This window comes from Mirounga leonina, unplaced genomic scaffold, assembly GCF_011800145.1.
Source record: "Mirounga leonina isolate KUSES-001 unplaced genomic scaffold, KU_Mleo_1.0 Mir_101609, whole genome shotgun sequence".
In the NCBI taxonomy this organism is placed as follows: Eukaryota; Metazoa; Chordata; class Mammalia; order Carnivora; family Phocidae; genus Mirounga; species Mirounga leonina.
The window spans coordinates 13,470,597-13,732,517 of NW_023270164.1; the positions used below are offsets into that span (position 1 = coordinate 13,470,597).

A 261,921-nucleotide genomic window follows, 5' to 3' on the forward strand; every position below is an offset into this window, starting at 1 on the left:
TGTGGTTGCTGACGTGTCATAGGCCTCTTCTCTCTCTATCCATGGCCTGTGCATATTGAAAGAGCTGTTGTCATTGGGAAGTTTGCCAAAAGATCTTGTGCTCATCTTTTCTCTCTTTTAGTAATTCAGTCCCTGTTTGAGGTAGTCTGTGCTTAAGATTGTGGGGGCAACTTTTTAGGGGATACTCAGCAGCTGGCTGATAGCTTGCCAGTCTGCTTATCTCATTAGAAGCTTTTGGGAGAGGTTTGTTCCTTATTACTGGAGAGAAATTACTATCTCTCTAGGCCAAAAACCTGTTTTCCAGATGTTACAGGGAACTGTTCACAGGTTCTGCAAGTAGATATGAGTATTTTCATTTGGGTTAGAAAAAGGATTTGCCCCTAGGAAAACTTTTATTAGAAGAAGACTTAGAGAGTGGAGTGAGTCCTTTCTATAGCCTCTCCTCATCCCGGGGGGAATTACTTTCAGGAAAGAAAAGAATAAATAGCTAGATAGCTATAGTAGGCTTAAGCATGGGTTCCAAAGGGTAAGAGAAGAAGGTTGGGGAATTCTAGAAAATTAACATGTTAGGTCCACAGGACACTTTTCTAATTACCTAGCCAAAAGAAATCAAACGAGATTAGCATTTATCCCTACTTAGTTTCTTGCTGAGATGAAATTCCTGGGATTTCTGTGTGTATTTTGACTTTAATTCCCTGCATTATTTTCTCCTGACTTTCTTTTATAATTCTGACTTTAGCAGGGAAATCCTCACAAAATACCATGAACATTCTTGCCTTCATTCAGGGTTCAGTGGAATGGACCTTAATAATAGCACTAGAACAGTGGCTGACATTTATTGAGAGCTCACTGTAATCACACATTATTCTAAGTGGGCTTTTTTGCTAACAGCTTTATTGAGATATAATTTATATACCATACAGTTCACCCATTTAATGTGTGTAGTTCACACATTATATACTGAAAGCTTTTAGCATATTTGAAGTTATGCAGCCATCATCACAATGAATTTTAGAACATTTTGGTGAATCCAAAAAACACAAAAAACGAACAAACAAAAAAACCAAAACAAACCAGCCTGTATCTTTAGCTATCACCTCTCAATTCCCCCATCCTCCCCAGCTCTAGGCAATCACTAATCTACTTTCTGTTTCTATAGATTTGCCTGTTGTGGGCATTTCATATAAATGGAATTATGCAATGTGTGATTTTATGTGTCTAGCTTCTTTCACTTCGTATAGCGTTTTCGAGGTTCATCCATATTGTTTCGGGTATCAGTACTTCATTCCTTTTTGTTGACCAATAATATTCCATTGTATGAATATTCCATACTTTCTTTATCCATTCTTCAGTTGATGGACATTTGGATTGTTTCGACCTTTTGGTTATTGTGAATGGTGTGGCTATGCACATTTGTGTACAAGTTTTTGTTTGAACACCTATTCTCAATTATTTTGTCTGTGTACCTAGGAATATAATTGTTGGGTCATATGGTAATTCTATGTTGAACTCAATGAGGAGCTGCCAAACTATATTCCATAGTGGTGGCACTATTTTACATTCCTACCAACACTGTATGAGGGTTTCCAATTTTCTACATCCTTGCCAACCCTTACTATTTTTTTTTTTTTGTTATGGCCATTCTAATGGGTGTGAAGTGGTATCTCACTGTGCTTTAGATTTGCATTTATCTTTTTTTTTTTTTTTGAAGATTTTATTTATTTATTTGACAGAACGCAAGCAGGGGGAGCAAGAGGGAAAGGGAGAAGCAGGCTCCCAGTTGAGCAGGGAGCCTGATGTGGAGCTTGATCCCAGGATCCTGGGATCATGACCTGAGCTGAAGGCAGACACTTAACAGACTGAGCTACCCAGGTACCCCTAGATTTGCATTTTTCTGATGACTAATGATGTTGAGCATCTTTCATGTGCTTATTGCCCACTTGCATACTTTTTTGGAGAAATGTCTACTCAGATCCTTTGCCCATTTAAAAAATTTAGTTGTTGAGCTTTTCATTAAGTTGTAAGAGTTCTTTATATTTTCTAGATTTAAGTCTCTGATCAGATATGTAATTTGCAAATATTTCATTTTTTCTGTGAGCTGTCTTTTCATTTTCTTGTTGGTATCCTTTGAGGCACAAAAGTTTTTAATTTTGATGAAGTCCAATTTATTTTTTCCTTTGTTGCTCATGCTTTTGGTGTGCTAAGAGACCATTGCCAAATCTGAGGTTACAAAGATTTAAGATTTTCTTTGCAGAGCTTTAAAGTTTTAGCTCTTAGGTTATTGATTCTTTTTTTTTTTTTTTGATTCTTTTTGAGTTAATTTTTATTGTTAGTATGTGTTAGGGGTCTAACTTCATTATTTGCATGTAGATATCCAGTTGTCCCAGCACTATTTGTTAAAAAGACTAATCTTACTCCACCTAATTATCTTGGCATCCTTGTCAAAAATCAAATGACTATAAATGCAAGTGTTTATTTCTGAAGTCTCAATTTTATTCCATCAATCTACATGTCTGCCATTATGCCAGTACCACATTATCTTGATTGTTGTTGCTCTGTAGTGCATTTTGAAATTAGGAAGTGTGACTCCTCCTCCCAACTTTGTTCCTCTTTTTCAAGATTGTTTTGGCTATTCTGGGTTCTTTGCAATTCCTTATAAATTTTAGAATCAGCTTGTCCGTTACCACTGGAATTCTTACAGAAGTTGTCTTGAACCTGTAAATCAATTTCGGGAGTATTACCATCTTAGTACTAAGTCCTCCAACCCACAAACATGGGATGTCTTTTATTTAGACCTTTAATTTCTTTCAACGTTTTTGTAGTTTTCAGAATATAAATTTTGTACTTCTTTTGTTAAATTTATTTCTAAGCATTTTATTCTTCTTGATGCTGTTGTAAATGGATTTGTTTTCCTAATTTCATTTTCATACTGTTCATTGCAAGGATATAGAAATATATATATGATTTTGGTATATTGATCTTGTGTCACGGAACCTTGCTAAACTTGTGTATTAGTTCTAATAGTTTTGGTGTGGATTCCTAGGATTTTCTATATGTAAATCATGTCATCTGCTAATACACAGTTTTACTTCTTCTTTTTCAATCTGGAGACCTTTTAATTTTTTTTTTTTTTGAAAAAATTTTTTTATTATGTTAATCACCATACATTACATCATTAGTTTTTGATGTAGTGTTCCATGATTCATTGTTTGCGTATAACACCCAGTGCTCCATGCAGAACATGCCCTCTTTAATACCCATCACCAGGCTAACCCATCCTCCCAGCCCCCTCCCCTCTAGAACCCTGTTTGTTTTTCAGAGTCCATCGTCTCTCATGGTTCATCTCCCCCTCCAATTTCCCCTCCTTCATTCTTCCCCTCCTGCTATCTTCTTCTTCTTCTTTTTTTTCTTAACATATAATGTATTATTTGTTTCAGAGGTACAGATCTGTGATTTAACAGTCTTACACATTCACAGCACTCACCATAGCACATCCCCTCCCCAGTGTCTATCACCCAGCCACCCCATCCCTCCCACCCCCCACCACTCCAGCAACCCTCAGTTTGTTTCCTGAGATTAAGAATTCCTCATATAGGGCACCTGGGTGGCTCAGTTGGTTGAGTGACTGCCTTCGGCTCAGGTCATGATCCTGGAGTCCTGGGATCGAGTCCCGCATGGGGCTCCCTGCTCGGCGGGGAGTCTGCTTCTCCCTCTGACCCTCCTCCCTCTCATGCTCTCTGTCTCTCATTCTCTCTCTCTCAAGTGAATAAATGAAATCTTTAAAAAAAAAAAAAAGAATTCCTCATATCAGTGAGGTCATATGATACATGTCTTTCTCTGATTGACTTATTTTGCTCAACATGATACCCTCCAGTTCCATCCACGTCGTTGCAAATGGCAAGATTTCATTCCTTTTGATGCCTGCATAATATTCCATTGTATATATATACCACATCTTCTTTATCCATTCGTCTGTCGATGGACATCTTAGCTCTTTCCATAGTTTGGCTATTGTGGACATTGCTGCTATAAACATCGGGGTGCACGTACCCCTTCGGATCCCTACATTTGTATCTTTGGGGTAAATACCCAGTAGTGCAATTGCTGGGTTGTATGGTAGCTCTATTTTCAACTTTTTGAGGAACCTCCATACTGTTTTCCAGAGTGGCTGCACCAGCTTGCATTCCCATCAACAGTGTAGGAGGATTCCCCTTTCTCCACATCCCCAGCAACATCTGTTGTTCCCTGACTTGTTAATTTTAGCCATTCTGACTGGTGTGAGGTGTTACCTCATTGAGGTTTTGATTTGGATTTCCCTGATGCCAAGCAATGTTGAGCACTTTTTCATGTGTCTGCTGGCCATTTGGATGTCTTCTTTGGAAAAATGTCTGTTCATGTCTTCTGCCCATTTCTTGATTGGATCATTTGTTCTTTGGGTGTTGAGTTTAATAAGTTCTTTATAGATTTTGGATACTAGCCCTTTATCTGATATGTCATTTGCAAATATCTTTTCCCATTCTGTCAGTTGTCTTTTGGTTTTGTTGACTGTTTCTTTTGCAAAAGCTTTATATCTTGATGAAGTCCCAATAGTTCATTTTTGCCCTTGCTTCCCTTGCCTTTGGCAATGTTTCTAGGAAAAAGTTGCTGTGGCTGAGGTCGAAGAGGTTGCTGCCTGTGTTCTCTTTTAGGATTTTGATGGACTCCTGTCTCACATTTAGGTCTTTCAACCATTTTGAGTCTATTTTTGTGTGTGGTGTAAGGAAATGGTCCAGTTTCATTCTCCTGCATGTGGCTGTCCAATTTTCCCAACACCGTTTGTTGAAGAGACTTTTTTCCATTGGACATTCTTTCCTGTTTTGTCAAAGATGAGTTGACCATAGAATTGAGGGTCCATTTCTGAGCTCTCTATTCTGTTCCATTGATCTATGTGTCTGTTTTTGTGCCAGTACCATACCGTCTTGATGATGACAGCTTTGTAATAGAGCTTGAAATCCGGAATTGTGATGCCACCGGCTTTGCTTTTTCAACATTCCTCTGGCTATTTGGGGTCTTTTCTGGTTCCATACAAATTTTAGGATTATTTGTTCCATTTCTTTGAAAAAAGTTGATGGTATTTTGAGAGTGCTAAGAGACTCTTTAGAGGGGTTGCATTGAATGTGTAGATTGCTCTAGGTAGCATTGACATCTTCACAATATTTGTTCTTCCAATCCATGAGCATGGAACGTTTTTCCATTTCTTTGTGTCTTCCTCAATTTCTTTCATGAGTATTTTATAGTTTTGTGAGTACAAATCCTTTGCCTCTTTGGTTAGGTTTATTCCTAGGTATCTTATGGTTTTGGGTGCAATTGTAAATGGGATCGACTCCTTAATTTCTCTTTCTTCTGTCTTGTTGTTGGTGTATAGGAATGCCACTGATTTCTGTGCATTGATTTTATATCCTGCCACTTTACTGAATTCCTGTATGAGTTCTAGCAGTTTTGGGGTGGAGTCTTTTGGGTTTTCCACATAAAGTATCTTATCATCTGCAAAAAGTGAGAGTTTGACTTCTTCTTTGCCGATTTGGATGCCTTTTATTTCTTTTTGTTGTCTGATTGCTGTGGCTAGGACTTCTAATACTATGTTGAATAGTAGTGGTGATAGTGGACATCCCTGCCGTGTTCCTGACCTTAGGGGGAAAGCTCTCAGTTTTTCACCATTGAGAATGATATTTGGGTTTTTCATAGATGGCTTTTATGATATTGAGGTCTGTACCCTCTATCCCTATCCTCTGAAGAGTTCTGATCAAGAAAGGATGCTGTACTTTGTCAAAAGCTTTTTCTGCATCTATTGAGAGGATCATATGGTTCTTGTTCTTTCTTTTATTAATGTATCGTATCACATTGATTGATTTGCGGATGCTGAACCAACCTTGCAGCCCAGGAATAAATCCCACTTGGTCGTGGTGAATAATCCTTTTAATGTACTGTTGGATCCTATTGGCTAGTATTTTGGTGAGAATTTTTGCATCCATGTTCATCAAGGATATTGGTCTGTAATTCTCCTTTTTGATGGGGTCTTTGTCTGGTTTTGGGATCAAGGTAATGGTGGCCTCCTAAAACGAGTTTGGAAGTTTTCCTTCCATTTCTATTTTTTGGAACAGTTTCAGAAGAATAGGTATTAATTCTCCTTTAAATGTTTGGTAGAATTCCCCTGGGAAGCCGTCTGGCCCTGGGCTTTTGTTTGTCGGGAGATTTTTGATTACTGCTTCAATTTCCTTAGTGGTTATAGGTCTGTTCAGGTTTTCTATTTCTTCCGGGTTCAGTTTTGGTAGTTGATACATCTCTAGGAATGCATCCATTTCTTCCAGATTATCTGATTTGCTGGCATGGTAGTTGCTCATAATGTTTTCTTATAATTGTTTGTATTTCTTTGGCGTTAGTTGTGATCTCTCCTCTTCCATTCATGATTTTATTTATTTGGGTCATTTCTCTTTTCTTTTTGATAAGTCTGGCCAGGGGTTTACCAATCTTGTTAATTCTTTCAAAGAACCAGCTCCTAGTTTTGTTGATCTGTTCTACTGTTCTTTTGGTTTCTATTTCATTGATTTCTGCTCTGATCTTTATTATTTCTCTTCTCCTCCTGGGTTTAGGCTTCATTTGCTGTTCTTTCTCCAGCTCCTTTAGGTGTAGGGTTAGGTTGTGTATTTGAGACCTTTCTTGTTTCTTGAGAAAGGCTTGTATTGCTATATACTTTCCTCTTAGGACTGCCTTTGCTGCATCCCAAGGATTTTGAACAGTTGTGTTTTCATTTTCATTTGTTTCTGTGAATTATTTTTTAATTCTTTAATTTCCTGGTTGACCCATTCATTCTTCAGTAGGATGCTCTTTAGCCTCCATGTATTTGAGTTCTTTCTGACTTTCCTCTTGTGATTGAATTCTAGCTTCAAAGCACTGTGGTCTGAAAATATGCAGGGAATGATCCCAGTCTTTTGGTACTGGTTGAGACCTGATTTGTGACCTAGGATGTGATCTATTCTAGAGAATGTTCCATGGGCCCTAGAGAAGAATGTGTGTTCTGTTGCTTTGGGATGGAATGTTCTGAATAGATCTGTGAAGTCCATTTGGTCCAGTGTGTCATTTAAAGTCTTTATTTCCTTGTTGATCTTTTGCTTAGATGATCTGTCCATTTCAGTGAGGGGGGTGTTAAAGTCCCCCACTATTATTGTATTGTTGTCAATGTGTTTCTTTGCTTTTGTTATTAATTGCCTTATATAATTGGCTGCTCCCATGTTAGGGGCATAGATATTTACAATTGTTAGATCTTCTTGTTGGATAGACCCTTTAAATAGGATATAGTGTCCTTCCTCATCTCTTATTATAGTCTTGGGCTTAAAATCTAATTTGTCTGATATAAGGATTGCCACCCCAGCTTTCTTTTGGTGTCCATTAGCATGGTAAATGGTTTTCCACCCCCTCACTTTCAATCTGGGGGTGTCTTTGGGTCTAAAATGAGTCTCTTGCAGACAGCATATCGATGGGTCTTGTTTTTTTATCCAGTCTGATACCCTGTGTCTTTTGATTGGGGCATTTAACCCATTTACATTCAGGGTAACTATTGAAAGATATAAATTTAGTGCCATTGTATTGCCTGTAAGGTGACTGTTACTGTATATTGTCTCTCTTCTTTTCTGGTCTATGTTACTTTTAGGCTCTCTCTTTGCTTAGAGGACCCCTTTCAATATTTCTTGTAGGGCTGGTTTTGTGTTTGCAAATTCCTTTAGTTTTTTTTGTCCTGGAAACTTTTTATCTCTGCTTCTATTTTCAGTGACAGCCTAGCTGGATATAGTATTCTTGGCTGCATATTTTTCTCATCTAGTGCTCTGAATATATCATACCAGTCCTTTCTGGCCTGCCAGGTCTCTGTGGATAGGTCTGTTGCCAATCTAATGTTTCTGTCATTGTAGGTTACAGATCTCTTGTCCCGAGCTGCTTTCAGGATTTTCTCTTTGTCTCTGAGACTTGTAAGTTTTATTATTAGATGTTGGGGTGTTGACCTATTTTTATTGATTTTGAGGGGGGGTTCTCTGTGCCTCCTGGATTTTGATGCCTGTTTCCTTCCCCAAATTAGGGAAGTTTTCTGTTATAATTTGCTCCAATATACCTTCTGCCTCTCTCTCTCTCTCTCTTTCTTCTTCTTCTGGGATCCCAGTTATTCTAATATTGTTTGATCTTATGGTATCACTTATCTCTCGAATTCTGCCCTCGTGTTCCAGTAGTTGTTTATCTCTCTTTTTCTCAGCTTCTTTATTCTTCATCATTTGTTCTTCTATATCACTAATTCTCTCTTCTGCCTCATTTATCCTAGTAGTTAGAGCCTCCATTTTTTATTGCACCTCGTTAATAGCCTTTTTGATTTTGATTTGGTTAGATTTTAGTTCTTTTATTTCTCCAGAAAGAGTTTCTCTAATATCTTCCATGCTTTTTCAAGCCCAGTTAGTATCTTTAAAATAGTCATTCTGAACTCTAGTTCTGACATCTTACTAATGTCCGTATTGATTAGGTCCCTGGCGGTAGGTACTGCCTCTTATTCTTTTTTTTTTGAGGTGATTTTTTCCATCTTGTCATTTTGTCCAGAGGAGAATAGATGAATGAGAGAACAAAATGCTAACAAGGTAACAGCAACCCTGGAAAAATATACACTAAACAACTCAGAAGAGACCTTCCAGAAAGTGGTTGCTTTTCTGTTCAGAGAGTTGCTGCTCTTCTTTTCTTCTATCTCCTGTTGAGTTCCTAGGTGTTCAGAGTGGTTTGATCCCTATCTAGCTGAATTCCTGGGACCAGACGAAATTTAGGTCTCCTACTCCTCTGCCATCTTGCTCCTCCTTATTTAATTTTCTTGCCTAGTTTGCCCTGGCTAGAACCTCTAGTACTGTGTTGAATAGAAGTGTCAAGAGTTGGACATCCTTGTCTTCTAAAAATTGGGTGACCAACTTACTCTGGTTTTCCTAAGATTTGCCCAGTTTTAATACTGAGAGTCTTGCATCCCAGGAACCCTCTCAGTCACAGACAAAGACAACTGGTCACTCTATCAAGGAAGCCTACTATGATCACCCCAGACCTATGGTATCATAGATACTCAATACCTATACTAATGTTTCTTTCTTTTTGTTAAAGATTTTATTTATTTATTTGACAGAGAGCACATGCAGAGGGAGTGATAGAGGGAGAGGGAGAAGCAGGGTCCCCGCTGAATAGGGAGCCCAATGTGGGGCTCTATTCCAGGATCTGGGGATCATGACCTGAGCCGAAGGCAGACGCTTAACCAACTGAGCCACCCAGGCGCCCAATTTCCTATACTAATGTTTCTTAAGAGATGGATTTGGAGAGGCAGACAGGAGCCAGATCACCAGGGCCTTGCATATCATGGCAGAGTTTGGAATTTATTCAGAGAATAGAGGGGTTTTGTCCTAAAGCATCAGCAATGCTATATGAGTTATATACTGCTACACTACAAATTTCCCACCCTCTAAAGAAGAATTAGATATCCTTGTCTTTTCCCTGATCTTGGGGGGTAAGCATCAGTCTCTCACCATTAAGTATGATGTTAGCTTTGGGTTTTTCATAGATGCCCTTTATCAAGTTGAGGAATCTCCTTTCTATTCTTAGTCTATTGAGTCCTTTATCATGAAACGGTGTTGTATTTTGTCAAATGATTTTTCTGGATCTGTTGAGATGATCATGTGGCTTTGTTTTTTATTCCATTAATATGGCTTGATACATGAATTGATTTTTGGATGTTAAACTAATCTTGTATTCCTGGGACAAATCCCACTTGGTCATGGTGTATAATACTTTTATGTGTTGCCAGATTTGGTTTGCTAGTATTTGTGGGGGATTTTTGCACCTATATTTTTAAGAGATACCAGACTATAATTTTCTTGTGATATCTTTGTTTTTGGTATCGAGTAATACTGGCTTCATAGAATGAGTTGGTAACTGTTCTCATATCTTCTATTTCTTGGGGTTGTTTATGGGGAACTGGTATTAATTCTTCTTTAGATGTTTGGTAGAATTCTACAGCAAAACCATCTGGGCCTGGACTTTTCTTTGTGGGTAGTTTTTATATTAATTCAATGTTTTTGGTTTTTATAGGTCTACTCAGATTTTCTGTTTTTTTTTTTTTAAGTCAGTTTTGGTAGTTTGTGGCTTCTTAGGAATTTGTCCATTTCATCTAAGTTACCTGATTTATTGGCATACAGTTAGTTTTGAACTATTCTTTGTTTTACATGTTTTTATTGCATATTAAGTGATCAAATTTTCACAACAACCCTATAAAGAGGTAATATGATCCCCGTTGTATAGGTGAAAAAAGTGAAGCACAGTTAACTTGCCCAAGGTCACCCAGCCAGTAGGTGGAGGAGCCAGGATTTGCATCCAGGCAGGTTAGCTCTAGAAGGCATACTCTTTATCATAACTAGATTATCTGGAGACTACCTTTAAAAGTTCTCATCAGGAGGGACCTGAAATCTATCTGGCCACGTGGAACCTCTCCAGGTACTTTCTTGGTTTTTTTTTAAAAACAATACAGTGGTTTTTAAATTATATTCATAGAGTTGTACAGCCATCACCACTATCTAATTTTAGAACTTTTCAACACCCCCCAAAAAACTTGAACCGATTAGCAGTCCCTTTCTTTTCCCAACCCCCCCCATTTTACCCCCCCTTCCCTGCCCCTTTCCAGCCACAGGCAACTACCAATCTACTTTCTTTTGTGGATACACCTCTATGGGTATGTCTGTTCTGGACATTTCATATAAATGGAATCATATAATATCTAGTTTTGGGGGCATTTACTCTTGTTCAGACTGATGATTGTATATGCCTTCAATTCTCTCTTCTGATTTCTAGTCCTCCAGTGATTTGGTCACACTAGGTTAGTTACTAATTGGACGTGAAATCCTGTTCAAAACAAAGCTTTGAATCTGACCCATGTGAACAAATGTTTATTGTGGTCTTTTTATTCTCTCCATTGGGAAAATATCTCATGAATAGCTTAGGTTGAAGGGGATGTGGTTAGATACCACCACCATTAAGTACCAGCCCACCTTTCTCTAAGCCTTCATAAGCTTCTCATAATTTTCTCATAAGCCTTCAAACTATTAATTTCAGCCTGCATTTTACCAGATGCCTGGTGCTGATAGACAAAGATAAATAAATGCAGCTAGTGAGGGAGACTGATATAATAGCAGATAACTCATACAATGTGGTATTAGAATAAAGACTTTATATAAATAAAGGAAATAATTCATATTTAGTAAAGTATAACCTGGATTTTAGGGGAAATTTTTCAGAAAAGTGTGAGAACCTAGGCCATAGAAACTATATAGTGTGCTACTTTGTTGATTCACTATGGTAATTGATTTTTACCCTTTAATCTGTCTCTTGAGGTTGAAGTCCTTTCCCCTTTTATAAATATAGCAACAAAATGAGATGTTTGGTGAGGATTCTAGGAACTACATTCTTCTTAATCAGACATTGTTTCCTTTACAGTTATAAGCTGGAACCCTCACCAGTAGTAGTCTCTACTACCTTGGTACCAAATATTATGGAGAAACCACTCATTCTGGAGATACCTACCATCTCTAAAACAACCACTACTGAGGAGGTATCATTTTTCAAAAAGCCATTAATTTTAAAAGAGGAACTCACTACTGAGGACACAGGCCTTTTCGAGAGGTCATTATCTTTAAAGAAGTCCACAAATCAGGGGGAGGTATCCCTCATGGAGAAGCCACCATCCTTACAGGAGGAAGCTGACAATGCTGATGAGTTTGTTGTAGAGCCAATAACTTTTGGGAAGAAGCATAAAACTGAGAAGGCAGCCATCACCAAAGGAACATTATCTTTAAAGAAGATGTGTACATATCAGGGGGACTTGGCTTTGCAGGACGTCACTGTTGAAGGGGATTCCTTCTTTATGGAGCCAACAAACTTTAGAAAGAAGCCTAAAACAGAGGAGGCAACCCCCACCAAGAAGTTATCTTTAAGGAAGAAGAAGAAGTATACCACTCAGGGGAAGGTGTCCCATATGAAGAAACCACTAGTATTGCAGAAGACCACCTCTGAAGAGGAGTCCCTCATTAAGGAGCCACTGGCTTTCAAGAAGAAACCTACCAGCAAGGAGGCAACCTTCACCTTGAGGCCATTATCTTTAAAGAAGTGTACTATTCAAGGGAAGTTGGCTCACTTGAAAAAGCCATTAGAATTGCAGAAGACCACCTCTGGAGAGAAGGCACTCATTAAGGAGCCATTGGAATCTCTCTTCCAGGAGCCATCTGCATTGCAAGAGAAGCACACCACTGGTGGGGAGGTGGTCCTCTTGAAGAAGCCACAGGCATTGCAGGAGGAGAAGGACAGTAAGGATAAATATCTTATGGAGCCAATGTCCCTTAGGAAGAAACGTACTACCAAGGAGACAAACCCCACCAAGAAACCGTTACCTGTAAAGAAGAAGTGTACCATTCAGGGGATGATGTACCACTTGAAGAAGCCACTAGCATTGCAAAAGATCACCTCTGGAGAGAAGTCATTCATTAAGGAGCCACGGTCCCCTAAGAAGAAGGACACCACTGAGGAGTCCCTTTTCCATGAGCCACCCATGTTGCAAGAGGAGCACAACACTCAGGAGGACGTGTCCATCTTGAGGGCCTTGACCTTGAAAAAGACTCTAACTGAGGAGGAGTCACTTTTAAAGGAGGCTTTGGCCTTTAAGAAGAAACGTACCATTGAGGAGGCAACCCCCACCAAGATGCTATTATCTTTAAAGAAGAAAAAGTGTACTAGTCAGGGCAAGGTGTCCTGCTTGAAGAAGCCACTAGTATTACAGGCAACCTCTGGAGACAAGTTGTCCTTTAAAAAGAAGTCTACCACCGAGGAGGAGTCTCTCTTCAAGGAATCACCTATGTTGCACGAGAAGCATACCACGCATGGGGAGGTGGCTCTTTTGAAGAAGCCAGGGGCATTGCAGGAGAATGTTGATGGTGAAGATGAATTTCTTATGGACCCAGTTCCGAAGAAACATACCACAGATGAGGCAGTCTCTACCAAGGAGCCTTTATCTTTAAAGAAGAAAAAGTGTGCCTCTCAAATAATGATGTCCATCTGCCAAGAAATGTTAGACTTGCAGAATATGATTAGCAAGGATAAGGAGTCCTTTATGGAGCCAGTGTCACTTAGGAAGAAGTCTTCAACTGAGGAGGCAATCCTTACCAAGACACCGTTATCTTTAAAGAAAAAACAATTCATGCAGGGGAAGATGTTCCTCTTAAAGAAGCCACTGGTCTCAGAGAAGACCACCTCTGAAGAAGAGTCACTCTTTAAGAAGCTATTGCCCTTTAATAAAAAGTCTATAACTGAAGAGGAGTTCCTCTTCCAGGATCCACCTGTATTGAAAGAGAAGCACACCACTCTGCAGGAAGTGTCCTTCTCAACTAAGCCATTGGCCTTGCCAGAAAAGACCACCACTGAAGAAGAATTGTATATTAAGGAACCATTGACCTTAGAGGAGAAGGCTACTACTGAGGAGGAATTCCTTTCTCAGGAGCCATTTTCATTGCATGTTAAACCTACCAACAAAGATGAGTCCCTCTTCTGGAAGGCTTTGGGCTTGCAGAAGAAGACTGATACCAAAGAGGATTCCTTGAAGAAGCTGTTGGCTTTGCAGGAGAAGTGCACTACTGAAGAGGAATCCCTTTTAAATAAACCATTGGTTCTGAAGGAGGAGCTCTCCATTGAGGTGGCAACAAGCCTTGAGAAGCAATTATCTTTAACGAAAAAACCCATTGCTCAGGGGGAGGTGTTCCTCTTGAAGAAGCATTTGGCCTTGCAAGAGAATATCACCAATGAAGAGTCCTTTATTAAGCAACCACTGGCTTTCCAGAAGCCCAGCTTTGAGGGGCCCATCCCAAGGGAGTCCTTGGCCTTGCAAGAGAATCCCACAGTTGAAGAAGAAGCTACCCTGAGGGGGCCCTTGGCCTTGAAGGAGAAGCCCAGCAGGGAGAAGGAGACCCTCTTCAAGGAGCCATTGTCCTTTCAGGAGAAACCTATCCTCAACAAGACATTCCATGTCAAGGAGACATTTGCCTTGAATGAGAAACCCACCACTGGGAAGGAGTTATCCCTGAAGGAGCCATTGGCCTTGCAAGAGAATCCCACCCAAAAGGAAGATAACTCTTTCAAAGATTTCTTGATCCTCCAAGTTGAAACCAGCTCATATGTGTCCAGCACTGCCCCCGAACCCAGAACAGGCCTGTCCAGTGTGGGCAAGTTCAATATCACAAGCAAGTCCAGTGCTTGTGAATCCAGTTCCAATAAACCTTCCTCATCTTGGGGCAAGAGGTCACAGAAGGAGGTATCCTGTTCTCTTTCTTCTTAAATTAGATGATGTGTTGTCCTGTAGGTGGCTGCTAGCAAAGAGATTTTTTTTTGCCTTCCTAAGCAATTGATATGTATATAGTAAGCTATAGTAAATCAAGTTGGCCTTGTGGGATCTCTTGACTTTCCGATTGGCATAGAAATACACCCAAACAATTAGAAATTATTTATTCCAGGAATACCCACAAGGATCTGGAATATTGTGTGTGTGTGTGTGTGTGTGTGTAAATTGCCTTTCTTAGTAATTGCAATCTGCATTACAGTGGACTCCAGTCAAAGATGAGTAAAGTCTACAGAGGCATCTCCCAAGGAAGATGGTATTTAAGTTGAAAATTGGAAGGATGAAGGAATGAGATTTGGCAAGCAGGAGGAGAAATACCCCTCTTGTAGGCAAAACAAACTGGGTAGAGGTGTAGAAGGGAGGAAAAGGCTACCAAGAAGATGAATTGGGTTAGATCAAAGCATTGGGACAAAACAAGTGACCCAAGAAGATACGTGACATAAGTTGAAATAGTAAAATAAGAGTGTTTTTCCTGGAGAGTCTTGAACTTACCTGTAAAAATGGTGCCTAGTTCCTAGGGCAGAGCAGGCGTGTACAAGAAGGACTAAACATTTCTTGGTCACTTGGCAGTATGAGGATTGAAGAACCAAGGGGCGCTCTGTTGTGACCCAGGATATATGAGGCTTGAGGAACCTTAGCAGAAGATGACAGTGGGAAGAAAGAAGTGTATCCTTTATGTGTATGTGCTAAGCCTTCCTTGGAATCTTTCTCCTCCTAATATCTTTTTGGTGATTTCCAAGCAGGTAACCCCATTGGAGGATATTGACAAGAACCACAGTGATCCATTTTTCAACCCAACATATGCCAAGGATATCTTCAGTTACATGAAAGAGAGAGAGGTATGTAGGTGGCTGTTGGAGGGGAAGGATTTCTAGGTCTCATTTCCTCATCATTCCATCCTTCAAATGCAAGTTGAAAGGGGAAGTAATAATGATGATTAAAATAATAACAGCAACAACTGACATCAACTGGTAGCTTACCATAAGTTAGGGACATTGAGGCTAAGGGGTTTATAGACATTATTTTGTTTAATTCTCCCAATAACTTCATGATGGTATGTATTATTATCTCCTTTTTATAGATTGGAGAAACTGCTCAGAATCACACAACTAGTATATGGGAGAGCTGGGATATGGGCTAAAAGTCTGATTACCTTGAAGACCATAAGCCTGTGCCTCTAATTGTTGAGGAGACAGTCTCAGACACAAAAATAGTAGTCGTCTTCTGAGTGGCTGTTCTTTGAGATCTTTTCCCTTCCCTATGCAAGTTTCTGGCATCATATGTAGAATCACTCTCCAACCTGGTGACATTTTCTTCCTCCTTTAAAATCAGCCAGACCACTAAAATTGGTTGATTCCAAATTTTCTTCTCTCTCTAAATGGAACAGATGGAACCAAGATTATCTACCAACTAAAATTTTAGCAGGCCATGCATAAGAGGGAGGATGAATATCTTGTCTTTAGAGACATAACATTTGATTTACTGACTCCAGACCCTTCACTTTTTCTAGTGTAGCTTGGAGGAAGTAAGAGATAATTTTGTTATACTACAAGTATGGGCCTTAGCTCAGCAGTGTCAGTTTCACTTGGGATCTTGTTAGAAATGCAGAAACCTAGCCCCACCCAGACCTTCTAAATTAGAATGTGAATTTTAAAGATCCCCAGGTGGTATATGTGTTAAAGTTTGCGAACCACTGCTCTACACAGCATGGCATTGTGCTTTAGATTGAATTGCAAAGAAGGGGCAGATCCTCTTTGGTATTCATCTGTAGTCATAGGTGTGTTCCTGCCCATATTCCATATTCCGCCTGGACTCCTCCATATCCACCCTGATGCTTGAATATGATGTGCATCCATTTCCCAAGGATAACTAGAACTTGTCTGGAAAAGGAGACTTTGATTGGCCCCTGATACCAGCTGAAAATAATGAGTTAGAACTGAAGAAGTTAATTATGTTGTTACAGTTTCTTTTTCTGAGATGTTAGTTGCAAGTATTTTTTTCCTAAGTTACAATTTTTGAACGATAAGAAGAGTTTATGGATTAATATTTCTTTTTTATTGCTGCCAGGAAAAGTTCATACTTAAAAAATACATGAGCAGGCAGACTGACATCAGCAGTTGCATGAGGGCCATTCTTGTGGACTGGTTGGTAGAGGTGCAGGTAAGCCTGACAACTGCTGCTTTAAGGGGCTGCTCTTCTCTTTATTGATTTTCATTCAGTATCGCCAGATGCCAGGCATGGTGAAAATTTTCTGGGTCTACAGAGCTGAGCCACGGTTCCTGCCTTCAGGGAGCTTATGATCTAGGGGGCAAGATAAGACACGCAGACAGATATGAGTACAATAAAAAGTAGAATATACTAGGTACTGTAAGAATGTTATACATAAGATACTGTGAGAACCCAGCGGAAGGAGAGACTATTTCTAAAAGAGGCAACGATGGTATGGTAGTTTAATCATTCTCAAAATTTTGTAAAAGTCTATTTAATGATTTGGATAGGGGTCAGTGACAAAGTCTTTTCAAGCTTTGGGTGAGATCGGTGATAGGAGGGACAGTGTGGCAGACATGGCAGGACCAGACATGGCAGGTAGTTATTTGTCCAGGGTTGGATGTTGAGGGAATAGTGCTATGAATACTTAATTATCATTTTACACAAAGGAAGGAGAGTCCAGAATAATACCTGGCACATAGTGGAGTGTCGATAAATATTTGTTGAATGAATGGAATTGAATGGTTTGCAAGAAAATATAAGGCATAGGCTATGCCCAGAAGAGTCTTAACTATATAATTAGGAAGAAAAGGTAATATAGTTTAATATCCTTTATTGAGTACCAGAGGAGTGGTTCAGGGTCACTTTGAAGTAACAGACCAGGAAAATATGGTAGACACGATTTATTTGGATATCAGTAAAGCATGAAAATGCCTCTCATCTTATAAAAATAATAATAGATAAGAGTATAATTTGGGGGTGTCTTGGTGGCTCAATCAGTTGAGTGTCCAACTCTTGGTTTTGGATCAGGTCATGATCTCAGGATGGTGAGATCAAGCCCTACCTTGGGCTCCGCGTTCAGCTGGGAGTCTGCTTGAGATTCTCTCTCTCCTTTTCCCTCTGCCCCTCTCTCCCCCACCCTCTCAAATAAATAAATAAATAAATAAATAAATAAATAAATAAATAAAATCTTTTTTTAAAAAAGAGTAGAATTTGGGTAGATCTTATGTAAGTAAAGCTGATCCCAAAGATTGCTGATCATTATTAAGCTAGAAGGAGACTTCTAGAAGATTGCCAGTGGACTTTGTTCTAATCAACATTTTTATTAGTAATGTAAATGAGAACAGAAAAGATAAACTCATCAAATATTGCATGGCGTGAGACTAGGAATAGGGTTAGGAAATAAATGGATATCAGAGATAAAATATCTCTACTAGCTGGAATGATGAACTGAATCTTATTTTAAAAAGCTTTTGTTATTGGGCGCCTGGGTGGCTCAGTTGGTTAAGCGACTGCCTTCGGGTCAGGTCATGATCCTGGAGTCCCTGGATCAAGTCCCGCATTGGGCTCCCTGCTCGGCAGGGAGTCTGCTTCTCCCTCTGACCCTCCCCCCTCTCATGTGCTCTCTCTCATTCTCTCTCTCTCAAATAAATAAATAAAATCTTAAAAAAAAAAAAAAGCTTTTGTTATTTTTATTGCACAGAAACTCACATTTGTTATAGCAAAGTAATAAACTATAATTACCTGTGATCCCACAACTCACAACCACAGTTAATATTTGTGTGTGTATATATTCCTCCACCTTAAGTGGTGGTCATCTACTTTAGAGGTGTACCTCTAGTGCATGGATCATAGAATCACAGATGCCCAGGTCCCATCCCATACTATCAGATCAGAATTGTGGGGGTGTGGCCCAGGCACATATATATATTTTCTGTTTTTTTAAAAAGAATTTTTTATTACTTTATTTTATTCATCATGATAAGTGTACTCTCTAATCCCCATCACCTATTTCACCCATCCCCCCCACCCACCTCCCCTCTTGTAACCATCAGTTTGTTCTCTATAGTTAGAGTCTGTTTCTTGGTTTGTCTTTCTCTTTTTCCTTTATTCTTTTGTTTTGTTTCTTAAATTCCACACATGAGTAAGATCATATGGTATTTGTCTTTCTCTGATGGACTTACTTCACTTAACATCATACTCTCTAGCTCCATCCATGTTGTTGCAAACGGCAAGATTTCATTCTTTTTTATGGCTGAACAATATTCCATATCTTCTTTATCCATTCATCTATCGATGGACATTTGAGCTGCTTCCACAGTTTGGCTATTGTAAGTAATGCTGCAGTAAACATAGGGGTGCATGTATCCCTTTGAATTAGTGTTTTTGTATTTTTTGGGTAAAGAGGCACATATATTTTTATAAAGCTCCACAAGTGATTTTTTTTAAAGATTTTACTTGTCAGAGAGAGAGAGAGAGAGAGAGAGCACAAGCAGGGGGAGTGGCAGGCAGAGGGAGAAACAGGATCCCTGCTGAGCAGGGAGCCCAATGTGGGGCTTGATCCCAGGACCTCGAGATCATGACCCAAGCCGAAGGCAGACGCCCAAACACCTGAGCCACCCAGGCGCCCCTCCACAAGTGATGTTAATGTACACCTTTTGATAGAGAATCACAGTTCTAGAAAACATATATAGTGTTTTTATAACTTTAATTTTCATATTTTTAAATGGTAAATTGGACTTTTGGGTATATAGTTCTATGAAATTTTAACATTTGTTTTGAAATAAGATTCATAAGAAATTGCAAAAAACAGTATAGGGAAGTCCTGTGTAACTTTCACCTACTTTCTCCCGATGGTAACATTTCACATAACTATACTATAGTCATAATTAAGGTCTACAGGCCTTATTTAAATTTCATAAGTTTTACATGCATTTATTTGTTGTGTGTGTTTTGTCTGTATAGTTTATCAAACATAAAAATTTTGTAAGCACTACCACCACAGTTGTTCCATTACTACAAGGATCCCTCATGTTACCCTTTTATAGCAACAGCCGTCTTCCTCCCCTCACCTTCCTGTTCTGGGGAACTCCTAATTTGTTTTCACATCTATATCTTTGTAATTTCATAAATGGTATATAAATGAAATCATACAGTACATAACCTTTTGAGATTGACTTTTATCATTCACCATAATTCCCATGAGATCCACCTGTAGTACGTAAGAGTTCTGGTTGCTCTGTATCCTTGTCAGCACTTGGTATTAGTATTTTTTTAATTTTAACCATCTAATAGGTGGGTAGAGGAGTCTCACCATAGTTTTTTTTTTTTAAGATTTTATTTATTTGACAGAGAGAGACACAGCAAGAGAGGGAATACAAGTGAGGGAGAGGGAGAAGCAGGCTTCCCGCTGAGCAGGGAGCCCGATGTGGGGCTCGATCCCAGGACCCTGAGATCATGAGCTGAGCCGAAGGCAGACGCTTAACGACTGAGCCACCCAGGCGCCCCTCTCACCATAGTTTTAATTTGCATTTCCTCAAGGGCTAATAATGTTGAACATCATACTTACTTGTCATCCATATATCCTCTTTGGTCAAGTGTCTTAAGTCTTGCCCATTTCTTAAATGGGTAGTTTTTTTTTTTATTATGTTTAATTAGCCAATATATAGTATATTTTCTTTGTGTCAAGTTATTGAGAGTTCTTTACATATTCTGGATACAAATTCTGTGTTGGATATGTGATTTACAAATATATCCTACCAGTCTGTAGCCTTTTTATTCTCTTATTTGGGTCTTAGAGCAAAATTTTTTTTTTTTTTTATTTTGATAGTCTAGTTTTTCAGTGTTTTCTGTTATGGATTGTGCTTTTTAAGAATTCTCTGCCTGAACCTAGGTCATGAATATTTTCTCATATTTTATCTGAAAGTTTCATAGTTTTAACATTAAATCTGTAATCCATTTTTTTAAAAAGATTTTTAAAGAAATTTTATTTATTTGACATAGAGACAGAGAGGGAACACAAGCAGGGGGAATAGGAGAGGGAGAAGCAGGCTTCCTGCTGAGCAGGGAGCCCGATGCGGGGCTCGATCCCAGGACGCTGGGATCATGACCTGAGCTGAAGGCAGACGCTTAACGGTCTGAGCCACCCAGGTGCCCCTGTAATCCATTTTGAGTTAATTTTTGTATAGTATGAGGTTTTTGAGGTCTAAGTTCATTTTTTTTTTGCATATATATCTCCATTTGTTCTAACACCATTTGTGGGAAAATATACTTTTTTCCTACTAAATTGCTTTTGCATCTTTGCCAAAAATCTGTTGACCTTATTTGTGTGGATCTATTTCTATACTTATTTCTATACTTTATTCTGTTTTATTGATCTCTGTGTCTGTCACTTTGCCAATATCACACTGTCTTTATTCCTGTAGTTTTATAGTAGGTCTTAAAACTTGGTGATGTGATCCGTCCAGCTCCATTCTTTTTTTTTTCCATAATTGTTTTAGTTATTCTAGTTCATTTGCTTTTCTATATAAATTTTAGAATCAGTTTGTTTATATCTACAAAAAAATCCTGCTGAGAGTTTGATTGGAATTGAGTTACATCTTGTGCAGAAAAGAGTTAACAGGCCAAATACTGCTATCCTTAGAAAGTCCTGTTTGCAAAGTTGGCCCATGTCTGGGCATCTGAGAAGTTGACTGGTAAACAGTTCCCTACACTGCTATAAAACCCTCCCTTAATGATAACTGTGCCTAAACTCTTTGTATTAACAATGTGGTTTAGTGATGAACACTGGGGAGGGTATGTGCTGTGGTGAGCGCTGTGAATTGTGTAAGACTGATGAATCACAGACCTGTACTCCTGAAACAAATAATACATTATATATTAGTAAAAAAAAAAAAAAGCAATGTGGTTTATTCTGAACACCTGCTTTCCTTTTGTGAGTCTGAAATTTTGGCACATGCTAGGCAGAGAGTGTTTACATGACTAGCTCCCAATAAAATCTTAGGCACTGAGTTTCCCTGGTAGACAGCACTTTACATGTATTGTCACATCTAATTCCTGGAGGAACTAAGTGCATCCTGAGCGATTGACTTTATTGGAATAAGACTCTTGAAAGCTTGTTTCTTGTTTTTGGCAAGTTTTGCCCATGTTCTCATTTACTTGATTTTGCTTTCTGTCTTTTGTTATAATAAATCGTAGCCATGAGTATGACTATATGCTGAGTCCTCTGACTAGGAATCATTGTACCTTGGGGTGGTCTTGCGGACCATCAACACACATCTATAGGTCAGTTTGAAAAGAATTAAGATCTTTTCTGTGTTGAATCTTCTATACCCACGAATGTGGTATGTCTTTCGTTTATTTCGGTTTTCTTTGATTTCTGTCTTTTTACCATATAGATCCTGTACGTGTTTTGTTAGATTTATACCAAAATATTTTCTTTTCTTGGAGCTACTGTAAATGATATTTTTCTTAATTTAAATTCAACTAGCCTACATATAGTACATCATTAGTTTCAGGTGTAGTATTGTAAATGATATTTTTAAAAATGTAGTTTTCCATTTGTATACTACTAGTATGAAATATTGATATTTGTGTATTGACCTTGTATTCTATGACCTTGCTAAAACTTACTTATTAATTCTTAGGAGTTCTTTTGTTTTTATAGATTTCTTGAGATTAGCTACATAGACAATTATGCCATTTGCAAATGGGGACAGTGTTATTTCTTCCTTTCCAATGTGCATGCTTTTACTTTCATTTTTGTGTTTTATTCCACTGCATAGGACTTCTATTATGTTGAATAGCAACAGTGAGAGTGGACAACCTTGCCTTGTTCCTGATCTTAGGAAGAAAGCAGTTAGTCTTTCACCATTAGTATGATCTTAACTGTAGAGTTTTTGTAGACACCCTTGATCAGGTTGAGATATTTACTTTCCATTCCTAGTTTGCTGATGTATGTTTATCATGAATGGATGTTGAATTTTGTAAAATGCTTTTTCCATCTGCATCTGTTTATACAATTTTATTTGTTTTAGACTATTAATATGGTAGATTATGTTGATTGATTTTCAAATATTGAAGCAGCCTCATTCCTGGGATAAATCCCACTTGGTCCTGGTGTATTATTCTTTTTAAATATTGCTGGATTTTATTTGCTGATATTTTGTTGAGGATTTTTGTATCTGTTTATGATGGGCGTTTCTCTGTAGTATTCTTTTTGTATTTTTGTACTGTCTTTGGTTTTGGTATGAGGATGATACTGACTTTATAAAATAATTTGAGAGTATCTCCCTCTTCTCTTTTCTAGAAGAGATGTGTAGAATTAATGTTACTTATTCTTTAAATGTTCTGTAGAATTCACAAGTGAAGTTATTTGTGCCTGAAGTTTTTTTTTCTTTTTCCTGAAGGATTTTAACTAAGAATATAATTTCTTTAATGGTTCTAAGATTACTCAAGTTACCTGTTTTGTTTCAGGTGACTTGATTTGTGGTTTGTGGTTTTCAAGGAATTGGTCCATTTCATCTAAGTCTAATTTATATGCATAGAGTTGTTCCTGTATTCCCTTATTATTCACTCTTTCATTCCTGATATTTGGTAATTTGTGTCTTCTTTTTGTTTATCAATCTTGCTAGAAGCTTATCAATTTTATTGATCTTCTCAAAGAACCAGGTTTTCATTTCATTCATTTTCTTATCAGTTTTATTGGTATCTGCTCCAATTTTTATAGTTTCCTTTTGCTTTGAGTTTAATTTGCTCTTCTTTTTCTAGTTTCTTAAGGTGGAAGCTCAGGTTATTGATTTAAGACCTTTCTTCTTTTTTAATAGAAGCATTTAATGCTATACATTTCTCCCTAAGCACTGCTTTAGCTGCATGCCACAAATTTTGGAAGACATCCTCTGTGATCCTTGGACTATTTAGAAGTTTGTCATTTGATATCCAAGTGTTTGGAGTTTTTGCTGTTATTTTTCTGTTATCAGTTTCTAGTTTAATTCTATTGTGGTCAAAGAAAGCACTATGTATTATTTTAATTCTTTAAAAATTTAAAGGGTTAATACCCAGATGTGGTCTGTCTTGTTGAATGTTCCAAGTGCACTCGAGAAAATGTGTATTCTGTTGCTGTTGGATGGAGTGTTCGATAAATGTCCGTTGGATCCAGTTGGTTAATGTTGTTAATTTCTTCATTATCCTTGCTGTTTTTCTGTGTACTAATTCTGTTGTTGAGAAGAGTACTGAAATTTTCAATTATAATTGTGAATTTATATATTTTTTCAGTCTTGTCATTGTTTGCTTTGTGTATTTTGAAAATCTGCTAGGAACACACACATTGGAGATTAGTTATATCCTCTTTATAGTGTTTTGTGACTTGCTTTTTTTCTTTTGTAACCATGTTCATGTAATTGTGACATCTTTCCAGATAAATTGATATATTTCTATATCATTTATGTTGACTACATAGTATTCTGTTCTTCAACTGTCATTATGGATCCAACCCCCTATTAATGGACATTTAGGTTATTTCTAAATTTTGCTCTTAGAAATAACCCTATAGGGAACATGCATATGCTTCCATGGTTCATGACTGTACTATTGTTTTTCTGTATTAAATTACTAGGAATAGAAGTATTAGATCAAAGCAATGCACATTTAGAATTTTTGTACATATAGGCACTATTCTGAAATATCATGCCCATTGTATTTATACTGAAGAAAAGTGATTTTCTCATAATCTTAGCAAAATAGAGTGTTCTATTTTTTGCCATCTGATAAATGAAAAATTTTAATATGTTTTTTTAAGTTGATGTACAGTAGCATTGGCATTTTAAGTAGTTAGGTCCATCAGTTTTTTTCTTTATGGTTTTAAGATTTGTTTCTTGGTTAGAAAAGTCTTACCCAGTCATAATTTAAATATTTCTCTGAATTTTTTCTAGAACATTTATAGTCTCATGTTCACATTTTTAAATCTTTGTCTGGAATTTATTTTGATTTTGGTGTCAGCACCTATACACCTTACCCCAATGATTATCCAGTTATTCTAATACCATTTATTGGTTTTCATTATCCACTGGTTTGAATTGACATATTTTTTTATAATTGAAGTATAGATAGCATACAGTGTTATATTAGTTTCAGATGTGCAACATAGTGATTCAACAATTCTGTACATTACTCCATGCTCACCACAATGTGTAGTTACCATCTGTTGCCATACAGCATTATTACAGTATTATTGACTGTATTCCCTATGCTCTACTTCTCACCTGTGTGACTTACTTGTTTTATAACTGGAAGTTTGTCCCTCTTAATCTTTAATCACATATACTTGGGTTTGTTTATGGTCTTTCCAATTCTATTCCTTAGTACATTTGTCTATTCTAATATCAGTAGTATGCTGTTTTTATTATTATGGTTTGTAACACATTTATTGCCTCTTTACTTATTTTACAAAATATTCATGGTTCTCACACAGTAATTCTTCCAGGTGAGCGGTAGAATAGTTTTGTCAGCTTTTCAAAAATAACCTGTTGGGATTAATTCAGGGAGAATTTACAGATCTTCTTTTGTAATTTTAAGTTTTAAAAGATTCTCTTCATATTGGGCTTGCTGACTTGAAAGGTTTTTCTTGGGTATTGAGGAATTTTTTTAATGTTATGAATATTATCCTTTTTTCTTTAATTCTTAAATTTATTCATATATTGAGAAAGCAATTAATATTTTTCTGTACTTATTTTTTTTATTTTATTATGCTATGTTAGTCACCATACTCTGTACTTACTTTGTATTCATCTACGTTGCTGAACTTAGTCATGGTTTATTTAATTTACTGTTGGATTTGATTGCTTATACTTTATTTAGAATTTTTGCTTCTATATTCACAAATAAGATTCCTTTGTAAGTTTTTGGTGCTGTCTTTATTAAGTTGTGGTACTAGGACTGTTCTAGCCTAACATAACTAGAAAAATTTTCCTATAGTATTAAGTTTAACACAGGAATTATTTTCCTTGGTGAACTGGCCCATGAACTTATTGATGCATGGTGCCATTTATGTGTGTCATTCTTTGGTAACTCTAATAACATTGATGATTATTGGCCTACTAAGGATTTATTATTCTTCTTGAGTCATTTTTGTGGTTTATATCGTATTTAAAATTCATTCATTTTGTTGGTTTTTCACAGCTACTGTCATAGACTATACATGGTATTCTTTTATAATTCTTTGTAATTATTTATTTTTTCATTTAAAATGTGTGTGATGTGTTAGCTTGCTTTCATGTGTTTGCATACATGTGCATGCTGTCTTCAGTGTTCCTTGCAGGAGTTTCATTCAGTTTTCTGGTCAAAGAACCAGTTCATGGATATATTTATATAGCTTTTCTTTTTTAAAAAAATTATTGACATCTGCTTTAATATTTGTTAATTTACTCTTAGTTTATTAAGGTTTATTCTGTTGTCTTCCTTAGCTTCTTAAAATGCGTGCTTAGTCTATTTTAATTATTTCTGACTTCAGAATAAAAGCTTTAAAGGTATACATTTTCTTCTAAGTAACAGTTCTGATTACATTCCATTAATTTTGAAAGATAGTGTTGTAGCTGTCTTGTTTTTTTCTCAGTAATCTGTGATTGCAATTTTTATTTCCTTATTGACCTAGGTTTTGTTTTTTCTTTAAGAATAGTGCTTACCATTTTTTTCAAATGCTTTTCTTTTCTTTAGTTTGTTTGGTTTATCCTTTTATTGCCAATTTCTAGATTTATTGTACTGTGTGTTGAGAATGTGACCTGAATGATAATTTCTGTTTTTCTTAAGTTAATGAGATTTTCTTCATGGCTTCAGATATAATGGGTTTTTATAAATGATTCACTGATGTTTGTAGAAAACAGGTATTCTCTAGAATACAAAAGATCATTATATCAATTAATTTTGATTTAATAATTATATAATTTATATGCTAATTTATTTTTCTGCTTTACTTAGCAAAGTCTAAGAGCAGTGTGGTAACCATCCACAATCATTGTTTAGTTTATTTCTCCTGGCATTTCTTCACCCCCTCCATCTCACCTTAAATCCTCTGCCCCATACAATTTTTTAAACTATCAATTAATATATATTCATAAGGTGTGTATGTATTCATATATATTTGTGTATATGTATATGAATAAAATCAACCATTTTCTTCTTATTCCTCAGAGATAACAGCTATAAATAATTTAGTGTGTATCCTTCCAGATCCTTTTATGTGTATGTTATCACTTTTATTAAGTTTTGACTATCTTTTCTTTAAAAATCCGAGAAACATACCGGGGAGGGGGGTGAGGGATGGGTTAGCCCGGTGATGGGTATTAAGGAGGGCACATACCACATGGAGCAGTGGGTGTTATACGAAAACAATGAATCATGGATCACCACATCAAAAACTAATGATGTATTGTATGGTGACTAACATAACAAAATAAAATAAAATTTTAAAAAATCTTAAATTTTATGAGTAATGCATGAATGTACACACATATAGGCATAAAAATGCAGCTTTTTAATGAGTGTGGGTTTTATGATATTTTTGTTATGAATAGGTCATGCTGTACACATTGCTCTGCATCTTGCTCTTTTAAGAATGTCTTAGTAATCTTTCCATATAATTATAGATCTACCTTATTCTTTTAAAGTGTTGCATAATATTCTGTTATATGGATATAGCCCATTATTTAATCAGCCTCTCTAGTGAACCTTATCTATTAATTGCCTCTGGAGTATGATGAGATAATTTGCACACTTTTTAGTTTATTTCTGCTTCTATTTTTAGTCAAGATAACTGAGACTTTTAGATCCATATTATTATTGTTTAATACATTACCTTCCCTACAAATAATTATTTTTGACATTTCTAGATGTAGATATGTTTTCCTTAATTTTGTCCAGTATATTGTGAGTTCTTTTAGTCTGAAGATTCAATCTTTCTTTGGCTCAGAGAAAATTTTTTTTGAAAGATAATTTTTATTACTTTTATGTTCAGAAAATTCAACAGCATACCCTTAGCCCAGTTTGGTCCCAGTTCTTTAGCCTTTGCCTTTTCCAACTTGGCAATGCGAACCACCAACTTTAGACCCAGGACTTTGCCTCTCCAGCGACGGTGGATCTCATCATACCCGTCATTGTAATTGGTCCTAATAGCTTCCACCAGCTTAGCCAGAGCTTCTTTGTCTTCTGAGTTAGCCTGTAGGAAGGTGACAGTGGTGCAGGTCTTCCTGTGGACCAGACATCTCAGCCTGGCCTTCCCCTTGATAATGCAGTAGGGAACCCCCATCTTATGACACAGGGTAGGCATGAAGACAACCAGCTCAGTGAGATCCACATCATGTGTAATCACTACCAGCTGAGGCTTCCTGTTTTCCACCAAGGTGGTGACAGTATTAACCCCAGCTGGAAGGATAGGCAACTTCTTAGTGGGGACATCCTCTTTGCTAGCAGCTTTCTTCTCAGTCTGGGCCAACAATCTCTGCTTCTTCTCTTGCTTGGTCTCTGGTCTGTATTAGTGGGCCAGCTTAAGCAGTTGAGTAGCTCTTTGGTGGTCCAAGGCCTGGGTGAACTGGTTAATCATAGGAGGGACTTTTAGATATTTATAGTGAATAGCCCTTTGCCGCTGCAGCCTGATGTAGCAGGGCCATTTGACAAAGTGGGTGAGGTCCCTTTTGGGCTGGATGTCCTGTCCAATGCCAGAATTCTTGGACCTTTTCTAAAACGGGGGATTGACCACCACCTTGGCTTCCTGCCAAGGGGCCACCTTCTTCCCCTTAGCCTTCTTTCCTTTCAGCATCTTGGATGGCTGGAGGAGAGACTGGCTCAGAGAAATTTTTATCATTATCTCTCTTTGGCCTCTTATCTCATTCTGTGTGTGTGTGTGTGTGTGTGTATCTCCAGAATTTGTTCTTGTGTCTCAGGTTTTCATTCATTATCTTCAACTCTCTCTTACCTCTCAGTTCTGGGAGAATTTCTTAAAGCAGCCTTTGAAATATTGATTTGATTTTTGTCATAACTGAATGTACTATTCACTTCCCCTATTACATTTTTTAATTAAGTAATTGCTTTTTCATCAGAAACCAGTCTTTCTGGATCTCAGAGTGTTCTCTTTTCATAGATTCAGTGTTCTCTCAGATCTTGTGGGGAGTATACTTTTTTTTTTAAGATTTTATTTATTTATTTGACAGAGAATGAGAGAGAGCAAGCACATGAGAGGGGGGAGGGGCAGAGGGAGAAGCAGACTCCCTGCCGAGCAGGGAGCCCGATGCGGGACTTGATCCAGGGACTCCAGGATCATGACCTGAGCCGAAGGCAGTCGCCTAACCAACTGAGCCACCCAGGTGCCCCGGGAGTATACTTTTTAAGTTTATTTCAGTTCTTTGAAGTGAAAAGCTTTCATAAGTAGACACTTGCTCTGGTTTCTCAGAACATTTCTCCTTGAAAAATTGCTTGTTATTTTTCATGTAAATGGGTTATTTTCTCCATTTATTCATCTTTGCAGAAGATGGTCTTTGAGTTTTGGAATTTGAGATAAATTTTGTCAAATTTGTTTCCTCCTTTGAGACTAAGAGTACTCTTTATAATTTCTATAGTTATTTATTTATTTATTACTTCCCTTTTGTTCCTTCTTACCCATCCCCGGTTAAGGAGCATGATCATTTATGAAGAATTAGAAGGGTGTTGTAGCTGCTTGAATTATCTAGAGCCCTGCCACTCTTCTCTAACTGGCACAAAGTCAGGCTCCTTATGTGGAGCCTGATGCTGAGGGGACAGAAAACTGTATCATGTGAAGAATAGTTACAGGAAGTCAAGTTATTTGGTCTAGAATGGAAATTTATAGGAGACATGGTAAATGTCTTCAGTAGCTGAAGGGCTGTCACAAGAATAATTAGACTTGCTCTGTGTAGTCCCGAGTGGTAGAATTATGCTAGAAGAGTACTGTCTTACATTCAAAGAAGCAAGATTGCTATCACTGACCCTGCTGCTAATTCAAATATTTATTGACTCCGAATTTCAGCCATTCATTCAGATATTACCCACATGTTAGATGTTAACCATTTCTTAACAACATGTTACATGGGTGGCCAAGTGCCTATGAGATGTACTGGAAAGAAGCTATGCAAGCATTGGTTTTGTCATTTACTCATAGAGGTATCATCCTCAGAGAACTGCTACTTTCCATTCTTACTGTCTTTTTTTGGTAATTATTTGACCTCGATTTCTTGATACTTATGGTGGTAGTCATTCATCTGCATGAACTCTCTCCATCTCTTTCTTACGACATTCCTCTGGAAAATGTGGTAGGCAGAATAAAATGTTCACATCCTAATTCCCAGAATCTATGAATAAGTTACTTTACATGGCAAAGGGAAATTAAAATAGAATATGGAATTAAGATTGCAGTCAGCCAAATTTAAGATACAGTGACTATCCTGGATTATCCAAGTGGACCCAGTGTAATCACAAGAGTTCTTAAATGTGGAAGAGGGAGGCAGAGAGTAATGCAGTATGAGAAAGACTCTGCTGGCCATTGCTGGCCTTGAGGATGGAAGGGACCACAAACCAAGGAGTGTGGGCAGCTTGTAGAAGTTAGAAGAAGGGTTTTCTGCTAGAACCTCTAGAAAGAAACGCAGCCCTGTTAACACCTTGATTTTTTTTAGCCCAGTGAGTCCCATTTTGCACTTTTGACTTCGAGATCTGTGATAATGAATTTGTGTTGTTTTAAGCCACTAAGTGTGTGGTAATTTATTACATTGCAGTAGGAAACCGGTAAGGATGGATTGCTGAGAAAATCCAAGGCCATATCCCAGGAACAGTAAGAACAACTTCTTGGTATTTCTGTTATTTAAAAATTTAATGCATCTATTGCTGACTGATGTATTCAACCATTTTCTTTTTTTTTTTTAAGATTTTATTTATTTATTTGAGAGAGAGAGCATGGGATGGGGGAGGGTCAGAGGGAGAAGCAGACTCCCTGCTGAGCAGGGAGCCCGTTGCGGGACTCGATCCAGGGACTCCAGGATCATGACCTGAGCCGAAGGCAGTCGCTTAACCAACTGAGCCACCCAGGCACCCTCAACCATTTTCTGATAATCATCCATTTCTCCAGTGCTTCTTATTGGCCTACTTTTTGGACATCTAGGCTTCTGTGAATAAGAGGAGCCTACATAAAAGGAGGCCCAATGAAGTAAGCGAATTTTACCAGGAAGGTGATTTCTACTCAGTATAAGGAAAAATTTTCTATTAAAACCCTTCAAAGAGAGATCAGGCTGTATTTGGAGTTCTATAGCAGGAACTGAACAATTATTTGGTGGAGACATTAAAGAGAAGATTCCTGCATTGGTTGAAGTGTTGGATTAGTGTAGATTTTATTGTTCTTGAATCTAAGAACTTAAGGGGTAGAGAGGAAGAAGCATCACTGAGGTTTGGGTAGGACGCCTGTGTGTAGTGCAGATTGTGCCTACGTAAGTTTCCTAGGCAAGACAAAAGTGGGCGATGGAATCCAGCTCATACCGTTTGTCAAGCTGTACTTTCTGGCTGTGGAGCTGCTCTGCCTTGAGGCAGGGGTACCTTTTGCTAATTCATATAAAGGTATTGTTTACTTGATAAGATGTGTGCCTGCAGGGCTGCATTCACCCGAAGACATCACTCTTTTTTTTTTTTCCTAATTTGCACAAAGATGCCATATGGGCCAGAACTAACACTGGGTCTAGAGTTATAGGAGGTGGTTTCTTGGAGTTGGTGAAGGCAAGGCAAAGATAGATAAGAGAAAAAAAAGGGAAAGAGGATTATACTACTAATGCTTTAATCTCATTCTGTCTTTCTAGTCCCTCAGCTCACTTCCAAATGGTGCTATTGGTACTTTCTCCTAATCCATATATTCTAATGGCATATCTAATTGGGAAGAGACACTAATGAATGAATGTACTAATAAATGGGTCTCTGTATTTTAGAGGTAAAGGAACATGATCTCTTTGGGGGAGTTCACTGTATAATGTAGTAGCAAATGGGGAAAGCAAGAATCTAAGTACTGGAGATCAAGGGGAGAGGGTGTGTTCACTCAAGGTGCTCATAGAGAAGGCAGAGCATCTCTCTGACTTTTTTTTTTTTAAGATTTTATTTATTTGAGAGAGAGAGAGCGAGCACACGAGGAGAGAGGGAGAAGCAGACTCCCCGCTGAGCAAGGAGCCCAACATGGGGCTCGATCCCAGGATGCTGGGATCATGACCTGAGCTGAAAGCAGACGCCCAACCGACTGAGCCACCCAGGTGCCTCATCTCTCTCTGATTTATAAGACCGGTCATCTACCTAAATATGGAGGGATGGATAATGCCAGGGTCCTCAAAGGCACAGGAGATCTAGATCTAGGCACCTAGCTGAAGCAGTTCCCACATTCATAGCTGGCTGAGTCTCGGTGGGCCAGGTCTGGTAGTTCCACTGTCTTCAGTGCCACAGACCATGTAGTTAGATCTACTGGATGTGGCCTTGGGGTGGGAAAATATGACACATTCGTGTTTGTGTATTCCTCCAGATGACCTTTGAGATGAGTCACGAGACCCTGTACTTGGCAGTGAAACTGGTGGATCACTACCTTATGGAGGTAGTATGCAAGAGGGACAAGCTACAACTCCTTGGTTCCACTGCATTTCTGATTGCAGCAAAATTTGAGGTGAGCCTGAGTTCAGAGAGCCTGGAGAAAATTAATCAAGTTTCTACCCAAGTCTGATATATATGTATTTGTATGTCTATATGTGCATATATGTATGTATATGTGTGTATGTATCATCTACACGTATATACCCATGCACATATACATGCACTTACATTTGCATGTATGTGCACCTGTGTGTGTGCATGTATAATTACATACATACACACACAAATAATATTTCCTCCCTTTTTTTGGTCGGTCTTTTCTAGCAGGGACACTGGTGTTGGGTGGCAGTGGTGGTATATTTGTTTCCTGGCATCCATAGGGTTCTTTCATTTCTTCTTTGAAGATATGTGTATGTGGGCATATGCCTAGTTAAATACAATGTTCTTTGTGAGTCTTCCTTCTGATCCATAATTCTCCACCCACCCCCGCACTCTTTTCTTCTTCCACCAACTTCCTCTCCACCTAGTGGAGTCTTGAACTGCATAGATAAGAAAGCAATTCCAAACCTGGGTGCTGGAGACATTTAAGAAAACATGGCCTGGTACAGATGGTAGTGAGTCCAGGTGAAATAGACCCTGAGATCATGACCTGAGCTGAAATCAAGAGCTGGATGCTTAACTGACTGAGCCACCCAGGCGCCCTGCTGGCCTTTCTTTCCTAACCGGAAGCCATCTCATTTCTCTGATTCTTTCCTCTTCCTCATAGATGCTAAATGATCTTGTTCAACTGTGATTTTTCCATGATAGGCTACTTGTGTGAAACCTTAGCGTTTAGAAGCAGAGAGGTAGCAACTTTTACTGAATTCAAAGAGCTTTAGAACTGTGGGTTTGTTTCTGTGCTCCCTCACTTGCTCCTTCCGCAGCTTTATCCTTAACTTGCTTCTTGCCTCCCTCCCTCCTGACTCCCTCCCTCCCTCCCTAGATCCTTATCTCCCTTCCTCATTCCAGTCCTCCCTCTTTTGCTTCTTACTTGCCTCACTTTCTTGCAGCTCTTGCTTCACTTCCCTCCTTGCTTCACTTCCACCCTTGTTCCCTAACTCCCTTCCTTTTACCAGCCTTCCCTCAATCCCTCCCTCATCCCTCCCTTCATTCTTCCATCCTTGCCTGGTGTGCTCATACACTACAAACTGGGTTTCCTCCCTGTATCTCTCTTTCCCTCCCTCCCTGGTTCCCTTTCTCCCCTTCTCCCACCCTTATTCTATCCATCCCTCCTTCTGTGTCTCCTTTCCTGCCACCTTCTCCCTCCCATCGCGCTCCCTCACTCTGTCCCATTCCATCCTCTTCCCTCCCAGCTTCCCTCCCTCCCTTACTCCTTTCTTCCCTCTCTTTTCCCTTCCTTTGCTCTCTTCCCTCTGTCCCATCTCTTCTCACTCCCCACCTCATTCCTTTCATGCTGCACTCCCTCCCTCTTCCATCCCCTCTCTCCTCCCTTTTCTGTTCATTCCTTCTCTCCCTTCTTCATGTGCTCCTTCCCTCTCTACCACCCACTCTTGCTCCCTGGCACCCTGGCACTATGACTCCCTCTAATTCTAGCCACTTCCCACCTTCCTTCTCTCATCTCCTTTTTCTCTTGCTGCTTCTCTCTTTTCCCCCTCCCACCCTGGCTCCTTTCCTCACTATTTCCCTCTCAGGTTCACTTCCTTCCCTACTCACTTGCTCCCTGGTTCGCTTGCTCCCCCTCACAGTCTGCTCCCTCCAAGCTCCCCCTCTTGATTACTGCCTTTCCTCTCCAGTGTTCATTTTCTCCCACCCACTATCACTTGCTCATTGCTATCCTCTTTCCCTCTCTCTCTCCCTGGCTCTCTCCCTCCTGCATACCTTCCCTGACTCACTTCCTCCCTCCTCCCTCTGTCCCTTCCTTCCTCTTTGGCCTCCTCCTTCCCTTTCTCCCTTTCTCTTCTCTCACTCTCTCCCTTGCTCCCTCCTTTGCTGCTTCCCTCTCTGGCTCATTTCCTTCCCTGATCAGGCACTCCCTGGTTCATTCTTTGCTCTCCTTCCCTCTGCGCCTCCCTCCTCTCCCTCCTCTCCCTCCTCTTTCCTCCTCCTACCTAGGGCTATCCTTGTGGCTTAGCACAAGGTACTAAGTACTAAGGTACTAAGTCCTCCATGCCTCCGCCTCAAGAGGGTTAAAAAGAAGTTGGGGGTCCCTGGCCAACAGCAGAAAGAAGAGCAGAGTACAAAGAGGCACTTCTTAGCAAATCTGGGAACCAGGAGTACCAGAACCCTGTTCTGGTTATCAGGATGAAGGGCCCCCACTATGTTTTTTGGAGAAGGGGTGTCTTTCCCTCACAGGATTGAGAAGTACAGAAAGACTTTTGCAAAGGGAGGTGTGGAGATGGTCTGAGGAGAGAAGAAAGGAAGGAACCACTGGTGAGCAGGGCAAAGGAAGGGAGAGTTTCTTGGCCTAGTACTGCTGCTAGGTTGCTGTGTGAACTTGAGTAATTTGCTTCCTCTTTATGTGCCTCAATTTCCTTGTCTGCAAAATAGAGGGTTAGTCTAGTCTGAGATCTCTAAATAGAAAGACAGAGAAAGGTGTGAGAAGAACGCTGCGGTGGGCAGTTAGATGCAGCTGGATAAAAGATTCGGGGTCTTCCTGCTTCCCAGTCCTCTCCCCAAAACCAAGGTTCACCCTGCAGATGACAGGACATGTTAAGGTGCTTGCCGGTTAGGGGTCCTTCTCACCCTTGGCTGGGTCTGGATCTCCCCTGTCTAGCCCCTGAGCATATCCTCCCACTCTCTGCAGTCCTCAGTCTCTGCTTAGGCTCTCTCTGTGCTGGTCTGCCTGTCTCTCACTGCCTGCTACTCCAGTAGAGCCCCTTCCCAAACATCCTTGTTCATTTCTTAGACTGGGAAACAATGTGCCGGCTTATTTTCCATCTCTAGCTCCACTTTCTGTGGTCTTCTTTTCTCCCTTCCCCCAGAGCAGGCCTTAGATTTCTCATTCCAGGCTTTCACTCATTAAAAGAGAGATCATTGGGCGCCTGGGTGGCTCAGTCGGTTAAGCATCTGCCTTCGGCTCAGGTCATGATCCTAAGGTTTTGGGATCGAGTCCTGCGTCGGGCTCCCTGCTCAGCAGGGAGTCTGCTTCTCCCTCTCCCTCTACTACTCCCCCTGCTTGTGCTCTCTCTTCTCTCAAATAAATAAATTAAATATTTAAAAAAATAGAAGAGAGATCATTGCTACTGGTTCCTGTGCCATATTATGCCACTCCGAATAGTGTAAGAATCTACCCCACAAGGCCCGATTCTCTCTCCAGTGGTGCAGTTTTGGGGCAGATGTCTCCTATGTCTCTGATTTTGTTTTTCACATGGGCCACTCAAATCAACCAGAAGGTTGCTCTCAGAGCGACCTTGAAGGTTTATGCTGGGAAACGTTATTGCCTCCTATCTTTCACTTCTCTCCCCCACTGCCTTTTATCTCAAAGCAGAGAGGAGTGGGCTTTCTTTGCCTGTTTGTGACTATCTCTCCTCTCCACCCATAGGAGTCCTGCCCACCTTGTGTAGATGACTTCCTATATATCTGTGATGATATTTATCAGCGAGATGAGATGCTCACCATGGAAATCAGCATCCTGCAAACTCTCAAATTTGATATCAACATTCCCATCGCCTATCATTTCCTGCGCAGATATGCTAGGGTAAGAGGGAGGAGGCACATCCTCATTCTCCCACTACTGGGTTAGTCCCCTCCATACCCAGAGTAGCTGCTTGAATGGTAGGAAAAGGGAAAGGGGCAACGGGACAGGGGAATTTCTTCTTCAGCCCACCCTCCTAGACTGACCACCTTTATGAAGTGGGGGGGGGAACAGAATTGAAGATTTTCATGGTGTACCTTTATGCTTTGAGGGGAAGGCAGTGTAAGGGAGGGGAAGAAGAGTCTTCGATCAGGAAGGGGCACGTGGGAAGTTGGGGGGAAATGCTGGTAAAGTCCTCTTCCATCATCTGACTGTTGGTTACAGGGGAGGTCACTTTATAATTATTTATTGTATTCTACAAGTACATTTGTGTACTTTCCTCTATGTGTGTGTTATAGGTTATAATTTTTAAAAAAGATTCAAACAAGAAAAGAGAAATTCTTTTGGAGCATGGAATATTTCTAGGGTGGAGCCAGGGGCAAAGTTATAGTTAGAGAGTTTCAGCTCTTCAAAGGATAACTTGCAAAGAAAGGGGATGTGGGGGAGGGTACCACAAGGGTACTTGATAATTTGATTAAAAACTCTAGAGGTAGCAAATCCCGCTGGCCGATTTCAGAATCCCTGCCTGAAAGAGTCTGTGCTTTTGGGGGTAGGGTCCTTAGTGTGAGTCATGGTAGCAAGAGAGGTAAATTGTTCAGAGAGCCATTTAGGCCTGAAGTGGGGTAACTGGAGAGAGTGGGTACAGTGGGTCTTCTGCTAGGTGCTGCTTTTCTGAATTGATTGCTGAGCCAGTCTTCTTGCTACCCTCAGTGTCTCCGTGCCAACATGAAGACACTGACTTTGTCCCGCTTCATCTGTGAGATGACTCTGCAGGAATACGACTATGTCCAGGAGAGGGCTTCCAAACTAGCTGCTGGCTCCTTCCTCCTGGCCCTCTATATGAAGAAGCTCGGACACTGGGTAAACACTTGCCGGGGGCACGGGGTAGAGATTTAGAAGCACAGAATCAGCAACCTAAGTGTCCACTGATGGATGAATAAATAAAGAAGATGTGGTGTATACACATACACACACACATGAATATTACTTAGCCATAAAAAAGAATAAAATCTTACATTTGTGACAACATGGATGGACCTATACGATCTTATACTAAGTGAAATAAGTCAGAGAAAGACAAATACTGTATTATTTCACTTATCTGTGGGATCTAAAAAAAACAAAACAGGGGGCACCTGGGTGGCTCAGTTGGTTAAGCGTCTGCCTTTGGCTCAGGTCATGATCCCAGGGTCCTGGGATCAAGCCCCGCATTGGGCTCCCTGCTCAGTGGGGAGCCTGCTTCTCCATCTGCAGCTTCCCCAGCTTGTGCTCTCTTTCTCTCTCTCTCTCTCTCTCTCTCACTCTCTCAGAATAATAAATGAAATCTTAAAAAAATAAAAAAAAACAAAATAGAAACAGATTCATAAATATGGAGAACAAACTAGTGAGGGGAGGGGGTGGAGGGAAGGGCAAAATAGGTGAAGGGGATTAAAAGGCACAAATTTCCAGTTACAAAATAAATAAGTCACAGGGACGTAAAGTACAGCATAGGGAGTATAGTCAATAGCATTCTAATGACGTTGTATGGTGACGGATGGTGACTACACTTACCATGGTGAGCATTTCGTAATGTATGTGAATGTTGAGTCACTAGTTTCAGGTCATACACCTGAAACTAATGTAGTATTGTATGTCACCTATACTTCAATTAAAAGCAAGAAAACACAGGGTAAATTTGGGAGGAAGGTGTAAAGTAGGGTCATGGGAAACTCAGTGATAAAACTGCCATGTACCCATAGTTACAAATTCTTTGACATCTCAACGTGTTAGGAGCCTGGCTGCTTAAAAGGTTTTTACAGCAATGGTTTTGAATTGTTTTATTTTATTTTTCTTAGTCACAGTGCTCTTTATTCCAAAGAAAGCTTACTTGAAAACCCAATATTGTAAAACAGACTAATATGAAATAATTCTGGTTGCAGCAGGTGGTAGGATGGGCCCCCTTCTTACCTGACCCCATTCTGCCCCTGCCCCTTGCAGTCCCCCCAGCGAGGTTGCCCCCCACTCCCCTAAGAGAGCTCATTGGAACGTAATTTGAGAAGCACAGACCCAGAGTTGTGCAAGCAACTGTCTGTGTGTATAATGGGGGATTCAGAGGTATAGTATAGTGGTCTTCTCTGAAGAGGAAGTCCCCTAAAGCCTCCTTCCCCAGTATAAATAAAACTCATTCCTAAGCTCCTCCAACCTAGAAGTCCTGCAGCCACTACTGTTGGGAAAACCTCTACCAGTACCAAGAAAGACTGCTCTAAACAGTTGTGTGAACTTGGACAAGTCATACTGAAATTTCTTGGGACAGAGAAAGCATTCAGTAAATGGCAGTGATGATGATGAAAAGGAAAAAAATGGCTAGCATTTATTTAGTGCTTAGACAGTGATCTAAGCACTTTGTGTATTAACTCATTTAATTTTCACAAGATCAGTACTAACGTCCCTACTTTACAGATAAGAAATAACTTCCCATGTTTTGCTAATGAGAGGCAGAGCTGGTCTTTGGGGATTAGGAGTAGTGTTCAAATTGTTATACATACTGTATCGTCAGAACTGATGCGGCCGTAGCTTTGGAACTGTGGCCCTGGAGAGGCTCCATGTTGTGCCAGGCTTTGATCTTCAGATCGTGGGGAAATGTTGTAGGTTCTGAGGGGGACAACTGAGGGACTCAGGGCAGCAAACTGCCTGCCGACCAGTATAGAAATAGTTCTGTGTTTTAACAGTTGGCATGGTTACACCAATGAGTATCAGCGAAGTGTCAGCCCTGATCTGAACTCAGGTAGTATGGCCCCACAGTCCTCTATGCTATGTATACCACCTCTATAGATAAGAAAGGCTTCACAGAGGAGGTGACTTTTGAGTTGGGTCTTGAAAGATGAGTAGGAACCTGTGAGAGAAGACATTCTAGGTAGAGGGAATGATAACTGACCAGATGTGAAGGCAATGAGAAGAGTGTGAGGTATTTGGGGCAGAATAAGGCACTTCCTATAGATAGAGCAGAGGATATATTAATAGGGGGTGGTGAGAGATGAGACCGTAATGGTAGGGTGTAGTCAGATTGTGAGAGAGCTTGGATGCCAAATGGAGAGACCCACTTTATATGAAGGCATTGGGAGGTTTTGAGGCAGGGGAGTGACCTACTCCTCTTTGTGTGTTCTGGAAACAGCACTGGTATAGCAGTAGAGAAGGTGAATTAAATGAGAGATTTCATAATAGTCAAGATGAAGCATTGGGGCCCGAACCTGTGCAGTGACAGTGGAGCCATTAATCTTATTTGACACACCCAATATAATGTGTTACTCCCCTGCTCAGCATGCCAGTGATTGCCCTTTACCTGTGGCAGTGGTTTCTAAACAATATTCAGTAGAGCCCTGTGATTCCTGTAGAAGTGTCTCCTGGGCCCTGTAAAAGGTAAAGGGATGCAAATTGGTGGGCTTGTTAGCTCTCCCTCCCAATCCCAGGTAGATATTTAGGCTTCCAGGTAAGATATTTGAAAAAAAGAAAAAAAAGGAGTTCAGAGAAAGTAATTTAAGACACTTTTAGAAAACCACTGCCTTATAGGATAAACCTTCTCTTCTTTACCTGTGGAGCGCCCACTTGACTTTCAACACCCACTGCAGTCGTGCCCTCCTTTACAAAGCTTTCTGTGACTCTCTTGGCCAAAGTTCATGGGTCCTGCTGCTCTGTTTCTCCAGGGTCCCATTCTCACTTCCATCATAGACCTTCCCACACATTCTGTAATTCTCTGTGTGCACGGCTGTCTCCCCCACTACACATTCTTTAGGGGCAGGGGCCTTAGTCATCTTTGTATTCACAGCAGCCTACACAAGGGTTGGTAATATTAATCCTAGCTAGCCTTGTTTGGGCACTCACTTTGTGCTAGGCTCTGTTCCACTGTGCATTGTGTGTATTAACTCATCGCTCCTATGATGCAATTACTGTAATTATCCCCATTTGGCATAGTGGGAATCTGGGGCACCAAGGAATTAATAACTGTGGCTCAAGTCCATGCTGTTGGTGGAGCTAGAATTTGAACCCAAGCCGTTTGCCTCTGGAACCTTTGCCCTTAAATGCTGTGCTGTATCACTTCTGCCACATAATAGGCATCCTTAAAATTGAATGAGAACATAAACGCGTGGAATGAGAGCTGTTAGAGCCAGAGAAGAGGAACTGCCTTAAATTCCTGTTGTCTGTTGACGTGGGATCTTAAGTTTGTTTTGAGGTTTGCCTGCCCATTGGCTCTTGACCTGAGTGTGAGTAAATTACAGAATCAGTCATGTTCCTTAGATTCTTTAGTGGATTTCAGCTTACATGAATACCTACAACCGGGGCTAATATCCAACTGGTACCTGTGGATGGATGGTACATATGTTCATCTGGATAGCCATACCATTAGTTTGCAGCTGGAACGTAGTCTTCTAGGATGTACTCTATACTTACTGGTCAGTGTCTGTGCTGTATGAGTGTTTGAAATGTCTGACTATCTCTATATCCAAAGTCTGGACTTGGGATGGTAGAGATAGAGGAAGGGTCTGCTTCCTGTGGTAAAAGTCACTGTTCATGTTGCGTCTTCCAGGCTCCTGCCCTGGAGTATTACAGTGGCTACAAGACCTCTGATCTTCACCCCTTGGTCAAGCAGCTAAACACCCTGCTAACATTGCGTCCTTGCAACAAGCTCAAGACTGTGCATTCCAAGTATTCTCACCGGTAAGTCCTGAGCTCCAGTTGAGGCTGGGTTTGTGCTCAGCCATGGGGAGGCACAGACTAGCCGCACTCAAGGAAAAAGGAACATTCAGGACTGTTCGCCTTACTTTCTGCTCTAGGGTTAAACCAATATAGGGAACCAAGGGTCCTATGTCCCATTTATTCCAAGGAGCCTGTTTGCTTTGGCTTATTTTTACGCTGAGCAGACCCCTCTTCCTTTTGCAGGGTCTTCTTCGAAGTCACCCAAATCCCCCCCTTGGACATGTTGAAGCTAGAGGAGATTTTCAACTACTGCAAAGTCTGAGGCTGAGGAGCCGGCACACTGGCAGCGGCCACCAGGGCCAGGCAGGCATTAAAATAAGCTGTTACTTATTCTGTCTCTGAATGTGTCTTTTGGTCGCTTGTGTTTCGTTTTTACTCTTTTGTTTGTCTTTTCCCAAATTGACAGTGTTGTAAATTTTTAACTTTTTATGAAAGAAAAGAAATTATTACAGTACTTGATTAGAAATTTAATAAAAAAATTGTTTGTGGTTAAAAGGGCTCACGTCCCCTCTTATTGTTCAGGAGCCCCACGCGTAGCCCAGGGATGTTTCTCCCTGTGCCTCAAGGATCTAAGTTATCCAGTTTCCTTCTCTAGTTGGAGACTTTCTCTTCATGGGAAGAAGAATTGAACTAGGGTGTAAATTGAAGGCTGAGTCTGTACGAGGAGGATCCTTGGGGTGTTGGTGCCCAGTTCAAAGAGAGAGAGAGAGCCCTACTGGACAGACAGGCCTCAGTGTTCAGATCTGGGGCAGCTGGGAGTGTGGGCCAATACCCTTTGGTCCCCATCTCAGGTTGCTTGCTTTCCTTGTTTCTTCCTGGATGACAAAAAGATGGGGAATTAGGATTTTAACCCTAGTATAGCCCTACTTTCATAGTTAAGCAGCTTTCTAGAGTCTAAATTTGAAAAGCTGCTTGGAGTGGAATGCCAGAATCTCCTTTGGACCTTATCTTGTGTCAAGAGGAGAACTTTCCACCTGTGAAATCAGTGAGACGTCCCATGAATGCAGGCATCAATCATTTGCCCAGTGTTCATTCATAAAGCCTTACGGAGGTTCTGCTCTCTCTCCCTGTCCTACCTTTGGGGTGATGTGTACTGGTACAGCTATCTTGGTTGTTAACAGAGGAGCTGAATCTACTCTGTGCCAGTTGATGAAGAGCCACTGCCTTAATCCTGCCTCTAAGACCTCTGCGACCTCCCCGCAATCTAGCAAGTGCAGTAAGGGATGTCTGTCACAGCAGGAGACCTCTAGGACTCTATTCTAGTACTGTGACTGGCAACTGTTGTGATTGGTCCGTGCTCATGTGTAACTACTTGTCAAATGTTTTGAATATCAATCCCGAGGGTGGGAATCTGGTGGAGGGGACAGTCGATGGAGAACTCTTGGGGAAAATACCTCCCCAGTTCTGACCCCAGATTCCCCATGCTAGTCTGGTCACATCCCCTTTTGTGGTTGGGGACAGGAGGGAGAGCACTCTGAGCCCTGAGATGTCTTAGTGCTTTCTTTCTCTCTGTGTCAGTTTCCCATTTCCCCTCCAAACTTGCTTTGCCTTGGCGACCAGACATCACTGGGTTCCCTTGTGCCCCGTTCCATTATTTTGCAGGGTGACTAAAGGGTACAGCCAGAGGTCTAAGTTGCTCGGCAGTGATTCAGCTTGCATAGCCAACTTTGCATAAACATGCTAAAAGCACTAGGCTGGAATCCCTCTTGCAAATTCCAGCCTCACTGAAAGGAAGTATCTTATTACCTGCTTTTTAATTCTGGAACTTCATCAAAGGAAAAAATGAACTGATTTGATTATTCCGCCCCGCTCCCACATTTTTTCGAGTCTGTTCTTCTTTAGAAGTGATTGTGGAACCATCAATCATTTTTGTGGTCGTTCCTGTCTCCAAATTTATTTTACACTTATCACTACTTCAAAATTAAGACAACTATTAGACCTGGGTCTTGTTATTTAGTTCTTTATTAAAGAAGCACATCTAATTCTTTATCAAGAATTTTTTATATTTTGATGACTCTAGATCAGTGCAATTGGTTTTCATTGTAACCTTATTGTAACAGTTTTATTGAGATATAATTCACATATCATACAATTCACCCATTTAAAGTGTACAATTCAGTAGTTTTCAGTATATTCACAAGAGTTGTACATCTATAGCCATAATCTAATTTTGGAACATTTTCATCACCCCAAAAAGAAACCCTGTACCCATTAGCAGTTAACCCCAGTCCTACACACTCCCCTACCCCCCAGCCCTAGGCAACCACTAATTTTTTTGTCTCTATAGATTTGCCTATTCTGTACTTTTCATATAAACTAAATCATACAATGTGTAGCCTTTTGGGTCTGGCTTCTTTCTCTTAGCATAATGTTTTCCAGGTTTATCCATGTTGTGGTAGGTGTCAGTACTTCATTTCCTTTTATTGCTGAATGATATTCCATTTTATGAATACACTACATTTTGTTAAGGCATCAGTTGATGGAAATCTGTTTTTTCTCCCTACTTTTTGGCTATTATGAGTAATTCTGCTATGAGCATTCATGAACAAGGTTTCGTGTGGACATATATTTTCATTTCTCTTGTGAATATACTTAGGAGTGGAATTGCTGGATTATGTACTATTTTACATCTCTATGAGCAGTATATGAGGGTTCCAATTTCTCTACATTCTTTCTAACACTTGTTATTATCTGTCTTTTTAATTATAGCCATCCTGGGGTGCTTGGGTGGCTCAGTCTTTTAAGTGTCTGCCTTCAGCTCAGGTCATGATCCCAGGGTCCTGGGATTGAGCCCCTCATCAGGTTCCCTGCTCCGCGGGAAACCTGCTTCTCCCTCTCCCACTCCCCCTGCTTGTGTTCCCTCTCTCACTGTGTCTCTCTCTGTCAAATAAATAAAATAAAATCTTAATTATAGCCATCCTAGTGGGAGTGAAGTATCTTCTTATGGTTTTATTTTGCATTTCATTGATGGCCAATGATGTTGAGCATTTTTTTATGTGCTTATTTGCCATTTGTTTATCCTCTTTGGAGAGATATCTATTCAAGTTCTTTGCCCATCTTTAATTGGGTTATTTGTGTCTTTATTACTGAGTGGTAAGAATTCTTCATATATTCTGGATCATATATATGATTTGCAAATATTTTCTCTGATTCTATGGATTGTCTTTTCACAAGATAATCTTGAAAGTGCTGTTTGAAACATAAAAGTTTTTAATTTTGATGAAGTCCTATTTATCCATTTTTTCGGATATTTTTGCTTTTGTGTCACAGCTAAGAAACCATTCCCTAGGGACACCTGGGTGGCTCAGTCAGTTAAGCATCTGTATTCGGCTCAGGTCATGATCCCAGGGTCCTGGGATCGAGTCCCGCATCAGGCTCCTTGCTCAGTGAGGAGCCTGCTTCTCCCTCTCACTCTGCCTACTTGTGCTCTCTCTCTGTCAAATAAATAAATAAAATCTTAAAAAAAAAGAAACCATTGCCTAGTCCATTTAAGTCTTACATTTAAGTCTTAAATCTATTTTGAATTAATTTTTATATATTGTGAGATGTAGGTTTCCAACTTCATTTTCCTACATGTGGATATCCAGTTGCTCTAGCACCGTTTTTGGAAAAGACTAATGCTTTCTCCGCTTAATTATCTTGGCACCTTGTTTACTGACTGTAAATGTGAGAGCTTATTTCTGGGCTCTCAGTTCTATTCTGCTTACCTATATGTTTATCCTTATGCCACTACCACACCATCTTGATTATTGTAGCTTTCTAGTAAGTTTTGAAATTGGGAAATTGTGAGTTCTACCACTTTGCTTCTCTTTTTCAAGATTGTTTTGCTAGACATTTCTAAATGAATTTTCGCATCAGCTTGTCAATTTCTGAAAAGAAAGCTGGCATTTTCATAGAGATTGCATTGAATTTGTAGGCCAGTTTAAGGAGTATTGCCATCTTAACCATATTACATCTTCTAATCTATGAACATGTATTTTGTGCTAGTCTCAGCCTGTTGATAACCAGTGTTGTGGCTGGACCTGCTCTGATCCTTGTGGTTCTTACTACGATTGCAAGAGGCCCTTAGCAGTAAACATCAGGAAATTCTGAAAGAGACAAGATTTATTACTTACAAGTTCTGGAAATTACACAGCACATGTAGAGGCACATAGCAAGGTCTAATTGTGGTGGGGGAAGAGGGAGAGGGAAAGGGAGAGTCCTTGCACACACAGGCCTAGGGTTCTGCTTCTATTGAGGTTGAGGGTGGGGACCTAGGGTTTTGTGGGCTCATTTTTTATTGGTGAATTTAAAACCTAAGAGCAAGAATGTAAAGTATGGGAAGAGAAAAAACAGTATGGGAAGAGAAAAAACAATTGGCCCAAATGATCAGTTATCAAAATCAATCAAAGAGACATGAGGGGACTGGCATTGTGTTTAAGTCAGGCACTTGCATTATGAAAAACAAAACAATAACAACCCAACTATTAGGGATTGCATTACAACATGGTATGTCTTTTATTTGTGTCTTTGATTCTTTTCAACAATGTTTTTATAGTTATCAAAGTATAAGCTTATATTTCTTTTTTTTTTAAAGATTTTATTTATTTATTTGAGAGAGAGACTGAGAGAGAGAGAGCATGAGAGGGGGGAGGGTCGGGAGGGTCAGAGGGAGAAGCAGACTCCCTGCCGAGCAGGGAGCCCGATACGGGACTCGATCCAGGGACTCCAGGATCATGACCTGAGCCGAAGGCAGTCGCTTAACCAACTGAGCCACCCAGGCGCCCATAAGCTTATATTTCTATTGTTACATTTATTCCTAAGTATTTTTTTTAATGGAGCCATCAGTCTTGATCTCTTTCAATTTCTTGCATACATGTTTTGATTATGGCCTTACAAAAGGGTGACCTCATTAAGTCTTGCCAACTTTACCTCCTAACTATTTCTTGAATTGGCATTTTCATCATAGTGTCTGTCTACCACTGCCCAGGTTTGAGATCTTATCTTTTGTGTGGATTATTTATGGGACTTTCCTAACTGGTCTCCTTATCTTCAATTTTGTTCCCTTCAAATTCACCCTCCACACAATGACCAGAATGATTTATTTAGAATTCAATTCTTGATTACAGTTCTGAGTAAGATGGTTAAGCACCTGCTACTCTTTGTCTCTCACTGAACACAATCATAAAATCTGGACAGAGTGCATGGCACAGCTATTTGAGAATTCTGAAAAGTAAGCAGCTTAAGGCAGATTGGAGAACACCAAAATTTGAGGAACCAGCAAACCAGTGGAGAGTTTCCCACTCTTTTCCCGCTCTCAGATTCTCCAACCGGAACTTCATGCAGCTGAAAACCTGGAAGTGAGCACTGTAGTACAGACAGAGAACTCCAGGGGAGTTCTCTAGTACTGGATTGAAAAGTGGGGGGGGGGGGGGCAGAAATCTCCCATTTTTTTTCTTTATTTCTCTCTTCTCTCACGTCCCAATCCCCAGGCGATTATGCAGTGGCAGCAACTGTAGTGGCAATGAGAACCTTTAGGAACCAGTAGTCTTAGAGAGATGAACCTTAATTGTTATTTGAAGGAGCTGTGGCCACAGAGAGTAGAGCCATACACTGTTGCTTTTTTATATCTCTGTTCTTCCACTGTTTGTCTTCAGAGGTAGCACAACTGCAGAAGTGAACAATTTCTGACCACAGGACTGAAAGGAAGTCCCAGCAATTGGATAGTGCTGTGGCAAGAGGTCGCAGCGCAGGAAAGTGACCTCAAAGTTTTTTTTAGAGACTTTTTAAAACAACTCTCCTTTATTTTTTAAAAAAGATTTTATTTATTTATTTTAGAGAGCATGAGTGGGGGAAAGGGAAGAAGGAGAGGGGGAGAGAGAGAGAGAGAATCCCAAGCAGACTCTGCACTGAGCATGGAGCCCAACGCAGGGCTTGATCCCAGGACCCTGAGATCATGACCTTGGCCCAAATCAAGAGTTGGACGCTTAAACAACTGAGCCACCCAGGTGCCCCTCAAAGATTTTTTATGAGCTTCTGGGTATGTGCCACTAACCTGTGTATGAGTTGATCAGATCCTAATTAGCATACCAAAGAATTTGAGAACTGAGTTAACAGATATACATCTAGGTTCCAGACTGATCACTTAGTGACAAACATACCTTAGGCAGATCTGAAGAACACTTCAAAGGCTTTGAACTGAGCTGACATTGGACCATGAGCCCACAGAAGGCTGGTGGGAATGTGTGGCCTAACCTAATTGGATTGCTAAAGCAAAAATATGTTTTCCATACAATTTAAGCAAGTCCTAGAGTTTTATTAATTAATTAATTAATTAATTAATTATTTTAAAGATTTTATTTATTTGACAGAGAGAGACAGAGAGAGGGAACACAAGCAGGGGGAGCGGGAGAGGGAGAAGCAGGCTTCCCGCTGAGCAGGGAGCCTGATGCAGGGCTCGATCCCAGGACCCTGAGATCATGACCTGAGCTGAAGGCAGACGCTTAATGACTGAGCCACCCAGGTACCCCTTGGTGTCTCCTTTCCACTCAGAGGCCCCTTTAATATTTCTTGCAGGGCTGGTTTAGTGGTCACAGACTCCCTTAGTTTTTGTTTGGCAAACTCTTTCTCTCTTCTTCTGTTCTGAATGATAGCCTTGAGCCTTGTTGGATAGTGTATTCTTGGTTGCAGATTTATCCCACTCAGCACTTTGAATATATCCTGCCACTCCCTTCTATCTTGCAAATTTCTGTTGGAAAAGTCTCCTGCTAGCCTATGGGTTTTCCCTTGTAAGTTACTGACCTCTTTTTTTTCTTCAAGATTTTTTTATCACTTTATTTTGCAAACTTAATATAGTAAGTTTTGGTGTGGGTCTGCTTTTGTTGATTTTGATGGGAATTCTCTGTGCCTCCTACATCTGGAAAAGAAGCCTTACACAATTAAAAATAATTGAGGGACACATGGGTTTCTCAGTTGGTTAAGTGTCCAACTCTTGATTTCAGCTCAGGTCATGGTCTCCAGGGTCCTGAGATCAGGCCCCACATCAGCCTCCATGCTTAGTGCAGACTCTATTGAGATTCTCTCTCTCCCTCTTCCATTGCCTGTCCCCCTGCTTGCACACATGCTCTCTCTATAATAATAAATAAAATCTTTAAAGAAAATAATTGAAATCATACAAAGTGTGTTATCTGACCACAGTGGAATTAAACTAGAAATCAGTAACAGAAAAATAATGGTAAACTCTTCAAACACTTGGAAATTAAATAATATAGTTCTAAATAATCCATGGGTCAAAGAGATGTCCAGTAGTAATTAGGAATATTTTGTATACAATGAAAATTAAAATACAGTATCAAAATTGGTTGAAAAACAGTGACTTGAGGGAAATTTATAGCATTAAATGGTGATATTAGAAAACAAGGAAGATCTGACATCAATAACTTAAGCTTTCATCTTAAACTAGAAAAAGAACACAATAAATCAAGCAGAAGGAAAGAAATAATAAACAACAATCAATGAAATTGAAAACAAAAAAATGGAGAAAACCAATGAAACCCAAAACTGGGTCTTTGAAAAGATCAGTAAAATTAATAAATTTCTAGTTCAGCTAAACAAAGGGAAATGAGAGAAGATTCAAATTACCAATATCAAGAATGATCACTACAGACCTTTCATTCATTAAAAGGCTATTGAATACTAAAAACAATTCTATGAATGTAAATGTGACATCTTAGATGAAATGGACCAATTTCCTGAAAACCACAAACTACCAATGTCATGCAAGATAAAATAGATAATCCAAATAGAAATTGAATTCATAGTTAAAAACCTTCCCCAAAAGAAATCTCCATTACCAGGTGTTTTCACTGGCAAATTCTACCAAACATTTAAAGATATATAAACATGTAAATTCTACACAATCTCTTATAGAAATTAGAAAAAGCAGGGCACCTGGGTGGCTCAGTTAAAAGGCTGTCTTTGGCTCGAGTCATGATCCCAGAGTCCTGGGATAGAGCCCCCGCCTGGCCTCCCTGCTCAGGGGGAGTCTGCTTCTCCCTCTGCCCCTTCCCCCTGCTCATGTACTCACTCTCTCTCTCTCAAATAAATAAAATCTTTAAAAAAAGAAAACAGAAAAGGGAACACTTTTCAACTCATTTTATGAGGCTAGCTTTACCCTGATACAAAAACCAAAGGCAGTATGTAAAAAAAGAAAATTACAGATCAATATCCCTCATAAGCATAGACTCAAAGATCTTTAACAAATCCAACCCCGAAGTAATATACCACAAAGTAAGGTTCATCCTGGGAATACAAGGCTGTTTCAATCTTTGAAAATCAGTGTAATCAACCATATCAAGAGTTTAAAGAAGAAAAATCACGTATCAATTGATATGGAAGAGATATTTGACAAAATTTAACATCCATGATAAAAATAATCAAACTAAGAATAGATGGAAACTTTCTCAACCTGATACAGGTTGTCTCCAAAAATCTACATGTAACGTATTTAATGGTAAAAGACTGAATACATTACTTCTAAAATTAGGAACAAGGCAAGGATAGTCACTTTTACCAGTCCTATTCAACATTATACTGGAAATTTTAAGCAGTGCAGTGAGACAAGGAAAAGAAGTAAGAATACAGATTGGAAAGGAAGAAATAAAATTGATTTTTTTTTTTTTGCAGATGGCATGATTATGTGTGTAGAAAATCTCAAAGAATCTACAAAAAACTAGAACTAATATTTTGTTTAGCAAAATCATAGAACACAAGATCAACACACAAAAATCAATCACATTTCTATATTCTGGCAATGTACAAGGAAATTGAAGCTTTAAAATGCCATTTATAAAAATTTATAAATTATAAATAAATTTGTAAATTTATTAAAAATTTATTAAAAATTTTATTAAAAATTTCATTAAAAATGCTTAAGTATAAATCTAGTAAAACATTTACAAAATCTATGTGGTGGAAGATGCAGAATGCTGATGAAAGAAATCATATAAATTGATAGGCTTCATGTTCATGGAATGGAAGTGTCATCTTAGTAAAGATGTCACTTCTCAAATTGGTCTATAGATTTAACTCAATACCAGTCAAAGTTCTAGCAGGATTTCTTTTTGCAGATATAGATAAACTGATTGTAAAATTTACATGGGCAAATGAACTAGAATAGCTAAGATAATTTTGAAAAAGAATAAAGAAGGAATCATACCACCTGATTTAAAGACTTACTATAAAACTATAGTGATGAATATGGTATGTTACTGGGGAAGAAGAGAAAGAACAATATAATGAATAGAGAGTCCAGAAATAGACCCACACAATTATGGCTGTAGGTGTAAAAGCAATTCAATGATAAGAGCAGTTTTTTCAATACATGGTGTTGGAACAATTGGACATCCATGTGCTAAAGAATGAACCTTCATCTAAACCTCATACATTATACAAAGATTAACTCAAAGTGGGTTATGTATCTAAAATTAACATATAAAACTATAAAACCTTTAGAATTCAACATAAAATCTTTATGACCTGGGGTTAAATTTGGTTTTCTGAGCAGCAGCACTATTGACATTTTAGGCTGGATAAATAATTCTTGGTTGTGGGAATTTTCCTGTGCATTGTAGGATATTTAGGAGTTTCTCTGGCCTTTACACATTAAATACCAGTAGCACCCCACTCCCATGCTGTGGCAACCAAAAATATGCCTAGACAATTGCCCAATTTCCCTGGGGGCCATGTTACCCCTGGTTGAGAACTACTGAGTTAGAGGAAGAGTTCTCAGATATGACACTAAAGGCACAATCCATAGAAGAAAAAAATGAATTGTACTTTCTATAAAAATGTAAAATTTTCCCCCTGAAAGATACTGTTGAGAGAATGAGAAGACAAACTAACGATTGGTGAAAGATATTTGTAAATCGTATATCTGAGAAAGAATTTGGATGCAGAATATATAAAGAATTCTGAAAACTCAACGAGTAAATGAAAAACACAATCACAAATATAAGGAAAAGAATTTGAACAGACACTTAACCAAAGAGGACTTAAGTATGACAAATAAGCACATAAAAAGATTTTCAACATCCTCTATGATGCTATGATGAGGTGCCACTAAACATCTCTTAGAATGGCTAAAATAAAAATTACTAAATTCCAAGAGCTGGTGAGGATGTGGAGCAAGTAAAACTCTCAAACATTGCTAGTTTGGATGCAAAATGGTACAGACACTCTGAAAAATAGTTTGGAAATTTCTTATTAAATGAAACGTGCATTATGATATAACCCAGCAATCCCACTCGTGGGTATTTATCTTAGAGAAGTGAATACAATAACCTGTATATTAATGTTTATAACAGCTCTATGCATAATTGCACCAAACTGGAAACAACCTAAAGGTTCTTTGGTAAATGGATAAACAAACCGGTAGATCCATACAGTGGAATGCTATTCAACAATGAGAAGGAACAAACTATTGATTCACATGACAACTTGAAAGAATCTGAAAGGCTTTATGCTGAGTTTAATAAGCTTATCTCAAAATGTTACATATTCTATGAACATTCTTGAAAGGACTAAACTGCAGGGATGGAAAATAGTTCAGAGGTTAGAGTTAGGGTTAAGGAATAAGTCTTTAAATCACGAATGATACAAGAAATTTACTGGGGCAGTAGAAACTGTTCTGTTCCCTGAGAGTAGTAGTGGTTACACAAATGTCTATATGTGTTAAAATTCACTGAATTATACACCCAAAGAAAAAAAAAGCAACTTTAGTGTATAATAATTAATGAAAAACCGAAGACAAATTGAATTCTGATGGTAATTCACTAGCCTACAGGATTGGTCTAAGCATCTGGATCCTGCAGAGAATTGAATTCTAAAACAGTTACGATGGTAGTTATTTCCCCCACAGAATTGTCTCAAGTTGCGCTAGGTTTTAGCACTTTTTGTGGTAGCTCTTTCAGTGTTATGATCGTCTTGATGGAGATTCTTGGCTTGTGCTGCTGCTGTCCTCCTCACCTTCTATTCCCGTGTGCATGTGACTTGTTTAGAGTTTGGATGACTACCCAGGTATTCCCCCCCGCCCTTTCCATTACTGTCCAGCTCCCCCCATGCTGAGGTAAATGATGAGACACTGGTGTTGGTTACATTTATCCATTTATTAAAATATTTTAAGAAGCAAAACTTTATTAACTTTGAGGACTGGTGTTCCATTTGGCGGGGGGGAGGAGGAATAGGCACGCTTTAAGGACCTTTTCTTTCTGCTTTTTTTCTATTACCCCTAACTACCCTAGTTTCCTCCCCCAGCCAGACCCTGGCCCTGCTGTTTATTTGCAGGGACCTCTGAGGAAACAAAAAACACAGAAGAGGAAACAACATGGATTACAGATTAGCAGACAAATAGACAAACGCAATTCCATAAACCATATAGCCAGTCAAGGTTCATTACAGGATGGAATGGTGCTCATGGGGTTGGTTGCTTTGGTATCAGTTTCTACCTTTTATGAAGCTAAAATTCTTCTACTTGTGTCCTGAGAGAAGATGATGTTGACCCCAGCTGTTTCTTCTGATCAATCTGTAACCTAAGTTATTAAGTTGAAAATGTCTTCCTTATTCTTCCCCCGTCCTTTTGGACACAGCACAGGCCCTTCTGGGAGTGGGAACTGAAAGCTGCTGACCTCCTGTAGTATTGATACCAGAAACCGTTGATGGCAGTCCAAATCCATTGGTATTCTCATTCCCCACTCTTCTTCTGGCCAGGAATTGCCCACTCAATCAATCCCTCAGAAAGTACTACCAAAGATGCAACCAAACCCCAGAACTTTGGCTCTTAATGGCATCTCTGAACATAATTAAGATGGATATTTGGTGTCTGGTCCCACCACCCGAGCAACTGTATTACTGCAAGTAGTAAACAATGAGGTTCTAAAAGCAGCTTATGCTTCTAGAGGCTTAGCCGACTCCCTTGAGAAAGAGCTCACCACTTCTCGCTTTGTTTCCAAGATGTACATTTAAGAACAGGTGCTCAGCAAGCTGTCTTCCTTTTTGGGAATCAACTGGTCACTAGGCAATTGAGGAGGTAACCAAGCGATTTAGTAAGCCACACCTGCTCCTGGGTCTCATCAGCTATCAATTCTGCTCCATGAGTTGACGTCAACCCCAAACCCTAGTGGTTTCATTCAGTATCATTTTGACTCAGGGTGAGAGGACAGGATGGGTGCAAGGGAATCCAGATGACGCCACAGAGCAGCAATAGCTTTACAGTGTACGACGACATATAGTAACTCAGCAAAGTAAGCACAAGAGATGGAGCCCTGTCACAGTTTACTGTCATTGGTGATAAAAATAATTACAAGACACAGCCCTGCGTAGGCACTGCCAAGATAAAGCTACCCTCTCCCAGGACTTCCTTCTGTTCCCTAAAATTTGCTCATTTGGAAATTTTCCGTTTTGAAAAAGGCTCTTCTGAGAAAAACATGTAGCTCGGTTCCCAACTCCGTGAGTGACTGTGTGTGCAACTGTTAACGCTTGCAGCCACAGCAGAGCCAAGTCAGGCTGCAATGGTGACCTTGCTGATCTGATCTAATACCTCCTCCTGGGAAGAAAGAGTGATGCAGAGAAAGCCAAAGACACAGCAACAGTACACCTCCCACTCAAATACATACAATAAGTTAACATATTTCTGATGCTTAAATAAGTTTTAAATGTTTTCCCTCGTCTTTTTCCATTAACTTTCCTCTCTAGTTGTAGAGCTAGGACTTTTTTGTTTGTTTGGCACAGCAATCAGACATATGGGGACTATCCCCTTGTTAGTATTTTTCTCCTCACCCCTGCAGAGGTGGAACACAGGTGGCTGGTTTAAGTGGGCTAGGCTGGTGGAGTTCCAGAGCTGAGAACCAGTGCTTGGAGTCTGGATTGTGCACCTCGATGAACCAGCCGTTGGACTGAGTCGGGTAATTGAGCACGCTAAGTTTGTCTAAGAAGTGGGGAGAGGCCAGCTTTCTGGCTTTCTCTTGATAAGTGGGAAGGGACACTTAACGAAAGCTATGAGTTGAAGGGGGTGGGGTGGTAATGCAAGGCAGACCAGAGGGAGCCTCGCTGGACACTAGCATTTGATTAGATTTGCCTGACTGGGTGCAGGCATTCAAAAAATGTGAACCGGAACTTGGAGCAATTTTGGCCTAGTTCGTTTCCATGAGAAATTTGGAAGAACCATGGGAAAAGCAGAGGCTTTTAGCCTCCATTTTTCCCAGGCCCATGTTCTTTCTGATCACTCTGAATGCCCCCTGTACTCAAGGGAAAGGAGCAAGATGGGAGATTCAAAGGTGATTTGGGGACTGACCCAACAGCCTGTCCAGAAGACTCAGGCCAAGATGGAGCTTGTGGGGAAGGGCCTAGGCTGTGACTTGTCAGGCAGTCCCTAGCTCAGGCATCTAAGTCACAGAGCTCAAGGCCTGGTTGCTCCATATAGTCTTTACTGGAGAAGGGGACAGACAGCACAGTTTGGGGCAGTTGCTGATGTAGAGTCCAGGACAAATAGAGCAAAAAAGGCAGCATGCCAGCTTAGCCCCCTTCTCTAGGGCGTTGGTGTTTTTGTTCCCCCTTCCGTGGCCTGGCTCAGAATTTTACGGGGGGGGGGGGGGGGAGGGCGTCAGAATCAACTGGGCTATAGGTAGATCCCAGCCACTTCTAAGACGCTGAAAATGCACCAAAAGATTAGAAGCTCCACCAAGAACTAGGGCAGTTGGTAGAGGCATGTATGTGTGTGTAGGGTAATGGGAGTAGGGGATGGGATCAGGGTGGGGAGGGATTCCTGGGTTAGCACAATAAATTATAGGGCCACTTAGAGGTCGAGTTGTATTTTCAGTTCTTAAAAAGAAAAAATATATATATACATCTTTATGTCTCTGTACATAATCTATACTGCAGCACAGCGGCAAAACATTTAGTTAAAAAATCCAGCGAGAATGCAGGCAAACACTCCATGGAGGCATGCAGGCTAGGGTCAAGGCAGTAGCAGGGGATCCTATATGGTTGCCATAGAGGTGAGTTCCAATCAATGGGCCCACCCAGCCACCAGAGCACCACCTGGACATGTGCAAAGACATACATGCACACATGGAAAAACACAAAGGGTTTGCAGAGAAAGTAGTCACCATGTCTATAAGAAAAGATTTCACATGGTCATTGTAACAGGCAAGTGGACAAGCCCCCAGGACCTAGTTCTCATCTTAATAAGCCAAGTAGAAGAGACCTCCTGAAGTTACAAGTTGCAACTGGCAGGGATTGGGGGAGAAACAACCAAGCCTGGCTGTCCTCACCCCTCTCCTTGTCTCCCTGAGAGTATTTCTTTCATTCATTCCCTAGCATCAACAGTTTCTCTGCTTATCAGAGAAAACTGTTCTCAAATTCCCTGAAGAGGTGAATTTTCTTGAATCCTTTGTAGATCCCAGGCCATTCATGAGCTTATCCCAGTTAAATACTGTAGTTGCTCAAGATGCACAGAGAAGGAGAACTGAACAAAACAACTCGGAACAAGAATCTTTGGCCAACGAGAAAATGTAAACCTCTAAGGAGACCTGATTGAGTCCAGGAAAAGCATATTAGTGTAAAGAATTGGAGGATCTTTCTTGGTGGTGCTCATGTTTGTTCTGAAATAATTTAGTCTAGCCTATATTGAGGTTTTCAGAGTTTTGTAGTGGAATTCCAAACATTGTGAGTTCTCCTTCCAGCTTTTAAGGACTACAGTTGAAATCTTGATGATGTTGGAGGATCATCATCTTTCGCTTCATCTTCATGACTTCTGTGATGCCACAAACGTCCTTTAGAGAAAAAGCATGTATAGAAATAATGTTAGCACACTGCCAGATGCCCAAATATATGGCACCTAAAGAGAGCCAACAAAGAGTCTGTTAGGAGACAGACTGGTTTGTTTCTATTGTACCAACCATCTCTGAATCATCCAAGAATACCAGCTGACACCATGTGAGCCAAACACATGGGATGAGTTCTCAGAACCTGATAATCCATGGAACTGCTATTGACCCCTTCAGAGTCTTCTGAAAGACTTTCAAACACCGTGGTCTCCCATCTGGAAGATTCTTAGGAAATCAAACCAGTTGGACCAAACCTGAGAAAACATAGCTTGGTCCAAGACATTCTCTCTTGGCATCTGTGCAAATTGCCATTTCCTCAGAAACAAACAGGCACCCTCCATCCCTTTTCCCCCATGCCAACTATTGGTACATCTCTCAAGCTTCCAGGTTATCTAGGCCCAAAATTTAGTAGAGACCACTGACATCAGAATTGGCATAACTGACAACTCTAGGAAAACCTTGTTTTGGGCCCCACTGACATCAATAATGCTTAAGTCCAACTCCAAAGAAGGGATGGAACCAAAATTCAAATAATGAAACATAGAAAACTTGCATTTCCAGGGATTTACAGATAAGGAATAACAGAGTTTACATAGGTCATAGAAATTATTCTTCACCCTGTAGGTGCCCAGCACTGATATCCCAACCCATCTCAAACAATACTGCTTTCTGGAGCACAACCAAAATCTTGTAGCTGTATTTGACTGGGAGAGTAATCTAAGTATGACTATTTTGCCATACTTTATCAACCAAGGACATGAATGGGTCAAGCAGAAAAGTGACTGTTCTCATTTTCTCTTCAGCTATCTGTATCACAGAGACCACATAGCGTGGTTCCTTCTCAGGTTCTTCCCACTGTCCATATCACTTTTTAACTCACACTTTGTCTAAGAGGCTGCTTGGCATTGTCTAAGGTTGGCTCCCAGCCCATCTCCCCCTCCGTCACCACCATATCCACGAACATTTCTAATGTGAGCTTTAGGTCCCTGGGAGGTACCCGGGCTGCTGGGGAAGTCTTCATGACCCCTATGCCTGTGGAATGGGGGCACTTACCAATAAAACTCTGGACTCGTTGGCCTGATTTAGGCTTGTCTTCCTCTTCTAGCTTCTTCTTCCCCAATTTGGGGAACTTAACTTTCAATCTGATGCTTCTACTGTCAGTGTCTGAAGACTGTTCCTGGGAAACCACAGCAAAAGGAAGGTCAGAATTAGTTGCCTAACATTCAGAAACAATTCCTAGAGGCCTGGCAAGTTGGTGAACAAGGATGGCTGCATAAAGCAGATAGATTTGCTATCTATCTAAGTGTGGGAGACTAGTCCCATGCCCTAGGAAGGCAAATGATTTTTACCAAGATCCTATTCTGTGTCAGGTTCCTTGCTAAATACTTTAATAACTGCTCTCATATAAGCCCCCACACAACCTTGCAAAGTGGCTATTAAATACTATTATTAAATCATCCCTATTTTATTTTAATTTTTTTTAAAGATTTCATTTATTTATTTGACAGAGAGACAGCGAGAGAGGGAATACAAGCAGGGGGAGTGGGAGAGGGAGAAGTGGGCTTCCCATGGAGCAGGGAGCCCGATGCAGGGCTCGATCCCAGACCCTGGGATCATGACTTGAGCCGAAGGCAGACACTTAACCACCGAGCCACCCAGGCGCCCCTATCATCCCTATTTTAGAAATGAGGAAACAATGGCTCGGAGAGGTAAAATATTTTGCCTGAGGCCATGTGGCTAGGGATTGGAAGGATGAGATTGCTAGTAGCACTGTTAGCTCATATGGCACCTCTGCATGAATTAGAAAAAGCACCCCTTCTTTCAGACATATGGTTTGATGAGCTACAACACATTTCCTTGGCCAAATGCCTTCATATAGGGAAGAACCTGCCTCACAGGCCACCTGCTTCCCTGACTGGAATGCAAAGAAGGTTCTCCACACATAGCTCTTAATTATGAATGTGTGTTCTCTGCTGTACAGATCAAACAGGCTCTTTAATTCCAGCTTAGCCTCCCAGCCCTCTCACTCCTGCTGAAGTGTGCTTATTTTACCACTGATCTTCGTAAAGCATAATTCCCAGGTTAACTTTGTTGCCAGAAAGTCCAGCCAAACACATTCCAAGAAACTTAGGGATTTTTCATCTTTTCAAGATATTTATACCTCCAATCCTCTCCATTAGAGAAAGGGTATAAACCTGTCCTCCTCCGACTCTCCAAAAATGACAGCATCCCCACAGCTATATTGTAGCCACTGCTGCCATGCTTGATTTTCTTTTAAGCCACACACCTGTGAAGGCACTGAGCCTGCTATCCTCCCAGAGTGGGAGGGACAGGAAGCAGCAGAGAGAGGTGTTTTAACCACCCATATGGCCCAGGCACCAACCATTTAGAACAGATGTTGGCTGCAAACAACTGGTATTGACCATAATGGTATGTGCCAGATGAAATCCAGTTCCTAGTAGCAGGTATTGGGCAGGGAGGGGGAATTGTGACCAGAGAACAGCATAGAAAAAACCAATCTTGCTTATTCTTTCCCAATCATCTCCTACCACAGAGTAGCTCTTCTTTTTGGTTATTTTTCCCATGGTCATCTAGTTTTTCAGTGTGCTTTCTGCCATGTCCTGTCTGCTTATGATGAGTAGATGGGAAGAGGGTGCTCCTTCAAGCTCAAGCTGAAAGCCACTACTGGATACCTTCTGCTACATCAGTCACTGGGTCCTGGCCCAAACTGGAAGGAACCAAGGAAGAAGCCCTATTCCTCTCTACTTCCTAATCCCCAGTTAACACACCTCTGGAACAAGGACTGAATTCAACCAGTCGATCTCGGATAGCTTTTCAAACTCCTTAGTCATGGTTTCCAGGGTAGTTCGCAGTGTGGCCTCATCCTCAGCATTTCTCAGCTGGTAAAGACAAGAAAAAGAGTGAGTATCCAGTGCCTAACACCCTGCCTTCATAAACTCTGGCTCTCTCCCACACTCCCAGTCCCTGCTAGTGGCCATGAGGCCACAGGGTGCTAACTTGTATCTCCTTTGGCCATGGGATCGGTGGAAGGTGTAGCTAGCTCTTTACTTTCTCAATAGGGAGATCCAGGAAACAACCATATCGTGGTGATTTCCTTGGAGCTGGGCATGCTCACAGTCTGGCAAGCAGAGAGGCCTTTTGACCAGTATCAATTAACACAAGTTATACCCCTACAGCTTAGGGTCCAGAACAAGGGTCTTACCCCTGACCCTCAAGTCCCCGGAGACATCTAAGTGTCCCCCTAAATAACAGCTACCAATTTCTAGTACATGCTGTATGGCAGGCATTGTGCATACATGATATCATTCTATCTTCCCAATAACTTTATAATACCTTACGAGGTACTATTCTCATTTTATAGACAAGAAAACAAACTCAAAGAAGTTTGGTGCTCAAGATCACATGGCTAGATAGAAACTCAGATCTGTTTAACTCTATAGCCCACCCTATATACCACACTGCCCAGAAAAGATTTGTGAGGTGGTCAAATGCTGGGGGAATCTTTATTACATAGTTACCATAATTTAATGGCTCCTTTGTGAAGCAAGGAGAGGGCTAGAGAGAGATTGGCTCAAATTTTCCCTTTCTGGCAAAGACGGTCTGCCTCCCCAAGCTGTGCTTTCTTTATTTTCTTTCTTCTTTCTTTCTTTCTTTTTCTTTCTTTCTTTCTTTCTTTCTCTTTTTTCTTTTTTCTTTTTTCTTTTCTTTCTTTCTTTCTTTTCTTTCTTTCTCTTTCTTTCTTTCTTCTTTCTTTTTAAAAGATTTTATTTGTCAGAGAGAGAGAGAGCACACAAGCAGGGAAAGCAGGGGGAGTGGCAGGCAGAGGGAGAAGCAGTCTCCCTGCCAAGCAAGAGTCTGATGTGGGGCTCAATCCCAGGACCCTGGGATCCTGACCCGAGCCAAAGGCAGACACTTAACCGACTGAGCCACCCAGGCACCCCCCAAGCTGTGCTTTAGCCCCTAGCTAGTCTCTCTTTGAAATTTAGAAATGCGATCCTGATGGCTTGTTCCACAGGTTCAGGAAACAAAGCTTAAGCATTCCCTAATAATCCCCAGAACCCACAGGATGAACTCTGTACAGTCCATGGGAGAGTTAAAATGAATTCTTCTGGGACCATCTTCAACTCAGAAGAACCAAGTCCTAGACCAGCAACATAGCTGAGATAGTTCATGTTCCATTAAATAGTGAGCTGGGAGAACAGATGCATGTTGCTATCATCAGCCCTGACATACTTTCCAGCCCACCTAACTTGGCCTCACCTCTCCTCCCTGTCATATACTTTACTATCAATCTGGCACTTCTGTGGCTTCTAGCTGTGCATGGGCCACTTGATGCTCCAACCATAAATGGATCCTTGCCAACTGTCACAAATGGATGGCAGGTGAATAGGTGGGGGATGGGTTGGAGATTATGGTCAGTCAGAATGGGATATGAGAGAGAAACAAGTCAGTGCTGACAAATAATCTTTTGCTTTACAACTAATGATTTAGGACAGTACAGAGTAGCCCAGATGCACAGGACATGTGTGTGCACATGGGGGTAGGATGCAGGATAGCAGGTGTCAGGTAGAAATGGCTGTCACTTTAAGGTAAGGGAGAAAGGGGCAGGGAGTCCATTAACAGCAATGCTCAAAAGGGGTTTGGTAGTCAAACCCAAAGCCACAGAGAAGAAAGAAGGATTTGGGTCCCTGGAAAATCATTTCTAATCATAATAGGAGAAGAATAAATTGGCTTCCTAATGACTTCCTATTTAGCATCCAGAGATTCAGGCTCTGAAAAATTCTAGGTGGTGGGTTTGGGTCTCATGCTCTATTCTCCTATCCTTCTGGCTCTATAGGAGACCTTGTCCAGGACTCTCTGAGGTAAATGTGTGAACTTCGGTGCTTATTTCTTGGTTTCTGTTCTAACACATCACTGGCCATAGTATAAGTGAGGTTGCCAAATAAAGGAAGTGGGAGTTACTGGGTGGGATTTACTTCATCATAAATCTACATCCCTCTGCCAACACTGAGCTGCTTACTGCCCTCCTTCTTCAAGGGGAAGAATAACACCACCAAAATGAAATAAGCTTTATTTCCATGCCACCTCTGACATAGCCTTTCCAGAGATACATGAGCATTCTAGCTGCTGCCTGCCCCCTGGTCTCATTTGGATGTGCGTATGTGTGTGGGGGTCCTTATCAGGTCCTTAACTTGTATTAGGTGTGGTATATGCTCAGTTTGGGTTGTTGGCTGGCACAAACCAATTTTCATGCCACGAGCTTCAAGAAAGCTTGAGTGGCAATGAGAGGCCAAGCTCCCATATTTCCTGCTGCTCAGACTCCAAGGCCATTGAGCTCTGCCTATATATAGAAGGTACTTCTGTTGTTGTTGTTTAAGGCTGAAAGATTCTAGCTCGGGGCTCAGATGCTGGGACAGCCTGGCCTGATTGCCTTAGCCACTCTGCCGCCTGTGCAGTGTGCCAATTAGATGTGCAAATGGAAAAGGGGAAGTGGATGCACTTCTTGCAATATCAACTCAGAAGCCCCTCTTCAAATAAACCTTAATTAGATGAGAGGCAAGAACAGCACCTGCCTCAGGGCTTTAGCAGCCAACCCAAAAGTGGGGTGGTCATGATCAGTTGACTCATCAGAGCACACTCGTCAAGTGTGCCTATGGGCTTTGCATTATGAGAAACATTCAACTATTCTTGTAGCTCAAAAACTGAGCTTCAGTCCATTTTCCCTAACACTAATAAAATCTATCATCTATCAGGCCGCTACTAGATGCCAGGCCAGCTATGCCCTTAATATACAATAGCTAATTTAATTCTCACAACAACCTGGAGAGGTAGAGATTACAATTACTATTTTATAGATAGGGAAACCAAGACCCAGAGATGTGAGGTTACTTCACACAGCTTGGAAGTAACACAATTATGGATTAAATTGTGTTACCCCCACCACAAGAAAGGTATGTTTAAATCCTAGCCCCCAGTACCTCAGAATATGACTTTATTTGGAAATGGCATCATTACAGATGAGGTCATACTGGAGTAGGGTAGGCCCCTGATCCAGTATGACTGGTGTCCTTATAAGAAGATGGTCATGTGAAGACAGAGAGACACAAGGAGAATACCATGTGAAGATGGAGGATTGGAGTAATGCTTCCACAAGCCAAGGAATACCAAAGATTGCCGGCAAGTCACCAGAAGCTAGGAAAGTGCAAGGAAGGATTTGCCTACAGTTTTCAGAGGCAATATGACCCTGCTGACACATTGATTTCAGCTTCTAGCCTCCAGAACTGTGAGATAATAAATTTCTGTTGTTTTAAGTTACCCAGGTTTCAGTACTTTGGTACAGCAGCCTTACAAAATGAATAGAGTTAGTGAGTGGCAGATTGGGGATTTGAACCTAGAGTTTCCCACTAGTCTATATTCTCTTCCCACATGGTGACAAAGGTATATGGCAACTTGGGAGATACAGAGCAGCTCAGAAGAGTTCACCCCTTTCTACTGAACCTGTGTTAAGTATGATGAGAACACCCTACTTTTGATTGGCCTGGTCTGGACCCAGGAGACATTTGCCAAAGGAGAGGGAGAGACTTTTCTTCAAGGATATGGTTGTCACTATGGATTAGCATAACCATGAATTGATACAATCAATGACAACCCTGGGTGAGGCTGACACAGCAGGGACTTCCAGGTAAGCACCTGGCCAAAATATTCCTATGTGTCTTCCAACACCCTAGAACCAAGCATAGACCATGACCATCTTCAGATGGAATACTTTGCCCTCCCTCATTCCAACCCCCTCCACTCACCAAGTTTTCATCCAGGAAAGCTTTGGTGTCATCGTAGAGCCCTTTAAGACTAAATGTAACATCTACTGCATCATTTCTGCTTAGAGTCTGAGAGAAGAAAGGAAAAGAAAGGAAGGGAAAGGACAAAGACAGAGGAGTTGTTGGTTAGTAAGCATGCAGCTGGCTTCTCTGTAGGAAGGTAGGAGCAGGCTAGTAGGATGTGGCCATAGGTGAAAAAGTAATATTCAAAATATAGCACAACTAGTACAGCATGGACATCAACCAATCAGAACCGACATAACCAGAGCTGTCAACTACTGGTACAGACTGGTGTGTTCTACGAAGAGGTGCGGCACACCTTGGCATTTGACACCATTGATAGCTATGGATACAGTGAAATAGGAAATATGGAAACCAGAGAATAAATCTGATGCTACTTGTTGCTGCTACATTAAAACCTCCTTTCCCATGGTAGGTGGGGTTAGGCCCAACCATCTCTTTTCAAAACTCCAGGCTTTGAGCTCTAGGCCTCCACCAACTCAGTCTGGCTGAAAATAAATAGGAAACCCACATTTTAGGAGGCCTTGATCCTATATGTGGCCCTTTCGTATTGTTTGCCTAGCACTAAAGTTACTTTTTAAAAAGAATCACTTAAATCTTCTGGCCATGGGTAAAGTCATGGGATGGCACATTTAACATCAAGTATCCTAATCTGGACCTTTCCCTCGAGAGGGAAACCAAGGCAGCCTGGAGCTCAGGTTTCCATGACAGGCATCACTTTAACAGGTTATACAGGGATCCACTTGGGATGAGGAAGTGCCAATGCCAAGTTGCTCTCTATCCATTGGCTATTTCTCCCATGAGGCCAGTGTGGTTGATAGCTATCAGGACGAGGGCTAGCTCTCAGGCTGATGAAATCTGCTATGGAATTTCCCCAGTAGCCACCCTGCACCTATAACAAGTCAAGGAATACCTCTACTTCCCCTCTACTCTATCGATCAGTTTCCTGCCATATCATTTGCCCGGTTTCTCCACCCAGCCTCTGGCTCACTTTTCTTCACTTTCATCCCCTTTCCTATTTGGTTTGACTCTTTTTCTTCATCTGCCCCTTCCTTTCTTACCTCATTGGGAACGCAGGAAGCTGCACATGCCTCATTGCCACTGTCTTGGCTGTAAAATATGTCATTCAGAATGTTAGCACTGGCATTCACAGAATCCATGAGAACAGACACATGCTGGTGGACCTTGCTCAGGTCAGTAAGTCTGTAAGAAAGCAAGAACAGATGAATGGGTCTGGAAATTCTAAAAAATTTCTGGCCTGGGGTGCTGGTGAGGGTTGGGATGAAGGTAGAAATGAGAGCTCTGGGTACCTGGGTTGGGTAGCAAACTATGCCAGAAAATGTTTCTGATCTTCTCTAGGTATTTGTCTTTGTCCATCCTTATCTCACCTGAATTGGATACTGGGTACTTTGGGAGAGTGGGAGGCCAGGCTAGAGAAGGGAAGCTGACTTTAAGAACTCTGAGGCCCTCTTGATATTTAAGGGCAAGGATAAATATTCTGAGTCCTATGGGGTCTGGGGCATCAGGAGGTCAAAGTTCATCTCTGGGCCTAAAGGAAGAGGCTCAAGCTGGCTTATTGTTGAGCACAAAGACTATTTCCTGCCTGGATTGTCAGGGTCGCTGTCAATCTTCAGAGCTCTGGGAAAGACTCCTTTCTGAGGCCAGGCTCCTTAGCAGCCAATAGACACAAGTTAGCTTCTTTTCCTTGTCTGTTCTTGGGATTCCCAGCCCTGTATCTGGGCCAGTCCTCTTACCTGCTGATGAGGTTTTCTGCAAGCCGAGCTAAGTGCTGCATCTGGGCATACTCCTCATCAGAGAGGCTATCCTGAGATTCCTGGGAGTCCAGCTGGGGTTGAGAGGCAGCTTGAATTTCACTATGCTTGCACTCCCACATTTTCATTGAGTTCTCAAAGTCCTGAAAATGAAAATAGTGGCAGATCCTGATGATCACGATAGCTAAGAGGGTACATGACAGATCTGTTTGTGAGTCTGATTTTTGTGGGGACAGTGGGTAAAGGAGAAAGAGGACCCCATCCATTCTTCTATACACTCATCAACACACCTGCACATCTATCCTTCATTTTATTTACTGTCCCTTTCCTACTAGGCACTGTTAATTTTTATTGTTGTTACTGTGCTGCATCTTGGGACCACATGCTTCAGTCAGATAGATATTAACCTTCTAGAAGCTCCTATATGAGGGTATCATAATCATAAGACAGTGGAGCACCTTTCATGCTCCATTCTTTGCCAAATCTAGGCCATATGTTGTGATGGATTTTAGAGCCAGACATATCTAGTTTAATTTTGAATTGTGCTTCTGCCATTTACTGGTTGTGTGATCTTTAGCACATATTATTTAACCTCTCTGGTTTTCATTTTCCTCACCTGTAAAATAGGAATAAGAGTATCTTCTTCATAGGATTGTTGGGAGTACCTACTTGAGAGAATATATGTGCCCAGGACAAAGTAGGCAGTTTATAAACTAGACTTCCCTTCCCTTCTCTATTGCTATTTTTATGGATGGTTCACAGGTCAGAGTGGAAGAAAGTCTCCAGGTACTGAACATCTGATCAATAATGGCTTCTTTCTAGCCTTAGGTGGTTTGACTGAAGTGGGTGGCATTTGCAAATGCAGCATTTTCAATCTTAGAGAAACTTAAAGACCATATTCAATGAACAATCTCTTGTCGAAGGAGATATCTCCATAGCTACTTGAGGCCTTTAGTTCTCTGTGCAGTGGAGGGAGAGGAACAACTTTGTCTAAAACCAAAAGAGGGAGCTCCTTGTCTCACTCTCTTGACAGTGGTTTGCAAATGTCAGTATATGACAGAATGTCTCAGAGAGCTTATTTACAAATGCAGTTCCCAGGAACTACCCATCCCCGTTCTGATTCAGTGGGTCTGGTGTGGGGCCCAGGAATGTGCATTTCTAATAAGCACCCAAGGTGACTCTGATGTAAGCGACATGCAGACCTCCCATTGAGGAATTCTGCCTGACTGGAAGTATTCAATACTCAAGTGACAGCTATAGAGGAGACAATATAGGAGAAAGGTGAGATTTTCCTTTCTTACCCGATCTCTTGTCAACATTTGGGCAGCATTCTTGTATCTAATCTTGATAAGGCCTGGCCTCTGAATCCAGGCCTCTCCATCCACCTGCACTGGGATACCTTCTTCACCATCAATGGTTATCATCACCTCATGGCACTGCCAGAGAAGAGGAGGGAGGATGGAGGAGAGAAATGAGGCCAATACCACAGATCAATCTGATAATCCCACAGTAATGGCCTTAATGTGTATCTGAAGCAGGACTGGCAAGGATGTGAATCGGATTATCTCAGGGAAAAACACCTGTTTCCTATGGGCTTTTGGCTCCTTTTGGTCCCTATGACCTCTGTCTCCAACCTTAGCCAGCACCTTACCACCCACCAGATAACCTCCCTCCACCCTGGCACTCTTACACCCAGTTATTTTGTGGGACTACTCCACATTCTAGGTTGTAGCCTCAAAGCCCAGGCTTTTCTGGTGCCCACCCAACCCTTGCCTACCTGGGCGATGCGGTGATGATGCAGGTTAATGATACGGGACATTGCCATTTGTACAGAACCAAAGATAGCCACTACCTCCAGCTTCCCATCATCTATTGCAGGAGCCTCATATTCCTGAGGAGGAAAAACTATGTCACATATCCCACCCTTGAGAAACCACACCCTGTCTATCACAAGCACATATGCTGTGAAGGCTCCTGGTGAGAATTTTTCTAGCTCATGAAGAATGGAAAAACTGTATATTAAAGGGGGAAAGATGAGGTCAGGAAACCAATCTGGAAGAAGGGCACTGAGATCACAATTCTTAGCCCCTTTTGAGATCACAACTTTTAGCTGGCTCCCCCAAACCTCCCCCCCGTCCAATCTAGCTTCATAAATTCCTAAGGCCAGTCCCATTGGCCTCATGACTTTCTTGGGTGAGCTCAGAGGAAAGGAGTCATGGCCAATTTCCCAGGAGGTTTTATTTACAGAACTCCTTGGAGAAAAGAGAAACCTTTTAAGGATCTTTCAGGCATGAGGAGTAGAAAATTCAAAGTCCAGCCAACACCTAAGATTTGATCTGATCCTGAGGCCTTTGGTTGATTCTTGTGCTCTGGGATGGTAATTGCCTTTAAAAAAAACCTGATCACATAGCTAAGCTAATAAAGGTTCCCAGTCTATCTCCTATTCCCCCATTGTCTACTTCCTACACCAGTCAGTTCAGCTATCCTTTCTGAGAGACCCTAGAGGGGTCAAGCTTTTTCCTTCCCTGTTCCTTGTTCCATACTCACCGTGGTTGCTGTGCTGCTTCCCCAAAAGTTGACACCTCCAGCATAGCTGGTAATGTTGAGCACTACAATGCCTTGCAGGTTTGGCAAGGAGATGGCTTCTCCATCACACTGAAAGAAAAGAGTAGTTCTCATTTGTTGGCCCTTCAGATACCAGTGTGGAGGGACCTTTACAGAGATGGGGAAAGGGCTGTCTTCTCTTCATGCTATCATTTTCTTTTTCTTTCTTTCTTTTTTTTTTTTTTTTAAAGATTTCTATTTACTTATTTGACAGAGAGAGACAGCAAGAGAGGGAACACAAGCAGTGGCAGGGGGAGAGGGAGAAGCAGGCTTCCCGCCGAGCAGGAGCTCGATGCGGGGCTCGATCCCAGGACCCTGGGATCATGACCTGAGCCGAAGGCAGATGCTTAACAACTGAGCCACTCAGGCGCCCCTTTGCTATCATTTTCTTATCCACAAAATGGAAATGGAAATCTATCTTTATGCCTTCCTCCCAGGAGCTGCGAGGGACGATCAGAGTTAAAGCTTGGGAAGAACCAAAGAAATAGGGAAAAGTTGATTTCCAAAGTAATGAGATTTCCTTTCTCCATGTCAGGAAGTATTGCCCTCTTTTCCACTCACCTCCAGGTGTACTCGTTCTTCCAGTTTCCTATAAGAGCGCTGGAAAAGTTCCTTGCTTCCCAGAAGACCATACCACATTTTGTTCTTAAGGCGGCTACTATAGGGAGGTAAGGATAGAGATAGATAGTCAGAGGGTGAATAATATAAATGAATGAAGAAAAGCCAGAGGAGACACCATCTTATTCCTCAAGTGCCTTCCTTTAAAAAAAAAAGTTTTTTTTTTAATTCCAGTATAGTTAACATACAGTGTTATATTAGTTTCAGGTGTACACTATAGTGATGTAACAATTCTATACATTACTCAGTGCTCATCATGGTAATTGTGCTCTTTAATCCCCACCACCTATTATACTCATCCCCCAACCACCTCCCCTCTGGTAACCATCAGTTTGTTCTCTATACTTAAGAGTCTGTTTTTTGGTTTGTCTATTTTCTCTTTGTTCATTTGTTTTGTTTCTTAAATTCCACATATGAGTGAAATCATATGGTATTTGTCTTTCTTTGACTGACTTATCTCACTTACTATTATATCCTTTAGATCCAGCCATGTTGTTGCAAATGGCAAGATTTGTTATTTTTTATGGCTGAGTAATATTCCATTGTGTGTGTACACACACACACACACACACACACCACATCTTCATCCATTCATCTGAGGATGGATACTTGGGTTTATTCCATATCTTGGCTATTGTAAATAGTTCTGTAGTAAATATAGGGGTACATATATCTTTTCAGATTAGTGTTTTCATTTTCTTTGGGTAAATAGAGTGGAATTATTAGATTATATGGTAATTCTATTTTTAATTTTTTGAGGAACCTCCATATTGTTTTCCACAGTTGTTGCACTGGTTTGCCTTCCCAACAGTGAAAGAGGGTTCCCTTTTCTCCACATCCTTGCCAACACTTGTTGTTTCTTGTGTTTTTGATTATAGCCATTCTGGTAAGTGTGAGGTGGTATCTCATTGATGTTTTGATTTACATTTCCCTGATGATTAGTGATATTGAGCATCTTTTCATGTATCTGTTGGCCATCTGTATGTGTTCTTTGGAGAAATGTCTGTTCACATCTTCTACCCATTTTAACTGGATTATTTGTTTTTCTGGTGTTGAGCTGCATAAATTCTTTATATTTTGGATACTAACCCGTTATTGGATATATCATTTGCAAATATCTTCTCCCATTGAGTAGGTTGTCTTTCTGTTTTGCTGATTGTTTCCTTTGTTGTGCAAAAAGCTTTTTATTTTGATATAGTCCCAATAGTTTATTTTTGCTTTTGTTTCCCTTGCCAGAGGAGACATATCTAGAAAAATGTTGCTACAGCCTATGTCATAGAAATTACTGCCTGTGTTCTCTTCTAGGATATTTATGGTTTCAGGTCTCACACTTAGGTCCTTAATCCTTTTTGAGTTTATTTTTATGTATTGTGTAAGAAAATGGTCCAGTTTCATTCTTTTGCATGTAGCTGTCCAGTTTTCCCATCATTTGTTGAAGAGAATTTTCCTATTGCATATTCATGCCTCCTTTGTTGTAGATTAATTGACTATATAATCATGGGTTTATTTCTGGGCTCTCTATTCTATTCCATTGATCTATGTGTCTATATTTGTTTTTTTTTTAAAGCTTTTATTTATTTATTTATTAGAGAGAGAGAGAGACACAGTGAGAGAGGGAACACAAGCAGGGGAGTGGGAGAGGGAGAAGCAGGCTTCCCGCTGAACAGGGAGTCTGATGCGGGGCACGATCCCAGGACCCAGGGATCATGACCTGAGCTGAAGGCAGATGCTTAACAACTGAGCCACCCAGGTGCCCCTATGTGTCTATATTTGTGCCAGTACCATCTCCAAGTACCTTCTTATAGAGAGGAGTCATGTCAGATGGTAAGTGGACACAAGAGGGGATGCTAGGATAATGTAACCTGTACCCCTATGCAAACACCTACTGAAATGGGTTCCTGGGCCCTCTAGAAGCCTCAGCATCACCTCAATTTGCTGTTTTTCCTTGATGCTGATATTAGCTCAGACTTGGAAGACACAGGCTATATTCAGAATGCAATATTCATAAAAAACTATGAGCATAACTGGTTTATACACACCAGCTAGTCTGGCAAGTGCCATTCCAGGAGCATAAAATTTCAGCTGCTTGGGATCAATTTCATTTGAAACATATGACTCTTATTCTGCAATATATTTGAAGTGTAACTTTTCTGGCAAAGTGGAGGGATTTTCTAAGACCTGTATATTAAACCAGTGCCATAGCTAAGCTTACTAGGCAGATTGTAGAGGAGGAGCCAGTGGAGAGAATATGGGAAGGCAAATGATGTCAGGAGACTTGGGGTGGATGTGGGAAGGACAGGGTTCTACTGACTGTAAGATCTCTGATAAAAACAGGCAGGGGCTTACAATCACTAAAAAGGTTGGATAGAGTTTACTATGAGGTTTTGTTTTTTTTTTTACTATTTTAATACCTTTTACTGGTATTAAATCAGATGTATGTATATTTTAATAAGTACAGTACATAATCATTCTTGTGTTATTCCTGTACAACATTCCAGACCTTTAGCTTTTATACCTGATTATGATTTGGATGCCTAAAAAATGTAATAGAAGTGTTAGATTTTATAGTTACTATTATTCCATGTACTGTATAACGAGAAATATTCTTCCACTGCACAAGCTTCCTTTTGGTAGTCAGCAAGGCCATTTTGAAGCATGACCATGAAACTCAGTTTACTTCCCAAAATTCTTTACTCACTCTCTTTTTTATTTCTTTCTTTAATTTTTTTTTATTTAAACACAATTTAATTAACATATACTGTATTATTAGTTTCAGGGGTAGAATTCAGTGATTCATCAGTTGTGTACAACACCCAGTGCTCATTACTTCAAATGCCCTCCTTAATGCCCATCACCCAGTTACCCCATCCCCCTACCTGCCTCCCCTCCAGCAACCCTCACTTTGTTCCCTATAGTTAAGACTCTTTTATGGTTTGTCTCCCTCTCTGTTTAAAAACAGAGCTACCCTATGACCTAGCAATTGGACTACTAGGTATTTATCCAAAAGATACAAACATAGTGATCTGAAGGGGCACATGCACATCAATGTTTATAGCAGCAATGTCCACAATAGCCAAAATATGGAAAGAGCCCAGATGTCCATAAACAGAAGAATGGATAAAGAAGATGTGGGATGTGTATATTTATATAATGGAATATTACTCAGCTATCAAAAAGAATGAAATCTTGCCATTTGCACTGACATGAATGGAACTAGAGGGTATTATGCTAAGCAAAATAAGTCAGTCAGAGAAAGATAAATACCATATGATTTCACTCATATGGAATTTAAGAAACAAAACAGATGAGTATAGGGGAAGGGAAGGAAAAATAAAATAAGATGAATACTATGAACTTTTAGAGTGACAATGAGTCACTACAAGGCATGAATTTTGAAATGTAAGAAGGCTAGCACAAAATTATTTGGACTCTTGTTTGAAACCATAAGTTCTCTGGGCACTTTAGCTTCCTCATATATAAAAATAGGAGTTTAGTTATATGGAAATTCGAAATACCTAGAACAACCAAAACAATTCTGACAAAGAACAAAGTTGGAGGACTTTCATCTTCCAATTTCAAAACTTACTATAAAGCTACAGTTATTAAGACAGTGTGAAGATAGACATATAGAATTATGGAACAGAAGTAAGAGTCTAGAAAAAACCTTTACATTTTTCTTTTTTTTTTTAAAGTACTTTTTTTTTTTTTAAGATTTTATTTATTTGAGAGAGAGAATGAGAGAGAGCACATGAGAGGGGGGAGGGCCAGAGGGAGAAGCAGACTCCCTGCCGAGCAGGGAGCCCGATGCGGGACTCAATCCCAGGACTCCAGGATCATGACCTGAGCCGAAGGCAGTCGCTTAACCAACTGAGCCACCCAGGCGCCCCCTTTACATTTTTCATCAATTGATTTTTGACAAAGGTGCCAACACAATTCCTTGGGGGAAAGGATAGCATCAAAAATGGTGCTGCACTAATTGGATCTTCACATGCAAAAAGACAAACTTAGACCCTTGCCTCATGCCATACACAAAAACTAACTCAAAGCAGATAATAGACTTAAATGTAAGAGCAAAAACAACACAAATTTTAGAAGAAAACTTAGGAGCAAATTTTTTAGGTTAGGTGAAACTGTTTAGCTATGTCATCAAAAGCATGGTCCATAAAAGAAAACAATTGATCAATTGGAACTCATCAAAATTCAAATCTTTTTTATTTCAAAAGACACCGTTAAGAAAATTAAAAGACAGACAACAACAAAAAAAGACAAGCAACTGAATGAAATCTTGTCATTTGCAACAATATGGATGGACCCAGAGAGTGTTATGCTAAGTGAAATAAGTCAGAGAAAGACAAATACTGTATAATTTCACTTATATGTGGAATCTAAAAACAAAACAAAACAGAAAAAGATTCATAAATACAGAGCACAAACTGGTGGTTGCCAGAGAGGATGTGGGTGGGGAAATGAGCAAAATAGATACAGGGGATTAACAGGTACAAAAGTCCAGTTACAATATAAATAAGTCACAGAGATGAAATATACAGCATAGGGAATGTAGTCAATAATATTTTAATAATATTTTATGGTGACAGATGGTAACTACACTTATCCTGGTGAGCATTGAGCAATGTATAGAATTGTTGAATCAGTATGTTGTACACCTGAAACTAATAGATTATATGTCAACTCTGCTTCAATAATTAAAAAAATAAATATATAAAGTAGAAAGAAAAATCACCCTGCAATTGAATCCCTATGAAATAATCACTGGAACATTGTTTTATAATTATAAACCCTTTTCTATGTACATCTATGCATACTTATTTAAAAATGTTTACTATAAAATGAGTCATAAAAAAAGACAATCAATTGGAAAATAATATTTGCAAAACACATATCTGATAAAGTACTTGTTCCTCAGCCCGGGTCTGCTCTGAGAAAGAAGTTCTGGTGGCAAGTGGCAGGGGTGGTGGTGGGGTGTGTGCTTTTTTTTTACTTGTAGTTTCAATTTACAAGAACTCTGAGGCTGCCTTAGGGTATGTCTATAGTACAAAAGTACTAAAAGGTGCCAAGTAACCTAATACTAGATGGGGTAAAATCACTGGATCCTGGGGAACCAGGTATTAGGAACACCAAGAACCAGTACGGCAATCTTTGATAATTTGTAGCCTTACCAAGCAATAACGACTTAAGCCACTACTGGGACCTGGCCAAGCTCTCACAGACAGAACAAAGGTAGAAAATTTGCTGAATCAAGTCAGTGTAATCTGTTTTCAATAACAGTAACACCATGAGCTGTGTTACACAGCAATCTATAGGTCTAAACTATGCAGGCAGCTCCAAGTTCAGGATGCCAAAGCAGAGTCATCACAGATCAGGTCAAAATTTAGAGTAAGCCATCCCACTAGGCTAACATTGGGAACAATGTGTTTTACTTCTAAAGAACCTCTTTCTCTTGCTTGTCTGAAAGGTAGGGGATGTAGGAATATATGTGTATATTGTAATTGTGTGTTTGCATGTAGGGAGGGGAGTTTCTTTTCCTTACTTGTATTGTCCTGGGTGTTCATCTCTTCTGGTGTTGAATTCCAGAGAAATTTTAGCATCCAGTCCAATTCCAAAATAGTTGTTCATGACACACCTTTCTTTGAAGCGTCTGAAATTAGCCAAAGGAAAGAAGAGGACAGACAGACATTGGTGTAGGAAAGAAGTGCCATTATCATTAGGCTGGAGACTTTACCTGCATGATTGAAAACCACTGAGGGAGGGCCTCTCCTACATTGGGCACAAGACTATGTTTGCGACAGGAACATATAGATGTCTTATTATGTTAACACCTAGCTTGTTTGCTTTAAGAGAGGGCACCCAGCCAGGTGGGAGGATTCAGTGGGATTGGAACTCATAATAAAGAAATCATCTTTGGAGGCCCTTAGATATGAGTGGTCAATATTTTCTTCACATATAATAAAGGGAAATACTAACTGACTTATTCCCATAAAGAACTTTTAAGCATCTCAGATAAAAATGTATGATGAAAGTAAAGTCTGCAGTACTGTTTTCAGAGATGTCTGAACCCCTTTGTAGCACTTTCACATCAAAGGGCAAAGTGACCACACATTTGAGGGAAAAGACTGATAAAAGAGGGTAGATATGTACACAACCAAAAAAGCCAGGCAGGTTTTTTTTTTTTGATTCTTCTGCATCCATCTTGGGTGTCAACATCAAAACCAGTGTGCTGGAACCAGTTAGTACCAGCTCATATAGGCTGATTATGCCTATTATGTCCCAATTCTGCATTCAATGGAATTATATCAGTAGCTTGAAATGAATCACAGACCTGCACCTCTGAAACAAATAATACATTATATGTTTTTTTTAAAAAAGGAAGAAGATAGTAGGAAGGGAAAAATGTAGGGGGGAAATTGGAGGGGGAGATGAACCATGAGAGACGATGGACTCTGAAAAACAAACTGAGGGTTCTAGAGGGGAGGGGAGTGGGAGGATGGGTTGGCCTGGTGATGGGTATTAAAGAGGGCATGTACTGCATAGAGCACTGGGTGTTATACGCAAACAATGAATCATGGAACACTACATCAAAAACTAATGATGTAATGTATGGTGATTAACATAACATAATAAAATAAAATAAAATAAATGTTTAGTGGAAAAGAAACGTCTAGTGGAAAATGACATATTTAAGTGTCCAGTAGTATGGGCTGATATTATATAATGAATCAAATGATATAGTATGTGAATAAAAAGCAGGAATTACAATTCTATGTAAAAAATAAAAAAGAAATAGGTTATGGTGGGAGGGTTTGTATTAGGAAGAAATCGGGATTTTTTCCCCTCAGAGAACTGGTTGTTAAACATTTGGCAGCATACCACTGATTAAAACTCATAAGGTAGGGGCGCCTGGGTGGCTCAGTTGGTTAAGCGACTGCCTTCAGCTCAGGTCATGATCCTGGAGTCCTGGGATTGAGTCCCGCATCGGGCTCCCTGCTCGGCAGGGAGTCTGCTTCTCCCTCTGACCCTCCCCCCTCTCATGTGCTCGCTCTCTCTCTCATTCTCTCTCTCAAATAAATAAATGAAATCTTTAAAAAAAAATAAAAAAATAAAAAAATAAAACTCATAAGGTAGGTCCATGAGACTTCAGACATGAGTGTAAGCCAATGGTGAAGTAGAGGGGAGTGGGGGTTGGAGATAGGAATAAATGAGAAGCTGCAGTTAACTGAAGTAATTGCCAGCTGTGTCCTTCTTTTGAGAAACTGAAAATGAGTACAGTTTAGCTACTCAATCATAGATAATTTTTTTATTCATTACTCAAATGACCTCACATCTCTCACATGAGATTTGCCTCCCTCAACTGCAGTCTGGAGATTGGGGTTTCTCTAGGTGATGTCCAAACTGATCTTAATGGAATTCAAAAGGAGGAAATGTGGTGGAACCTGGATGCTGGGAATATTTTAAAGAGGCACGGCTAATGAAAGAGATGCCCTTAGATTTTCTATCTAGTCCCCTAAATGCTCATTTATTTTTTAGCACCTCCAATTATTTACTGTTGAAAGCAACAGTGGAATAACAGATCCTTTGAAATAACAACAGCTGATGTTTATTAAGTATTTATAATGAGAATAACAATAATTACTGTTAACACATATAGCACTTAACTATGTTGAGCATTGTTCAATGCAAGTACTATGCATATATAAACTGAATAAACACAAGAAACATAATGTGGCTAATTCTACAATTATCTTCATTTTATAATGAGAAAACTCAGGCTCAGATTGGTTGAATTACTTTTGTAAGGTCACACAACTAGGAAGCGGAGTCAGGATTTGACTGTGGATATCCTTAGACTATTCTTTTAACCAGAGAAAGAAGGAAGTAAAAAGTGGTGGTAGGGCTAAATACTTACATAGTTTCTGGTGTAAAATGTAAGTGCTCCAAATTGAGGTTATCTAGGTCTTCACTTTTCAGAGAAGATATAGAAGACAAAGTGCCACGACGAGAACCTAGACACAAAAGACATCACCTTGGTGTCAGATAAAATAAGAAAGCCCTTCCCCTCACTTGCATTTCACCCTATTTTCTATGTGGGACCAGGGTCAAGCTCAATGACTTTTTCTTAGATTATAATCAAGGTTCTCAATCCAAAGAGGGATCATCTTAGATGGACATGGACTTCCTCTGAGAGAATAGTAAGACAGGGCTACTTGCTTGCTGGCAGTGAAAACAACTTCAAATCTTGAGTTTCATCAGGCAAGCCTTTTCAAAGTACCTAATGAGGTCATTACTTCTGGATATTGTCATGGGATCATATACTGTGAGGTTTCCGGGAAAGAGGGAGGGATATCTACTGCAGAGTAGGATTATGGCTAAAGAAAGATGCATGAGAACACATCTTTATTCTCTGGGAGCTAGAAGACAGTGATGAAGGCTAGAATAAGAAAAGGAAAGAAAGATCCTTACGGTGTCTTGGGCTCATCTGGCTAATATCTTCTGAGTCATCTTCCAGGAAGAACGTTGAAGTAAAGTTCTTAACTGATATTGTCTGTCGGCTTTGCTCATCCAGAACTATGGAGGAAAAGTGGAAGGAAAAAAGGAAGGGAGGAGGGAGCGAGAAAGCAAGGTAGGAAGGAAATAAGAGAGAGAGGGAGGAAGGGAAAAAGGAAGGTAGGAAGGAAGGAAGGAAGGAAGGGTGGGAGGGAGAAAGAAAGGTAGGAAAGGAGGAAGGGAGAGAGGGAGGGAAGGAGAAAGGGAGAAAGGAAGGGAGGGGGTGAGGGAGGGAGGAAGGAAGGAAGAAAGGAAGGAGGATTGGTTATATTTGGTTGAGCACTTCTTAAGCATCTCTTCTTCTTTTTTTTTTTAAATTTTATTATGTTATGTTAGTCACCATACAATACATCATTAGTTTTTGATGTGGTGATCCACGATCCTTTGTTTTCATATAACACCCAGTGCTCCATGCAGTACGTGCCCTCCTTAATACCCATCACCGGGCTAACCAATCCCGCCCCCTCCCCTCTAGAACCCTGTTTGTTTCTCAGGTCCATAGTCTCTCATGGTTCATTTCTCCCTCCAAATCCCCCCTCCCATTTTTCCCTTCCTTCTCCTAATGTCCTCCATGCTATTCCTTATGTTCCACAAATAAGTGAAACCATATGATAATTGACTTTCTCTGCTTGACTTATTTCACTTAGCATAATCTCCTCCAGTCCCATCCATGTTGATGTAAAAGTTGGGTATTCATCCTTTCTGATGGCTGAGTAATATTCCATTGTATATATGGACCACATCTTCTTTATCCATTCATCTGTTGAAGGGCATCTCGGCTCTTTCCACAGTTTGGCTATTACGGACATTGCTGCTAGGAACATTGGGGTGCATATGGCCCTTCTTTTCACTACATCTGTGTCTTTGGGGTAAATACCCAGTAGTGCAATTGCGGGGTCATAGGGTAGCTCTATTTTTAAATTTTTGAGGCACCTCCACACTGTTTTCCAAAGTGGCTGTACCAACTTGCATTCCCACCAACAGTGTAAGAGGGTTCCCCTTTCTCCACAACCTCTCCAACATTTGTTGTTTCTTTCCCTGTCCATTTTGGCCATTCTAACTGGTGTAAGGTGGTATCTCAATGTGGTTTTGATTTGAACTTTCCTGATGACTAATGGTGATGAACAGCTTTTCATGTGTCTGTTAGCCATTTTATGTCTTCTTCAGAGAAGTGTCTGTTCATCTCTTCTGCCCACTTTTTGACTTGATTATTTGTTTTTTGGGTGTTGAGTTTGAGAAGTTCTTTATAGATCTTGGATACAAGCCCTTTATCTGTAGTGTCATTTGCAAATATCTTCTCCCATTCTGTGGGTTGCCTCTTTCCTTTGCTGTGTAGAAGCTTTTTATCTTGATGGAATCCGAAAAGTTCATTTTTGCTTTTGTTTCACTAGCCTTTGGAGATGTATCTTGGAAGAAGTTGCTGTGGCCGATGTCAAAGAGGTTACTGCCTATGTTCTCCTCTAGGATTTTGATGGATTCCTGTCTCACATTGAGGTCTTTCATCCACTTTGAGTTTATCTTTGTGAATGGTGTTAGAGAATGGTCGAGTTTCATTCTTCTGCATGTGGCTGTCCAATTTTCCCAGCACCATTTATTGAAGAGACTGTCTTTTCTCCACTGCATGTTTTTTCTTGCTTTGTCAAAGATTATTTGACCATAGAGTTGAGGGTCCATATCTGGGTTCTCTATTCTGTTCAATTGGTCTATATGTCTGTTTTTGTGCCAGTACCATGCTGTCTTGGTGATCACAGCTTTGTAATATAGCTTGAAATCGGGTAACGTGATGCCCCTAGCTTTGTTTTTCTTTTTCAACATTTCCTTGGCGATTCAGGGTCTTTTCTGATTCCATACAAATTTTAGGATTGTTTTTTCCAGCACTTTGAAAAATGTCATTGGAATTTTGATCGGGATAGCATTGAAGGTATAGATTGCTCTGGGTAGCATAGACATTTTAACAATGTTTATTCTTCTGATCCATGAGCATGGAATGTTTTTCCATCTTTTTGTGTCTTCAATTTCTTTCATGAGTGTTCTGTAGTTCCTAGAGTATAGATCCTTTACTTCTTTGGTTAGGTTTATTCCGAGGTATCTTATGGTTTTTGGTGCTGTTGTAAATGGAATCGTTTCTCTAATTTCTCTTTCTACAGTTGCGTTGTTAGTGTATAAGAAAGCAACTGATTTCTGTGCATTGATTTTGTATCCAGCCACATTACTGAATTGCTGTATGAGTTCTAGTAATTTGGGGGTGGAGTCTTTTGGGTTTTCCACATAAAGTATCATGTCATCTACGAAAAGAGAGAGTTTGACTTCTTCTTTGCCAATTTGAATACTTTCTTTTTGTTGTCCGATTGCTGTTGCTAGGACTTCTAGTACTATGTTGAACAATAGTGGTGAGAGTGGGCATCCTTGACGTGTTCCTGTTCTTAAGGGAAAGGCTCTCAGCTTTTCCCCATTGAGGATGATATTCGCTGTGGGTTTTTCATAGATGGATTTTATGAACTTGAGGAATGTTCCCTCTATCCCTGTACTCTGGAGAGTTTTAATCAGGAAAGGATGTTGTATTTTGTCAAATGCTTTTTCTGCATCAATTGAGAGGGCCATATTGGTTCTTCTCCCTCCTCTTATTAATGTGTTCTATCACATTGATTGATTTGCGAATGTTGAACCACCCTTGCATCCCGGGGATAAATCCCACTTGGTAGTGGCGGATGATCCTCTTAATGTATTGTTAGATCCTATTAGCTAGGATTTTGTTGAGGATTTTGGAATCCATATTCATCAGGGATATCGGTCTGAAATTCTCCTTTTTGATGGGGTCTTTGCCTGGTTTGGGGATTAAGGTAATGCTGGCCTCAGAGAATGAGTCTGGAAGTTTTCCTTCTGTTTCTAGTTTTTGAAACAGCTTCAGTAGAATAGGTATTATTTCATCTTTGAATGTTTGGTAGAATTCCCCAGGGAATCCATCAGGCCCTGGACTCTTGTTTTTTGGGAGGTTTTTGATCACTGCTTCAATCTCCTTACTGGTTATTGGCCTATCCAGGCTGTCAATTTCTTCCTGTTTCAGTCTAGGCAGCTTATAGGATTCCAGGAAGGCCTCCATTTCATCCAGATTGCTCAGTTTATTGGCATATAGTTGATAATAATTTCTAATAATTGTTTCTACTTCCTTGGTGTTAGTCATGATCTCTCCTCTCTCATTCATAATTTTATTAATTTGGGTCCTTTCTCTTTTCTTTTGGATAAGTCTGGCCAGTGGTTTATTGATCTTATTAATTCTTTCAAAGAACCAACTTCTAGTTTTGTTGATCTGATCTACTGTGTTTCTGGTTTCTAATTCATTGATTTCTGCTCTAATTTTAATTATTTCTCTTCTAATGCATGGCTTAGGCATTGTTTGTTGCTTTTTCTCTCATTCTTTAAGGTGTAGAGTTAGTTGGTGAATTCGGGATTTTTCTATTTTTTTGAGTGAGGCTTGGATGGTATGTATTTCCCCCTTAGGACCGCCTTTGCAGTATCCCATAGGTTTTTGGACCGATGTGTTTTTGTTCTCATTGGTTTCCATGAGTTGTTTAAACTCTTCTTTGATTTCCTGGTTGACCCAAACATTCTTGAGCAGAGTGGTCTTTAGCTTCCAAGTGTTTGAATTTCTGCCAAATTTTTTCTTGTGATTGAGTTCCAGTTTTAAAGCTTTGTGGTCTGAGAATATGCAGGGAATAATCTCAATCTTTTGGTATCGGTTGAGACCTGATTTGTGACCCAGTGTATGGTCTATTCAGGAGAAAATTCCATATGTGCTCGAGAAGAATGAGTATTCTGTTGTTTTAGGGTGGAATGTTCTGTAAATATCTATGAGGTCCATCTGGCCCAATGTATCATTCAAAGCTCTTGTTTCCTTGTTGATTTTCTGCTTAGATGATCTGTCCATTGCTGAGAGTGGAGTATTGAGGTCTCCTACAATTAACGTATTGTTATCAATATGACTCTTTATTTTGGTTAACAGTTGGCTTATGTAGATGGCTGCTCCCATGTTGGGGGCATAGATATTTACAATTGTTAGATCTTCTTGTTGGATAGACCCTTTAAGAATGATATAGTGTCCTTCTGAGTCCCTAACTACAGACTTTAGTTTAAAATTGAATTTGTCTGATATAAGAATTGCTACCCCAGCTTTCTTTTGAGGTCCGCTGGCATGGAAGATGGATCTCCATCCCTTCACTTTCAGACTGGATGTATCTTTAGGTTCAAAATGAGTCTCTTGTAGGCAGCATATGGATGGGTCCTGTCTTTTTATCCAATCTGCAACCCTGTGCTATTTTATGGGAGCATTTAGGCCATTTACATTGAGAGTGATTATTGAAAGATATGAATTAATTGTCATCATGTTGCCTGTGAAGACGTTGTTTTTATAGATTGTCCCTGTAAATTTCTGTTGTAGATCACTCTTGGGGTCTTTCTCCTTTTATAGAACCCCCCTTAATATTTCTTGCAGGGCCGGCTTAGTGATCACATATTCTTTCAGTTTCTGCCGGTCATGGAAGCTCTGCATCTCTCTATTCATTCTAAATGAAAGCCTTGCTGGTAAAGTATTCTTGGCTTCATGTTCTTCTCATTTAGTACCCTGAATATGTCTTGCCAGGTCTTTCTGGCTTGCCAGGTCTCTGTGGATAGGTCTGACGTTATTCTGATGTTCCTCCCTCTGTACATAAGGAATCTCTTCCCCCTAACTGCCCTTAAGATGGTTTCCTTGGTTCTAAGATTTGCAAGTTTTACTATTACATGTCGGGGTGTTGGCCTGTGTTCCTTGATCTTGAGAGGGGTCCTCTCTGCCTCTAGGATGCAAATGTTTGTTTCATTCCCCAGATGAGGGAAGTTCTCAGCTACGATTTGCTCATATACATCTTCTAGTCCTCTCTCTCTCTCTCTCTCCACTCCCTCCGGGATTCCAATTATTCTGACATTGGAACGCTTCATGGTGTCACTTATTTCTCTGATTCTATTTTCATGGATTCTGAGTTGTTTTTCCCTGGCCTCCTCTTTTCCCTTTTTATCTATTATATTGTCTTCCAGGTCGCTTATTCGTTCTTCTGCCTCACTTACCCTAGCTGTTAGATTATCTAGATTGGATTGGATCTCATTGATAGCATTTTTATGTTCTGCCAATTCAGCTTTCATTTCTGCCCTTAGAGACTCTATGTTAACTGATTTCTCCATTCTAGCCATTGTCTTCACAATTGCTAGCCTGAATTCCATCTCTGACATCTTGGTTATATCTGCATCCATTTGTAAATCGGCAGCATAAGTCATAATCTCTGACTTTTTCTACTTTTTCTATTTTGGGGGTTCCTCCTCCTAGTCATTCTGTTGATGGGTGTTTGAGGGAATGTATAGAGTCCAAATTATTGACCAGAACCCAAGCAAGATGCACCTGTTTTCTTGGGACCTTAGGGTTGCTGGCCTCTTGTTTTCCCAGCCTGTCTTCTGGGGGAGGGGCCTGCCGTGCTGTTACTCAGGCAACCGTGTTCGGGCAGAGTTGCCCTGCCCCCCTGTGGTGGGGGATGGGCTCAGCGGGAATCAGTTTTTGGGGCTTTTATTCTCTGGTGGCTTTCCGCATCTCTTCCACGAGTCAGAGCAGAAGTGACCGTTTCCAACCCTCTGCCTCAGAGCAGAGAGACCACAGTCTGTTCTTCAGTGAGCTCTCTAGGCCACACCATCTCTGTTTCTGTCCGTGCTGCTATAAACTGCAGCGGCCTGGGTTTTGCACCCCTCCGCAGCGCTCCCAGTCCTGCCTCCAGGTCGGGGCACGTCTTTGCCCTTTGTGCTTCTAAAACCGCCAGGGGCTCCCCAGCTGCTCCGGGTTTCTGCCCTGGGGGCTGCCCCAGAGTCCTTTCCCCGCCGCTACCAGTCTGCGAGTCTGTGCCCCGTCCGCAGCGCGCGAGGCTGTCACTCACTGGCGGGCGGTGCAGGATCCCCATGGCCAGGCACCCTCCTGCTGCCGTTTATCCTCCGATATCTGCCCGCAGAATCACGGCTCCCCACTTTGTACCTCAAAACCAACTGCCTGCGATATTCTGTTTGTAGAGATCCAGATCTTCTTACATCTCAGGCTGGTTTCATGGGTGCTCAGAGTGGTCGGGTAGATATCCAGCTCAATTCCGGGGACCAGTTGAAATAGGGTCCCTTACTCCTCCGCCATCTTTCCTTCTGCCCTTAAGCATCTCTTCTGTTTAGTTAATGCCAGTCAGTGTGTGGGTAGACAGTAGAGACCCCCAGTTGACTTTCTTCTCTCTTCCACAATGCTGTTTGTAGTCTTAGCTTTCTTACAATATTGCCCCCATGTCTCTTCATATCCATGCCTGAGCTTTCTGTTTTACTGCTTACTCTTTTTCTGTCACCCAGTAAATGTAGTGTGAGTAGAAGCTCAGGGCCTGGGGCAGGGGAGCAAGGTGGGAAACCCTCTGTTCTTCTGTCTTCATTATCACCTCTTTGTTAATTCATTTACTCACATTACTTTTTTTTCCAGACTTGAGCCTCTAGGACCATGCCATCCTTTCATTCAAATGTTTCATCCATTCCAAGAATATTTGAGAAGTGTCCTTCCATTCACCAGCCTATATATTGTATAGCTTAGGTGCTCAACCTGTGCTCAAGCTCATAGGTTCTCTCCCTATCCTACTAGGGGTGCCTTTCTCTGCCCCATTGCCACAAGCTGTAGCTATAAATCTGACTTACATGTTGATGGAGCAGGCTGAGGGTTAGTTGTAATAAGATTATGGCTACATGTCCACTACTTAGAAACTAACTACAGAAATAGAGGCAAATTGGCTGTTTGCTACATTTACAGTGCAGAATGGAGATTTCCCTTCTTTCTGGGAAACTTGGCTGAGGCTATATTAAAGGTAAGAGAAGGTACCATGGCTAAAAGTCAGAGGCCAGCCAAAGGGACTTCCTTGCTACACGGACTTCTACTCAATCCCAACAGTTCAGGTAGAGCACACTTGGTCTTACACCATTTTCTGATCTGTTTATCAAAGAAGCATTGTGTGTAGTGGGGAAGAAGTGGGAGCCAAAATGTTAAATTAAGAAGTTGGAGGAGATGAAAGAGTTTTCAGTCTGAGTTGAAAGCTTGCGGATGTCATGAGTTGTGGGGAATGGCAATCAATGTCAGAGATCCCAGGACCACTCTCAGGGCCCTTGTGCCTGATTAATACTATGTAAGACATGCACAGATGAACATTCTTTTCTTTTTAAAATAGTCACAGGCTTGGTGGTTGAAAGGAAATAGGAACAGGTGGAAAAAAATTCCGGGACTGATGGTGGAAGCTGACAGAACTTTGAGCCAGGCCACTTAGGAGCTGTAATTGTTTAGGATGAGTGTTAGTTCCAAAAATAAATGAGTAGCAAGAATTGAGTGCCTGGGAGGTAGGAGGAGCCAAAGAGACAGCTTATTAGGACTGAGGCTTTTCAAATTAGCAGTCTGAGGACTGACTTTGGATGCTATATGAATGCAGAATCAGGTCAAGTTTTGGTAGTGGAGTCAAATAGCAGACCCAGAGTGAGGGAGATCAGTAATCCATCCACTGGAACCTTCTCTTTCCCTTACGTCAATCACCACAACTCTGGGACCCTTACCTTGTTGAACTTGGAATATGATGAGCTTCAAGGATTTCTGGAGATTCTGGGCCTTTGTGGCCAGCTCCAACTTGCACTTGGCTATGTGGTCTATTCGAGGGATGAAGCGTTTTCCATCTGCCTTGCCATCGTCTGCACATACTGTAGCACTTTTCTCAACTGCTGCCTCCTCAGCCAGGATATCAATCAGGACACTGAGCTTGTCATACATTATGTCACTCTGTGTAAGGATGAAGGGGACAGGGCATTGTTATGAGGGACCAGTACTTGAAAGGACAGAATGAGGAGCTGGGCGGTATGGGAGAGGTAAGGAGGGGTGGTAGTTGGCCAGGAACCCTGAGCCAAGAAAGCTGCATCTGAGGAAATAAAAGTTTGGGGAAAGAAGTACTTGGTAGATGTGATGAGATAACCAAAGTGTGTTAGGGTATCAAACAGATATTTGTTTCTGAGCAGCTGTAGGCATCAATGTATGTTGCCAAATTTTTCTTGTGTCAGACTGGCCTGTAAAGTGATATGTAACATGGCAAACTTGAGGAAAGATAAATATTTCTGGGTTGGCGCTTTCATGGGCATGCTCCCACAGATGTGAATGGGCTGCTGCATGGGTGCCCAGTGTCTGCCTTTGTATATGTGTATATTTAGGGAATGCACTGAGTGATTATGGCTTGATTTCCAGCTCCATCACTGAATAGTTTGTGACCTGAGGCAAGGCACTTTACCTCTATATGCTTTTATATTCTAGGGCAGTTGTGAAGATTAAATAAATTAATGCATTAAAAATCCTTAAACGTTTCCTGGCACAGGGTAAGTGCTAAATAAGTGTTAGTTATTGTTGTTGCTGTTGTTGTTATAGAAGTTAATGTGGGTATATTTCTAGCATGTATTTGTACATATTTTCATTCATGTTCTGGTATACAACCATGTGCATACATGCTTGGTGTACACTTGTGTCTAGGTGTGGGCAGATGCTTGGTATATGCTTAGGTACATGGTACATGTGTTAGCATGCATAATGCCACTCTTCATTTGGTGAAAGATGGAAATATGATGAGGTTGGGCTTTTCCCATAATGGAGGCTTATCAGCCTTCCCTTTCTTTTACAATTCCCAGTGAAAGGTACATTTGCTTTTATTAAAAAGGGGGCCCTGGACTTCCAGGAAGATGGCAGAGCAGGAGGATCCTAAGCTTACTTCATCCCATGGATACACCTAGATAACAGCCATGCTGCTGTAAATAACCCTGAAGATGATCCAAAGACTGGCAAAACATACTATTCACAGCTAATCATAGAGAAGAGGCCACACTGACAGTGGTAGGAAGAGCAGGGACATGACTGGGAATGAAATTGACCTGCAAGACTGTATGCAGGAGGGAGGGACACCGCAGGCACAGAGAAGGGAGAGGAGAAGACACCACACCAGCCACCTCAGACATGGGGGACCCACACTGGGAAGACAAATCCCCATAACATTTAGCTTTGAAAGCCAGAGGGACTTAACTTTGCAAGTTCCTACAATCAGTGAGTCTCAACGCCAGGAACTTGAAAAGTCAGTGGCTCAGCTCTGGAAGGGCTAGAAGGCAGTAGGAAACTGAGTTTCTGTCCTTAAAGACACAACAAAACAAACAACCCCACTGAGATACAGCATAGAAGCAGCAGTTTGAAAAACACTTGGTACATACGGGAAGGAGATTAATTTACTAATCTCAGAATGTGTGCTGGAAGGGCAGAGATCCTTAGGAGACTTCTCCAAGAACAAAAGAGCTGGCAGGTGCCATTTCCTACACACCCCCCTGACCCCGCCTAGATACACAGACACCTGTGGGAACCAATAGGAATACTTTCCACCTAGCTTGCAAACAGCACACCCCACCCCCATGCACTTCTGTGGACCCACCCCCTTCAACCCATCCTCAGCAGTTCTCCAAAGCAGCTACAGGTCCCCTCCCCCAGAGATTAGCACAGACCTTGCTAACACCAGGAACCCCGCCCCCTGCATTTTCCTGAAGACCCACCCCATCCAACATGCTCTTGTCAGAAGACCCACCCCATCTAACATGCCCACCCCATCCAACAGTCACTCCAAAGTGACTCCTGCCCTGAGAGAGGGGAAGATAACCACATACATGAGTTCAACTACAGCCCCAGCAGTGGGCTGGGGGCAGACATCTGGTCTGACTGCAGGCCCCATGCACCAGTGAAAGCTTCTCAGGGGGCAACACATGGAGAGTGCCCTGCCTACTAACAAAAGCCTTCCAGGGGGCAACACAGGAAGAGCATCCTGCAGTTTGGTGTCTGCAGCTCTGACAAATGCCTGGTCTGACCCACCTCAAGCCTAGTGTGGCCCCAAACTGGCCCATTAACAACACAGGGATGAAACACTGCCCACAACAGGCAAAGAGAGTCATTGCAGATGACTGGACTGAAGGCAAATGCAGCTCAGCCACAATAGCAGAGAACATGCAACATATATAGGAGAAACCCTTGGAGTACCACGTTCTGGGGAACAGGGGATATTGCACTACAGGGCACTATGGGACCTCTTCTTCATAAGGCCACTCCTTTCAAGAGCAGGCAGCATAGCTGACTTTCCTAACACATAGAAACAGATACAGAGAGTTGGAAAAAATGATGAGACAGGGGAATGTGTCCCAAATGAAAGAACAGGACAAAATCACAGCAAGAGAGCTAAATAAAACAGAGCTAATAATACACCTGATAGGAAATTTAAAGTAATGGTCATAAAGATAATTACTGGACTTGAGAAAAGAGTGGGGGACCTCAGTGAGACCCTCAACAAAGAGATAGAAAACATAAAAAAGAACTAATTGGAGATGAAAAATTCAATAACTGAAATTAAAAATACACTAGAGGGAATAAATAGTAGACTAGAAGAGGCAGAACAGATCAGCGACCTGGAAGACAGAGTAATGGAAAACAGTCAAGCTGAACAGGGGAAATAAAAAAGAGTAATAAAAAATGAGAACAGATTAAGTGAACACAGTGACACCATCAAGCATAACACTGTTCACATTATATGGATCCCAGAAGAAGGGACAGAAAAGAGGGCAGAAAATTTATGTAAAGAAATAATAGCTGAAAACATACCTTAAACTGGGGGAGGAAATAGAAATCCAGATCCAGGAGGCACAGAGAGCCCCCAACAAACTTAACCCAAGGAGGTCCACACCAAGACACATAGTAATTAAAATGTCAAAAAGTAGTGATAAAGAGAATTTTAAAAGCAGCAAGAGAAAACAGTTCCATACAAGAAAAAAATCCATAAGGCTATCAGCTGATTTGTCAGCAGAAACTATACAGACCAGAAGGGATTGCCATAATATATTTAAAGTGGTGAAAGAAAAAAACCTGCAGCCAAGAATACTCTATCTAGCAAGGCTATTGTTCAGAATAGAAGGAAAGATAGTTTCCCAGACAAAGAAAAGTTAAAAGAATTCATCACCACTGAACCAGCCTTACAAGAAATGTTAAAGAAGACTCTTTGAGTGGAAAGGAAAAACCATAAGCAGGAGTAGGAAAAGTAGGAAGCACAAAAGCAGTAAAATTAAGTATATCTATGAAACTCAGTTAAAGGTTTCACAAAATGAAACAATGTAAAGTATGACACCATATACCTAAAATGTGGGGTGGGAGAGGGGTAAAAATTTAGTGCTTTTGGAATGGGTTCAAACTTAAGTGACCATTAACTTAATATAGACTGCTATATGCAGAAGATGTTATATACAAAGCTAATGGTAACCACAAATCAAAAACTGATAGTGGATATGCAAAAAATAAAGAAAAAGGGATCCAAATATATCACTAAAGAAAGCCAGCAAACCATGAGAGAAGAGAGCAAGAGAAGAAAGGAACAGAGAAGAAGTAAAAACAACCATAAAATGAGTAACAAAATGGTAATATGTACATACCTTTCAATAATTACTTTGAATGTAAATGGACTCAAAGGACATAGGGTGACAGAGTGGATAAAAAAGCAAGACCCATCTATATGCTGCATACAAGAGACTCATTTCAGACCTACAGACACATGCAGATTGAAAGTTAAGGGATGGAAAACCATTTATCATGCCAGTATAGAAGTGAAAAGAAAGCCAGGGTAGCAATTCTTATATTGGACAAAACAGAGTTTAAAACAAAGACTCTAACAAGAGCCAAAGAAAGACAGTATATAATCATAAAAGGAACAATCCAACAGGAAGATATAACAATTGTAAATATTTATGCAACCAACACGGGAGCACCCAAATATATAAAGCAACTATTAAAAAACATAAAGGAAGATTTATTTATAAGATGGCAGAGGAGTAGGACACCTTAATTTCATTTGGGCCCAGGAATTCAGCTAGATAGTTATCAAATCATTCTGAACACCTGCAAACTCAACCAGAGATGTAAGAAAACAATAGCAGCAACTCTCTGAACAGAAAAGCGACCACTTTCTGGAAGGTAGGACGTGCAGAGAAGTGAATCCGAGGTGATATTCGGGAGGATAGACGGCGGGGAAGGGGGCCTCCATTGGCCGCTTCTGGCAAGTGATAGAGACGCGGAGCACAAAATCGGAACTTTTAAAAGTCTGCTCCGCTGAGGGACGTCACTCCGGTGGCTAAGTGGGGGGTGGAAACCTTGTGGGACAGTGTAGTCTCAGGACCCTCAGGGTCACAGAAAGACCGGGGGTGCCTGAGTGTGGCAGAGCTCCCAGGTAATGGAGCAGGGAAGCCGGCTGCAGAGGCGGAGCCCAGGCGCGGGCTCTCAGCTCGGGGTTGCCATAAACCGTGATCCGCGGCACAGTCGGGCCCCTGCTCCTCCAGCAGGGACCCAACAAGCGGCAGATCTGGGGAGACTCACCTTCCTCCCCCGGGAGGAGCCATGCGGGAGTGCACTGCAGAGATCTGCTGGGTTTGGAGACTCCACACGGGGTCAGGTGCCAGAGATAGAAACGCGCGGTCACAGGCCGGGTGAGCACGGACTGCGGCCGGAGACTGGGGAGACGGGAGTGATTGACTGCTTTTCTCTGGGGGTGCACTGAGGAGCGGGGCCCCGAGTTCTTGGCTCCTCTGGGGCGGAGATTGGGAGGCCACCATTTTCACTCTCGTCCTCCAAAGCTGTAGGGAAAGCTTGCAGGGAACAAAAGCTCCCGAGAGCAAACCCGAGCAGATTACTTAGCCCAGACTGGGCAAGGGCGGGGCAATTCCGCCTCCAGCAAAGACTTTTGGAAACCACGGCAACAGGCCCCTCCCCCAGAAGATCAGCGAGAACAGCCAGCCAAGACTGAGTTTACTGATCAATGAGAACAGCAGAACTCCAGCGCTAGGGGAATACAGCACATAGAATTCATTGCCTTTCCCCCATGATTTTTTAGTTTTTCAACTTTAATTCTTTAAATTTTTTTTTTCTTTTTTCAACCAATTTATTTTATCAACTCTTTTTTAAAACCTTTTTTAATTTTCATTTTTACAGTTACATTCTATCCCTTCATTGTATTTAATCTTATTTTTGTATATGTATGTTTTTCTTTCTTTGCAATTTTGGGATGCAGTTTCTTCAAACAGACCAAAATACACCCAAAATCTAGTGTAGGGCTCTGTTCTATTCACCTGTCTGATCATATTCTCTTTTTCCTTGGTTTTTTCCCCTTCTTCCTTTTTTGTTTTGTTTTGTTAAAGTCTTTTTAAATTTTCATCTTTACAGTTACATTCTATCCTTTCAAGGTATTTAATTTTATTTTTGTATATATGTTTTTCTTTCCTTACAATTTTGGAATGTAGTTTCTTCTAATAAACTGACCAATATACACTCAGGAGATAGTGTATTGCTCTACTGTGTCCACCTGCCTGTTTATATCTCTTCCTTTTATTTGTTGCTGTTTTTTTTTCTCTTTTGTTTTTCTTGTCTTTTAATTTCCATTTTTACAGTTACATTCTATCCTTTCATAGTATTTAATTTTATTCTTGGACATATATGTTTTTCTTTCTTTACAGTTTTGGGATCTAGTTTTCTTTTCTTTTTTTTTTTTTAAGATTTTATTTATTTATTTGAGAGAGAGAATGAGATAGAGCATGAGAGAGGGGAGGGCCAGAGGGAGAAGCAGACTCCCCGCTGAGCAGGGAGCCTGATGTGGGACTCGATCCCGGGACTCCAGGATCATGACCTGAGCCGAAGGCAGTCGCTTAACCAACTGAGCCACCCAGGCGCCCGGGATCTAGTTTTCTAAAACAGATCAAAATACACACAGAATCCAGTGTATTGCTCTATTCTGCTCACCTGTCTGATTATATTCTCTCCCTTTAAAAAAATTTTTTTTCCCAGTTTCAGGTCTCTTCTGATTCATTTAGTGTATATTTCTCTGGGGTCATTGCTGCCATTTTAGCATTTTATTCTTGCATTCATCTATTCTCCTCTGGACAGAATAACAAGACAGAAAAACTCACCTCAAAAAAGAGAACAAGAGGCAGTACTGAATGCCAGGGACCTAATCAGTATGGATGTAAGTAAGATGTCAGAACTGAATTCAGAATAATGATTATAAAGAAACTAGCTGGGTTTGAAAAAGTATAGAAGACACTAGAGAATCCCTTTCTGGAGAACTAAAAGAACTAAAATCTAACCAAGTCGAAATAAAAAAAGGAACGAGATGCAATAAAAAATGGAGGCCCTAACTGCTAGGATACATTGGGCAGAAGAGAGAATTAGTGATATAGAAGACCAAATGATGAAGAATAAAGAAGCTGAGAAAAAGAGAGATAAACAACTACTGGATCACGAGGGGAGATTTTGAGAGATAAGTGATACCATAAAGCAGAACAATATTAGAATAATTGGGATCCCAGAAGAAGAGGAAAGAGAGAGGGGGGCAGAAGGTATATTGGAGCAAATTACAGCAGAGAACTTCCCTAAATTGGGGAAGGAAACAGGTATCGAAATCCAGGAGGCACAGAGAACCCCCCTCAAAATCAATAAAAATAGGTCAACCCCCAGACATATATTAGTAAAACTTGCAAATCTCAAAGACAAAGAGAAAAATCCTGAAAGGAGCTTGTGATAAAAGGTCTTAACCTACAAGGGTGGAAACATTAGATTGGCAGCAGACCTATCCACAGAGACCTGGCAGGCCAAAAAGGACTGGCATGATATATTCAGGGTGCTAAATGGGAAAAATATGAAGCCAAGAATACTTTATCCAGCTAGGCTGTCATTCAAAATAGGAGTGATAAAAAACTTCCAGGACAGACAGAAACTGAAAGAATTTGTGATCACCAAACCAGTCCTACAAGAAATGTTAAAAGGGATCCTCTAAGCAAAGAGAGAGCCCAAGAGTAACAGACCAGAAAGGAACAGACAATAGACAGAAACAGTCAATTTACAGGTAATACAATGGCATTAAATTCATATCTTTCAATAGTTACTCTGAATGTAAATGGGCTAAATACCCCAATCAAAAGATACAGGGTATCAGATTGGATAAAAAAACAAGACCCATCGATATGCTGTCTGCAAGAGACTCATTTTAGACCCAAAGACACCTCCAGATTTAAAGTGAGGTGGTGAAAAGCCATTTATAATGCTAATGGACATCAAAAGAAAGATGGGGTGGCAATCCTTGTATCAGACAAATTAGATTTTAAACCAAAGACTGGAATAAGAGATGAGGAAGGGCACTATATCATAATTAAAGGGTCTATCCAACAAGAAGATCTAACAATTGCAAATATTTATGCCCCTTAACATGGGAGCAGCCAATTATATAAGCTAATTAATAACAAAATTAAAGAAACACATTGATAATAATACAATAATAGTAGGGGAATTTAACACCCCTGTCACTGCAATGGACAGATCATCTAAGCAGAAGATCAACAAGGAAATAAGGGCTTTGAATGACATGCTGGACCAGATGGACTTCACACATATTCAGAACATTCCATCCTAACACAACAGAATACACACTCTTCTCAAGTGCAAATGGAACATTCTTCAGAATAGATAACATACTGGGTCACAAATTAGGTCTCAATTGGTACCAAGAGATTGGGATCATTCCCTGCATATTTTCAGACCACAGTGCTTTGAAACTGGAACTCAGTCCCAAGAGGAAAGTCAGAAAGAACGCAAATACATGGAGACTAAAGAGAATCCTACTAAAGAAAGAATGGGTCAACCAGGAAATTAAAGAATTTAAAAAAATTCATGGAAACAAGTGAAAATGAAAACACAACTGTTCAAAATCTTTGGGATGCAGCAAAGGTGGTCCTAAGAGGAATGTATATAGCAATACAAGACTTCCTCGAAAAACAAGAAAGGTCTCAAATACACAACCTAACCTTACACCTAAAGGACGTGGAGAAAGAACAACAAATAAAGCCTAAACCAAACAGGAGAAGAGAAACAATAAAGATTAGAGCAGAAATCAATGAAATAGAAAGTGAAAGAATAGTAGAACAGATCAATGAAACTAAGAGCTGGTTCTTTGAAGGAATTAATAAGATTGATAAACCCCTGGCCAGACTTATCCAAAAGAAAAGAGAAAGGACCCAAATAAATAAAATCGTGAATGAAAGAAGAGAGATCACAACCAATACCAAAGAAATACAAACAATTATAAGAACATATTATGAGCAACTATATGCCAGCAAATTACAGTCTGGAAGAAGTGGTTGTATTCCTAGAGACACATAAACTACCAAAACTGAAACAGGAAGAAATAGAAAACCTGAAGAGACCCATAACCAGCAAGGAAATTGAAGCAGTAATAAAAAATCTCCCAACAAACAAGAGCCCAGGGCTGGAGGGCTTCCCAGGGGAATTGTACAAACACTCAAAGAAGAATTGACACCTATTCTTCTGAAACTGTTTCAAAAAATAGAAATGGAAAGAAAACTTCCAAACTCTTTCTATGAGGTCAGCATGACTTTAATCCCAAAACCAGATGAAGACCCCACCAAACGGAGAATTATAGACCAATATCCCTGATGAACATGGATGCAAAAATTCTCACCAAAATACTAGCCAATAGGATCCAACAGTACATTAAAAGGATTATTCACCATGACCAAGCAGGATTTATTCCTGGGCTGCAAGGGTAGTTCAACATCTGCAAATCAATCAATGTGATACATTACATAAATAAAAGAAAAACAAGAAGCATATGATCCTCTCAATAGATGCAGAAAAAGCATTTGACAAAGTACAGCATCCTTGATTAAAACTCTTCACAGTGTAGGGATAGAGGGAACATACCTCAATATCATAAAGGCCATCTATGAAAAGCCCATAGCGAATATCACTTTCAATGGGGAAAAACTGAGAGCTTTTCCCCTAAGGTCAGGAATACAACAGAGATGTCCATTGTCACCATTGTTATTCAACATAGTACTAGAAGTCATAGCCTCAGCAATCAGACAAAAAAAGAAACAAAAGGCATCTGAATTGGCAAAGAAGAAGTCAAACTCTCACTCTTTGCAGATGATATGATCCTCTATGTGGAAAACCCAAGACTCCAGCCCAAAATTGCTAGAACTCATACAGGAATTCAGCAAAGTGGCAGGATATAAAATCAATGCACAGAAATCAGTTGCATTTCTATACACTAACAATGAGGCAGAAGAAAGAGAAATCAAGGAATCAATCCCATTTACATTTGCACCAAAAGCCATAAGATACCTAGGAATAAACCTAACCAAAGAGGCAAAAGATCTTTACTCAGAAAACTATAGAACACTCATGAAAGAAAGCGATGAAGACACAAAGAAATGGAAAAACATTCCATGCTCATGGATTGGAAGAACAAATATTGTTAAAATGTCTATGCTACTTAGAGCAATCTACACATTCAATGCAAACCCTATCAAAATACCATCAACTTTGTTCACAGAGCTGGAACCTAAATTTTAATCCTAAAATTTGTATGGAACCAGAAAAGACCCCGCATAGCCTGAGGAATGTTGAAAAAGAAAACCAAAACTGGTGGCATCACAATTCCCGATTTCAAGCTCTATTACAAAGTTGTAATCAAGACAGTATGGTACTGGCACAAAAACAGACACATAGATCAATGGAACAGAATAGAGAACCCAGAAATGGACCCTCAACTCTATGGTCAACTAATCTTCGACAAAGCAGGAATGGATACTTAGTGGAAAAAAGACACTCTCTTTAACAAATGGTGTTCATAAAAGTAGAGAACCACATGCAGAAGAATGAAACTGGACCATTTCCTTACACCATACAGAAAAATAGACTCCAGATGGTTAAAAGACCTAAATGTGAGACAGAAATCCATCAAAATCCTAGAGGAAAACATAGGCAGCAACCTCTTCAACCTCAGCTGCAGCAACTTCTTGCTAGATACGTCTTCAAAGGCAAGGGAAACAAAGGCAAAAAATAACTATTGGGACTTCATCAAGATAAAAAGCTTTTGCACAGCAAAGGAAATAGTCAGCAAACCAAAAGACAACTGATGGAATGAGAAAAGATATTTGCAAATGACATATCAGATAAAGGGCAAGTATCAAAGATATATAAAGAACTTATCAAACTCAACACCCCAAAACCAAATAATCCAGTCAAGAAGTGGGCAGAAGACATGAGCAGATATTCCTCCAAAGAAGACCTACAAATGGCCAACAGACACATGAAAAAATGTTCCACATCACTTGGTATCAGGGAAATACAAATCAAAACCACAATGAGATACCACCTCACACCAGTCAGAATGGCTAAAATTAAAAAGTCAGGAAACAACAAATGTTGGCAAGGATGCGGAGAAAGGGGAACCCTCTTACACTGTTGGTTGCAATGCAAGGTATTGCAGCCACTCTTCAAAACAGTATAGAGGTTCCTCAAAAAGTTGAAAATAGAGCTACCCTACAACCCAGCAATCGCACTGCTGGGTATTTACCCCATCGATACAAGTGTAGTAATCTGAAGGGGCACCTACACCCCAATGTTTATAGCAGCAATGTCCACAATAGCCAAACTATGGAAAGAGCACAGATGTCCATCGACAGATGAGTGGATAAAGAAGATCTGGTATACACACACACACACACACACACACACACACACACACTGGAAAATTACGCAGCCATCAAAAATGAAATCTTGCCATTTGCAATGACTGGATGGAAATAGATGGTATTATGCTAAGTGAAATAAGTCAATCAGAGAAAGACAATTATCACATGATCTCACTGATATGTGGAATTTAAGAAACAAAACAGAGGATTATAGGGGAAGAGAGGAAAAAATAAAACAAGATGAAAAGAGAGAGGGAGGCAAACCATAAGAGACTCTTAATCATAGGAAACAAACTGAGGGTTGCTGGAGGGAAGGGGGTGTAGTGATGGGGTAACTGAATGATGGACATTAAGGAGGGCATGTGATGTAATGAGCACTGAGTGTTATATTAGACTGATAAATCATAGACCTGTACCTCTGAAACCGGTAATACGTTATATGTTAATTAATTGAATTAAAAAAGTATAATGCAAAAAAAAAAGAAAAATATATAAATCAGCAAGGAATACATTTGGTTGCAAATTACAGAAACCATCCTTTAGTGGTTTTTTTTTTTTTTAAAGATTTTATTTATTTATTTATTGGCGAGCGAGCGAGAGAGAAACAGCATGAGAGAGGAGAGGGTCAGAGGGAGAAGCAGGCTCCCCGCCGAGCCGGGAGCCCGATGTGGGACTCGATCCCAGGACCCTGGGATCATGACCTGAGCCGAAGGCAGTCGCTTAACCAACTGAGCCACCCAGGCGCCCTCCTTTAGTGGTTTAAATAGAGGTATATCTATATCAAACAGCCAAATGCTTTACCTCTTTGAAAAAATAAATTGTGAATAAATGAAAAAAACATAAAGGAAGTAATTGATAGTGATACATAATAGCAGGCATTTTAACAAATCACTTATATCAATGGATAAATCATCCAAGAGAAGATCAACAAGGAAACTGTGGCTTAAATGACAATTTGGGCCAGATGGATCTAACAGATATATTTAGAATATTCTATCCTAAAACAGTGGAATACACATTCTTTTCAAGTGCATATGGAATATTCTCTAGATAGATCACATGTTAAGCCATGAAACAAATCTTAACAAAATCAAAATGATTGAAGTCATATCATACATCTTTTCTTACACAATGCTGTGAAACTAGAAATCAACCACTGGACAAAATCAGGAAAGAAAACAAATACAAGGAGGGTAAATAGCATGCTACTAAACAATGAATAGGTCAGGGGACATAAGAAAAAATACATGGAGACAAATGAAAATGAACACATAAAATCCTGAATCTTTGGGATACAGGAAAAGCTGTTACAAGAGGGAAGTTTATAGCAACGCAGGCCTACCTCAGGAAGCAAGAAAAATCTCAAATCTCAAAAATCTCAAAAACCTAACCTTACATCTAAAGGCGATAGAAAAAAGAAAACCTAATTCAAAAACAGTACAAGGAAGAAAATAATAAAAACTAGAGCAGAATAAGTGAAATAGAAACTAAACAACCAATAGAACAGATCAATGAAACCAGGAGGTGGTTCTTTGAAAAGACAAACTAAATTGATAAATCGTTAACCAGACTCATTAAAAAAAAAGAGGGAGAGGAATAAATAAACAAAATGAGAAATGAAAGAGGAGAAATAAGAACTGACAACACAGAAATACAAAGGATTATGAGGGAATATTATGAAAAATTATATGCCAACAAATTGGACAACCTAGAAGAAATAGATAAATTCCTAGAAACAAATCACCTTCCTTAACTGAACAAGGAAGAAATAGAAAATTTGAACAGACTGATTACCAGCAATTAAATTGAATCAGCAATGAAGAAATTTCCAACAAACAAAAGTCCAGGACCAGCTGGCTTCATAGGTGAATTCTACCGAACATTTACAGGAGAGTTAAAACTCATTCTTCTCAACTATTCCAAAAAACATAAGAGGAAGGAAAGCTTCCAAATTCATTCTATGAGGCCAGCATTAGTCTGATAACAAAACCAGATAAAAACAATATAAAAAAAGAGAACTACAGGCCAATATCTCTTATGAACATAGATTCAAAAATCTTCAACAAAATATTAGCAAACTGAATCCAACAATACATTAAAAAATCATTCACCACAATCAAGTAGGATTTATTCCTTGGATGCAAGCATGATTCAATATTTGCAAATTAATCAATGTGATACATCACATCAACAATAGAAAGGATAAAAACCATGTGATCATTTCAACAGATGTAGAAAAAGCATCTAACAAAGTACACATCCATTTATGACAAAAATCCTTAACAAAGTAGAGTTAGAGGGAACATACCTCAACATAATAAAGGCCATATATGAAAAGCCCACAGTCAACATCCTAGTAAATGGTGAAAAACAGAGCTTTTCCCCAAGATCAGGAACAAGACAAGGATGCCCACTCTCACTATTTTTATTCAGCATAATACTGGAAGTCCTAGCGACAGCAATCAGACAACAAAAAGAAATAAAAGGAATCCAAACCACTAAGGAAGAAGTAAAACTTTCACTATCTGTAGATGAAATGATACTGTATATAGAAAACCCTAAAGACTCCACCAAAAAACTACTAGGGCAGATAAATGAATTCAGTAAAGTAGCAGAATACAAAATCTATCTAAAGCAATCCATATACTAATAAGGATGTGACAGAAAGAGAAATTAAGAAAACAATCCCATTTACAATTGCACCAAAAATAATAAAATAAACAACGGAGGCAGTGAAAAATCTGTACTCTGAATACTATAAAACACTGATGAGTGAAATTAAAGATGACACAAATGGAAAGATATTCCATGTTCATGGATTGGGAAAACAAATATTGTTAAAATGTCCATACTACCCAAAGCAATATACAGATTTAATGCAATTCGTATCAAATTACCAACAGCATTTTTCACAGAACTAGAAGAAATAATCCTAAAATTTGTATGGAATGACAAAAGACCCTGAATAGCCAGAGCAATCCTGAGAAAGAAGAACAAAACTGGTATTACAATCCCAGATTTCAAGATGTACTACAAAGCTGTAGTAGTCAAAACAGTATGGTACTGGAACAAAAATCAACACATAGATCAATAGAACAGAATAGAGAGCCCAGAAATAAACCCACAAACATACCTCAACATAATAAAGGTCACTTATTAAAAACCTACAGCTAACATCATTCTTGGGAAAAACTGGGAGCTTTTCCTCTATGGTCAGGAACAAGACAAGAGTGTCCACTCTCACCACTATTATTCAACATAGTACTGGAAGTCCTAGCTACAGCAGTCAGACAATACAAAGAAATAAAAGGCATCCAAATGGGCAAGGAAGAAGTCAAACGTTCACTATTTGCAGTTGACATGATACTATATATAGAAAACCAGAAAGACTCCACCAAAAAACTGAGAGTACTGGTAAACCAATTCAGTAAAGTCGCAGGATACAAAATCAATGTACAGAAGTCTGTTGCATTTCTATATACCAATAATGAAGTGACAGAAAGAGAAATTAAGGAATCAATCCTGTTTATAATTGTACCCAAAATAATAAGATACTTAGGAATAAACCTAACCACAGAAGTGAAAGGCCTGTATTCTGAAAACTGTAAAACATTAATGAAAGAAATTGAAGAAGACACAAAGAAATGGAAAGACATTCCATGCTCATGGATTGGAAGAACAAATATTGTTAAAATGTGTATACTACCCAAAGCGATCTACACATTTAATGCAATCTTTATCAAATTACCAACAGTATTTTTCACAGAACTGGAACAAACAATCCTAAAATTTGTACAGAACCACAAAAGACCCAAAATAGCCAAAGCAATCTTGAGAAAGAAAAGCAAAGCTGGAGGCACCATAATTCTGGGCTTCAAGTTATATTACAAAGCTGTAGTAATTAGAACAGTATGATACTGGCACAAAAATAGATGTAGAGATCTGTGGAACAGAATAAAAAACCTAGAAGTAAACCCATAATTATATGGTCAGTTAATCTTCAACAAAGCAGGAAAGAATATCCAATGGGAAAGACTGTCTCTTCAACAAATTGTGTTGGGAAAACTGGACATTAACCTGCAAAAGAAAGAAATTAGACCACTTTCTTATGCCATACACAAAACAAATTCAAAATGGATGAAAGACCTAAATGTGAGACATGAAACCATAAGAATCCTAGAAGAGAGCACAGACAGTAACTTGTCTGACATCAGCCATAGCAACTTTTTTCTAGATAGGTCCCCTTAGATAAGGAAAATAAAAGCAAAAATAAAATATTGGGATTACATCAAAATAAAAAGCTCTGAACAGTGAAGGAAATAATCAACAAAACATAAGGCTACCTATGGAATGGAAGAAGATATTTACAAATGACATGTCTGATAAAGGGTTAGTATCCAAAATATATAATTAAAAAATAAAAGATAAAAAGGAGGCCCTGGCTCCACAAAGCATGCAAGATAAAAGGAATGGAAACTTACTTTCAAAATCACGGATTCTATAGCTGTATTGTTCTCTTTTATCCGACTCCAGGCCTTTACAATATCCACCACAAAATCTTCCACTGCTGAGCACAGGAATCTGCAAAGATAAGATAGATGGGACAACATGATATGGACCATGAGGTCCAGAGCCCTTCTCTCTTATGAAGTCCATCTTCCACCTTCTCTTTCCTTCTCTCTCTTTCCTGATCTGTCTTCTCTCCCTCTCCTTCCTTTCCCCTCTCCCTTTGGTTTTCCATTTCTTCATGTATATATGGTCAAATACATGAGTACCTAAGAGAGTTTAACTAGAATTTCTTAGCCCTAAATTCAGAATTTCCAGAAAAGAAAATTCGATTGCTCCAACTTGGGTCAGGTTTTCACCCTGGGTCAAATCAGCTATGGTTCAAGGGCCCATATAATTTAATACAAACATAATGACTTTGGGAGGACTGTCCTGGGGGGGGGGAGTGTTTATCAAAGGACAATATAGCAGACTCATCAGGAACCATCCAAAGTGTCCCAGGAGGAATGAATGACCCACATATTTGGAAGGGCAGAATATGTTGTTTAGGATATGAGAAAGCAGCTGTCATCAGTTCTACAGAGACCTTTCCCAGGGTCAGATGGAAAGCAAGGCTTCCCTACTGCAGGGTGTTATGTTATGCTCTTGAATAGCATGGAATGTTGTTTCCCTTCTGTAATCCTTCCAAATCTCTGGCTTGTAATTTTGTCTTTTTGGACTAGCAGGAGCCCTCTCCTCAATCTCATCTATTTTTTCCTAAACTTTCCATTCAGGAGGTTTGAGTGGGAGAAATCTGATACTTTCCTTGGCTTCAGTACCCCAAGCTATCAAAAGGAGCTCCTTCTCTGACCGAGGAACAGACCATGAAGGGAAAAAAGCACCCCAGTTTGAAAGCTAAAGGAAGACTGACCTGGTTGCGATGATCATCTCTGTGGGGTACTTGGCCTTCAGGATTTTGTTCAGCTCAGTGGTTGCAGATTCTAGATGTTGGATGGCAGCAGCCTAGGGAGAAAGGAGTGTTCAGCCCTGGAATCAAAGGACTGGGACATAGTCTGCTGCCCATCCTTATCCCCTTATTATTTCCTACTGACTCTTTACCAACAACTCAACTGCCTCTCTGAAGATAATCAAAATCAAAGAATTCTTGTTGAAGAGCCCCATAGATAATCTTAGATCTGTGGTCATTCTAAAAATAAGAGATATATATTGCTTGCTCTCATTTAAATAATTCTCAAAAACTCATGGAGGTAACTTTTTCTTCCATATTTCAAATGAACAAACAATCTCATATTGCCTAGCTAGTAAACAATAGATCTGGGATTTGAACCCCCATCTTTCCAATGCCAGAGTGTTACCTCTTATTATAATAATATAAGTAATAATAATAGCATTCATTTATATCATACTTACTATGTACCAGGCTCTGTTCTAAGGTATATATATAAATATTTTCTTATGTAGTCCTTATAATAACTCCATTTCACAGAACAGCAAACTGAGGCACAGGAAAGGGGTAGCTGATAGGTGGCAGAGCCAGGATTTGATTCCAGGTAGTCTGCCTCTTGAGTCTGTATTCTTTTTTTTTTCTAGGCTTCTTGCCCAATGTGGGGCTTGAACTCATGACCCTGAGATTGAGAGTCACATGCTCTACCAACTGAGCCAGCCAAGTGCCCAAGTCTGTATTCTTAACTACAGCTTCTACTTCTCCCTCTCCCATCACCTCCTACATTCAAACGTCTATCAAGTCCTGATGATTCTATCCCTCCCATATGTCTTAAATATGCCCACATCTCCTTATCCCTGTTACCACTTCACCAGTCCAAATCACCATCATTTTTTTTTGCCTAGACAACTGCATCTCTTCTCTTTTCTCCTTGCCTCTAGTCTTTATTCTTTCAATTGTTTTCCCATGTATCATGGAACTCTTCTGCTTAAAACACTTCTGTTAAATAGCAGAATACTATTAGATAGCAGAATGGATAGATGCACAGATATGTGATAAAGCAAGTATAGTGAAATGTTAATGGTAGACTCTACCATTATATATATATATATATATATATATATATATATATATATATATATATGTTTGCATGCTTATTGGCATTATATATCTCAAACTTTAATATAATGCCTAATAATATGTACTGTGATATACATATAGTAGATGGCCAATAAAATGTCATTTATATTGAAATAAGCCTTTTTATGTCTTTCAGAGTTACATCCTGTAGGCTAGAGTCTTAATTAGTTTTACTATTGAGTTCAAGAAGCTAGTATATTTGAAAATTCTCATAATAATATAAGAAAAAAATCCCTCTATAATTCTCATTAGGATAAAAGCCCAAACTTCCTACCATGGATTACTGGTTTCTTCCTGGCCTGGCCCCTGATTGCTTTTCCAGCCTCATCTTTAGTCATTCTCCCTGTATTTCTCCTCCCTGACCCCTATGTCTTAGCCATTAATAAATGTATGTGAATATTCCATTCCATTCTGTGAATATTCTATGCTCTGTCTTGCCTTTGGAACAACATGCACTATTCAGTCTGTCTGGAACAGGCCTCCTCTTTCTTGCTATCTTGATTGACTCCCTCTGGTCCTTCAATCTTTTCTGAAATGGCTCTTTGAGAAGCTTTCCTTGATTTCCCCCAGACTGGGTTTGGTACACCTGCTAGGTGTTCACACCCCTCTCTACTTCCTTATATACTAACACTCACACTATTTTATTAAAACTATTGTTTCTATTACTAGACTATGAACTCCGTGACAACATGAACTGTGTCATTCTTTGTTACCCACTAGTACATAAGACCAGCTCCCAGAATAGTATCTCACACATAGTAGGGAATCCATAAATATTTTCCATACATATTTTGAATGAATGAATAAGTAAATGGTTGAATGAATTATATCCCCAATGCCTAACACAGTTCCTAGTAAAAGCTGCTGATTGACGTGTCTCCAGTCTCAGTGATCTCATCCTCACTGAGCCCATGGACAATACAAAAGCTTCTCTCTGGGTTTTGCCTATTATTGCACTGTGTAATAAAGGTGTTGGCCTGAATTACAGCTGGGCAGTAGTTACCTCAAATCGGGGTACATCCATTTCAACCTGTCCTCTTAGCAATGGGGTTTGTCTGGGAGTCTCACGGATCATCACACTCCATCTGAAATGAAGGTCAAAGACAGATATTTAGGGCTCTGTTTCATCACAGGCTGTCATCAATGCTTCACATGTCAAGAAAAAGGTCAAAATGTTTATGTGGTGGGGGAAGATGAGTTGTAGTGATGCCCACACTATTTCAGGTCACCTGATCTCAAGATATACTACAATTGGGGCCTCCACCTCATGACTTCTCGAGGCCAGTGTGATGGAAAGAATTCCATCATAGGGTCAGAGGGCGGTGCTTTTCAACCAGAGAGGTAACTATCAAGATCACCTCAGGTGCTTTTATAAAATACATATACCAGGGCCCTACCCAAGATGTACTGAATAAGAATCTTTGTGGTGGGCTCAGCTTGGTACCTTGAAAAAGCTTCCCAGAATATTCTTATGGGCAGCCATAAATCAAATACTATGACCCAGCATTGACCTTACCTCTTCTTCTCAGGAGATAGGATGGCAATACTCATTCTTCTCTAGAGCAAAGACAATCTAGGCCAATTGTTTCTGAACCCTAATTTTTTTGAGTTTCTTTGAAAAACTGATGAAGCTATAGAATAGTTTCTATACTATTCTAGAATAGAATAGAAAGATAGAATCACTTCCAAGAAAAAAATATGCTTATATAGAAAATTAGCTATGGGGTGCTTGGGTGGCTCAGTTGGTTAAGTGACTGCCTTCGGCTCAGGTCATGATCCTGGAGTCCCAGGATCGAGTCCCGCATTGGGCTCCCTGCTCAGCGGGGAGTCTGCTTCTCCCTCTGGCCCTCCCCCTCTCATGTGCTCTCTCTCTCTCTCTCAAATAAATAAATAAAATCTTTAAAAAAAAAGAAAATTAGCTATGCAATTTGAAGGCAGTTTACAAAACCCTTTAAATTTACCTGAGGGGCTCCTGATTTAGGATCTTTTAAGTGTGAAGAGGGGCTTTAGTGATGTCTAAAGGATACATGGTAGACCCTGACTTCTTAATAGACAAGGCCCCCTAAAACTGCCCTGCACTGAAGCCAGAAAGGAATGAGATGATATAACTGAGAGTAACTGATATGGGACTGGAATAAGCACAACGACCTGATCTTTCAGCCACTCACCTGTCTAGAATCCTCACACTAGCCTGCTCCACTCTGTTGAGGATGGTCACAGGTGACTTGTTTTTGTTCCAGAACGCACCCCAACCTAGGACACGGGCCAGATCGTTGCCAGTTCCAAGTGGGATGACTGCCAATTGACACTGCAAGAACAAAACCAGGCAAAATATTCAGTCAATCCTACCAAGATCCACCCATAAAAGAACCCAGAAGGTGCTCCTTGGGAAAGATAGTGGTCTCAAAGCCAGTGGCAATAAGAGACTTCTGATTTTAGGAAGTGTAGTAGGAAGATATCTGAGGCTGAGTGAACTTTTTCTTAAAAAGTTTGGCCCCATTCTTGACAAGGCAGAATGTACTCAGTACAGGGAAAGGTTGGAATATGCCAATATTTATAGATAGCTTATGAAAGAGAAGTATAGCCACAAATTTCTATCAAGGCTTGGCCAAGGAGATAAGGTGTCTTGGGAGACAAAGCTACTAGAGTCAGAAGAGCAGGGAGCTATCTAGGGAGAGGGGGGAAAGTGAGAGGAAAGTTTTGGCTACTCTTGTGACTCAGGGAAGAAAATCAGTAGCCTCAGGAGGGGAAGGAAATTGGGGGCTGAATGTGGCCTGAAGACGCTTCTTTTTTGTTTGCTCTCCTTCCCTTCAAATCTTTACTCTGGGGCCTGGGGAATAAAGCACTGCTCATTCTTTCTACTAACTCCCTCATTTCTCCTTCCCACAGGAAATTGTTTAGGTGAGGAAGCTTAGATTGGCTATCTGTCTGTCAGGTTGACTATGAAACCAGTGGAAAACATGTGTGATATAGGTAAGGAGAGTGAAGACCGGGGACTTTTTGGGATGAGCTGCTTCATACCCTCAGTCTCTCTAGCAATGGCTGAACTGAGTCAGCTAGGAACTCACCCTTTCATGTAATCCAAAGGCATCAATCAGAGATAAGACCCAGCTCACGCTGCCATCTCCACCACAAACCACAATGCGAAAACGAGCAAAATTCTTGAACATGCATAGCCTGAAAGAAAGAGAAGAAGGAGAGTCATTTCATGAACTGCTAGATTTTACAACTCCTTTCTATACTGTGCCAGGAGCTAAGGACTACTGCTTCTGCATCCTGCTAACAGGCTACCTGCCTTCTTTCACTTCGCTCCTATCTCTCTGTGTACCTAACATCACAGGCAATGCTCCCATAAGTAATCCTGGAGATGAGGCCTTGCTTCATCCCACCCTCTTCTATGCCTACCCTTGTTCTGGAAGCTACTAGTAACCTAGCTAAACCCACTTGCTGACGCCCAAGAAGAATGCCTTGCACAGTGGCCAGTGGCTTCACAGAAACCAGAGCTGAACAGCCAGATGGCCCATAAGTAAAACAGGTCTATAGTGGAGATATATCTATTTGGCCCCAGGAAAGAATGAGGGACAGGAAAGGTGAACAGCAATGCCCATTTGCCTCTTCCTCTGAGGTCAGGAGACATAGTTAGACTTCTTCCAACCAGGAAAGGTGGAACAAATCTGAGAGCAGGGCATGGGCTTGAAGGGATTTCTGGGAGAGGGCTAAAAATCTTCCAACAAGCCAACCCCAAATACTCTGAAGTTGTGTCTGCATCCTGACTTGAGAAAATATATCTTTCCTGCCCAGGTACTAGAACTGATTCCAGGAAACCTATCCTAGTCTAGAATGTATAGTGTGAAGTGTCCCTTCTATATACCCAACTATATCCCTTAGCCCATGCTTACCCGGCTTCAGGTCCACCCTTCGACAGGTCAAAAACTTGAGACGGATTAAGGTATTGTTTGAACTTTCGGAGGAAGACGATCCCTTGGTGATCGCCACTTTTGGAGTTGATGAAGATGAGAAGGGGACATGAACAGGCTGATGACCAATCGAGGTTCCAGAAGTCTGAAGATACTACTAATTGGCCTGATACATGCACACAATAAAAAGAAAAGGAGAAAAAAGAAAAGGGCCGTTGAGATGGAAATAAGACACAACTTGACATTACATTTTGCAAAGACTTTTTGAAAAACAGCTTTATTGAGGTATAATTGATAAACAAAGAACTACACATATTTAATATTTTAATATTAAACTACACAATTTAATGAGTTTAATATAAACTACACAATTTAATGAGTTTAGATATATGCAAACACCCATGATACAATCACCACAAGTAAGGCAAAAAGACATATCCAACAACTCTCAGAGTTTCCTTATGCTCCAGTCTCCTGAGACTGAGAAGCAGAGGGGAATTCAGAACACAACCCAAAGGGAGTTTCATTTAATGTCTGCCCAACTGTTGCCAGGCAAACATTTGCTGAGCAATTACTAGATACCAATCATCATAGTAGATACTGCTAGGGGTATAGCCCCTGCCCCCAAGCTGGGGGAACAGACTCATACACAGTAGTATGTTGGAACACAAAGATTAAGGAAATTGGTGCCACAACGAAGGATTAATAAAACACTGTGGGGAAACTGAAGAAGGAGAGGGTTGATCACCCAAGAGGAGGATCAGAATACCAATTATTTCTCTCTTTGCCTGGGATAGCTCAGTTCTCACAGTGAGAAGGTACCAGGTAAGGAGAGAGGAGGAGGGAAAGACTGTCTTTTAGTCAGGAGCTAATGACGGAACATATCAATGTGGGAGGAAGGAGGGAGATTTAATCACTCCTCTAAGGCTCTAGCAGAGCAATCCTAGTTATCACACCAACTTTCAGGGGAAACAAGACTATAGGGAAATTGTCTGAACAAGAGAAAGGCTTTTAATAATTCTTAACTCTGAAGTTCCCTATAGGGAAGTGGAGTTATAGCAGTCTAAATTGCCAATGCCTGCCCGCTCATGCTGAGTCTTAGAGCTTGTTGGCAGGGAGACAGGCAGGGCAGTGAGCAATGGCCCCCTAGGAGATGGTAGACAAATCATGAGCCCCTAAACTTTTGTGACTTGCCAGGAATACTCCAGCAAAAGAAATGCAAAGGGCAAAAGGCATGTGGTCCACTCCTGAATGGTGCGGGGCATAGGGAGGGAGGTGGGTTGAGTTGTCCCATTTTTTGTATCCTGGGTAAAAGGGAGCCTGGAAGAATACTGCTGACATGAGCAGATTTCATGGCTGTTTTGCCTGGAAAAACCTAAAGCAGGCTTCCTTTATGGGCCAATTCCTACTCACTGGCCAGTAGACTTTGAAGGCATCCTTAGCCAGTTAGCCAGTCAGGCACCAAATTTTCAGAGCTTGCTAGGACTCACAGCTATAAGGGGAGTCTGCTATGTCCCTTCAGTAGCATAGCTTGGAAGTAGTTATTCTCCCTGAACACAATATCCAAAGGTAGTACCCTTTTGAACATTTGTTTTACAAAAGGTAATATGTTGGCGCAATGGTAGTTAAGACATTCATTCATTCATTCATTCATTCATTCATTCATTCATTCATTCAACAAATATGTATTGAGGGCATTCTCTGTGCTTGTCCTTCTTATGTTCTGAGAATACAGTGGTGGGCAAGATAGAAATACTTTCTGCTCTTGTGGAACTTATATTCTAATGGCGGGAGGCACAACATAACAAAGAAATATAGAAAATAATATGATATGGGGCACCTGGGTGGCTCAGTTGTTAAGCGTCTGCCTTCGGCTCAGGTCATGATCCCAGGGTCCTGGGATCGAGTCCCACATCGGGCTCCCTGCTCTGCGGGAAGCCTGCTTCTCCCTCTCCCATTCCCCCTGCTTGTGTTCCTGCTGTCGCTATGTCTCTCTCTGTCAAATAAATAAATAAAATCTTAAAAAAAAAAAAAAAAGAAAATAATATGATATGAAGAAAAAGAAGTCAGGGAAACAGGATGGAGACTAAAGGGGGTGTTATTTTAAACCGGGTGGTCAGGGACAGCTTCTCTGGGGAGGGGACATTTGAGATGAGACTTGAATGAAGTAAAAAAGTGAGCAATGCAGATATTAGGGGGAAGAGTTTTGGGGGCAGAAGAAGGAATAAGTGCTAGGACCCAGAGAAAGGAGACTGTCCGGGGTGTCTGAGGACCACTGAACAGAACAGCATGACTGTTGTGGAGTGAGTGAGGGGGAGAGTGGCAGAAATGAGGTCAGAGAGATGACAGGAACCATATAAAATGACAACAAGATGTGAGGAAGCAGTTCAAAAATAAGGGTGAGACTGTTTAGTATGGTATAAAACATTAGGGGTCAGGTCATAAGATACATGAAGAAAATCATCAAAAAAGGTAGTATCTTTTTATTTTTATTTTATTTATTTTCTCTTTTAGAGAGGGAGTGCATGTGCACACACATGGGTGAGGGGGTGTGGGTGTGGGTGAGGGGCAGAGGGAGAGGGAGAGAGAGAATCTTAAGTAGGCTCCATGCCCAGCACGGAGCCTGATCTCACAACCCAGAGATCATGACCTGAGCCAAAATCAAGAGTCAGACACTTAACCGACTAAGCTACCTTAGGCACCCCTAAAAAAGGTAGTATTGTTTTATGTGCTTGCTCCTTATCCAACCAACAATGTAGGCCCCAACTTATGGCCTGGCTTCAGGCTTACCCCTCCTTTGTTTGAGAAGCTGATTCTGCTCTGTGCTTCCTTTCCTTATTCAGCAACCTTTTGCTAACACCCTCCAGGTGATCATGTGACTTTGGATATGTACTCCAGTGAAAGGATTTATGGAAACAGTTTTCTGCCAACATCTAGTGGAACTGTGAGCTATGCTTAGAAGCAAGGACTCTCCCTGCCAGAGGTCCTGGAATAGACCTGTCTATGCCCAGTGATTTTTAACATGATGGGTTAGTCCCTTTCTGGAGATGAGGCAGCAGTGGCACTAAGACCAACTACTGTGAGCTATTTGGGACTCCGTTTCCTTATCTGCAAAGTGGGCCATTCAAAAAACTAACTTGTTTCCCAGTGTTGAGATGAAAATGAGCTAGGTGTTACATTGATGAGAAAAGGAAATATAAATTGTTTCTTAAAGGTGAAAAGATGACCAAACTCATTCATAAATAAGAAAGATACTAATTAAAACCAGGCCATGGTACCACTTTTTTCTTATCCAGAAGATTGGCAAAAATAAAAAAAATAGATGATACACTTGATTGAGGAAGTCACGGAAACTATGAACTCTCACTGAGGGTGGAAGTGCAAAGTGACACAAGCCCCATGGGGGGCAATTTGACAGCATCTATGAAAATCACAAATGCCTATACATTATGACCCAGTAACTACACTTCTGGGAATTTTTCCTATAGATGTATATGTAAAATGACCTGTATGAGATTGTCAATTGCAGCATTGTTATAAAAACAAGAGACTGAAAACTACCAAATTAGAGAACTGGTCAAATAAATTATGGTATATATTCATATAATGGGGTATCTTGTAGCTGTAAAAAGGAATGAGGAGGCAATCTTTTGTTGATACAAAAAGATCTCCAAAATATACTGTGAAGGAAAAAAAAAAAGCAAGTTTCAGAGGAATGTGTATAGTGTTAAAAAGGGAAGGGATAAAAATATATGTTTATAATTACTAGTATATACAGGAAGAAATACTGGAAGCTCTTCAATAGACTAGTGGCAGTAACCAACTTTTTGTGAGTGGGGATGGGATGGGGCTATGGGAGATTGAGAAGATTGAGAGAAAGGATAGTAAGTTTTTTTTTTTACTAAACATGTGCACATGTGTTTCTATTTAAAAAAAATTTGAACCATGTGAATATATTAACTAGTCCAGAATTAAATTAAGAAATAGGAAAAATAGGGCGCCTGGGTGGCTCAGATGGTTAAACGTCTGCCTTCGGCTCAGGTCATGATCCCAGGGTCCTGGGATCGAGTCCCGCATCGGGCTCTCTGCTCCTTGGGGGCCTGCTTCTCCCTCTGCCTCTCTCTCTCTCTGTCTCTCATGAATAAATAAATAAAAATCTTTAAATAAAAAAAAAGAAATAGGAAAAATAATTATGCTAATGTTATCTATAAATTAAATAGCCATGAGGTTGTAGCTGAAATCGTTTGTAGATCCATTTGGTAGCTTGGAGTGTGGGCTGCCTTCTGCAGTGTACTTCTACAACAGTATGCAGCTGTGTGCCACAGCTGGTTGCCCTTCAGATTTATTCACTAACCTACAGCAAACATCTTAACTTCTCTGGGTGTTCATTTCTCCGTATGTACAAGAGCATCATGTTGCAACGATTAATAAAATAATCCAGGATGGGGGTGAGAAACTGAGATAAAGAGAAAATTCTATAATTAAGACAACTCAAACTTCAGTGTCAAACCTAATTTGGTCACAGATGGGAAGACAAGAGATAGCAGTGCTGGCAGAAAGCTATTCCTAGGAGACGACAAGGGCAGCCCCATCCAGCATTTCCCCCAGAGTTAGAGAACGTATGCATTTGAGCAAGGCCAAGTTTGTGAAGGGAATCTTGTGAACAAGGTGAAAAAATTGTGTGGCATCATGGGCTGGAATGTAGCAATGTTAGACAGATTCATAACCAGGTAAGTGTGCCCACAAAGTTGCTTTTGAATAGGCTGATGTTAATCGTAAGGGAGTGTCCCGTACTATTTAATAATTTTAATCAACAATTCAAATGAAAACATAGAAGGCTGGCTTCTCAACTCTGAAGTACTCAAAGCTGGAAGGAGAGCTATTGGATGACAAAATCAAGATTGAAAAATGACCTCAAAGGGCACATGGGTCAAAGTCAACAAGATGAAAAGGGGATAAATGTGAAGCTTGGATTGTAGGCCCAAGGACATAAATCGTACCAGAATAGGACAATAGGAACTTGGTTTGGCAGCATCAAGTGTGAAAAGGGCTTAGAGGATTTAGTCGATTTTAAACTCCAGATGACTCAACAGCCTGAAAGAGCCTTTCAAGAAAAATCTCACGCTTCTTTGAGCTGCATTAATACAACCACAGCGTCGCAAAACAGGGAGTCTATAGTCTCTCTCAAATTTGTTCAGTTCATACCACAGAAGGATGTTAAATTAGCATAAGGATGGCTTACTGATCCCCTTCCTGTATTTTAAAACCATCTTTAACAAATGTTAGTTCATCTAACCCTCAAAATGCACCCGAGTACAACTGTTACTGAAAAAAGTCTCTCAAGAGTGAGATTCAATTGGATCGAGATTGTAAATGACTAGAAGGAAAGGCTCAAAACTAACTCATGGGGCATTAGATAAATCACTAGTGTTTAGGAATTGACAAAGCATCAGCAGAGCATGCTGGGGCAATAATCATGCTGGTTTCAGATTTGGAGTCAATCTTGTTGTTAGTGTTCATTCTAAAAATAACATGACCTGGGCCTTTATGTAGTTCTTCCTTGCCCACCTGGATGCAAGGAAACTTATTTTATGAATTATCTAGTGTCTGAAAATCATGAAGAAGTTGGAATCAAGTCTGATAATTCAGAAACAATTGAGACAAAGCCTACAGAGAACATGCCCACATACATATGCACCATAAACATCAACAGTCATTATCCCAAAGGTCTAAAAAGAAACATGAGCTGTCTCTACATATATGCACATTCCTATTCCCCCCAAATGTTTGACTGGTTGAGAATAATAATTTAATTAAAAAACTTCCCCAGTCTTAACACCTTCCCTCCCTCCCCAATGAAATACATTCTGAGGTTAAAGTTTAGGTACTCACCATCTCCTTTAGGGTCGCTGAGGGCAGTGGGAGGAATGACTGATGTTCGATGACTTCCAAACCAGCATTCCTTGGAAAACCGTCTCCGGCACGCATCATGCACCTGAAATGACAAGAGAAGAATAGAGAAAAAAAGGAAGGGGGAGAGAAAAGGATACAATCGATTAGTCTTGAGTTCCAGTTCCAAGATTTGAGTCCCCAGTATTAAAATCTCCCTTTCTGAGATTTGGTGCCATACACATTCCCCTGTCTCAAACTGGACACAGCCTTTCCAACTTCAGCCTGCACTACCCTGAAGGTGGCCTCTGAACTCTGTTCCTTTCAAAGGTAGCTTTCAGAAGATACCCATCATAGGCATTAAGAAGATAGTAGTCCTAGGGCACAATCTTAGTGGCCTACAGAATAGGGAGCTTACTTGCATTTTAAGTGTTAATCCTGTTAATATGCTATTACACTTCAATCCTTAAAACAACTCTGTATGGTAGGGAAGAGATTATTAGATTCATTTTAGAAATGAAGATACCAAAGATCAGAGAGGTGAAGAATCTTGCTCAAGGTCAAATAGCTGGGAAGTGGCAGAGCTGAGATTCTGCTGCCTTCCCCACAAGTGGTCATATTTCCCAAATTTCTGATATTTTTAAGTACCACTTCCTAGACAATTACACAGTTCCTAGAGGACATGAACCTGGCTTGACTACACAAAAGCAATTAAAAGAGAGCCAGAGGACAACCATAGTCTTCTTTTTTTTTAATTGAGATATAATTGACATGTAACATTATATCAGTTCCAGGTATACAACATAATGATTTGATATTTGTATATATTGCTAAATGATCACCACAGTAAGTGTAGTTAATATCTGTCACCATACATAATTACAGTTTTTTCTTATGATGAGAAATTTTAAGGTCTATACTCTTAGCAACTTAAAAATAGGCAAAACAGCATTATTAACTATAGTCACCATGCTGTTCATTATATCCTGATGACTTATTTATTTTAGAACTGGACCACCTTCTTTTGACCACCTTCACATATTTTGCCCATCTACCCCCTTCCCATATGCATGAGCTCATTTTTTAGATTCCATATATATGTGAGATCATATAGTATTTCTCATTCTCTGACTCATTTTATGTATCATATGCCCTTAAGGTTCATCCACGTTGTTGCAAATGGCAAGATTTCCTTCACTTTTAGGGCTGAATAATATTCCATTGCATATACATCTACCACATTTTCTTTATCCATTCATCCATCAGTGGACACTTAGGTTGTTCCCATATCCTGACTATTATAAATGGTGCTGCAGTGAACATGGGGGTGCCCATATGTTTTTGAATTAGTGTTTTCGTTTTTTTCAGATAAATACACAGAAGTTGAATTGCTAGGTCAAATGGTAGTTCTATTTTTAATTTTTAAAGGAAACTCTACTGTTTTCAATAGTGGCTGCACCAATTGACATTCCTACCAGTTGTGCATGAGGTTTCCCTTTTCTTCATATCCTCATCAACATTTATTTCTTCTTTTGATAATAGCTATTCTGACAGGTGTGAGGTGATATCTCATTGTGGTTTTGATTTGCATTTCCCTGATGATCAGTGATGTTGAGTACCTTTTCATGGCCGTCTGTATGTCTTCCTTAGAAAAAGATCTATTAGATCCTCTGCCCATTTTCTAATTGGATTATTTGTTTGTTTGTTTGCTTTTTGCTATTGAGTTGTATGACTTCTTTATATATTTTGGATATTTACCCTTATCATATATATGATTTACAAATATTTTCTCTCATTCAGTTGGTTGTCTTTTCCTTTTGTTGGTGGCATCTTTGCTGTGCAGAAGCTTTGCATTACTTTTTACCAAATTTTTATTTAAATTCTAGTTAGTTAAAATATAGTGTAATATTGGTTTCAGGAGTAGAATTTAGTGATTCAACAATTACATATAACACCCACTGCTCATCATAACAAGTGCCCACATTTAATACCCATCACCCATTTAACCCATCCTCCACCCACCTCCTTCCATCAACTCTCAGTTTGTTCTCTATCATTAAGAGACTCCTATGGTTTGCCTCCCTCTCTTGTTTCTTTTCCCTTACCATATGTTCATCTGTATTGTTTCCTAAATTCCACATATGAGTGAAATCACATGGTGTTTGTCTTTCTCTGACTGGCTTATTTCGCTTAGCATAGTACACTATAGCTCCATCCACATCATGGCAAATGACAAGATTCATTCTTTTTGACAGCTGAGTAATATTTCTTTGTGTGTGTGTGTGTGTGTGTGTGTGTATATAACACTTCTTCTTTATCCATTCATCAGTCAATGGACACTTGGGCTCTTTCCATAGTTTGGCTATTGTTGACGATGCCGCTATAAACATGGGGGTGCATGTACCCCTTCAAATCTGTACTTTTGTATCCTGTGGGTAAATACCTGGTAGTGCAATTGCTGGGTTGTAGTGTAGTTCTATTTTTAACCTTTTGAGGAACCTCCATACTGTTTTCCAGAGTGGCTGTACCAGTTTGCATTCCCACCAACAGTGCAAGAGGGCTCCCCTTTCTCAGCATCCTCACCAACACCTATTGTTTCTTGTGTTGTTAATTTTAGCCATTCTGACAGGCGTGAGGTGGTATCTCATCATGGTTTGGATTTGTGTTTCCCTAATGATGAGTGATGTTGAGCATCTCTTCATGTGTCTGTTAGCCATCTGTATGTCTTCTTTGGAAAAATGTCTATTCATGTTGTCTGCCCATTTCTTAACAGAATTATTTGTTTTCTGGGGGTTGAGTTTAATAAGATCTTTATACATTTTGGATACTAACCCATTATCAGATATATCACTTGCAAATATCTTCTCCCATTCTGTAGGCTGTCTTTTAATTATGTTGATTGTTTCCTTCACTGTGCAGCTTTTTATCTTGATGAAGTCCCAATAGTTCATTTTTGCTTTTGTTTCCCGTGGCTCTGGCAATGTGTCTAGCAAGAAGTTGCTATGGCCAAGGTCAAAAAGTTGCTGCCTGTGTTCTCCTATAGGATTTTGATGGTTTCCTGTCTCACATTTAGGTCTTTCATCCATTTTGATTTTATTTTTGTGTATGGTGTAAATGATCCCGTTTCATTCTTCTGCATGTTGCTGTCTAGTTTTCCCAACACTATTTATTGAAGAGACTGTCTGTTTTCTGTTGGATAGTCCTTACTGATTTGTCAAAGATTAGTTGATCATATAGTTGTGGGTCCATTTCTGGATTCTCTGTTCTGTTCCCTTGATCCATGTGTCTGTTTTTGGGCCAGTACCATACTCTTTTGATGACTATATCTTTGTAATATAGCTTGAAGTTCAGAATCGTGAGGCCTCCAGATTTACTTTTCTTTTTCAAGATTGCTTTGGCTATTTGGGGTCTTTTGTGGTTCTGTACAAATTTTAGGATTTGTTTTAGCTCTGTGAAAAATGCTATTGGTATTTTGATAGAGATTGCATTAAATGTGTAGATTGCTTTGGGTAGTATAGACATTTTACCAATGTTCGTTCTTCTAATCCACGAGCATGGAATGTTTTTTCCATGTCTTTGTGTCCTCTTCAATTACTTTCATAAGTGTTCTATAGTTTTCAGAGTACTGATCTTTTACCTCTTTGGTTAGGTTTATTCCTAGATATCTTACTATTTTTGGTGCAATTATAAATGGGATCAAATCCTTGGTTTCTTTTTGTGCTACTTTGTTATTGGTGTATAGAAATGCAACGTATTTCTGTACTTTGACTTTATATCCTGCAACTTTGCTGAATGCATGTGGTAGTTCTAGTAATTTTTTGGTGGAGTCATTCAGGTTTTCTATATAGAGTATTATGTCTGCAAATAGTGAAAGTTTGACTTCTTCCTTGCTGATTCAGATGTCTTTTATTTCTTTTTGTTGTCTGATTGCTGAGGCTAAGACTTTCTGTACTATGTTAAATAGTAATGGTGAGAGTGGACATCCCTGTCTTGTTTCTGGCTGTAGAGATAAAGCTTTCAGTTTTTCACTATTGAGGATGATATTTCTGTGGGTTTTTCCTATAAGGCACTTATGATGTTGAGATATGTTCCATCTATCCCTATTTTACTGAGGGTTTTTATCAAGAATGGATGCTGTATTTTGTCAAATGCTTTTTCTGCATCTATTGAGAGGATCATTTGATTCTTATCCTTTCTTTTATTAATGTGGTGTATCAACTTTGATTGATTTTCAGATATTGAACCACCCCTGTGGCCCAGGAATAAATCCTTCTTGATTATGGTGAATAATTCTTTTAATGTACTGTTGGATTCAATTTACTAGTATCTTTTCGTTCAAGATTTTATTTATTTATTTGACAGAGAGACAGAGAGGAAAGCACAAGTAGGCAGAGCGGCAGGCAGAGGGAGAGGGAGAAGCAGGCTCCTGGCTGAGGAGGGAGCCTGATGCAGGGTTTGATCCCAGGAACCTAGGATCATAGACCTGAGCTGAAGGCAGCTGCTTAGCCAACTGGGCCACCCAGGCGCCCCTCAATTTACTAGTATCTTGTGAGAATTTTTGCATCCATGTTCATCAGGGATATTGGCCTGTAGTTCTCTTTCTCAATGGGTCTTTGGTTTTGGAATCAAGGTAATGTTGGCCCCATGGAATGAGTTTGGAAGTTTTCCTTCCTTTTGCATTTTTTGGAACAGTTTGAGAAGACTAGGTATTAACTCTTCTTTAAATGTCTGGTAGAATTCCCCTGGGAAGCCATCTGGCCCCTGGACTTTTGTTTGTTGGGAGATTTTTTTTTTTTAAGATTTTATTTATTTATTTGAGAGAGAGAGAATGAGAGACAGAGAGCATGAGAGGGAGGAGGGTCAGAGGGAGAAGCAGACTCCCTGCCGAGCAGGGAGCCCGATGCGGGACTCGATCCCGGGACTCCAGGATCATGACCTGAGCCGAGGGCAGTCGCTTAACCAACTGAGCCACCCAGGCACCCCTGTTGGGAGATTTTCGATGACTGATTCAATTTCTTTGCTGGTTGGGGGTCTATTCAAATTTTCTATTTCATCCCGTTTCAGTTTTGGTAGTTTGTATGTTTGTAGGAATTTGTCCATTTATTCCAGATTGCCCAGTTTGTTGGCATATAATTTTTCATAATATTCTCTCATGATTAATTGGATTTCTGGGGTGTTGGCTGTGGTCTCTCTCATTCATGATTTTATTTATTTGGGTCCTTTCTCTTTGGGATAAGTCTGGCTGGGGGTTTATCAATTTTATTAATTCTTTCACAGAACCAGTGCTTAGTTTCATTGATCTGTTCTAGTTTTTTGTTTCTCTATTGTTTATTTCTGCTCTAATCTTAATTATTTCCATTCTTCTGCTGTCTTTAGGCTTTATTTGCTGTTCCTTTTCTACTTCCTTTAGGTGTGAGGTTAGGTTGTGTATTTGAGACTTTTCTTGCTTCTTGAGACAGGCCCATATTGCAATATACTTCCCTTTTAAGGCTGCCTTTGCTGCATCCCAAAGGTTTTGGACTCTTATGTTTTCATTTTCATTTGCTTCCATGTGTTTTTTAATTTTTTCTTTAATTTCCTGGGTAACACATTCATTCTTTAGTAGGATGTTCTTTAATCTCCATGTATTTGTGGTCTTTCCAAAATTTTTCTTGTGGTTGACTTCAAGTTTCATAGCATTGTGGTCAGAAAATATGCATGGTATGATTTCCATCTTTTTGTACTTGTTGAGGGCTGATTTGTGACCCAATATGTGATCTATTGTAGAGAATATTCCATGGGCACTAAAAAAATATGTATTCTGCTGCTTTAGGATGAATATACCTGTTAAGTCCATCTGGTCCAGTGTGTCATTCGAAGCCATTGTTTCCTTACTGATTTTCTGTTTAGATGATCTGTCCATTGCTATAAGTGGGGTGTTAATGTCCCCTAATATTATTGTATTATTACCTATGAGTTTCTTTATGTTTGTTATTAATTGATTTATATATTTGGGTGCTCCCAAGTTGGGGGCATAAATTCTTATAATTGTTAGATCTTCTTGATGAATAGACCCCTTAATTATGATATAATGCCCTTCTTCATCTCTTGTTACAGTTTGACTTAAAATCTCATTTTTCTGATATAAGTATGGCTACTCCGGCTTTCTTTTGACATCCATTAGCATGATAGATGGTTCTCCATCCCCTCACTTTTGATCTGCAGATGTCTTTAAGTCTAAAATGAGTCTCTTGTAGACAGCATATGGATGGGTCTTGCTTTTTATCCATTCTGATAGCTTATGTCTTTTGATTGGAGCATGTTGTCCATTTACATTCAGAGTGACTATTGATAGATATGGATTTAGTGCCATTGTGTTACCCGTAAAGCTGGTGTTTCTGGTGATGTTCTCTGTTCCTTTCTAGTCTTTGTTGTTTTTGGTCTTTTTTCCCCCTACTCAGAGTCCCCTTTAATATTGCTTGCAGGGCTGGTTTAGTGGTCATGAATTCCTTTATTTTTTGTCTGGGAAACTCTTTATCTCTCCTTCTATTATGAATGACAGCCTTGCTGGATAAAGTATTCTGGCTCCATATTTTTCCCATTCAGCATGTTGAATATATCCTACCACTGTCTTCTGGCCTGTCATATTTCTGTGGACAGATCTGCTGTGACCTGATCTGTCTTCCCTTATAGGTTAAGGACTTTTTTCCCTTGCTGCTTTCAGGATTCTTTCCTTGTCTGTGTATTTTGTGAATTTGACTATGATATGTCTTGGTGATGACCGGGTTTTGTTGTATTTAATGGGAGCTCTCTGTGCTTCTTGGATTTCAATGTCTGTTTCCTTTCCCAGTTTAGGGAAGTTTTCAGCTATAATTTGCTCAAATAAACCTTCTGTTCCATTTTCTTTCTCTTCTTCCTGAACTTCTATGATATGAACATTATGTTTTATTTATTTTATTTTTTTTAAAGATTTTATTTATTCATTTGAGACAGAGAGATACAGAGAGAGAGCATGAGCAGGGGAGAGGCAGAGGGAGAGGGAGAAGCAGACTCCCCACTGGGCCAGGAGCCCAACGTGGGGCTCGATCCCAGTATCCCAGGATCATGACCTGAGCTGAAGGCAGACGCCTAACCATCTGAGCCACCCAGGCGCCCCTGAACATTATTATGTTTTAAGGAGACACTGAGTTCCCTAGTCTACATTCGTGATCTAATACCTTTTTTTCCCTCTTTTTTCAGCTTTGTTATTTTCTATAATTTTATCTTCTATATCACTGATTTGTCCCTCTGCTTCGTCCATCCTCATTGTCATTGTATCCAGTCAGTTTTGCATCTCAGTTATAGCATTATTTATTTCGGCCTAACTAGTTTTTAGTTCTTTTATCTCTGCAGTAGGGGATTCTCTAGTTTCTTCCACACTTTTCTCAAGCCCAGCTAGTATCCTTATGATTATTGTTTTAAATCCTAGTTCAGACATCTTATTTGTATCTGTATTGATTAAATTCCTGGCCATGACTTCTTCCTGTTCTTTCTTTTGGGGTGAATTCCTCCATCTTGTCATTTTGTCTGGGTCACTGTTTTTTGTTGGGAAAGCCTGTTATATTCCTGCTCTAGAGAGTAATGGCTATATTAAGAAGAGGTCCAAGGAAAAAAAAAGGAAGCTAGATCTTAGGTATGTTTTGGTTTGCTTGTTAAAGGAAGCTAGATTCAAAAAAAAAGGAAGCTAGATCCTATTTCCCATAGAGCTGCAGCTGTGCAGCACTCTATGACCAGTGGACTTGGTGCATGTGAGGAGTTTATGCTGGTCTTCTGGGGGTGGGGCCTGCTGCACTGAATCTCAGGCCGACTTGCCCTAGCTGAGATGTACCTGCAGGGGGCAGGGGGGCAGGGCTTGTTGTAAGTGGCTCCAGCCTCCACTAGGTGGTGCTGTTTTGTTCACTGAGGTTGGTCAGTGCTAATGGCCAGGGGGGAAATGGCCTTGCCCTGCTCTCTCCTACCTGGAGTGGGAAGTTTCGCACCCACCACTCTTCAGGAAGCCCTCACAGACGAGCAAACAACCACCCCTCTTGTGTCCCCCACTTCCGCCAGATCCCTGTCTTCACCCTGTCTGCATCAAGGCTGTCTGCTTGCCCGGTGGCACAGTACTCCTGTGTTTTATCTCAGGCATTCAGCTGGATTTCAAATCTCCAAATTTTAGAGATCTGTGTACTGATCCTCTGGGGGGAGGGTCTTAATGTGCTATGGCCAGTGCCATTTTGTCTAGGAAATTAGTTCTGAAACTGCGCAGTGGTTTGGAGTTTATGGTAAAGCACAGCCAAAGATTGCTGCCTTCAACTGGTGTCTCTGTTCCTATGCTAGTGAATGGAGCAGCTCAATGGTGTCTGCTGGATCTTTTGTCCCCAGAGAGGCCATGCCACCTCTCCTAAATTCACTCCAAGCAGGGGAACTGTTTCTCCCTGTGTGACCCAGGGGATCCTCGGACTATGCTGCCCACTCCCTGATCCCTTTTCTTTTCTTTTTTTAAAGATTTTATTTATTTATTTGAGAGAGAGAATGAGAGAGAGAGAGAGAGAGAGCACATGAGAGGGGGGAGGGTCAGAGGGAGAAGCAGACTCCCGCTGAGCAGGGAGCCTGATGCAGGACTCGATCCCGGGACTCCAGGATCATGACCTGAGCCAAAGGCAGTCGCTCAACCAACTGAGCCACCCAGGTGCCCTCCCCCTGCCCTTTTCTTGTGCAAACCCCTGCACATGCTTTCTGTCTTTCTCGCTCCCCTCTCTGTGATCAGGGCTCCCTCCCCTTTACAGCACCTGCAGTTCCTTTCTTCCCCAAATCAGTTCTCCACAGCTCCTACCTTCCATGATGTGTTCATTTTGCTACCTCTACTTGTGCAGTTTTGCTCTCTCAGTCCTCAGGTTGATTTCTTGGGTGTTCAAACTGATTTGATATTTATCTAGTTGTGTTTGAGGGACGAGGCAAGCTTAGGATCCCCCTACTCCTCCATCATCATAACTCCTCTGCAGAAGCTTTTTAGTAATTTCACTTGTTTATTTTTTCCATTGTTGTCTTTACTTTTGGTGTCAAATCCAAAAAACCATGGCACATTCTGATATCAAGGAGCTTACCACCTGTGTTTTCTTTTAGGAGTTTTATGGTTTCAGGTCTTACATTCAAGTCTTGAATCTATTTGAGTAATTTTTTGTGAGTGGTATAAGACAGTGGTCCAGTTTCATTCTTTTTTGCATGTGGATGTCCACTTTTTCTAGCACCATTTATTGAAGAGACTCCTTTCCCCATTGAATATTCTTGGCTCCTTTGCCATCAATTGACCAGATATGCGTGTGTTTATTTCTGTGCTCTCTCTTTTGCTCCATTGATCTATGTGCCTGTCTTTATGCTAATACCACACTGTTTTTACTACTATGACTTTGTAATATAGTTTTTTTTAAAAGAATTTTTATTTATTTATTTGACAGAGAGAAAGAGAGAGGGAACACAAGCAGGAGGAGTAGCAAGTAGAGGGAGAGGGAGAAGCAGGCTTCCCACTGAGCAAGGAGCCAGATGTGCGGTTCGATCCCAGGGTCCTGGGATCATGACCTGAGCCGAAGGCAGTTGCTTAACCAACTGAGCCACCCAGGCGCCCCTGTAATATAGTTTTAAATCATGGAGTATGATGTCTCCTGCTTTGTTCTTCTTTCTCAGGATTGTGTTGGTTATTTGGGGTCTATTGTGGTTCCATACAAATTTTGGGATTGTTCTATTTCTGTGAAAAATCCCATTGGACTTTTTTAAAAATTATTTATTTATTTATTTATTTATTTATTTATTTATTTATTTAGAGAGTGCATGTGAGCATGCTTGTGCATGAGTTTGGGGGAGCGGCAGAAGAAGAGGGAGAGAAAGAAAATCCCAAGCAGATTCCACGCTGAGTATGGAGCCTGATACGGCGCTCAATCTCATGACCCTGAGATTATGACCTGAGCTGAAATCAAGAGTCAGATGCTTAACTGACTGAGCCACCCAGCTATGCCCCATTGGAATTTTGATAAGGATTGCATTGAATCTGTAGCTTGCATTGGGCAGTATAGACATTTTAACAATATTAATTCTTCCAATCTATGAGCACAGAATATTTTTCCATTTATTTGTGTCTTATTTAATTTCTTTCATCAAAGCTTGTAGTTTTCAGAGTATAGGTCTTTCATCTCCTTGGGTAAATTTATTCCTAGGTATTTTATTCTTTTTGATGCAATTATAAATGACATTGTTTTCTTAATTTCTCTTTCTGATAGTTTATGTATATAAACATGCAACAGATTTTTATATATTAATTTTGAATCTTTCAATTTTACTGAATTTATTAGTTCTAACAGTTTTTTTGTAAACTTTTTAGGGTTTTTTATATATAATATGTCATCTGCAAATAGTGACAGTTTTACTTCTTCCTTTATGATTTGGACACTTTAAAGAATTTATTTTTGAAGTATTATTGACATACAATGTTATATTAGTTTCAGGTGTACAACATATTGATCCAACAATTCTATACATTACTCAGTGCTCACCATGATTAGAGTAGTCACCATACAGTGTTACTACAATATTATTGACTCTATTCCCTATGCTGTACTTTTCAACTCTGTGAATTATTTATTTTATAACTGGGTGACTTTTCTTTTCTTTTTTTCCCCCCTAGGACTTCTAATACTATGTTGAATAAAAGTAGGGAGAGTGGGCGTCCTTGTCTTGTTCCTGATCTTAGAGAAAAAGCTGAAAACTTTTCACCATTGAGTATGATGTTAGCTGTGGGCTTGTCAAATATGGCCTTTATTATGTTGAAGTATATTTTCTCTATACCCACTTTGTTGAGAGTTCTTATCATAAATAGATGTCAAATCCTGTCAAGTGATTTTCTGCATCTATTGAAATGATCATATAATTTTCAATCTTCATTTTGTTAATGTGGTGTATCATATCAATTGGTTTGTGCATGTTGAGCCAGGCTTGCACCCCTGGAATAAATCCCACTTGATTACAGTGTATGATCCTTTTAATGTACTGTTGAATTTGGCTTGTTAATATTTTGTTTACAATTTTTGCATCTGTATTCATCAGAGATATTAGCCTGTAATTTTTTTCTTGTGACATCCTTGTCTGGTCTTGGTATCAGGGTAATATTGGCCTCATAGAAGGAGTTTGAAAGTGTTCCTTCTTCTTCTATTTTTTGAAAGAGTTTGAGAAGGATTGGTATTATTTTTTAATGTTTGATAGAATTTACTAGTGAATGTGTCTGGTCCTGGACATTTGTTTGTTGGGAGGTTTTTGTTTTAAGATTTATTTATTTATTTGAGAGAGAGAGGAGAACACAAGTAGGGGGAATGGCAGAGGGAAAAGGAGAAGCAGACTCCCTGCTGAGAAGGGGCCCAATGCAGGGCTCAATCCCTGGACCCTGGGATCATGAGCTGAGCCGAAGGCAGACACCCAACAGACTGAGCCACCCAGGCGCCCCTACTAGTCTCCCTACTAGTAATATGTCTGCTCAGATTTTCTATTTCTCTGTCTTTGTCATTTTATGTTTCTAGTAATCTATCCATTTCTTCTAGGTTTCCAATTTGTTTGTGTATAATTGTTCATGGTACTCCCTTATGATTCTTTGTATATCTGTGCTGTCAGTTGTAATATCTCCTCATTCATTTCTGATTTTATTTATTTGAGACTTCTTTTTGTTTTCAGGTTGAGTGTAGCTAAAGGTTTGTCAGTTTTGTTTATCTTTTAAAAGAATCACCTCTCAGCTTCATTGATCTATTGTCTTTTTAGTCTCAATTGAATTTATTGCTGCTCTAATCTTAGTTATTTCCTTACTTTTACTAACTTTGGGCTTCACTTGTTCTTATTCTATTTCTTTGAAGTGTAAATTTAGGTTGTTCATTTGAGATTTTCTTATTTCTTCAGGTTTTTTTATTATGTTCAATTAGCCAACATATATTACATCATTAGTTTTTGATGTAGTGTTCAACGATTTTTTTTGATGTAGTATTCAACAATTCATTAGTTGCATATAACACCCAGTGCTCATCACAACATGTGCCTTCCTTCAGGTTTTTATCACTATGAACCTTCCTCCTAGAACTGCTTTTGCTGTGTCCCTTAAGTTTTTTTCTTTTTTAAATTAAAATATAATTAACATACAATGTTATATTAGTTTTGGGTGTAAAATATAATGATTCAACAATTCTATACATTACTTGGTGCTCATTAGGAAAAGTATACTCTTAATTGCCTCCACCTAGTTCACCCATACCCCCACCCACCTCTGCTCTGGCAACCACTCATTTGTTCTCTGTATTTAAGAGTCTGTCACTTTTTTGTTTGTTTGTTCATTTGCTCTGTTTCATAAATTCCACGTATGGTGAAATCACATGGTATTTATCTTTCTCTGTCTGACTTACTTTTTTAAAAATAGGCTCCTTACCCAGCGTGGAGCCCAACACGGGGCTTGAACTCCCAACTCTGAGATCAAGACCTGAGCTGAGATCTAGAATTGGACACTTAACTGACTAAGTCACCTAGTCTGATATATTTTATTTAATGTTATACCCTCTAGATTCATCCATGTTGTTGCAAATGGCAAGATTTCATTATTTTTTATGATATCTACATCTATCATCTATCATCTATCTATCATCTATCTATCATCTCTCTATCCATCTATCTATCATCTATCTATATTTGCATCCCTTGAATAAGTGACACTTCATTATGGTGAATGATTTTTTTTACAGTATTCTTAGATTCAGTTTGATAATATTTTGTGGGGGGTTTTTGTATCTGTGTTCATCAGGGATATTGGCCTGTAGTTTTTTTTTTAAAGGTCTTTATCTAGTTTTGGTAATGAAGGTAATATTGGCCTCATAGAATGAATTTGAAAGCTTTACATCTTCTTCTGTTTTTTGGAATAGTTTGAGAAGAATAGGTTTTAACTCTTCTGTAAATGTTTGGTAGAATTCATCTGTGAAGCCAGCTAGTCCTGAACTTTTGTTTGTTAGGAGTTTTTTGATTACTGATTCAATTTCATTGCTAGTACTTGGTCTGTCCAAATTTTTTATTTCTTCTTGATTCAGTTTTGGAAGGTTATATGTTTCTAGGAATTTATCCATTTCTTCTAGGTTATCCATTTTATTGGCATATGATTCTTCATAATATCCTCATTAAAAAAAACCCAAAAATATTCTCTTATAATCCTTTGTATTTCTATGGAGTTGTTTATTATTTCTCCTCTTTCATCTCTGATTTTATTTATTTAAGTCCCCTCTTTTTCTTCATGGTCTGGCTAAAGAGTTATCATTTTTGTTTATTATTTTAAAAAAATCTCCTGGTTTCATTGACCTCTTCCATTGTTTTTTAGTCTCTATTTCATTTATTTCTGCTCCAATCTTTATTATTTCCTTCCTTCTACTGGCTCACAGCTTTGCTTGTTCTTTTTCTAGCTCCTTTAGCTGTAAAGTTAGGTTGTTTATTTGAGTTTTTTTTTTTTTTTTTTTTTTTTTTTTTTTTTTGAGGAAAGCCTGTATTGCTATAATCTTCCCTCTTGGAACAACTTCTGCTGCATCAAAGATTTTGGGCCATTTTGCTTTCATTTTTATTTGTCTCCATGTATTTTGTGATTTCCTCTTTGATTTCTTCATTGACCCTTCATTGTTCAGTAGCAGGTTATTTAGCCTCCGTGTATTTGTGTTCTTTCCACATTTTTTCTTGTGATTTTTTTGTGACTTCATACCATTGTGGTTGGAAGGCATATATAATATGGTTTCAATCTTTTTGAGTTTATTAAGACTTGTTTTGTAGTCTCACATGTGATATATTCTGGAGAATGTTCCATGTGCACTTGAAAAGAATGTATACATATTCTGCTGTTTTTGGATGGAATGTTCTAAATATATCTATTAGATCCATCTGGTCCAATGTGTCATTCAAAGCCACTATTTCTTTGTTTATATTTTGTCTGGATGATGTATCCATTGATATAAGTGGGGTGTTAAAGTCCACTACTATTATTTTATCACTGTCAATTTCTTCCTTTATGTCTGTTAATGGTGACACACCATGTATTTAGGTGCTCCCATGTTAGGTGCACAAATATTTATAATTGTTGTATCCTCTTGTAGGTTTTTTTTTCCTTTCTTATTATGTAGTGTCCTTCTTTGTCTCTTGTTAGTCTTTGTTTTAATGTCTATTTCGTCTGACATAAGTATTACTACCCCAGCTTTCTTTTTGCTTCCATTTGCATGATAAATGTTTTCCCATCCCTTCACTTCCAATTTGCATGTCATTAGGTCTGAAGTGAATCTCTTGTAGGCAACATACAGATTGGTCTTACTTTCTTATCCATTCAGTCCCTCTATGCCTTAAATAAAGCATTTAGTTCATTTATATTAAAAGTAATTATTGCGCCTGGGTGGCTCAGTCATTAAGCATCCGCCTTCGACTCAGGTCATGATCCCAGGGTCCTGGGATTGAGCCCTGCATTGGGCTCCCTGCTCCACAGGAAGCCTGCTTCTCCCTCTCCTGCTCCCCCTGCTTGTGTTCCCTCTCTCGCTGTGTCTCCCTCTGTCAGGTAAATAAATAAAAAATCTTTAAAAAAATTTTAAAAGTGATTATTGATAGGTATGTACTTATTGCCCTTTGTCACTTATTTTATGTTTTTTTTTTTTAGTTTTTGTAGTTCTTCTCTGTTCCTTTTTTTCTTGCTCTTGTGCCTTGTGTTTTGATGGCTTTGTTTAGTAATATGCTTGGATTCCTTTGTCTTTATTTCTTGTGTATCTATTACAGATTTTTGATTTGTGGTTAGCATTAGGTTTGTATGTAACATCTTATGCACATAGCAGTCTATATTAAGTTGATAGTTGTTTAAGTTTGAACTCATTTAAAGCACTAAGTTTTTACTCTTCCCTTCACATGCTTTAGGTTTGTCATACTCTACATCCTTTTATTTTGTGAATCCCTTGATTGATTTTTATAGAAATAATTGATTTTACTGTTTTTGTGCTTTAACTTCCATACTGGTTCTCTAAGTGATTAAACTACTACTCATTATATGCTTGCAGTTACCTGTGAAATTTTTTCTTTGGGCTGATTTTGTTGGGGGCTGTCTGTGCTGCCCAGATCTGGATCTTTATTTCCTTCCCCAGATTAGGGAAGTTTTCAGCTATTATTTCTTCAAATACATTTTCTGCCTCCTCTCCATTCCTTCTGGGATCCCTACAATGTGAATGTTATTATGCTTGATGATGTCACTGAGTTCCTTTAACCTATTCTCATTTATTATAATTTTTTTTTGTTTTTGTTCTTTAGCTTGGTTGCTTTCAATTACCCTGTCTTCCAGGTTGCTGATCTGTTCCTCTGTCTCCTCTAATCTATTATTGATTCCTTCTAATTTATTTTTAATTTCAATTATTGGGTTCTTCATCTGTGATTGGTTCTTTTTTATATTTTCTATAAAAATTTGCTGAAGGACTCATTGAGATCTTCCAGTCTTTTCTCAAGTCCAGTAAATATCTTTATGACAATTACTTTGTATTCTTTATCAGGCATATTGATTATCTTTGTTTCATTTAACTCTTTTGCTGTGGTTTTTTTCCTGTTCTTTCATTTGGGACATATTCCTCTGTCTCCTCATTTTGTCTAACTCTTTGTGCTTGTTTCTATTAGATAAGTTAGTTACATCTCCTGATCTTCAAAGTAGTGGCTCTATGGAGAAATCTTGTGGTGCTCTGTAGCACAGTGTCTCTTGTTCACCAGAACCAGGCACTTCAGTGGTGCCTCCTATGTGGGTTGTGCTTGCCTTTCTTCTGTGGCTGAGCCTTGTTTGCCTTCAGTCCAGTTGGTGCAATGGTCCACTTTGCCTGTTGTCAGCATACTAGCAGGCTTTTGTCCCTGTGCTCTTAAGAAGCCAGTATGGGGGGGGGGGCAAGATGGTGGAGGAATAGGGGACTCTATACCAACTGGTGCCTGGAATTGAGCTGGATATCCACCAGACCACTCTGAACACCCATGAAATCAGCCTGAGATGTAAGAAGATAGATCTGGATCTCTAAAAACAGAATATCACAGGTAGTTGGTTTCGAGGTATGAAGCAGGGAGCCATGATCCCGTGAGCAGATATTGGAGGATAAACAGAAGGGGGAGGGAGGCAGCCTTCGGAATCCTACACCGCTGATGAGCTATAGCCTCCCGCGCTGGGGACGGGTCACAGACTCGCAGACCGATAGCAGTGGGGAAAGGACTTTAGGGCAGCCCCCCAGACGGAAAGTGGAGTGGCAGGGCCACGCATGTGAACTGGGGGTAGCTGGTAGTTTTAGAAGCATAAAGGGCAGAGATGTGCCCCGACCTGGAGGTGAAGACTGGGAGCGCTGCTCAGGGGCACACAACCCAGGATGCCAGTTTATAGCAGCACAGACAGAAATGGAGATAATGTGGCCTGGAGAGCTCACTGAAGAACAGACTGCAATCTCTCTGCTCTGAGGCAGAGGGTTAGAAATGCTCTCTTCTGCTCTGACTCTTGGAAGAGATGCGGAAAGCTGCCAGGTAAAGCTGCCAGAGAATAAAAGCACCCCAAAACCTGTTTTCACTGAGCCCACCCCCTGCCACAGGGGTCAGGGCAACTCTGCCCAAACAGGGTTGCCTGAGTAACAGCACAGCAGGCCCCTCCCGCAGAAGACAGGCTGGGAAAACAAGAGGACAGCAACCGTAAAGTCCCTAGAAAACAGGTGCATCTTGCTTGGGTTGTGGTCAATAATTTGGACTCTATACATTCCCTCAACCACCTCTCAACAGAATGACTAGGAGGAAGAACCCCCAAAATAGGAAAGACTCCGAGACAATGACTTATGCCACAGATTTACAAATGGATTCAGATATAACCAAGATATCAGAGTTGGAATTCAGGCTAGCAATTGTGAAGATAACAGCTAGAATGGAGAAATCAATTAATGGCAACATAAAGTCTCTAAGGGCAGAAATGAAAGCTGAATTGGCAGAACTTAAAAATGCTATCAGTGAGATCCAATCTAATCTAGATAATCGAACACCTAGGGTAAGCAAGGCAGAAGAATGAATTAGTGACCTAGAAGACCAATTAATAGACAAAAAGGGAAAAGAGGAGGCCAGGGGAAAACCAACTCAGAATCCATGAAAATAGAATCAGAGAAATAAGTGACACCATGAAACATTCCAATGTCAGAATTATTGGAATCCCTGAGGGGGTGGAGAGAGAGAGAGGACTAGAAGATATATTTGAGCAAATCGTAGCTGAGAACTTCCCTAATTTGGGGAATGAAACAAACATTCGTGTCCTAGAGGCAGAGAGGACCCCTCGCAACATCAAGGAGAACAGGCCAACTCCCTGGCATGTAATAGTAAAACTCGCAAATCTTAGAACCAAGGAAACCATCTTAAGGGCAGTTAGGGGGAAGAGATTCCTTACATACAGAGGGAGGAACATCAGAATAACGTCAGACCTATCCACAGAGACCTGGCAAGCCAGAAAGACCTGGCAAGACATATTCAGGGTACCAAATGAGAAGAACATGCCGCCAAGAATACTTTATCCAGCAAGGCTGTCATTTAGAATGGATGGAGGGATGCAGAGCTTCCAAGACCAGCAGAAACTGAAAGAATATGTGACCACTAAGCCGGCCTTGCAAGAAATATAAAGGAGGGTTCTATAACAGGAGAAAGACCCCAAGAGTGATATACAACAGAAATTTACAGGGACAATCTATAAAAACAAGGTCTTCACAGGCAACATGATGACAATTAATTCATATCTTTCAATAATCACTCTCAACGTGAATAGCCTAAATACTACCATAAAATGGCACAGGGTTGCAGATTGGATAAAAAGACAGGACCCATCCATATGCTGCCTACAACAGACTCATTTTGAACCTAAAGATACATCCAGACTGAAAGTGAAGGGATGGAGATCCATCTTCCATGCCAACGGACCTCAAAAGAAAGCTGGGGTAGCAATTCTTATATCAGACAAATTAGATTTTAAACTAAAGACTGTAGTTAGAGACAAAGAAGGACACTATATCATTCTTAAAGGGTCTATCCAACAAGAAGATCTAACAATTGTAAATATCTATGCCCCCAACATGGGAGCTCCCATCTACATAAGGCAACTGTTAACCAAAAAAAGAGTCGTATTGATAATAATACGTTAATTGTAGGAGACCTCAGTACTCCACTCTCAGCAATAGACATATCATCTAAGCAGAAAATAAAAAAAGAAACAAGAGCTTTGAATGACACACTGGAGCAGATGGACCTCATAGATACATACAGAACATTCCACCCTAAAACAACAGAATACTCATTCTTCTTGAGCACACATAGAACTTTCTCCAGAATAGACCACATACTGGGACACAAATCAGGTCTCAACCGATAACAAAAGATTGAGATTATTCCCTGCATATTCTCAGACCACAGTGCTCTAAAACTGGAACTCAATCACAAGAAAAATTTTGGAAGAAATTCAAACACTTGGAAACTAAAGACCACTCTGCTCAAGAATGTTTGGGTCAACCAGGAAATCAAAGAAGAGTTTAAACAACTCATGGAAACCAATGAGAATGAAAACACATCGGTCCAAAACCTATGGGATACTGCAAAGGCGGTCCTAAGGGGGAAATACATAGCCATCCAAGCCTCACTCAAAAAAATAGAAAAATCCCGAATTCACCAACTAACTCTACACCTTAAAGAACTAGAGAAAAAGCAACAAACGACACCTAAGCCACGCATTAGAAGAGAAATAATTAAGATTAGAGCTGAGATCAATGATTTAGAAACCAGAAACAGTAGATCAGATCAATGAAACAAGAAGCTGGTTCTTTGAAAGAATTAATAAGATTGATAAACCACTGGCCAGACTTATCCAAAAGAAGAGAGAAAGGACCCAAATTAATAACATTATGAATGAAAGGGGAGAGATCACAACTAACACCAAAGAAATAGAAACCATAATTAGAAATTATTATCGACAACTATATGCCAATAAGCTGAGCAACCTGGATGAAATGGATGCCTTCCTGGAAACCTATAAACTCCCAAGACTGAAACAGGAAGAAAATGACAACCTGAGTAGGCCAATAACCAGTAACGAGATTGAAACAGTGATCAAAAACCTCCCCCAAAACAAGAGTCCCGGGCCTGATGGATTCCCTGGGGAATTCTACCAAACATTCAAAGAAAAAATAGTACCTATTCTCCTGAAGCCATTTCAAAAAATAGAAACAGAAGGAAAACTTCCAGACTCACTCTATGAGGCCAGCATTATCTTAATCCCCAAACCAGGCAAAACCCCTTCAAAAAGGAGAATTTCATGCCAATATCCCTGATGAATATGGATTCCAAAATCCATAACAAAATCCTAGCTAATAGGATCCAACAATACATTAAAGGATCATCCTCCACGACCAGTGGGATTTATCTCTGGGATGCAAGGGTCGTTCAACATTTGCAAATTACTCAATGTGATAGAACACATTAATAAGAGGAGAGAGAAGAACCATATGGTCCTCTCAATAGATGCAGAAAAAGCATCTGACAAAATACAGCATCCTTTTCCTGATTAAAACTCTTCAGAGTATAGGGATAGAGGGAACATTCCTCAAGTTCATAAAATCCATCTATGAAAAACCCACAGTGAATATCATCCTCAATGGGGAAAAGCTGATAACCTTTCCCTTAAGATCAGGAACACGTCAAGGATGCCCACTCTCGCCACTATTATTCAACATAGTACTAGAAGTCCTAGCAACAGCAATCAGACAACAAAAAGAAATAAAAGTATTCAAATTGGCAAAGAAGAAGTCAAACTCTCTCTTTTCGCAGATGACATGATACTTTATATGGAAAACCCAAAAGACTCCACCCTCAAATGACTAGAACTCATCCAGCAATTCAGTAATGTGGCAGGATACAAAATCAATGCACAGAAATCAATTGCTTTCTTATACACTAACAATGCAACTGTAGAAAGAGAAATTAGAGAAATAATTCCATTTACAATACCACCAAAAAGCATTAGATACCTCAGAATAAACCTAACCAAAGAGGTAAACCATCTATACTCTAGGAACCACAGAACACTCATGAAAGAAATCGAAGACACAAAAAGATGGAAAAACATTCCATTCTCATGGATTGGAAGAATAAACATTGTTAAAATGTCTATGCTATCCAGAGCAATCTATATCTTCAATGCCATCCTGATCAAAATTCCAATGACATTTTTCGAAGTGCTGGAAAAAACAATCCGAAAATTTGTATGGAATCAGAAAAGACCCCGAATCGCCAAGGAAATGTTGAAAAAGAAAAACAAAGCTAGGAGCATCACGTTGCTTGATTTCAAGCTATATTACAAAACAGTGATAACCAAGACAGCATGGTACTGGCACAAAAACACATATAGACCAATGGAACAGAATAGAGAACCCAGATATGGACCCTCAACTCTATGGTCAAATAATCTTCAACAAAGCAGGAAAAAACATGCAATGGAAAAAAGACAGTCTCTTCAATAAATGGTTCTGGGAAAATTGGACAGCCACATGCAGGAGAATGAAACTCAACCATTCTCTAACACCATACACAAAGATAAACTCAAAATGGATGAAAGACCTCAATGTGAGACAGGAATCCATCCAAATCCTAGAGGAGAACATTGGCAGTAACCTCTTTGACATCGGCCACAGCAACTTCTTTCAAGATACATCTCCAAAGGCTAGTGAAACAAAAGCCAAAATGAACTTTTGGGACTTCATCAAGATAAAAAGCTTCTGCACAGCAAAGGAAACAATCAACAAAACAAAGAGGCAACCCACAGAATGGGAGAAGATATTTGCAAATGACACTACAGAGAAAGGGCTGGTATCCAAGATCTATAAAGAACTTCTCAAACTCAACACCCAAAAAACAAATAATCAAGCAAAAAAATGGGCAGAAGACATGAACAGACACTTCTCCGAAGAAGACATACAAATGGCTAACAGACACATGAAAAACTGTTCATCACCATTAGTCATCAGGAAAGTTCAAATCAAAACCACATTGAGATACCACCTTACACCAGTTAGAATGGCCAAAATGGATAGGGAAAGAAACAACAAATGTTGGAGAGGTTGTGGAGAAAGGGGAACCCTCTTACACTGTTGGTGGGAATGCAAGTTGGTACAGCCACTTTGGAAAACAGTGTGTAGGTGCCTCAGAAAATTAAAAATAGAGCTACCCTATGACCCCGCAATTGCACTACTGGGTATTTACCCCAAGGACACAGATGTAGTGAAAAGAAGGGCCATATGCACCCCAATGTTCATAGCAGCAATGTCCGCAATAGCCAAACTGTGGAAAGAGCCGAGATGCCCTTCAACAGATGAATGGATAAAGAAGATGTGGTCCATATATACAATGGAATATTACTCAGCCATCAGAAAGGATGAATACCCAACTTTTACATCAACATGGATGGGACTGGAGGAGATTATGCTAAGTGAAATAAGTCAAGCAGAGAAAGTCAATTATCATACGGTTTCACTTATTTGTGGAACATAAGGAATAGCATGGAGGACATTAGGAGAAGGAAGGGAAAAATGAAGGGGGGGAAATCGGAGGGAGAGATGAACCATGAGAGGCTATGGACTCTGAGAAACAAACTAAGGGTTTTAGAGGGGAGGGGGATGGGGGGATGGGTATTAAGGGTATTCATACCACAATGATGGGTATTAAGGAGGTGATGGGTATTAAGGAGGGCACATACTGCATGGAGCACTGGGTGTTATACGAAAACAATGAATCATGGATCACTACATCAAAAACTAATGATGTATTGTATGGTGACTAAAATAACATAATAAAATTAAATTAAAAAAAAAAGAAGCCAGTATGGGGCTGCCACAGGCTTGTAATTGGGCAGCATTGACAATCAGACCAGATGCCTGCCCTCAGCTTGTCTATCCAGGGCTGTAGTCACACTGACCTGCAGGATGCTCTCCCTGCATTGTCTCCTTAGAGGCTTTTGTTGGGGGGCAAGGCCTGCAGTCAGACCAGATGTCTGCTCCCAGTCCATTTGCCAGGACTGCAATTACACTGATCAGCAGGATACCCTCTCTGCACTGTCAACTATAAGGTTTGACTGCTGGGACTGTGGGCGTACTGGTGTGTGTGGTTATCTTCTACTCTCCCCAAGGTAGGAGTCACTTTGGAGTGGTGTTTGTCCCTGATGGAGCTGCTTGCAGGATGAGATTTAGCAGGAACTGCTTTGGAGGGACTATTGGCTGGTTGAATGGGCCAGATCCACAGGAGAATGGGGTAGGGTGCACAGTGTTAGTAAGCTAGGTGGAGAGTGTTCTTGCTGGTTCCTGCAGGTGTCCAACTATCTAGGCTGGGGAGGGTGGGAGAGAAATGGTACCTGCCAACTCTTTTTTTCTTTGAGAAGTCTCCTATAGATCCCTGCCCTTCAAGCACATGTTCTGGGATTAGTGAATAAATCTCTTTCACTTATACCCCAGTTTGCTTCTCAAACTGCTGCTTCTATGCTGTATCTCGGCTGGGTTATTTGTTATGCTGTCTCTTTAACAGCAGGGACCTAATTTCCTATCACCTTCTGATTCTCCTGGAGCTAAACCCACTGATTTCTGAAGTACTCAGATTCAAGCCCTGCTGATTATAAAAACTCATGAAATCAAATCCCACTGGTTTTCAAAGCCAAATGTTATGGGAACTTGTCTTCCCAGTTTTGGGTCCCCTGTGCCTGGGTGCCTGGTGGCGGGGTCCAATCCTCTTTCTTCTCTGTCCTTGAGATGTCTCTCCCAATTGTGGTTAGTCTATACAAGGGTTTGGTTCCCACCTGTGTCTCTGTCCCTCTTACCCTTTTCATTGTGGCCTCCTCTCTACAATTAACGGTGGAAGGTCTCTTCTGCCAGTTTTTAGGTCATGTTCTGAATTAGTTGCATTGATGTGGCTGTTATCTCAGTGTGTCTGTGGAATGAGGTGAGCTCAGGATCCTCCTACAGCACCATTTTCTCAGAATTCTGCATCCCATAAGTTTTGGTATGCAGTATTTCCATTTTCATTTGTCTCAAGGTATTTTTTGATTTCTCTTTTGATTTCTTCTTTGACCCATTGGTTGTTCAGTAGCATGTTGTTTAATATCCATATATTTGTGGTTTTTCCAGTTTTCTTCCTATAATTGATTACTAATTTCATACCATTGTGGTCAGAAAAGATGCTTTACATTATGTCAATCTTTTAAAATTTATTAAGACTAGTTTCGTTGTCTAACATATGATCTATCCTGGAGAATGGTCTATGTGTATTTGAGAAGAATGCATATTCTGTTGCTTTTGGATGAAATGTTCTGTATACATCTATTAAATCCATCTAGTGTAATGTGTCATTTAATGCCAATGTTTCTGTATTAATTTTCTGTCTGGATAATCTGTCTATTGATGACAGTGGAGTATTTAAATCCCTTAATATTGTGTTGTTGTGCATTTCTCCCTTAGGTGCTCCTATGTTGGTGCATAAATATTTACAAATGTTATATTCTCTTGTTGGATTGTCCCCTTTATCATTACATAATGACTTTGTTTGTCTCTTATTACAGTCTTTGTTTTAAAGTCTATTTTGTCTAATATAAGTATAACAACCCCTCCTTTTTTTTTGTTTCCATTTGCATGGAATATCTTTTCCATCCCTTCACTTTCAGTCTGTGTGTATCATTATATCTGAAGTGAGTCTCTTATAGGCAGGATATAACTGGGTCTTCTTTTTTTATCCATCCAGTCACTCTATGTCTTTTGATTTGAGAATTTAGTTCATTTATATTTAAGGTAATTATTGATAGGTATGTAATTGCTGTTTTGAATTTTTTTTTTTTTTTGCTATTTTGTAGTTCCCCTGTTCCTTTCTTCTCTTGCTCTCTTCTTTGTGATTTGAAGATTTTCTGTAGTGGTATACATAGATTCCTTTCTCTTTATCTTTTGTGTATCTACTAAGGTTATTGCTTTGTGGTTACCATGAGGCTTGCATATAACAACTTTTGTAATAGCCTGTTTTAAGTTGATAACAATTTAACTTTGGGGCACCTGAGTGGCTCAGATGGTTAAGCATCTGCCTTCAGCTCAGGTCACGATCCCAGGGTCCTGGGATCGAGTCCCACATCAGGCTCCCTGCTAGGCGGCGAGCCTGCTTCTCCCTCTGCCTCTGCATCTCTCTCTCTCTCTCTCTGACTCTCATGAATAAATAAATAAAATATTAAAAAAAAACCCCAAAAAACAATTTAAGTTTGAATGCATTATAAAGCTCTATATTTTACTCCCCCTCTTGTTTTATGTTTTTGATATCTAATTTACATCTTTTTATGTCATGTATCACTTATCAAATTATAGTTATAGTTGCTTTTACTACTTTTGTCTTTTAACCTTCATACTAGCTTTAGTGATTAATTCACCACATTTACATTGTTAGATTATTCTGAATTTTATGATATATTTACCCTTACCAGTGAGATTTATATTTTTCATATGTTTTCCTTTTACTAACTAGTGCCCTTTAATTTCAGCTTAAGGAAGTCCCTTTAACATTTCTTTTTTTTTGGGTGAGGAGGGGCAGAGGGAGAGGGAGAGAGAAAATTTTAAGCAGGCTCCACACCCAGCACAGAGTCTGACATGGGGCTTGATCTCATGACCCTGAGGTCATGACTTGAGCTGAAATCCAGAGTCAGACACTCCACAATAGCCAAACCAGAAGCCTGATCTTTAGGCTGAAACTCCAGGACAAACACATAGGCCTCTTTTCAGCCTGCTGTCTGTGGTGCGCCCTCTTTATGGTAGTTGGCCAGGAACCCTCTCTCCATTTGTTATAGTCCCATAGGACCCAGGAATGCAAGCCCTGCTGGCCAGCAGAGCCAGGCAATAAAGGGGCATCACCTGGGCAGCCGCTGCAAAAAACCCCCGGCATACCAGATGCATGTAAAATTCCCCTCTTGGAGATACTGGCACTCTGGAGTGTGGCAGAGGGAAAGCACCAAGATGGTGCCTATCCTCCTAGGTCTCTAAAAAGTATTACAGTGGGCCCTTAGATACGTGTTTAACTAGAAGCCTGCCCTTCAGGCCATAATTATGAAGGTATGCTAAGAGTCCTTTTTTACAGTAACACTGGATTCCTCAGATTGTTGCCCCTTGCTGTACCCTGGGTGTGGTAGCTAGGTAAGAACTCTTTCTCCACTGGTTACAGTTCTTGGGACCTACACTCACTGTCCACTAGATCCGTGTGATCTAGAGGTGTCCCCTGGGGACAGCTGCAAAAATGGGGGTGTCTGATGAGGGTATAAGCTCCTTTTCAGGAGCAACTGATGAGCTGGAGCAAAGTAGAGGGACCCAGAGTCTTCTAAAAAGAAGTTCACACTTTAGTTTCTTCTTGTCTAGAAAAATCAGTTTGACAGGAGCATCTAAAAGCTAAAGTCTAAATCAGAGTTTCTCAGCATTGACACTATTGGTATTTTGGGCCAGATAGTTATTTTTTTGTGCTGTCTTGTACATTATAGGAGGTTTAGCAGAATCCCAGGCCTCTACTTATTATAAGCCCATTGCACACCCTCTCTCCCAAAGTTGTAACAATCAAGAATGTCTCCAGATATTGTCAAATGTTTCCTGTGGGTTGGGCAAAATCACTCCCAGTTAAGAACTACTGGTTTAGAAGCATGGTAGTATTGTAGTTAAGAATATGATTTTTGCAGAATTATGTATGAATCAAGACTCTTTTTGCTTACTGGCTGCATGACCTTGAGCAAATCACTTCATTTTTCTGAACCTCACTTCTCTCAGCTGTAAATGGGGACAATAAGGCCTATTTAGGGTTGTTGTAAGGAATAAATGAAACCATGTACACAAAACACTCAATACATTGTGGCAATAGTAATATGTTAATCTTATTACCCATTATTAATTAACAAAGATTGTAAGTTCCCAGGAAATAGTGATTGAGGAAGGCAGAAGGTTTCTTAAGGATAGACTCACAACTTATTTTTTTAATTGCCCGTACTGTCATAACAGAGTTCAGCTTTTCCCGTTTGCTAGTAGACCTCACCAATTAAGAACCATTAAAGGTGAGAGTCAAGTCTTTCTCTCCAAGACTCCATAGCCAGATCTGGAAAGGCAAGATACTGAGCTCTGTACTATGTAAGCTGCATAATCTATTTTGGGGTAAGGGTCTCTGAGATTTCTATCTATGTGTAGGCACATAGCTTAACTCCACCCCTTCTCTAGAAGTCAAGTTCTCTAAGTATCAAGGAGATGATAAGAGTCTTACCGTAGAATTACACCAGAGACATCGGAAATCTTGAAGTCTTTCGTAACTGCCACAGTTCTCATGACATACTGCACACTGAGAACTGACAGATATGTTTCCTTCTACCCACTGATGAGGCATACTCTTCTGAAAGGTAAAAAAAAAAGGTAAGAGGTAGAAGTTAGAGATATAAGGAGAGAAAGGGCCAGCTGGAGTGACTATACCACCCCACAGAGGACATTAAGTAACCCCAACAAAGTTCTTCATGGTCTTGCCCTCCCCACTCCAATGCTAGCAAGTGAGGAAAGCTGGGAGTAGGGGGCTTTCATTCTTCTAGACTGGTTGGATTTTAAGCCTAGGCAGGAAGTTGACTTGGGTTGTATGGAGACAGGAAGAAGTCTTCCTTCCCCTGTGTATCCTGGTTAAAGGAGAGATGGGAAAGAGTGGCTGTAGGAGAAGATGGCTGGTACTCACTACTTCATCAGCGGGCATGAGGAGGTCATCAGTGATAGACAATGTATTCCATTTGCAGTCTTTGCTTGCTCTCAAAGCACATAATTTGTGAGATTTCACTTTGCACACTATGAAAAAAAGGAAGAAAAAAGATAGATGTGAATCTGGTGACAATGAAGATTCTAAGGCCCTTCCCTAAGCTTCTCTGAAAATTAGAACTTAGATGCATCTAAATAGTTCCGACCCACCTCCAAAGGCCTATCTCTCATATCTTCTAGTTCCTTTTTATTCTTATTGGCTAAATTATCTACTATCTGACTTGAATGGAAACTGTTGGCAAGAATAAGGTGATTTCTGTTATTCCAGCTCTTGTGACTGTGTTGTCCAATCCTCTCAGACCTAACCCTCCATTTAATTCATGAGAATTTCCATTCATGCCAGCTTCTTCCCATCTCTTTTCTTCAGTCTGTTAAGTGTCAGAATTAACCTTACACTAGAGTCAATGACTAGTATGAGTCAATGACACTAAAGCCACATGAGCTCTTTCACCCCTGTCTCCACCCACTGGGCTCCATTTCCTAAAGTAATTAGAAAGGTACCTTCACAGATGATAACATTTCTAGATAAGGCAGGAATGCTCTCCCGGCAGACATTGCAATGCTGGGTCCGGGGGCTGTGACTGGAGTACCAATAGTGCATTCCAACAAGGAAAGGGTTGTTTTCTGCTGCAGGTATCTAAAATAAGCCAAAGAGAAGAGAGAATAGAGAGTTAGTCATAGAGAGATATTAAGGAAGGACAGAAAATCTGCTCTAAGTCTGAAATGGCCAGTCGGGGGTCAGAGAATGTGAAGAGGAAGACTGAATATTGGAGCCAATATCTAACAAATCTCCCACCTCCAGTTTTTTTCCCAGTGGTTTTGGAAAGGGAAAAGGAATAGGGAGGTAGATCCTACAATTGGAGCTGGAGACAGGAGCAATGATCTCTATACTGCTTGGCCAAACCACTGTATTGATTTAGTCTAAGCAAAATTAGTTCTGTTAGCCTTGGCCTTGGTTCTCTTTGAGTAGTCAGCTAAAGGAGGTGGTTAGTTGGAAAAACAGTGAATCCAAGTCATCTGGTCAGGCAAGAAAGGGAGGAGGCAGGGATCTCTGACTTTGGGCTAAGGAATGCTTTAACCAACTCCTGGAGATATACATTCCCCTTACTGGCCTTACTGCTGCCAGGTAAGCAGAGTAGTGCATTCATCTCGGGGGCTTCTTGCCCAGGCATTTTTTTCTGAATGTTACACTCTGACTACCTATAGCAGGTTCCTGGTTAATCAATTTAATTCATTCAAAATTCATTAAACAAATATCTACTGCATAACTACTATGTGCTTAGCACCTTTCAAGGCATTGGAGCTATATGAACAAGACAAAGTTCCTGCATTCATGAAATAATATGAAATGAAAACACTGTTTGGTGTTCTATTCCATGGTATTGAATTTGACATTTACTGTTAACCTGCCTGTAAATGCTGCATTTGTTTATCACAGCCTGATTCTTTATGGCTGTGGGGAAGGCAGAGGGTATAACAGCAACTCGTTTGGGGGTTGAAAGGAGAAAAGAAAAGGTGGGCACCAAAAACACCCAAGTTTTTTCTGGGTGTGCATTCCATGGGACTCTTCCACTTTTTCTCTAATTCTTGTGAATGTCTTATTTTTTTCCTTTCTGCCTTTCTCGAGTGTAGACATTAGGTGTGCACATTTAGCTTTTATTCTTGACAATAAGTAATGGGTTATATTTATATAATAAAATGGGTAGGGTGTGTAAAGGCATAACAAGACTTTAAAAAGAACTATATATATTCTCCCTGATGCCAGCTGATAGTGGTCCATTAGAGAGAAAGAGCTATTGAGGGTTCTAGCACATTAAGTATTCAGCCTTGATCAATTTACAGGAATTAGCCATCTAAACCATAGCCTACACATGGCACTCTCTGTTCCATCCTTCTTCCCTCTTCTGGTATGCTGGCTATGTGCTAAGCTGCTGCTGGATTGACCAGGAAGCTTCCAGAAGGAAAAGCTATTTTGATGAGCTAAAGGCTCACCTGATCTGGGATCACTTTGTGATTGCAATGTTTCTTCATGCTTAGACCCTGACAAAGCTCCAAGAAGATCAGAGTAGATGGTGAAGAATCCTGAGGAAGTGACATAGTCTTGGTTTTGGCAGTCTGAGCTCCCAGTACCTTTCTACTCCCCAAGTCACTAAATTATAACTCTACAAGTATGTTCCTTCCTTCCTTCCAACCTCCTTCCCTCTTCCAATAGTTACTAAGAGCCAACTTTGTGTCATCTATGAAGCTAGACATTGGAGACATAGAGATAAATGATCCAAAGTTCTTGCCTCCAGGGAGCTCATAGTCTAGTGGAGGAGAAAACTTCCTAAACAGATCATTTCATTACAGAGTGACACGTGAACTCTCCTAGAATGTGCAAGGTTCAGTCCATTCCAGAACTATTAAGCAAAAAGTCACCAGAATTTGAAGATTTGGAAAAATTATTAGCCTACATATATTGCAAAACATGAGAATATGTACTCTGGAGAGAGCACTAAGAGTGTGGCTGGACAAACTTTTGCTGGAGGGATTAGATGTGTGACACATGGATCCAATAAACTATCTCAGCAGAAACATTGGCAGCTTGGACTGAAGGGTCAGACATGGGACCAAATGAAGAAAGACTGTCAGACTTTGGGGATTCTACAGGCAGAAAACAGGCTGATAGAGTTACTTGGCTGTGAACATGTGTTATTCTTCAACAAAATGGAAGAATGCCTCTAAGGGGGCTCAGAGGTCAGCGGGGATGCTGAGGGTGGTTCATAAGCCAGAGGTGCTGCCCCTGCCACCACAGATCCAGAGAGTGGTGGCCTGGAGGTGAGGCCACTGTATTCCTGGATCCAGAGGGTGGGGCCACTTCCTTGATTAGAGTCGGGGGCTCCCACCCCTGTTAACTTGAGAGAATGGGGCCAGAGGAAAGAACATCAAGCCACCAGAGAATTATTCTGAGGCCTGGAAACCTAATGGAATTTGCTCTACTGGGCTGTCAGTTTGCTTTAGACCAGCAACCCTTTTATTCCTTCCATTTCTTCTCTTTCAGAATGGGAATGTCCATCCTATGCCTGTCACAGCATTGTATTTTGCAGGCAGATAACTTGTTTTCTAGGTTTTACAACTCCATGAATAGAGAGGAGCTTTTCCCCAAGATGGACCATACAAAAAGTCTTATCCATACTTGATTTAGATTATTTAGAAGGTAAGATTTTGAGCTAAGAATTAATGCTGGAATGGGTTAAGTCTTTGGGGGATGACAGGATGGGGTGGATGTATTTTGCATGTAGGAAGGCCATGACTTTTGGGAGTGTGGGCAGAGGATAGATTGTTTCCCCCCACCAAATATGTTCAAGTCCTATTCCCCAGTACCTGTGAATGTGACCTTATTTGGAAATAGGGTCTTTGCAGATATAGTCAATTTAAAAAGAGGTCAGACTGAATTAGACCACACATAGCCCTAATCCAATGACTAGTGTCCTTATAAGAAGAGGAAAATTTGGACACAACTACATACAGAGAGAAGAACACCATGTGAAGATACAGAGCATGTAGACACAGTGGGGACAACCACGTGATGATGGAGCCAGGGATTGGAGTAATGTGTTTAACAAGCCAAGGAATGCCTACAATCACCGGAAGCTAAGAAGAGGCAAAGAAGGATCCTCCCCTAGAGCCTTCAGAGAGAGCATGGTTCTGCTGACACCTTGGTTTTGGATTTCTAGACTCCAGAACTGTGAGAGAATAAGTTTCTGTTGTTTTAATTCACTCAGTTTATGGTAATTTGCTATGGCAGTCCTAGGAAACTAATATAGTATATCATTACAGGCTTTTCTAGTAGTTGACACAGATTAAAAATCCATTTTGAAGACAGATGAAAAACTGGCATGTATACAAACCACTGATCTCTGAATGCTAAGGAAGACAGTTTAACTTAAAGCTTTCAGTGTGTGGTTGTTGGGTTTTGTGCTTGATTTTTATCCCCTCCAAAATATTTAGGTGAATACATTCATGCAGAGACCATCACTCCAATCATACTCTTTGCTGTTTTAGGGCAGCTAAGACTATTTCCTCAATCTCCTGAATCCCTCTCAGCACAATCCGGAACCCAGATAGGTACAGTAATTATTTTTCTATTAGTTAAAGGAGATCTTGTTAATCTAGGCATTTTGTAAACTCTACAGCACTATCCAAATGTGAGAACTTAATAGCATTAAGTATCTGCAAAGTGTATGAGTCTCAGATGAAACATCCCGTAAGGCACAAAATCTTCTAAAGATATATTTCCTTAAAGGAATCTTGTTTGGGATGGCTTATTTGATGAAAGGCTATGTTTAGATATAACAGAATCACTGGTTTTGCTGTAACTTAAACTCAACTGCTTTGTTATATCAAGGTTTAGTAACTACAAAATGTTAGGGCCTCCTGGGTTGGCCATTGGTAAGGTAGCCATATCATCCAAATCATGACACTTTAACAGTAAAAGGGGAAGATATTAGTAATTATGCTGGGACAACAAGTGTAAAATGTGTTCATCCTGAGCAAATCATTAGCCATGAAGACACTAGGCATGAGCTAGAGAATCATTTGGCCAACTTGAATTTATTTGTTGCTCTACACAATCTAGTTGTCTGGCTTAGTGCCACTAGTTGTGTGTCAGACTACCGCATAACCACAAGTGGTGGGGACTAGAAGAGAGAATGAAGATAATTAATTAGTCAGAATTTAAGATGTTCTTCCAAGAGCATAGATTAAGAGTTAGGAGATCTGAAATCTCAATTCTGCAACAATAAACTGTGACTTTAGGCAAGGCAACTGAACTCTTCTGAGTTTCAGTTTTCTCATCTGCTTAATTAAATCTCAGAATCATAAGCTTCTCAAATTGAAAGGAATGTTAGATTTCATCTAGTCTACCCACTAGAAAAAACTAATTTTCTTTTTAAAGTGAACTGTAAAAATTGAGGTGCATTTGACAATTAAAAATTATATATATTTAATTTGATGATCTGGTATACATATATAAATGTACACACATACACATAGTGAAATAATCATCCAAAGTCAAACTGATTAACATATCCATCACCTCAGATAGTTACCACTTTCTTTCCTTCTGTGTGTGTGTGTGTACTGAGAACATTTAAGATCTTCCCTCTTAGCAAATTTTAGTATACAATGAATGATTATTACTTATAGACACATTGTTGTACATTAGATCTTCAGAACTTATTCAACTCATTCATCATTCAGCATAACTGAAACTTTTTACCCCTTAACCAACATCTCCTCATTTCCTCCTCTCCTAACACTTGGTAACCACCATTTACTCTCTGCTTCTGTAAGTTTGACTATTTTATTTTTTTTAAAGATTTTATTTATTTATTTAAGAGAGAGAGGGATTGAGAGAGCATGAGCCAAGGAGGGGGGCAGAAGGAGAGGGGGAAGCAGAATCCCCCGTGAGCAGGGAGCCTGATGTGGGACTCGATACCAGGACTTTAGGATCATGACCTGAGCCAAAGGCAGACACTTAGCCAACTGAGCCACCCAGGTGCCCCAAGTTTGACTATTTTAGATTCCACATGTAAGTGAGATCATGCAATATTTGTCTTTCTGTGTCTGGCTTACTTAGTTTAACATAATGTCCTCCAGGTTGATCCATGTTGTTGCAACTGGCAGAATTTCCTCCCTTTTTATTTTTTTTAAGATTTATTTATTTATTTTAGAGAGTGAGCAAGAGAAAGAGTGCAGTGGGGAGGGGCAGAAGGAGAGAGAGTCTTAAGGCCTTACGACCCTGAGATCACAATCTGAGCTGAAACCAAGAGTCCAGTGCTTAACTGACTGTACCACCCAGGCACCCCTGAATTTCCTCCTTTTTAAAGGCTGAACAATATTTCATTGTGTGTGTGTATGTATGTATGTGTATATATGTGTGCGTGTATGTATATATATATATCATATACATATATACATATGTGGGTGTGTGTATCACATTTTCTTTATCCATTTATCCACTGAAGGACATTTAGGTTGTTTCCATATCTTGGCTATTGTAAATAATGCTGAAATAAATATGGGAGGCCTGATATCTCTTTGAGATCTTGATTTCATTTCCTTTGGATATATACCCAGAAGTGGGAATGCTGGAACATAAGATGGTTCTATTTTAAAACTTTTGAAGAATATTCATCCTGTTTTCCATAGTGGCTGCACCAATTTACATTCTCACCAACAGTGCACAAGGGTTCCCTTTTCTCCCTATCCTCATCCTCATTTGCTATCTTTTGTCTTTTTGATAATAGCCACTCTGAGTTGAGATGATATATTACTGCGTTTTTTTTTATTCCAGTATAGTTAACATACAGTGTTATATTAGTTTCATGTGTACAATATAGTGATTCAACAATTCCATTCGTCACCTGGTGCTCATCATGACACATGCAATTCCTAATGCCCATCATGGGGATGGATAAAATAGGTAAAATATCATTGCGGTTTTGATTTACCTTAGTGATGATTAGTGATGTTGAGCACCTTTTCATGTACTTGTTAGCCATTTTTATGTCTTTGGAAAAATGTATATACAGGTCCTTTGCCCATTTTAAAATCAGAGTTTGTTTTTTTGGTATTGAGTTGTAGGCATGATTTATATATTTTGGATATTATCAAATATATGGTTTGCAAATATTTTCTCCCATTCCTTAGGTTACCTTTTAACTGTTGATTGTTTTCTTTACTGTGCAGAAGCTTTTTAGTTGATGTAATCCCATTTATTTATTTTTACTTTTTTGCTTGTGGTTTTGGTGTCATATCCAAGAAATCATTGCCCCAACCAATGTTAAGAAACTTTTTCTTTGTTTTCTTCTAGTAGTTTTATATGTTTAAGTCTTTAATTCAGTTTGAGTTGATTTTTGTATATGGTGTGAGATAAGAGTCCAATTTCATTTTTCTGCATACAGATATCCAATGTCCCCAGCACCATTTATTGAAGAGACTATCCTCCTATTTTGTGTTCTTGGCACACTTGTCAAAGATCAGATGACTGTAGAAGCATGGATTTATTTATGTGCTATTTGTTTCCATTGGTCTATATGTCTGTTTTTATGCCAATACAATACTGTTTTGATTACTATAACTTCAGAATATGTTTTTTAAAGCTTTTATTTACTTATTTGAGAGAGAGAGAGCACACACACAAGTGGGGGGAGGGGCAGAGGGAGAGGGAGAAGCAGACTCCCTGCTGAGCAGGGATCCTGATGCAGGGCTCAACTCCAGGACACTAGGATCATGACCTGAGCCAAAGGCAGATGCTTAACTGACTGAGCCACCCAGGCACCCCTAACTTTGTAATATATTTTGATATTAGGAAATGCGATGCTTCTAGCTCTGTTCTTCTTGCTCCAGATTGCTTTGGCTATTTCAGATCTTTGGTGGTTCCATATGAATTTTAGAATTGTTTTTTTTCTATTTCTGTAAGGAATGCCATTGGAATTTTGATCAGGATTGCACTGAATCTGTAGATCACTTTGTATGAACATTTCGATAGTGTTAATTGTTACAATCCATCAACATGGGAGATCTCTCAATTTATCTATGTCTTCTTTAATTTCCTTCATCAATGTTTCATAATGTTCAGTGTACAGGTCTTTCACCTCTTTGGTTAAGCTTATTCCCAAGTATTTTATTATTTTTGTTGCTATTGTGAATGGCTTTTTTCTTAATTTCTTTTTTAAATAGTTCATTGTTTATGTATAGGAACCTGATTGTTGTATGTTGATTTCACATCTTACAACTTTATAGAATTCATTTATTAGTTCTAACAATTTTGTCATGGCTTCAAGTGCCCATTGATAGTTGAATGGATAAAGAAGATGTGTATCGATATATATAAAACCACAATGATATTTTACCTATTTTATCCATCCCCATGATGGGCATTAGGAATTGCATGTGTCATGATGAGCACCAGGTGATGTATGGCATTGTTGAATCACTATATTGTACACATGAAACTAATGTAACACTGTATGTTGACTATACTGGAATTAAAAAAAAAACGCAGTAATATATCATCTCAACTCAGAGTGGCTATTATCAAAAAGACAAAAGATAGCAAACGAGGATGAGGATAGGGAGAAAAGGGAACCCTTGTGCACTGTTGGTGAGAATGTAAATTGGTGCAGCCACTATGGAAAACAGGATGAATATTCTTCAAAAATTTTAAAATAGAACTATCTTATGTTCCAGCATTCCCACTTCTGGGTATATATCCAAAGGAAATGAAATCAAGATCTCAAAGAGATATCAGGCCTCCCATATTTATTTCAGCATTATTTACAATAGTCAAGATATGAAAACAACTTAAATGTCCCTCAATGGATAAATGGATAAAGAAAATGTGATATACATAGATACACACACACATATGTATATATGTATATAATACACACACACAGTGGAATATTATTCATCCATAAAAAAGAATGAAATCTTGCCATTTGCAACAACAGGGATGGAGTTAGAGAGGATAATGCTGAGTGAAATAAGTTAGTCAGAGAAAGACAAATGCCATATTATTTCACCCATATGTGGAATTTAAGAAGCAAAACAAAGAAGCAAAGAAAGAGAGAGACCAAGAAACAGACTCTTAACTATAGAGGACAAGTTGATGTTTACCAGAGGGGAGGTGGGGAAATGCGTTAAGTAGGTGATAGGGATTAAGGAGGGCACTGGTCATAAAGAGCACTGGGTGATGTATGAAAATGTTGAATCACTATATTGTACACCTGAAATATAACACTGTATGGAATTAAAATAAAAACTTAATAAAAAAATTTTGTTGAAGCTTTCAATTTTCCTATGTATATAATTGTGTCATCTGCAAAGAGAGGCCATTTTACTTTTTTCTTTCTAATTTGGATGCTTTTTATTTCTTTTTCTTGACTAATTACATTGGCTTGGATTTCCAGTACTATGTTGAAAAAGGGTGGTGAGAGTAGGCATCTTTGCCTTGTACCAGATCTTAGAAAGCAAACTTTCAGTTTTTGTCATTATGTTGTTAGCTATGGGCTTTTCATTATGGCCTTTATTGTCTTAAGGCAAGATTCTTCTATTCCTATTTTGTTAAAAGTTTTGGTGAATAGGTGTTGAACTTTGTCAAATGCTTTTTCTGCATCTATTGAGATGATCAGGTGTTTTTTTTTCTTTCACCTTGTTAATTGTATCAGAATGATCAATTTATCTATGTTGAACCATTCTTGCATTTCTGGGATAAATCCCTCTTGGTTATAATGTATGATCTTTTTAATGTACTACTGGATTCAGTTTGCTAGTATTTTCCTAGGGATTTTTGCACTCATGTTCATCAGGGATACTGGCCTATGGTTTTCTTTTCTTGTAGTGTCTTTACCTGGTTTTGGTGTCAGTATCTGGTTTAGTATCTAAACTTTGGAAGAATTTAGAAAGGATTGGTATTAATTTTTCTTTGAATGGTAGAATTCACCCATGAAACCATCAAGTCCTGGGCTTTTCTTTTTTTGTTCCTGGGTTTTCTTCATTGGGAGATTGGTGATTACTGATTCAATCTCCTTATTTGTTATTGGTCTATTCAGGTTTTCTATTTCTTCCTGATTCAGTTTTAGTAGTTTGTAAGTTTCTAGGAATTTACCCATTTCTTTTAGGTTATCTTGTTTGTTTATAATAGTTTCTTTGATCCTTTTTATTTCTGAGGCATCTGTTGTAATGTCTATTCTTTCATTTCTGACTTTATTTATTTGAATCTTCTCTCTTTTTTCTTAGTTAGTCTAGCTAAGGATTTGTCAATTTTGTTCGTCTTTTCAAAAAGAGCACTTCTTTGTTTTGTTGGCTTTTTATAATTTTTTATCTGTTTGATTTCATTGTCTAATCTTTATTATTTCTTTGCTTCTGCTAAATTTGGGCTTAGTTTGTTGTTTTTTCTAGCTCCTTGAGGTGTAAAGTTAGGTTGCTTATTTGAGGCCTTTCTTTTCTAGTGGAGGCACTTATTGCTATAAACTTCTCTCTTATAACTGCTTTTGCTACATGCCTAAGTTTTGGTATATTATATTTTCATTTTTGTTTTTCTTAAGGTACTTTAAAATTCCTTTTGGATTTCCTCTTTGACCCAATGTTTGTTCAAAAGGATACTGTTTAGGGGCACCTGGCTGCCTCAGTCAGACGAGCATGTGACGTTTGACTTGAGGTTGTGAGTTTGAGCCCCATGTTGGGTGTAGAAAGTACCTGAATAAATAAAAACTTTTTTTTTAAAGTGTACTGTTTAGTTTCCATGTATTCATGAATTTCCCCATTTTCTTGGTGTTACTTATTTCTATTTAATTCCATTATGGTCAGAAGAGATACTTGGAATGATTTCTATTTTCTTAAATTTGTTAAGACTTGTTTTGTGGCATAATATATTATCTATGGTAGAGGATGTCCCATGCACTCTTGAAAAAATGTGTCTTCTGCTGCTGTTGGGTGGAAATTTCTGTATATGTCAGTTAGGTCCATTTGGTCAATAGTGTTATTCAAGTCAACTGTTTATTGATTTTCTGTCTGCATGTTCTATACATTATTGTAGGTTGTAGTTCCCTACAATTATTGTATTGATGTCAATTTCTGCTTTCAGATCTGTCATTATTTGCTTTATATTTTTAGGTACTCTGGTGTTGGGTACATATATTTTTATAATTGTTATATTTTCCTGTTGAACTGACCCCTTTACCATTATATAATGCCCAATTGCATGAAATATCTGTTTTCATCCCTTCACTTTTGGCCCATGATTTCTTTATTTTTTTAATTTAAATTCAATTAGCCAACATATAGTACATCATTAGTTTTTGATGTAGCATTCAATGGTTCATTAGTTGTGTATAATACCCAGTGCTCATCACATCATGTGCCCTCCTTAATGCCCATCTAAAGTGAGTCTCTTGTAGACAGCATATTTCTGGATCTTATTCCTTATGCATTCAGCCAATTCATGTCTTTTTTAAAAGTTTTTATTTAAATTCCAGTTAGTTAACATACAGTGTAATATTAATTTCATGTGTACAATATAGTGATTCAATACTTCCATACAATACTCGGGGCTCATCACAAGTGCACTCCTTAATACCTACCACCTATTTAACCCATCTCCTTACCCACTTCCCCATTGATAACCATCAGTTTGTTCTCTATAGTTAAGAGTCTGTTTCTGATTTGCCTCTCTCTCTCTTTTTTTCCCCCAGTGCTCACTTATTTTGTTTCTTAAATTCCACATATGAGTGAAATCATAAGCTGTTTGTCTCTCTGACTGACTTATGGGGAATCCTCTTGCACTGTTGGTGGAAATGCAAACTTGTGTAGTCACTCTGGAAAACAGTATAGAGATTCCTAAAAAAGTTAAAAACAGAACTACCCTATTCCAGCAATTGCACTACTAGGTATTTACCCAAAGAATACAAAAATACTAATTCAAAGGGGCACCCCAATGTTTATAGCAGCATTACCTACAATAGCCAAGATATGGAAACAGCCAGTGTCCATTGACTGATGAATGGATAAAGAAGAAATGGTATATATATATAATATATATATACATACATACACACACACACAATGGAGTATTACTCAGCCATAAAAAAGAATGAAATCTTGCCATTTGCAACAACATGGATGGAGCTAGAGTATTATACTTCATGTCTTTTGATTGATGAAGTTAATCTATTTATATTTAAAGTAATTATTGATAAGTGAAAATTCACTATTACCATTTTGGTATTTGTTTTCTGTATGTCTTTCGGTTGTTTTGACCCTGTCTTCTTCTCTTGTTGTCTTCCTTTATTATTAAGGATTATTTTTTGTAGTAATTTGTTTTGGCTTTCTTCTCTTTATCTTTTGTGTATCTATTATAGTTGTTTATTTGGGGAGGTAGCTCAAGGCTTGTATAAAATATCTCAAGTTGTAACCTTCTATTTTGAGTTGTTAACAATTTAACTTCATTAACATACAAAAACATTACACTGTTACTCCCCCCAACACATACACTTTGTGTTCTTGTAGGCAGAGTTTGCTTATTTTTATATTGTGTATCCATTAACAAAGTTTTACCTACTAACTTTTATTTTAGGGTTATAAGTAGTTTATCCACTACATAAATTAATACATAAATTGTCAGTGTTCTATTAATCCTTATACATCTATATATTTACATTTACTTGTGAGATTTATGCTTTCATAACATTTAGTGTGTTTTTATTTAATTTTGAAGAACTCTTCTAAACATTTCTTGTAAGGCAGGTCTAGTGGTGACAAACTCCTTCAGTTTTTGTTTGGGAAAGACTTTATCTCTCCTTTGTTTTATTTTATTTTTTTTAAGGATTTTATTTCTTTTTGACAGAGAGAGAGAATGTACAGGCAGGGGAAGCAGCAGGCAGAGGGAAAGGGACAAGCAGGCTCCCCGCTCAGCAAGGAGCCCAATGTGGGGCTCAATCCCAGGACCCTGGGATCATGACTCGAGCCAAGGGCAGACGCTTAACCATCTGAGCCACCCAGGCACTCCTCATTTTATTTTATTTTTAAAAAGATTTATTTATTTATTTGAGAGAGAGAGAGAGAACGGGGGGGAGGGGCAGAGGGAAAGGGAGAGAAGATCCCAAGCAGACTCCATGTGAAGCATGGAACCTAACACAGGGCTCAATCCCAGGACCCTGAGATCATGACCTGAGCCAAAACCAAGAGTCAGACGCTTAATCGACTGTGCCACCTAGGCGCCCCTCTCCTTCATGTCATTTTATTTTATTTTATTAATTTTTTTAAAAGATTTTATTTTTTGACAGAGAGAGAGACACACAGCGAGAGAGTGAACACAAGCAGGGGCAGTGGGAGAGGGAGAAGCAGGCCTCCCGCCGAGCAGGGAGCCCGATGCGGGGCTCCATCCCAGGACCCTGGGATCATGACCAGAGCCGAAGGCAGATGCTTAATGACTGAGCCACCCAGGCGCCCCCCTCTCCTTCATTTTAAAGGATGATTTTTACCAAGCACAGTATTCCTGTATGTGTTTTTTTTCTTTCAGTACTTTGATTACATCATCTCACTCTTTCTTGATGGGCAAGGTATCTGTTGAGAAAACTGTTTATAGTCCTATTAGGGTTCCCTTATATGTGATGGGTTACTTTTGCTGCTTTCAAAATTTTCTTTGTTCTTGACTTTTAACAATTTGATTATGTCTTGGTGTAGTCTTCTTTGGGTTGATCTTGTTTGAAGATTTTTGAACTTCATGAATCTGGATTTCCATCTTCCTCCCAAGATTTGGGGAGTTTTCAACCATTATTTCTTTAAATAGCTTTCTGCCCCTTTCCCTTCTTCTTGGACTCCTATAATGCATATATTTGTTTGCTTTTCTCTATGCTTTTTCATTCTTTTTTCTTCTCTGACTGATTTAAAATAACCTATTTGTAGATTCTTTCTCCTGCTTGATCAAGTCTTCTGTTAAGGCTCCCTGCTGCATTTTTCATTCCATTTATTGTATTCTTCAGCACCAGAATTTGTTTGGCTCTTTTTAAATGATTTCTATCTTTTTGTTGAGCTTCTGATTTTGTTCATGTACTGTTTTCCTGGTTTTACTGAATGGTGCATCTGTGCTCTCTTGTAGCTCACTGAACTTCCTTAAAATAATTATTTTGAATTCTCTTTCAGGAGGTTCGTAGATCTCTATTTCTTTGATATCAATTACTGGAAAATTATTGTTAATTCTTTGATGGTGTTCTGTTTTCTTGATTTTTTAATGTTTTTGGTACTCTTGTGTTGATGTCTTCACATGTGATGGAGCAGTCACCTCTTCCGGACTCTACAGACTCATTTTGGGATAAAGACTTTTATCCATAGGTGGGTGTGAGGGTACTAATTTGGGTTGGATAAGGCAGCTCTGGCTCTAGGGTGTGCAGGAGCAATTCCTGCTTCAGGGATGGGACAGCAGCAACGTCTCTGTGGAGCTCCATCAACTGAGGGCTGTGTTGGCAAAGACTGCAAGGGACCTCATTGGCCAAGACTATGGGTTTCCATAGTGGTGGTAAGGGCTGTTGGGCTCCTTGGTGGTGAGGGCTGCTTGGTCCTCCCATTCTCCTTTTCCTCCACAAGGGAAGTCATTGTCAAGAATGGACTCTTTTGTAAAAAACTTAGTTCCCCATCTTTGGAAGCATTTAAATAAAGGCTGCATGACTGGATCTAAAGATGCTTTAGAATCTAGAACCTGGAGTCTAGATGACTTTTAAGGTCTATTCCTATTCCTATAGTCGATGGATCCATGACAATTCATTAGAAAGAGCTAACCTTTTAATCTAGTCTTCTAAGCAGCTCTTTATTTCCAATTTTCTTCTGCCTATTCTTTCTTTAAGTCTCCCAGTCTCAAACCTTTTATCTGTTTATAACTCCTCTCTCTCCTTTGTTTCTTTCAAATATTTAGATTATCCCCACCTCTATCTCAGTATCTACTATTTGTCCGCCCTTTATATCTTCAATCTGGAGCTTAACTTTGTCTTGTCTGAATTAATCTCTAGCTTCCTCTATGATCTTCTGGCCTCCAGTTTCTCCCTCATCTAATCCAGCTTGTATTTCTAAAGTATCCCTTTGATAAACTCTCTTTCTTTTCCAATCCATCTTTAAACTGAACTTTGATATATTGCAATTCTTCACCACTCTTTATCCTGGCATTGATAGTCCTCTACCATCAGGCTCAGGCAACCTCTCCAGACATTTCTTAAACTAACTTTCCCAAACTCTTCTGGTCATCTGGTTCCTCTTTTACTCTATTACAAAAGTTTCTCTTTTTCTGTTACTCAGCTTTTGCTTACATTAATTCCCCTGTTTAGGACTCCCCCCTACCCTTAATTCCCTGTCACCAATAAAACCCTATTCATCTTTCAAGGTCAGTCTCAAATCTATCCTCTATTAATTCTTCCCAGAGAACTCCACCCCATACTTTTCTCTCCTGAACTCTTATACCACTTTACTGTCTGTTTCATTCATCTGGCAATCAATCATGCACTGTCTTGTAACATGCCTGAAAACTATTATTTCTCTCAAATACTGTCATTTAACTGTTTCTTTGTGTATACCTTGTCTTCCCAATTACCTAAAAAGCTCATTGGGGCCAGGAACCAAAGCCACACCTTCTTTTCAACTCTCTATGGAAGAGAACTGGGGGCCTAATAAGGGCTTATTCCTTAATGTGTACTGCCTATTTTCTAGTAGGTTATCCAATTACTTTATAGTGACTTTAATAAACCACTAAGTCCATAATTAATCTTCCTTCACCCTATATCAGGCATTGGTGGCGACAGAGAATAGAAGAGACCATTAGAGATTAGGTACATATGAGAGAAAGCATATTTGACTCTTTAAGACTCATGCAAGATGAATTGCTAAGATGCTCGTGCTGAGACATTTCACTATCAGCTAAAAGTGTTCCTTAATAGATTTAGGTCCCTGGACAGCTTCACAGAGGTTGTGATTGCAACCTGAAACATGATTCTTCCAAGAGAATAAACAGGCAGATCATTTTTTTCCTTTCTAGTTTATGCTAGGTAGTCAATTCCTAGATCTTTAATTCAGTTGAATCAGGAATGGCACATCAACGCTCTGATGGCTTTCTCTAGAAGCTTTTTCATTTCTAAACTAATAATTGAAATTAAAAATATCCTATGTAAAATTTTATGCCAAATTGAAAGTGTGTCTTTCATGAGAAGTGCTCCAGCTTGGATAGAGATAAACCAAGGGAAGAAATAGAATTGGCCTTAGGGATGATAATGGAAGAAGAGCATGGAAATCACAACTTCTTGTAGCTACCACTAATGCTGTGCCATAGTGGGCTTAATGGGAATGGAGGGGAGGAATGGGATGAGTTTCTCTATTAGGAAAGGGATTAGAAAACAACAAAGGAGTAAAATGATGAGAGCATTTCATGAAAGACCATCATCAGATTCTAAGCAAGAATCTCTCATTTATGTATAGACAATGTAGGCCTGGGAGAGGCCTTACTGATATGTGGAAAGATACTTAAGCCTCAGTTCGGTCAGCTTGTCATGTACTCATAGCCCATGAGTAGCAGAGTATATAGCTATGAAAATAAGTGGTCAAAAGCCTGAGAAGTCCTAGAGAAATGAGAACACATGGTTTTTTCCATGGCATTGCTTTTGCTTATAAAACCCATCATTACCACTCTTCTATCCCAAATGCCTGTAATAATCCTCTACCCTTTGCTAGTTAGTTAAAATATCAGCTTCTTTTTAAGGGTGGATTGATCTTCCCCTTTATCTCCAAGACCTGCACAGCAGAACTTTGCTTTAGGATGAACCATGTATCATTTTCTTTCTAAACCCTGGCTCCATGATTACCCTCAGATTCATTTATTCATTCAACAAATATTTATTGCACCTCTACTATGTGCCAGTCACTGATATAAGAAATCAAATGACAAAAATCTTTCCCCTCTTGAAGCTTACATAACTTCTAACTATGGTAGGTCTTCAGAAGAGTGGATTGAGGGCATAGCCCAGAGTTTGAATGGTGTACATTGGTTGCAGGGACCAGTGGCTTGGGGTTTGTTATTACTAAGAAGAAGAACTCTGCTAAGCTTTGGAGAGGACTGCTCCCTGCTCTTCCTCCTACGTTTCTTTTGTGGTGGACAGTGAACAGAAAGGCAAAATGACATAGTGTCATTTAGAGTCACACAGCCTGGGTCCAAATCCTGCCTTTGCTCCTGAGTGGTTATTTCATTGCTACTGAGTAGTTGTTTCATCTTTGTTTCTTTCTTCTTTGTGAGCCTCAGTTTCGTTAGCTGTTACTATAGTCACTCAGCAGACCCAGGTCAAAACTGCTGATTGCAGATTTACTAACATTAAGAACATCTAAGTTAGCTGCTCACATACATCTTGAGTGCCTCATCCATTGGGCATACAGTGACATCTACATATCAAGTGGATTGCACAGAATTATCTAAACCACATACTTACCAAGGTCAAGTTTGAGTGAATTACTTTTTTTAATAAATAGTTCTAAACAGGTTTCCTAATGATATCCATCTGTAATTCCTGACCACATGGTCTCTACTTCCATCTTATTATTTCTCTGTTTGAAATGTGGCTTAACTATTGCAGTCAATTAAATGTTTACTTCTGAAAGTTGTGTGAATTCTCTACTATTTCCCTTACCTTACGAATTTCTCCCTGTTGGACAGTTTTTATGACGTTAATCCATTCTTCCATGTCTTTCCGGTTGGGTGCAGCCAGGGTAACTTTTCGTTGTGGTGTGATCACCTAAACAAAAAGTCACATTATTAGCTGGTTCACATTCCACAACTTTGCCCCCAAATATAGCCTGTGAACTCTCCAAGGACTAGACAGGTCTACCAAGCTACTTCTTAAATGTAAGGCAGAAATTCCCAGAGCCACTTAAATGTAAGACAGAAATTCTCAAATACCTACCCAAAATAATAATGATAATAGTAATAAATAACACTTTAATGGCATTTACCATGTGCCAGGCACTGCTCTATTACACTTTATGTATATAATTTATTTCAATCTTCATCATGACCCCATGAGATGGGCATTATTATTTTTCTCATTTCATAGTAAGGAAAGCCAAGGCAAAGGGAGTTTAATGACCTGCCCCAGGGCCACCTAGCAGGTAGAAAGCTGAGCTAGAATTAAAATCTAGATTCTTTGACTCCAGATTACATGTTCTTAAACACTAAGCCGTGCACCATCTATTACTCCAGTGAGGTTGCCTAAAAATCCTACTCACTTACTGCTGCTTTGTCTACTTAAAAATGCTAAAAGGGTATATGCTTCAGCAGGGTCTGCCTCTCTCTGTTTGAGGGGAGAGTTAAAATAGTGAAGAGTCTAAAAATCCAGTTTCTTTCTTGCTTATAGTCAAGGACTACCTGAAGAGAACTTTACCATTATGTCTCTTAATCCTGGTTGGTATATGAACCCTGGCAAGAATAATGAGAAAGCCATGTTGAGGGTCTAGCAGAGGTAGGCCATGGTCAAGACTTGGTCTTTTCCCAGAAGGCAGGAGGGACACAGATGGCTACAGCATCAGTGATTGCTTCAATGGCCCTACTTGCCTTTACTACCAGCCCCCCAAATCTTGGAACTAGAGCTCACTACACCAGCAAGCAATTTCCTTCTCCTGCATGTAGCACAGCATGATTCTGTGATAGATGGGAATGGAATCTAGTGGGAATTATGATAACAGCCACACCTTTGGTCCAAACCCATTCTTGTGTGGGGCTGATCAATGGTGCCTCTATGTTTTAATTAGGCTAAGGGGCATCCTAGTCCTTGGTATTTCTCCTCTAGAATAAAGATGAAAAACATTAGCCTATATGCTCATCACCCAAAGGCTGAGATTTTTGGGACTGGGTCAACAGAACTCTCAACCTTACCCTAGGTCAGTGTGATGTAATGAGAGAGAAAAATAATAGTAGGGTCTCCCCTCTTATATCCTACTGCTTTCCTTTCAACAGAGAATGGAATGTGGACCAGCCACAGAAGTGGGGTATTGGGCCTGTAGCTCTTTAGTCTGCTAAGTATCACCCTCTTGAAGAGGAACCCTAGTCTCCATAACCCACTATTGAGGCTGGGTGAAGACAGTTCTAGAAGGAGGTGGGTAGGAGAATTCCTGAGCCCATGGACTTGCTATTTTTCAGTGAGCTTTGTGGTCTGGATTCACTTAAATAAGCAAAGACGTGTGACATTTCAGCAGTGCCAAACCCTTGAATCCCTTGAAAATCTTCTGCTTTCTTTGAGGTGCTCTCATCAGTAATCTCAGCATAAGGTAGGTTTCACTTTGGATTTAGGTTCTCATCTACTTCATCAAAGGAGAGAGTGTCATGTAGCTTGATTATCTTGATATGTTCTACAGCATATTAGCAGTCTCTTGAAAACCTCCCAATGATAAATCTTCTAAATCAACTTCACCAGGAGGATTGATTTTTTGTAATACTCATTCTCCCCACCACCCAGAAATCAGTTCAGCTTTGTATCAGGCAGGTAATAGAGAATAAGGAACATCACTTTTTCCTCTCTATCAATGGGCTGGTAGAGAATGTTTACATGAATAATCTTCAGCACTCATTTTGCATTACTACTTTACGTGGATTTCCATACACACTTTGGGATCAAAGGAGGCTTGGGAAACCTGAACTCCGGAGGCAACACATGGGTATGGCAACCCCTCTACTCAGCTAGCTCACACCCCTACCCATTCAGTCATTTCCAATATTACTTACACAAAAACTATGGCAAAGATTTCTACAGCTGCTTTCTGCTAAGGCAACCTGAGACAGATCAATTGTTTCAAAGCGTGCAAACTGGAAAGAGATAAGAGGGAGAAGGAAAAAAAAATCTGGTTAATAATGTCAAGAGATACTAAAAGGTAAACACACACACACATACACACACACGCACACACACACTAATAGACATTCTTGGCAGTCATGAGCCAATCATTTGTTTGACTTGAGTGCTGGGATTTATTTAGCATCATGATTTTTGTTGATATATCATGTGACATACAAAAACCAAACCAAACTAAAACAAAATACAACTCTTCCTAAAACTCTTATGTGGATTTACAGGAAGGCTTAGGTGGTTCAGAAATATTCAAAATTAAGGGTTTATGCTAGAGAAGATAATGGGATACGGTCTAGCTAAGGGCCTACTGGAGCAGATAGGAGTTATTAGCTCCTATTTTATCATCTGGCAGCCTTTGACTTTGTTGCTAGTCCTATCCAGTTTGAGGCCTGTGTCTCCTTATACGTTGGCTATAATAGCTAACATCCAGCCAGCAGCAAGAAAAGCAGTACTATGAATACAGATAGGGCTGGCTTCACTGGTATGTAGCCTGTGCATTCATACAAGGCCTCATGTTCAGAAGGGCCCTGCACTTGGTTTAATGCTCTGCTGTTACAATCTTGAAACTTTTAATAATTTCATCTTTGAACATGTTTTAAAAATGAAGTCCAATGGGACAATCACTCATGAACATAAGCAGAGGAGATATGCACAATCTGCATGTCCACCCCATGTCTTGTCACTCCATTTAGATTCATGATGCCCATGAGCATAGAATTCCAGTGGACCCATGATGTGTGGGAGTTCAACGAGACTCAAAGCAAGTACAAGGTAAGCATGTTACATCTATGACTGAGTAAGTAAGGGAGCTTATAGCCCTGAGAATCCACACTTTCTGTAGAAACTAGAACTTGCCTCAAACAGAGAAAAAGGCAATGGTGTTCTAAGAAATATGAACAACCAAGGCACCCTATTGTGTTCTTTCTTACTTATGTTACTTCCCTATATTAGCCAATAATTTATGCTGAAAATGGTAACACTGAAGGAAAGGGAAAGATAGGGCAGCCCATATTTCCTTTTCCTTTCAGTCAGGGTGTCAGTAGAATGTATCAGTATCAAGATGTGAAATAAAAACAGTTGAGCTGGTGTTGTATACTGGTGAGAATAAAATATATATGTGTGTATGAGCTACTAAATACAAATTATATAATTTTGGTGGTTTTTCATATGAGCTAAATGCTTTTATATTTGCTTTTAAAACTGGCATTGTATAATATACAGATGAATGGCAAAAATACTAATAATTTAAAATTTTATTTTTTCTTAGAATGACATTAAACAACAAATAAAAGCTGCCATGACTAATCATTGCATTATATTTTAATATCTTTAATGACATTTTTTCCTTGCTTTTTAAATAAGGGGCCCTGCATTTTCATTTTGTACTGGGCACCACAAATTGTGTAGTTGGTTCTGATGTAGAAGCTCATTGAGGAATCTATAAAAGGTAAGGGAAAGAGGAAAGGGAAGGGAGAGAAAAGTGTCCCTCATTTGGCCCAAAAGGACAAGTTAAAGGAAAAACAGAAGATCTCAACTTCTACCTTGATGTTTGCCAACATGTCTTTACCTATTGGCCTATTTCCCCTCACAAACATTTCCTGGCATCCCCACCCACTCACCTAATGACAAGATTATATAGATATTCTATAGAATAAATATTCTATATATCTTATATATTTTCTTACTGCAGGATGGTGTGCAAAACAGAGCCTTTGTCCTCGAACCAGAAAATATCTAAGCTTCCATCTCTTGAAGGAATTACAGTTCTTCAGCAGAGGTCCTTCCTTCAGTATTTTCTGAAAAATAAAAGCATAATGTTGAATAATTAGATGAATTTGCAAGATCATATCACTTGTTCTCTCAGTTAAGAATATCAGGTATCTGGAAGGCTCTATCTCTGTCACATATCTGAGAAATGGCCTGAGAGGCAGACAAAAATACAAGGAAGTTAGTTCAGTCAGAAAAGGAATTGGTTACCCTTGGAAAACACATTCATGTTGATATAGGCTCTAAATTCCTTAGGATATTTGGCCCATCTCCACTGGTGGTAGGGGATGGGGAAGAGGGACATGAACACAAAAATATAAGAACAACATTTCTAGGAGAGGATAAGTGATAGGGGTGAGTGAAACGCTGAGTTCAGCAACGGCAGATATTCAGGAAAGCTCCAGGTTGTAGCTCTAGACCATTCCTATCAGTTTTAGAATGTTCCTTTTAAAATATTAAGTTGGATCACATCCATTCCTTGCTCACGAGACTCCAATAGCTTCCTAACATTTTCAGAACCAAATCCAAAGTCTTTACTATGACCTTCAAGGGATTTATTATCTGGTGAGAAAGAAAAACAAGTACCAAAAAGGAACTACCTTCTGATTATTTTCTTTATGTATCTCATAGTCTGGTCACTTTTTCACTTACTTACTGAACTGACTGACTCTAACCAAGCATAGAATCTATTTACTATTTTTACCTTGAGGAAGTTCTCAGTTACATTTATAGGATACAAACCAACATACAAGATTGCCATTTGGGAGAAATATTCACATCCACAAAGCTGGAACTAAACCCATACTGAATGGACAAAGAGCCAGGCTTAGTTTTAGTCACCAAATCAAGGCTCTACCATGAATTATATCCATAATCTAAATTAGAATTCACCACTGAGTGGTTGTGGAAGTGTTTTGTTTGGCCTACCTAGTGTTTTTCAGTTTTTAATTCGTTGATAATATTTAAAAGAAGATTTCATAGAAAAATTCAAGTTTCCTGTTTCTTAAAAAAAAAAAAAAACAACCAACAGAAAATCTGGTAACAGTGTGAACCTATATTTTCACATGGCAACAATCTGCTGGAACAGAGTAGCAGATGCTCCCTTCAGATTGGGGTGCCTGACTCCAGCAGGCATTTGAGCTTGGGACCCTGATCTAAGCAATCCTTTGCTACTCCTGTTCTCCCAAATATACACACATCTATTACACTCTCTGTTCAATTCTCTAATCAATAAGATAGTACTTATAGAACCTCTGTATGTCAATTGTAAAGTTGGTTCATGAGGAAAGTTTATCTGAGTCCTCTTGATAATTTATGGGAGTTTCAAGGTTATTGTAATACCCTTGAGATGCTTACAAAAGAACGGTGTGAAAGAGTCAAGACAAAGTGAACAGTAAGATCTTGTGGGAAGGGAAAAGCTGGCAGGGAGAGTGAGAAATTATATTTAAATTTTTGAAACTGAGTCATCAATGAGAAAACAACTCTTCTAAGCATTGCAATTACATCAGTCTTTCCTTTCTCTGGTCTGGTGGCCTACAGTATATACTCTCAATGATGGTATTTAATTTTCTCTATCCTAACTTCCTCACCTCTATGCCATATATTCTTCCACACTAAGTCTTCATGATACCCAAGCAGTCATAGTATCCCTTTCTGCTAAAGACTAAAGTTCAAAATTTTAACTGCTCCAACCATTGAAACCATGGCCATTATTTCTGCTCCTTTCTCAAGTTATTCTACTCTGTTGATTATTAAATGCTTCTCATACTGTTCTTATTTTTGTCATATACAGTGTCCCCTGTAATAGCTTATTTTACAGTTTTTGGGTGAATATTTTCCCCTTCTCTTCATTTTCAGTTTAAAGTTTCCCTTCACTTCTTTAAAGCCTCCCTTAACTTCAACATTCTTCTTACTGCTGCTGCCATACCTAGCTCTCTTCTCTTTCTGTTCCTTTCAGGCGTGGCATGATGGGATGAGGTAGTAATGAGAAATGAGGAGGGGGATTTTTTTCCTCCAGAAGATTCCCATAACTCTGGGCTTTCTGCCCTTCAGAAAATTCTCAGAGCCTGGTGATTTGAAATATTGAAATAAGTAGAATTCAGCCTCTTCTCCCCAGCTGCTTCCTTCTATCAACTCTTAGTAATGATCAATCTTTAATTCCCCTTCCTGGTACTAAAGAAATGTTCTCTTTTCTTCTCTTACCTGCACCTTGCTAATTAATGACATCCTATTATCCACCCAAGGACACAGTGAACCAATTAATTAATTAATCTATTAATCTGAGGACACAGCAAATCATCAAAGCCTTCATTTCTCATTCCATGAACCTAGCATTTGTCATAGTCAAGATAAAGGAAAAAAAGACTTTGTGGTGCATGTATCATTGAATAGAGTGCTTCATTCATATTTTCTGAGCTTCTACTATGGACTCCACCTTTGGCAGGGCCCTTTGGGGTAGCTGAAGAAATTGCAGGCAGATTCCCTGCCTCAAGATGAGGATAGTGGGAGTAGAGGAGGAGGGACTGATAATTCATGTAGAGAGACACAAAGTTATGTGAGCTCAGAGAATTATTTGAAAGAGCCTTGGAGGCTTCATGCTTATTGCTCTAAATGTTTACCTTCTGATTCAAATGAGGGGTTCCACCAAGACAGTGGCTATCTTCTCACAGATCCTGTCTTTGGGTACACCAGCCAAATCACAATTATCTCCTCTCTGTCCCATAATATTAAACTGGTCACTTTGAATGCACAGCTTTAAGTACAGGGTTATCTAGTCATTATCCATAGAAGGCTGGTTGGTAACAAAAGGCTCATCAAGACCTAGTAGGGGAACTGGAGAGACCAAGATCAGTTGCTACTAAATTCTAGGTGATTATTATGATTGAATGCTGACCAGTGTTACCAGCTCATTCCATTTTTCAAGACAAGCTGGCAATACGAGCTAAAATCTATGTTAAGTTTTGTAATATTGAAATGCTAGCAACTAACTAATTTTTTTAAAAAATTTTGAGTGCCAAACAAAACATGTATGTAGGCCAAAGTCCACCTACAGCAACCAGTCTGCAATTTCTGAACTATGACTATTGTCACTTTCTCTAGAGGACAAAGTGAATTAAGTGGTGGGTATTTCTAGTGTCAGAGGAGATTGCAGTGTATGAATTTAGAGTCTGTGTGTAAGGATCCTGCGTATGAGATATATATTACCGTGGTGGGAGCAGATAAATGTTGATGTGATTTATGTATAGTAGGTATGAAGGTTAGAAAGCCATATAAGAGTTTCTTAAGTTCTAAACACAGACTCTATATCATCAACTCTGAACTACAAATATCAAAATCTGTGTTGGAAAAAGGTAAAGTTCCTATAGTTCTTTTCCTTTTCAACTCTGTCCACCTTTGGGAGAAACTTACCTACTAACCCAATCCCCCTGTTTTTAAATAAACCACTTTTTATTTAAAACTCAATAAGCAGCCCCAATTTTAACAAGCAGAAGCTAAAAATCACTCAATCAAGGGGTTGCCTCAAGTCAATAAAATATGTGCATGCAAGCAAACCTTTACCTGCTTAAGGCCACTAAACCTAACAAGGATGTGAGACAAAAATTGGAAGACACACAAACACGCACACACACACCCTGCAAAGGGAGGCTTTGGAAGAAGAGCCCTTGTATCCCATGAGAGGATTTGCACAGTGTTTCCCAGTTCCTGGCTGCTTGCAGATAACATCATCTCAGTACCTTCCACCACAACCGTGCAGTGGTACCTCCAATTTCCAGAAGGTAAATCTGAGGCTTGGATGTTTTCTGTTACTTTGCTTGAGGAACCACAATTACAAAATGCTGGTGGGCTCTATGTTCTTTCCACTACTCTGCCCATGACAAGAAAACAGGGAGTGACTGATTAATTAGTATGCACACCACAGAGTGAACACACTAATCTCCAAACTTTGTCCTGAAAGACAAGACCATAGATACCTAAGATTAAAAGCTGTTCTATGAACAGCTCTGAATATTCAGTACTAAAACTGTTAATGAGCTTCCCTCTAAGAGGCAAATGGTAATCCATAGTGGGAAAGAACTCCTGTTTTTGTTTTTTGTTTTTTTAAGTGACTGTCCCGGATTGACTAGAAAAGTGATGAGAATTCACATATATACAGCACTTTCAATTGATAAAGTGCTTTTACTTTTGTTATTGAATCCTCTCAGCAGCTCTTTGAAGTAGGTATTGAAGGCATCTAACTCAATTCTGCCCTATGAAAGATAACCTGAACTTCAGTTTAAGTGGCTTGTCCATATATTTTTATTTCTAAGACATTATCGAGGTGCTTGAAATTTTTCTTCTCAAATAAGATTGTCAATGTTTGTTTTGCATTTCTGAGATTTTGCAGTGTCTTGGGGCAAAAATATTTGTCAGAAGAACGCATCTCTCATGTTATTATGAAAGGTAATGAGGAATAAGATTCTATATGTGAGATTTTCTTGGTGGCCGCCTTTACAGGCATACAACTATTTCATAAAATGGAACACACCCGTAATCCTTTTGGTCCAAGCTGCCACACTTCTGTGGCAACGTTTTGATGCTGTGGATAGGAAGGAGTTAGGAAGGGTCATAGGATCCTTGTACATACTGAAATGTCATGTGACACACCTGATGCTTCTTAAACCGGAACATACTGCAGGCAAGCCTCCTACTCCTTCCTGCCAGTTCTATTTGACATTAAAACCGAAACACTGCAGTGTCTACTCTTAAACTCTCAAGGTTGCCTGTTTTGTAGTAGGAGTGAGTGTGGTGTTGAGTTCAGTTACCGCAGAGATGGATCAGCTTCATTCAGATCCAAGAATGCAGGACCTACCAAAGCATAGGTAATTCAGGTTTACACAAAATGTCTTTGCCTAAACTGTAGCAGCCCTTGCAGAGGAAGCTAGAGCTTTGGAAAGCTCTGCTTCAGTTTCCTTTCAGGTCTTCTTTGATAAGCCAATCTCCATTATTCCCAGAAACTCTTGCATCCTGGCACAGATGATCTCTGTCCCTGATGCTCTACAACTCAGCATGTACAAATTAATTGTCAGTAGTGAGGGTAAGCATTTCCCTTGCCCCATATTTATTAAACATCTTCTATAAAATATCTCAACAGGGTCTATAAAGCAGCCCAATTTCCCATATATAATTAACACCTGCCTGCTGCTTAATTGAGAAAGGGCAAGTACAGCTGCTGCTGTGACCTTTTCCTATGCTCCTCCCAAATCCCCAAAGCTGCGACTATCTGCTACATCTGTTTTTCTGTGGCTCAGTGTGTTTTTGATGGGTGAGGCTTTAGGTTTTTTACTCTTTCCTAGCAAAAGGAGCTCTTATTACATAGCCAAATTGAATTCCACCCCCAACCCATCAAAGAGTAGGCAAGCATCATAACATGTACCACTACCTGTTATTAGCTGGCTGCTCTTCTGTTTTACTTTCTCATGCTGCTCTTAGGAGGGAGGTGGATCAAGTTGGGGGATGAGTAGGTCATCACTTCAAGTGAGAACTGGACTCCTACTATGAGCACAGCTGGGGAAGCCAGGTTCCTGCCTATGGCTCCTTCAGCCTAAAAACCTGGAACATCTCTTCTCTTTGCTTTGGGGGTAGAGGTGATGGGAAGAAAGCCATTTCCCAAAATGGCCTGCCAAAGTTGATTCAGAGCAACAATGTTTGATTTGGTTAAAATGCAACTCTGGGTGCTTTAGGCTTTAAACAAGGCCAGACCTGCTGTTTTACTGAAAGCTTTACATTCCCCAGGGTCCTTTTGACATGGCAGGAGTCAGACAGACTGGCTCCAGCATTTACTAGCTGTGTGACCTTGGGCAAATCACTTAACCTCTCTGAGCCTCAATTTCCTTGTCTTGTTAGATGAGGATATCTCACAGAACATTTGCCTGCCATTCTATAAGTGTGAGTCTCTTCTGGATTGTGGAGGCAGGGGCTTGTGCCACAATTTCTTTCATCCCACTACTGGGAGCTTTCCCCTTGGCACTAGCAACCCTGGCTGCTAAGGGCTGCAGCAGAAGAATGCGAAGGTAACCAATTGTCCCAGTTTCCCCAGGACTGTCAGTGCTAAACCCAGGAGAGTCATGGGAAAACCAAGATCTGTTGGTCACCCTAACACTGAGGAGTCAGATCTTTCTACGGCTCAGGTCTGCAAGGACTATAGCTGCAAATCCCTCCCACTACTTCCTGTGCTAAGGAAGAACTATAGATGATCATCCATGTCCCTCTTCTTTATTAGTGAAATAAAGTTGAAAATGATGCTACATTTTTTTCTGAGTAGGTAAAAACATATCATTCAAAAGATATTTTATACACATGCACAAACATACATACATGTATTATTTTGCCTTCATGTATGCACAGTGTTTTGTTTCTCACTTTCTATGCCTAATTTATCATGGAGTCCTTTCAATATTACATACTGAGCTGCCTCATTTCTTTTTACAACTGCATAGCATTTCACTGTATGGATATAATGTGATTTACTTAAACAGTCCCCTATTGGTGGAAGTGGTTTAAAATCTTATTCTATTACAAACAACACTGCAGTGACTTTCTGTATATACATGTCATTTTGCACTGGTGTGATTACGTTGATAAGACAAATACCAAGGGTTGGTAACTTTAAAACTAGTCTACTGGGACCAAAAAGCCTAAACACATATGTCTTCTCAAATCTCTCTGCTCTCTCTCCCTTTCTTTTTTCTATTATTGGAGTTTCCTAGGAAGGGTAAGGACCACTAATTGCTTGGGGGTTGGGGAGGAGGTGAGTAATTTGGACCCAGGCTGACAAAGTGCAGAAAACAGTAACCTGGCTCTTGATAATTGCCATGGGACCAGCAGCAACCAGGAAGGGGGACGAGCTCAGCTGAGTCCTCCCAGACCCACACAGAGATTTGAGTGCTGGTTTTGCTGCATTGAACTGTGCAGACTTGAACATGCTATTTCACTGCTATAAGGGACCAGTAACTTAGCTGTGGGTGGGGATATGAAGATGGGATCTATATAGTTCAAAGTCTGTGCTCTTGCCACAAAACTGCCTTTTAATTTTCAGAGCTAACCTTGACCTTAGCAATGACTAATCTTCTCCCTCCTCACCCTGTTAGAAATGATGAAAATAAATCCCTAAGAAGGACTGTACTTATCCAAGTCAAACAGAAACTTAGTGGCAGGACCAGGACTGGGGCTTCAGGCCACTGTATTTTAGTGGTGTGGGGAATCTTCATTGATTCTTTAGTGGGAGTGAAGGTGCCCTATTAACTATAGCCATTGAGTTTGCTCTGTATTGGAAGTGCCTCCTGGAACATGCTCATAGTTTCGGGGGCTCTAGCAGGATAGCATGGAAAGGGATGCGAGGAGACAAGCAGGAAGATAGCTTGACTCCGAGAGTTGGATCAAGAGTCAGAGCTATGGAAGTTTGGGGAGAATAGTGGCTTAGGTCTTCCTCTGCAAATGCAGGGATGACTAAAGTTGTCAACTAGAGGAAAGAGGATTGTTTTTGAGCCTTGGGAGAACCAAAAGCTTAGAAGCAGGAAATCCAGTGAAAGGAATGGTGTAAGTGGGAGCTTAATGGAAGACTTCTGTTGCTACAGCACAGTTGCTAATGGTTAGAAAAGGAAGTTAAGTGGTCACACAAGGTCCTTAAATGAAAGATATCAGAGAATTTTGGACCCTGGTCTTTTTTTTTTTAATTCTATTTATTTTTTTATTCTTATGTTAATCCCCATACATTACATCATTAGTTTTAGATGAAGTGTTCCATGATTCATTGTGGACCCTGGTCTTTAAGTTAACAAAGATCACAGAGACCAGGGCACCAATTATCTAGTGTCACCAACTTATAAGGAATGACTGATTCCAACTGCCTTATTCCCCACCCTTTCACCTGACCATCAGCTACCAAAGATGGATATGTTCTTCTGTGGGAGTTTCTTCTTGGGGACACCCCCCCTGCTGCTTCCAGCTCTGGGATACCACCACCAAGCCACATGATATCCTAACCACCTCCTATGAGACCAGTGGTTCCTGTTCTGACTCTGGTGATGTCATTGAAGCAGCCAGGGCAGTGATTTCTTCTCTGAGTTTCTCTTCAACAACTCCCCTCCAAAGGAAGAGAGTTGTTTTTGGCTGACAAAGGCCTGCTATTAGCCCTTGGTTTACATGCATTATTTCATTTAATGCCCGTAGTAACAGTCCTATAAGGGAGGTGGAGAAGTTGAGGTTTAGAGAGGTTAAGTGACTAGTGCAAGTCATAGTAACCCGGGTCTGTCTGACTTTACTGCCTGTCCTCTCCAAATACCATGCATCTACAAGATGGTCACCATGTTCTGGCTTGGGTGTCAGGTCTAACCTGAGAATCATTTTAGTCCACTTCTTCACCCAATAGGGGCCACTATTTCACCCAATAGGAAAAGCCATGGGCTGGTAATATCTGCAGATTTCCCACTAGTTTAGCTGGAGTAGACCATGTACTGCAAATGATTCACAAATGTGGAGAAAAAAATCACAATCCTTTGGAGAGTTGCCTGAAATATCATAATTCCAAATTTTGCATATTTTTATACTTTGTAACAACATGCTATACCATACCTAGAAGTTCTTAAAGCTGGGGACTTCAGCCTTTAATGGTGTTTTAAAGTGCTTGCAACCTAGTGCCAAAGGAACCTTGCAAACATACAACTATGTAGCTTATTTGGCTACAACTCACTCAAAGAACAAAGCACTGAAGACTCAGTTGATGCTTTCTGTGCTTTGGTCTTTATTAAAAATAACTGTCTCTTTCCAATCATGGCTTCAAATGCCTCTCATAATGTGGGTGTGACAAGCCCATATCACCTAACCCATGTACTTGGGGAGTTGGGGAGATTGCGTTATTGCCAAACTGGCCCCATGCAGACAGTTATCTGAAGGCATGCACAGGACCTAAGAATATATTTACTAACGTCCTCTTGGGATGAAGTGGTTAGATAATAAAGAGGGGATGTGTGAGTTTTCATTTTTATTTTTTCTCAGCTTTATAAAGTGGTGTTGACAAAAATCATGAGGTTGGTAGACAGAAATGGATACTAGAACTAGTTGGTTCTGCTTGCTTCTTGCAGCAGTAGTGGTCTAGGGAAGATGAAATTCATTAATTCATTAGTGCTTCTGTGTGTGGGGGGGAATGGGAGGCATGTGTGCATGTTAGGGTGTGTGTGTGTGTGTGTGTCTTGTCCGCTTTGCCCCACCAGTGATAGGTGAGAACAGGAGCAAGGTCTCAGGTAAAAGGACTTCAGGGGTGGGATTGACTTCAGGGTAGGGTAAGAGACAGATCCATGGGAGACTTAAGTCAGCCCCTAAACCTACCTTAGCTGCCTCTGAGCAGAGGACTCTCTGGCCGAGGAAAATTGCCTCACCTGGAGGTAATGGAATTTGACAGCCCACCAAACATGGAGGGAGATGGGAGGGGAGAGCTGTGATTGCAGGAGACACTAATTTGTCAAGGAAGGGATTATATTGTGGGCTTTGGTTCCAGAGGAATTACTGGCCAGGTAACAAAGCTGAAAACCTGTGCCAAAGAAGGCCACCAGGGACAAGATTCCTTAGCAGTGGTGGTGGTAGTAGTAGTAATAATAATAATAATGGTAATAATAATGTGAATTGCTAACAGTTGGTAAGCCTTTACTATGTGGGAAGCACTATAAAATCATGTTAAATGGGTTATCTTATTTGATCCCAGCAACAACCCTAAAAGGTAGGCGCTGTAACAATCCTTGTTTTATATATATAGATGGAGAAACTGAGGCTTGGACAAATTTAGTAACTTCCTTAGTAGGTTAACAAATGGCACAGCTAAAATCTCTCTTGGAGTTTTACAGGACATGGAAAACCACTTATTCCCTCAATGAAAGAAAAAAAAAGGTTTAAATCACAGGTCTCTTTGCAAGTTATACCCTATTCTATGTCATTTGACAAAAGGAGGCAGGATATGGGGGGAGATTTGTGGTGTGAATCACAGCTATTTGGTTTAGTTTTGGTTTTGTTTTTAATATGAAGTGCTAAAGTAATTAAGGTGATAATAATTGTTTAATTTACACAACACTTTATCAGCTATAAAGATCTTGAAGATTTTTTTTTAAGATTTTATTTATTTATTTGAGAGAGAGAATGAGACAGAGAGAGAGAGCACGAGATGGGGGAGGGTCAGAGGGAGAAGCAGACTCCCTGCCGAGCAGGGAGCCCCATGCGGGACTCGATCCAGGGACTCCAGGATCATGACCTGAGCCGAAGGCAGTCGCTTAACCAACTGAGCCACCCAGGCGCCCCAAGATCTTGAAGATTCTTATTTGGCTTTAAAGACAACCCTGGGGAGTAGGCAAGGTAGATAATACTATTGGCTTTTTTCCAAAGAACACTGTGACCCAAGGAAGTGAAGTAAGTAGCTTGCCCAAGGTCACTATGTGGTAAATTAGTCCTGGCCTCCTAACTTCCAGTACAAGGCTTTTTTCACTGTATCTCTACATTTTCTGTTTTTGGTGTTATTTGAAATCATTTTAATTAGTCGTCTGTATTTTCAAAGTCTAATTTCCCCTTCTCATTCCTTTCCTTCCATCCTTTAGTATAACTCTCTACCGTCACCTCTGGTAAAGAAGTATGGCATAATCAAGTGCACCATTAGAAGACATCTTCATGGTTAATGGGGGTAATACCATGCTGGGCCCAAAGGGAAATTTTTCTCTGACCTGAACTGCTCCTGGTAGCAATAATTAAAAAATTAACTTGGCCATACAACTACTGAACAAAAGCATTCTACAAGGATCTTACTAGAAAAGACTGAAAGCGCTGCTGTTACTGCTGCCTCCTCCTCCCAGGAACCACTTGCCATAGCCCGTTCAGATGCTTTACCCTAAGACCTACTGCTACCCTTCTCATAGTTTTGGACCTTCATTTATTTCCCTGTTGAAACACCAACCAGATCTGCATCCCTTTCCAATTTCTCCCTGCAGGCAAACATCTGGTAAAACTACTCCCCCATCTCTAGCCAGGCTATATTTAAGGGATTAAGACTACTCAACTTCTTAAATGACTACTAACTACAGTAATCAAATTCTAACACCCACTGGCCAGGGCTTAGAGCAAGGCTGACTGTTACCATCTAGATTTTGTGCTGCTCAACTCTTGATAGCTTATCCAGAAAAGTACAAATGCACAAAGGGAGAGGGAAAGAGAGAGAGAAAGGGAGATATCAGTGGTATTATAACTCAAGCTGACAGGCCTGGAAAGGGGGAGGAAGAGAGGAATAGAAAAGAAATAAGAATAAGATGAGTGTGTTACATTGGAGGAGTCGCTAGGGATGGCAGCGATCATTCACAGACTTGTAGATGACAAAAGATACTTGTTTTCCCACCAATGATGCATAGGATTCCCACTGGTCTTGGAACCATCTCTCAGCCACCATTTCATTAGCTCTGAGATTGTGCCCTAATCAATGTGTGCAGCTCTCTGCTCAGAGTTGCTGGGGAGAATGCAGCACTGACTAAAATGGGAAGAGAAGGGTTATTAGTTAAGATCTGGGGGACAGCTAGACCTGAATCACACAAAAAATAAACAGTAGGCAAAATTGTCCTCTGGGAGGGTGAGGGGACTGACCTTTAATTGGAAACAGGACCTAACAAACCAGATTGCTTAAGAAAGGGAGGAGCAGGGGAAGTGGCAGGGGGGAGTCCAGTGTGAAACAGACTAATAGCAATAAACAAACACCAAAATTGATACACAGAGAAATATGGAGACAGAGCTAATCCCTCTTGCCCCTTTCATCCCTTCATACATATGATAAAAAGTACCGTACTTGTTAGACATTGGGAACGGTATGTGCTATGGTGAGCGCTGTGAATTGTGTAAGACTGTTGAATCACAGACCTGTACCTCTGAAACAAATAATACATTATATGTTAAAAAAAAAGAAGAAGAAGAAGAAGATAGCAGGAGGGGAAGAATGAAGGGGGGGAAATCGGAGGGGGAGATGAACCACGAGAGACGATGGACTCTGAAAAACAAACTGAGGGTTCTAGAGGGGAGGGGGGTGGGAGGATGGGTTAGCCTGGTGATGGGTATTAAAGAGGGCATGTTCTACATGGAGCACTGGGTGTTATACGCAAACAATGAATCATGGAACACTACATCAAAAACTAATGCTGTAATGTATGGTGATTAACATAACATAATAATTAAAAAAAGTAATGTACTTGTTAGATCTGTAGGTTGCTTTGGGTGGTATGGACATTTTAACAATATTTGCTTTCCCAGTCCATGAGCATGGAATATCATTTCCATTTGGTTGTGTTGTCTTCAATCACATCCATTAGTGTTTTATAGTTTCAGTGTACACGTCTTTTACATTTTTGGTTAAGTTTATTCCTAAGTATCTTATTACAGACACAATTCTGATATCCACACTTTTTCTGAAGTGTGCATTATGGCTTGGCATCCTGCTACTCACATTGTATACATTAGTACTAATACTCACAACAGTACTTCCAGGTAAGTATTACTGCCTTCATATTACAGATAAGGCACTGAAACTGAGAATGGTCAACCAAATTCTCCAAGGGGATGACTGTCAACCTAAATCTGTCTGATTCCAAAGCCTAGACACATTTCTACTCATTATACTGTACACATTGCCTCTCTTTCCTGGAAAGTAAGGGTTGATTTGAGGTTGATTTGAGGTGAGAGAAGGGGTAGTTTCCAAAACCACAAGAAATCTGAATGATCCAGTTTGGGAGTTTTCAGAGAAACATTTGTATGTGGAAGCAATATGGGCAGCAATATGGCACCTGGGAGAGACAGTGGGCATAATGGACTCTGAATTCCATGGAGTTTGGACTCCATCAGTAACCTGCTATGTGAGCAAGTCATGTCACTTCCCCAAGCTGCCATCTCTTTGCTGGGAACTGCAGATAAAGATGATAACATTTGGCATTGTTTCACCAAGGGAAGACCAAGACATAAGAGACAAAACTATTAATATTGCTCAAGTCTGTGGCCATAAAGTAACCTCCTACCAAATTAAAGACTGCAAGGATAGCTCCTGGACTCGGGAATAGAAATTATTTCAAAACTGAGCAGGTCAGAAAGGTAAACCACAGCACAAAACTCTTGGTAAATCACAAATAAGGCTGAGTTATATCTGACCAGCACAGTGCCCAGAGTGCCACACCTACCCATAGTAGGTACTTGATGAATGTATATAAAGTGAAATTGAGTGAAGGAAAAACACACCTGGGGAGAACAATGAGAAAGCATATTCTTGAATGTTCCTATTAATTGGCTCCTAAAAGCCACTTGCTACTATAGGAAACACATGAAGTTTCTTATATTTTCAAGCATATATATTTAGGCAAAAGCCTAAGTATAGTAAAAAGAAGTGTAGATTTTGGAGTCAGACAAACCTGGATTTGAAACTCAGCTCCATCACTTACTAGGTGTGTGTCCTTGGGCAAGTAATTTAACTTCTAAACCTCAGCATTTTTATTTGCAAAAACACATATAATGACATTCAACTCAATAAAGATCAAGAGAATACATGAAAGTGCTTAGTGCTATGTATAAATTCAATACTTATTTCTTTTTTCCTTCTGTGGATATGGTGGTAATATTTTTTGATCCCTAAATTGGAACACAAGGCTTGTTAAGTGTGAGTATATATGTGGTTTCAACAGGATACTGGGGGGTTCAATTTGAAATCAGTGTTTTGCCCCAAATTTGACAGCATCATTTATATATGAATAGTCCAGACCCATTGGGTCTTTACTACCAGAGGTTAGGGTACTTTTGATTTTAAGGATCAGTCCATGAGAGCACAGACTCTCTCCCTCCCATGAATAACAGAGCAGGGATAACTGGGAAAGGAAACAAAGCCTATAAATAGAAAATCAAATTTAAGTCTGTAGAGGAATTTATGCCTGCTGTCCCCATAAAGATACTCATAGTGCTGGGACTTTTGAACTTCTCCCCCAACCCCCCCAAAAAGAAAACCTAGAACATCAGAAGGGCTTCTGATTATAGGTATGAAGACTTAAGGTAAGTTAAGAGAAATGTTCTACTCAAGTCTAGAAGAGAAACCAGTGTTGAAACAAGTGGTGATTAGAACAGCTAGGATTAGTGAACCCAAGTGTTTGTACCTCTTTAAATTTAGCACATAGACATTTCGAATCTAATCTTCTCTAATGTTTATATGGAAACAGCAAGGCAATTTGGTTTGAGTTGAAAACATCCTCTTCTGTTATATTCCATTAATCACAACTATGGGAAATACAGTTTCAAAGAGCTGCTATAATCTGCCATAACTAAGGCACCCCCATTTACCTGGTGGCAATCTATTCTGATAGCGTATTCTAATTCCAGGCCAATTACGTAGGAAGAAATGACTAGCTTTTAGAGGTCTGATCTTGCAAACTCAAAACTAGTTATATGAAATAAAGGTAAGTATCACAAGACCATTTCCCATAGAACAAACAACTAAAAGCAGAGTGTCATCACACCAACTAGCACGACCTATGGCTTTACTGGACAGAGCCCAAAAGTCTACAGCTAGCTATGTAACAATTTCTGCCAACCTAAAGCAAAAATTCTAACCCCCTCTTATTCTATTTTGCCATTTATGTGCCTTGGGCTTTCAAGGGAAGTCTAAATGTACAGTTATACAATGAAAACCGGCAAATAAATCTCATTTTATCTGTATACCTTTCAAAAGCTTAAGCTCCTTGTTCATGGCTATATACTTGTACCTATATACTTAAGCTATCCCCTCCAAATGGCTGTTCTTACTTTTCTTAAAAGTTTCTTCTCCTCCTTTTAGCCTTGATGCAGAGGAAGGAAATGCTTGTTCTACTTAGCTCTCAATTCTACAGGAGCAACCAAAGATTTACTCTCCCAACATGAGACTGGTGGAAAACTAAGAGCACTTTTAACATAGACAAGTGAGTGTAGAGTAGGCAGAGATTGTCCATGCCAATGAACACTTTCTGGTTATTGCAGAGAAATCAGCTATAAGAAAACACTCTGTCTGCCTATAATCTCTGTGCTTTTCCTGATGGGCAGAATTTCCACTGTGATATTTCCAACTGATGGGCTTTTTAATTTCTCCAGGTCTTTCTCACCTGGAGGCATGGTAAGACTTTTCCAGGCTCATTATTCACTGATTTTTTAAAAAAATCACATGGTTTTTAGCCAGGAGTAGCACCTTACATAATAAAAAATAACAAGGGAAATGTAACCTGAAAACCTCATAAACCTTGAGTAAGTATGAAAGGACAATCTTTTTGTAGAGTATATGTAGAGTATATGCACATACCATCTCCTTATTCAAGGACTCAGAGGTGGATTGGAATGCCCTTTGGTCTATCTCAATTTCCTAATTGAATCCCACATATATAAGTCCTTCAAAATGCATGTTCAGAGGTAAAAGGACATGTTGATTGACAGCTTGAAACGAGGGTGGGTATATGGATATTTGGCTGAAAGAAGGTGGTTCTGGAGTGAATGGATAGGAGAATCAAAGAGAAAAACGGTAGTTAGAGGAAAAGATGTCAGTGAAGGGTATCAGGAAGGCAGAATTCAGTGTGTAAAACCTTTTACTGTATGAGGAAAAAAACATCAAGCATACATTTTCCATGAAGCTTACAATATTTTCTACACTCTGCCTGATTTATCCTTTCAGCATCCTACAAAGGCAACGAGGACGTAGGGTATCATCTTCATAACTCATTGCTTCAATAGGTACACTTAGAGTGCTTTTCCTTCTCCAAGTTTAGGTGCGGGAAAATGTCATGTTTTCTCAATAGCATTTAAGAACGTCAAAATGTGTTACAGATTCTGTTCAGTTTATATTATTGCCACTTACATGTTTTTTTTTTTTTTTTCAGAATACGTGTGTAGGTATATATTAGCTTAGATATAAACCTTTAAGTAAGTTGATATAAATAAATAAAAATTATACCATTTTCCTGGGTTAAAATGTTTTCAGGGTCTCACTAAGACTATTTAACAAAGGATCTTGAGAAACTCCATTGATAACATTCTTTTTTTTTTTTTTAAGATTTTATTTATTTATTTGACAGAGACAGAGACAGCGAGAGCAGGAATACAAGCAGGGGGAGTGGGAGAGGGAGAAGCAGGCTTCCCGCCGAGCAGGGAGCCCGATGTGGGACTCGATTCCAGGACTCTGGGATCATGACCTGAGCCTAAGGCAGCCGCTTAACGGCTGAGCCACCCAGGCGCCCCCATTGATAACATTCTTTATTCTCTTCTTGAGCTCTAACGTCTAATGCAATCTACAACCCTAAAAAAGGCTTCTTGAGTCAAAATGCTTAATTAATTTCCTCAAGGTAAATGTCACAAGACCATCTCACCACATAATAGACAACCTAAGGCAACTAAGAGCTAAGAAACATGTGAAATATATATTTTTCAAGCCTCAAGACAGTCATTCTGCCTTACTTGGGTACTTTGCTTGAGTCTAAGATGAGATGTCATCTATTTTCTGATTGGAATATGGAGTCACTGCGCTTATATAACCACATTTAAGTGAAAGTATAAAACGCACTCTAAAAGCCAAATATAAATATATTTGATTAGTCATGCCACAATTGAGGACTGATTATTACAAAATCCTAAACAAACAACCCTATGAAATTTGTCGATTACAGTTTAACAGTGGGCTGTAAAACTCTGGTTTCAGCTGTGTTCAGGTACCTCCCATTTTCACCATCACATCCCTACACCAGAGAATATCTTTTTACATTATAGGCTACACTTTAAAAAATATATTGTGCTATATTTAGGCATAAAAGACAGAAAATTATTTTTTAATAGACAGGAATTATTTTTAATACACAAAATAAAGAAATTAAGTATGCCCTACATAGAAAACAAGATATACAGCATTCAAAAAATGTTACTCTTGGTTTTTTTAGGCATTTAAAAAGTTTTTTTGAAATAATTATAGATTCATAGGAAGGTTCCAAGAAATGTACAAGGAGGTCCTGTGCACCCTTCACCCACCCTCCCCCATATTACCAGCTTGCATAACTATAGTACAATATCAAAAGCAGGAAGCTGACATTGGTACAATCCATAGAGCTTATTCGGATTTCACCAGTTACACATAAATTCAGTGTGTGTGTTGTGTGTGTGTGTAGCTCTGCAATTTTATCACAGGTGTAGCTTTGAGGAAACATCATGACAATCAAGATATTGAACTGTACCATCACTACAAGACTCCCTCATGCTACTCTCTTATAGCCACCCTGCTGCCTCTGCCCTTCCCATCCCTAACCACTGGTATCCACAAATCTGTTCTGTTTCTATAATTTGTTATTTCAGAATTATTACATAAATGGAATTATTCAAAATGTATCCTTTTGAGATTAGTTTTTTACACTCAGGATAATCTCCTTGAGGTTCATCAAAGTTATGTTGCTGAGTAGTATTCCATGGTATGCATGTACCATGATTTGTTTAACCATTCATCCATTGAAGGACATCTGGGTAGTTTACAGTGTTTGGATATTATGAATAAAACTTCTATGAATATATATGTACACATTTCTACCTGAAAATAAATTTTTTACTTCTCTGGGAATCTGTGCTCAAGAGTACAATTGCTGGGCTGTATGGTAAATACTATTTTTAGTTTGAAAGGAAACTTCCAAACTATTTTTCAGAGTACCTGTACCATTTTACATTCCCACCAACAATATATGAATGATCTAGTGTCTTTATATCCTCTGTAGCATTTGGTGGTGTCACTACTTTTTTGTTTTAGCCATTCTAATAGACATGTAGTAACATCTCACTGTGGTCTTGATTTGCATTTCCCTAATGGCTATGATATTGAATATTTTTTCATGTACTTATTTGCCATCTGTATATTCTCTTGGATGAAATGTCTATGTTTTTTTACCCATTTTCTAATTAGATTTTTTGGTTTTTAAATACTTAGATTTTAGAGTTCTTTATATATTCTAGAAACAAGTTCTTTGTTGGAAATGTGATTTGAAAATATTTTCTCCCCGTCTATAGTTTCCCTTTTTATCCTCTTAATAAAGTCACAGAGCAAAAGTTTTACATTTTAATGAGATCTGGCTAATCAATTTTTACTTTTATGAATCATGCTTTTGGTATCATATTGTTATATGCCTATTATATAACACCTTTGGAGAAACATTCCCCATGAAGTTCTTTCTGCTATCTTTCATGCCTTTGGAGGTTTTCACTGGCCTAACTAGAAGAATTTGAACTTATTGCTTATGCATAATTACTAATGTATATGTACTACTATGGAATCTATAGAAATATAGCTCCTAGTGCTGAATATAATGCTACAAAATATATTATCTACAGGAGTTTATTTATTATCTCTGAGGTGAACAGGGGAAAATAGCTCATAAAGTTACAATTCCTCTTCAAATTATACTGTCTTCTATTTAGAAAAGCTAAATAGAGAAGCATGACTAGTATATATACAGTGTTATATAAATCTGTGAAATTTATACCTTGAAAATTATGTGGTCACACACAGGCAAAAAATCTAAAATCTAAAATTCTTTAGCTCCTAGGAGAAACAGTATATAGTTTTACAGAAATTGAGATTTGAGGCCACTGTACAACAAATGCTTGACATACCTACTTTAGTAAGATAACATGAATGAAATTCAGTAAAATGGGACTCACCGCAGGACACTGGTTTTAGGTGTTCCATATGAGGACAATCAGAGTCCATGAGTTTATATTGCCAACCACTAACTTGTCATTATCTGCCCTTAAAACTTAACTTGGCTTGAGGTAGAGCTAGATCTCTGATACCTTGCCTTAGTTTGTACCACTGTTTGACCAATTCCGGTCATTTGCACAATAACCCTTTGAGATCAGGGAAAACAGAGTCCAAGTGACTTGCCTGGATTCCCAGTGGTAAATTCTCTCAGAGTCAGGAATGAGGGGGCAGTAACCCAGCTTTTCTGTATTCTTTTCAGAAATCCTTCAGGACATAAATGCTGCTTTCTTCCAAAGGAGTGACTTAAAGGTGATCTAAAAATAACTTAAGTACTGAACAAACCACCTCTACCCCAGTCTACCCCCAGATAAACATGGTAGAAAGTTTATTTGGAACCCTTAAGCAAAAACATCAGTAAAGATCCTTTGACCCTTGGTTAAATGCAAAATAAATAGATCTCCAGCCACCTGGACAACTCAAATGCAAGAGCTATTTGTGTGGCATTTGCAAACATTGAAAGAGAAATTAGGCATCTGGCAGGGCTATGTCCTTATTTGTTGTTCTTTTTAACCTTTTACCAAACCTCCTTTCTCTTCTTCTCTTCTATCATCCCATCCCCAGTACCTCCATCTTGCAGGCTCTAGCCTAAATACCTTTCCCTAGATCCCAAATGTGTAATCTGAAATTGGGCTATTTGATCTTCTGAGAACTTGCCAAAGAGTTCTGATTTGAATTAGTCCTTTTTTGTAATCAGCCTGGTCTGCTTAGGGACATCTGGGGGTGGGAAGTGTTTTCTAAACAAATTGTTCTATTAATTCTCCTGAGAATGCCCCTCATAGGACTTGACTAAAAAGTACAATGCTAGACTCCTACACAGAAACACTAACTCCCACTGGTAGGAAGAGAAACACACATCAGCAGGGACAAATCCATATGAATGTGCATAAGTATACAGTGAGCCACAAATGGACACAATACACAGAGGGGATGAAGTAGGGGATGGTGAGCTTCCAAATAGATTCTCCTGTTATTCTTATGGTCTGTAAAGTCTGTATAACTATCAAGGGCTCATAATTAACACTGGATGACCAGCATCCCTTAATAGTGGTGACTCAAAAGATCAGGCACCTACAATGAGTCACTGTGAAAGGTTCCCCAACAGTGAACCGAACTGTATTCCAACAAAAGCTAAGGGCTCTGTCCTGCTCCCTGACCTGGAATTCCCCTTGTAGGATTCCCTAGGAATAATGGTCTTCACTATCCCAGAAGGACTGCAGGGAACTGTGAAGTTGGGAGGAATGGGGAGGTGCCTCTGTATTCACACCCTGGCAAAATAATTGTCAGGATATATGAATTAACTGAGTGGTATCTTTACCAATAGTGAGTCTTAGATCCTTTTCTTCTAGAGCAGGGGCAGGGTAAGGTGAAGGTCACTGTTGTCAGCCTACAGCCTCAACAACCTGCCAACAGTAGCTTGGTTTCTCGTTAAGAATATCAACTTCCTTTTTGAGGTCACCACTACACCCTGTTGCTGGTCAGGAAGTCCAAGCTCTGGAGTGTGACTAGCATGCTAAAACACATGATGACACCAAAACCCAAGAACCACGTACCCCTCAGGATGGCAGCCCAGGTAGTCATCAGAAGGGAGATAGAGGAATTAACAACATCTGAGATTTACCCACTTAGAGCTTCCTTTCCTCCCACTTTCTCCTTCCTCAAGCAGAAGCAAGGAAAGGCCTGCCCAAAGGTGATGAAATCCCCAAATGTCCCACCAATAGTCATCCCACAAAGGACGTGTCTGCTATGGTGGAAGCCTCAATTAAAACAGTTAAGACAGAGTTCAATAGCAATAGGACTAGAAGACACTGAGGAGAGAGAAGGCTGATCACTACTTTGTTTGCTTTTCCTCCTCCACCCCAGAGTTAAAAAGAAGCCACATGCAGAGAACAGATATCCTTTGCCTCTGAGCAAAGAATGCAATAGGTCATGCACATATCCCGGTTACCAGGCTCCCTGTAAAGAAAAGCCAATAATAAAGCACTTTGGCCTTAAGATCTGACCTGGCTCACAACCACCCCAGTGCTACCATTTATGCTATTGGTATGATGCCTGCCCTTGCTCAGACACACGTAGAGTGTAGAATGATTCACCAGCTCCTACAGTGAGTTAAAGCTTTCATGTCTGACTTCTCCAGCTACACTACATTTTCCCCATAAAACTCCCTCTGGCAACCAAGAGTCAGTTCCTAGGATTGACTTTAGCCTAGAATGACTAGATTTATGTGGTGTTTTTTTCTTTTCTTTTTCTTCCTCCACTCCGTAAATCATAGAAAATGTGTATATGGACTTCTGATTTTTGGACTTGAAAAACATGGAGCATATTGTCTTTCATGCTGGAATGAAAGTGATGACAAGTCATGTATACACATGGTTGTCAATAATTAGTGTGCGAAAACTCTCTAAACACAAACCTTATGCTTGTGGCCAGCCTTGTCCACTGAGTAGCCACCTCATGCCAGGTGTTTGGCATACATTTGCAACTAAGATTAGATTTGGCTCAATATGTAAAAAGATATTCTGCTTCTGAGAGTTCCTGACTAGGAACATACACTCTCATGTTCTAGAGATCCAAAGCCAAGTCATGCTATGTTTCAATACGTCTTGGAAGCTACTCTTTATCCTCTAGGCTTCTGATGACCTCACGTCATTGTATACCAGTTGTTGAGTTTCCAGCTTTCATTTATAATCCACCACAGTGCCAAAGCAGGTAAGTGGAGGTATGACGGAAACTCAGATGTTGCTGCCCTTACTTTTTGATACTCTCCACCTTGTTCCACTGGTGGGCTTTAAGAGGCAGATTTCCACTGACTGTCATCTACGCACAGAACTTGATCCTGTTGCAGGATGACACATAAACCGGATTAACTTTATGCTTCCCAGAAGTGCAGTGCTGCCTCTCTACTGCCATTTATAATCATTTGCCTGTCTTCTGAGGTGTGTGCTTAGCAAAAACAACCATTTAACCACAGCAGTATCTAAATGACTTTCCCTGAAATTCAAAGATTATTTTTAAACTACTGAGTTAAAGAATTTCCCAGAGGACAAGAGACATGCTCTGCCACGAACCTCCTCCATGAAATCTCAAGTCTACTTGGCACTATAAATTAAATACCTAAATCTGTCTTCATTTCACCTAATGATGGGAGAGTTGGTTGTACATGATATCGTCCATTATGAGGAGCATTAGGATCTTAGAGACCTTGTCAAAACAGCCAAACTCAATGTCAGAGCTCAAGTCTCTTAATAGTAACAAATGTTGTTGTAATATCAGTACACAAACAGAATAGCCTTGTTCCCTCCACGTCTTCTTATGGATAGAAATCCATGTATCAGACAGGTGCCTGAGGCAGAGAGTGTGTCTGCCATGTTTGCTATGTTATAGCATCAGATTACAAGGCAATACAAGGAAAATATAGTTGTCAGTATTCTTTAGTAGCAGCTTCAGAACAATTCTTATCAAAAGGGGTGAGGGAAAGGCAACACAAAATCATTTTCTTCTCTTTCTTTTTTTAAATTTTCTTCTCTTTCTAGGTGAAAAACAATGAGAAAGGGAGCTTTGAGATCTAATGGCATTTATCTAGTCCTCCATCTTTTTTTTTTTTAAAGATTTTATTTATTTATTTGACAGAGAGAGAGAGATAGCAAGAGCAGGAACACAAGCAGGGGGAGTGGGAGAGGGAGAAGCAGGCTTCCCGCCGAGCGGGGAGCCCGATGTGGGACTCGATCTCAGGACCCTGGGATCATGACCTGAGCTGAAGGCAGACGCTTAACGACTGAGCCACCCAGGCGCCCCTCTAGTCCTCCATCTAAAGGGAAAAATCCTATGTAGATATTGAATTAGTACTTCTACCATCTGCTTAAAAAAATTTCCCTAGGAGAGCCTCCAAGTGAAAAGAGCCTCTTTCGGGGCTTAAGTTTCTGCAGCGACTTCTTCAAAAGTTGGAATAAAGTTAACACTAGACTTTGCAAGTTCTTATTCTTTGATCATGAAAGTTCATCATCATCCTTAATGATGGAAGGAAGATCACTCAGGTGTTAATTGACATTCTTGCTAGAGGCCAGCATAAATTAAATTGGTGCCAAGTCTATGTATCCTAGAGATATATATATAAAATCTGCAGGCCCCCTGCAAAGATAGACTGCTGCGGCTGTATCATTTTTGCCCTGCAGCTTTTTGGGGGTTCTTTTCTCCTCCTTCACTCATACATAAAATTGCTTTTGAATTAAAAGTGCAGCTTTTCTGGGGAAAAAAAATCCTGAGAGATATTGGTAGTCAGATGTCAGGAGGGATTTAAATAATTATTAACTAAAAACTTAGGAAATTCTATAAGTAATTAATATTAATGAAATATCTGCTCCCCCCAATTAATCATGGCAAGAGGAGAGAACTTAAGAAGTCAGAGAGGCACATACAACATGCTCAAAAATACCTGTTGACTGGAGGAAAAAAAATGTTGTAACAGTGTGTGGTGACAGATGTTAACTAGACTTTTTGTGGTGATCATTTTGCAATATACACAAATATGGAATCATTACGTTGTACACCTGAAACTAATGTAATGTTATACATCAATTATACCACAATAAAAAATTTTTAAAGCAAAAGAAAATACTTGTTGACTTGAATTGCAAGGTTCTAGCTTGACATGCCCCTCTAACCAGAAGAAGAAAACAGCAGTAAGTAAAGGGGGTACATGACTCTGATGTTAAGATATATTATTAAGAAGCAATGGTAGCCACCCTTGTTCTTCTCAGTTTGCTTTGCATGGAACACTCATCCCTTTTAAAAGAGAAGGGGAGCAGAGGCAGTGAGCAAATATATATATTATACACATACACATAGCCCTTGCTTGAAACAAAATCAGTGTCTTTTACGTGGTAGCAGCTACCTTCTAAAATATTGTTTTATGGTTTTATTAACACAAATACAACATGCACACGAGCTGTCTATTCATTTTCTTCACTGAGCAGCCTGGCATTGGGATTGGTGACGCTGATGGCCAACTGGGCTGCTCTTTCCACCATGGCTCTGCAGTTCTTGGAGGAGACATTGTGAGCAATCTCTGCACAATAAGATTTGTTGCACATCAGCCACACTTTAAGCTCCTTGACGTTGTGGACCAGGAACTTCTGGAACCCACTGGGCAGCATGCGCTCTGTTTTCTTGTTGCTTCTGTAACGGATGTTGGGCATCAAGATCTGGCCCTTGAATCTTCTGTGCACCCTACTGTCAATGCCTCTGGGTTGCTGTCAGTTGACATATTGGTCTAACTGGTGCTGGATGAACTTCTCGGTCCTCTTTTTAACAATCTTGAGCTTCACAAGGGTTCTGAGGGTGGCTATGACACCGAATAGGAGATGGCTGCCACCTCTGCAGGCAGCGGCAAGGAAAAGCACAGTTACCATTTTTTAAAGAACCAACTAGGTGCCAGGCACTGAACTAAACACTTGATATGCCATTGATCCTCAGAACAACCCTACAAGGTGGGAATTATTGGTCTCGTGTATAAAATGAGAAAAATGAGACTCCGAGAGATGAGTGAGTGTCTTTGCCTAAGGTCACGGAACTAAGAAATGACAGAGCTGGGATTTCAACTCACATGTGTCTGACTTTGAAGCCCACTATATTATACTGCAATTCCCACAGTTAGTCTCACACCATCCCCTCTCCAGGTAGAAGCAGATTTTAATAACTCTATTTTATACACAGGGACATTAAGGCATGGGACAGAGAAGTATTATACTAGAATCTAAAATATTTTCCCTTCCACATAATCCAGGCTTCAAAGGGAGGAAATGAAATTAGAGAATTACCCTTCTTCACTGGGCTTCTCCTATAGAAAAATCTCCACCCAGGGATATCAGTCTTACTGACTTATGACCCTCCAGGAAGTGGGATGCAAGATGATCCAACTAGCAGTGGCAACATCATGTTGTGGCAGAGGTGAAAGTGGAACACAGACCTGAGCTGCACCTATTAAAAAACAGTAGTAGGCAGGCAGCAATCTGTGTTTTAACCCTGTCTCCATATACTTTACTTGTTTTTAACAAACTAATTCCACCTTGTATCGATGTCACCGTTATTTTGAAGCTGTGTAAAGTGCTTTACAGAAATTATGAGGCTTTGAAATACTTTTGAGCCTAGAATTTTAAAGTGCTTCCCCGATATTCTATGATGGGAAATATGCTTATTTACAAATGGATAAATAAAAAGTGAGAGGTTAAAGGATTTACCTCAAATCACAAAGGCACAGCTAGGAATAGAATCAGCCTCTTAAATCTCAATTCTGGGGCCAAATGACTTGACTGGTGCGTTTTTAATCTCTTAAGAATTGCAGAACATTTTGAGAATTCTGACCTCAGGAAGTCCCCAATTATTTACATAATGAATCATCATTATAAGCATCTAAAGCATTTTTCAGCTTTTTTTTTTTTTTTAAAACAACCATTACGACCACCTTAAAACCTTATCTCATCTTAAGCCTGTGGATTTGGTTGGCTTTAACGAAGGTAATTAATCCTGAAATGAAGGCAGGTGGCTCCCATTATCCCACTTTGTTTAGAATAATCTAGATTATATATGGGCTCAAGAGGGCTGCTTTGAAAACCTTGTACTAACTAGCCTGCATGAATTAGGGATTGCTTTTGGAGTCAGGAGCCTTGGGCTTGAATCCTGACTCCAATCCTTAGTAGTCAAGTGTCCTTTAGCCTTAGTTTTCTGATCTGCACAATGGGGATAAAACCAATATCACACACAGTGTTGGGGTGAGAATCCAAGGACATAGGACATGGGAAATGTGGAAGCATTTTAGAAAACTGTGGAGTATAATACAAAAATCAAGTGGTAGTCTAGAAAGACCACTACTTTTTATGGCTATAACATGAGTGATTGGGAAAGGTCTCTGAAAGCTCAGTCTGAAATTTTAGTATTATAAGCATACAGAGAAAGTTGATTAGGAATAGTGTTCCTTACATGCACAACAAGGCCTTCCAAAGGCATGCCAAACATGCATATATAGTAGCAAAACAGACTAGAAGATGCTCTTAAATACCAACGATTGAATATAGATGCTGCTTACTATAGAAACAGACCCTGTATGAAATTCATGGGGGAATCATTTCCCTTCTCAGATCAGGGTAGTTCTGAACATCGGGCAGGAGCCTATACTCTCATGTTAGAGAAAGACAGTATGTAAAAGTGGGTAGTCCAGAAATGAAACAAAAGCATCCTGGACCTTCGGATGCCACCAAGAAAGAATCCAGACAGCATTTGAGAAAAGGGTGAGTTGCAGAGTAGAAAGAAAATTAGAAATTATTAATCTCCCATGCTTCTCTCTTAATGATTTCCCTTCCTCCTTACCCACCTTCCCCCAAATCAGTTGGTTTTCTCCCAGTTCTGCATTTCTGTCTGCATCTCTGAAGCTCCACTTCCTCTGGCCTCCAAAAACACTGGTGTTTTCTCACCTCAGTTCCTTTGCTTACACTGTTTTCTTGCCCAGAATTACCTTCTTATCACTCTTCCTGGTACTTCCCCCCAGATAAGAAAAATTCTGGAATATACTTTAACTCATCTCTGAACCCAAGTCTACCCCATTCTGCCAGGCTCCAATCACTTCTTATCTCCTTTGAACTCAGAGTTTCTCTTGTATTAAAATGAATATCATTTTCTCCTTGGGATTGCAATTATTTGTATACTTGGTCTTATTTCCTTTGCTTGGCTATAATTTCCTTCAGGTAAATTACAGTTATCAGCACAGTGCATGATACAGAATAGGTATTCAATAAATGATTTTAGATGAATGAATGATTATCATCACTTGCAATAATCAGGCCACCATCATCTCTCACCTGGATTTTTACAACAGCCTAATCTCCCTGCCTCCTATCTTGTTCTCCAATCTATCCTTCTTACTGTCGCAATATATATCTTAGAAAAATTTCTTTCATTATGTTACTCTCCTATTCAAGAACCTTAAATAATGTCCTGCTGTACAGAATAGAATCCAAATCCCTCTGCCTTTCTCTAAAAGCTCTTTGATATCAATTGAATAGAGTCCCTGATGCTTCCAAGTCTGTGTATGTTGCTCCCACATCTAAATTCAATTGATGTCACCTCCATCAGGAAGCCTTCTCAAACTAATCCATTCTTTATTGCTCCTCTTTTATAATTCTATAGCATTATTCTCTGTACTACACATGCTGAAATATAATATCTTTCTTTGTATTGTTATGTACCTGTCTCCAGTATACATGTTTTGTTTCCCAAATAAGATTGTAAACTTCATATCTACCTTTGCTTTTTCCACACCAACTAGCAAAGAGTTGGGGACCTACTAGGACTTCAGCTCACGCTTTCAAACATTTATCAATTTCTTCTCTGATTATCTCTTCTCAGAGTCTGGCCTTCCATGTGTTTCCTCCACTGTCTGGAGCCATTTTAAGTGGCTTATTATTTACCTCATTCCCAAAAGACAGTTTACCTGGTAAGTATAGTTTTCTTTAAGAAAGTCCTCATCTCCCCTCAACATATTCAGAGCAAATCTTATAATACCTTAAGATGTCTTAGTCTACTGTCTTTGGAGATCTTTTAGTATCACTATACATATAAGACTGCTTTGTGGTTCTTGTTATTTCAAGTTATTAAGTGCATACTATGTGCAAAGAGCTTTAAAATAGAATCTTTGATGTAGAGGACAATATATTCTTCTTATTATATTAACATAAGAGAAATGTTCTCATGCTTCTCCTTAATAACTAGGTAACTATTAACCTTTCTTAATGGTTTTCCCAAGCACAGTATATTCCAAGGCTTACAAATAAAGACTTGGGTAATGAGAGAAGAGCTACTTGCATTCAGTCTGAGGACAACACATTAACAATATTCCTTCTCCTTTCAAGACCAGTCAGAGGATTTTCACCAACAAAGAGAAAATAGCCAAAGGAGAGGATAGAGAAGTTATTGAAAAAAATTATTCAGGATCAACATTTTAAAAAGAAAATGTTCCTTTAAAAAAAGTACACATTCTCTTGTTTCTCCCTTCTCTTCCGATACTTCAATTTCTACATCAGTATTTTTTCTCTGCCTATTTTCCCAAACAGAATTTATCCATATTTGTTTCTCTTCCATTATCTGATTCTATTAATTTTGTTTCATTGTTTTCAATTAGGGGCAGGGCAACAGTCCTCTAACCCTTAAGTTCTTGCTTTTCTATAATCACTGTCTTGAGCACAAGCCTCGCCAATACCTCAAACTCAAATTCTTCAAAACTGAACTCATAATCTTCCTCTAGCTACTACCTAAGCCTGCTCTTGTCCCTGTCTTCTCTATAATTCGAACAACTCCAGACTCATAAGTTCAGAGTTGTCTTCTACTCATCTCTCCCCCATCATCTACACCCAATCAGTTACAAACCAAATCCTGTTAGCATCTCTTCTATTTCTTCCCATACTGATTGCCTTAGGGCCTCAACATCTCTTGCCTAGACTTATGTCCCATCCTCTAGAGTCTTCCTATCTAACCCATCCTATATATTGATAGAGTTTTGTTAAATCTAAACCTAGTCATGTTACTCTCAATCAAAAATCTTCCACAATACTCCACTGTTTATGGAATAGAACACATATTCCTTCACCTGGCATTCAAATTCCTCTGCATTTTAGCTCCCACCTAGCTTCTGCAGCCTTTCCTCCTGATGTACCAAAAGTTCTTACCATATGAAGTCTTTGTGGGATTATCAGAGCATTGTCCTTTCCACCTCTTCCATGCTTATGCTTAGGATATTCCCTCTGCCTTTTGTCTCCTTTTTCATGTTAGCCTATCAAAGTCCTACTTAATCTTCAGACACAGTTCAGATCTAACCTCCTTCAAACAACCTTCCAAGATGGAGTGGCTTCCTTTATCTACTTAGCACAGTTCTTTGTCACTAGTAAGCCCTTAGAAAGGTTTTGTTGAATTGAACTCACATAAGAGCATGTAAACTTTGGGGAACTCATGGCCTGTAGGAGTAAGACATGCTGAAAATAGATTAAATAGGAAAACTGGGCAAGAGGTTGGTACCAAAGCAAGCAGCCAGAGCCTCCTCCTTTATATGCTTTAATGTCCAGCTAAATCTGTGTGTGTGTGTGTGTGTGTGTGTATACCTACCTACCAGGCTGTTCAGCTATTGGAGTATATATACTTGGATATGTTCCTGGGAGTAAATGTACCAGTGTGCATCTGTGGATATATGCCTGGCTATGCCTGTGGCCCTGTAAATTCCTTTTTCAAACCATTGTTGCAGGTTTCTGTTTTAAAATGATGCTCAGGTTAATTGTATTATGGAATAAGATAGGTACTTTTGGAAATCAGTTCTGGGCATATGGTTTATAAGCTTCTAGGGAGTTGCTAAGGGGGGCATCATATTTAAATGCAAGGAATTAGTAGCAGGATCAGCCCAAAGCACACCATTGGGCACATCAGGAAAAGGCACCATTTACTAAAGGTTATTTTACTTCCATTTGTCAGGAAATTGTCATAATATACCAATTTCGTTAGCGCAAGGCACTTGACTGCCATCTGCAGGAACATTGCGAGAAGAAATATATATATCTATGATGGCTTACTTTGTGAAAGGTGTCCCCTTAGACATGGCAGCCTTGTAGAGTGTACAAACTGTACAACTTTATGTGGTGATCTTTCCCAGTTGCTATTCTAGAAAAGATAAAAGTTGTTTATCCTATTTAAGGGAAAAGTTGTTCCTTCTGATTGGAAACAAGACAGCTGTTAAGAGTTTCCTGTGTCTAAGTAGAGACTCCATGTTCTCTTTCCCGATCAAACCGTCTTCAAGATCTGTGTGCTGATCTGATCAGAGGCATTGGTAAAACAAGTTAAAGCTTTTCCTGTAATTAGTAGATAGCTATTTTGGATAAAATTTTGACTGCCAAAATTTTATAAAGTAGTTCAAGCTGCAATTTATTGAGTGGCAGACAGCATGTTGGGCCCTAAGGGCCTTACTTATCCTTATAGCCTTAATGGGATACACAAACTGATAATCTCAGTATATATGGCAATTGAGAGGCAGAAGTTTGTGTAGGGTGCTATGGGAGCCCAGAGGAAGGGCACCTAGCCCAGATGGGATACCAGTGAAGACTTGCTGGAGGAGACTGCTGAGCTGAGCTGAGTCAGCAGCACATTATTGGCTTCACTTAAGAGACACAAAAGCTAAGCCACGGAAAGATTAAGCAATTTACCTCATATTGCACAGCTATGTAGAGTGGAATTATGACTGGAAGCATTGTGAAATAACTCTCAATCTAAGAAAGAGTACAAACTATTGAACCCCTGGTTATACAGTACTATTTGGATTTTTTTGAGGAATTTTATTGGAAATACTATTTTATTTGAGAAAGTCCCGTACTTACATGCCTCACAGACACATGCATTATGATATTAGAAAAATGTAGGCACACCGAAATAACCTGAGCCTCAGCCTTCTAGGACAGTGAATTAACACCTATACCACAATGCTGGCAACCTTTAGTTCCTCATTTTGTGGTTGCTGCAGCTTGCTACAGGAAGATATATCGCATAAAAATGAGGCATCAGCTCAACTTCCTTGGACACCAACTTTAAGAGGCCTGAGTCATTCAAATCATTCCCCAAAGTCCTTCAAGCACCAAAGGCAGCAAACAGAAGTACCGCTAATTAAATGTGTAATTGGGGTTTATTATAACTAGCATATATTAGTTTAAAGTCTCCTTCACCACTGCATTGAATTGGTTTGTCTTGTTTTTATTTGAGCTTAATTGTCCTGTTTCGTATGTGTTTAATTTTGTAGGATACTTCATATCCTTCTTGGATGCAGGCAGAGTGCAAATTTTAAACAAATAATAACAATAGATTAAATTTATGTAGAATTGGCTCTTTTATGTGCTGCATGTACAATTTATAGTACACCAGGGCCCCTCACAAAACCAATGTGTACGGTACACTTATGCCCATTTTATAGGACTTGGAACAATTTTGCTAGTTTGCATTATTACAGAAGCCTACAGCTATACATTAGCTTTTAACTACATATGTTTAGCTATACCTATCATTTACTTGGTATAGCGTCCTTGGTCAAGAACACAATCCCCCATAAGAAAAACTTTCCTATAAGCGAAGGCAGTGTACGTTATGACAACCCACTTTATGAGGCCTGTTGTAACACATTCCTGGGGTGGGGGGGGGGGAGGAACTCTCCAGAATGGCTATGTTTCCAGGAGACTATTAGGAATTTCTGGAATATTTTAGGCCAAATTTTAAACTCTGACTTGCTTCTTTTTCCTATTCAATGTGTTTCTACATCACCAGCACCCTTGCTAAGCAGCCAGGAATAAACAGAGTGCAAACTCGCTTTCCTCTTAGCTTCAAATAATTAGAAATGTACGTCAGTTACAAACCCATTTTAGCATAGAAAAGGACTAATGAAATACTTCTTGTATTTATATTAAATATTAGGCTTTCATTTAAGATTTCATTGAGAAAATATTAAAAAGCTTCTACTGTTAAAAAGATTTTAAACATATTAGGTCAGCTGATCCCCAAAGGCCATTTTCGGGACATTCCACGGGTCTACAACACTGAAGATAAAAGATTTCACTGGATTGCCATCAACTTCTTACTTTTGCTGTAGAAAACTCTGTGATATGAGATAGAGAAAAATACCATAGAGAAAGCGGACCAGCCACTTACAAAAGTGCAAAGAAGGCCCAAAACAATAGAAAAAAGACACTAGATACAATCACTCTTTTCTTCCACTTTTAGCTTTAGTAGTTTAATTTGGAATTTGGCATACAAAGAAATTGAAAGTTTTTAATTATATGCCCCATCAACCAATCCTCTGCTTCAGCCATGTTATTTTACTAATCAACAACCCTCCAGTGGTTGTATGTCATCATTTGGATGATATACACAATTTTGTCAGTTGCCTTCAAAGTTTCAATAGGACTTTGCCTGTCCACCTTATTTTCCACATTATTTCAATCTGTACTCTAGATTCTATTAGAGTGGCCATTTTTTTTTTTTCTAACTCCATATACTATACAAAAGCCTCACTCTTTGGTCTGTAGGCCTTGGTCTCACCTGCCCAATTCAGGGATAACCTCACTTCTACCTGATAATGTCACTGTTTAATAATTCTGATTTTCTCTGGGTTTGAGGAGAATATATTGGGAACAATATATCCCACTTACCTCAAACAACTTTATATTTTTTCCCTTAAATTTCTTATATCGAAGTGAATTTGCTATCAGGCAGTCCCTCATATCTGAATCTAATCCACCTCTGAAAACTTGTTGGATAGTGAATTTTGGATAGTGGGAAAATTTCTTCCATTATTCTACATTGGAAAAGTAATAATGCATTCCCATTTCATCTTAAAAACCCCAACCAATTTCCTCAAATATCAGTAAAATACTCTAAAATGCCCATGTAACAATCCTCCAAATATGTATCATATTGTAAAGCATTTTATATACCAATTACATAATTATTGAACACTTAATGAGCTAATTAGCAGATATGTTTATGTGTCGTTCACAATGATGCCTTATTATACTGGATACACAATAAACCAAAAAAAAAAAAAACCCAAACAAACAAACAAACAAACAAAGCAAGCTTTCAAGTTGCCTGGGAATGTCTATGTTTGTTTTTCCACCATTAGAGATGAGGTGAAGAACTCAAAAAATTTAGTGCTGATGAGGGATGATAGAAAGGCAAAGTAAGGCTTTTCCAGGCATTTCTAGAAAGACAATTCACTAGTGAAAAGCGATATACTAAGAAAACCATGAAATGAGCCACCAAATGGGTGCTTTGATTCCACGTGAAGCCAAAAAAAAAAAAAAAAAAACAAACACCCAACCAACCAAACAAACAAAAAACATCCTGGAGCCCTAGTCACCAAGTTGAGTAAATTAAAGCAAAAGAGACCAGGACAATGCCAAAATTATCATTTTAATTAATTAGTCTTAACAGTCAAGCAGAGTAAGGTGAGGGTGTGAGAAAGGGACAGCAATATCCAAATTCTGAGTAAGAGAAAAGTTATGTTCTACTCAAGCCTGGCAGGAGGGAAACTGTCACAGTAAGTATTAATTGAGGTTAGTGAGAAGGGCACAAATTTGTTAATTTTCTGAAATCAGTAATCTTGTTCTGTAGCCTCATTTACTTTTTGCTGTTTATGCTTAGCTGTTTTAATAAAGCTACATCACATTTTTCTTTTATACTGCAAGGGACATGCGCAGTGATGTGAATAAACCATGAAACAATATATTCAAGGAACATAATAAATGACACTTACTGAGGGAAAATTAACAATCAAGGTAAGCAGGGACTACGGTTAGAGGTGGGGTTCAGAGGATCGTGCTGTGATGCTGGAGCCAGCTTCACAGAGTGAAGAGTGAAGTGAGAGTGGGGGACTCAGTTGAAAGAGCCCGGGTTAATAAAAAACTTTCCTGGTTTCAAGTGTCTCTACTCATAGCCAAGGAGATTAACAATTTTGGTTTTGCTCAGCAGGTACCTTTCATTTCCTGTCTCAAGCTGCAAAATCCCAGAAGAGAACAGGTAGAGACATTCGCTGCAGGAGAAGGCAAATGAATGAACATCCAGGATTCTGGAAGTTCTTAGCTGAGCCCTGCAAGCAGTGCTTCCATCCCCCTCCTACTCCTGGGGGCAGAGGCAGGCTCCTTCCCCGTACCCACTGCCTCTTGTTTTAGAATTCTGCGAAGCTCTGGGTTGGAGCATCACGTTTACCTCTCAGAATCCCCCAGTAACATGTGCCTTGTCCTGTGCTAGGAGGAAAACAAGGGGGTGGGAGTCGCCGTCCTCAGGGTCTGAAATCTCTTTTACAATCTCTTTAAAGAAAAAGGCTTAAACAGCAAATGCCTGTAACGCTTTGGAAGATGAAAATCTCCAAGTGCTACAGATAAGGAAGAAGACTCTGATCTTAATACCACATTACACTTGCCTTTTAAATTACTAATTCAACCTTGGTTGGATTGTATACAGTTTATTAACTCTCTCAATTTTCTACCACATTTGGTTAATGAAAGCTGAATGAATATTCTATCTCCTTATAATTGCTGATAATGTCCTCAAACAAAAGTATTTCCCTTCTGGGTAGGAGGAACCTTAATGAGCATGGCTGGTAACTGTGTGTTAAAGAGACAAAACCAATAGTACATTTTTGCATATGGCTAAAAGTGACCCAACAGAGTCTTAGAAATTTAAATTTAGATTTTTCTTTTGGGAATTTAACAGTGGGAAAAGGGTGAATTTTGCTCCGGGTCTCCTGCTTCAAGTCCAAATCACAAAAGCTAGCTGGACAAATGAAATCTGGATGTCTAAGAAAGTGCACTTAGTAAACGTGAGATCAAACTGCCAATTGTATATACGACAATGTATATTCTCATTGCTTTACATTGCAAATACATCTCTGAACAGTTAGGTTTCCAGCATAGGTTCATCAATCAGATCACACAGGCAGTCATTTGACTAGATGAACTTTAAGCTAAAAATTAACAATTGTTTCCTAAATACGATGTAGAAAAATGCACATGATTTGATAATTAAGTGGGGGAGGTAACAGGTAGGGGGGAGCCTGAGACACAACTGTACATTCCTTTAAAGTCTTAACTACTGTAGATTATAAGTGTATATAAGCATCTTTTCTGAGAAAATAAATGGAAAAAAACCAACAAAATATTCATTATCTCTTGATACTCAATCTTGAGTGATGGGGTGCTACGTAATTTTTATTTACTTTTTGGAAGCAGTTTTGATTTCCCACTTTCTCTGAAATTAAGATACATATCCTTTATTTTATTACATTAAATTTTTATTTAAGAAAAGGTATGCTGAGAGAACTATTTAAGTGATTGCCTCAGCAAAGCATCTAGTAAAACAAATCATCTGTTTTGGTAATTGGGTGTCTCATTTACCAGTTTGTTTTAAGGAAGTCTCGTCTCTGTGATTTTGCCCACCATGGACTCTTCAGTGCTAAGCACATAGGATATACACAGGTACTCAATTTAATTTTTAAATAAGTAAATGAATTAAAAACTTTGGAAAACATTAATTGAGTCTTAGTCTCTGCTTATAAATCTGACTTGCAAATTTTATGTATTTGTGAAAATCAAGCCCTTTATAACTCTAGAGAACAGACATTTAAGTGAGCACATGATTAGACAACCACCTTGAGAAACCTATTACTGAATTGGCTAAGGGTCCTTCTCTGCTAGGTAGGTGTGTGTCTAATTTGGAAGTTAATAGAGCGTCATTGCTTTAGAGTTTATCATCAACTTTTGAGTTTCTATAGTGCTAGAGGGGAATATGAGGCAGCTAATCCCCCAAATCATTTCTGTTTGGTTTAGAAATGCGGCATATGATTTTTCCCCAGAAGGTTTGCTTTCCTAATTTTGTTTTCTATGGGCAGGGTTTGCCTTTCCGGAGTGCACAGCCTGACTGACTGATGGGGAAGGTAACCAGAAATGGGCTGGAGTTGGGGCAGAGGGAAATCAGCCTGGGATTAAACATTTACTACCCTTCAGCCTCAGGTTCTGAATTTAAGGTTCATTGGCATGGTTCTAGAAAGATATTACCTTTTCTTTGTATTACACTTCCTAGGAAGTCTTTAGTATGGGGTAGGTGTAGAGAGCTTAAAAGACAGGCTTTCCTCTCCCCTCCTTTTTTTTTTTTTTTTTAAATCGCTTTAGGGGAATAAAATTTAAAGATGTTGGTGAGATTCTGGCCAACTTGCCTTAGGTTAGGAGAATTTCTTTCCCTCTTACCATTTTTTTCTGGTTTTGTTTTCCTCGTGGATGTGGATAAAGTAGATTGATTTTAGTGAAACTGAAGGCATCTCTTATGATGGAAGGACTTTTCTTTTAAAAAAATGTCTGGGGAGAAAGATCTCTTGCTTTTGGTGGGGTTGTGGGAGCATATCTCCTTAGGTTTGGAGGATTTCCATTTAGAAAAAAATTAAGTTTTGTGGGGCAAAACTATAAGGGCCACTGGTTTTAGTGAGATTGGGGGCCCTCCTGATGGGGTGGGGGTATTTCCTTTCTTTCATTTTCTTTAAAATAAATAATTAACTTGGAAGAAATAAGATTGAGAGCATCTTTCTGTAAAAGAATTTCTTTTTCCTTTATTTCATCAAAAAAATACTTGAAAGCTGGAAGATAAATAAAGCCTCTGGGTTTGGGTGAGATTGGGTGCATCTCCCCTTGAAGAAGCCTTAGGAAGAGATTTTGGGGGGGATTTTTTTCTCCTTTTTGTGGGAGGTAGAGTAGGTTGAACATCAGGAATAATATGCATTATCATCAATAAAGTATTGGTGCACTTTCCCTGAGAAGAATGTCTTTCTTTTAAAAATTGTCCCTTAGTTTATTTTCTTCTGCCTTTCATTCCCTCCTTCCCTTCCTCTCTACCCACTTCCTTTCCTCCCCCTCTCTCCCTCCCCTTCCAATTCCTTTCCCTCACCCCTTTGCTCTCTCCCTTCTTTTTTTTTTTGTTTGGAGAAAGATGTTCAGGGACTTTGGTGAGTTTGGGGCATCTTCATTCCCTAAAAAGGAGGTTTCTCTTTGAAAATATACTTTTCATTGTTTCCCTTCTTTCTCCCTAATCCTAAATGTATTTTCTTGTTTTGAGAATGAAGGGGCTCTGTTGAGGTTGGGGACATCTTGGTTTTGTTTCTGTTTCTCTCTCTATTTATGCTTCCAATTTTTAAATTTCCTATATTAAGAATCAAGCTTTGGGTTTTGAATAAATTCAGATCATCTCCCACTAGAAGGATTTCCTTTTATTTTTTCTTCTTTAAAGAATTTACATTTGTTTTTGCTGTATCTTGACAGAAAAGTTCATGTGTCTGTGAGGCCGGAGCACTTCTCTTTAAGAGGATTTTGTTTTCATTTCATTGATATTATCCCTTCCACCAACACACATGCCTTTCCATTATTGATTTTCTTTTAAACCTTAAAAAAATGTATTTTGAGAATAAGGTTCATGTGCTTTGGTGAGGATGGGGCATCTCCCCTTGGCAGGGGAGGGATTTATTTCTTTTGTTTCTCTTTTTCTCCTTTTCTGGGAATTAAAAATTCAGGATGTTTGGTAAGATCAGGGACCCTGTCCTTTAACATTTCTTTCTTTTTGTTAAAACATTTGTGTGTTTCTGGGATGGAAAGATTGGTAAGTTTCATGGACTTTGATGATTTTGAAAGTATCTGCCTGTACAAAGACTTCCTTTTTGTTTGTTTTTCCCAAAGAGAAAAAATTGGGGGGTGAATAAAAGTTATTTTCCTTGGTGAGGTTAAGAGGCTCTTAAGAGGATCTCTCTGTCTTTTGGTTCCTTTTTAAAAATTTCTTTTTTCCTTATGCATTCATTTATTCCTTTGTTTATTTTTGGGAAGAGAGTAGGTTCATTATCTTGCAGTTGGAGGAGTGATCTCTTTCTTTTACTTATTTTTAAAAATTCGGATATTATTCATATACCACAAAATTCACCATTTTCATGTGTACAAAGTCAGTGGTTTTTAGCATGTTCGCAGGGTTGTGCAACCATCACCACTATCTAGTTTCAGAACATTTTTATCATCTTTCAAAGAAATCCTTTACCCTTTAGCCATCACCCACACTTCCCCCATCCTCTTCCCCCAAGCCCCAGGCTACCACTAATCTACTTTCAGTCTCTAAGGATTTGCCTATTCTGGACATTTCATGTAATTGGAAGAAATAACGTTAGGGAGATTTGGTGAGACTCCCCTTTGAGAGATTTATTTTTGCCCCCATAATTTTTGTAAGAGATTGGGCATGAGCAGTGGGGTGCAAATAAAGTTGATAAATTTCATGAATTTTTTAAGGTTAGAAATACTGTTTACCTTGAGGTGATTTTTCTCTTTTCCTCTTTAATTTTTCTCTTGGGGACATAAGTTCCATGGGTTTTGATGAGGGTGAGGAACATCTCCCTTTAGAATTTCTTTCCTTTTTTCTTAAAATAATTTTAAGGGGAGGCATAAGTTTCCTTATCTGGGGTCACTGTTCCTTTCTTTTTTTTAATTTGTAAATTTGTTTTTCTATTTTGAGAATAAGGTTTATTTGCTTTGGTGAGGGTGGGGCATCTCCCTTTAGGAATGGATGCTTTCTTTTTTTAATTCTTAAAACTATTTTTTTCCACTGAGGGAATTACAGTCAGCAGTCTTTGGAAAGGTTGGGCACCCTATCCCTAGCAGAATTTCTATTTATTTTCTTTCCAAAAAAAGGTCTTCTTTGGGAGTAATAGGTTCAGGGTCTTGCGCCTCTGCCTTGTATCCTTCCTTCTCAGACTCCTGTTCTAGGATGGCCCCCGCTGGGAGCATCAGACTAGGAACAGCAATTGCTGCTTTGAAAAAAATCCAGGCTGAGGGAATGTCAGCTTAAAGATTGTTCTTAAACAAATGAGGATCCTGTGTGTCACAGAAAGCCCTATGTTCGATTTTTTTTTTTAAATCCACATTAGATAAATTAATAGTTATATCCTATTAGGTGTGAAGTTTTATTTTTGCCTTCTCCCACCCTGCTGCCTTTGTCAGGGGAATGAGAGTTAATAACGCAAAGGAAAGCATTCTGCAAACTGTAAAGCGCCATACTAGCAGAAGGGATTATATAATCCTTATTATAATATCCCTGACTGGTTTCCTGGTCTCTATGGATTTTCCCCTTTTCCTTGGAACCACTTCGGACAATGGATCAGCCTTTCATTTTGGGCTGCAGATGTGCAGAAGCCCCAGTCAGAGATTTTAATATATACGTAAGAATTGTATTCTCAGAAAAGAAAGATGACTGACCAAATATCTCATTATCTTTTCTAGAACAAACTGCTGCAAATGCTCAGGATCTCTCAGAATATACCAAACAAATCAGATGGTTTCATCAAAACCTGGCAAGGAGGGGGGAAAGAATCCAAGAGGAAAGAAAGTAATTTTATCCTGAACTTCAACAGGTTAAACATTTGATTCTACAATCCCAAAACTGTTTATAGTCACCACAGATATTCTGTTCACTTAGGAAAAAAATTTATTACCCCTGAAACCAACAACATCATCATTAGTCTGCTGCTGCTGGGACTGCAGGGGATAAGGACACTTTCCAAACCATTTTTTCATTGTTGGTAATTTGCTTCTTAATTATGGTTCTAACATTCATTCTGAAAAGGGAAAGATGGACTGCATTTCCTTAAGGGCTATATAGTCCAGGGCATTTAAATAAGCATTTACTTCTCACTCTGAAATCAATGAGAATGCATTTTTATTCATTCACAGCAGCAGTCTCTACGTCGTCCTCATTGCTGGAAATGGAACTGATAGGTTTCAAGCTTCAGTGGATGTTTACTGAGCAAAAACAGGGAGGGCTGAATTGTACTAGGCACTGAGAGGGAGAGACAGTATCTACCTGTCTCTTCTTTCTTGAGAAGCTCAGAAATAAGTGAAACGATAAAGTATTCGGGCAAGAATGACCAGATACCATATAAACAAATGCTTGCTGCTTTGCAAGAAAGTGTGTGCAAAAAATACCAGAAAACTTCTTTGTTATGGTTTGGGGTGTAATGGTCAATGGCAATTGATCTCTTATCACACACCCCCATCCCAGAAATAAAGGCCACAGAAGTGTATTTCTTTTCAGATTTTTCATCAATCACCTGTATGGTGTGATTATAATTTTGTAGCTAGTCAAACCCAACTAATAAAAACACAAACTATCTTTCTTCAACCATAGATGAGGGGAGGGAAACAAATATAGTATACTTCATGTAAGCCCCACTCCCCCCAAGCAAGTCATAGCATTGTTAAAGAACCAATTCACACATCCTTACTTACACTTGCTGCCACCAGGTGGGAGACCATGGCTCATTTTCTGGAAATCAAAACATTTTAGAAAGGAAGGAAATAGACAAGTTTGGTTCACAAGACTGTGTTATCCTGGTATCTGTTTGGAAAGACAATATGAGCTCCCTTTTCTCAGTCTCTACTCTCATGACTGGCATCGATTTGCAAGCAACAGGTTCAGAAACCTGAAAAGAGAGCAGACTACACACTGGAAGATGTTGATTTTTTTTTTTCCACTGCAAAACCAGTCAGCAAAAATTATCTGGGAGAAACCTGCAGTCACATTCAAACACTTCGTTTTACTCATTTCATCCTTTGACTTATCAGGCTAGTTTCATGCTTCTGGTACTGACTGTGCCTTGCGACGGAGGATTTCATTGTATGATAAGGATCGTTGAGATTGTGTGTATGTGTGTGTGTGTGTGTGTGTGTTTCCCCAAGTTTGCCTCAAGGAGGCAGTGTCTGAGAACAACACCTCCCCAGCTAAGATGGCAACCTGTTTGCCTTGAATGTTAAGATGCCAAGTCAGCTGGCTGTGGGTGCTGTTTGCCTGAGGAGTCTGCAGCAGAGAACGGTCCTATCACTGAAGATCAGATGTTCCCAACGACACCAGAGAGCAATTGCAAAGCAACACCTAGGGTGTTGAAGAGGGGTTTGGCTCCCAGCAACGTGAGCATTTACCCAGATCCTTTGCATCCTTCGAAATCATCTAGAGCCACTGATGGGTTCATCTGCATGGCCTTCTTAGTGGATGGTCAGGATCCTTAAACCAATTCTAAAAGATAAATGGCTGAACAAATGACTAACTTTACCAAGGGCAAAGTCAAACCTTGGGGGGTCCTGGTCCCCTGCCAGGGCTGACAAATGCCTATGGATCAGCTGGCCAGCACATCTGAGAGGGCACTCTGTAGAGGAAGCTAACCTGATTACCCTTACCTTGATCCTCCTCATCTGTCTGGCAATAGACATTTTCCTGTCAAGCTTGTGGGACATGCTTTCCCACTGTCACAGTTCTCATCTCCGGAGCTCCTGGCCTCCAGTCAGTCTTCCAGGGACCAAAGAGGCCATATATTTGCCGGACATCCTGGTAATTAAGTCCCCAGGTGTCAGTTTCTGAGCCATGTTCCCAAAATCTCACTTAAGAAGGCCATAGCTCAGGTGGTCCCTGCTGGTCTCCCTCCCACCGGCTTCATTACAAACTCTTCCAAAAAGACCAGAGCACACAGCGTCTAGCTGCACAGCCCTTTCCTGAGATCACTGCAGGGAAGGGCTGCTGCAGGGAGGGGGAGATCCACCCCCTGGTGAGAGCCCGGTTGTTGGAAAACAACAACAACTTGTCTCAGTCTCCTACAGTCCTATTTTATTTATTTTTAAACCTCTGCACTTTTTTCCCCCGTGAAACTTTTTGCGTTAGGCTTCTTCTTATTCAGTCGTTTATCATTGCAGTTATTTTGCAAACTCAAGCCTCCCTACTCATAACTCAGGAAGCAACCAGCGCTTCCATTTCCATTTCGCGATGCCAAGTTCTGCCCCCTTCCCCTACATTCTACAAGTGTGCGGTCCGCAGCAGAAGGATTCCAGAGCCCTGTCCCTACGCCCTGCTAGGCAGCAGGATGGACGGGTATTGGTGTGGTGTGTTGTTTGTTTGCTTCTGTGTTTTGTTTCGTGTTTTGTTTTGTTTTTTTTTTTTTTTCCTGCAGGGGAAGCTAAATCAAGGTGTATCTATGCATTATCATTGTATTCACAGTCTCGTGGAACGAAGTTTATAGGGGAAAAGGATGAGTAGGGGGAGTACAGAGAAAGCAAGAAAGACAGACTCCCGCTGAAGCGCCAGTGGGATTTCAGGGGGTCCAAGGCAAACACAGAAAACCTCCCTCCTCCCCCCTCCCTCCTCCCCCCTCCCCTCTCCCCCGGGCGGGTGCGCGAGGATCCTCCACGCGTCTTCTCCAGGCAAAGCGCAACGCTTAGGAAGGCATCTCTGAAGACTGGAAGAGATGAGGATTCCCATTCACACGCTCTCAAATACCAACTCCTATTTTGGTGTCTCTAAACCGGGACTCCTGTACCATTCCAAGTAGCCCCGGTGCGGGATGCCAGTCTCCCGCTCGTAACGCGGCCCATCATCATATCACAGTGTTTGCACCTACCTGCCGGGAAATCCTGCAGACCCATGGAATGGTGGCTTCGACACACGCATGCTCTCCCCCTCCTCCCCAGCGAACCCTGCCCTTCCCCTGCAGTGCGCGTGGGCGCCGCCCAGCCCCTCATCCCCACCCGGAGTACCAGCTCCCAGCAGCCGACAGAGGCGCCGCGCCGGGCACCTCCTTGGAGAGCCGCCAGTTGCGTCCCCGCTGATGACCCCCTCCCCAGTGTCAGGGAGGGGGCCAAGCTGACGGCTGCGGCTCCGCAGCTTGGGCCTCTGCGGCAGTGACCGCGGCTAAGAGGTGTGTCCCACCCACCCCCATCCCCACCACTCAGTCCCATCCCCGTGTACCCAGGGCCAGCCCCAAATACTTCTCTAGGTCTCTTGCGCTCCCCGGGGACGTCTTCCTCCTCTTTTTCAAGATATAAGCGCTCACTGCACTGCCACTTCTCCCCATGGGGAAGACTGCTCCGACTCCCAACCCGTGCAGTCACCCTGTTTCTAGCCCCAACAGCCCACTCTCGCTTCCACATGTTGCTTCCCGCCTCCCAACCATTTCCCACTCCCCCGGGCTCCTCCAGCCCCGCATCTCTCCGCGCATCTTTGCCAGTCGGTGGCAGCCACATGGGATGCTTAGGATACCTAGAGTCCCAGGAGCTCGATAGCCATCCGGCCTCGTTTTGCTTCTTTCCCCCCGCACGCCCCAGTGGGTCTTTTTCTTACCTTTATACTGGAGAACAGCAGTGGTGTTCGGGGCGATGATGAGGTCTTTAGACCCCTCTCGGGAGCGACCACCGGACACTGCAGTAGACGTGGTGCTGGGCTCGGCTCCGTACGGGACTTTGGAGCCGGCTCAGGGCAGGACTCTATGGCTGGTTCTGGGGCTGGTTCTGGGGCCGGCTCGGGGGCCGGTTCTGTGGCTGGTACTGGGGTCGGCTCAGAGGCCGGTTCTGTGGCTGGTTCTGGGGCTGGTTCTGGGGCTGGTTCCGGAGCCGGCTCGGGGGCCGGTTCCGTGGCTGGTTCTGAGACCGGTTCTTTGTCGAGTTCTGTGGCTGGTTCTGGAGCCGGCTCTGGGGCCGGTTCTGTACCTGGTTCTGCGACCGTTTCTGTGTCTTCAGTGGCTGGTTCTGGGGTCGCCCTCGGACAGGGTTCTGGAGCGAACCGCGGTGCCGGTTCTGGCGAAGGCGCGTGGAGCAGCGCAGGAGCCCGCGGCGGCGGCGGCGGCGGCGGCGGCGGCGGCGGCGGCCACGGCGGCGGCGGCTCCGGAGACTCCGCGGGCTGCTCTCCATCCTGAGGCGGGGCAGTGCCCTGGGCCGCGGCAGCTCCGCGGTCCATGGCCGCACACCGCCTCAGGTCTGGGCAGCTCGCGCCCCTGAGCTTGGAGGGCTAAAGTAGCCTCGGGCGCCCCGCCCACTCCTGTTCGACGACCCCTTGCAGGGTGCCAAACTTTCCCCCGCCCCGCTCCATGGCTGGCTCCGCTCTGAGGTCTAACCCAGGGGCGCTCGGCGTCTCCCAGCGCTGGAACACGCCCCTCGGTGAGCGCACACCTCTTCGTAAGCAGCCACGGGCCCGATGGGCGGGAAGCAGAGGGGCTTGCGAACGCGGACTGGACAGAGCGCTTGATGACCTCCTAGCGACGTGCGGGAAGGGGGGGGGGGGGGAAAAAAGGGGGGGGGGGGGGGGGGCGGGGGGGGGGGGGACTGTTGGAGCCCAGCCGTTTAACCCTTTGGTGACGTGAATGCAAAAAAAAAAAAAAAAAAAAAAAAAAAAAAGCCAGAGGAGAACTTGAGGGTCTTTGCAACCCCCAACCACTCAGCTGTGAGCTGCGGCTCCTAACAGCTTGCATCCTGTGTCTGCTCTCTCACCTCAGCAGCAGGTGAGCCTAGCCTCGGACCAACCTCCTGCCCCCCCATCTCCAAGCCTCTGTGGGCAAGTAATCCTCTTTTCTAACCCGGGGAAAGAAATTAAGCGGCACGGGGTCGGGGTAGGTGTGCGCGCGCGCGCGCGCCTGTGCGTGCGTGTGTGTGTGTGTGTGTGTGTGTTCAGTCCTTTGGATTGAGGTACAATTTGCCCCCCGCCTCAGTTTTTGCATTTTTGAGTTTCGCCAGATCTGAGGGGTTTGCCGTTGGGTACTGGGCTTGGGGTGCTTTGGGGAAGGTGTGTAATGAGAAAGGGCTGGAGCCCTGGCTTTCCGCAGCCTGCAGATGTAGCCCCGAGAGCAAGGCAAGAGTTCCCCGGGAAGCGGCGGCTAGGCTGCGCGCTCCGGAGAGAAGGCTGCCCTGGTCTCCGCGGCGATTCGGGAGTCTGCCTGGCTCGCCCTGGCCATGGGAGACTGCCTTTTGCTCTTAGCTGGACTTCCCAGGCATCAACGGGACTTTTTACTGAACTTGTTAATGTGTGTGTGTGTGTGTGTGTGTGTATCTTGGGCTGGGGGAAATTCACTGCATCACCCACACCTTTTTCACCTCCTGATACCTCAATAGCACTCTGACGTTAGGGATGGAAGATTCTCTTGAGAAGAGTACAGCCGGTCCCTGCCGCAGCACCCTTCCCACCTCATCGGGAGACTTTAGAAGATCTCTCGACTGTTAGTCACGTACACATATATACAAACCATCATCTCAGTCAGACCTAGACTTCAGACGCCAATATACTGCAAAATTGCAATTAAAAATTGAGAAGACCACCCGTTAAGCCACTGCTGTGTGGGGGATGGGGAAAGTATCTATAAACCTAATTTGAAATATGACAAGTGAATTTATCTCTGACACACATAATACTGCAGTTGTGGATGGCAGCCCTCCTTCTGCAGCCCCTCCTCTAACCCTCTCTTCCCAGACCATATCCTCCACTAATCCCTCTTCTTTTGCCAAATGACACTGACCCACCCAGAATTTTCTAGAACCTGCTGCATTTTTCTGTTCCCTACACCACGTCCCAGCAGTAAATAATACAGCAGAAGACAATCTTACCTAGCACCCCCCCACCTCCAAAGACCAGAATCTGATGAGATCTGCATTTCCCAGATCCTCACTGCTGCATCATAGCCTAAGCCCACCCTTCTGGAGAAGGGTTACACTCCTTGGCAGTTACTAAGCTAGTGTCAGGACCATCCCTAACCTCTGGGGCTGGGGAAACCCAGGGGAGGTGAGCCCTGCCTATCAAGTCTCTCACTGATGGCAGGCCTCCTTCCAGTAAATCCACACAAAGGGTCCATCTTTTTCACCCTCCTTGGGCTTTTTCTCCTCTCTTCCATCCCACATGTAAGCAGCCAAGCTGCTTTTAACCCTGAGTTCAGGACTGAAAAACATGCAGATGTCAGATCTGACCAGCCAGTATGCCTATGCTTGGAGCTCACTTCTCAGGCTTTCAGACTTTGTGAAATCTGTTTTTAGAAGGGGCCAATATCTCATATTTAAATCTTATTTTCACCGAACGCTGGCATATAATTAGAAGGGCTGAAGTTGGAGGAGTCCCTGATCAGGATGGCTTCTTGGGTTAGAGAGCAACAGGGTGGGGTTTGGCATAGATCGGGTGTCATCAAGCAGGACACCACCAGGGGACAAGTTGGAGCTATTGCTTTATGTATGTTCATTGATACTCTTGTCTATAATTCTATACTTAATTACAAGGAGTCCAAAATTTATGATGTAAACTCTTGCTGCAAAGTCAGTTTGAGGGTGAATGCTAAAATAGTTGTTTGTGCATTGGTTTTGGCTCCATTAGGGTGGGTTATATACTGCCTGGATTTAATTATGATTAATTTAATTTTTAAGACATTTCTCAGTACATCACAAGCTGCCTCATTGCTTTGTGTTATACTAAGGTTTTGTTTTGTTTTTTAGTCTCTCCTCAGCCCAACATTGAGTACAATGGGACCACTGTGGGGGTGTGGGGGGGAAGTTCAGAGTTCATTAGTGCCTGACTTGGGGAGACACTGGTGCTATGTCTTATCTATTCCTTCCTCTCCCCCATAGTCTGCTAGTCTCTTAACAGAGAAAGCTTTACTGAGATGCTTGTGTGTTTTCCTCAAAACCTGACCCAGGGCTGAGGTTGTAGTAAGGATTCAGGAGATGTCTGTTAAGTGGATGATTCATTGCAGGTTACCAGTTAGGGTGTCTTTTTCCCCCCTGCATTGCTTTTTAGCAGTATTTGATATTTCAAATGATTGATGATCTCTTAAGAGGCTCTTTTCTAATTGAACAATACTGATATAAAGGCCAAGAGCTGCATAAGAATAAGAACAAGGACCATTTCCACAGAGGTTTGAGTGGACGTGGATCTGGATGTCCCAGGGCAGACATGGTCCCTAATGCTGGACTTTAGAGCATATTATATAAGTTACCCAATTGGGCTAGATGAAGCCTCACATTTATCCTGATTCCACCCAAAATAAACTCATCCAAGCCAGCACAGAGATCCTTTGATTTCAGGCATACTAGGAATTCTGGAGAGGTAAAGAAGAGAAAACTTGAGAAATGTGGCAAAATTAAAGCTTTTATTTCTCCTTTTTTTTCAATTTTCATTATTGAATGAGAGAGTGACACTGTAGAGCTAGAGTAGAGGCCCTTTTTTTCCTTGACCAACAACTTCAGTTTCCCTCCCCCTCCCCTTTAGAGCAATTTAGGAAAGAAATAGGTGCCTCTCCTGAGTCTTAGCAGCTGCCAACCTCCCCCATTCCTGCCACCTCGGCAATGTGCAAAGCCAAAATAGCAACCTTTATAATATTCTACCAAATAAAATAAAGAGACAGGATGAAGATCAGCATTTACAAAGAAGGTAGAGGATTCTGACAATTAATTTAGATGGGATTAACATGCAAACCTGTTATCCTTTGCTTGCTCTAGGCTCCTATGATTTAATTGATACAGGACTGGGAGTTAAAAAGTTAATACCTTGCATTCATATAATGCCTTTTGATTTTTAAAGCACTTTCACATATATTATCTCACTTCAGCCTCATAACAAATGTGTGAGGCAAAGCAAGTCCATCCCACACTCCCACCCCCTAACTTTTTACAGAGAGAAAACACAAGTCCAGTGAGATTAAGTGATATGTCTTAGGTCACAGAGATAATTAATGGTGGAACGGACATTTAGAACTTGTATCACTCAACTCCCAGCCGAGAGAGACACCAGAGCTAGTGCTGAGTTGGGGGTTGCAAGACAGGGGCTGTGTAAATCCTCTCTATTGCAAAGTGGGAAGTCTGCCTTAACACCCTTCTATTTCTCAAGCCTGTAAGAGGAGCAGTGATTCTTACATTTTTACCTCGAGGTTTCTCAGTTCTCATTCTCTCTCTCTCTCTCTCTCTCTCTCTGGATGGTAGTTAATGATCTGTAACCAAGTTCACTATAGGAGGTTCCTGTTTAAAGGAACCTTTTTGAATATGTATGTGATATAATAATCCACCCCTGGTGTACTCATTTTATTGGTTTTGTTTTTTATATTTTCTTGAAATGAAGCTCTCCACAGTTAAGATGTATTTACTGCCCGTCTGAGGTATATGCAGCCCTTTTAGGTGCCATGGGGAAGGAGAAGAGGGGGCAGAAATATTATACATAATCCCTTCCCTCAAGAGTTATTAGAACTTGGTGGTTGAGATAAACCAAATACAGGTGAAAAACAATCCAAATACAGATGTTAGTTTATGAGCATGACACCACACTGTACTTGTGTGTGTGTATGTGGGGAGGATCATTGGGAAAAAGTGTAACACTGTGGAAAAGAAATTGAAAAGGAAGTCAGGAAATCTGGCTTGAGATTAAGTTGCTACCACTAAACTCACAGACCTTATACAAATCACTTAGTATCTTTGGGCCTTAAGTTTTCTCATCTGAAAAATTGGTGTGTGTGGGGGGGGAGGTAAAGTTGAACTTGATCAGCGAGCTTTAAAGTCTGCTTTAGCACAAAGTATCAGTGATACTGTGAGTGAATCAGGGAAAGCTTCTTAGAAGGGGGTATATCTTGAAGTGAGTCTTAAATGATGCAGTTAATGTGGATCTGCAAAAAGGAAGTGAAAAGACATTACAGGCAAGGAGAGGAGCAAGAATTGCAACCTGGTAGTGAGAATATGCCAGGCTGGTTGAGGTAGACAGATTATACCAAGGATTGATGAGAGATAAGGTAAGAGCAGAGTAAGCGGTAAGAAGAATGGGGAGATGTAAAAGGCTTTGAATGCCAGACTTAAGGGTTTGAAGATTTGATTTTAAAGGTAATTGAGAGCCAATGAAGATTGTTTGAGTATAGGGGTGACATGGTAGAACCAACCAGTGAGAAAAATTATCCTTGATGGCATACTTTGTTCTAGAATCATCTACAAATCTACGTTGTCCCCCTTGAGCTGGGATCCAGTTAATTCAGGGTCATTTGTGAAATCATGATTCTTTCTTGATTTTTACTGCAACCTCTAGTTTTGGGTCTGCATTGCCAAGGCTGCTGGCCCGACCTGCTTAACCACCTGCCTATACATTTGGATTCAGTCCATAATGGGTCATTTGGCTTCCATGGACTCAACATGCTAATGGAATTCCTAATTTGAAATTCTAACTGATGATGAATGAACAGTGGAATGGAGGAGATGAGAGAAAGTTCTTAGGCAGGCTGGAGTGGGATGGTTGTAGACCTGAAAGCAGATTAAGAGATTGAGGACAATTTGAGGGAGGATAAGAAAATGGATCTTTGCAGAATCTTTGACTTACTATGGCTTAGATATGGGGGAAATTGATTAGAAACAGTCATCCAGTTCTGAACTGCCAAGGATCTAAACTGAGCTCAGATTAATAAGAGAAAACAGATTGCTTTAAGGCCACAGAGAAAGAAGTGATAGAATGTGGTGTGACAGGTCACAGGTGTGTGGGAGGGGTAAGGGTGGGGGTAGGAGAGTGTGTAGAGCTGATAGGATTCCTGATGTGATGGCGTTTAGAAAGACTGAAAAAAATTCTGTCTTAGCACCCTCATGGTGTGATGTCAATAATGGAAGCAGGCAGACAACTGCAATACTCATTCTCAATATTTGAACGTGTGTGTGTGTGTGTGTGTGTGTGTGTCCTTATTCAGAAGCACAAAAGGATTATTTTAGTAAGAATTGTCCCTGCACAAAATTATTTTACTACCTCACTAGTCTCCACAGCACTTCTTTCTGGCACTAACCCCAGGTTAGTGGTAGGGGTAGGAAACAGGGGAATGATGGATGAGGAAGAAACAGGTAAGGAAAGGAAATTAAAAAAAAAAAAAAAGAGGTTGACAGACAGAACTGCTGTGATGAAAAGAGGGGGAGGAAGGTAACTTTCCTTTCCCCCAAAGAATCACCTACTGTGTTCTAAGATACCCATTTCTCTTCCCCTGTTTCTCCTCTCTTACTGAGATTTAGCTCTAAACGTACAATTCATTGGCTCTGTGATAAGAGGGAATTTCAAGGAAGAGTCTTTACACAATTGAAGTGACTTGGAAGGACAAGTGTCATATAACTCACTTGTCTTGTATGGAGATTAAAGCATTAAATAGTCCTTTCCAGGACCGCTCTGTCATCAATCACCTTTAGTTTTAAGTCCCTATCCTCTAGTTGTAATCTTTGGGGTCACTGCCATTTCTGATAGGTCTTATTCCCTTTAACCACACTCCATATGCCAGAATGAAGCTGACTTCCCTCTCCTTTTTCTCTCTCAGCTTCACAGGTCTCTGCAATAACAAGGCCCTTTCCCAACTGGGTTTCAGAGCCTTAACTTGACCCTAGGAACAAGACTGCAGTGGCCTGACCATTGTTTCTACCCAAGGTTTCTTGGGATTGTTTCATTCATTTATTCCACAAGTAATTATTGAACATCTACTATGTGCTAGGCCCTTGTTTGAAAGCTGGGAATTCACCAGTAAATAAGACAGACACCATCTCTACTCAAATAGTACTTATGGGTAGGAGTTGGGAGAAATACAGACATTAAACAGACAAATGAATACATAAACAAAATAATGTTTTATTTTGATAAATGATAAATGTGATGAAGTAGGCAAAACAGGATGATGTGATAGGAACTGCCTAGAGGACTACTTTGGTCAATATGTTTAATCCTATAACATATCCAAAATAATTTGCAATTACTTCATCAACACTACTATCAACAAACCTACTGAAGTTCAATATTTTTTTCCCTACCAACTTCTGTTTTGGAAAGTTTTCAATCTTACAGAAAAGTTGCAAGAATAATACAATGAACACATATATTCTTCATTAATATTAACCAACTGTTAACATTTTGCCACATTTGCTTGATATCTATAACTCTTCTTCTCTCTCTCTTTCTCTCTCTCTCTCTCTGGCTGAACCATTTGAAAGTTAGTTGCAGACATCATGACACTCTACCCATAAGCACTTTAGCATCTCTCTCATAAGAACAAGAACATTCTTGTATATACACAATATAATTATCACACTCAGGAGGCTTAACAATGATACATTAATATTATCTAATATACAACATGTATTAAAATTTCTCCAGTTGTCCCAATAATGCTCTGTATAACTTTTTAAAAATATAGAGGGTTAAATCATAGATTGCATTTAGTTGTTCTTGTCTCTTTAGTCTCCTTTAATCTAGAATATTCCCCAGCTTCTATTTGTTTTTCTTGACATTGACATTTTTAAAGTGTACAGGTAAGTTACTTTCAGAACTGTCCCCCAATTTGGGTTTGTCTGATTGTGGAAAATATCTCCAAAGAGGCAGCTTTCAGCTGAGTCCTGAACGAAAAGAAGGATTCAACCATGTGAAGATCTGTGGAGAGTGATTACAGGCAGAGAGAACAGCAAGCACAAAGGCTGTGAGATGGGGACAAGCTTGTTATGTTTGAGGAAGAAAAAGTAGACCAGAGTGGCTGGAGCCTAGAGATGCGGGGAGCAGGGGTGGGGGAGAAGTATAAATGGATGAAGTATAAAAGTACAAAAAGATGAAGTATAAATAGGCAGGATTCAGATCATGATGAGCCATATAAGTCATGAGAAAGTTAGGATTTGATTCTCATTGCAGTGGTAAACCACTAGGAGTTTTAAGCAATTTGGTGACATGATCTTATTTAAATTTTATTTTGAAAGCAGTTTTTGTTTTCTAATTTTTTTACTTTATATGCAGTTTAAAGAAACAAATAGTTATTTGTAACAGCTGTCACCCCCCCATTATCAATTCACCAGCGGCAGCTACTTTGAACTCCTTTAGCTAAATAGCATGCTTATAAAGCTAATTTATAATTTTCAGATTAAGTATTCTATGGAAGAGAAGAGTTTAGCTCATTATCACCATTAGCCCCATGTACACACAAACACAAACTTCCCATTCTACCCCTCTGCTAGTACAATTATGTTGTAATTTTGATTACATCAATATTCAGTGTTTATATTATTATATTATTATTATATTATGTGAAATCCTATTCACAGTTGAGTTATAGCATACTATGATTACTTTTCCTTTCTTGCACATCTGTGTTTTTAATGGAGCTGATAATTGTCTTATTTATTCAATTTCTTTATTTTTCCATAAACTTAACATTACTTCATCTATAACCTGTTCCTCAACTGACTAACTCTTCTCTCAGTGTGTGAAGATTGATAGCATTGAAAGCATTGGCTCTTCTATCAATTTCATCTTCTGGGAGACATCCTTCTGAATTGCTTCGGCACAGCCTAATTGTTCTTTAGATCTGTGGCACTGCTCTCATCTTGCCATATCTCTAATAATTTTGAAGACATTACTTCATTGTCTTTTGGCTCCTAACTTTTGAGAAGACTGAAACTATTTTGATTCCTGATCTCCTGTGAGTTACCTTTTTAATTTTTCTTCTCTAGAAGTTGTTAGGTTCTTTGTTTTGCCCTTATGTGTGCAACGTCACATTGATATACCCTGGTGCATGTCTATTTTCTTCCATTGTACTGGGCATTCTGTGAGCTCTTTAAATCTTAAAACTGTCTTTTAATCCTGGGAAGTTTTCTTGAATTATTTATTTCATCTTAGTCTCTCCAGTTTTTTGTTTTTTGTTTTTTTTTACTTTTTTTCCCCCTGGAACTCATTATTCTTATGTTATACTTCCTGGACCAATCCTGTAATTTACTCATATTTTATCTTCCTTTTCCCTTCTCTTTGTCTGTCTGTTTGCTCTTTTCCTGGGATATTTCTTCAGTTTTATCTTTTGCAATACTGCAATGCAATTTTGACACTAACTACCTGGAGTTAGCATAAACCTCACTGGTTAAGTGCATAGTTCTCAAAAAGATTGCCATCATTTCAGATGCAGCCACAAATTCAGGGGTCTCCAAGACACTCACATTTCTTCCCTACTGACTACAAATTCAGAGGTTCCCATGACTCCCTCAGGTTTGATTAGTCTCTAGAATGACTGATAGAACTCAGGAAAGTGCTATGCTTCCTACTACATTTTCATTACAAAGGATGCAAATCAAGACTAGCCTAACCAAATGAAGAGATCTGTAGAGTGAGTTCCCGGAGGTTATCAAATGTGGAGCTTCCATGTCCTACCTGCCCCCCTCCCCCACCAGTGGAGCAGGATGCACTTTCCTGACACATTAATGTACTCACCAACCAGGAAGCTCGCCTTGGTGTCGAGAGATTTCTTTTTGTATTTGTGCGGCTTTATTATTAGACACAATTGAATCATTGACCATGTGATTGAACTCAATCTCCAACTCCCTCCTTCTCCACAGAGATCAAGTCAAGCTGATACCATCTGGCTCAAAGCCCTAACACTCATGGTTAGTCTTTCTAGTCTTTCCAGCATGGTCAGCCCCAATCCTGAAACTATCTAGGAGCCCACCATAAATCACCTCATTAGCATAAATTCAAACATGGTTCCAGAGGCCTATCATGAATAACAAAGACAATCCTATCACTCAAGAAATTCCAAGGGTGTAGAAGCTCCATCCCAGGAACCTGGGATGAAGACCAGACAAATTCCTTTTTACACAACTCTTTCTGATAAGAATTTCAAAGAATTTTTAAGAGTAATTTTGTCTTCTCTCAGTATCCTATTTTAAAAAATATCACCTTGTTCTTGTTTAGTGGATGCAATATCTTCTCTAATCTCTTGATATTAATGGTTATTTTTCATCTCTCTGTTTCTTTTAAGTTTTTGGTTTGTTTGTTTAGATCTCTGTCTCTGATATCAGAGGTTTTCCTCAGATACCTCATCATCCTTGGCTATCTGCTTATGTTTATAAGTAGGTTCCTAAAAAGCTGATTAGAAAATCAGAGTGTTTAGTGAGACTTGTAGACTATGTGTGCACTAGTTTTCTATTGCTATGTAATAAATTACTTCAAAGTTTGTGACTTAAAACAACACACATTGATTATTTCATAGTTTCTAGGCATCAGGAATTCAAGCTTGGCATAGCTGGGCCTTCTGCACAGGATGAATCAAAGTGTTGTTTAGGATGCATTCTTATCTGGAGATTTGACTGGGGAATAATTTGCTTCCAGCCCACTCAGGTTTTTGGCAGGATTTATTTTTTTGTGGCCATATGACTGAGGGTCCTGGCTTTTTGCTAGCTGTTGGCTAGAGGCCACCCACTGTTCCTTAAAGGTACTGGCAGTTCCTCGCCATGTGGGATTCTTCAGCATGGCTTCTTATTTCATCAAGCCCACAAGAAGAGACCCTGGCTCCAGTCTGCTAGGGCAGAACCTTATATAATGTAACTTAATCATGGGAGTATATCCCATTACCTTTGCCATATTCTGTTGGTTAGAAGCAAGTCACAGGTCCCAACAACATTCCAGGGGAGAGATTTACACAAAGGAATGAACACCAGGAGGTGTGACGTGTTGAGGATCACTTTAGGGTTTGTCTACTACAACGGGGCTTTACTACAAGATGATCTGGTTGGCTTTTTTCATTGACCAACCCCTTATGCAAGTATCTTTAAGTCTTTTTGTTGTTGTTGTTGTTTTATATTTCCAAAGAAGAATATTCCAATACCTTGCCTGGAGGCTTTAAGTCTGATTGCCAGAATCCTGAGAACCAAGTGGGGTAAGGGGCTAGGAGTCTCAACAATCAATAAGTAAACTTTTTAATCCTTCTGTTTTTCATATAGTACCTCTGCCTCAACTGTGTTCAATGTTTCCCCAATCCAGAGACCTTTCTTTTTACTCTCTCCAGAGAATAAACCTCACATATTCTGGTGGGGAGGAGGGCAGAGACAATCATCCAACTGTGTGAAGTTGTAGATGGGATATTGAGATCTAACTGGTTAATAAAATTTTAAGCATATTCTCCTTTTCAGCCTCAATTTCACCCTCACTTCCAGAAGTACTGGTAGCACCAACTGCTGAACCTTTGGAAGTTCTTTGTTGTGAATTGTTTTGCTTATCTACTTTTCCCACTGCCAGTTTTGGAATCAATTTCCTCAGGTCTGCTAAGTCGGTTACCCTTGTATTTCTATTTTCTAGCTTCAAAAATTGTATTGGTATCATCATCTCTTGTGAAATGATCATTTTAGTGAGGTTTGCCAAAAGAGTGGAGGTAAATGCATGTGTTTAAATTGTCATGGTCAATAGGATGTCATAATTTACATGTTAAGAAGATTACACTGACCTTTTTGTGAAGAATAGACCATCGGGGAGGAATAAGAGAAGTTGGGAGAACAGTTAGGTAGCCAGTAAATGGATATTTAAGAGAAGAAATAAATAGAGCTTGGTGGTAGATTGAGAGTGAGGGGCAGAGGCAGAGAAGGAGATGTCACTGATGACTCCTAAGTTCATGTAGTGGGATGGATGGTGCATTTCAATGGTCTCTTAATTCACTGTTTCTCAGGTTATTGTCCAGGACTGCTATCAACTCACTTGTCTCCCCTCACTACAATTGCTGTTGTGACAAAACCAACTCAGGGAAAATCTAACATTGACAGAAACACAGTTACCATAATAAAGAAACCCTAATTTAACCACCACCACCAGCAACAATAGCAATTATAACAACAGCTTCCACTTATGGATTGATTACTATAAGCCAGGGTCCATGCTAAACACTTTCCATATATTATTTCATTTAATTTCCCCAACAGCCTTGTGAGGTAGATACTCATTTGTTGTTCATTACCATTGAATCCTCCAAGTGAATACTTTCCAAATCAATAAAGTTCTGTAGAGGATAGTTTCACTACAAATTGTGTTAGGCTCTCTAGAAATGATAGAACAGCACATGACATCAGCCATTGCCATTCCTACTCATTTGCTGTCCACTCCAAACCTGCGGTAGGAGGCAACTGCTTTTTATCAATACTACCTCCCCCTTCCATTAACCACTTCCTCCTATCCTTGCCTGAGAATATTGTTTCCTTTCAAAATCCTCCCTGTGCTTCCATTCTTTCCCAAGAATACCGACTTTTCTTCCAACTGCAGCACAGAACTGCAGCCTTATTCTACTTCTTCATAGGAGAAATGGAAACTTGGAGTGGAGATGAGGAGAACTTTGCCTAATCTGCAAGCTTCTTTGAAATTTCAGGAATAAAAGGCATAAAGATGGAAATGTCTTGAATTGTTCACGTGAACATAGCCTCAAGGAAAACAAACAAGAAGAATGGGAAGAAGCACTCCAGTGCAATTTGAAACTTCTCTTGAGCTTCTTGAGGAATAGAAGAGTTGGGGGAACTGGGAGCAGATACAGATAGTATACACTAAATTAACTCACCACTAATAACTTGGAGTTGCTACCTTTGAGGGGAATCCTAGGAGGGAGTCATAATCAGCTTGGGTTGCCATAACAAAGTGCCATAGACTGGGTGGCTTAAACGATATAAATTTATTTCTCATGGTTCTGGAGGCTGAAAATCTCACATCAGGATGGTTGGGTTCTGGTAAGACTGCTCTTCTTGACTTGCAGATGGCTGCCTTCCTACTGTGCCCTCATACGATGAAGAGAGTGAAAGAGCAAGCTTTCTGGTGTCTCTTCTCTTATGGCCATTAATCCCATCGTGAGGGCCCCACCCTTATGACTTCATCTAAACCTAATGATCTCTGAGAGGCCTACTTCTAAATATCATCACATTGAGGGCTAGGGCTTCAACATATGAATTTTGGTGACACACAATTCAGTCCACAGCAGAGAATCAAACTGCACTGCCAGGTCCTCATTGAATGTTTTCCCTAGTATTAATTAATATGATGAGAACATAAGGCATTGACAACAAAGTCAGTCAGCAAACCTCCGTGAAATTTGTATGAATGTCCATGTTTTCCTTGCCTGTAGAGCTGACTCACTTTTTGCCTTTAACCACTTTCTTTCTGCTGAGTTCGAGTTGGATTTTCACTCCTGCTCTGTAAATCTCTTTCTTCTGTGCTATATTAAGCTGCATCAAGACACACTCTGGTATGATGATAAAAGAGGTGACTAGATTGACTACATACTGAAATATCATAGACTTTCCTCCCTTGATAAAGTTCTCTTTTGTGTGACAAGTGAAGGTGGGTGAGCGTAAGTCAGAGGATAGAGTTCTTAAAAGAGGTTTGACTTCTTTGGAGACAAGAGTGACGAGGGAAGATTTTGTAGTCTTGACGATATCACACGTGTGCTCTCTCTCTTCCATAGAAACCAAAACGTGTGAATGAGACTGAAGAAGTCAGCTAATCCTCACTACCCCCTCCACTCCCACTTCCACCACTAGCCTAAGGGTTAGTGTTTTTCTTCTTCAGTGCCAAGAAGGAATGTACTAAAGAATAGAAAGGGATATTACAGTGCCATAAGTAACTAAGTAACTTAGTTTCTTGGTTATTATAGTTCTGGTTGCTGCTATAGAATTATTGCCTTAGGCACCTTTAGAATAGAATTCATGTAGTCATTGACTGTGAACCCGGATGCTTGGGATCCGAATAATCCATGGGTCTCAATGCATGCATGTAACTCTGTGGAGATTTTTTTGTTTTATTATGATTTTATTGGTTTAGTGCCTTTCTAGGCAGCCAACCACATTTATCTTTTCACAAAACTGCTATTGATTATCTACTATGTGCCAGGCACTGTAGTAGGTATTGAAGGTATAAAGACACATAAGATACCATGTCCTGCCTTTGTTTCATTTATAGCTCTACACACAGATCTATCTTCAGGACAAAGATGCACACAAATCATTGAAATACAGAATAATAAATGTGATGATTAGATGCCTGGATGAAATGCTAACTCAGAAGATGAATAGTCTCTCCTTGCTCCAGGGGAACCAAGGAAGTGTTCATAAAAGAGGTGACATTTGAACTATGTTTCAAAGATGGAGAAGAAGGGAAGAGTCATCTCAGGCATGAGGAACAGCATTTGCAAAGACACAGAAATATAAAGGGCATAGAGTGTCCAGGGATCTGCAAGAAGTTCAGTTTGACTGAAGCAATGTCAGATGATCTTGCTAGAAAAGGAAATTAGAGTGACTGTGAAGGACCTCCTTATGCCATACTAAAGCATTTGGATTTAGCACTGAATATTTTGGGGGCAGAAGCATGATATATTACTGACAATTTACAAAGCTCACTCCAATAGCTACAGGGAAGACAGTTTGGAAGGAGGCAAGAACAGATGCTGGGAGACCAATTAGACTGTTGCAAAAATCCAAGTGAGAGGTGATAAGGGTCAGAACAAAGTCAGTGACAGTGGAATTAATGAGGAGGGAATATGATTAAGAGGCAATTCCAAAGAATGTTATAATAGTATTTTGTGGACAATTGAATGTGGGTACTAGGGAAAAGGAAAACTTTCTTTGTGACTCCCAGATTTCTAGTTTAGATGACTTTATAGATGATGGTGTCATTAATGGAGATTAGTTGAAGAGTTTTGGTAGATAGTTGAATATATGGGTCTAGAGTGGAGGAGAAATATGTAGGTTGGAGATAAAAACATATGTATCATCAATGTGGTAGTTGAAGCTAAGGGAGTGGAGAAGATTTCCCTGGGAGAGTTTGCAAAATATGAAAAGGGCATTATGAATGGGAGCTTTAGAAACAGCAACCTTTAAGGGATAGGCACAGGAAGAAAAGTTGTTGAAAGGGGAGAATGAATAATCTGAGAGATAGGAGGAAAACCTGGAGAGATGGATTGTCTGGTCCACAGTGTCAAATACTGCACAGCAGTCAAGAAAGATGATGATAGGAGCAGGCCTCACTTGAGTCCATACTTGGGATATTGGTGACCTCAAAGAGAGCATATTCAGTAGAATGGTACCAAAGAAACCTGGGCCAAGTGGGCTGAGACACAAATAGCAGGGAAGGAAGTGGAGACTAAGAGCGCGGATTGCCCCCCCTTTTACTTTGAAATACAAATTCATAAACATTCCAGTAACAATGAACCTTGTCTTGAGGGTCTGTTGTATGCCGAGGTACATAGCCAGAATGATTAGGAACAGATGCTTTCTTTATCTGTATCTAATATTTAGTATTTTTTTCATATTTACTATTATATACATATACGAGGGTATCTTGTTTCTGATAGTGTGAGCAACCAATTGTAGTTTTGGAGATGCCTTCTGGAGAGTAAGGCCCACAGACCTTACTGACCTTTTGGTTCTGGAAAAGCTCCTATCTGCCTCAAAGCAGCTCCATCCTCAGCCCAGAGGGAATGTTATTGTGTAGTGCATGAAGCACTCCTGGAAACATCTGAATTTACACATGCTGGAAACACTCCTTCTTCTGTGGACCTTTAGTGAGCATAAAGACATCCCTGCAAATCAAGCCTGGGGAGCACTCCTGAGTCCATCAGAGATCCTCAAGGTAGTTATGAACACTAAATTCTGAAATCTATGGAGTCACCACCTCAGAGAGTGGTACTCAATCCTTTTATCACTCTAGCACACCTGTGAGGGGATGGGTTCTGACTTTCACTATTAGTAACAGTAATTCATTAATAGTGAGCCTAGGAGTAAGATAATAATGATGGACCACTTTTATTAAATAACCACTGTCCTCAACAATTTACATCAGTTAAGTAAATTATTACGTACCCAAGATACAGGTGTAGAAACTATGTCAGGGAAGTCAAGTGACTTGCCCTGACCTATTACTGTTTTAAAAAGTGTAGTAGTGAAGGAAGAGAGAAAGTGAAAGGAACAAGTACGGAGAAGGCAGGTTTAATTTGCCATTCAACTGAATTCTTATCTGAACCCAGTCCTGGAGAAGATACAGGCTGTGTGCCTGGCCTAGTGTTGGGGAAACACTGGATAAGAGATGAAAATGGTAGGTTCCCTAACTCTGAGTTGCTTATGGGCTGTTTGATGAGGCAAGAAACAAACACATAGAAAAGTAAATAATAGGTGATGTTTTAAAGTTGGGTTGTAAGACAGTTGTTTGGACCTTGGAGTGCATGTTATATCAGGAACTTGCTAAAGATGAGTACTTTTACAGGTGCATCCATAAATCCAATTTGTTCCACGGCATAGCTGAAATTGTATATTTGTTACAAAAATTCACATGAGAAATAATGTTGTTGTACTAATAATTAAATAAAATAAAATATAAAGTTGAATAAGATGAGTTTTAGTGCTGGTATTTTTGAGAGAAGCTGGTTTAATTAGGGGTGGGATAAAGTAAGATGAAGGCTTTTGTAGAGATTCTGAATAAGACTTTTGGCACTTTCAAGGACTTTAGAGGATGCTGCACAGGTTTTTGTTTTTGTTTTTTGATCATGTCTAATTTCACTTTAAAGCATATGGCTCTTCATTCTTTAATTTGGTTGCATCAGCACTGCTCTTAACACTTATCAACCATAATTAGAGCTTTTGGTTGAAACACAAATGGAACAAAGAAGAAAATGTTCAGGCCATCATAGATTCTTGGTTACCTAGGAGTGGTAATCTTTTCACCTTTTAAACATTTGGCCCTTAGTTTCCATCCAGCCTATTTTCTCAATCCAAGGATCTAGTTGCATATCTGCCCCAATTTCTGCCTTTATTTTTCCCCTTTCCCCAGACTGTCTCATTCTCTCCTTTCATTTCTCCATTCATCTCCTTTCATCCCTTCTGGGGTGCTTTTACCAACTTTGATACTAGCCTCTGATATCTTTTGTGAAATTCCCAAGAGCTGCCCAACATGACCACAAGATCTTTGCTGCTCCTATTTTTCTTTCTTTTTTAAAAAAGTAGGCCCCAAGCCCAGTGTGGAGCCCAATGTGGGGGTTGAACTCATGACCCTGAGATCAAGTGTTGGATGCTTAACCAACCGAGCCACTGGGGGACCCCCCTCCCTACTTTTCTTGAAATACCTACAGTTACAACTTCCCACCTGTACCCATTTTGACAATAATTTAAGCAAAAGAAATGAGGGAGTCTCTCTGGGTCAGTGGAAAAGAGCCAGAAGAGAAAGAGCAATTGGGCTTGAGGTTATGAGAATATTTATTTTAAAAATCCCAGAAGAAAAAATATGAGTGGTAGAAGAGAGACAAAAAGGAGGGAGCACAGTACTCCTAAGTGGAAAAGAAAAAGGTGTATGATAGATATCAGAGAAGATGATGTCCTGAGGCAGGGAAACTGTATTATTCTACAGAGAGGTCTTGATGTGGTAGGTGAAATTGTTTTAAAAGTTAAAGAGAGAGTATCCATGAACCAAATGAGGAAGTAAAAATGTTAAAGGAATTTGTGGACTTGGCGATTCCAGTGAGATCAAATGATCACAGATGGTTTCACAGAAGAGAGAGGGTATAATCTTGGTCTTAAAGGATGAATAGGACTCAAATAAATAGAGAAGGGGACTAAGCCAAAGCAGCATTGTGGATATAGGAAGCAAATTCAGATTTAAGGGAAGGTACTTCCAACTGAAATGCAGTTTCTTTGGGGAAGTAACTAATGGTAAAGTTAGAAAGGTAGAATGGGGCTCAGTTGCGACCTTAAGTGTCAGGTCAAGGAGTTTATATTTTATCTGATATGGAGCGAGGAGCTAGTGATCATTTCTTGAGCAAGAATAGTGACGTGATTAAAGTGGAAGTTTATGAAACTTAGATCAGCTGTGGTTGTGAGGATAGATTAGAGTGAGTAGGGGATTGATGCAGTGAGACTAGATAGGTGGTTGAGGCCCTGGTCCGGTTGATATTACACGAGGTAGGAAAGGGAGAAATGCAAGAGACATTACCAAGTAAAAAGTAACTTTGTAATTAATTGGATGGGAAGGAGGGCAAAAAATGGGAGTAGTGAACAATGACCATGAGGTTTGAGTCAGAGAAATGCTAAATTGTAAGGAAGGAATTTATCATAGGAAAACAACTCCACATATACAGAAGTCATTCACTGTAGCATTGTGTGAAATAGCAAAAATTTGGAAACAACCTAAGGGTCTGTATTAGTCAGGCTAAGCAATGATAGATGTTGTAATAAATAATCCTAAAGTCTTAGTGACTTAACACCATAAAGATATATTGCATGCTCACATGGCATTCCAATGTGGTCAGTGAGGAGAGGGATCATCCTCGCAGTTATTCAGAGATCCCATTTCTCCCATCTTCCACATATGGCCCCCATGGTCACAATAGAAGGGAGAGAGAGCAGAGGAGTTTGTTGTAGATATTAGTGCCAGGCCTAAGAATAGAACGTATATTTCCATCCACATTCCATTGGCCAGGTCTAGTCATATTGCTCACCTATGACTTTCTGTGTGCCCAGGAGGATAATAGAGTGGTTTGCTGAACACAGCAGTGTCTGTGACACAAGGTTCATTATTAATAGGAAATGGCTAAATAAACTATGGACGTTTTTTCTATGGAATACTAGTCAGCACTTAAAAAAGAATGAGACATATCTATGTGGATTGACATGGAAAGATCTACCGAATATTTTGTTGACTGCAAAGAACAATTTGAGAATGATACATTATAATATAACACTGAGATTTAAGAAAAAGAACAAAAAAGTGCCCTATGTTTTCTATAGTGACATATTCTGTGTATGTATGCAAATGTGTAGGAAAAGATCTAGAAAGATACCCAAACCCAAACTATCAACAACAGTTATTTCTGAGGAGGAGATTAGTGGACCTTGATTGATTGTTGATGGTATACAAAATGGACTTTATTTATAAGTTTAAAAATTTTTACAAGGAAAATGAATTCATGTATTATGTGTACAATTAAAAAAAATATATATAAGACATATTTGGAGATGTGTAGGTTTGTTTGTCTCCCAAAAGGATTTCAGGTATGAGTTTAGTTTTTAACTTGTTGAATTTAAAGAGTATCCAGGTTGATGGTGGTGGTTGGGTCTAGCAGGCAGCTAAGATATAGGTTTGGAGCTCTGGGAAGAAGCTGGGGTTAGAGATGCTGATTTGAATGAACTTTATTTGAATAGAGATGAATACTGAAGCTGTAACAGCATAAAAAATCTCGAGGCACTAGGCCATGGCAAGAGGAGACACTTGCGGCAGAATGTAAATCAACGCACTACTTCCTTCATCGAGAAAGCTTTGTTACCAAAAAATGCCAGTTGAACTAATCTATGTGCTTAGTGATGTGAGTGATTTCCATTCTGGATAAGCTTCTTATCTCATTGTGGACCAGTAACTAGTGCTGGTGGGCACTGGTACATGGACTATAGTTTGAGTAACAGTGATCTATGAAAGAGAATCTAGAGATATAAGGGATTTCAGCTGTGAATCTTAGGATGTGACCACATTTGGAGGAGATAGGAAGAAAAAAGAAAGGAGTAATAAGACACTACACTAATGCATAATGACAGAAACTTTCAAGAATGGAAGGAGAGTGGTCAACAGTGTCAAATGCCACAAAGAGATAAAGAATGAAAGAATGAAAGCCATTGGAATTGACTGTGTGTGTGTGTGCATGCGTGTGTGTGTGTGTGTGTACATGTGCATATGCATGGGTGCACACATATGTTTGCTTATGTTTGGGAAGAGGTACCATGTTATTGAGTACTTATTCTGTGTCAGGAACTGTGCCATATGCTCTACTAATATTATTATGTGCCATATGCTCTACTAATATTATTTCATCAGTAAACCAGGGGTGTTTACTGATGAAAGTAGAGGAGTGTAGAAGAGTGGTGGAGATAGAAGGCAGAGTGCTGGAGGTTAAGGAAAGGGCAAGTAGATGGATATAGGCAGTTGTTTCAGAGAAGATAAGTGATACAAAGAAGAAAATAGAATGTTGGGTAGAAATGTAGGGAGAAGGGAGTTCTAGGGAGCTCACTTAGTGTGACTTTGGTTTCAGTAAGGTGGGAGGTAAGACTGAGTAGAGGGGGCTTGTATGAGCAGAGAAGGTATGTGACAGATACTTTGGGAAATGAGATGGGGGAGCTGAAAACTATACCTAAAATGACTTCAGCATCATTTTATGACCTCTTTTATGAAGGCTCAGAAGAGCAGAAATCATAAATGCGGAAGGCAAGGATTACTTGTGCATTGGCAGAAGGTTAAGGTGGTTGAAAAATTGGTGTTACCAAACCCCCTAACCACTTTCTTAATCTTGAATTTACAATAGCTTATTTTTTTTCAGGATCCTATTTCAAATAGACAGTTGTGACAGCTGAAAATCCTTCCTCTAGATTGGGATGTCGTTGATGCATTGGTAGAAAAAGGTTTGGAGGCTTCCAGCTTCTCCCTCCCCCCAAATAAATCTGAAAAGAAAACAAACTCATATAACTCAGGTCCATGGAGACATTGTCTCTGCCACTCTGTAAGTGGCTTTATTTTTTTTTAAATTATGTTATGTTAATCACCATACATTACACCATTAGTTTTTGATGTAATGTTCCATGATTCATTGTTTGCGTATAACACCCAGTGCTCCATGCAGTACGTGCCCCCTTTAATACCCATCACCAGGCTAACCCATCCCCCCACCCCCCTCCCCTTGTAAGTGGCTTTAACACAGAAAGGATGGATGGGAGCCTGTCTGACCTGCAAAGAGACAGAAGATTGGGTAAGGCTCAATGTGGGGTGAAAGTATCACATAGCATAGCCTAGGGCTAAGGACAATTGAGGAGATTATACTGGGGAATGGAAGACCAAGCCTGGCTGATTAATAGCAATACAAAGATGACAGCCACTGAGCTCAGGGATCATAAAATTCCCAATAATGTTTGCAGTGTGACTCTCAAATAATTTCTGTGCAGATCCTGTCCAGCTAGTAAGTATTGGAAATTTCAGACCTTCACAGGTTCTTATCCCCATCTAAGTCCTTGAATAGTTTGAAATCCACAATGCTTTCTTTTTCCCTCTCCCTGTTTTTTCTTTATCCTTCTCTTCGTGTCCTTTCTTTTATAGCTTTTGTAGTGTACATTTAAGTTTGTAAGGCACACAGAGAAAGAGCAGTTCTGGACAAAGTTGTGAGTAAAGGCAACTAATTAACTATTTTAAGATTGGGCTGGGGAGTCAGTTCTGCCACTAATTGGCTGTGTAACCTTGGATGAGTGCCTTCCCTCCCTGGACTTCAGGTTCTACATCTTTAAAATGAAGAGTTTGAATGAGATCAACTAGGTTTGTGCATTCAAAGCAGTAGGAGGTACGTTTTTTTGAAAATCTAGATGCTTAGGGTCCCCTTGCATTGAGACCCAGCCTCAACAGATATGGAGTAGGGCCCAGGTACCTATAGTTTTAAAAAGTGACCTAGCTCAACATCACTTGGCATCAGGGAATACAAATCAAAACCACAATGAGATACCACCTCACACCAGTCAGAATGGCTAAAATTAACTAAGGAAACAGATGTTGGCCAGGATGTGGAGAAAGTGGAACCCTCTTACACTGTTGATGGGAATGCAAACTGGTGCAGCAACTCTGGAAAACAGTATGGAGGTTCCTCCAAAAGTTAAAAAGAGAACTACCCTACAACCTAGCAATTGCACTACTAGGTATTTATCCAAAGGATCAAAAATAGTGATTTGAAGGGACACCTGCTCCCCAATGTTTATAGCAGCAAAGTCCACAATAGCCAAACTATGGAAAGAGCCCAGATGTCCACTGACAGATGAATGGATAAAGATGTGGTGTGTGTATACACACACACATACACACACACAATGGACTATTACTCAGCCATCAAAAAGAATGAAATCTTGCTATTTGCAACAACGTGGATGGAACTAGAGGGTATTATGGTAAGCAAAATAAGTCAATCAGAGAAAGACAAATACCATATGATTTCATTCATATGTGGAATTTAAGAAACAAAACAGATGAACATAGGGGAAGGGAAGGAAAAATAAAATAAGATGAAAACAGAGAGGGAGGCAAACCATAAGGGACTCTTAACTCTAGGAAACAAACTGAGGGTTGTTAGAGGGGAGGTGGGTGGGGGCATGGGGTAATTGGGTGATGGGCATTAAGGAGGGCACTTGATGTAATGAGCACTGGGTGTTTTATGTAACTGATGAATCACTAATATCTATCCCTGGAACTAATAATATAGTATATGTTAACTAAATTGAATTTAAATAAAAAATTAAAAAATAAAAATAAAAAGTGATCTAGCTGGTTCCAATACATACCTCCAATAGAGAAATGCTGGCAACAGATGATTGTTAAGGGCTTTCCAGTTGTAATATTACATGAGGAGATGAGTGAGAGAGAGAGAGAATCTTTCACTCTCCTCAAAAGAAGCTATCTATTGTTTATAAAATTCAAAATTGGAGGCCTGGGACAGTAATGTAAAATTTTTACATTTTCAATGTACAGGTGTGTTTTAAAAGACTTAGCAGATAATGCATATAAACACTCAATTGCCTTTCCCAAAAAATAGAAGTAGGACCTTCTTGGGGACTGAATATATAGATGTGTCAGTCACAGACCTAGCCCTGAAGGAGGGCTATGCTCCATATTTTCCTAAGTTGCTTGGAAAGGACTCCCAGAATCACTGACACTCGGGTATTAAGACTTACTGTGCTTTAAAGTGTTATTCTGCCAGGGATATTTGCATTTTGAGGAACCTATACCAAAGAATGGTATTTCAAACCAATGTTTATGGGAAAATTTAGGGAAAGCTTGCCTACCCGGAGAATGAAATCTAGTTTTTGGATGCCTATGATGGTGTGGGGGGAACTAAATAATTGAGAGTCTATCATGGAAATGGATACCTGCTATGGGTATTAAGCATAGAGCATAGGACCTTAAGAAACAGTGGGGAGAGGGGCTTTGCATAAGCCCTTTGTGGTGCATTGTTACCACTGATAGTAGCTACTAGAGATAGGAGTTTAGGAATGTCAATATGGATGTTTCAGGGTACAGAATTCTAAGCATGGACTTTAGTTAGTGGGAGAACTGAGAATCCCATGTATCCAAGTTCCATCCTCTTTTGGAATGAATTGTTGGTGAGGCAGTATTTTGTAGTCATTCCACTGGAAGGAAAAGTCCATCCCAGCCATGTGGACTCACTGTTAAAACAGATTTACAGGCTCCATGTCTCCCATTAGCTCCCAAATACCCAAGATGTGAGCTTAGGCCTGAACTAATGCCAACAGTGTGGCTTGGACATGGTTAAAAAAAAAAAAACCCAAACACCCCCCCCCCCCCCCCAGGGTTGGCTGTTTGCCTTTGTGGCTCTGGAGAGCAGTGAAGAGGAGGTTCTCCCCTAGGGCCTTCTCATGTTGCACATGGTAACTGCATAGTCTCTAAATGAAGAACTGGCTTACAGCTTTTTGTGATTTGAGGGGCAAATACCTTGCTCTAAAAGAGCAACCCTACTTTGTGCTTCTCTATAGGCAGAGCTGCAGTCTCTCAGCTTCCATAATCCCCTATTTAAAATGCAGTTGCTCTGGAATCATTCCTACCTTACTATCTTCTAAAATCTCTTGAGCTGCTTTTAGATGTTCTTTGAAAGTGAAGCTCTAGTTTAGGACTTTTGTGCAGTGATCCTTAGCGTGGTCTCTAGACCAGCAGCATCAGCATCACCTGGGAACTTGTTACAAACATAAATTTGCAGGCTCCACCCAGACCTAAAACTCTTGGAGTGAAACCTAGTAACCCATTTTAGCAAGTGTTACAGGTCATTCTGATGCATGCTATGGTCTGAGAACTCCTGCTATAATGGAAGGAATTTGGGCTTTGGGGCCTGAGAGACCTGGGTTTGAATCTGATCTCTATACTACTTAGGTAACCTTGGATAATGACAACAGCTAATATTTATTGAGCAATGATGTGCTATTTACCAGATAATGTGCTAAGCACTTTCAAGAGATTAGTGTGTGTGTGTGCGCGCGTGTGTGTGTGTGTGTAATCCCTATGGAGTTATATATTATTTTTATCCTCACTTTAGAGACAAGGAAGCTGAGGCTCTGAAAGATTAAGTGAGTTGTCCAAGATCTCATAGTGATGGAGCTCAGCTCCAGAGTCTGAGATTTTAAACTTCTACTTAACGTGAGTCTCAATATTCTCATTTGCAAAATGGGGTTAGTATTATCTTACTTTGGAGAGTTTGGAGAGGTAGAGGTCATATATCTTGGACCAATTCTTAATACATAGTTCAGCTCAGTCCTGCTGAACTGATGCTTTTAGAAAGAACTTTCTTTTTTAAAGATTATTTATTTACTTATTTATTTGACAGAGAGAGAGACAGCGAGAGAGGGAACACAAGCGGGGGGAGTGGGAAAGGGAGAAGCAGGCTTCTGGCCGAGCAGGGAGCCCGATGTGGGGCTCGATCCCAGGACCCTGGGACCATGACCAGAGCTGAAGGCAGACGCTTAACGACTGAGCCACCCAGGCACCTCTAGAAAGAACTTTCTAATCTACTTTCTGAATCTACAGTATAGATGGTGCTTTTCCATAAAGATGTCCCTGATAGTGTAACTAGGGCAGCAAGAGAGAGCTGCAGCTGTAGGAAGAGCCCCAGAGGTGGCACAGAGCCTATATCCTGCTTCACAGATTGCAGCTTTAATCCAGGCTAAGCCCTTTCCCCCTTGCCATCCCCACCTTTCACCTAGGCCTAAGGGAGCTAAAGGAAGCAGCCCCCTCCATGGAAACTCCTCCCCTGCAGTGATTCAGGTAGGCCCCAAGGGATCACCTTACTGGGAAACTGGTACTGTACTGCACTCATCCCATTGGTGAGCTCCAGTGGGAACAAGACTGATGAAGAAGCCTTTCCCCCAAACCTACCCTGCGAGCAGTTTGGAGATCCACACCCTGTTAGTGGAAAAGAGAGGTGATGTGGGCCTTAGGAAAAAACACCTCTCCTTTTTTTTCATCTTCCTTCTAGCTTCTATTTGGCCTGGTGGAAAGGTATAAGATAGATTCCTTCCTATGCTTTCTATTGAAAGGTTGCCATGGAGACCAGGCCTAGCCTCTGCCTTTGGCCTGTTGGCAGTCAACAAATGGCTTCTGGGCTGCTTTCCTCATTATTGTGGCCCTCTTTCCCAGTGGCTTTCCCCATCTCAGTGTTGCACACAGTAGGTGCACAACCCATTCCTTCATTTAACCATTGTTAGTTGAGCATCTATAGTGCGCCAAACACTTCCTAGGTTCTGGAGACTCAGAGGTGAATAAAACGAATAAATGCTTGTTGAACTAAATTAAATCGAATCAGATTGAATTACTCAGCCCTGGGCAAGACGCAGAACTAAGTACTGAAAAGGATCCCAACTGATTTTCACCATAATTTATTTCATGAATATTTATTAAACCAACTCCCTCTGTATGAGGCACTACTCTAGCTGCTGAGGACACAGCAGTGTATAAGGCCTTTGCTTTACTAGAACTTACTTTTTAAAAAATTTTATTTTATTATGTTATGTTAGTCACCATACATTACACATTAGTTTTTGATGTAGTGATCCACGATTCATTGTTTGCATATAACACCCAGTGCTCCATTCAATACGTGACCTCCTTAATACCCACCACCAGGCTAACCCATCCTCCCACCCCCCTCCCCTCTAAAACCCTCAGTTTGTTTCTCAGAGTCCATAGCCTCTCATGGTTCGTCTCTCCCACCAATTCCCCCCCCTTCATTTCTCCCTTCCTACTATCTTCTTTTTTTTAACATATAATGTATTATTTGTCTCAGAGGTACAGGTCTGTGATTCAAGAGTCTTACACAATTCACAGTGTTCACCATAGCACATACCGTCCCCAATGTCTATCACCCAGCCACCCCATCCCTCCCACCCCCCACCACTCCAGCAACCCTCAGTTTGTTTCCTGAGATTAAGAATTCCTCATATCAGTGAGAACATATGATACATGTCTTTCTCTGATTGACTTATTTCGCTCAGCATAATACCCTCCAGTTCCATCCACGTCGTTGCAAATGGCAAGATTTCATTCCTTTTGATGGCTGCATAATATTTTCTTAAAGAGGAAGACACACAATAAGCAAATATATAAATAAGATAATGATATTAGATGGTGATAAGTGCTATGAAGGAAACGATTTAGGAAGTGACCAATGGTGGGATGGAGGGTTACTTTAAATAGAATGGTCAGGGAATGATATTTGATTTGAGACCAGAAAGATGAGAGGCACCTGTCCTGAAAAGATCTATGGGAAGAACATTCCAGGCAAGAGGAACAGTATTTGCAGTCTCTAAGCTGGGAATAGTTTGGCTTGTTCAAGAAGCTGAAAGAAAATCGGAGAAAGGTAGATAATTAGTTAAGAGAGATAAGTTGGGACTGAGTCATTTAGGGCCTACTAGGCAGGAAGTGTGGATATTTGTTCTCATGTGGTGGGAAGTCAATGGATAGTTGTAAGCAGTGTACATACATGATATAATTTATGTTTTCATGAGAACACTCTGGAAATCTGTGTGCAAAATGGACCGTGCAAGGGAAAGAGTGGAATCCAGGAGACCAGTGGAGTAGAGATGGCAATGTTCCATTTAATTTTTTTAACTTGTAACCAGACAAGTATGTGGTATAAGCAACAAATTAAAAAGACTCAATATGCATGCCTTGAGTTTAAATTAGTGGCTTACAAAAGTGTCAGGCTATGTTCATTATAATGCATCTTATCTCAGTTAACTGGAATCCTCTCAGGTTAAAGCTGAGACCAAAAAGATCTCTCTAATTTACAACTCTTTTTCCTTGTGTGAATGTGTGTGTGTGTGTGTGTGAGAGAGAGAGAGAGAGAGGGAGAGAGAGAGAGAGAGAGAGAGATATCTCAGTGTCTCCTCATCTAGTTCCCTAAAATTAATTCTGGCCCTACCTAATTTATAAATATATATTCCAAGGAGGAAAAACAGTAAAATTGCAAAATTTAAAGTAATTACAGGAGTATGTTTATGTTTGCAGGAAAAAAAAACAACCCAAAACACTGTTTATGAAATCTTGAATTTACTAACCAGATAATTAGGAGATAATTACTCACATTACACATTCCTTTTTTTTCCTTTCCCCAAACATCCACTAACTTGTCCTTTTAAATAGCAATTTCTCTAGTGCAGTTAAGTTTTTGTTTACAGATCATGAACCAATCCTTTCTAATCATTAATTGTGTGACAGTGGGGCTAGAGGGCAGAGAAATTCAATTCAACAAACATTTATTGAGGTCTACTTTGTACAAATAAGGAAGAAGGTAGGTCCCAAGGAAAATAAAAAGATAAATAAGGTTAATTCCCTGCCCCCCTTGGAAGCATGAAACATTGTGAAGGAAGACATCCAGTACACAGCTAGTTATAACATGAGACAGCCTAGAATAGAGGTCTGTAAAAAAGTGCTATGAAACATCAAAAGAGCAATTTGTTCTGACTGGGAGAGGTGGGAAAGGCTTCACAGAAATGAATTTCAATTATTCATTCAACAGCCTTCATTGAGCATCCACTATATGCCAGAAACTGATAGATGCTTGGGACTACCATGTTGAACAAGACCCTAAACAAGCCACTAGGATCAAGTGTGATCAGGGCTATGAGAGGAGGAGTACAGAGGAATAGCATTGAGTCTAGCCTTGGGTAGACTTGGATGGACTTCTTGGAGGTATCATCTAAGCTGAGAGAGAAGAGTACAGGTTAGCTGAGTAAGAACTGGGGTAGAAATGGGGGACAGTGTTCTAGGCAGAGGAAGCAGCATGTGGTAAGGCTTGGAAGTATGCACAAGGAGGGAGAGTGAGACAGAGAGAATAGGCTGGATGAAAATAATAATTTCCTGATATTTTATTGGGTAAGCCAACATTTGAATCTGCACCAGGAGATTTTGTATAGCTGCTCCTTAGCAATCAGATTCTTTTCCACTTTAGTCACTCTTAGTGAATCATCTTTGGTTAAGACACAGAAATATCCAATAACAAACAATGCAGTAACTCTTCCACCATTCTTGTATTTACAACTAGTCCTGGATGGGTTGGGAAAGAAGGGTGAGATGACCATTCTTGGGTCCTTGTTTTTCCCACGGCAGCATTATATCTAGTCAGTTAGCTTCAGATAATGTCAGCAGGATGCTAGAAGACAACAACACACAAATTTTTTTTTTCAGAGATTTGTACCCCAAACTAATCCGTGTGGATCTGCTAGAGGTGATTGTTTTCATTTGATAGGGGCAAAGTAAGTTCTTTAATGGGGATTTCAGAGTTAATGGAGGTCTTATCACTTATGACTTGTTGTTCCAGAGATAACAAAGACAACCATTACTTTTACATATTTCAAAAGCACTGTCTTATAATCATTTATTACATTTTAATATTTCAATTTCCACAAGTGCATATTTCACTTTGTCAATTGGAAACAACAGGATTTTTTAAGAGCTTTTTTGTGAAATATAACGCACATACAGAAAAATGCATGAAACATAAATGTGCAGCTTAGCAAATTATTTTAAAGTAAACAACTGGCGGAGTGCCTGGGTGGCTCTGTTGGTTAAGCATCTGACTGTTGATTTCGGTTCAGGTCACGATCTCAAGGTGGTGAGATCGAACTCCATGCTCAGCGGGGAGTCTGCTTAAGATTCTCTCTCCCTCTGCCCTTCTCCCCTGTGCTCTCTCTCCTTCTCTCTCTCAAATAAAGAAATAAATCTTAAAAAAAAATAAACACCTGGCTACCCCACCCAGTAAGCCATTGGAAATATGGATTTGGAATGACCCTTTTTATTATGTGCAAGATGAGATTCAGCCCTGCTAAATGCATATAAACTCTTTAACATAATATGCAGATATTTATTTTTTTGAAAAAATAAGAAAAATAAGAATGCTTTAAAATTGGCCTTGTCCCAAAATGTGAGGTCACACTTTGCATGCAGCAGAATGGTCTTCATGAAATAGGAGTATATCAAGCGTTTTTTTCCAGCAAGGTAGATTGGTTGCAGAATAGAGTATTCTGATTCCCAGTATTACCTTTGGGGTCATACATACATACAAAACAATACTATATTACCATGGTCTCTGGAAGGAAAAGGTGGAGGGAGTAAGCAAGCAACCCCATCTGTCATGTTCTCCCAGCATATAAGCAAACTTCAGCCAACATTTCTGGAAAGTTGCCATTCCCTCTTTCTACCTGAGGGCAGTTCCTTGGAGAATAAGATCAATTTGCTATTTATCTGAAGAATACTGGAATTTTCTGCTTATTTAATTCACTCACTCTGGGTTTTTTTTTGTTGTTGTTTGTTTTTTTTTGTTTTTTTGAGTATCTACTATGTATCTAGTTCTGTTCTAAGTAGTGCTGTGGACAACTGCTCTCGACCCTCCATGAGTGCACAGAAAAGGCAACAGTCTATATAATCAGACTCCCAGAACAAGATGACTGCCATAAACAGGGCAGTTGGGGTCCTGAGAAGCAGGCTATTATTAGGGCGATCTGGAGGACCAAGCATTAGTGGAGATAGAGGTGAAAATAAATTCAGCTAGTTTTATCATATCTCTGAAGAGAATTTTATGTTTTAGCCCACCCTCGACTTTCTATAGGGGTATTCGTATGTATGCATGTGCACATGTGCACACATACATATCTTGAATCATATAAAACACTTGCGAACACTCACAATGTGCCAGGCACTAGGCATTGAGGGCATAAAATGACTAAGGTTTTGTCTCATTTGGTTCACATCAGGCACCTCTTAAAATAGCTGGACCTCAAGTACTTTTTAGCTTGAATCTTTACCACATGCTTCTCTTTTTCCTGGTCCCAGCCTCTTTAGGGCTCCTTTTTCTGGTTTTTCTTTTCCTCTTCACTTCTTTTTACCATTTTCCCCCACCTCTTGCATGTGCTTTCTACTTTGAACCTGTTGAAAAATGAATGCAAATACCTACAGCTCATCCCTATAGATATCCCTGAGCTCCCCTTTGCCTGCTACAGTCACCCCAGACTGTGTTCTACCCTGGAGTTCCCTTCATGGCTCTAGTCCTGCAGCAGGCAGAAAGTCAGCAGTGCTGATTTCCTTCTCCATTTCATCACTGTTACCATCACACATCCCCAGGGTATCTACAAATCCCTCTCCCATCCCTTTTTCTTCTTCCCCTCTTCCCCTCTACCCTGTTTGTTAGTTCTTCATCTCTCCACCCCCCATCTCTTTAGCATCTATAAATCTTTTATTTTTCAGTGGCAATGAGCTTCCAGGCCATTCTATTCTTTTTCTCTGGGGTTTTATCTAGTTCTTTGATTTCTAGTCTATTCTCAGCCAGATATCAAACGTGATCTACCTCTGGACAGCTAAAATATATGTGTCCATTTTCACTGCATGGATTTCATCAGATTACTTGTTTGCATGTACCTCAGAGTGCCTTCAGAGAATCAAGCCTACTCTTAATTATATACACTACTTGAGGTTATCTTGGTACTGATAAGCTCTGAATTCTCTCTCCTTTGGCTTAGAGATGTATTTAAGAATTTCTTTTATAGTTACCTCTGTTCCTAATTCTGTTTTTCTTGGGCTGATATTAGAATGAGTTTGCATTTCCAGAGCACACATGAATTGTTGGCAAAGGGAGGGGGGAGCCTGGTGGTTGGGAGTGGAGGTGCTTGGATTCAGCCTCTGCAATTGGGAGGAGGGGCAAACTAGGGCTCTAAATGACCACAGATAATTCACAAAATAAATGATCCACAGGCTGATAATAAAGCGGCGAATGTGCTTTAAACACTGCGGCAGGCTTCAAGCCATGATGAAGTGTTTTTTGGAGCTGCTTTTGTCGCAGCTGTGAGGCTGATTTTCATAACAGAGCAGAGCAGTACTGCGGACACTAACTGGGCTGCAGAGGCCAGACTTTAGGGGCCCCCAGTGGGTCTAATGCATGGTGTTTAAAGGGTGGGGCAAGCCTCAGGCCATCAGAAAAAGTGGATTGAGAGTCAGAAGCCAAATGGGTAAAGGGGTCCTCAAAGCCAGGTCTTCTGGACAATTAACTTATTAACTGTAGATTCAATTTGGGGACTGGAAGGTTCAGAGATCTGAGTTCAGCCTCATCCACATGGACTAAGATTTGGAGTAGGGCCTTAGGACCAGGCTGTAGAAAAGAATTTAAGAAGGAAATGGAGACAGGCAGACAGACAGACAGATACCCTGTTGTACTGCCTGGACTAATGCAGGGAAGTAGGAGGAAATAGGAAAAGGGGAATACATTTTAAGGAAATGCTGTAACTCAGAGGTTATACAAAGGCTTTGTGTTTAGCTCTAACATTACCAATGGGTTGCTAGTGAAGCTAATTTAGGTCCCACCAGTGGTGAGCTAAAACTGCAGATACTCATGTTTAATCAACTTTAAGATGCATGCTATTCTTTTCTTTGAACACAGGATGGGTCTTATAATCAATGGCATCTTACAATGGTTCTCAGCCATTTTTCATTTTGATGTTTTTGAAATTTAGATGTTATTTCCATTTGATTCCATTTTAGACTGGAAATGCACTACATGTCTTGCCTAAGTCAGGATGGCTCGTGATGAGGACAGAACTGAGCTGCAGTGACTCTAGCTGTGAGGGGTTGAGCTAATAAGGATCACTATCCCTTTAGATTTTTGGCAGCCACATCTCACTGTTGGCTGGAATAGAGGTTATTGTCAAACCATTCATCTATATGGTTCTTGCACAGGTTGGTGTGAAGACAAAGATGCCTGTACTGCATTGTACAGCTGGTTCTTGGAACTCAAAAGTAGTCCCTTACATTCATTCTTGGTAAATTTCATTTTGTTTCATTCAACTCATCATTCTGTTCATTCACTCAGAAAACATTTATTGATACAGGTCTTTTGCTGGATGCTGTGACACAGACAGTACCTGACCTCCATGTATTATGAAAGGAATAGAGAATAAAAACACTGATAGATAAATGCCAAGTTAGAAGTATGTTTATAGTTAGGTAGAGACACATAAAAGGTGTAACCAGTCTAAGTTGGGTTTTGGGAGGGATGATCCTAGAGTGATAGATTCACTTAGTCTCTTATTAGTTGTTTGATTCCTCTGTGCCTTATTCTCTTTATCAATACAATGGAAATAATAATATTATCCACCAATGGAATTGTAGGGGAAAAAAGAGTTAATGCATATGGAACTTAGAGAATATTTCCTTGGGTGTGATAAGGGTTATGGTAGTGTTAAATAAATCAAGGAAGGGTCTTTATCAACTTAAGCTTGAACATTTGAGCAGCTTCTTAAAAGATGAGATTTTTTTTTTAAAAAAAAAGGCAGAACAAAATCTTCCAGGCAGTAAGAATAGGAAGAACATGGTACATTTTGAAGATTACAACCTTCCTAAGGAGCGTATAGATTGTGTATTAGCAATGATAGGAGAGGAAGTGACAAGGAAGGCGTCAAAACATGGGACTCAGCCTTGTTTGCCATGGTAATGGGTTTGGATTGGATCTTGAAAGAGAGGGAAAGCCTTTGAGGAATTTTAAGTCATAATAACCTACCCTTCAAGCTATGAGGTAGTTGAATCCCACTTTACAGATGATGAAGCTAGTGCAATGAAAAATTAAATAACTTGCCAATAGCTATGTAGCTAGTACTAAACTGTGCTTGAATTTGAATCTAGCCTCCAGAGTGTGCATGTTTTACCACTATATCATACCACCTCTATGAGAATACAGGCAAAAGTCAGGTTTCAGGTGAAAAATGATGAACTTAATTTTTGACCTGTTAGGTTTGTGATATTTGTGAGGTATTCAGTGTTCATGTCCTGTAGACAATTAGATATATGGATGGGGAGTATGAAAAAAAGAACTGAATTTTATATTTAGATCTGAAAGTCAATCATGATTAGGATATAGAGTGAAAAATTAGAAATTGGTTAGTGAAACCTGGGAAACCCCAAAATCTATCAGGTGGGCAGAGAAAAAGGAGCTCACAGTGTTGACTAAGAATGAACAGCAAGACAATTAGAAAGAAATTCAGAGAGTAGGATAACAATCAAAATGAAGAGAATTTCAAGTGGGAAGCTGTAGTCAAAAGAGTCAAATGTTGCAAGGAGGTCAAATAAATCAAAGATATAAAATGATTATTTAGGGGGCACCTGGGTGGCTCAGTCGGTTAAGGGTCTGCCTTCAGCTCAGGTCATGATCCCGGGATCATGAGATCGAGTCCCGCATCAGGCTCTCTGCTCAGTGGGGAGTCTGCTTCTCCCTCTCCCTCTGCCCCTCCCCTCTGCTCATGCTCTCTGTCTCTAAATAAATAAATATCTTTAAAAGAAAAGAAAAGAAAATTAAAAAAAGATTATTTAGGATTATGGGACTTCTGCTTCCAGTAAGATGGGGTAAACATACTTTTCCTTATTTCTCCCACCAAATATAGCAAACTTTCCTGTTAATTATATAGAGACAAAAATAAGACTCTACAAGGTGGAGAGAAGACAGACCGTTAGAGAATTTGGACCCCAATGAATGACAGAGGTGAGGCCTCCAGGGTTACTCTGTGCTTCATGTATCGCAGATTGGTTGTTGGAGAAGCCAACAACAATGGGCACAGAGCCCTCCCCCCCCAAAAAAAACCCTAGTAAAGCCTGCTGTCTCCAAACAAAGGACTGGGAATAGGGAAAAGAAGAAAGGCAAAAAACTCCAATTAAACACCACAGAAAAATCTGTGGTCTTACCCCATCACTGTCAGCAAAGACCAAATAGGGAAGGTAGACTTGTACCCTGTAGCAAGGCACCCAGCCCTTCACTATCCCCTGCTAAGGAGACGTCAGAGAATGCTGAGTGGGGAGCTGAGATTTATATCCTCACCAAGAGGTAACAAGACCCCTCTTTCATGGGGTCAGTGAAAATCACATGGAGAGCTTGAATTTTCATTTCCACCTGGTGGTAATGAGGAATCTCACACTCTACTTGCTGGAGTGATGTCAGGGAAAGAAAGCCTTATGGAGAGTTGAGACTTTCAACAATGTTCTCCCTGAATATCACTAGAGGTCTATAGAGAACTTGGATTTCAATTCCAGCATGGCAATAATGAGGTAGCACCCACTCTTCCATACCAGAGTGGTATCAAAGGAGAGCTGTAAAATAAAATATTTAAATAAGATCCAGTCTCATAACACAATACCCCAAATGACTCATCATATGAAGAAACAGGATGATCTCAACTTGCATGAAAAAGACTATCAGCAAATACTAACGAGATGACACAGGTGTTAGAACTATCAAAAAAATTAAGTAGCTATCATAAAAGTTGATTTCAATGAGCAGTTACAAACATGCTTGAAACAAATGAAAAAAAAAAAAAACAGAAAGTCTTAGCAAAGAAATGGAAATTCTCAGCAAAGACATGCAACATATAAAAAAGAGCCAAATGGAGATTTTAGAACTGAAAAATACAATAACCAAATACAAAAACTCAATGGATGGGCTCCATAACAGAATAGACAAAGGAAAGGAAAGAATTTGTAGACTTGAAAATAGAGCAATAGAAAATCCCTAATGTGAGTAATAGACTGAAAACATTTTAAAAGCCTCATTAATTTCCATGCCATTGGAGTTCCAGAAGGAGAGGGAAAAAAAAAAGGTGGGACTGGAAATGTATTTGGAGAAAAAAAAATGGCTGAAATTTCCCCTAATTTGGCAAAAACCATAAACCTATAGATTCAAGATGCTAAGTGAACTCAAAACACAGTAAAAGAAATGCATGCCAAGACACATTATAGTCAAACTTCTGAAAACTAAAGACAACGAAAAACAATCTTTAAAGCAGCATAGGAAAGAATGTGTTTCCTAAAGAGGGGGAAAAACCAATTAGAATGAGTGAATTTCTCAAAAACAAACAAACAAAAAAAACCTATGGAGGCTGAAAGAAAATGGCAGGAGCTTTTTTTTTTAAGAGCTGAAAGAAAACAACTGCTGTATCAGAAGCTAGTGAAAATATCCTTTAGATATGATGGAGAAATCCAGACATTCTTAGAAGAGTGAAACTAAGAGAATTTGTGGCTAGCAGAATTTGTGGCCTATTTAAAAGAATAGCAAAAGAATGCCATCAAAAGGAATGAAATCTTGCCATTTACAATGACGTGGATGGAACTGGAGGGTATTATGCTGAGCGAAATAAGTCAATCAGAGAAAGACATGTATCATATGATCTCACTGATATGAGGAATTGTTAATCTCAGGAAACAAACTGAGGGTTGCTGGAGTGGTGGGGGATGGGAGGGATGGGGTGGCTGGGTGATAGACATTGGGGAGGGTATGTGTTACGGTGAGCGCTGTGAATTGTGTAAGACTCTTGAATCACAGACCTGTACCTCTGAAACAAATAATACATTATATGTTAAAAAAAAAAAAGAAGATAGCAGGAAGGGAAAAATGAAGGGGGGAAATTGGAGGTGGAGACGAACCATGAGAGACTATGGACTCTGAGAAACAAACTGAGGGTTCTAGAGGGGAGGGCAGTGGGGGGATGGGTTAGCCTGGTGATAGGTATTAAAGAGGGCACATACTGAATGGAACACTGGGTGTTATATGCAAACAATGAATCATGGAACACTACATCAAAAACTAATGATGATTAACATAACATAATAAAATTTTAAAAAAATTAAAAAAAGAATTTCTCAAAACAGAAAGGAAATATAAAATAAGGGATCTTGGAACATCAGGAAGAAAGAATAGCAGAAAGAGCAAAGATATGAGTAAATACAATATACTTTTGGTTATGGACTGAATTATGTCTCCCCAAAATTCATATGTTGAGGTCTTAAGCCCCAGGTCCTCAGAATGTGACTGTCTTTAAAGATAGAGCCTTTAAAGAGGTAATTAAGGTAAAATGAAGTCATATGGGTGGACACTGATCCAGTATGACTGGTGTTCTTACAAGAAGAGGAGAGTAAGACACAGATATGCAGGCACACAAAGGAAAGACCATGTGAAGACACAGAGAGAAGATAGATGGTCATCGGTAAGCCAAGAAGAGAGGCCTCAGAACTCAAACTTGAAAATGTTGTGATTTTAGACTTTTAGCCTCCAGAACTGTGAGAGTATTAATTTCTGTTTAAACCACCCAATCTGTGGTGTTTTGTTATTGCAGCCCTAATAACACGCTTTCCTTCTCATGAGTTATTGATTATGTTTGGTGGTTAAAGAAAAATGATAAACTGATGTTATTTGCAATGAATATAAGGAAATATTTAGGATAATTATATTGTAAACAGAGGAGAACAAAAGAACATAAAAGGAAGTAAAGCTTCTACACTTGAACTTGAAAAATGTCGACACCAGTAAAATGTGGTAAGTTATGCATGTATAATGGATTATTAAGATCAATCACTAAAATGTTATACAAAAAGATCAATTAAAAACTAAACTAGGGGGTTGAGGTGGGGGGAGAAAAAAATAAAAATAAACTAAACTAAAAATGTTCAAGTAACCTACAGGGAGGCAAAGGGAAAAATGGAAAACCAAAAAACAAAAAATGAACAAACAAACAAAACCCCTCAGAACAACAGAAAAGCAGATTTGTTAAAAATAAAATCATAGGCTTAAATCTTAACACATCAATAATTACATTAAGTGCAAATTGTCTAAATACATCAATTCAAAGACAGATTGGCAGAAAAAATTTTTTAAAAAATGACCAAACTTAATGCTGTCTATAAGAAACTTATTTAAAACATAATGATATATATAAGATGAAAATAAAAGTATGGAAAAAGATATACTATGCAAACATTAATAAAAAGCAGGAGTGACTAAATTAATTTTAGATAAAGTAAATTTCAGAGCAAAGAAAATCACCAGAGACAAAGGAATATTACATAATGATAAAAGGGTCAATCTACCAAGAAGACATGAGAATCCTAAGCGTGCATTAACAAACCAATAGAGCTACAAAATATGTAAAGCAAAAATTGATAGAACTGAAAGGAGAAATAGACAAATCCAGAATTAAAGTTGAAGACTTCAACACTCCTATCTTAGCAATCAAGAGAACAACTTGTCAGAACATCAGCAAAGATATAGAAGAACTGAAAACATCATCAACCAACAGGATCTAATTGATGTTTATAGAGCACTTCACCCCAAAACATCAGCATACACATTCTTTTCAAGTGCTCAAAGAACATATACCAAGAGAGCCCATAGCCTGGGCTATACAGCAAACCTCAACAGATTTAAAAGAAGTGAAATTATACAAAATGTGTTCTATGATTGTAATAGAATCAAACTAGAAATCACTAACAGAAAGACAAGTGGTGTTTATTTCAGCGATGCAAGGTTGCTTTAATATTTGAAAATCAATCAATGTCATCCACCACATTAAGTGGCTTACAGAACAACAAAAAACATAATTGTATCAATTGATGCTGAAATGCATTTGACAAAATTCAACATTCATTAGTGGTAACAACTCTCAGTAAACTAAGAATAGAAAGAGACATTCTCAAGTTGGTAAAGAACATATACAAAAAAACCTACAACTTGTAACATCATACTTAACAGATAAAGACTGAATGTTCTCCTAAGATCTAAAACAAACAAGGATATCCATTCTCACCATGACTATTCAACACAGTACTGGAAGTTCTAGCCAGTTCAATAAGGAAATAAAAGGCACACAGGTAAACAAGAAATAAAACTGTTTCTATTTGCAGAGGACATGATTGTCTATATATAAAATCCCAAGAAAGCTGTAAAAAACTCATGAAACTAATGAGTGAGTTCAGTGAAGTCACGAGATATGTTATCAAATACAAAAGTCAATTGTATTTCTATATACTAGCAAGGAGCATATGGAAACCAAAATTTAAAATACAATGCTATTTATAAAATCACTCAAAAAATGAAAATTGAACACTTAGGTGTATATCTAATGTAACATGTATGAAATTTGTATGTTGAAATTACAGAATGCTAATGAAAGAATTTAAAAAAGATTTAAATAAATGAAAATGCATACGGTGTCCATGGATTGGAAGATTCAACATAGTAAAGATGACAACTATCCCCAAAGGTTTATGTAGGTTTAATGTAGCCCTATCAAAATCCCAGCAAGATTGTTTATAGATATTAGAAAAATTTATTATAAAATGTATATGAAAATGCACAGGCTCTAGAATAGTTTAAAAAAATCTTTGTTCTTAATGGCCCCATACTGGAAACAACCAAAATGTCCTACACAGGTGAATGGATAAACTGTGGTATATTCATATGATGAAATACAATTCAGAAATAAAAATGAATGAGCTATTGATACATGCTACAATTTGGATGAATCTCAAAGGAATTATGTTGAGTGAAAAAAAGTCAGTCTCTAAAGATCACATACTGTATGATTTTATTTATATAACATTCTCAAAATCACAAAATTAGAGAGATGGAAAACAGTTCAGTGGTTACCAGGAGTTAGGGATAATGAGGGTAAGGGGGAGGCAATTGGATTATAAAGGGGCAGCATGAGGAAAATTCTTATGGTGATGGTATGGTTCAATATCTTGATTCCAGTGGTTGTTACAGGAATCCACACGTGTGATAAAACCAATGACAATTTTCTGATTTGATATTGATTAAAAAAGTGTAATCACTGGGGGAAACTGGGTGAAGGATACATGGGGCCACTCTTGAACTAGCTTTGCCATTTCCTGTGAATTAAGTTATTTCAAAATAAGTTAAACAACTTTTGGAAAAAAAAAATGTGTCCAAGTAATCATTGGAGACCTCAAAGGACCATTTTAGTAGAGAGGGAAAGGTGAAAGGTACAAAAGAGAGAAGGTAATGGAGCAAGGTTCTTGAAGAAGAAGAGTGTGAGATTAAGAGCACAGATGGAGGGGCACATGGGTGGCTCAGCTGGTTAAGCATCTGACTTTAGCTCAGGTGATGATATCAGGGTCCTGGAATAAAGCCCCTCGTTGGGCTCCCCACTCAGCTGGGAGTCTGCTTGTCCTTCTCCCTCTGCCCCCCCCGTGCTCCACTCCTGCTCTCTCTTTCAAGTAAATAAATAAAATATTTTTTAAAAAGAGCACAGATGGAGGAATAAACCTTAATTAGAAGGCAACACCTCTTCCTCTGAGGCATGAGGGTCAGGTTAGGGTAGTTTCCAGTGCAGATAAGTTTTTAGGTACAGGAATAAAGTTGGGAGAGTTCCTGTCCTGGTGACCTCTGCTTTCTTAGTGAAATAGGAAGCAAGCTCATCTACTGTACATGTTGAGAGGTATGGTGGGTGGGTAGGGAACTTGAGGGGCTTGGTGAAAGTTTCAAATAGCCACTGAGAGTATTGGGAAAGGAACTTGGTTAGGGTCATATAGTAGGATTATCTGACTGCTTGAAGATCAAGCTAAGGTTGATTTTATACTGGTAGTTATCCACATGCTTGTGTGATTTTTCTCTAGTCATACTTAAGATAGGTGAAGTAGGGGCAGGTGACCCACAAAAGATTTTGTTTTTTAGGGTGCAGTGGAGGGACAAGATGGAAAGGGAGTAGCAGAGAGAGGATAGTGAAGAGGTGAAGTTATTGCTTAGGGGGTCTATGCTGGTTAAAGAAAGTAACTTAAGGTCTCAATGAGATTAAACAATTGATGTCATAAGAGTGAGGGAGTGAGAGACATAGAAGGATAGGAAGGTGTAATTAGATGTAGGATAGTAGAGTTCAAAATTTCAGAAATAGAGCAGTTCCAAGCACCAAAGAAGTCCAGGGTATGGTTGTGGTTGAAGCAGAAAAGAGAAGTTCACCAGAAAGAAACTGTGAGAGCATGGGGTTGAATGGGTTGGTGACCACTGAAGTCCCCAAAGGATGACAGCAAAACCTATGTGAGTGGAGAGGTTAGGGATGGGTTCCAACGTCTTCAATGAATGTGGAAAAATGACCAAGAGGTTTTTACATGGTATTGACCACCTGCTGAAGATATGAACCTCAGAAGAGGAGGATTTTTACACAAGGCGTAATTCTTTGGAAGCAACATGGAGAATTAGAGAGATACTTGACACTGTTGCCCGATCATGGCACACTTCAAAAGGACTTAAGGAGATGTGGTGTTCTTAGATGAGTTTCATTTGTGCATTTGTTCATTCAATAAATATAGATCAGGGACCATATACCTAGTCTGCCCAGGGACAGTCCTGGCTTATGCATATTTTGCTGACATAATTGTTAAAAATGACCCCCATCTCTTTCAAAATGTTCCAATTTAGATGATACATTATATGGTCATTCTAGTTAGAGAGCATTTATGACCTGGTTGAGAAGAAAGATTTTTGTAGATCCTTATTCTGTTTTCCATCATATTTGATATCTTGTCATTTGCATACTTAGGGATGGTCATTCACCCTGTTGGGAATCCATCAAATTCTACTATCATCCAGACTCACTTCTTCAGTTGTTGAAAAAAATATCAGGAGAGACTGCCTGGCACTCAGACATGCCCTGCTTATAGCATTTTCCTGAGTTAGTAATCCCATAAATAGGGAAAATAAAGTTAGCCCGCCATGGCTAACACTTGATGAGTTCTGCAATGCTTTTTCTTTCTTTTTTTAAATGATGTGTTTTTAAACCAGTCCCTTAACATTTAGGAATATGGACCTGGGTTAACATCAAACACACTGGCTAATAGTTTTGCAGAATACCCTTTTCTCCATTTTTTTAAAGTCAAAATTATATTTGCCAATTTTCAGTATTTGGAATTTCTTCCAGACTTTGTTCTCTCTTACCATCCTCCACAAAAAAACCTTTAGTTTCCCCCATTTCTTACCTCATGTTATATTTAATGTTCACAACCCACAACTTAACACTTAGTTGATATTAAATAACTTCTATATTTTGCTTTCTTGCCTTGGGGACTTTGCACATGCTATATCATTTGCCAAGAATATCTTTCTGTCCCCTTCCCCACTCTCTCTTTTTGCCTTGTTAATTCCTACTTGCTCTTCAGTCTTTACCTTAGCCATTACCTCCTCTCAGAAGTCTTTTCAGCCTCCAGGAGGCATAATATTGTCCCCTCCTCTATGTTCCTATAGTACTGTATGTTTCACTCCATAATAACCCTATTCTATGACTGTAATTGTGTTTACTTGTCTGTGTCTCTTAACAGTCTGTAAGCTCCATGAAGCCAGGGACTGTTTTGTTCATAAGTGGATCGCGAGTACCTTGTACAGTGCTTGCCACACAGTAGACACCTAATAAATATATGTTAAATGAATGAGTGACTAAAAATTCTAAATCAAGTGGTTTAAGATGTTGATTTGCAACTAGGAATATACAAAGGGGATCATGGTGCTGAATATTTTAAATGAGAACTGACCTGGAAAATCCAGGGCTTTTGGTAGCCAAATGAATTTGCTAGATCTGTTTTCCCCACCCACATGGAATTCTCCTTTGAGAAATCAAATTAAGAATCCTCACTTAGAGGGAGGAGAAAGATGGCGGAGGAGTAGGGGACCCTATTTCAACTGGTCCCCGGAATTGAGCTGGATATCTACCAGACCACTCTGAGCACCCACGAAACCAGCCTGAGATGTGAGAAGATCTGGATCTCTACAAACAGAATATCGTGGGCGGCTGGTTTCGAGGTACGAAGCGGAGAGCCGTGATTCTGTGGGCAGATATCGGAGGATAAACGGCGGCAGGAGGGTGCCTGGCCGTGGGGATCCTACACCGCCGGTGAGTGACAGCCTCGCGCGCTGGGGATGGGCACAGACTCGCAGACCGGTAGTGGGGGGAAAGGACGTTAGGGCCGCCCCGGGGCAGAAACCCGGAGCAGCGGGGTCGCGCCTGCGAACTGGGAGCGGCTGGCGGTTTTAGAAGCACAAAGGGCAGAGACGTGCCCTGACCTGGAGGCAGGACTGGGAGCGCTGCGGAGGGGTGCACAACCCAGGACGCTGCAGTTTATAGCAGCAGGGACAGAAACGGAGACGGTGTGGCCTGGAGAGCTCATGGAAGAACAGACTGAGGTCTCTCTGCTCTGAGGCAGAGGGTTGGAAACGATCTCTTCTGCTCTGACTCGCGGAAGAGACGCGGAAAGCCGCCAGGGAAGGGTGCCGGAGAACAAAAGCCCCAAAGACTGATTCCCACTGAGCCCATCCCCCGCCACAGGGGTGCAGGGCAACTCCGCCCAAACAGGGTTGCCTGAGTAACAGCGCGGCAGGCCCCTCCCGCAAAAGACAGGCTGGGAAAACAAGAGGCCAGCAACCCTAAGGTCCCAAGAAAACAGGTGCATCTTGCTTGGGTTCTGGTCAATAATTTGGACTCTATACATTCCCTCAAACAACCATCAACAGAATGACTAGGAGGAGGAGCCCCCAAAACAGAAAAGACTCAGAGATTATGACTTATGCTGCAGATTTACAAATGGATGCAGACATAACCAAGATGTCAGAGATGGAATTGAGGCTAGCAATTGTGAAGACAATGGCTAGAATGGAGAAATCAATTAATGGCAACATAGAGTCTCTAAGGGCAGAAATGAAAGGTGAATTGGCAGAACTTAAAAATGCTATCAATGAGATCCAACCCAATCTAGATAATCTAACAGCTAGGGTAACTGAGACAGAAGAGAGAATAAGCGATCTGGAAGACAGTATAATAGATAAAAAGGGAAAAGAGGAGGCCAGGGAAAAACAACTCAGAATCCATGAAAATAGAATCAGAGAAATAAATGACACCATGAGGCATTCCAATGTCAGAATAATTGGAATCCCGGAGGGATTGGAGAGAGAGAGAGGGCTAGAAGATGTATATGAGCAAATCATAGCTGAGAACTTCCCTCATCTGGGGAATGAAACAAACATTCGAGTCCTAGAGGCAGAGAGGACCCCTCCTAAGATCAAGGAACACAGGCCAACACCCCGGCATGTCATAGTAAAACTTGCAAATCTTAGAACCAAGGAAACCATCTTAAGGGCAGTTAGGGGGAAGAGATTCCTTACGTACAGAGGGAGGAACATCAGAATAACATCAGACCTATCCACAGAGACCTGGCAAGCCAGAAAGGCCTGGCAAGACATATTCAGAGTACTAAATGAGAAGAACATGCAGCCAAGAATACTTTATCCAGCAAGGCTTTCATTTAGAATGGATGAATAGATGCAGAGCTTCCACGACCGGCAGAAGCTGAAAGAATATGTGACCACTAAGCCGGCCCTGCAAGAAATATTAAGGGGGGTTCTATAAAAGGAGAAAGACCCCAAGAGTGATCTACAACAGAAATTTACAGGGACAATCTATAAAAACAACGTCTTCACAGGCAACATGATGACAATTAATTCATATCTTTCAATAATCACTCTCAACGTGAATGGCCTAAATGTTCCCATAAAATAGCACAGGGTTGCAGATTGGATAAAAAGACAGGACCCATCCATATGCTGCCTACAAGAGACTCATTTTGAACCTAAAGATACATCCAGGCTGAAAGTGAAGGGATGGAGATCCATCTTCCATGCCAGTGGACCTCAAAAGAAAGCTGGGGTAGCAATTCTTATATCAGACAAATTCAATTTTAAGCTAAAGTCTGTAGTTAGGGACTCAGAAGGACACTATATCATTCTTAAAGGGTCTACCCAACAAGAAGATCTAACAATTGTAAATATCTATGCCTCCAACATGGGAGCAGCCATCTACATAAGCCAACTGTTAACCAAAATAAAGAGTCATATTGATAACAATACGTTAATTGTAGGAGACCTCAATACTCCACTCTCAGCAATGGACAGATCATCTAAGCAGAAATCAACAAGGAAACAAGAGCTTTGAATGATACATTGGGCCAGATGGACCTCATAGATATTTACAGAACATTCCACCCTAAAACAACAGAATACTCATTCTTCTCGAGCGCACATGGAACTTTCTCCAGAAAAGACCATATACTGGGTCACAAATCAGGTCTCAACCGATTCCAAAAGACTGAGATTATTCCCTGCATATTCTCAGACCACAATGCTCTAAAACTGGAACTCAATCAAAAGAAAAAATTTGGTAGAAATTCAAACACTTGGAAGCTAAAGACCACTCTGCTCAAGAATGTTGGGGTCAACCAAGAAATCAAAGAAGAACTTAAACAATTCATGGAAATCAATGAGAACAAAAACACATCAGTCCAAAACCTATGGGATACTGCAAAGGTGGTCCTAAGGGGGAAATACATAACCATCCAAGCCTCACTCAAAAAAATAGAAAAATCCCAAATTCACCAACTAACTCGATACCTTAAAGAACTAGAGAAAAAGCAACAAATGACGCCTAAGCCACACATTAGAAGAGAAATAATTAAAATTAGAGCAGAAATCAATGAATTAGAAACCAGAAACACAGTAGATCAGATCAACAAAACTAGAAGTTGGTTCTTTGAAAGAATTAATAAGATTGATACACCACTGGCCAGACTTATCCAAAAGAAGAGAGAAAGGACCCAAATTAATAAAATAATGAATGAAAGGGGAGAGATCATGACTAACACCAAGGAAATAGAAACAATTATAAGAAATTATTATCAACAACTATATGCCAATAAACTGAGCAATCTGGATGAAATGGAGGCCTTCCTGGAAACCTATAAGCTGCCAAGACTGAAATAGGAAGAAATTGACAACCTGAATGGGCCAATAACCAGTAAGGAGATTGAAGCAGTGATCAAAAACCTCCCAAAAAACAAGAGTCCAGGGCCTGATGGATTCCCTGGGGAATTCTACCAAACATTCAAAGATGAAATAATACCTATTCTACTGAAGCTGTTTCAAAAACTAGAAACAGAAGGAAAACTTCCAGACTCATTCTCTGAGGCCAGCATTACCTTAATCCCCAAACCAGGCAAAGACCCCATCAAAAAGGAGAATTTCAGGCCGATATCCCTGATGAATATGGATTCCAAAATCCTCAACAAAATCCTAGCTAATAGGATCCAACAGTACATTCAAAGGATCATCCACCACGACCAAGTGGGATTTATCCCCAGGATGCAAGGGTGGTTCAACATTCGCAAATCAATCAATGTGATAGAACACATTAATAAGAGGAGGGAGAAGAACCATATGGTCCTCTCAATTGATGCAGAAAAAGCATTTGACAAAATACAACATCCTTTCCTGATTAAAACTCTCCAGAGTATAGGGATAGAGGGAACATTCCTCAAGCTCATAAAATTCATCTATGAAAAACCCACAGTGAATATCATCCTCAATGGGGAAAAGCTGAGAGCCTTTCCCTTAAGATCAGGAACACGTCAAGGGTGTCCACTCTCACCACTGTTGTTCAACATAGTACTAGAAGTCCTAGCAACAGCAATGAGACAACAAAAAGAAATAAAAGGTATTCAAATTGGCAAAGAAGAAGTCAAACTCTCTCTTTTCGCAGATGACATGATACTTTATGTGGAAAACCAAAAAGACTCCACTCCCAAATTACTAGAACTCATCCAGCAATTCAGTAATGTGGCAGGATACAAAATCAATGCACAGAAATCAGTTGCTTTCTTATACACTAACAACGCAACTGTAGAAAGAGAAATTAAAGAAACGATTCCATTTACAATAGCACCGAAAACCATAAGATACCTCGGAATAAACCTAACCAAAGAGGTAAAGGATCTATACTCTAGGAACTACAGAACACTCATGAAAGAAATTGAAGAAGACACAAAAAGATGGAAAAATATTCCATGCTCATGGATTGGAAGAATAAACATTGTTAAAATGTCTATGCTACCCAGAGCAATCTATACCTTCAATGCCATCCCGATCAAAATTCCAATGACATTTTTCAAAGTGCTGGAACAAACAATCCTAAAATTTGTATGGAATCAGAAAAGACCCCGAATCGCCAAGGAGATGTTGAAAAAGTAAGACAAAGCTGGGGGCATCACGTTGCCCGATTTCAAGCTATATTACAAAGCAGTGATCACCAAGACAGCATGGTACTGGCACAAAAACAGACATACAGACCAATGGAACAGAATAGAGAACCCAGATATGGACCCTCAACTCTATGGTCAAATAATCTTTGACAAAGCAAGAAAAAACATGCAGTGGAGAAAAGACAGTCTCTTCAATAAATGGTGCTGGGAAAATTGGACAGCCACATGCAGAAGAATGAAACTCAAACATTCTCTAACACCATTCACAAAGATAAACTCAAAGTGGATGAAAGACCTCAATGTGAGACAGGAATCCATCCAAATTCTAGAGGAGAACATAGGCAGTAACCTCTTTGATGTCGGCCACTGCAACTTCTTTCAATATACATCTCCAAAAGCTAGTGAAAGAAAAGCAAAAATGAACTTTTGGGACTTCATCAAGATAAAAAGCTTCTGCACAGCAAAGGAAATAGTCAACAAAACAAAGAGGCAACCCACAGAATGGTAGACGATATTTGCAAATGACACTACAGATAAAGGGCTGGTATCCAAAATCTATAAAGAACTTCTCAAACTCAACACCCAAAAAACAAATAATCAAGTCAAAAAGTGGGCAGAAGAGATGAACAGACACTTCTCTGAAGAAGACATACAAATGGGTAACAGACACATGAAAAAATGTTCATCATCATTAGCCATCAGGGAAATCCAAATGAAAACCACACTGAGATACCACCTTACAGCAGTTAGAATGGCCAAAGTGGACAGGGAAAGAAACAACAAATGTTGGAGAGGTTGTGGAGAAAGGGGAACCCTCTTACACTGTTGGTGGGAATGCAAGTTGGTACAGCCACTTTGGAAAACAGTGTGGAGGTGCCTCAAAAAGTTAAAAATAGAGCTACCCTATGACCCAGCAATTGCACTCCTGGGTATTTACCCCAAAGACACAGATGTAGTGAACAGAAGGGCCATATGCACCCCAATGTTCATAGCAGCAATGTCCGCAATAGCGAAACTGTGGAAAGAGCCGAGATGCCCTTCAACAGATGAATGGAGAAAGAAGATGTGGTCCATATATACAATGGAATATTACTCAGCCATCAGAAAAGATGAATACCCAACTTTTAGATCAACATGGATGGGACTGGAGGAGATTATGCTAAGTGAAATAAGTCAAGCAGAGAAAGTCAATTATCATATGGTTTCACTTATTTGTGGAACATAAGGAATAACATGGAGGACATTAGGAGAAGGAAGGGAAAATTGGGGGGGGAATTGGAGGGAGAGATGAACCATGAGAGACTATGGACCTGAGAAACAAACAGGATTTTAGAGGGGAGGGGGGTGGGGGGATGGGTTAGCCCGGTGATGGGTATTAAGGAGGGCACGTACTGCATGGAGCGCTGGGTGTTATACGAAAACAATGGATCGTGGATCACTACATCAAAAACTAATGATGTATTGTATGGTGACTAACATAATATAATAAAATCAAAAACTACAAATAAATAAATAAATAATTTTAAAAAAAAGAATCCTCACTTATTTCTCAGAGCCTCACATAGTATGGAATACATAGAAGCATCTTAAAATGTACTTTTCAATTTATAGATGATGCTAGAGCATCATTTTAGCTGCATGTTATTTGATGCTGTTTCCATTTAATTAATTCAGATAATGAGATGAAGAGCCCATTTCTCTCTTGCTACAATGGCCCAGTCTTTCTTACAGGCATTTTTCTCTTTTATTACCCATTTTAGGATCTATTTACTTTCTGAATCCTGGAGATGGGGGTGGGGTGAAGGATTGCATTTGGTTCCAGTGTCTCTTTGTCCCAATTCTCCTCAGTTCTGGACCCACACAGATGGCACCAGTGACCAATTGTATGGAGATGAGCACAGGTTCCTGGTCTAAAAGCCCAGATCCCACAGTAATTCACTGGACAAATGCTTCTGCTTTCTAAGCCACAGTGTCTTTATCTGTCAAGGGGGAGGATTCAATTAGCTGATTCCTTAGTTCTAAAATTTATCTGATTCTTTCCTTTGTAAGCTTTATTTCTAACCCCACAATATGCAGCTGTCCCTGGGGCCTCCAACTTACATCAAATTCTGTCACGCCTCAGATTTGAATCGTAGCAAATAGATCCCCGGGAAGCATCCCAATGTATGAATTATTAATGTTCCCACCACACAGTCTCTGTGTGAATATTTACTTATATCACTGGGTATCTAATCCTGACAACAAATCATCATTTGAATGGTTTACTGATGTTTTCTCTTCCCCTCAGTGATTCTGCACGTGTCTTCCTTTCACCTTGAGGACTGTGCAATTCTTTCTTCTCCCGTGAGGCTCTGACACTAAACAGCACAGAGAATGTCAACATCTGAGTTGCACCTTTAATGTGTTTTTCTTACTCCTTTCCAGATTGTTGTATTTTTTTTTCCATTCTCTATCCTCCTCCACCCCCAACTCCTTGAAGTCATTCCCACATCCAGGAACTTGTCTTTTGCCTTCCCCACTCCATAGCTCCAGCAGCTGTAGCCACAGTTCTGCTCAATGAGGTTCTTTTATTTTAAGATTTTATCTTATTTTATTTTATTTATTTTTTATTATGTTATGTTAATCACCATACATTACATCATTAGTTTTTTTTTTTCTAAAGATTTTATTTAGTTGAGAGAGAGAGAATGAGAGAGAGCGAGCACATGAGAGGGGGGAGGGTCAGAGGGAGAAGCAGACTCCCTGCCGAGCAGGGAGCCCGATGCGGGACTCGATCCCAGGACTCCAGGATCATGACCCAAGCCGAAGGCAGTCGCTTAACCGACTGAGCCACCCAGGCGCCTCTACATCATTAGTTTTTGATGTAGTGTTCCATGATTCATTGTTTGTGTATAACACCCAGTGCTCCATTCAATACGTGCTCTCCTTAATACCCATCACCAGGCTAACCCATCCCCCCCACCCCCCTCCCCTCTAGAACCCTCAGTTTGTTTCTCAGAGTCCATAGTCTCTCATGGTTCGTCTCTCCCTCCGATTCCCCCCTTCATTTTTCCCTTCCTGCTATCTTCTTTTTGTATTAACATATAATGTATTGGGGCACCTGGGTGGCTCAGTCGTTAAGCGTCTGCCCTCGGCTCAGGTCATGATCCCAGGGTACTGGGATCGAGTCCCACATCGGGCTCCCTGCTCTGCGGGAGGCCTGCTTCTCCCTCTCCCACTCCCCCTGCTTGTGTTCCTTCTCTCTCTCTCTCTCTGTCAAATAAATAAAATCTTTTAAAAAAACATATAATGTATTATTTGTTTCAGAGGTACAGGTCTGTGATTCAACAGTCTTGCACAATTCACAGCGCTCACCATAGCACATACCCTCCCCAATGTCTGTGACCCAACCACCCCATCCCTCCCATCCCCCACCACTCCAGCAACCCTCAGTTTGTTTCCTGAGATTAAGAATTCCTCATATCAGCGAGGTCATATGATACATGTCTTTCTCTGATTGACTTAAGATTTTATTTATTTATTTGTGAGAAAGAGCAAGAGAGTGAGGGCGAGAGAGAGTGAGAGAGAGCGAGAGCTGGAGGAGCAGAGGGAGAGGGACTAGCAGACTCTGTGCTGAGTGTGGAGCCCGATGTGGGGCTCGATCCCAGGACCCTGAGCCCAAATCAAGAGTCAGATGCTTAAACAACTGAGCTATCCAGGTGCCTCTCAATGAGGTTCTTAATATGCTCACAGATCTGGTTATTTCCCAGAGAAAACACCCTTCCAGATATCTCAGCTCTGTGCTATGGGGTTTGTCAGCAGATGTTGCATCCTTCACCTTCTCTCTGGTCTTGGCTATCCAGTATTCCCTTCACTCTTGCCCTTCCATACATGCCTCTTATCTCCCTTCCTCTATCTCTCCCTTTTCCCTCTTTTCTTTCCCATAATAGTTGCTGCAAGCTTGGTTTCAGCCAATACTTTTTTCTGTCTCCAGGTTGGAGAAGCCCTTTATTCCCTCAGAAATCCGTTGAACTAACTACCCTTTATCATCTCTACTGGGGGTTGGTGCCACAACATTGATTTAATTAAAGGTATAATAAAATCAAGCTGCAGAAAACACTTAGAATGGTAATTCTCTAGCTTGTTACAAACCACTCTCTACTGCCTTGTAGATTGGAAACTGGGGGCATGGGGGATCAAGTATATGCTTCATTTCTTATTCATGATAGGACTGGGGGGTGCCCACTTCAATTAGTGTATGCCTTTCTGTAAGCAGAGTTATCCCAGCCAGCTCAGTGGGGGGTCTGGCATGATAAACTCGATTCTGAATATGTGGGGGAACCTGAGTTGAATGTCTATGAGTGGCATGCAGTGAGGTATTGGCATGTCAGGTAGAAGTGTCTTTAGGAGATAGAGTTGGACCAGGTTCTTGTCTGCTCTATTTGGCCATCATCCATTAAAACCAACTAAAAAAAAAAAAACATTACTAAAACTCAGTAACCAAACTGACAGGACAACTATTTGTCAAAAAACAAAGCAACAAAAGGTAAGCGAAGTGAAAGGTAAGTTGGATAGTAAGGGGTAAGGGGAGGCAATTATTTTGACAACCCCTATCAGGACAAATCAAATTTGTTGTGGAAAGACAGCAAGTTCTCAAAGTTCTCATGGGGCTTGCTTAGGTCTAGTATATTCTTATATTCCTTACCTTGGGTCCCTGCAGTTCAAAACTAGAAAATGTCATGCCCCCCCCCCAAGACGGTGCTCTACCCCTTAACAAAAAGGACAAAGGAATCTAAATAAGTTCAAAGTTCCTTAAAGGGGACACCCCCATCATGAGTTAACTCTGGCATTTCTCTTTAGCATGGTACTCATCCTGGGTGGTACATAGGACAAACTGAGGAGAAATTTAATGCTCTAACACCAGTCATTGTGCATTTTCTAAGATGAGGTTAAAGGGGTTTAGTCATGCGGAATCTCTGAAAAGATGGACTCTGCCCTTGTTAGATTCAAGGATGGGGGGAGTGAGGAAGTGGTTTGCGACCTCTATGCCCCTAGGCTGCCACACACCCACCCCTCTGACTTTGGGGTAAAGCAGGGGAAGGAAAAGAGACAGTAAGAAATGCTGGTTTCCTCTGCTGACACCAAATCTCTCTTCCTACTTTCTATCACATCCTCCCCCCCATCTGTCACCTTCACAGGAAGAATTTGTGCTAATGGCCTTGTAGAATTTGGAAGGCAAATGCCTCCTTCTATCCAACTAGGCCTAACAGAGTGCAAGCAGCCTAATGTACTTAGTTTAAGAGACAGTTGACTTGTGTTTGAATTTTGGCTCCATCATTTTCTTTACTATGTGATCTAGGGAAAATTGCTTAGCTTCCTTGTGTCTCATTGTCATTATCTGTAAAATAATATGGTAATACTAATGCCTACCTCATTGAGGGTACTGAAAGAATTAAATAACTTAATAAATTTGACACCCTAAGAAACATGTTTTGTAATTAATAAGTTCTATATGAGAGTTTGTTACCAGTATTCATGGAAAGAGCACTAAAACAAGTCCAACTGATCTTTACCATTTATAAGTCACTTCATCTTCCTGTCCTCAGCATTATTACTATAGAATGGGGGGAAAACCTCATTTCACATTATTACTTTGGGGACTAAATTAAATGACATAAATCAAACATCAGGTACCTAAGAGGCATTCAATACCTGGGGAATTTTTTTTATTCCCCCATCTTTTACTTACAAAGAACCTATGCTTCAAGCCCTGGCAAATCCCATGCCCTTAAGCTTCAAGATCTCTTCCCTAACTTGCTTTCACTAAGAAGTCTAAAATCAAGTGATCTCTGCCAACTCTATTCCATTTCCATTATTTATTTAGATAATGGTATTATTACTGCCATTTATTATGCATCCACTTATTGAAATGGTACTGTAGTGGTTGCTGAATGGGGTTATGCCACCTTCTCTGAGAAACTTTCTCAACACTCTCCCCCTGCACATTCCACCCCCCAGTTAGTTCTTTTCTCTGTGCTCCCTCAGAGCTCTATGCATGCTTTTACCTCTATTATAGTTTGTTGAATGAGTGAGTGATGAAAGAAAGACAGAAAGACAAAAAGAAGCTTATCTCAGGTTCCAGAATATGCAGACATCACCCTGCCACTAATGACTAATGGAATTGATGATCAAGCCACACTACCTTGCCTAATTTCATCCATAAACATGATTCATGTCTGTTTCTGTTTGATTTTCAAGGTGAAATTGTGGATTAAGTTGGAAGCCGATTCTTATTAAATAGATATATATGATACCTATTCCTTGCCAAGCACTATGCTACTAGGCACACTGGAACTATAAAGATAAATAAGACATGGTTGTTCCCTTCAATTAGCTCAGAATCAAGCTGGGGAGCTGAGAAACATGTGAAGAGAAGCCTAAGGACACCAGTCAGTGGAATATTGTGGGTAAGAGTATGGTCTTGGGGATTAGATGGCTTGGATTGGAACCCTGTCTCCTTCACTTACTACCCATGAACAAATTACTTAGCCTTGTTGAGCCTGAATTTTCTCATCTGTACAATGTGGCTGTTAATAAAAGTACTTAACTCTGGGCTTCTTGGGAGGATTAAATGAAATCATGCATTAGCTGATACCTAGGTACACATTAGGCATTCAGTGTTAGTCACTAGTGGTGATGTCAAGGGTTTGATGTAGACACTGAGAATTCCAGAGTTGAGAGGCAAAGAGATCGGCATGAGGTGGAGATCAAGTCAGTGGGGCTCCATTATGCAACGCAGATTTACACTTAGGCCTTGATTAAGAGAGGGAGTAAAGAAATGGGAAAAGACATTCCAAGTAAGGAACATAGTGTGTGCAAAGGTGTGCTGGGGCCAGGTACATTTGAAGACCAGTGAATATACCAGTCTGAAGGAGGCAGTTTATGTAAGAGAGAATTGGACAATAAAGGAAGGGGAAGAAAACTTTAGGGAAAAAAAAAGTATGTTCAGACCAAGCTCAAATTCTGGATCCACCACTTCTAGCAGTTAAGATTTTAAGCAAGTTACTCTTTGTATTCCAGTTTCTTCATCTTTAAAATTAACTTTCCCCAGCTTTTTCCAATCTTGCTCCAGTCTCAATTCGGTCTTTCTAGAAAGCATTATTTGAAGGATTTTATGTGAAATAACCCATTTAATACTCACAATGACCTTATCATGCTATTATTATTCTCTTTTTGTAGGTGAAGAAACTGAAACAGAGAGGTTACATAACTTAATGAATGTCACACAGTAAGTGGTAGAGACATAATTTGAACATAAGCAGTTGTTTTGTTGTTGTTGTTGTTGTTTTTTAAATTTGGAAGCCAAGGGAAAACAAGCAAGATGTCAATGTATTGAAAGAAAAAAACTTACAAATCACGGCTGTCTGACCTTAAGTTTAGGCCTAGTTTGTCTTGGTTAATAAAACTAATTACCTGTCCCTTAGCTAAATGAATAACAATAATAGTACCCTTTATTTAGCATCAAAGTCCTATGGGCTAGGTGCTACATTTAGTCCTCTATGAACATATTTTCTTGTCACAGAAACCCTATGAGGTAGGTACTGTTATTCTTCCCATTTTACAGAGACACAGAGTTAATTCATTTGTGCAAGCCTAAGATGCAAGAACTGAGATTTGAATTGAAGCAGGCTGGTTCCAGATACTGCTAACTTAGTCATGAGACAAGATAGTTAAAAACAGAGGGGTTGAGCTTTAGGGGTACCTTTTTTAGGGGTACCTTTGAAAAAACAAAACAAAACCAATATGAATGATGACAAAGCTGGTTTCTTGTTCAGTATGATTGTTCTGGTTTCATAGTTAATTTCACTTCCCAGATTACATATGTGACATTCCTATGTCCATATGCCAGGGGGCCTTTTAATATGTGTCTCCCATATCAAAACAGGCTTATAGGAGACTAGCATGTAGAAGGGGGTCATTTCTACATGAGATTGGAACCTACAAAGAATCAATTCATAGTGCCAATCCAGATCCCTGTCTGGCACCTCTTTCATACCCACACATTAGGGCCACTGTAAATTGGAGTGGTAGGTTGAAGGTTTTGAAAGGTGTATATTGTGGTGTTCGGTTCTTACTCTAGTGTAACTGCCTGTCATGTCAACTCTATAAAGACAGCCTGCCAATGTTCAGTTGATGTCTTATCTTTATAAGAATAAAGGAAATTCTTTAAAAGAATAAAGGAAAAGATAACCACTGCCTTTCCTCTTATTGTTAGAATAATTAGGAAGAATAGTTTGGGGTGGTTTGAGGTTCAAATTCATCCAAGAACCTCAAAGTCTGGCTGTTTGCATTCCATAGTTATTATTCTGTTATATTCTCTTTAAGAAGCTTGAAAAGACACACAACCCATGGAAGACCAGATAAATAAAATCTTGTTTGTTAACTAGTAACCTCAGGAAAGCTGATAAATTTCTTTTGGTCCTCTTTGTATTTGATCTCTGATGTTTGAACCACACTCAGGGCCATTTGACACTGATTAGATAAATCATACAGGCCCCTTTCTCGGTGATGTGAGTTATGAGACTTGCTACAAAGTTGTGAATTGGTTATATCATTTGTTTCTAGCAAATGATTTTAGTTATAAAGTCTGCTATCATTTGGATCCCTTGAGTAGAAGCTATAGTTCTTTTAACTATATTAAGAAATACATTTCTGTTCTATTTTGCTAATACGCTAATTTGCCCATATGTGAAAAAAAAAAACCAGTATTCTTATTCATTTGAGAACACTGAGAGATTTTATCTGTAAAAAATCATTATGGCTTCATTTCTCACTTCCCAGGACTTCCAGTATTTCCGAGAAAAGGGGAGAAAAAGGATGGGGGAGCACTGGTCCAAGTAGAATCAAAAAGGAATCTTTAGAAGCATTTCCATAAATGGGGCCTATTCAATGCATTTTGGCAGCCACTGAGTCTCTCCTGGAGACAAGAGGAAACATAATCCCTTGCCTCAAGGAGTTTACAATCTATAGTAGTTGGGAAGAACAGGGTAATCCCCCGATGAGAACAACTTTCAAGTTAATGTTAGATAATTCTGGGAAGAAGAGAATATAAACTGAGAATTCCTTCATACTCAACTTGAGAGACTCTCTGAGAGTATATGTATTCCACTTTAATAGAATATAAATTCAAGGAAATTTCCCAAAACTGGTAAATCTGCCAACAACTTCTCACACAAGTTGTTTCGGATAGCTTCCCACTAATGCTCCAGTGATCTTCGTTTTTCTATGGTCTTTGAAATTTTCTTATTACATGATATAGACAGCTTTGGTTAGGTGCCTGGAATAATCTACTTTTTCAACAAATATTTGTTGAGTACCAACTATTTCAGGAGCTGCTCTAGGCATTGAGGATATAGCAGTGAAAAAAAAAAAAACAGATCAAAATCTCTGCTTTTGTAAGGCTTATATTCCACTGGGACTGTATTAATAATCCTCACCATCACTGTATAGCAGCATTTTGTGCAAGAATGCACACCACAGATATTTGCTCAAAGAGGAGACATTTGAGCAGAGACCTGAATGATGTGAGAGAGTAAGTTGGAGGAAGAGTTTTCCAGGCAGAATAGCAGCAAGTACCAAAGCTCTTGTACACGAGTATTCAAGGAGCAGATTAATGGAATAGTAAGGAGGTCAGTATGGCTGAAGTGCAAGGGAGCAAGGAGATTGGATTCAAATTTCTTTAGAGCACCCACTGCATGTCTTTCACTTTGCTAAGTGTCGGGGATACAATGGAAAGCAAAGCAAATATAGTTTCTGCCCCCTGGAGCTTATAGTCTAATGAAGGAAATAGACATTAATTAAATAACCACACAGGCAAATCTGAAGGTCCAACTTTGAAAAGTTCTGGGAAGGAAAATTTTCACATGCTGTGAGAGAGTAATATGAAGGCCTAATTTAGACTGGTAGATCAAGTAAGGCTTCTCAGGGAAATTGCTATTAGTAGATATCTGAAGAATGAATAGGAGTTAAGTAGGTGAAGAGTGAAGAAAAGGAAAAGCACTTCAGACTGAGGGAACAGAGTGTCCAAATCCCCACGACAGTAGAGACTTGGGAAGGAAAAAAGGCTGAAAGAAGGCTAGTATGGCTAAGTGTAGAAAGTAGGGGGTGCACGCTTTGAGGTGTGACTGGAGATATAGTGGGGAACAAACTGTAAAAGGCCATGTTAAGAAGTTCTGTTTTCTAAAAGCAGTGAGAAACAACCGAAGAGTTTAAAATGTGTGTAGCACAATCAGATGGGTTTTCTATAAAGGTCACTGACTACAGTGTGGAGTGGATTGATTGAGGGTGGCAAATACGGATTCAGGAGGATATTGAGGTAGTCCAGGTGAGAGATGTTGATGGCTTGGACTATGGAAGTAGCAGGGGAAGCTAGTATGGCAAGAGAGAAGTGGGTGAATTCTGGATATGTTTGTGGGGTGGAGCTTATAGGATTTGCTGATGACTTATATGTGGGAATGAAGAGGTAGGATGTGTCAAGGAAAATTTGCCAGGGTTTTACCTGGTGCAGATGGGTGCATGTGGTGTCATTCACGAGATTAAGAGTACAGTAAAAGGACAGACCATAATTTGGAGGGGATGGTTATGATTTCCATACACACATATGTAGAGTGGTGCATTGTTCTGTGTTCAAGTTGGTTGACTGTACTAACATAAGAGTTCATATGAATTCTGTATACTTCTTTTTTTTTTATTTATTTGACAGAGAGAGACACAGTGAGAGAGGGAACACAAGCAGGGGGAGTGGGAGAGGGAGAAGCAGGCTTCCCACTGAGCAGAGAGCCCGATGCAGGGCTCGATCCCAGGACCCTGGGATCATGACCTGAGCCAAAGGCAGACGCTTAACGACTGAGCCACCCAGGTGCCCCAACTTCTATTACTTATTGTAATAGACCCTCACACATCCCTATAATCTGGTTCAATCCAACATTTTCCATCCAAGCTATTCACTTCAGCAATAACCGTTAAATATACCCTAGGCAATTCCAGCTTTAATGCCCCAGATCCTACTGTTTCACTGCTTAGGATGCTTTCTTGACTCATCTGTAAAACCAGTCTCAGAATCTTTAATACAGAGGGCACTTTCCATCTGGATTCTAATAACATTTATTGTCTGCAACACTTAACTGACATTTATTAATCACAAACAGGCCATTGCAAAGTTCATTTGTATGTCAGTTGTCTGGATTACAGAATTAGTTTTCCTATAGAAAATCTTTTATAAACAAAATCAGTATCTTGAAGAGATTATTTGTACTCCCATGTTCATAGCAGCATTATTCACAATAGCCAATGTATGAAAATAAACTAAATGTTAGTTAGAGGGTGAACGGATGAAGAAAATGTGATATATATAGGAATATTATTCTGCCATGAGGAAGAAGAAAATCCTGCCATTTGTTACAGTATGGATGGATCTTGGGGATATTATGCATCAGTCAGAGAAAGAAAGACAAACTATGTATGGTGTTACCCATATATGGAATCTAAAAAAATGATTGAACTCATAAAAACAGTAGAATGGTGGTTGCCAGGGGTAGAGAGTGGAGAGTTCGTGGAAAATAGGTAGAGGTTGGTAACAGGATACAAACTTCAGTTATAAGGTGAATGAAGTCTAAGGATCTAATGTGCAACATGGTGACTATAGTTGATAACACTGTATTATATAATTGAAATTCACTAAGAGAGTAAAATATAAATGTTCTCATTAAAAATGACTATGGACTCTGAGAAACAAACTGAGGGTTCTAGAGGGGAGGAGGGTGGGGGAGTGGGTATTAAAGAGGGCACGTACTGAATGGAGCACTGGGTGTTATACGCAAACAATGAATCATGGAACACTACATCAAAAATTAATGATGTGAAGTATGGTGACTAACATAACATAAAAAAAAAGAAGTGGAGAGAAAAAAAAATATTGTGAGTTCCTCAAAGCATCATTGGACCCTGAGAGGCAGCTGGGATCCCAAAACCCTAGTCCATATTTAAGTCTGAATAGAGTCTCAGAAGATACTCGGAAGGACTCCCAAGATTTGGTGCTAACAAAAGACTATTTTTGCAACCAATATTAGGAAATCTCTGTACTTTCCACTCAAATTTGACATAAACCTAAAATTTATCTTAAAAATAAAGCCTATATATATATATATTTTATTCTTATGTTAATCCCCATACATTACATCATTAGTTTTAGATGAAGTGTTCCATGATTCATTGTTTGTGCACAACACCCAGTGCTCCATGCAGAATGTGCCCTCCTCAATACCCACCACCAGGCTAACCCATCCTTCCACCCCCCTCCCCTCTAGAACCCTCAGTTTGTTTTTCAGAGTCTATCGTCTCTCATGGTTCGTCTACCCCTCCGATTTCCCCCGCTTCATTCTTCCCCTCCTGCTACCTTCTTCTTCTTCTTTTTTTTTTCTTAACATATATTGCATTATTTGTTTCAGAGGTACAGATCTGAGATTCAACAGTCTTGCACAATTCACAGCACTTACCAGAGCACATACCCTCCCCAGTGTCTATCACCCAGTCACCCCATCCCTCCCACCCCACCCCCCACTCCAGCAACCCTCAGTTTGTTTCCTGCGATTAAGAATTCCTCATATCAGTGAGATCATATGATACATGTCTTTCTCTGTTTGACTTATTTCACTCAACATAATACCCTCCAGTTCCATCCACGTCGTTGCAAATGGCAATATCTCATTCCTTTTGATGACTGCATAATATTCCATTGTATATATATACCACATCTTCTTTATCCATTCATCTGTCGATGGACATCTTGGCTCTTTCCAGTTTGGCTATTGTGGACATTGCTGCTATAAACATCAGGGTGCACGTACCCCTTCGGATCCCTACTTTTGTATCTTTGGGGTAAATACCCAGTAGTGCAATTGCTGGATCATATGGTAGCTCTATTTTCAACTTTTTGAGGAACCTCCATACAGTTTTCCACAGTGGCTGCACCAGCTTGCATTCCCACCAACAGTGAGGAGGGTTCCCCTTTCTCCGCATCCCCGCCAACATCTGTCGTTTCCTGACTTGTTAATTTTAGCCATTCTGACTGGTGTAAGGTGGTATCTCATTGAGGTTTTGATTTGGATTTCCCTGATGCTGAGCGATATTGAGCACGTTTTCATGTGTCTGCTGGCCATTTGGATGTCCTCTTTGGAAAAATGTCTGTTCATGCCTTCTGCCCATTTCTTGATTGGATTCTTTGTTCTTTGGGTGTTGAGTTTGATGAGTTCTTTATAGATTTTGGATACTAGCCCTTTATCTGATATGTCATTTGCAAATATCCTCTCCCATTCTGTCGGTTGTCTTTTGGTTTTGTTGACTGTTTCCTTTGCTTTGCAAAAGCTTTTTATCTTGATGAAGTCCCAATAGTTCATTTTTGCCCTTGCTTCCCTTGCCTTTGGCGATGTTTCTAGGAAGAAGTTGCTGCGGCTGAGGTCAAAGAGGTTGCTGCCTGTGTTCTCCTTTAGGATTTGGATGGACTCCTGTCTCACATTGAGGTCTTTCAACCATTTGGAATCTATTTTTGTGTGTGGTGTAAGGAAATGGTCCAGTTTCATTCTTCTGCATGTGGCTATCCAATTTTCCCAACACCATTTGTTGAAGAGACTGCCTTTGTTCCATTGGACATTCTTTCCTGCTTTGTCGAAGATTAGTTGACCATAGAGTTGAGGGTCCATTTCTGGGCTCTCTATTCTGTTCCATTGATCTATGTGTCTGTTTTTGTGCCAGTACCGCGCTGTCTTGATGATGACAGCTTTGTAATAGAGCTTGAAGTCCGGAATTGTGATGCCGCCAGCTTTGCTTTTCTTTTTCAATATTCCTCTGGCTATGCGGGGTCTTTTCTGGTTCCATACAAATTTTAGGATTATTTGTTCCATTTCTTTGAAAAAAGTGGATGGTATTTTGATGGGGATTGCATTGAATGTGTAGATTGCTCTAGGTAGCATTGACATCTT

The 261,921-nt window shown here is 39.9% G+C and overlaps 2 protein-coding genes and 1 pseudogene across 9 annotated transcripts in view; 1 reads left to right on the forward strand and 2 right to left on the reverse strand.

Annotated features, from left to right (window-relative positions):
- The window catches only part of CCNB3 (cyclin B3), a 91,725-nt gene extending 50,803 nt beyond the window's left edge, over positions 1–40,922 (forward strand). For 7 of the 8 annotated variants that reach the window (XM_035004756.1, XM_035004735.1, XM_035004746.1 and 4 more), the window contains 8 exons: positions 11,530–14,389; positions 15,214–15,312; positions 16,541–16,633; positions 32,004–32,141; positions 35,610–35,765; positions 36,573–36,722; positions 40,423–40,553; positions 40,776–40,922. In XM_035004756.1, the coding sequence (XP_034860647.1) occupies positions 11,530–14,389; positions 15,214–15,312; positions 16,541–16,633; positions 32,004–32,141; positions 35,610–35,765; positions 36,573–36,722; positions 40,423–40,553; positions 40,776–40,854 (3,706 nt within the window). In that variant the 3' untranslated portion in view covers positions 40,855–40,922. The remainder of the gene's footprint in view (positions 1–11,529; positions 14,390–15,213; positions 15,313–16,540; positions 16,634–32,003; positions 32,142–35,609; positions 35,766–36,572; positions 36,723–40,422; positions 40,554–40,775) is intronic. The other variant, XM_035004797.1, reaches the window with a different exon arrangement.
- LOC118008504 lies at positions 27,390–28,283 on the reverse strand (annotated as a pseudogene).
- A 14,397-nt stretch (positions 40,923–55,319) lies between the features above and the next one.
- On the reverse strand, positions 55,320–202,174 carry DGKK (diacylglycerol kinase kappa). Its single transcript, XM_035004821.1, has 28 exons — positions 201,563–202,174; positions 158,907–159,017; positions 157,098–157,178; positions 155,011–155,115; positions 138,311–138,446; positions 137,733–137,839; positions 137,280–137,402; positions 110,925–111,027; positions 105,015–105,198; positions 104,184–104,292; positions 103,284–103,423; positions 102,119–102,200; positions 99,943–100,034; positions 99,008–99,107; positions 83,496–83,715; positions 75,783–75,887; positions 75,229–75,325; positions 72,856–72,963; positions 67,251–67,347; positions 66,633–66,740; positions 65,863–65,976; positions 65,387–65,521; positions 64,068–64,228; positions 63,375–63,516; positions 62,275–62,361; positions 58,243–58,353; positions 56,507–56,630; positions 55,320–55,399 (listed from the first exon to the last, which is right to left on the reverse strand). The coding sequence occupies exons 1-28, from the start codon at positions 202,172–202,174 to the stop codon at positions 55,320–55,322; spliced, it is 3,774 nt and encodes a 1,257-aa protein (XP_034860712.1).
- Between the last annotated feature and the right edge of the window lie 59,747 nt (positions 202,175–261,921).

Coding starts and splice junctions, on each gene's coding strand:
- DGKK (XM_035004821.1), bottom strand. CDS start 202,174: ATGGACCGCGGAGCTGCCGCGGCCCAGGGCACTGCCCCGCCTCAGGAT. Junction 159,018..201,562: donor TGCTGTTCTCCAGTATAAAG/GTAAGAAAAAGA, acceptor TTTATTTTTCAG/AAAATACTGAAGGAAGGACC. Junction 58,354..62,274: donor CTTTCCTGGATGAAAACTTG/GTGAGTGGAGGG, acceptor TGTCTTTACCAG/CTGAGAAATGCTGAGGATGA.